We start from the raw sequence: 288,358 nt of genomic DNA on the forward strand, positions 1-288,358 counted from the left end.
CTTGAGCCCTCTTGGAGACTCGGGATGAAACTCACAGCCTTACGTTTGCATGGCAACTGCATTTTGCCTGTTTAATACTGTGCTGGCGTCCGCTCTTCATGGTTGTCAGAGCACAGGTGGTGTCAGGAGAGGCCCAAAGACAGGGTAAGGGTGGGGTTTGAAATTAGCTGACCATCAGCCTGGCACACCTGGAGGATGCTAGCCAGGTTAGTAGGGGGCCAAGGTGGCAACTGAACTGTCTGCAGACTGGTAGTGACCTGAGTCACAGTCAAGGATTGGGAGGAAGCTGTGGGAAGTATGATGTTGATGATTTGAACGGGGTGTGGGGAGTGGGTGCCTGTTAAGACAGTAGATTTCTTTGTGACTGCTAGGAAGCTCTCATGCCTGGAGAAGGATTCTGGGACCTGAGGGTTGTTCACAGTAGACTGTTGCTAAGGATGAGACCCTGGGCAGAATTTTGCTGGGGACTTTCCCAGCAGTGCTCAGCAGTCTCAGGCTGTTCCCTTGCAATTCTGACCTAATTTTTCAGAGCTCAGGTCAAATGATGAGAAGTTGGTAGGACCTTAGAGGGTTCTGGTTAGCCAGCCCTGCTGATGCACTATGCAGTGCTAGGGATCAAACCTTGAGGCCGACCTTATACATGCAAGGATGGTCTCCAGTCTTTGCTCCATTTCTCTCGGCAACATTGTATAGAGAATTTAGCTCTACAGGGGAAGGCAGAGAGAAGAGGTTGGCAGCTGAACACCAAATTGTGAGTGTTCCAGAACAGCAGAGATATTTGGATACTCAGCTAAGGAGCAGTTATGGGCAAGACAGTTATGGGCAAGACAGTTATGGGCAAGACAGTGAGATGGTGGGAAATGTGAGGTTCTGTGAACTAAGACAGGTTATTCCAATGGATGTCCCCCTCCATCCTCTGGGGATAGAGAAGTCTCATTCTTCTCTAGTTTTATCTTCATGGGGGATGTGGCAGTTTTCCAGAGTGTGCAGGGTTGAGTTGGGGGCGTGCCTGGTACTCCACCAACTGGAGCAGATTTTTCAACCCTTAGTTTTAAACTATGAAGGTTGATAGGGTTTGGCAAGGCTGGCAATGGGTTTTCTGGAGGTAACAGAACAAAGATGGAATTTTTTCTTTAATTTTTAATAAGACACTATATGTATAAGGTTGTGAGGTTTGAGTTGACCAAATGCCCAACACTAGAGCACCACCACTTTTCCATTTGTTATGGTTGGGCAGGGCCAGATCAGAAGTGCCGTGGCCCCAGGAGCAGGTGTTATAGAGGATTTTGCAGGTGTTGCAGCATTGGATCATCAGAGGACTCGCTTTATATTTCCCTACCTCCACCTCCTCCCATAATTTTCAATCTAAGAGGACAGTAGATTCACTGGCATGTCTTTCCATGTTTTGTCTGCTCACCAATATTTTATCCTTAGATGTGTAGAGGAAGTTATCCAATACCTGTCTTTTTTTCTATGACTTACTTTGCATCACAAATTTCTTAGTTTTCTTCCATTTTCTTACAAATCAAATTTTCATCTTTTTTGTAGCTGTGTTCAGCTGTACTCTCTTATGCAAACAATCTATCTTCTTTATTGAATTTCCTATCAATGGGCACTTTGATTCCATATTTTAGCACTGTAGCCCTGTCCTCCCATTGTTCATTGATTTGCTCGAGCGGGCACCAGTAATGTCTCCATTGTGAGACTTGTTGTTACTGTTTTTGGCATACTGAATACGCCACGGGAGCTTGCCAGGCTCTGCCATGCAGGCAGGGTACTCTCGATAGTTTGCCAGGCTCTCCAAGTGCGGCGGAGGAATCAAACCCGGGTCGGCTGTGCGCAAGGCAAACGCCCTACCCACTGTGTTATTGCTCCAGCATATTTTAGCTTAAATTATGCTGAAATAAGTATTCAGGTTATATATAATTTTCATGTGTGAGTACTTCATGTGTTAGAATTTCATGAGTTGGGGCTGGAGCAATAGCACAGTGGGTAGGGCATTTGCCTTGCATGCGGCCAACCTGGGTTCGATTCCCAGCATCCCATATGGTCCCCTGAGCACTGCCAGGGGTGATTCCTGAGTGCAGAGCCAGGAGTAACCTCTGTGCATCACTGGGTGTGACCCAAAAAGCCAAAAAAAAAAAGAATTTCATGCTTTATCATTTTCATATTCTTTGGATAGATGACCAAGTTCAAGCTGCTGAAAGATTTTGTAGTAATTTTTTTACTATCAAGTTGTAGAAATTCATTTTATAAATTTATTTTATAAAACAACCTATGGTTGATTAAAAGGGAATGCATAGTTAAATAGATACTTGAGGAAAGATGTGGAAAATGGACTGTACATGCTCTAAAGTAACAATGCTTCAAACTGGTATAAAAGGCAAAAATTTTTCTATTAAAATGTAGAAGTAATTGCAAAACCCTAACTGTATAAATGTACCAATATAATTGAACTTTGAAATAAGAAAATCCAAATGCTAAGTGAAAGAGTGAATTAACCTGGAAGAACACTTAACAAATTCCCATGCACTCCTGAAAATAAAAGCAAAATTCAAAACAAATCATTCAGCTAGAATTTTTTTTTAATTAAAAAAATTTTTTAATAGTGAGACATCATGAGGTACAGTTGCAGACTTACACATTTTTGTGCTTGGGTTTCAATTATACAATGATCAAATACCATCACTCCACCAGTGCCCACTTCCCACCACCACGCATCCCAATATCTCTCCTACCCCCCCCCCCCATCCCCCCATCCCACCCTGACTCTGTGACAGAGCATTCCCCTCTGTTCTCTCTCTCCTTTTGGGTGTTGTGGTTTGCAAAAGAAACATTGAGTGGAAATCATGTTTGGTCTATAGTCTACTTTCAGCATGCTTCTTCCATCCTGGGAGGGTCCTTCCAACACCTTTATTTGGTGTTCCCCTCTTTATCTGAGCTCCCTTTTCCCCTAGTATGTGTGGTTGGCCTACAAGTCATGGAGTAAAATTACTGGTACTAATCTCGGTCATTCTTGGATATTAGTTTCCTATTTTGTTACTTTATGTTCCCCAGATGAATGCAATCTTTCTATGTCTATCCCTTTCTTTCTGAGTCATTTCGCTTAACATGATACTTTCCATGTAGTACCACTTGTATGTGAATTTCGTGACTTCGTCTTTTCTAACAGCTACATAGTACTCCATTGTGTAAATGTACCAAAGTTTCTTTAACCAGTCATCTGTTCTTGGGCACTCAGGTTTTTTCCAGATTCTGGCTGGAGCGATAGCACAGCGGGTAGGGCATTCACCTTACAAGCGGCCAACATGGCCGACCCGAGTTCGATTCCTCCGCCCCTCTTGGAGAGCCCGGCAAGCTACCGAGAGTATTCGATATGCCAGACACAGTAACAACAAAGCCTCCAATGGAGACGTTACTGGGCCCGCAAGCAAATCGACGATCAACGGGAGGGCCTTTACCTTTACCTGGCTATTGTAAAGAGTGCTGCAATAAACAGGCAATTGCAGATGTCACTTCAACTGTACTTTCTTGTCTCTCTGGGATATATTCCCAGGAGTGGTATTGCAGGATCAAATGGGAGCTCAATTTCTAATTTTTTGATAAACAACCATACTGTTTTCCAAAAGGGCTGAACCAGTCGGCATTCCCACCAACAGTGAAGGAGTGTCCCTTTCTCACCACATCCTCGCCAATACCGGTTGCTTTTGTTCTTGTGGATATGTCAGCTAGAATTTTGACATTTGAAATATTTTAAATAAGTTTTCCATAGTGCAAGTGGTTCAGGTATCTCTTCTAGTATATTCAGGTCTTTTTTTTTTTTTTTCACAAAGATGGTTCCTTAAGACTTGTTACCTCTCTTCCTCAGATCTGAGGGCAAGTGAGGCTCATGGTTTACCCATCTTCCACAAACTGTGCTGTTCTTCCCTCAGAACCCTTCAGCTCAGACCTGGCTAGAACTCAGAGTCTTCAATAGCAATGTTGACAGGTCAGGCAAACTTCCCTCCACTCAGTTTTGCTGTAAAAGTTCTCAATCAAATGTGACTGTTTTTACACCAAGCCACTGCAATTCTAGAGTCCAGATCATGGAGTTTGGAGGTGCCCAAGGAAGTTATTTATTCTTTTCTTGGTCTGTGATTGTTCAGCCTTCATTAGTTGTCCCTCTAGTCTCTGCACAGTCTTCTTCGCTGGCTCTACCACCTTCTAGATCTTTGCATCCTTCATGACCTGGGCATCAGCCTTAGCACGCTTTAGATCTCTCTGGGCATCTGCTAGCTGGCCCTTCTTAGCATCAATCTTAGATGGCAAATTTATCATGGACTTCTCAAAAGTTTTAGGTGGTACTCTGACGCATACAAAGAGTGATAACAGCGCAAATGGCTCAGTTCTAAGAAAGGTTCTTTGCTGGGATATTCTCATTCAGAGCTGTAAGTTCTTTTAGCTGTTACTGTACCTCCACAGAGGCATTGCAAGTACCTGTCTATCAAAAAAAGATCATCCTCATGCTGTTTGTTTTCCATGAATAGTTGTAGGGTTTAAAAACTCTTCATTTATAACAAAGGAAAATTTTTATTATGTCTAACTGATTCCTCCCCGAGGAGGTCAAATTGTGTCCATTATTCACAGAGAGAGCTGCCCACAGACAAAGGCCCAAGAGGCAGAGTCTTGCTCCCTTACTCCATTGAGTCACTCCTGCCAACATAATGGAGTTTATTTGATCATCCTACACTGACACAGAGTCTTCCCATTCTTCTGTCACTGCCTTTCCTGGCACTTTCCCCTACCTCCTGACAGACACACTCAGTATTTCTCTGTCTGGAGGTGGGGCTACTTGGTCTGCTTTGCTCTTTCCTAATTTCCTGATGTCCAGGGGCTGTTGTGTGGCAGAGGGTCCAGAGTGAAGCATTCCATTTCCAGTGGTGCCTCAGAGCAGAAAGTGCCTTGCTGGGCTGGTTCTGCATTATTATTGCAGGAGACACGGCAGGAGGTATAAATGCAGTGCTCTTTATTTTTATAAGAACCCAATTCCTTGAATCCAAATGCCCTCCCTCAAGCAGGGATTCCATCGTTCTCTAAGTCACACAGCACCATGGCCAAGAGCTACTTCACCTGGATCTGTCGGTGTCACCAATAGGCAGATTTGCTTGCTAGGAACTAGAGGGATGATCAAACTAGGTGCAGGATGTGGCTGCAAGTCTCTCCAGTTATATGTTCTTTTTTGATTGCATCAATTTTAAGACATTCTAGTGCTCTCTCTCCCTACACAAACAAAATGTGAAGATGTATCTTCAACAAAAGGTTTTTTTTGTCACTGACAGAAAAACGTTTAAAAACCAACTGTCAAGTCTGAATTACACTCAGAAACTGTTCATCTATGCTGGATTATTGTTCACTCTCTTTTTTGTTTAATCACAGTGAAATTGCAAAAGTACTTATGATTTGGTTTCAGGCATACAATGTTTCAAGACTGATCCTCTTATCTCTACTAAAACCCCTTGACCTCCAGACAATTTGCCTCTCACCCACCAGTCTGTCTCTACGAGGGGAAGGGATTGGGGGAAGCTTTAAGGGGTTTTTGTTTTGTTTTGTTTTGTTTTGTTTTGGCCACAGGTACTCCTGGCTTTGCACTCTGGAATTGCTCAGAGAATCATACGTGATGAATCTGGGATCAAGCTCTGGTCAGATGCATGCAAGGGAAATGTCCTACCTGCTGTACTAACACTCTGGCCCCAACATTTTTTGAAGTTTTGTACTGTTGTTGACAGTGTTTCTGCTCATAGGTTTTCATAAACAACATGTTGCCACCTTTCATATGCTAGCTTTTGTTAAATTCACCTCTCCAGCAAAAGCTTCCCAGTAGCAGTGCCATGGCCCACAGCTGTTGTTCTCACATGCTGTGGAAATCTGGAAACTCAAGAACCAGTGCCCAGGGCCAATGCCTCCAGGCTGCACGGGCCTTGCTCTCATCTCTGGGTCCCTTCATTTTCCCACCAGCGTTAAGGGGTCTTATTATAGATGGAAAAAATCCTTAATATCTTTCCTCCTCTTTCATTCCCTCCTGTTCCCTTCCCTTCCCTTCTTTCACTTCCCTTGCCTTCCCTTTCTCTTTCTTTCCCTTCCTTTCCCTTCCCTTCCCTTCCCTTCCCTTCCCTTCCCTTCCCTTCCCTTCCCTTCCCTTCCCTTCCCTTCCCTACTCTTCCTTTCTCTTTCCTACTTTTTCCTTCCCTTCCCTTCCATTCCCCTCCCCTATCTACTCTTCCCTGAGTGTTAGAGTTATGTCACACTTCAAAGTATGGGTAATTGCCTGAAAGTTAACTGTAGTTTATCAGTCAATTACAGAGCTAACTTCTGCTCTAGTATTATCTTCCAGGTGACAAACACATTCTATTACCTCTGAGCTTCCTTCCTGATCCACAGAGTACCCATCCCTCCCCCACAGGTGCCCACTAGTTGGCCCTTCCTTCCCTGTCCCACTCCTCTGCTTCCTCCCTCTCGACATTATTTGGCCGCCATGTCCTAAAACCACTATTACCTCCCTATCTCGCTTGTCCATCAGACATCCTCCCCCCATCCCTGCCCTGGCATATTCCTGGTTAAGTGCACCAGGGCTTTCTCCCTCCTCCTGCAAATAATTCTAGGAATGGAAAATTTAGACTTGATACAGATGGAATCAGCAGCAGCAGGAGTAAGTGACAGAGATCTGGGGATCATTATTTCATCTCAGCACAGTGGGGAAAAAGTATGCTGTGGGGCTCACTCTGGCTCTGGGTAGAAGCAGTTATGACCTGGAGTCGTTCGTGTATATTTTTTTTATTTAAAGAAAGTTTTGGTTAATTTTTTTGTTTGCAATACTGTTAACAAGGATTTCTCATGCACATGTTGTTTAATCATACTGTGAACCAGTCCTCAAGGTTATGAATGAGGAGCAGCCTCTATATGAGTGTATGTGTTTAGGGAAATTATTCTCATGGAGAGCTCCCAGCTAGGAAGCGCAGTTGGGACTGAGTTATCCTTCTGCGCTATGGCCACACGGGGGCGCCGCTGCTCTGCTCGCTTCTACTTGGCAGGGGCGGGGCTGTGGTCTGACTCAGGCTGAGATGCTGACCTGCAGGAGGACATCCAGGATGGAGGTGCCTTCAGAGCAGTCCTAGGGTCAAGATTGGAAGCAGGGCAGAGAGTTGCGGAAGGGAAACCTTTGGGGACTTGTGCTGTGCCTGAGGTTCCACCATGTCCCCGGAACCTCTTTCTCCGGCCGGTGAAGCCAAACCTAGAAACTACCAGGTAAATTTCCTTCCACTCCCTGTTCTGTTCCTTTTCTTCGAAACATTCTTCATCTTTTATCGTTATTACATTTCTACAGCTAATAAGTCTATGTCAGGGCAGTATCACGAATATCCACACCATATTTGCATGCTATTGTTTTCTTTTTTTCTCCTAGGATTCCATCGCAGGATCACGCACTCTGAGTGAGGTCCCAGTCATGTCTCCCAAAGGTTCATCCAGCTGAGTTGGGTCTCAGACTCTCCTTGTCTTGGATACGTGGCATTGTAAGGAGGCTGCTTTGCTATACAATGGAAAAAAGCTGTCAGTTTGCTTGTGGTGGCCAGGATAGGGGTGTGGGAAACTCACAGACACAACAGTGTCATTCTCAACAGCACTTCAGGGAGTGTAGGAGCCACTTGATTATCACTGATGATGGTGACCCTTACGCCCTGATGACACATGTTCCTCAGTTTCTCTTTTTGAGACATGCATTTTATTTTATACATACAAACATATCTGTTGTTGTAGCTAAGATGACATGTATGCTGTTAATGCATTTTCTGCAACTCACCACCATCAAAATGCTAATACCATCCCCTGTAGGATGACGTTGCTTTGTCCTTGTTCCCTTTCTCCACTAGGAGCTTAGGTTTATCAGGCTACACCCATCACAGTGCTCCCAAATCACTCCCATTCCTTCGTTTATCTGTAACCACTTCTCTATGCTCTCTTCCTCAACCAGTTTATCAGCTTTTCTTCCCTAATCAGTATCTTTTCATTTGTAAGGTCAGATCCTTCTTGGATACTGAAATTGTATTGTAAGTTAATATTGCCTTTCTCCTCTCCTTATGTCTTTTGAATAGTTTACTTTAAAGCAATGCCCTTTTTGTACAGATACAGGAAGACCATTAATATTATGCTTTGTAACTTAGGATTTAATTGGCTTTGAATATTATTCAGTCCCGGGCATCTGCTTTCTTGACTTAAGCCTCAGTTGCCCTTGGTTCCTAACACCTCAAAGCAGGGTTCCAACGAGGAACTGAATGGACCCAGGGTAAGCGGTGAGCTACCCTGTCATCGAAATGGGCCAGGCCAAAGTGCCACGATTAACTATAAATTAAGAGTTTGATTATAGACAAATGCTGTCATGATCCAAAAGTAACGACGAGAGTAGGACCCTGCTAGGGGTAGGAAAGACTATCTGGCCTGAGCACTGTAGTCTGAGATTGAGATGGCCCTAGGAGGGCAATTCTATAAGTTTAAGGTATTTATTACTGTATCCATGCAAAATGATTTATGTTATAATATGCTGGAGCGATAGCACAGTGGGTAGGGCGTCTGCCTTGCACGCAGCCAACATGGCCGACCCGAGTTCGATTCCTCTGCCCCTCTCGGAGAGCCCGGCAAGCTACCGAGAGTATTCGATATGCCAGAAACAGTAACAACAAAGTCTCCAATGGAGACGTTACTGGGCCCGCTCGAGCAAATCGATGATCAATGGGAGGGCCTTTACTTTTTTTTTTTTTTTATGCTTATATGTTAGACAAGAAGAGGAGAAACACACCCAGGGGAATCCGCTCTAGGGTGGATTGACCTGATAATGAGGATCTGTCCTAGGAGCTGATGTCCCCAAGGGAAAGAATTCTACCCCTATTGATTGTGATCGCACCAATATGTAATTGTTACCCCAACCCCTCATGCTTTGGGATTTAACTACACTGAGCAAATCAGTGAACAAAGGGAGTGTAAAGTCCCTTGGGACCCCGAGGGAGATTCCAGAGTTAAAACTCTACTAATTAGTAACTCTCCCTTTCCTATCCCCTCCCTAGTAGAGCCTTAGCTGTGAAGCCCTTCCTTATTGGGATGTAAATTCTGAAACCATTTGTTGACTCTTCCCTGCTGGGATGTAAATTCGGAAACCATTTGTTGGTCCTTCCTTATCTGTTACCTCTGTTAGGAACTTTCCCCTTATCCTCTTCCACTGAATCAAAGGGAGCCAGGTGATAACCAAATGTCCAAGTTACCAGATGCCCACTAGCCACAATGCCTATGTACGTAAATGCTGATCTTTGAAATCTATAGGCTAAGGAGTGATATACTTTTAAATGGATTGGTTAAGAAAGTATATGTTGTTACAAATCTATTGGCTATGAAATGCGCGGGCTTTGAAGGCCTATATAAAATTCCCTTTGAAGAAGTTCGGGGTCTTGCCTCACCTATCTGACCTGCGTGTCTGTGTAGGCGGCTCGACCCTAGCTAGCCAGTCTTACAATAAACCTTGCTTGCTCTTTGCAGTCTCTGGAGTCTCTTTGTCGTTAAAGGGAGATCACGATCCGTGTCCTAACAGGAGGACAATGCTACAGTGCCAGGGACTTTATGGGGTGCCTGCAACCAAACTCAGGTGAGCTGTGAGCAAAGCAAACGTCCCACCCACTGTACTGTCACTCTGGCACCTGCTATGTTAAGTTTTGCACTGTGGTTTACAATGCTGCTCCTGGCAGGATTTCATAAATAACATATTACCACCTTTCCGATGCTGGATTTTTTTCCCCCTCACCCACAAAAGTTTCCCCGTAGCACATGCCATGGCCTACAGTTGTTGGTCTCACATTCTGTGGAACTCTGGAAACTCGAAGACCAGTGTCCAGGGCTGAGCCCTCGAGGCTGCACAGGTCTTGCTCCCTCCTGCCCTCTGGGTCCCTTTATTTTCCCATCAGCGTAAATGGGTCTTACTCTAGAGGGGAAAAGTCCTTAATATCTTCTGTCCTCTCCCCTCTCCTCAGCTCCAGTTTCCTTCCCTTCCTCTACTCTCCTTGCCACTATTCTCTACTAGTCCCTGTGTTTGAGTTATGTCATACTTCTAAGCATGGGGAGTTGCCTGAGAGTCAGCTGTGGTTTGCCAGTTAATTACAGAGCTAATTCCTGATCTAATAACTGAACTCAGATGGCAGATGAACAGACTCAATTACTCCTCCTTCCTTTGTCTGATCCACACAGAATCCATCCCTCCCTGCAAGGTGTCCACTAGCTGGCCCTGCCCTGCCCCTTTCCTCTGCTTCTTCCCTCTCCACCTTATTTGGCCTCTATCCCCTAAAGTCACTATTTCCTCCCATTTCACTTCTCCATGAGACATTCCCCTATATTCCTAGTCCAGGGCCCTGGGGCTCTTTTCCTCCTTCTTTCTCCACCTCATCCTAGGATGAAATTTTAGAGTTGGTTCCGATGGAGTCACCGGCAGTAGAAGTGACAGAGATCTAAGGATCAATATCTCATCTCAGCATGGGGAGGGCACCTGTATGTTTGTGGGACTCACTCTGGGTCTGGGTAGAGCATTTAAGGCCTGTAGTCATTGTTGTTTACTTGTATTTAAATATTTTTTATTGATTAGGATCTCATGGTTTAAAATTCTATTAAACAAGGATTTCTCACGCACATATTGTTTACTCACTTTTAAAAAAATTTTTTATTGAATCATCGTGAGATACAGTTACAAAGCTTTCATAATTGAGTTTCAGTCATACAATGATTGAACACCCATCCCTCCACCAGTGCGTGATCTCCAACACCAAAGTTCCCAGTATTCCTCCTGCCACCCAAACTCCGTCCAACACCCTGCCTTTCTAGCAGGCACCTTCCTTTTTCTCTCTCCCTCTCCTTTTGGGCCATTTAATCACTCTTGAAGCCAGTGCTCATGGTTATGAATGAAGAGGAGCCCTCCATGTGAATGTGTTTAGGGAAACTATTCACAGAACCTGACGCCCTAGTGAGCACAGCCTGTTTTGTTGCTGAGAGCCCACATTCTCCTGCTGAGGAAACACCTTTAAACCTGAGTTTTCTTTCTCCATATGGCCACTCAGGGGCGCCACTACTCTGCTCGCTGCTACTATGCAGGGTTGGGGCTGTGGTCTGACTTAGGCTGAAATGCTGGCCTGGAGGAGGACATCCATGAGATGAAGGTGCCTTCAGAGCAGTCCTGGGGTCAGTGGGGAGCTGGGCAGGGAGTAGAGGAAAGGAAACCTCTGGTGCCTTGTGCTGTGTCTGAGTTTCCATCATGGCCCCAGAACCTCTTTCTCCAGGCCATGATGCCAAACCTAGAGACTACAAGGTAACATTTCTTCCACTCTCTGTTCCTTTTTCTTAGGAACATTCTTCATCTTTTATCTCTACCACATTTCTCTGGCTAATAAGTCCATGTCAGGACAGGATCACGAATCTCCACACTATATTTGGCTGTTACTGTTTTCTTTTCTCTCTACGGGTCCCATCCTAGGATCATGTAGCCAGAGGTAGGTCCCAGTCATGTCTCCCAAAGGCGCCCAGCTGAGTAAGTCTCAGATTCTCTTTGTCTCGGATGACTTGTCATTGTAAGGAATCTGCTCTGCTATACATTGGAGAAAGCCCCTCAGTTTGGGTGTGGTGGCCAAGGCTAGGTGTGTGGGAAGCCAACAGACACAGTGTTATTCTCAACAGCACTTCAGCGAGTGCAGGAGTCATTTGGTCATCAGTGATGATGATCACCCTGACCCCCTGATGACACACGTTCCTCAGTTACTCTATTTCAATACATGTGTTTTATTTTGTACATATAAGTATATCTATTGTTGTAATTAAGGTTAAATGTACAGTGTTAATATAGTTTCTGCATCTCACCACCACCAAAGTGCCTAATACTATCCATCATCTTCTTATGCTTCTTATGTTATTCACATTAATTCTCCTCCTTCACCTAACCCATTCCCAAGAGTACCTATGCTTGTTCTCTTTCCCACACTGTCTCTTTAGAATGAATTTCTCTATAACACTCACACTAAGAACTATTCTTCAGGTTGTATGAAACTTTCAATTTTGTTTGTATATTTTTGGGCCCCACCCAGCAATGCTCAGGGCTTACTCCTAGTGGGATTCAGGAAACTGTGTAAACACACAAAAAATAAAAGGGCCGGCGGTCTGGCCGTTTCCCCACTCCACGGAGGTCGATGGCGATGGTCAGGTGAAGGAAGGAAACGAGGCCAAGCTAGTTGGTCTTAGTAGCCGTTTATTACATGGAAGAGATGTATGTCATGGAGGCCTCAGGAATCCTCGAGCACGTGCGCCTTTGTTCTCTCAGCTTCTGTCCTCAGCCCCATCTTCCCAGGTTCTCTGATGCACGTATCCCCCCAGAGAGCCCTGAAATCTCCCTTATATAGATCATAGCACCTCTAAAGGGCGCAATATAATGATGTCATCAAAAGGAGTTACAGAAAGAACACTGAGGTGGCAAACATGCATTGTTTCCTTACATCCGCAGGCCAGTAATCCTGGCCTCACCTTTTCACAAGCTACAAGCACTTAGATTAGCACAACAAAGACCAGTCTGCTAGAGCTTGGAATCTACATCTCCAAAAAAGCAGTCTCATCCAAGCTAGTCAGGACACACAGAAAACTGCTTCTAGGACGTGTTTCTCCTCTCCTTGTCCAAACAACATATAAGCATACATAATATTAATCATTTCGTATGGACACAGTAAGAAATACTTTGAGCTTATAGAATTGCTCTCCTAGGGCCATCTCGATCTCAGACTGCAATGCTCAGGCCAGATATCTTTCCTATTCCTAGCAGCAGGGCCCTAGTCTCGTCGTTACTTTTGGATCATGACAGCATTTGCCTATGATCAAACTCTTAACTTATAGTTAAGAATCGTGGCACCTTGGCCTGGCCCATCGCGATGCCAGGGTAGCACATAACTTACCGGCTTGCCCTGGTTCCATCCAGTCCCACGTCGGGACCCTGCCCTTGGAGTGCTAGGAAGTGAGGGCAACTGAGGCTTAAGTTGAGAAGGCAGATGCCCAGGAGTGAATAATATTCAAAGCCAATCAATTCCTAAGTTACAAAGCATATTAATTAATTGTCTTCTTGTATCTATACAAAAGGACCTTGCATTAAGGTAAACTGCTCAAAAGACATAAGGAGAGGAGAAAGACAATATTAACTTACAGTACAGCTTCAGTGTCTAAGAAGGATGAGACCTTACAAATTGGTTGGGGAAGAGAGCATAGAAGAGGTTACAGACAGACAAAGTAATGGGAGTGACTCGGGAGCACTGTGATGGGCACAATCTGATAAACCTAAGCTCCGTGTACTCCAACAGGAAACAATATGTGGTGTCATGGATTGAACCCCAGTCAGTTGTATGTCAGGTAAACACACTACCTGCTGTACTTGGGCCCTGGCCTTAAGAATATTTTTTAATTCTTCCATATGTGATGTTTTTAAGCATTACTTCAAATACTTTAAATTTTATGACACTTATAAAATATTTGTCAGATCATACTCAAAATATAAAATTCCATTCCAGTCTATGGCCAATATTTTTTCACTAAGCTAAACTTTTATTTGTTTCTGCACAACCAGGATGGACCCCAGATTCCATATATGGAAGGCCAGTGCCCTACCATTGAGCCATATCCCCAACTCACAGAACTAGCTTCGCTTTCCTGACTACAAGAGGAGCCTAGATTGAAGAACTAGACCATTTCTATGCTGAAAAAAAACCTGTTGGGAACTAGATAAATAAAGGAGATGGACAAGAGGTTCTTGTGGGACCCTTGGTTCTTTATGGGACCCTTATGAGACCTTCATGAAACCTTTCAACCCAGAATATTTGCACTAGGGGTGGAATGTTGCCCTGGCGGGGGGGGGGGGGGGGGCGTAGGGTTTAGGGGAGGGTTCTGTATCTGCTCTATCTCTACTTCCACTCCTGAAAGTATCTCCCCTCAGGAAAGCCCATTACAAAGGTGTTTTTCCCCATGGACTAAGGCCCTTGGATGTGTAAAAGTCCATCATGTATATTATATATAAATATCATATTATATACAATTCTTGGTTTTTGCACAAAGAATATTGTTCTGATGATTATGGATTCTAAGTAACAAATATGATTCATGGAGAAGAGTCAAGGCTCCAATACACAGGCTGTGAACCCCTCACCGTATGCTATTCGCTCCCATTTCTGCCTCTTTCTTAATCCTCATGGCATCCTTGAATCAGATCTACTCAGCTGGGGCTGGTCCCTGGCAAAAATCTAATATAATTTTTCTACCAAAGACTTTCTAGGGCTGGTGAGGTAGTATGACAGGTAAGGTGCTTGCCCTGCACCTTGCCAGAAGTAAGTTCTATTTCCTGCATCCCGTATGTTCTCCTGAGCACTGCCAGGAGTAATTACTGAGTACAGAGACAGTGAACATCACTGGGTGTGACCCCTTGCCCCCCAAAAGACTTCCTGTTAGCATCAAACTGTAGTTAACATTATTCCAGTTGAAGTCATTTTCAGGCTTGAACTCTGCAGGAGAAATATTACAGAAGGTAAGACGCTTTGCCTTGCATATGACCAACACGGGTTTGATCCCTGGCACCACATACGGCCCCACATACGGTCCCGTGAACCTGCCAAGAGTGATCCCTGAGCACAGAGCACAGAGCCAGGAGTTACAACTGAGCGCTGTCTGGTGTGGCCAAAAGTAGATTAATAATAATAATAATATAAAATAAAACATCACCCTCAACAATAAAAGGCCTTAACTCAGATTCCTCACATGGCAAACACTGATAGGCAGAACCTGAACGCACAGAAACATCTCTGGAGTCCTCACGGACTTGTAAGATTGTAGCGAGATACTGAAATGAAAACCATGGAAAATCCTGAGTCAGTCTCAGCCCTGGACACGGGGAGACAGTGTGACAAAGATCAAGTGAGGGTGAAGTGTCAGGTCCCAGGTGTGGCTCCCAGTGTCTCCAGGGTGGTGTTGGGGGCAGGAATTCACGCCTAGGGATTCTTGGTCTCAAGAGCTTCACTTCTTCCTCAGCGCATTCTGCCCGGATACTTGTGATGCGTCCCCAGTCCTCACTCCCAGGCGTCCCTGTATAGATCAGCCAATCAGCGTCCGCGACGCTCCTGGTTATAAACTGAAGGCAATCGCGAAGGAGTCAGAAGCCACTAGATCCCTTCAATATATGGGAGTCACGACCTCTCCTGCTGCTGCTCTCGGGGGGCCCTGGTCCTGACCCAGACCCGGGCGGGTGAGTGCGGAGTCAGGAGGGGAATTCGTTGCGGGGGGTGGGGGGGGGGGGAGAAGAGTGGAAACTGCTAGGCATTGAGATGCAGGACCCCTGAGTAGGAGTTTCTCCCTTCCCTGCCTGGATGTCCCCCCAATTGTTCCTCCTTGTCTTCCCAACCTTCAACTCTTCCCGCGCCCCTAAGTCTCCCCCTTCTCGGTCACTCCCGACTTTCCCATCTTTGAGACCCCTTCTTTTCCCTCACCCTGGCCCCGGTGCGCGCGGGGGGCGGGCCGGACCTGGTCTCACCCCTTCCCCTTCCCCAGGCCTCCACTCCCTGCGGTATTTCTACACGGCCTTGTCCCTGCCCGGCCGTAGGGAGCCCCGCTTCATCGCCGTCGGATACTTGGACGACACGCAGTTCGTGCGCTTAGACAGCGACTCGGCGAGTCAGAGGTTGGAGCCGCGGGCACCATAGATGGAGCAGGAGAGACCCGAGTACTGGGAGGAGGAGACTCGGATCTCCAAGGGCCAAGCACAGACTCTCCGAGGGAGCCTGAGCACCCTGCGGGGCTACAACAACCAGAGCGAGGCGGGTGAGCACGGCCGGGCAGGGATGAGCCAACACAGGGACTGGCCGGATCGCCCCGAGGCGGGTCCGAGAGTCCCCGAGGCTGAGTGACCCTCCCCGGACCTTGACCGGGAGGCGCCGCGGGGACCAGGCTCATTTTTTGTTTTCAGTTCGGGATTAATCTGTGCGGGCGGGTCAGACTCTCACACCCTCCAGAGCATGGTCGGCTGCGACGTGGGGTCCGACATGCACCTCCTGCGCGGGTACTGGCAATTCTCCTACGACGGCGCCTACTACATCGCCCTGAACGAGGAGCTGCGCTCCTGGACGGCGGCGGCGGGCACGCAGGCTTGGATCAGCAAGAGCAAGTTCGAGCAGGCGGGTTGGGCTGAGTATGACAGGAACTACCTGGAGTGGCAGTGCGTGCAGTGGCTCCGCAAATACCTGGAGAACGGGAAGGCCATGCTGCTGCGCGCAGGTACCGGGTCCCTGAGAGTGAGGACCCCTGAACTCCCCTGGGCGGTGTCCACTCCCCAAGAAGGGGGGTATAGTGGGGTCCAGTGTCAGAACAGCACCCCTTCTTCAGTCAGGAGAGGGAGGGACAGGCCTGGTTTCCATGTTCTGTACCACAAAGACCCGCCCTCCCCTCAGGCCCACCCTGTGTCCTCAGGACCCTGAAGAAACTCGGTGTGGGGAGGCAACCTTATCTAAAATAATGAATGTGGGTTCCCTGGGACCCCACAGCCATCCTTGAACTCCCTCAGGTCTTAGCTCTGACTCCTGCTTCTCATACTCACTCTCCTCACAGGGCAGGAGCAGAGTTAGTGTGTCCTGAGAGACCCTGACCTCCTTCCCAAACCCTGTCCTAGAACTTTCCAAGGAATTAGGATTTTTATCCAGTTTCCAGCCAAGTTTGTGTCTGGATTTTTACCTCCTATACCAAACCAATTATGCTGTTCAACCCTATTATGGAAGTGACCCAAAGTATGAATTTTCGCATTTTTTCCGCCTCAGAAGCCCCCAGAAGACACATAACCCACCACCCCTTCTCTGACTGGGAGGTCACCCTGAGGTGCTGGGACCTGGGCTTCTACCCTGCTGAGATCACCCTGACCTGGCAGCGTGATGGGGAGGACCTGACGCAGGACACAGAGCTAGTGGAGACCAGGCCTTCAGGGGATGGAACGTTCCAGAAGTGGGCAGTTGTGGTGGTGCCTTCTGGAGAGGAGCAGAGACACACGTGTCGTGTGCAGCACCAGGGGGCTGCTGCAGCCTGTGACCCTGATATGGGGTAGGGAGGGGGATAGGGCACAGAACCTGTTCTCAGGGTCATCAGGGTTGGCTGAGGGTCAGGCTGAGACTGGGGTCTGACCTCTCCTTCCTTCCTTCCTTCGTTCCTCCCTCCCTCCCTCCCTCCCTCCCTCCCTTCCTTCCTTCCTTCCTTCCTTCCTTCCTTCCTTCCTTCCTTCCTTCCTTCCCAGAGCCCCCTTCTTAGTTCACCATCCTCACTGTGGGCACCATTGTTGGCCTGGTTCTACTCGGCACTGTGGTCACTGGAGCCGTGGTGGCAGCTGTGATCTACAGAAAGAAACGCTCAGGTAAGATGGGGGCGGTGTGGTGGGAATCTTTCCAGCCATGCAAGTGTTGAGTCTTGTCCCACTTTGGGGGTCCTGCCATATTAGTTCTCCTACCTCACTAGTGGGAGCACCACCCGCCTGTGCTGTTGCTCACACTCCCCCTGTGTGTGCTGCTCTCAGGTTTGCTCATGAAGGACAGTTTTATTTATTTATTTTGTAGATTTACAATTTTTTGTGCTTGGGTTTTGATTATACAATGATCAGATACCCATCCCTCCACCAGTGCCCATTTTCCACCACTATGGATAATATCCCCCCACCCCCATCCCCTCATCCCCCCCGTCTCTGTGGCAGGGCAATCCACTGTGTTCTCTCTCTCCTTTTGGGTGTTGTGGTCTGAAAAAGAGGCATTGAGTGGCAAACATGTTCAGTCCATAGTCTACTTTCGACATGCATCTGCCCTCCTGGGAGGATCCTCCAAACACCCTTTATTTGGTGCTCCCTTCTCTATCTGAACTGCCCTTTCCTTTAGGATACCCGGCTGGCCTCTAAGTTATGGAGTAATCCTCCTGGTGCTGATCTCAGCTATTCTTGGGTGTTAATCTCATACTTTGTTACTTTATATCCCCCAGATGAATGCAATCTTTCTATGTCTATCCCTCTCTTTCTGACTCATTTCGCTTAGCATGATACTTTCCATATTGTACCACTTGTATGTAAATTTCATGACTTCATCTTTTCTAACAGCGACATAGTACTCCATTGTGTAGATGTACCAAAGTTTCTTTAACCAGTCATCTGTTCTTGGGCATTCAGGTTTCTTCCAGTTTCTGGCTATTGTAAAGAGTGCTGCAATGAACAAACAAGTGCAGATGTCACTTCGACTATACATTTTTGCCTCTCTGGGATATATTCCCAGGAGTGGTATTGATGGGTCAAATGGGAGCTCAATTTCTAATTTTTTGAGAATCGTCCATACTGTTTTCCAGAAGGGTTGAACCAGTGGACATTCCCACCAACAGTGAAGGAGTGTCCCTTTCTCGCCACATCCACGCCAGCATCGGTTGCTTTTGTTCTTTTGAATGTGGGCCAGTCTCTGAGGTGTGAGATGATATCTCATTGTGGTTTTGATCTGCATCTCCCTGATGATTAATGATGTAGAGCATTTTCTCATGTGCTTTTTTGCCATTCGGATTTCTTCTTTGAGAAAGTTTCTGTTCATTTCATTGCCCCATTTTTGAATGGGGTTGGATGTTTTCTCATGAAGGACAGTTTTACCTCCACAAGCTGCGGATGAACCAGTTCTCAGGGTCCCAGATCACAGGGACTGTCCCTGCTAAGCACAGACTGCCAGGAGAGGCTGGTCAGTCCAGGAGTGTCTCTTTCCTGCATGTTTCCTGTTCCTGCCCTCAGTCTTCAGAGTTCTGAGGCTTCCCTGGGGTCCGGGTCTAAAGAGCTGCTCTGTGGCCTCAGGACCCAGTGCTCTCCTCGACCTTCTCTGGATATTTCCTTCCTGCAGGTGAGAAAGGAGGACAGTACACTGAGGCTGCAAGATAAGTGTGGGCAGGGCTAGGGCCCTGGAATCCTGGGGATAGGGATTGGGAGCTCCCGCACCCCTAGTTCCTCCTCTAGTCCCAACTCTTGTGGCCCTGACCTTGGCCTGTTTGTTCCTCCCCAGACAGTGACAGTTCCCAGGGCTCTGATATGTCTCTCACAAATCCTAGAGGTGAGACTCTGGAGGCTGTGATGGGTGGGACTGGGCAGAGGTGACAGGACTGAGTATGGGAGTTATTTGAGAGGGATGCTGGGCTCTTGCTCAGGATGTCACCACTTCTGTGACTCACCTGGGTCTCTTCATTCTTTTCTCCTACAGTGTGAGACAGTTGCCCCACTGGGTTTCCTCACATCCCAATGTTGTGATTCAAGAGCTGTTGATTCTCTTTCTGCCTTGGGACATGAACGTGTCTTTTGTCCTGTCACACACTGTGAGGGGGAAGACTGGCCCATCCCTGTCCACTGGGCCCTCCCCACACTGACCTGTGTTCTATTCCTGATGCCCTGGGCTGTACCAGCAGAGGCAGGACTCTGCCATCTCTATCTGTGTTAGCTTTTTGTTTTCCTGAATAATGTTTTTTCCTTACTGAAATTAGCATCTGATTTGAACTTTTCTAAATCCTGTTTTCTGGGGTTGAGGGTTAATAAAGGAAATCCCTGAAATTTGAGGTGGAACGGTGGAAATCCTGAGACCTTCCTTCCATGTGTTTTCTATTTTGATTTGAGTCTGTTCCAGATGTGACAGGAGAGGCTGTGAAGAGATGAGGGGGACAGACCTGTGCCCAGTCTATCTCTGTCTTAGCCACTGTGGGCTCTGATGTGGTCACTCATCTGCCTGGGTCATTTTTCCTGCTCCTTGTCCTGGTCCTTCAGGAGCACCTCGTCCCACAGGCCCTTGCTCACAGGGACTCGGGACATATCCGGCCTCCCAGGACCGTGGGCAGCGAGGGCTTCTGTGCTGGTTAGTCTAGGCTCAGACCTGAGTCTGCTCTTCAGTCCCTTCTGGGTGTTTCTTTGTTGCTTCTGTGCAGGAGGCTGCCTGTTCTCTTGTCCACACATTTATAGTTTATTCTTTCAGTGTGTGTCCCCATCTCTGAGCCTCAAGAGGCATTTGCCTGTCACTGTTCCCTCAAGGCCCAGCATGGCCCTGCAAACAGGAGTCTCTGTGGTATCAAGAGATGAGGTTCATACTTGCCATGTTGGAATTCAGCCCTCCCACCCACCAACCCTGAAGCTCTAGGAACCTTAGTGCTGTCTGTGATCTGAGTTCATGGATTTATAAATTACTCTCATTTACCTTCAAATTTAGGGGTTAGAAAACCCATTTCTGTGAACCCAAGATCCTCTTCTCCTAAGAGAGAAAGTGCTGTGTGCTGTGGGGTGCCAGTGTGGGAGGGAGGTGAAGTGAGGGTGAGAAGCACTTGTGAGAAAAGTGGAGGTGACATCGATATCACTTGGAGTAGATATTGTAGCTACCACAGTGTAGCAAGTAGTTTGAGGTCACATGAATAAGACAGTGTTTCTGTTATGGTCTGCACTGATCATCTACCCTCTGTGCAGATATGGGATGATATTTTGGTGTCTATCAAATAACAGAGAATAAAAATCAGGCAAAACTTACCAGCCCTTGAGATGTAGTAGGAAGAGACAAACTTACACTGAAAATATATTAACCAAGGCAAGTTTTCTGGTTTGAATTTAGTAATTTCTCAGGGGAACGGGACCCATTTATAAGTGTGTAGGGACTGGGACAGTGGCTGTTTTCCTTTCACCATCAGTGTGGCTCCACAGGACGGCGACCTTTGAGGAAATATGGAAGGATGTGAGGGACTGTCTGTGTGGGTGTCTGGGGCAAGGCAGGAAATGACAGTGTAAATGCACCAGGGCAGGTGAGAGTCTGTGTCAGGGAAGAGGAGGCATCGGTGTGGCTGGAACAGTCACTGAGGTGAGGTCGTGGTGGCCTCAGGTCACGAGGATGCCATGATTCTGGAAGATTTGACTTTTGTCTAAGAGATGCAGCAACAGGCAGGTGTGAATGAAAGTTCAGACTGGTGTGATTATTTTTGTGTCATCAGTCTGGCGCTGTGCAGATGGACAGGTGAAGGGACAATGAGCTGCAGGGAACTAGGAAACTGGTGCAGATTTCAGGGTAGAGATGTTGGGGGCTTTGGGGAGTGAACAGGTGAAATAATGGAAGTGACTGGATTCCGCAGGCATTTGAAGCTGGACTTTACAGCGTTTCCTAATGTGTGGAATCTGGGTTAGGAGATAGGAGTCAGGGCAAAACCCCAAATGTCAGGATGTGCAAGTGGAAGTATGGGTGCTTTCACTGGGCTCAAGGAAGATTTTGAAAGAAGCTCACTAAGACAATGACACTATAGGGTCCAGGTGAGTGGGTTACAGCTGAGACCTGTCAGAAATGCAGGTGATGTTGGCACCTGGACAGAAAAGTCTGGATTCAGATGGGATGTCTGGCCTGGGTAACTGACTGCAACAGTGATATTTAAACCCTGGAGAACATAGGAGGACACTCCAACACTGATGAGTGAAGAAAAACAACCACAACCTGAACCTCCAAATCTGATTAGACCTCACAGGTGTGACACCATGTGGATGGCAGAGAGAAAGGGAGCCCCAATGCCAGTGAGCTGAGGCGTCGCCTGGATGGTTTCTTCAATCTCAGAGAGTCTGGCTGGAGGAGAGTCTGGGTTTATAACATGGTTGGAGGTGAGCTTGTTGCTTTCAGCCCCATGGTCGCAGAAAGAATATAGACTAGAACACCAGTGACTGTGCTCACTGCCCCTGTTCCCAGGTGGGCCCTGGGAAATGAATGACACCTGCGCTCTAGGCCCCACATGTTGACAGTGACTTGGGAGAGGCCTGAGTATGCAACAAGCACAAACTGTCCTGGGATTCAGCTACATGGGGAATCACTGAGTGATTCACCAGAGAGCACCCTGGGTGGTGTGATACTTGAAATACATGTTGAATTATTTTCTTCTGGGAAGAAAAAGGCAAGAGATCCCTGTGCTGGATGATCTTGTTTGTTTCTCTGTGTGGGTTCCAGCCATTGAAATTAGGAGGTGGGTATGAGTTCAGCAGTAGGAAAATGTCTGAATCTATTTCTTAGGTATTTCTTATTAGTGCAAACAATAGATGTCAACTTTTTCTTTTTAATAAAGGGCTAGTGAGACCTGAAATGTAACTGTGCATCACATAACACATGGTACTAGTACACGTAACATACAATACAGACATACACAGTGCAGACATGGCATACATGAAGGTATCAGTATAAATATGTGGACATGGTCATCACAGTGACAGCAAGTAGGCTGGAGGCCACTAGGGAGCAGAATCCACCATCCTCTCTCGGTCAACCTCTCACAGGATACACTGTCCCTGCTGCAGGTCACAGAGATCACTGCCCACACCCCTGACTCCCTGATGCTGGGCACTGGGCCCTGAGTAAGGATGACTGTCACAGCTCTTTCTGGACACTGAGGACACTGCTGCCACTCACCACCATGACAAATGCACTGTACTGTCCCAGCTTCTAAGCCACCATGTCCTGAATCAGAGTCCATCACGTGGTCTCCTGTCACAGGTTCATGTTGTGTCCAGTGCAAGTACGTGTGGTGGGGTTTCCTCTCTCTGGGAGGGAGGGACTCTGCCTCCTGCCCCATGTAGACTCCCCTCATGTGGGGAGGGCACAAGGTCTGAGGATGGGGGGTGGAGGGTGAGGAATTGGAAGAAAAAAACAAGTTGCAGTTTTCTGAGCTTTATTGGAGTATTTCCCCTCATCAAGTATATCTAGAAGCTTCCCGGTCTCTCCCCCATCAGAGGCTATTGCTCTGGGGATTCATTACTCACACACATGCTCTCAGCAGCCTCCTCTGTGCCCGCCTGACCCAGATGGTGACACTCGGGCCTCTGCGCTGAGTCTGGATGGAAACAGACTTTAGGGCCTCACCTGGAAAGAGTTTATTTTGCATGTAGAAAACTACAAGTAATTTGTTGTCATATGTGGAGTGTGGTGGCTTTCAATACTCCCCACATCCTTTGCCACTGAGAGTGGAGACAATCCCCTCTCCCAAGGGTGACTGGACTTGCAGGCTCACTCCTCGTGGACAGAACAAAGCCCAGGTGATGTGCAGCTCCCAGAAGAAGGCTGACGAGGCCCTATAAGCCCTGCCTAGTCTACGCTCCTGGTCACTCATGGAGATCAGTCACCGTGTAGTGTGGACACATCTGAAGGCACCAGGTGGCAGGGAACTGAGGCTTGTCTCCAGCAGCACATGGATGAGCTGTGAAGCTCTGAAGCAGACCCTTCCTGCCAGAGACCCAGAGTCAGAGCTACAAGCCCGACCACACAGGGGTCCCCCAAGAGAGACCAGTGAGTCTATGCTAGTACATTTCCCAGGAAGTTTGGAAATAATTAATCTCAGAGTGGTAAATAGAGGATCAGACTGGTGGGTTCTTCTTTAAATAGGGGGCAGAAGAAATTGATTGTTATATTTAAATTGTGATATAAAAATCTTCCAACAATACCCCAGATGGATCAACCAGACGCCCAGAGCTGTGAGCTTGGATGAACCTAGACCCCCCCTTGTAAAGTCCTACTGTGCATCCCAGAATCTGGAAACAGGCCTGGACCCCTAGGGCACAAAGACCTTGATCTCCCTCCCCTGGGTGTTCTGATATAGCTAAAACAGTAACAACGATGGTTCTCATTCCCCTCACCCCAATATGCCATCGGGCTACACTAGTATGTGACAGGGATGAATGGAGATGTTACTGGCGCCCGCTTGAGCAAATCGATGAACAAAGGGGTGATAGTGATAGTGATATTTGGAGTTTACATGAAATAGGTAAGTCCTACAAATATAAAATTTAGTAAGAGTAAAGAGAGTTAATAAGATTTAAAGAGGGAAAATATGAATATGCCTATAAATGTATAATGCGTTTTATCCGAAGCAAGGGAATATTGGTTTAATATTAGAAGATGTTATAATATAGATTGATTAAGTGCCTGCTAATGAAGATAAGAGATTGTTATAAAATCTCTATTGATGAATAAATAGACTGATAAGACATAAAGACATAGAACATTGAATATAAATGCTTTGTTAATTCATTGTCCAAAATAGATAAAATCTCTTAGCAACCTAGAAGTAAACACAACCTCTTTAATCTAGCAGAGTACATCCATCCATAAACACCACGAGCGAATGCCATACTCGGTAGCATGTGCTGAGAAGTGTCCCCTATAGAGAAGCTCCTTTTAATCTTATTGTACAACTGATTTCAGGGCTAAGAATTTCCTAAGCTACTGCCTGCCACTGAAGGTTTATATCATTTCTTCAAATGTGAATGATAATCTAGCTGACTAGAGTATTCTTGGTGAGGTGTGCATTTCGTTGAGTTTTTCTAATCTATCCAACTCTTATCTTCTGGCTCATTTGATAGATCTAATGGGAATTATATGGGCTTTCCTTTGTATGTACGATGCTTTATTGCTCTTGCTCCTTTCAACATTCTGTCTTAATTTTTAAAATATGTTATTTTGAACTTGATGTGTCTTTGAGTTTTTCTAGTTGAGCCTATTTTCTCGGGGACCTTTCAGGTCTCCTGGATCCCTATGCCTATAATCTTCAAGTCCAGGAAATTTCTACTTATGATTTCTTTATTTTTTAAATGAATCACCTTGAGATACAGTTACAGATTTACAAACTTTGAGGACTACATTTCAGTCATACAATGACCGAGTACCCCTCCCTTCACCAGTGCCCTATCTCCACCACCAATGTTCCCAGTATTCCAGGTCTTCTTGGTTCAGCCTTGGGATGCTATAGGAATCTAGGGATTTATCCATTTCCTTGATGTTTTTGTGTTTCCTGGCATAAAGCTTCTCAAAGTATGCCATGAGGATCCATTGAATTTTTGCAGTTTCTGTTGTAATGTCCCCCTTTTCATTTCTGATTCGGTTTATTAGGGTTTTCACTCTCCCTTTCTTTGTGAGTCTTGCTAGAGGCTTATCAATCTTGTTTATTTTCTCAAAGATTCAGCTCTTGGTTTCATTGATCTTTTGGATTGTTTTTTGGGTTTCCATCTCATTAATTTCTGCTCTGAGTTTTATTATTTCCTTCCTCCTGTTTGGATTGGGCTCCTTTTGTTGGTCATTCTCCAAGCTCTTAAGCTGTGAGGTTAGGTTACTTATGTGGGCTCGCTCCTCCTTCCTGAGAAATGCTTGTAGAGCTATATACTTTCCTCTTAACATAGCTTTTGCTGTGTCCCATAAGTTTTGGTAACTTTTGTCCTTATTTTCATTCATTTCCAGGAATCTTTTGACTTCTTCTTTGATTTCCTTTTTCTAAGCCACTCGTTGTCCAATAGTGAGCTGTTTAATTTCCAGGCATTTGATTTAGTTTTCTGTGTGTCTGTGTGTGTGATTTACTTCTAATTTCAGCGCATTGTGGTCTGAGAAGATTGTTGATACAATCTCTATCTTCTTTATTTTATGGAGGTATGTTTTGTAGGGCTGGAGCGATAGCACAGCGGGTAGGGCGTTCACCTTACAAGCGGCCAACATGGCCGACCCGAGTTCGATTCCTCCGCCCCTCTCGGAGAGCCCGGCAAGCTACCGAGAGTATTCGATATGCCAGACACAGTAACAACAAAGTCTCCAATGGAGATGTTACTGGGCCCGCTCGAGCAAATCGAAGATCAACGGGAGGGCCTTTACCTTTACCTTTATGTTTTGAGGCTCAGCATGTGGTCTATCTTGGAGAATGTTCCATGCACACTTTAGAAAAATGTGTATTTAGCTTTTTTGAGGATGAAGTGTCCTGTATATATCTACTAAACCCCTTTTTTTCCATTTTTTCCCTCAGATAAAGTATGTCCTTGCTAAACTTGAGTCTGGTTATCTATCAAGAGGTGATAAAGCGATGTTGAAGTCTCCCACTAGTATTGTGTTGCTATCGATGTCTTTCTTCAAGTCTATGAGTAGTTGTTTTAAGTACTTTTCTGGTGCCTCATTAGATGCAAATACATTTAGTATTGTAAGTTCTTCCTGTTGTACAGATCCACTGATCAATAGGAAATGGCCTTCTCTGTCTCTTGTGACCTTCTTCAGTCTGAAATCAATGTGGTCTGATACTAGGATGGCTACCCCAGGTTTTTCATAGGAGTTGTTTGCCTGTAGGATTTTTTCCAGGCTTTGACTTTGTGCCTGTATTTGCTCTGACTATTGAGATGTGTTTCTTCTAGGCAGCAGAAAGTTGAATTAAATTTTCTTATCCATCCTGCCACTCTGTGTCTTTTATTTGGTGCATTTAGCCCATTGACATTGAGAGAGATTATTGTTATGGGGTTTGGTCCCATTTTTATATTAAATTTGGTGTACTTGAAGGGCCTGTCTTGTAGCCATTTAGTTGTCCTTGTAACCATGGTTTTGAGTCTATAAAGTTCCTGAGCTTTTGTTTGTCTGTGAAACTGTGTGTTGTTCCTTCTGCTATGAATGAGACTCTTGCTGGGTAAGGTGTTTTTGGTGAGACATTTATTTCATTGAGTTTTTTCACTATATCCCAGCACTGTTTTCTGGCCGTGAGGGTTTTATCAGAGAAATCAGATGTGAATCTTAAGGATGCTCCTCTATAGGCAATTTCTTTCTTTGATCTTGCTGTTTTCAGAATTTTCTCTCTTTCTAAGGTTTTGGTCAGTTTGATCAGGATGTGTCTTGGGGTATTTTTATTCGGATTTCTTCTAGCTGGTACCCTTCAGACCTCCTGAATGTGGTTACATGTTTTCTTCATCTCTGGGAACGTCATAGCAATGATGTCTTTGACAGTTTCTTCTTCATCAGGGTTTTCTTCCTGTTACTCTGGGGCTCCAATAATTTTTGTTACCCCTCTTGCTTCATCACAATCTTCTCTTGCCATCTGTTCCCAAATTGTGAGTCTCTTTTCCATTTTCTGCTCTTTTCTCGAAAGTCTCTGGACTTTATCTTTGAGCTCACTAATTCTGTCCTCAGCAGCTGTTACTCTGCTGCTGAGGCCTTCCACTGAGTTTTTCAAATCGCCTACCAGGTTTTTTAGATCTGATATTTCTGTTTGCATTTTCCTCATTTCTACCTTCAAGTCCTCTTGTCTTTTATTGGCATTGCTTTCCATTGTTTCTTTTAGCTCCTTAAGCATCCTCAGTAGCTCCCTTCTGAATTCCTTGTCAGAGAGGTTGTCTAGCACTTCATTATGATTGGTGTCTTCTGGGCTAGCCTCTTCAATATGAAAGCTTGGTGGGCTTTCGCGTTGCTTTACCATTGTGGCCAGTGTGATTAAATCTTCACTCTCACTGTTACTATTCTGCTTGAGATGCAGAATAAATTGAGATGGGCTTAATGAATTATTGGCTAATGTGTTTCTGTTGGTTAAGCTAACCTAGTGAAAGTTTCATCTAAGAGGGTAACTTATGGTTTCTATGAAATTAGGAGGCAAAGAATAATTTGTGGCTACATAAGCGGCCCCGGCTCCAGGAAGGAGCCCTGCCACCGGGTAGGTACCTGGGTGAGATTAGCAGAGGGTACCCGGAATGGTTCAGCTTTGGTTGCATGTAGTTTGCCTCAATTCCTGTCCGCTACAGATCAAGGATGAAAACTGGTCACTCTCTTGGGGGGGTCTACTTAGACGAGCAACCCCAGGAAGGAGCCCTGCCACCGGGTGGATAACTTGGTGAAATGAGCCTGTCCAATTTCTTATGTTGGCAAATTACTCAGCTGGGAGTTTACCAGAAACTGCTAGTCCTGCTTCGGGGAAACAAACTGAGGCCTACATGAGACTTAATGTTAGCTATGGGCTGTTGTGGCTGCTGAGGACCTGCTTTTGGGGTTCACAAAGCTTCTCCCTCAAGCAGGGATTCCATGTTCCTCCAAGTCACACATGGCCAGGATCTTCTTCACCTGGTTCTGACAGTTTTACCAATAGGCAGATTTGCTTGCTAGGAACTGGGGTGATGATCAAACTGGGTGTGGATGCATGCATGCAAGCACTACCTCTCCAGCCACATAGAGGAATTTTTTTACTTTTAAAATTTTATAAGGTAGTTCACAATATTTTACTACATTTAATAATTTTCAAACATCAATCCCACCACCATTTCACCTTCCCACAACCATATTTTGGATGTTTCCACCCCGAAACCTAATTTCTGTACCAAAGCGAACCGAAATAATGCATTTTGTATTGTTTATTATGAAAAAATAATAAAAAGACCTCTGGGCCCCAGCCAAGGCCATGCTGGGACCGCTCTCCACACACTTGGATGAGCCTCACGCATAAAAGAACTGGCAGAGGAACCCAGGTGTGTGGGACCCGGGGCTGAGATCTCCAAGCCTGTACAGTTTGGGACTGGGCCTGCCAGTAGCTAGACAGTTACACCTACCAACTGCCGTGTAACCCCAACAACGGCCAGGATCCAGAGATCATCACACTCAGCTCCCAGGAGAGAACAAGGCAGAGTCTCCTACCCTGTGCCTCACTGTCCCCACCAGGGCCCAACAGCTGAAGACCTCTGGGCCCCAGCCAAGGGCATGCTGGGACCACTCTCCACATACTTGGATGAGCCTCATGCATAAAAGAACTGGCAGAGGAACCCAGGTGTGTGGGACCCGGGGCTGAGATCTCCAAGCCTGCATGGTTTGGGACTGGACCTGCCAGTAGCTAGACAGTTACACCCACCAACTGCCGTGTAACCCCAACAACGGCCAGGATCCAGAGATTATCACACTCAGCTCCCGGAAGCGCAGCCGCGCAACATCTTATCATCTCATTTCTACTTTGAACAAACTGGCAGGCTACCGAATGTAACCTGCCCACACGGCAGAGTCTGGCAAACTCCCTGTGGTATACCCAATATGCCAAATACTAGTAACAATGATGGGTCTCATTCTCCTAACCCTGAAAGAGCCTTGAATATGGCACTTTTAAAAAAAATCTCAGGGCTAGGACGAAGATGTTACTGGGGCCTGCGTGAGGTAATCGACGAACAACAGGATGGTAGTGATCGTGATCGTGTTTATGAAAAACCGCTGAAGTTGTTCCAAACAAGTATCCTTAGAGGAAAGGGTGTGAAGGTTGTTCTATTTTGACAGGGGCCATTGAGACCTTCTATAAGAGATCACTAACATGTAGTTAAAAGTTGAGCCTTGTGTGCTTTTGTAAATATGTCTGTATATATATATATATATATATATATATATATATATATATATCCCTCTAAGATTGATTGCCTACTAATGTGAACCCCATCAAATGTGGTGCAATACTCTTGGAGTATGGGTAGAGTGTGTCCTGTGAATTGTTGCATGGCCACTTTTGCAGCCGCACGGTCCAGGAATAGGTTCACTCGTGGGTGAGGCTTGGCCTGCTCGTGTGGAGAGCAGCCTTGAGTATGGTGGCAGTTGGGTTCTGGAGGTTTTCGGATGCAGGGGATGGGTCCTTCAGGTGGGGTGGGCTCAAACCCGCCCCCTTTGAGACACTCTGAGTGAAACAGCTGGCACGAAATCCGGTAGCATTGTTATGTTGACGAGTGTCATGTTATTCTCCCCTCCGGAAGAGGTTTTTATTTTTATTTATTTGTTTGGTTGGGTTTTTTGCATCGATTTTAAGACATTCTACTGCACTCTCCTCCCTACACAAACAAAATGTGTAGATGCTGCCTCAGCCAGAGGATTTTGGGTCACTAACAGAGAAATGTTTAAAAACAGTCAAATCTGTGGATTAGACTGTTCATCTACGCTGGATTATTGAACGCACTCTTTCATTCAGTTACAGTGAAATTACAAAGTTACTTATGATTTGGTTTCAGGCACACAATGTTTCAACACTGATCCCTTCATCTCTCCCAACACCCTCTGCCCTCCGGACAATTTGCCCACCCACCAGTCTGTCTCTATGAGGGGAAGATTTTAGGGAGGTTTGTCAGGGGTTCTTGATTTGGTTTGGTTTTTGGCCAGAGTTACTTCTGGCTTTACTGTCTGGAATTACTCATGGAGAGCTTAGAGAGTCATATGTAATATCAGGGATCGAACTTTGGTCAGACGCAAGCAAGGGAAATGTCCTATGTGCTATGTCCTAAATGTCCTATGTACAAACACTCCGGCCCCAACATTTTTTTCAAGTTTTGTACTGTTGTTTACAGTGCTGTTGCTGATAGGGTTTCATAAACAACACATTGCCACCTTTCATAATGCTAGATTTTTTAAGATTCACCTCTCCAGCAAAAGTTTCCTGGTAGCAATGCCATGGCCTACATCTCTTGCTCTTACATGCTGTGGAAATCCGGAAACACAAGAATCAGTGCCCAGGACCGATGCCTCCAGGTGCATAATCCTTGCTCCCCTTCTCTGGGTCTATTCATTCTCCCATCAGTGTTAAGTGGTCTTATTCTAGATGGAAAAAAAATTCCTAATATCTTTTCTCCTGGGGGGGTATGATGCCACCAACGGGTCAACCTGTACCTGTGGGGTGAGTGCATCAGCAGCCCGATGGTGTCTTCAGGCTTCCTGACACCATAAAATTGCCGCTGTGCTTTTGGCCGTACCCCAACAACTTGGGACCAAGTTTATCGAGAAATAGATATGTGGGAGCCACATACCTAACAGCCAAAAGTTAGGTATGTGGGAGCCACACCCACAAACCACCTCTGACTTAGCTATATAGGCTCATTTATTGGCCTTATCTCAGAGACCCAGAGATAAATCTCAGAAGAGACCAAAATCTACAGTTAAGCTCGGACCCTCGCATGCATAGCTGAACAGACTGGGGTAGATCAGAGGGGGCAGGTTGGCCTGTGCCTGCCCAAGCAGAGCCCCCAACAGCCACTTGCTTCCACAATCCAAAATCGCTGCCATATCCCCAGCCTGACTCCACTGTCTCAAGATGGACCTCAGCAATAATCTGCTGAAAATTCGGGTATGTGGATTTTGTGACTGAAATCTCCAGGTTTTCACGGAGTTGATTTGGGCTATCTCCTCCCACTTCCCAATACACGTAGAAGCACTGCAATCACCCCCACAAACCAACTCCAGCGCTACCCTTTAAACTCTATTACTGGCCTTGCTTCAGGGACCCATGAATAAATATCTAAAGACATCAAAAGCCAGAGTTGTTGCTCTTACATGCTGTAGAAGCAGTGCATTCCGGCAGGCACCACAGGGCGCCCCCTAGTGTGCAAAGCTAGGAGCTCATGGAGAACTCCCTGCTAGGAAGCACAATTCGGACTGAGTTGTCTTTCTGCGCTATGGTCACACGGGGACGCCGCTGCTCTGCTTGCTCCTACTTTGCAGAGGCGGGGCAGTGGTCTGACTGAGGCTTAGATGCTGACCTGGAGGAGGACATCCATGGGATGAAGTCAGAGCTGTCCTGAAGTCAGGATCTGGAGTCGGCGGATAGCTGTGGAAGGGAAACCTCTGGGGCTTTGTACTGTGTCTGAGGTTTCATCATGGCCCCAAACCTCTTTCTCTGGTCTGTGATGCCAAACCTAGAAACTGCAAGGTAATTTTCCTTCCACATCCTGTTCCTTTTCTTAGGAAAATTATTCATCTTTTATCGCTACTACATTTATACAGCTAATAAGCCCAGCAAAATTCCAGCCCTGCTCTCAGACATGCTCTTTCCCAGTCAGTTCATTCTCTCACCTCTGAGCGCTGCCCTACTTTCTCCTCTGTCTGCCAACCAGTCCCTCCCCATCGCCATGCTCAGATGATGAGTTTATCGGATATTCTATTCAGGTTTTTGGGTTTTGGATCTCACCTGGATGTAGTCAGGGATTAGTCCCGATGGGGTTCAGCTTACCATGTGGGCTGTCAGGGATAGAAACCTGGTCAGTGGTGAGCAAGGCAATCACCTTATTCACTTTCCAACCTGTCTTGTCCCTATTTCATTTTCACCCCGTATAAACAGAGTGTGTGGAGAGAACAGCTCTGTCTTCTCCCCACTCTTTTATCAGTATCTTGATGCTCTTTCCCCCCAGGGAGGGGCATGACGGCAATGGTCCTGCCCTGTCCAAGGTCCCCTCAACTTTGGACAGGATTGGACCCTTAAAGAGATACTAAATAAAACAAAACAAACGCTTCCAAGTTATCCCACTGTCAGCCCCATGTCCTCTCCCACCTGCTGTCTCATGTCTCTGATACTGGGTGACTGAATGGACCCCAGGCTCACCCATAGGAGCCTGGATTTCCACTGACCACATCCACCTATGATCCTCATTAACACACCAGATTTGAGTCCATATCTCACCTACCAAAATGATATTTTATTTTTATCAAATGAATATTGAACATGTGCTTTCAGAATCCTAATATATCATAAGGTTTTAGGTTCCAATATTCATGTATCCCCCTTTCCTGAAACAATGAATTTTACCTTCGTAATTACTGCTCATAATTAACTGACACAATTTTAAAAATATCAACCCTACAAACTTGGATAAAGCTTATTTTTCCCCTATATGTCGCATAAAATAACAGATTAAAATCAGGAGAAAATATAAAAATCCAGCTAGCTTCTGATGAGTCAGAGAAGACACTTTGAACACATACATGTAAAGGATTCACTCTTCCACAACATCATTTAGGTTCTGAATTAGGTTTGTCCTTTTTCCTTCCTATCTTGGGGTGGGGACTTCCAAACAGTGCTCAGGAGGCCTCTGAGCAAGCTCCCGGTTCTCCAGTGCCACACCCATGGTGCTCTGAGGCCCATGTGTGCCACACAGAACCCAGCTGCTTGTACCTGTTCACTCCTGAAGAACTTTTTTTGAGGGGAGATTTTATGGAAGCACAATGATTTACAGAGTTGTTTGTTAGACAGTTGTTTCAGGAAGTCCATGTTCCAAAGACAATTCCACCACCAGTGTGACCTTCCCTTCACCAAAGTCCCCAGTTTTCCACCCAGCCCCTCAGCCTGCACCGTAAGCAGGCACAAAGAAATTTAATTCAACACATGCTTGTTACAACACATGCTAGAACATAAAATTCTTCCAGCATTAAATAATTCCTTTCTGGTGGCAGATCTTGCTGGGATGAATGAGGTGGCACTAGAGTTCTAACTCTCTAAGGTCTCACAGGTGGACTGGCTCCCTGAGATCGCACAGGTGGTCTGACTCCCTGAGGTCACACACATGCGCTGGCTCTGAGGTTTCACATGTCAGCTGTGGTGTCAGCAAACTTGGCTGCGCTGCTCATTATTTTGGTCACACACACTGGCATTTCCTCCCCAACCACAGACCTGACACCCTAGTGAACACAAAATAGTTTACTCTATATTGCTTGTTACAAGAAGAAAGAATCGGGAATAGATCAATAGAAGTCAATCTATGGTCACTGTTCTATCTCACAATGGCGTCACAAAAGCTCAGTGTCTGAGTGTGTACTGGATGTTATATGACTTTGAGCCTTCTGTGTTACTAATTTGGCTCACTGATATTGGTGGACTTCTATGAAGCAATTTGTTTAATGTTTTTACTGAATCACTGTGAGATAGACCCTTACAAAGCTGTTCATGACTGGATTTCATTCATACAGTATTCCCATACCCATCCCTGCACCAGTGTCCATTTCAAGCACCAGTGTCCCCAGGTTCTCTCCCACCATCCATCATCCCCCACTCTCCACCCACTTCCTGCCTCTATGGCAGGTACTTTACTTCTCTCTCTCTCTCTCTCTCTCTCTCTCTCTCTCTCTCTCTTTCTCTCTCTCTCTCTCTCTCACACACACACACACACACACACACACAGTCCTTTTGGACATTGTGGTTTGCAATATCCTACACAACTTTTTATCAGATCTGCTGTTTTCCTACTGGGCTGGGGTCAGATGGCTCAAACGACTATGAAATGCGGTGTCGCTCCAGAAGGTGGAAGCATCTGGTGGCTTGGCAGCTTGATGAGGTTCAGTTGTGGAGCTGGGCCATTTCTATGCCTGAAACTTTGGGTGTGGGTGGGAGCTGTTGGCCCCTGGGCAGGGGAGGGTGACTGGGGTGTTCGGGGAATCTGCCAAACCCCAATCTGAAGAGGTCCCAGAGTTCAGTCCTACCTGGTCTGACAGGAAAGATTTAGCAGCTTGGTGTTATTCTCAAGATTGTTCAAAGAACTGGGCCATTTCTATGCTGAAAAAAAAAAAAAAACCAACAACTGTTGGGGACTACATAAAGAAAGGAGATGGACAAGAGGTTCTTGTGGGACCCCTTAGTTCTTTATGGGAGCTTTATGAGACCTTTACGCAACCTATCAACCCAGAATATTTGCACTAGAGGTGGAATATTGTCCTGGCTTGGGCGGGGGGGGGGTTGGGGTGTAGGGGAGGGTTCTGTATCTACTCTGTCTTTACTTCCAGTCATGAAGAATTTCCTCTAGAGAAAGATTTACAATGATGTTTTCCCCATAAACTAGAGCCCTTGGATGTGTAAAAGTCTATCTTGCATAGTATATATAAATATTATATTATACACAATTCTTGGTATTTGAACAAAGAATGTTGTTCTGATGATTGTGGATTCTAAGTAATAAATATGAATCATGGAGAAGAGTCAGGGCTCAATGCACAGGCTGGGAGTCCCTTACCACATGCTTTTTGCTCCCATTTCTGCCTCTTTCTTAGTCCTCCTGGCATCCATGGATCAGGCCTGCTCATATGGGGCTGGTCCCTGGCAAAAAATCTAATATGTTTTTTATTCAAAGCACTTTCTAGGACTGGTGAGATAGTATAACATGTAAGGTGCTTGCGAGAAATAGATTCTATTGCCTGCATCCCATATGTTCCCCTGAGCACTGCCAGGAGTAATTCCTGAGTACAGAGACAGTGAGCACCACTGGGTGTGACCTCTTGCCCCTCCAAATTACTTCCTGTTAGCATTAATCTGTTGTTGATATTCCAGTTGAAGTCATTTTCAGGCTTGAACTCTACAGGAGAGATATTACAGAAGGTAAGGTGCTTGCCTTGGCCAACAGGGGTTTGATTCCGGGACCACATATGGTCCCATGAACCTGCCAAGAGTGATTCCTAAGCACAGAGCCAGGAGTTACAACTGAACCCTGCCTGGTGTGGCCAAAAGCCAAACAAACAAACAAAAACCCAAATTCATCACCACCAACAATAAGAGGTTTTAACTCAGATTCCTCACGTGGCAAACACTGATAGGCATACCTGAATGCACAGAAGCAACCCTGGAGTCCACAGGAACTTGTAAGACTGTAGCAAGACTCTGAAATAAAAACCATGGAAAATCGCTGAGTCAGTCTCAGCCCTGAATACGGGGAGACAGTGTAACAAAGATCAGGTGAGAGAGCAGGTGAGAGGGTGAAGTCCCAGGTACCAGGTGTGGCTCCCAGTGTCTCCAGGGTGATGTTAGGAGCAGGAGATCAGGCCTGGGGATCTCAGGTCTCCCCAGTTTCATGTCTCCCTCCGCATCCTGTCAGCGCTTTCTGCCCGGATACTCGTGACGCGTCCACAATCCTCACTCCCATTGAGCGTCGCTGTCTAGATCAGCTAATCAGCGTCCGCGACGCACCCGGTTATAAACTGAAGGGAGTCAGATTCCTTCAGTCTGAGGGAGTCAGATTCCTTCAGTATGTGGGAGCCTCGACCCCTCCTGCTGATGCTCTCCGGGGTCCTGGCCCTGACCCAGACAAGGGCGGGTGAGTGCGGGGTCGGGAGGGGAGTTTGTTACGCGGAGAAGGGTAGGAACTTCCAGTCATTGATGTGCAGGACCCCCGAGAATGAATTTCTCCGTTCTCTGCCGGGATGTCCCCCCAAATATTCCTCCTTGTCCCCCTAATCTTCATCTCCACCCGCGCCCCTAAGTCTCGCCCTTCTCGGTCCCTCCCCCCTTTCCCGTCTCCCGAGCCCCCACCCCCTTTCCCTCACCCTGGCTCCGGGGCGCGCTGGGCGGCGGGTCGGGCGGGGTCTTACCCCTTCCCCTCCCCCAGGCTCCCACTCCCTGCGGTATTTCCAAACCGCCTTGTCCCGGCCCGGCGGCGGGGAGCCCCGCTACATCGTCGTCGGCTACGTGGACGACACGCAGTTCGTGCGCTTGGACAGCGACTGGGTGAGTCCGAGGATGGAGTCGCGGGCGCCGTGGGTGGACCACGAGGGACCCGAGTACTGGGAGCGGGAGACACAGAGAGCCAAGGACAAGGCACAGAATTACCGAGAGGGCCTGAGCAACCTGCGCGGCTACTACGACCAGAGTGAGGCGGGTGAGCGCCGCCGGGCAGGGACTAGAAAACACAGGAACAGGCCGGGTCGCCCCGAGACGGGTCCGAGCGTCCCCGAGGCTGAGGGACCCGCCCCGGACCTTCACCTGGAGGCGCCGTGGGGACTGGGCCCTGGTTTCGTTTTCGGGTTAATCAGTGCCGGGCCGGCCAGACTCTCACACCCTCCAGAGGATGTCCGGCTGCGATGTGGGGTCCGACGGGCGCCTCCTGCGCGGGTACAGTCAAGACGCCTACAATGGCGCCGACTACCTGGCCCTGAACGAGGACCTGCGCTCCTGGACAGCAGTGGCCCGCACACAGGCTTGGCGAACCCAGCGCAAGTGGGAGCAGGCGGGTCAGGCTGAGCACGAGAGGAACTGCCTGGAGAACATCTGCGTGCAGTGGCTCCTCAGATACCTGGACCACGGGAAGGACACGCTGCTGTGCGCAGGTACCGGGTCCCTGAGGGTGAGGACCCCTGACCTCTCCTCGGCAGGGCGACTCCCCAAAAGGGGGGACATAATGGGGTTCAGTGTCAGAACAGCGCCCCTTCTTCAGTCAGGAGAGGGAAGACCCGCCTGGTTTCCATGTTCTGTACCACAGAGACCTACCCGCCCCTCAAGTCCACCCGGTGTCCAAAGGACCAGGAAGGAACTGGGTGTGGGATGGCGGGGTGAGGGGGTGAGACCTTCTCTGAAATAACAAATGTTGGTTCCCTGGGACCCGGCTGCCATCTTTGAACTCCCTCAAGTCTTAGCTGTGACGCCTGCTCCTCTCAGACACTCACCCTCCTCCCAGGGCAGGACCAGAGTCAGTGTGTCCTGAGAGACCCTAACCTCCTTCCCAAACCCTGTCCTCGAACTTTCCAAGGAATTAGGATTTTATCCAGTTTCTCCAGCCAAGTTTGTGTCTGGATTTTTGCCTCCTATTCCAAACCAATTATCCTGTTCGACCTCATTATGGAAGTGACTCAAAGTGTGAATTTTCTCATTTTTCCTCCTCAGAAGCCCCCAGAAGACACATAACCCACCACCCCTTCTCTGACCGGGAGGTCACCCTGAGGTGCTGGGCCCTGGGCTTCTACCCTGCCGAGATCACCCTGACCTGGCAGCGTGATGGGGAGGACCTGACCCAGGACACAGAGCTGGTGGAGACCAGGCCTTCCGGGGATGGAACCTTCCAGAAGTGGGCAGCTGTGGTGGTGCCTTCTGGAGAGGAGCAGAGATACACGTGCCATGTGCAGCACCAGGGGCTGCCGGAGCCTGTCAACCTGAGATGGGGTAAGGAGGGGGACTGGGCACAGAGCCTGTTCTCAGGGGCATCAGGGTTGGTTGGCCCCTCTGGGGAACTGCTGAGGGTCAGGCTGAGGCTGGGATCTGACCTCTCCTTCCTTCCTTCCCAGAGCCCCCTTCTCAGTCCAACATCCTCACTGTGGGCATCATTGTTGACCTGGTTCTCCTCGGGGTTGTGGTCACTGGAGCTGTAGTGGCAGCTATGTTCTGCAGGAAGAAATGCACAGGTAAGATAGGGGTGGGGTGGTGAGAATCTGTCAAACCTGGCAAGTGTTGAGTCTTGTCCCACTTTGGGGGTCCCCCCATATCAGTTCTCCTGCTGCATTAGTGGGAGTACCACCCGCCTGTGCTGTTGCTCACACTCCCCCTGTGTGTGCCACTCTCAGGTTTGCTCATGAAAGACACTTTCACCTCCATAAGCTGGGGATGAAACTGTTCGCAAGATCCCAGGCCACAGGGAATGTCCCTGCTGAGCACAGACCACTGGAGGAGGATAGTCAGTTCTAGGGTCCGGGCCTAGAGCGCTGCTCTGTGGCCTAGGACCCAGTGCTCTCCCTGACCTTCCTTGTATGTTTCCTTCCCACAGGTGAGAAAGGAGGAAAGTACACTCAGGCTGCAAGTAAGTGTGGGCACAGCTGGGGTCCTGGAATCCTGGGGACAGAGATGGGAGCCCCTGGAGAGCTCCCGCACCCCTAGTTCCTCCTCTAGTCCTAACCCCTGTGGCTCTGACCTTGTCCTGTTTGTTCCTCCCCAGACAGCGACAGTTCCCAGGGCTCTGATGAGTCTCTCACGAATCCTAGAGGTGAGACTCTGGAGGATGCAGTGGGCCAGATTGGGCAGAGGGGACAGGACTGGGTTTGGGGGTTCATCGAGTGGGAGGCTGGGAGCTTGCTCAGGATGTCACCACTTCTGTGACTCTCCTGGGTCTTTAATTCTTTTCTCTTACAGTGTGAGACAGCTGCCCCGCTGGGTTTCCTCACATCCCAATGTTGTGATTCAAGAACTGCTTATTCCCTTTCTGCCTTAGGACCTGAACGTGACTTTTGTCCTGTCACACACTGTGAGGGGGGAGACTGGCCCATCCCTGCCCACTGGGCCCTCCCCACACTGACCTGAGTTCTCTTCCTGATGCTCTGGGCTTTACCAGCAGAGACAGGACTCAGCTGTCTCTATCTGTGTTAGCTTCTTGTTTTCCTGAATAATGTTTCTTCCTTACTGAAATCAGCATCTGATATGCATTTTTCTATTTCCTGTTTTGTGGGATTGAGGATTATAAAGGAAATCCCTTATACATAGTACTGGTTGAGCTCCACAAGAAGAAAACATCCAACCCCATAAAAAAATTGGGCGACGAAATAAACAGAAACTTTCTCAAAGAAGAAATCCAAATGGCTAAAAGACACATGAGAAAATGCTCTACATCATTAATCATCAGTGAGATGCAGATAAAAACAACAAAACAACAATAAGATATTATTTCACACCACAGAGACTGGCCCACATCCAAAGACCAAAAGCAACCGGTGTTGGCGTGGATGTGGCGAGAAAGAAACTCTCTTTCACTGCTGGTGGGAATGCCGACTGGTTTAGCCCTTTTGGAAAACAGTATGGATCATCCTCAAAAAATTGGAAATTGAGCTCCCATTTGACCCAGCAATACCACTCCTGGGAATATAGCCCAGAGAGGTAAAAAAGTATAGTCGAAGTGACATCTGCACTTGTTTGTTCATTGCAGCACTGTTTACAATAGCTAGAATCTGGAAAAAAAACCTGAGTGCCCGAAAACAGATGACTGGTTAAAGAAACTTTGGTACATCTACACAATGGAGTACTGTGCAGCTGTTAGAAAAGATGAAGTCATGAAATTCATATACAAGTGGTACTACATGGAAAGTATCATGCTTAGTGAAATGAGTCAGAAAGAGAGGGCAGACAGAAAGATTGCATTCATCTGGGGAACATAAAGTAACAAAATAGGAGATTAACATCCAAGAATAGCCAAGATAAGTACCAGGAGGATTACTCCATGGCTTAGAGGCCCGCCTCACATGCTAGGGGAAAAGGCAACTCAGACGGAGAAGGGAGCACTGAATAAAGGGTGTTGGGTGGTTCCTCTCAGGATGGGAGATGCGTGATGAGAGTAGACTAGACTGAACATGATTGTCACTCAATGTCTCTTTTGCAAACCACAGCACTCAAAAGGAGAGAGATAACAAGGGGGAATTCCCTGCCACAGAGGTAGGGCGGGATGGGGGGGATGGGGGGTAGGAGGGATGCTGGAATCACTGGTGATGGAGAATGGGCACTGGTGGAGGGATGGGTATTCAATCATTGTATAACTGAAACCCAAGCACAAAAATTTGTAAGTCTACAACTGTACCTCATGGTGTTTCACTAATAAAAATTTAAGGAAATAAAAAGAAACAAACAAAAGGAAATCCTTGAAATTCAAGATGGAACAATTAAAATCCTGAGACCTTCCTTCCATGTGTTTTCTGTTTTGATTTGAGTCTGTCCCAGATGTGACAGGAGAGGCTGTGAGGGGATGGGGGGAGAGACCTGTGCCCAGTCTATGTTTGAGCCACTGTGGGCTCTGATGTGGTCACTCATCTGCCTGGGTCATTTCTCCTGCTCCTTGTCCTGGTACCTCAGTAGCTTCTCGTCCCACAGGCCCTGCTCACAGGGACTCAGGACACACCCGGACTCATCCTGTCCCAGGACCGTGGGCAGAGAGAACTTCTGTGCTGGTCAGTCTAGGCTCAGGCCTGGTTCTGCTCCTCAGCCCCATCTGGGGGTGTCTTTGTTGCTTCTGTGCAGGAGGCTTCCTGTTCTCTTGTCCACACATTCATAGCTCATCCTCTCAGTGTGTGTCCCCATCTCTGAGCCTCAGGAGGCATTTGCCTCTCACTGTCCCCTCGAGACCCAGCAGTGCTCCTGCACACAGGAGTTTCTGGTATCGAGAGATGAGTGTTCAAACTTGCCATATTGGAATTCAGCCCTCCCACCCACCAGCCCTGAAGCTCTAGGAATCTCAGTGCTGTCTGTTATCTGAGTCCCTGGATTTATAAATTACTCTCAGTTACCTTCAAATTTAGGGGTTAGAAAATGGGATCTGTGAACCCAAGATCCTCTTCTCCTAAGAGAGAAAGTGCTGTGTGCTGTGGGGTGCCAGTGTGGGAGGGAGGTAAAGTGAAGGTGGGAAGCACTTGTGAGAAAAGTGGAGGTGACATCGATGTCACTTGGAGTAGACATTGTAGCTGCCAGGGCACAGCATGTCGGTTGAGGTTACATGAATAAGACAGTGTCTCTACCATCGTCTACACTGTTCATGTATCTACCCACTGTGCAGATATGGGGATGATATTTTGGGATCTATCAAAAAACAAAGAATTAAAATCAGGCAAAACTTTACCACAATGCCCAAAAGTAGAGAGAGAGAGTATGGGTGAAATTGTCTGCCATGGAAGCAGGCGGAGGGTGGGAAGGGGGGGGGGACATTGGTGGTATAAATGGGCACTGGTGGAGGGATGGGTGTTAGATCATTTAATGACTGAAATTAAAACATGAAAGCTTGGCATGTTTGTTTTGTTTTTTTATAAAGTAGTTCACAATATTTCATTACATTTAATATTAAAACACCAATCCCACCACCATTACACCTTTCCACTACCATATTTCTGAATTCCAATCCCTGCCCCAAAGCAAAACCAAAAGAATATATTTTGCATTGTTCGTTATGAAAAACCGCTGAAAATGCTACAAAAAAGTATCCTTAGAGGAAAGAGTGCAGAGATCGAAACATGAAAGCTTTGGAACTGTATCTCATGATAATTCAATAAAAAAGAAAAAATAAGAAAATCAGGCAAAATTTACCAGCCTTTGGGATTTAGTAGGAAGGGATAGACTTATGCCCAAAATTAAATAACCAAGGCAAGTGTCCTGGTTTTAAATTGGTAATCTGCAGGGAACGGGACCCACTTATAAGTGTGTGGGGATGGGGACAGTGACTGTTTTACTTGCCCCGTCAGTGTGGCTCCACAGGAAGGTGACCTTTGAGGAAATATGGAAGGATGTGAGGGACTGTCTGTGTGGGTGTCTGGTGCCAGGCAGGAAATGCCAGTTTGAATGCACCAGGGCAGGCAGGAGTCTGTATCAGGGAAGAGTAGACAGCAATGTGGCTGGAGCAGTCACTAAGATGAGGTCCTGGTGCCGTCAGGTCACGAGGCTGCTATAACTCTGGAAGATTTTTCTTTTATCTAAGAGGGGCAGGTACAGGCAGTTTTGAATGAAAGTTGAGACTGCTGTGATCTGGGTCATCAGTCTGGCTTTTGTGCAGATGGACAGGTGAGGGGACAAAGAGCAGCAGGGAACTGGGTAACTGGTGCAGATTCCAGGGAAGAGATGTTGGGGGCTTTGGGGTATGAACTGGCGAAACAATGGAAGTGACTAGATTCTGCAGGCATTTGAAGCTGGACTTTACAGCATTTCCCAATGTATGGAATCTGGGTTTGATCCTGGCACCCTGTATGACCCCCCAAGCAATGCCAGGACTGATTTCTGAGTGCAGAGCCAGGAGTAAATTCTACGCACCACCCCAAAACAGAAATATAGTAAGGGAATAATAACTGTCAAAATAGAACTGAAGATTTTGTCTATAGAACAGAACTTACTTGGAGGGGGAGGGGTCTTTGGGACATGGCAGAGGGAAGCGGGCTCTCTGGTGGTGGGTGTGGGATGGGAGTGATGTTATGCATGAACAGTATGAGTAATGATATTGTAAACCCATGCACCTAAATTAAAATCCCAAAAAAGGGGGTGTTTTAAAAATGTTTAAAATATTCTTTAAAAACATAATGTAAGGCCTTCTCCCCGGCTCCAATGAGACCCTGAGTTGCAGCCCACGAATGGCTCCTCCCACTACTTATTGAGCTCCTTAATGGCCATGATTCCAGAGGCACACAAACCAATCTCAGAACCCAGAGGCTTTTGGAAGAAATCCACCCAGACTTAATATTTGAAATAGCAGAATTCCAAAATTGCACAGCAGCGATAGCAGCCATGCGATATCATACACTCTTCATAATCAGCAATCGAAAACAAATTATTTTATGATGCTTTTTCGGCAGGTCTGATTGTTTGGGAAAATTCCAAATAATAATGGTGGGTTTCTTGTCATAATATTGAATGTGATCAAAGTGGAGAGAGAGTAAAGTGGAAATCATCTGCTACACAGTCAGGGGAAAGGGTAGGATAGGGGTATACTGGGGTTCTTGGTGTGGAAAATGTGCACTGGTGAAAGGATGGATGTTTGATCATGGTATGACTGACCAAAAGCTTTATAACTGTTCTCACGGTGAATTCAATAAAAATAAAGAAATAAAAGGATCTGATATTAATTCTAACCTACTTTAAAAACAAATTTTAAATTTGTCTTCAAATACAAGTATTTATATGCACTAGTTTTGGTTAAATTTTCATATAATTATTCGATCCCTGAAATGTATATGTAGATACTATTTTATGGAACTTATTACAGACTAATAAAAATAGTTTTAGGAGTGATTAAAAAACATAATGTAAGGGCCTGAGAGATAGTACAGGGGGTAGGGTAATATTCTGGCACACAACTGACCCAGGTTTGATCCCTGGTATCTCATATGGTTCCCTGAGCCCACCAAGGAGTTATGAGTATGAGTGCAGAGCCAGAGTAACCCTTGAGCACTGCCAGGTATAACCCAAAACAACAACAAATACCACCCCACAAGATATGAGGAACAGCTGTGTAACTGCTGTTCTATACTAAGGGACAGGGACCAGGGAGTCTCCTAATTGTGCTCTGGGGCTCAGGGGCCCCTCCAGAGCTAACAGGTCAGTCTAGCAGATGGCTCAATTCTAGGTCCAACAACTCAGTGTTTCTGGGGCCCTGAGGTGCCTCAGATCACTGGAATCATCTTGGGGGCTTCCAAGGCTACAGCCTGGGCTCAGGAGCCAAGAGGTGCTAGAATCTTACTAGGTCCCAGAGAGCAAAACATGCACCTCTAACTCTTTTGTTTGCTTTCAGGGAATGGGGGTGCAATCCTGGCTCTGCACTCACAGATCACTCCTGGCAGGCTCAGGGAATCATACAGGGATCAGATCCAGGTTGGCCACATGCAAGGCAAGCTCTTCCCCCTGTACTGTCACTCAGGCTCCCTCTAATACCTATATTATCTTCCCAATCCAGTGTGTTATTCTATTTTTAATTTTTTTTATTCTATATCTCAGAGATTGTGTGACCCACAACATATCCCAACACATGGAAATATAATATCTCATTGTAAATTTTAACTTGAGTTTACAGTCAAGTGTCAATTGCCTCAAGCTGCAAGTGTTTCGCTCTGGCCCAGACTCATCCAGGAATAAACTTTCTCCTCAACGCACAGCCACATTTGTAGCTACCCAACATGTCTTACCTCACACCACTAATATTCCAAGAGTAGCACAGCACATTCGGCGGGTTTTAAAGTAGAAGGCAACCAATCATAGAGGGAAATATATTTTTATAGATATGTATATATGCACACAAGGCTCAACATTTAACAACATGTTAGTAATCTCTTAGAAAAGGGCTTAATGGCCCCTATGTGAAATACAATAATCTTCACACACGGTCCTCTAAGAAAAGATTTTTGGATCATTTTCAGTAGTTTATTCATAAAAAATATTACAAAATGAACTATTTCAGTTCCTCTTCGGGGCAGTAGTTGGGGTTCAAGATGGAAACATCATAAATATAGTGGTGGGAAAGCATTATGGTGTTGGGATTGGTGTTCTAATATTGTCACTGTCACTGTCACTTTCCTCCCTTTGTTCATCGATTTGCTCGAGCAGGCCCAGTAACGTCTCCATTGGAGACTTTGTTGTTACTGTGTTTGGCATATGGAATACGTCACGAGTAGCTTGCCAGGCTCTGCCATGTGGGCAAGATACTCTTGGTAGCTTGCCAGGCTCTCCGAGAGGAGCGGAGGAATCAAACTCGGGTCGGCCATGTTGGCTGCGTGCAAGGCAAACACCCTGCTGCTGTGCTATCGCTCTAATATTAAATGTAAAAAATATTTTTATTTTAACTAATTCATAAAAATTAAATAGAATAAAAAAGAATAAATATTTTAAAAATTAAAAATGTAAAAAATAAATTTAGAAAGCTGCAATTGTTTGATGCAGTCAAAATGCCCTTTGCACTGCTCATGCATGGCCTGTGTTTATGAACTGCATGTGTTAGTTATTTTATTACATTTATTTCCTCTCCTCTTCATTGTTGTTGTCAATGATGTTGTGATGACTGGAGGCTGCGCACATACCTGACTGGTGCAAGCACCTTTCTAGCTGTGATGCTCAGCAGAAGGTTGGTGGGACTTTCCCACGTGCTTGCTGGGGGCAGGTGTGCACAAATTATGCTTGTGGTGTCACTTGCGTCATTGTGGTACCCACCAGAAGCCACAGATCCTGATCCAGGTATTCTACTCAGTATGTCTCAACCCTGACATCATCTGCTAGAGATAAAAGACTCCATCTATGAGACTCTGCCACTCTGCCTTAAGTGCCAATCTCAAGTCCAGATTGTTTTCTGAACTTAGAACCAATCAGGAATAAATCTGAGGTTGCTACAGTTTCCTCCTCAGGCTCAGTTTTCTAGAGTGACTCACGGAACTCAGGGAAACTTCTATGCCCACCAGTTTAGTGACATGATAGAGTACAGATGAGGATCCTGATAACGAGATAGAGTTGGTAAACTTCAGAAACAAAAGAGCTTCTGTTACCATAGAATTCTGTTACCATCATTATCCAGTGTGTGGATCACAAACTGGGAGCACTCTGAACTTGATGCCGATGGAATGGAGTCTTCATCACATAGGCGTTTGATCTATTTTCGCTCTTCTTCATTTTCCAGAGGTGGAGTGGGGGCAGTACACAGTATTCTGTGTCTTTGATTTCCAGTGACCAGCTCTATTCAGGAGTCCATCCAGTGTTGCCTCATTAAAATAAAGATGTTCCTATTCTCCTCCCATACCCCCAAATTCGTGAAGTTTCAGGAGCCCTGTGTCAGGAACCACAAGAAAAGGTTTAAATATTAGAACTAAATATGTGTCTAAAGCTCTGCCCATTGAGGAAATCCCAAGGATTTTAAGGGCTGTCTACCAGACATGGGAATGAAGCAAAAATGTGTGTGTTACTATAAACTTCAAAATCACAACCTCAATTAGATAATTGTACAGAATTCCAAGCTTACCCAACACATCCCTCACTTTCCCATAAATGTTCTGCTTTGGCTAAGTCCACACATTTCTGGAGTGACCCTCTCAATTGTATTTACAAGTGCCCTTCAATTCTCTCTGCCCATACTTTAAAAGTTGTTTTTAGAATATATTAAAAAAAGTTCTTATACAAGCCATTATTTGCTTTTAATAATCCTGAGACTCTCATACCATTATAGGGCATCTGTGATAAAATTCCCTTCTTAGGGCTTCCCCTAATAAATTTCCATAAATTCCCACTGAGAGTAACTGTATCTTGGCTTCTACTGAGAGGATGTAGACTAGACTATCAAACTCATTTCTGTTGCTACACCAACACCAATGATTGATTCCATCCTTTAATGTCTTTGCTTCCTCTAGATTCTTCCAACACCATCTGATTTTACTGGTTTTTATCTCTTGAATGGACAATTGTTTTCCTGAGTCAACAATTTTAGGATTATTTCTGGCTCAAATGCAAAGGTTTGGTGTGGACAATGGTGGAATTTTCGTTCTTGGAGCTAACAATATAATTTGGGTCTTATACTCTGCCTTTGGGTAAGATTTGAGAAACGAATTTCTATTCCTGCAATCCATGCCAAGCAGTAACGTTTAGAATGTACTGTACAGTAATTTTTAGATCAAAAGCATAAGAATTAGCTTTATTGTAACAATGTTGCCTTAACCACACACACAAAAAAGACAACAAAAAATGTTTGGTCAACTTTATGGGCACAGTGTCCCATGGATCTGCAGGATGTTGCCCAAAATAGGTTGAACCTAATGCCAGGCCCTTGAACCACAGATTCCTGTCCCTTTTTCCTCTTCAGTGTGAACTCTCAGTCCAAAGTGCTGGATCCTCAGTTTCTTCCAGAGACCAGAGCAGTTCAACGACTAGGGAAACCTGCGTGTGCCTTAAGCTCCAGGAGGAAGCACCCAGGACAGTCCCTGGAGAGATGGGGCATCTATAGAGAATAAGCTCCCACCTGACATTAGGAGGAGCAACGTTTTCCTCCTGCTCTCAGTAAATATGATGGAAGTTTCTTCAGCTACTTCTCTTCCCACTTCGGGGAGCTTCTTCATGCTCAGACAGGAACCGGTACCGTCTTACTGTCACTCCTGGCAGTTTGCTTCCCTGTTCAGTCCTGAAAAATTAATACAAAATAAAGTGAAGGGACAGAAAGTCATGGCTGTCAGAAAATATTGGAATTTGAGCTAACAAAGATTTTACAAATCATTCTAATTATACAAATGAAGGAAAGTCAATTGTGAAGGTTATTAAGGAAAGTAAGTGATAAAACATGGATGTAAACCTAGGACTTCTGACCCAACCACAATTTTCAGGAGTATAAACAGAGGCTAAAGATGTGGGAAAGCAGCTGGAATGTTGTCTCTTCCTGACACTTTCCATCATAGACACATAGAGATCAAAAGGAGATTCGGGCACAGGAGTGACATGTCTCACACAGGTGGCTCCGTTCTACAATGTATGTAAGTTGCTTGGTGACAAAGTTTAATCTACAAATTGGCAACAACTCTAATAATCTTTCCTCAAAACCTCTTAGCTAGAAATAAAATTAGAACAACATATGGAACTGGGAACTCCAGGACCATAGATGATCTTTTATCCAAGCCTACAAAGGTATAAAAAAGGTAGGAAAAAAATTCATTCACCGAGTGAATGAATCAAGTGCACATGTTCAAACAACACTAATAAACTCCTTAGGGTTTGCATTCTGTTCAGTGTCCCATGGAACAACTTTCTTCCTGGGGAGAAGAACCAGAAGTCATTGACAATGTCAAATAGGAATTGGAATTTTCATGAGGTGGTCAGTGCTCTGCCTCTGCCAGTGTGAGCAGCACAATACTTTGGAGGGTCCCTGTTCAGCGCTGGGGGCTGGTTGGGTGAACCCAGTGTCTTAAAACAATCTAGAGCTGGTGGGGGCTCCCTCAATCAGCGTCATTCAGTCTCCCCTGTGTGCACATCTCCTTGGGTTTCCAGACAATGGCTGGTCGACTATCTCTCTCCTCCAAATATCAGTCTCTGAGCTCTATATCAGGGGCAGAGATCTGAACCCCCTCTCACAACAACTCTGCCTTCATCTGACATTTTCTAACACTGGAGGAGAGGCTCCTGAATGCTTCACCAATAACAGTCTTTGTTCATTTCCTACCTCCTGTCAATATTGTCCCCTCTCCTTTTTTTTTTTTTCATAAGTGCTAGAACAGATACTACACTTGATCTTAGCCAAAAGGCCGAGAAGCCTACTCAGATTGGAGTCGATTGGATTGGAGTCGAGCAATCCTCCACCCAGATCCTCCAAATTCCAGTAGGCGGGGGTCACACCCACCAACTGGCCCCCTGGCGCCGTGTATCCCATCAGTGGCCAAGACTCAGAGACTATAAAAACCAGCTCCCGCATTTGCGGCCGCGCGACATCTTATTATGACATCTCATTCCTACTTTGACAAACTGTCAGGCTACCGAATGTAGCCTGCCCACACGGCAGAGTCTGGCAAACTCCCCGTGGCTTACCCAATATGCCAAATACCAGTAACAATGATGGGTCTCATTCTCCTAAAGAGCCTTGAATATAATCTCAGGGCTAGGATGAAGGAGACGTTACTGGGGCCTGCTCGAGGCAATCGACGAATAACAGGATGATTTGTGATTTGTGATTGATTTGTGATGATTGGTCATTTATGTTCATATAGTGTTATAGATATTTTTAATATTAGCATGAAATAGACTCTATAACCTCATTTGTGGGGGCAGAGCAGCAGGTAGGATGTTTGCTCTGCACGCAACTGATCCGAGTTCAATCCCCAGCACCCCACATGGTCCCCCAAGCCCACCAGGAGTGATTCCTGAGGACACAGCCAGGAAAAAGGCCTGAGTGCCATTGGGTGTGGCCCCAAAAAACTAAAATCGAAGAAGGAAGGAAGGAAGGAAGGAAGGAAGGAAGGAAGGAAGGAAGGAAGGAAGGAAGAAGAAACTCAATATCACCTAAAATTAGATAAAATAAGCCGCAAACTGAAACTGAGATCCTAGACTGGGCTTGCTGTTCCTGACGAGATGATACAACTCTAGCTAAAAGGAACCAGTTCACAATCTCTGATGATTCTCCTTTTAAAATTTTTTTCTATTCATTAAAGAACCATGATTTATAAAGTTACTGTAGTTAATATTTCATCACCAATCTCTTCACCAATGTCAGCTTTAGTTTTCCTTTTTTGGAAACAAGACATTTCTTTCCTTTTGAAGCCAAACCACTGAAGATATATTTTCTTATATCTTGAATTTTACCCTGATATTTAAAAGTAGGCCCATATTCATCTGGCTATCCCTCCATTCCCTAGGTTGTTTTTCTTGTGCCCTTTAGAAAGGGTGCATGAAGAAAGGAACCATAGAGTTCCCCTCTCCTCCCCTTTCTTTCTTCCCCTTCCTTCTCCCACTTCCCTCCCCTCCCATTCCCTCCCTTTCCCTTCCCTTCCCTCACCTCCCTTTCCCTTCCCTTCCCTTCCCTTCCCTTCCCTTCCCTTCCCTTCCCTTCCCTTCCCTTCCCTTCCCTTCCCTTCCCTTCCTTTCCCTTTCCTTCCTTTCACTTCCCGTCCATGCCCTGCCCTTCTCTTCTCTTTCCTACCATTCCTCTCCTCTCCTTTCCTCTATCCTCTACTTTTCCCTATGTGTTTGAGTTCAATTGATCACTTGACTTCCTGTTAATCGTCGATTTATTCACGCGGGTGCCAGTAACGTCTCCATTTATCCCTGTCGCATGCTAGTGTAGCCCAATGGCGACTGTTCGTTCTAGGAACACGAAGAGCCTCAAACCGATCGTTCAGGATCTTGATGAAGAAGTCTGACCATCTGGTAAGTGGGTGGTCATGTGGTCTTTTGACATCCCGTGGAATTCAGTCAGTAATGGCTCTAGTCCAACAGTTGTCTCCAAATCTCATTACGTGTCGAGCCCATTTTATCTTTGATGCCTTGGCAAACAAACAGCATCCCTGATTCTTGATCTTCAACCAAGGTCTAAACTCCGGATTCTTTCTCTCATTTGAGTGAAACATGATGCTCCAAGCATAGCTCTTTCAATTCCTCTTTGAGAGACCCGAATAGTGTTCTCATCCTGTTTGCATAGGACCCAGGTCTCTGAGGCATATGTTAATGCAGGAAGAACAGTGGAATCAAAGAGATGTGGCCAGAGCCAGAGGTTCTTCATCCTCTTAGCTATTTTTTCGACGATCTTGAAGGCATTCCAAGCCGCTCTCTTCCTCCTCTGCAACTCAGGTGCAAGGTCACTCATCATGTTCACTTCTCGACCTAGGTACACATAACTGTTGCATTCGGAGATGGTCGTTCCATTGAGAGCGAATGGAGCATCAGCAATGAGGCTTTTTCTCATAAACATTGTCTTCGTAAGATTTAGCTGTAGTCCGACCTTTCCACACTCACGGTTGAAGTCGGCCAGCATTTGTGCCGCTTGGCTAATGTTTGGTATTATTAGAACAATGTCATCAGCAAAGCGGAGGTGGTGTAGTTGCCGACCATCTATCTTCACTCCCATTTCTTCCCATTCTAGTCGTCGCATGATGTTCTCGAGGGTGGCACTGAAGAGTTTCGGTGAAATGGTATCACCCTGCCGAACCCCTCTCTTGACATCAATGATTACTTCTTTGTAGAATGGTGAGTGAATCTGTAATACAGCTCATGGGGGGTACTGATGTATTGAGTTTGAATGCCTTGATTGACTAGGGCTTCAATGACCGCTTCCATCTCAACAGAATCAAAGGCCTTCTTTAAATTAATGAACGTTAGACAGCGTGGCATCTTGAATTCCCGAGAAACCTCAATGAGCTTGGTTATCGTGTGGATATGGTCGATGGTGCTGAATCCTTTGCGGAACCCAGCTTGCTCGCATGGTTGTCCTTCATCTAGTGTTCTGCTAATCCTATTCAGGATGTCTCGAGTGAACAGCTTGTAGATGACAAACAATAGGCAGATCAGGCGATAGTTGCCAATGTCATGGATGTCTCCCTTCTTGTACAGTAGTACAATCCTGCTGATTTTCCATTGGGATGGAAACTTGCGTTCAGACAGATAGTGTGTGAAGAGCTGAGCCAGCATATTGATGAGTGTGGACGGCAGGTTCTTTAGGTGTTCAGGTCTGACCTTGTCTGGGCCGGGTGCTGTTCGTTTCTTAACTGACGAAATGGTGTGTTGGATTTCGGAAGGGAGAACATTGGTAACAACATATCCATCCTGACGCGCCGCCCGCTGAGCGAGCCCCGCCAGAGGACAGCGTGGACCCCAGCCCCCGGCGCGTGTTCAGCTCCGGGACCGGCGCGCACAGCAGCCCACCGCCCCCCCCCCCCCATCCAGGATCCTGGGAGGGAGTGGCCTGGGACTGGCTAGGGGCGTGGCCTCCTAAAAGTGGGCGTGGCCTGCTTCCGGGCGGGTGGCTGCTTACACGGCCGCAGGTATATCACTCACTCCAAGCAATTTGGACCTTCATCCTTTCATCCTTTTCATCAACTTGTTACCTAATACCAACCAAAAATTTCTCACCTCTTCTACTACAATTCAACAAAATCCCACTCGCCTACTCCATTTCCAACAAAAGTTCTGTTTGAAAATAGCTGTACAAGCTCAGCAGCAAATAGCAACTCCTCCAAAAGTTTCACACAATGTCAGTTATAAAACAAAGAATAACGCCTGATTGAGAAGAAGGTCAGACTCAGAAAGGTAGAAGAGGCGCATCTAGCAGCAACAAAGCTGAACGGTTCCTGGCAGTCTCTCCTCACACAACCAGAACAGTAGCAGCGAGTGTGAAGGACCAAACCACACTGGTCACAATGGTAAAGCAATGCAAAAGCCCACCAAACTTTCTTATTCACGAGGCTACCCAGAAGACACCAACAGTACTATAGCGTTAGACAACCTCTCTGGCAAGGAATTCAGAATGGAGCTACTCAGGATGCTTAGGGAACTAAAAGGAACAATGGAAACCAATGCAAATAAAAGACAAGAGGATTTGAAGGCAGAAATGAGGAAAATGCAATCGGAAATGTCGGACCTGAAAAACCTGGTAGCCGAATTGAAAACCTCAGTGGAAGGCCTCAGCAGCAGAGTAACAGCGGCTGAGAACAGAATCAGTGAACTCGAAGATCAAGTTCAGAGTCTTGTCAGAAAAGATCAGAAAATGGAAAAGAGACTCACAGTTCGAGAACAGATGGCAAGAGAAGATCGTGATGAAGCCAAGAGGGGTAACATAAGAATTATTGGAGTCCCAGAGGGACAGGAAGAAAACCTTGATGAAGAAGAAACTGTCAAAGAAATCATTGCTACAACGTTTCCAGAGCTGAAGAAAACTTGTGACCACATCCAGGAGGCCCGAAGGGTACCGGCTAGAAGAAATCCGAATAAAAATACCCCAAGACACATCCTGATCAAAATGACCAAAACCTTAGACAGAGACAAAATTCTGAAAGCAGCAGGATCGAAGAAAGAAATCTCTTACAAAGGAGCATCCTTAAAATTCACAGCTGATTTTTCTGATGAAACCCTCAGGGCCCGAAAACAGTGGTGGGACATAGTGAAAAAACTCAATGAAATAAATGCTTCTCCAAAAATACTTTACCAGCGAGACTCTCAATCATAATAGAAGGAACAACACACAGTTTCACAGACAAGCAACAGCTCAGGAACTTCACAGACTCAAAACCATGGTTACAAGTACAACTAAATGGGCTACTTTAAGGCAAGACAGGCCTCTCAAATACACCAAATTTCAACAGAACAATGGGACAAAATCCCATAACAATAATCTCTCTCAATGTCAATGGGCTAAACGCACCAATTAAAAGACATAGAGTGGCAGGATGGATTAGAAAATTGAACCCAACATTCTGCTGCCTGCAAGAAACACATCTCAATAGTCAAAGCAAACACAGACTCAGAGTCAAAGGCTGGAAAACAATCCTACAGGCAAACAGCTCCCAGAAAAAAAGCTGGGGTAGCTATCCTAATATCAGACCACATCGATTTCAGAGTGAAGAAGGTCATAAGAGACAGTGAAGGCCATTTCCTATTGACCAAAGGATCTGTACAACAGGAAGAACTTACAATAATAAATGTATATGCACCTAATGAGAGACCAGCAAAGTACTTAAAACAATTACTCATAGATTTGGAAAAAGACATCGATAGCAACACAATACTAGTGGGAGACTTCAACACCGCTTTGTCACCTCTTGATAGATCAACCAGACTCAAGCTTAGCAAGAACATACTTCATCTGAGGGAAACAATGGAAGAAAGGGACTTAGTATATATATACAGGACACTTCATCCACAAAAAGCTGAATACACATTCTTCTCAAGCGTACATGGAACGTTCTCCAAGATAGACCACATGCTGAGCCACAAAACATGCCTCCATAAAATTAAGAAGATAGAGATTATATCAACAATCTTCTCAGACCATAATGCGCTGAAATTAGAAGTAAATCACACACAAAAACAGAAAACTAAATCAAACACATGGAAATTAAACAGTGCGCTATTAAACAATGAGTGGCTTAGACAGGAAATTAAAGAGGAAATCAAAAGATTCCTAGAAACGAATGAATATGAGGACACGAGTTACCAAAATTTATGGGACACAGCAAAAGCGGTCTTAAGAGGAAAGTTTATAGCTCTACAAGCATTCCTCAGAAAGGAGGAGCAAGCCCACATAAATAAACTAACCTCACAGCTTAAGAACTTGGAGAAGGACCAACAAAAGGAGCACAACCCTAACAGGAGAAAGGAAATAATAAAACTCAGAGCAGAGATTAACGAGATGGAAACCCAGAAAACAATCCAAAAGATCAATGAAACCAAGAGCTGGTTCTTTGAGAAAATTCACAAAATCGATAAGCCCCTAGCAAAACTCACAAAGAAAGGGAGAGAGAAAACCCTAATAAACCGAATCAGAATGAAAAGGGGGTCATTACAACAGAAACTACAGAAATTCAAAGGATCCTCAGGGAGTACTTTGAAAAGCTTTATGCCACGGAACATCAAAACCTTGAGGAAATGGATAAATTCCTAGACTCCTACAGACTCCCAAGGCTGAACCAAGAAGACCTGGAATACCTGAACAGACCTATCACCATCAAGGAAATTGAAATGGTAATAAAAAGTCTCCCCAAGCACAAAAGCCCTGGCCCGGATGGATTCACCAGTGAATTCTTCCAAATCTTTAAAGAAGACTTACTCCCAATCCTCTTTAAGCTTTTCCATGAAATTGAAATATCAAATACACTTCCGAACAGTTTCTATGAAGCAAATATCACACTGATACCAAACGCAGACAGAGATAACACAAAGAAAGAGAACTACAGGCCGATATCCCTGATGAACACAGATGCAAAGATCCTCAACAAACTACTAGCAAATAGAATCCAACTACTCATCAAAAAGATCATACACCATGACCAAGTAGGATTCATCCCAGGGATGCAAGGATGGTTTAACATTCGGAAATCAATCAACATAATCCATCATATCAACAAAAGAAAAGATAGAAAGCATATGATCATATCAATAGATGCAGAGAAAGCATTTGACAAGATCCAGCACCCCTTTATGATGAAAACCCTAGCCAAAATGGGTATAGAGGCGACTTTCCTCAACATCGTTAAAGCCATCTACCATAAGCCTACAGCAAGCATCATCCTCAATGGGGAAAAACTGAGAGCCTTCCCTCTAAGATCAGGGACGAGACAAGGATGCCCACTCTCTCCACTGCTGTTCAATATAGTACTGGAAGTACTTGCAATAGCAATTAGGCAAGAAAAAGATATTAAGGGCATTCAGGTAGGAAAGGAAGAAATCAAGCTCTCACTATTCGCAGATGATATGATACTATACTTAGAGAACCCAATAACCTCCACCAAAAACTCCTAGAAACAATAGACTTGGATAGTAAAGTTGCAGGCTATAAAATCAATACCCAAAAGTCCATGGCTTTCCTATACGCAAACAGTGAGAGAGAGGAAAGCTATATGAAAAAATCAATCCCGTTCACAATTGTGCCCCAGAAAATCAAGTACCTAGGAATCAGCTTAACTAAGGAAGTAAAGGACCTGTACAAAGAAAACTACAAAACGCTACTTCAGGAAATAAAAGAGGACATGAGGAAATGGAAAGACATCCCCTGCTCATGGGTCGGGAGACTTAACATTGTCAAAATGGGAATACTACCGAAAGCACTGTACAAATTCAATGCAATTCCTATAAGGATACCCATGACATTCTTCAAAGAAATGGAGCAAACACTCCTGAAATTTATATGGAACAATAAACCCCCACGAATAGCTAAAGCAATTCTTGGGAAAAGAAAATGGGAGGAATCAACTTCCCTAACTTCAAACTTTACTACAAAGCGGTAATAATCAAAACAGCATGGTACTGGAACAAAGGCAGAACTGTAGACCAATGGAACAGAGTTGAATACACTGACATCTCCCCTCAATCATATGATCATCTAATCTTTGATAAAGTGCAAGAAATGTGAAGTGGAGTAAGGAAAGCCTCTTTAACAAATTGTGCTGGCATCACTGGACGGCTACATGCAAAAAAATGGGCTCAGAACTCTGCCTAACACCATGTACAAAGGTAAGATCAAAATGGATTAAAGACCTCAACATCAGACCAGAAACCATAAGATACATTGAAGACAAAGTTGGCAAAACCCTCCATGACATTGAGGCTAATGGTATTTTCAAAGATGACACGCCACTGGCTGAACAAGTGAAAACAGAGATAGATAAATGGGACTATATTAAACTAAGAAGCTTCTGTACCTCCAAAGAAACAGTGACCAAAACACAAAGACAGTCTACAGAATGGGAAAGAATATTCGCCGAATACACATCTGACAAGGGGTTGATATCAAGGATATAAAAAATACTGGTTGAACTCCACAAGAAGAAAACATCCAACCCCATCCAAAAATGGGGCAATGAAATGAACAGAAACTTTCTCAAAGAAGAAATCCGAATGGCAAAAAAGCACATGAGAAAATGCTCTACATCATTAATCATCAGGGAGATGCAGATCAAAACAACAATGAGATACCATCTCACACCTCAGAGACTGGCCCACATTCAAAAGAACAAAAGCAACCGTTGCTGGCACGGATGTGGCGAGAAAGGGACACTCCTTCACTGTTGGTGGGAATGCCGACTGGTTCAGCCCCTTTAGAAAACAGTATGGACGTTCCTCAAAAAATTAGAAATTGAGCTCCTATTTGACCCAGCGATACCACTCCTGGGAATATATCCCAGAGAGGCAAAAATGTGTAGCCGAAGTGACATCTGCACTTGTTTGTTCATTGCAGCACTCTTTACAGTAGCCAGAAACTGGAAGAGACCTGAGTGCCCAAGAACAGATGACTGGTTAAAGAAACTTTGGTACATCTACACAATGGAGTACTATGTAGCTCTTAGAAAAGATGAAGTCATGAACTTTACATACAAGTGGTACAATATGGAAAGTATCATGCTAAGTGAAATGAGTCAGAAAGAGAGGGATAGACATAGAAAGATTGCATTCATCTGGGGGATATAAAATAACAAAATATGAGATTAATACCCAAGAATAGCTGAGATCAACACCAGGAGAATTACTCCATAGCTTAGAGGCCAGCCGGGTATTCTAGGGGAAAGGACAATTCAGATAGAAAAGGGAACACCAAATGGAGGGTGTTTGGAGGATCCTCCCAGGAGGGGAGATGCAGGTTGAAAGTAGACTGGACTGAACATGTTCGCCACTCAATGCCTCTTTTGCTGATCACAACACCCAAAAGGAGAGAGAGAACAAAAGGGAATGCCCTGCCACAGTGGCAGGGGTGGATGGGGGAATGGGGGGGGAGGGATATTATCCTGGTGGTGGAAAATGGGCACTGGTGGAGGGATGGGTATTTGATCGTGGTATGATCGAGATCCAAGCACAAAGATTTGTAAATCTACAACTGTACCTCATGGTGTTTCACTAATAATAAAAACATTTAAAAATTAAAAAAATTTAAAAAAAACATATCCATCCTGTGGAATTTGGTATGTTGGCAGAAGGACATGGCTATCAAAGAGATCTGAGTAGTAGTCATGGATAGTATTCTCTATTGCCCTTCTGGAAGATGTGATAGATTCATCAGAACGTCGGAGGGCAGTCATCTTGGTCTTGTAGTTGGTGAAGGACAGGCAGGCATTATGAATGCTTTCCCCAGCTTCTGCCACATCTACCAGCACTTCTGCTCTTCTCTCTTTGAGGTCTTCCTTGATCGCATCTCTGCACTGCTTTGCGAGCTCGGACATTCGCTTGTGGTTGCCTGAGGCATGCGCCAAACCACGTTGGCGAATAAGCTCAAGAGTTTTTGAAGACAGGCGTTTTTTTTTGTGGCTATCTCTCTCTTGGCATTCCTCGCACAATCATGGAGGTGCTGAACCAGTCGATCTCATTCCTCGTCAATGTTGTCAACAACAGCATCTTTCCAGGTTGCAGCAATAGTGCCAAAGAGCTCCCAGTTCGTGGTCGTTCTGGGATTTCTTTTTTTTTTTTTTGTAGGAGTACTGCTATTTATTCAGCCACTGATTAGCTGATTGAATTGTGCATAAACTCCACCTTACTTTTTTTTCTTTTTCCATTTTTTTTATAATTTTATTTATTGAATCACCGTGAGAGCAGTTACAAGGCTTTTGGGTCTAAGTCTCAGTCATACAATGAAACACCCGTACCTACACCAGTGCCCATTCTCCACCACCAAAAATCCCAGTATACCCCCATCCCAACCCTCCCCCTGCCTGTGGGGCAGATGATTTCTACATTACTCTCTCTCTACTTTGATCACATTCACTATTTCGACACCAGACCCACCATTATTTAAGATTTTACCCCAACACTCAGATCTGCTGAAAAGGCAACAATAGACAATTTGTGTTCTATTGCTGGTTATGAATAACATATGATGTCGTGTGGCTGCAGTAGGGCCATGTGGTTTTGAAATTCTGAAATTTTAACACTTAAATCTGGAGGAATTTCTGCCAAAAGCCACTGGGTTTAGAGATCTGCTCCTGAGTCTCTGGGATCATGGCTGTTGAGCAGCTTGATGAGGAGCCAAAGAGGCCATTCGTGGGTGATGACTTGGGGTCTCATTGGGATGGGGAAGACAGGCCTGGCTCGACCTCCGCTCCATCCCGTGAGACCCAACAAGTTTCGTCATTGCGGGCCCAAGCCTGACTGTCCAATGGCCTCTGGAGGATGACAACCACCAAGTCGCCAAGAGGGAGCAGGCGGAGAGACAGCACCCATTCCCCCCTGGGGTGGCCCGGTGACAGTAACCTACTGCGGGGTCCGGACACATTTCTGACAAAAGCCGCTGGGTTTCGAGATTTGTTTTTGAGTCTCTGGGATCAAGGCCGTTGAGCGGCTTGATGAGGAGCCAGAGAGGCTGTTTGTGGGCAATGACTTGGGGTCTCGTTAGGGTGGGGAGGACAGGCCCGGCTCCACCTCCCCCCTCCCATCCCGTGAGACCCAACAAGTTTCGTCACTGCGGGCCCAAGCCTGACTTCCAATGGCCTCTGGAGGATGACAGCCACCAAGTCGCCGAGAGGGAGCAGGCAGAGGGACAATGCCCTTTCCTCCCTGGGGTGGCCCGGTGACAGTAACGTACTGTGGAGTCCGGATGCATTTCTGCCAAACGCCACTGGGTTTTGAGATTTGTTTCTGGGTCTCTGGGACCATGGCCGTTAAGCAGCTTGATCAGGAGCTAGAGAGGCCATTCGTGGGCGATGACTTGGGGTCTCGTTGGGGTGGGGAGGACAAGCCCGGCTCCACCCTCATCCTGTGAGGCCCTGTGTGTCTCATCACTGGAGGCCCAAATGTGACTATCGAGTGGCCTCAGACGGATGGCAGCCACTGGGCCACCAGGGGGAATAGGCCAAGGCACGAAACCTATTCCCACCTGGGTTGGCCCAGCACCGGTAGCCTACTGCAGAGACCAGACGCATTTCTACCTAAAGCCACTGGGTTCTGAGATTCGTTTCTGAGTCTCTGGGATCATGTCCATTAAGCAGTTCAATCAGGAACCAAACAGGCCTTGCCTCCAATTATATAGCTGAGCCGGAGGTGGTTTGTGGGTGTGTTTCCCACATACCTAACTTTTGGCCGTTTACTTTCTTGGTAAACTTTGCCCCAAGTTTTTGGGGTCTGGCCAAAGGCACAGCAGCAATTTTGGGGTATCTGGAAGTCTGAAGGCGCCATGAGGCTGCTGATGCACTCGCCTCACAGGTACAGATTGACCTGCTGGCAGCACCATACCCCCTGGGATTTCTTTTCTTAAACTTTGCAGCCCTTTCTCCCCGCTCTGTGAAGCAGAATTTTGCACGAAGGAGACGGTTGTCCGATCCCATTTGGAATTTTGGGACAACAGCAACATTGGTCAGGCAAAACCGTCGATTGAATATGATGTGGTCTAATTCGTTGTGGCACTGTCCACCAGGAGACTCCTATGTCCAACATTTAGATTCGGACTTCTGGAACTGTGAGTTACCATAGATGGTCTTGGTCGACATGATGAACTCAGACAGTCTCTCACCCTGTTCATTCCATTCTAGGCCATAGGTCCTGATTTGGAGTTCTTCGGCTGATCTTCTTGGTCCTATGTTGGCATTAAAATCACTGACAATGATCTTGTAGAAGGTGTGGTCTTCTTTATAGAACTTCTCTAGCTCCATGTAGAACTTCTCAATTTCTCCTTCATCATAATTGGATGTTGGTGTGTAGACAATGAAGATAGAAACTGCCAGCAGTGACCCACATATATTCAAGTGTAAATGTCTGATTCGGGTTGTTAGGCATTCAAATGAATCAATGTTCATGGCCAAGTTCATGTGGACAAGGACACTGACGCCTCCAATGCCTCTTTTATCTCATGTTCCGAGGAACAATTCTTCTCCAGTGTTGAAAACAGCGTGATGTGATTGATGCCTTCTTTTCTCAATCAGACCAATGATGTCAAACTTGATCTTTCGCACTTGTACCATCAGGTCCTCAATAAATGCATCTGATGCTAGCATATGTGCATTGAAAGTACAGACAATCATTTTTGTCTTCCTTTATTTTGGCATCCTAGTTGGGCCTTGAGATTTTATCAGTCTCGCCTTCCTCATCCTTCTCAATGCTGCCATATTGGTGATGCCTTCAGGGTCAGGGGAATGAGACCCACTGTAATTACTGGTTTTGGTATACTGAATACACAATGGATAGCTTGCGAGGCTCTACAGTGCGGGCATAATACTCTTGGTAGCTTGCCAGGCTATCCGAGAGGGATAGAGACTTTTGGGGCGGCCTCTAATGTTTTGAGTTATACAACATAATTCAAAGTATGGAGAATCGAAGTGTGGGAAAATGTCTGAAAGTCAACTATAGTTTACCAGTCAATTACAGAGCTAACTCCTGTTCTAATGAGTACCCTCCAGGCAACAAATTCACCCTACCCATTGCTTCCTGTGCCAGATCCTTACAAACTCCATCTCTCCCCACAGGCAACCACCAGCAGCCCCTCCCTGACCCTTTCCTCTGCTTCTTCCCTCTCCACTCCATTTGACCTCCATGCCCTAAGATCACTATTTCCTCCCTCCTTCACTTTTTTTTAATTAGACATTCACTGTATATTCCCAGTCCAGGGCCTTGGGGCTTTTAACCTCTTTTATCTTCCACTTCATCCTAGGTATGAAAACTTAGAATTTAGAGTTGATTCCAGTGGAATCATCAGCAGCAGGAATAAGTGACAGAGACTTGTAATCAATACCTCATCTCTGCACAGTGAGGGCACCAGTATGCTACTCGGGCTCACTCTGGCTCTATGAACAACAGGATGACAGTGATATGGTGATACTTTAAATTTTATGACACTTATAAAATATTTGTCAGATCATACTCAAAATATAATATTCCATTCTAGCCCATGACCAATATCTTTTCACTGAACTAAACTATTATTTGTTTCTGCACAGCCAGGATGGACCCTGCATCCATATGAGGAAGGCCTGTGCACTACCGCTGAGTCATATCCCCAACTCAAAGAACTAGCTTTACTTTCCTGACTAGAAGAGGAGGTTAGATTGAATGTCTGAAATATTGCTCTGTGTAGACATTCTGGGGCCTGGAAATGTTTCTCAGTGTAGACTGTCTGCCCTGCTGATAAGACAGCATGAGTTAGACCCCCGGCACCATTCCACATTCGTCGTGTGATCCTGGTGATGCTGTCTTGTGGGATCCCCAGCCCCACAACACAAAATAGGTCTGTCTTTGACACCACAACCAAGTGTGCAGGAGCGCCACAACTAAATGATGTTACCTAAATTGTACTGCAACTGAACAGTGTGTGAGCACTGTGAGCAAGTGTGTGGCCCCGGCAAGCACCACAATCAAGTGTGTGAGCACCAGTGAAGGCACCTACAGCAGTGACAACAAAGGGAAGGAAAGGGACAGAAATAAATCAGCAATCAAAGAATCTTCTAAACAGCCTTCTTACAACATCAGACCTTACCAGACCTTACAATGAACCATGCCCAGGGACCAGTGAGATACCATAGCTCAGAGGGCCGGGGATTAGGCTGTGTGTGCAGCAAGCCCAGGCTCACCCAGACTGCGAGACCTCTGAGCAGCCCTGGGAGCAACCCCCAAGCATAGAGCTGGAGTAACCCTGAGCACAGCAGGGTCTAGTTCCCCCACCCTGCCCCAAATGAGCAGATACAAAGAAAGGGAGAGATTCTGCAGGAGCTCCACAGAATAACAGCTCCTGAGACTGGGGTGAAAGGTCTGTGTGTCCTTAGTGACAGTAACTGTATCCTCATGTCCATGGCTACTTTGTTGCACTTTCCACAAGTCTGTTACATGTCCTTTCCTGCTTCCCCACATGGGTCTCTGAGCCCAGCAGAGTCCAGCCCTGCCCTCCCACAGTCCATTTCCCAATCCATTCACTCTCTCACCTCCTGAGCGCTGCCACACTTCCTCCTCCCTCTGCCAACCAGTCAGGTCCCTCCGCAACACCATGCTCAGATGATGAGATCATCTTATATTCTATTCATATTTTTGGTTTTTGGGTCATACCTGGCTCTACTCAGGAGTAACTCCTGGTGAGCTGTCACGGATAGAACCTTGGTCAGTAGTGAGCAAAGCAATCACCTTATTCACTTTCCAATATGTCTGGTCCCTATGTCACTTTCACCCCGTATAAAAAGAGTCTGAGGAGAGAACTGCTCCATCATCTCTCCACTCTCTCATCAGGACCTGGATGCTCTTTCAGCCCAGGGAGGGGCAGGACAGCAATGGTCCTGCCCTGTCCAAGGTCCACTCCTCTTTGAAGAGGATTGGACCCCTAAAGAGATCTAAATAAGTCAAAACAAACGCTTCCAAGTTAACCCATTGTCAGCCCCATGTCCTCTCCCACCTGCTGTCTCATGTCTCCCATACTGGGTACCCAGGTGGAATCCAGGCCTCACCCATGGGAGCCTGGATTCCCGCTGACCACATCCACCTAGGATCCTCATTAACACACCAAATTTGCGTCCATATCTCACCTACCAAATTGGTATTTTATTTTTACCAAATGGATATTAAACATGATTTTAGAACCCTAATACATCTATAAGGATTTAGGTCCTAATATTCATGTATCCCCATTTCCTGAAACAACAGGTTTTACCCTCATAATTACTGCTCATAATTAATGGACACAATTGTTAAAAATATCAGCCCTACATATTTGGATAAGGCTTATTATTTCCATATATTTCACATAAAACAACAGATTAAAGGCAGGAGAAAATATGAAAATCCATCAAGCTTCTGATGAGTCAGAGAAGACAATTTGAATACATACAATGTAAAGGATTCACTCTTCCAGAACAGCATTTAGGTTCTGAATTAGTTTTGTCCTTTTTCCTTCCTATTTTGGGGTGGGGTCTTCCAAACAGTGCTCAGAAGGCCTCTGAGCAAGCTCCAGGTTCTCCAGTGCCACACCCGTGGTGCTCTGAGGTGTATGTGTGGCAGACAGAACCCAACTGCATGTACCTCTCAACTCCTGAAGCACTTTTTTTGATGGGACACTTTCTGCAAGCACCATGATTTACAGAGTTGTTTGTTTTTCAGTTGCTTCAGGAAGTCCATGTTCTAAAGTCAATTTCACCACCAGTGTGACCTTCCCTTCACAAAGTCCCCAGGTTCCCACCCAGCCCCTCAGTTAAATGCACGAAAAATAAAATTTAAAAGGCCTTAAGAAGCCTTTTATTTCCCAGCCACTACCTGGGTTTCTTTTTTCCATCCTCTCTGTCCAGAAGTTAAAATAACCAAAGTCTCTAGCAAGCCACAGATAGGACAAATGGGTGGGCAGACGAGTGGACAGACCACCCAGGAATGGACATACCCCACGGGAAGGTCCCGTAGTATAAGATGTCTTCTGGGGGTCCCACCACGGAGGCCCCCCCTGCCTGCACACCAGCAGCAGTAGCACCCCCCAGAGGGGGGGGCCCACGCTGGTTTCATGTCAGTGGGCCCTGGGCCACGCCTGGGGAAAGCACAGCCATGTCCTGACTGCAAGGGTGGGCCCACATGGAGGCAGAGAGGACAGATAGGGACAGGGACACGGGAGGCAGGGGGGAACCCGGCTGGGGCTGTTACTTCCGGTTTGGGATCCACATGCAGAGCCGAGGCTGGTGTCAGAGGGTGCTCTGGGGTTCCACACTAGGGGGAAAGCTCACGAGCCCCAGGGCTGAATGAGTGAGTCAGCCCAGAGCTGTGAAAGCCCCATCTCGGGGGCACTCCAGTCTGATGACAGAGACCAGCTTCACAGACATCCCCCCAACCCCCAGTGTAACCTGAGGGCAGGACAGAGCTGATGGATGTGTGGATTTTAGCCCTCACCCCACACCTCAGGCTCCTGTATGACAGCTTACCTTGGACCGCGCTGGATCCCTGGAGCCCAGAAAGAGCACCTGCCTGTGCTGACCCCGATAGCAGGACCCCCAGTACCCTGAAGTCTTCGTCCAGGGTGTGGTCAGTTGCAGTGTCTCACAAAGAGGCCCGGGGCCAGCAGGATGCTGAGCTGGCCAGCAGGGCCTGAGTCAGTAGCCCCAGACCTGACCCAGTCCAGCTGGTCACATGCGATGGGGACAGGAGCAGCTGCCTGGCTGCAGGTGTCTGACAGGGGCTGCAAGGTGGGGGCCTGCTCCTGAGCCCTCCCCTCTGTCCCAGTCACTCCGTGCCCAGTCAGGACACCTGCTGTAGCATCACCCCTGGGGGGCTCAGCAGCTACCTATAGGGCCACACGCCTCCCCTCTCCTGCCTGCGGCCCCCTGAACATCCACTCAACTCCATTTAACCAAGCTCTCCACATGGTTCTCTCACTGGGTAAGTCTTACCTTTTGGTGCTCAGTTCATTTCTTTCTACTCCTTTTCCAGGTGTTGGACAGCACCTCCTCCAGGAAGCTTTCCAAGGCTTGCCTTCCATCCCCGCTCCCCTGTAAGCTAGTACTTCTGACTTAGACTGGCACCTCCAGATCAGTCACGTAGCCCCTGGGAGGCCCAGATACACCTGCCTTGCTCATACAGAGGCCCCAGCACCAGCATGTTGGAGCCACCAGGAATGTGAGGTGAATGTAAATCTTAAATCTTTGCCCTGAACAGGCACTTAAGGTCCAGGACTTAGTATATGTGGATTGACCAGAAGCTCCAACACCCCCTGAGCTGGAGGTGATTTCCAGCGTGAGCCTGGGCAGGTCTGATCTGCTGTGCTCTTGTGTGCTATGTGTACATGTGGTCTTCAGGGCAGTGGGCAGTCACCCCCAACTCTGGGGCCACAGGTAAGCTCCCCAATGCTCCAACCGAACTCCTCCTGACTGACACAAGGCCAGTGCTCAGAACCTGACTTGGGGGCACCTGGACACTCACAGGACCAGCTTTTCCTCTGCGGGTGCTGGACCCTTCCCATGAACTGGGGGGTATCAAGCATCTGCCAGCCAAATCCTGAGGTGCCTCAGCACATCCGTGGTGTTGGGTGGAGAGAGATGGGAATCCCGCGCTGGGGGTGTGTGGGGTGGCCTGGAGGCTCCCTGACAGGTCTCTGACACCTTCTGAGGGCGTTTCCTGTGGTTTCTGCTAATAATCTGGGATGGGGGTGGGGAAGAGGGAAATGAGGTTCCCTGTGTCCTCCAGGGACTGCCTGCAGGTGCAGCAGAGAAGGGGTGGGATGGCAAGAGAAAGAGAAGGATGTTCCGGTGTCATTTCCAGAGCAGAGTTTCCCAAAGTGGGCAATAGCCTCCTACCCCAGGGGCTCTGGAACTTTCTGGAGCAGTGCTGGTGGCAGTGTAATTGCGGTGTATTATGGTTTTGTTTGTTTTTGAGCCACATTCAGTGGTGCCCAGGGGTTCCTGAAGGGGCTCCTGGACCACTCATGGTGCTGGGGCTCAAACCATTCCAGGCAAGTTCCGTGACCCCTGGACTATCTCTATGGTTCCTATAACAGCTAATTAATTAATTAATTAGGTGTCTGGGCCATACCCAGCTGTGCTCAGGGATCATTCCTGGCATAGTTTAGGGCACACTTGGGGTGCCAGGAATCAAACCAGGGTCTGCCACATGCAAGGCAAACACCTTCCCCTGTACGATCTCTCCCAGACTCCCACTGACCTCTGCTGGGGGCTTCATACCCTGGAGCCTTGTCGGTCCAACAGGTGGAGGAGGAAACATCCTCAGGTTTAGGTGCAGCAGAACCCCCGAGGAGGCACCAACCTCGGCTCCAAAAGGGCACAGAGGAGCTGCCAAGATTCAGGTGACCTCAGGGCACATGGGACCTGAAGGTGGGAGAAGCTTCCAGCCCACAGCCTGGGCTCTGCAGTCATCGAAAACTCAACGCTGATGTCACAGCTCTGCTGAGCCCCCCGACCCCCACCCCCACTCGGCTGCCGCACCCGCTAGCTCACACGCAGCAGATCCAGGCCGTTGCCAGGGGCCATGACCTCTGCGGGCAGCTCAGCTGATTCCTGCCTCTGTTTCAGGACCACCAGCCTGGGACGTTCTGGGGAACATGGTCCTGGCCGCAATACATGTTCACAAGACTCTCATCCTGCGCATGCGCGACCTGCCCAAGTGCTCATGTGTGCTTTGTGTGCTCGTACCCTGCTCACGTACTCTTGTGTGCTATGTGTGTATGTGCGCCGAGCCCATGTGCTCGTGTGTGCTATTTGTGCTTGCATGTACTGCCCACTATGAGACTGAAGTGGAGCCATGACAAGCTTCACTTTAAGATGGAAATTCAGCAGGCCTAAGTCTCGGTTTCTCCCATCAGAAAGTTCCTACTTCTCAGAAAACAATATCACCCCAGGCAAATAAACTGACCTGTGGCAACAACCTATCAGAGCAGGGGGCACGGGCAGTGGCGGCCATCCAAGCAGAGAGGGCCGAGGGAGTAGAGTCTCAGGACAGGACTGGGATCAAGAATTGGAAACTTAGTGTTGGTCCCTAAAGTCACAGGACAGGAAAGGGACCAGAAATTGGAAACATTGCCAGTTCCTAGAAAACCAAGGGTTATGTAATCAAATCCTACATAAACTGCTCAGAATTCGGAGTCAGGGTCCTTGTCAAGACTCCACTGCACTGGATGAGACTCGAACCCTAGCTAGAGCTAGCAATAGAGTGCCTTGCATTTGCATCCTCATGTCTGTCTATCAATGTGCGAGCGAAACTTCCTTCCCGGGACAAAACAGCAGAGAATTCATCTTCCTCCAAGTCGCACAGCCCATGGCCAAGAGTTATTTCAGCTGCATTTTTTGGTGTCATCAAAGGGCAGATTTCCTTCCTAGGGATGGGGAGATGGTTGAACTGGGGGCGGGAGTGTTGGCTCCATGCACGGTAAGTACTACCTCTCCAGCACTATAGAGTTTTTTCTTTTTTAATGCACCAACGTTAAGACATTCTGCCACACTCTCTCCCTACACAAACAAACATGGGGGTGTTGCTTTATCAAGAAGATTTTTGTGTCACTGACAGAAAAATATTTAAGAACCAACTGTCACGTCTGTGCATTACACTCAGAGACTGTTAATCTAAGCTGCAATTTTTTTCTCTTTTTATTTAGTGACTGTGAAGTTATAAAGTTATTCATGATTTGGTTTCAGGAATACAATGTTTCAACACTGATCCTTTCACTAGTGTCCACTCATCTCCTCCAGTCCCCCTCTCCCCTATCCCTCCCCGCAGCCTCTTTGCCTCCCACCCACCAGTCTGCTTCTCAGAGAGTCACTTTTTTGATCCACACCTGGCCCTACTCAGGGATTACTCCTGGCGTTGCACTCAGGAATTACTCCCAGTGGTGCTCAAGGGACCGTATGGGGTGCCTGTGACCGAACTCAGGTGGGCTGTGGGCAAAGCAAACACGCCACCCACTGTACTGTCACTGTGGCCCTAACTATTTTAAGTTTTGCACTGTGGTTTACAGTGCTGCTCCTGTCAGGATTTCATAAATAATATATAACCACCTTTCAGATGCTGGATTTTTTTATCCCCTCTCCCACAAAAGTTTCCAGGTAGCACATGCTGTAACCTACAGCTGTTGCTTTCACATTCTATGGAACTCTGGAAACTGAAGGACCAGTGTCCAGAGGAGACCCCTCGAGGCTGCACGGCTCATCAGCGTAAATGGCTCTTACTCTAGAGGGGAAAAGTCCTTACTCCTCTCCCCTCTCCTCAACTCCAGTTTCCTTTCCTTCCCTTCCCTTCCTCTCCTCTCCTTTCCCCTATTCTCTAAACTTCCCTGTGTTTGAGTTATGTCATACTTCAAAGCATGGGGAAATGCCTGAGAGTTAACTGTAGTTTGCCAGTCAATTACAGAGCTAACGCCTGATTCAATAATTGACCTCAGATGATAAGCAGACTCTATTACTCCGCCCCCTGTGCCTGATGCACACAGAGTCCATCCCTTCCCCACAGGTGTCCACTAGCTGGCCCTGCCCTGCCCCTTTCCTCTGTTTTTTCCCTCTCCACCTTATTTGGCCTCCATCCACTAAAGTCACTATTTCCTTCTCTCTCACTTCCCCAGGAGACATTCCCCTATATTCCTAGTCCAGGGCCCTGGGGCTCTTTTTCCTCCTTCTTCCTCCACCTCATCCTAGGGATGAAATTTTAGAGTTGGTTCCGATGGAGTCACCAGCAGTGTAAATGACAGAGACCTGGGGATCAACATCTTATCTCAGCACAGGGAGAGCAGCAGTATGTTTGTGGGGCTCACTCTGGTCTGGGTAGAGCATTTAAGGCCTGGAGTCTTTGTTTATTTGTACTTATATATTTTTTATTGATTAAGATCTTATGGTTTACAATGCAGTTAACAAGGATTTCTCTCAAACACACATGTTGTTTAAACACTCTCTTAAAAAAATTTTATTGAATTGCCATGAAATACAGCTACAAAGCTTTCATGATTGAGTGTCACTCATACAATGATTGAACACCCATCCCTCCACCAGTGCGTGATCTCCACCACCAAAGTCCCCAGTATCCCTCCTGCCACCCCCACCTCAACCCACCCCCTGCCTCTGTGCAGGTACCTTTCTCTCTCTCTCTCTCTCTCTCTCTCTCTCTCTCTCTCTCTCTCTCTCTCTCTCTCTCTCTCTCTCTCCCCCCCCCCCTCTCCTTTTGGGTCATTTAATCACTCTTGAAGCCAGGGCTCAAGGTTATGAAAGAAGAGGAGCCCTCCATGTGAATGTGTTTAGGGAAATTATTCACAGCACATGACGCCGATAGGGCTCCCCCTAGTGAGCACACCCTGCTCTGTTGCTGAGAACCCAGAGATTCCCCTGCTGAGGGCACATCATTAAAACTGAGTTTTCTTTCTCCATTGAAAGTACAGACGATCATTTTTGTCTTCCTTCGTGTGGCAGCCTAGGTCGGCCATGAGATTTTGTCGGCCTCTCCTTTCTCATCCTTCTCAGTGCTGCCATGTCGGTGAAGCCTTCAGGGTCAGGTGAATGAGACCAGTTGTAGTTGCTGGTTTTGGCATATCGAATACACAGCGGATAGCTTGCCAGGCTCTTCCGTGCGGGCGGAATACTCTCGGTAGCTTGCCAGTCTTTCCGAGAGGGATAGAGGCTTTTGGGGCGACCTCTAATCACCCTTGTAGGTGTTACCATATTTGAACCCTATCAAATATGGTACGACAATTCCAGAAGATGGGTATTTAGTGTCTTATGATGTGTTGCACGGCCGCGTGCGGCTGCGCGGGTCCGGAAAGCGTCCTGGAGTGTGGCGACGGCTGGGTAGTGGAAGTAGTGTCGAGAGTGGAAGTCTGCCAGTGGGGTATTTATCTGGGTAGGGTGGGTCTCCTGTGCACAATTCGATCCCTGGGTGGTTGATGGAAGCAGACAGGGCAGGGTAGGGTGGGGCTCCTGATTAGAATCCCTTTGTCACCTGTGGTGGTGGGAGCAAGCAGAGAAGCTCTGTCCCTGGGTCCACCGAGCCTGGAGTCCAAGGTCTCAGAGAGTTCCGCTTATCTTGTTCTGTGGGTCTTCAGTCGTGCGTGGGTCTCGGCAGGAGCTGCCACGCGGGTCCAGAAAGCGTCCTGGAGTGTGGCAACGGCTGGGTAGTGGAAGTAGTGTCGATTCTGTTGAGACGGAAGCGGTCATTGAAGCCCTAGCCAATCAGGGCATTCAAGCCCAATACATCAGGATCCTCCGTGAGCTGTATTGCGGATTCACTACCAGGATCTCACCATTCTACAAAGAAGTGATCGTTGATGTCAAGAGAGGGGTGCGGCAGGGTGATACCATTTCACCGAAACTCCTCAGTGCCACCCTCGAGAACATCATGCGATGACTGGAATGGGAAGGAATGGGAGTGAAGATAGATGGTCGGCAACTACACCACCTCCGCTTTGCTGATGACATTGTTTTAATAACACCAAACATCAGCCAAGCGGCACAAATGCTGGCCGACTTTGACCGTGAGTGTGGAAAGGTAGGACTACAGCTGAATCTTACGAAGACAATGTTTATGAGAAACAGCCTTGTTCCTGACGCCCCATTCGCTCTCAATGGAACGACCATCTCCGAATGCAACAGCTATGTGTACCTAGGTCGAGAGGTCAACATGACAAATGACCTGGCACCCGAGCTGTGAGGAGGAAGAGAGCGGCTTGGAACGCCTTCAAGAACATCGAAGAAATAGCTAAGAGGACGAAGAACCTCCGGCTCCGGGCACATCTCTTTGATTCCACTGTTCTTCCTGCATTAACATATGCCTCAGAGACCTGGGCCCTACGCAAACAAGATGAGAACGCTATTCAGGTCTCCCAAAGAAGAATAGAAAGAGCTATGCTTGGAATATCACGTTTCACTCAAATGAGAGAACGAATCCGGAGTTCTGACATCCGTCGACGATCAAGGATCAGGGACGCTGTCTCATTTGCCAAGTTGTCGAAAATCAGATGGGCTGGTCACGTAATGAGATTTAAAGACGACCGTTGGACTAGAGCTGTTACTGACTGGATTCCACGGGATGTCAAAAGACCGCGTGGCCGCCCACCTACCAGATGGTCAGACTTCTTTGTGAAGATCATGAATGATCGGTTTGAGGCCCTTCATGTTCCCGGAGCGAACAGATACCATTGGGCTACACTAGCTCGCGACAGGGACAAATGGAGACGTTACTGGCGCCCGCTCGAGCAAATCGACTGCTAAAGGGAACTTAAGTGATTAAGTGATTTCTTTCTCCATATGGCCACACGGGGGCGCCACTGCTCTCTTCGCTCCTATTTTGCAGGGGCGGGGATGTGGTATGACTCAGGCTGAGATGCTGACCTGGAGGAGGAGATCCAGGATGAAGTTGCCTTCAGAGCAGTTCTGGGGTCAGGCTCAGGAGCCGGGCGGTGAGTAGAGGAAAGGAAACGTCTGGGGCCTTGTGCTGTGCCTGGGGTTCCAAAACGTTCCCAGAACTTCTTTCTCCAGCCCATGATGCCAAACCTAGAGACTACAAGGGAACTTTCCTTAAACGCCCTGTTCCATTTCTTAGGAACATTCTTCATCTTTTATCGCTATGACATTTCTACAACTAGTAAGTAAGTACATGTCAGGAAAGTATCATCCACGCTGTATGAATCTCCACACTGTATTTGGATGTTACTGTTTTCTTTGCTTTCCTTGGAACGTACCCCAAGATCATGTACCCAGAGTGATGTCTCCCAATCTTGTCTCCCAAAGGCACCTCCCAGTCATGTCTCCCAAAGGAGCCTCCAGCTGAGTCGGTCTCAGATCCTCTTTGTCTGGGATGACATGGCATTGTAAGAAATCTGCTTTGCTATACATTGGAGAAAGTCCCTCAGTTTTTTGTGTGGTGGCCAAGGCTAGGGGTGTCAGAAGACCACAGACACACAGTGTCATTCTCAACAGCACTTCAGGAAGTGCAGGAGCCATTTGGTCATCAGTGATGATGGTCACCTTCACCACTGATGACACATGTTCCTCAGTTTCTCTATTTCAATACATGTGTTTTATTTTGTAATACTAATATATCTATTGTTGTAATTAAAGTGACATGTACAGTGTTAATATAGTTTCTGTATCTCACCACCACCAAAGTGCCCAATACCATCCACTATCTCCTTATGCTACTTATGTTATTCACATTAATTCTCCTCCTTCACCTAATCCACTCCCAAAGAGTACCTATGCCTTATTGTTCTCTTTCCCACACTGTTTCTTTAAAATGAATCCCTCTGTAACGCTCACACTAAGAACTGTGTGAAACTTTCAATTTTGTTTGTTTATTTTTGGGACCCACCTGGCAGTGCTCAGGGCTTACTCCAAGGGGGACTCAGGGAACCATATGGGGTGCCAGGGATTGAACCCCAGTCAGCTGTATGTCAGGTAAACACCCTACCTGCTGCACTCTGACCCTGGCCTTAAGAATATTTTTAATTCTTCCGTATGTGTCCAGTTTTTAAACATTACTTAAAATACTTTAAATTTTAAGACACTTACAAAATATTTGTTAGATCATATTCAAAATATAAAAATCCATTCCAGTGTTTGGGCAATATTTCTTTCTTTCTTTCTTTCTTTTTTTTTTTACAAAACTAAGCTTTCATTTGTTTCTGCACAGGCAGGATGGACCCCTGCCTCCATATGTGGAAGACCTATGCCCTACCGTTGAGCCATGTCCCCAACTCACAGAACTAGCTTAGCTTTCCTGACTACAAGAGGAGGCTAGATTGAAGAACTAGGCCATTTATATGCTGAAAAGAAAAAAAAACATTCAGGGACTAGATAAATAAAGGAGATGGACAAAAGGTTCTTGTGGGACCCCTTGGTTCTTTATGGGACCCTTATGATACCTTCATGGAACCTTTCAACCCAGAATACTTGCACTAGAGGTGGAATGTTGCCCTGGTGGAGGGGGGGGGCGGGGGTGGAGGGTGGTGGAGGGGAGGGTTCTGTATCTGCTCTTCCTCTACTTCCACTCTCGAAAGAATCTCCCCTCATGAAATCCCATTACAAAGATTTTTCCCCCGTGGACTAAGGCCCTTGAATGTGTAAAAGTCTATTTTGTATATTATATATACATATTTTATTATATACAATTCTCAGTATTTGCACAATGAATGTTGTTCTGATGATCATGGATTCTAAGTAATAAATATGAATCATGAAGAAGAGTCAGGGCTCAATGCACAGGCTGTGAACCCCTTACCACATGCTTTTTTCTCCCATTTCTGCCTCTTTCTTTGTCCTCATGGCGTCCATGGATCAGGCCTGCTCAGCTGGGACTGGTCCCTGGCAAAAATATAATGTGGTTTATCTTCAAAAGACTTTCTAGAGCTGGTGAGATAGTAAAGCAAGTAAGGTGCTTTCCTTGCACTTTGCCAGAAATAGATTCTATTGCCGGCATCCCATATGTTCCCCTAAGGACTACCATGACTAATTCCTGAGTACAGAGACAGTGACACTGGGCGTGACCCCTTGCCCCCTCAAAAGACTACCTGTTACCACTAATATGTTGTTAATATTATTCCCGTTGAAGTCATTTTCAGGATTGAACTCTGCAGGAGACAAATTACAGAAGGTAAGGCACTTGCTTGTGGCCAAAACGGATTTGATTCCCAGCAGCACATAAGATCCCATGAACCTGCCAAGAGTGATCCCTGAGCACAGAGCACAGAGTCAGGAGTTACAACTGAGTGCTGATGGTGCAAAAGACAAAACAAAACAAAAAACAAAAACAAGAAAAGAAAAAACAACTAAACACCACCAACAATAAAAGTCTTTAACTCAGATTCCTCGCATGGCAAACATTGATAGGCATAACCTGAACGCTCAGAAGCACCTCTGGGCTCCTAATGGACCTGTAAGATTGCAGCGAGGTGCTAAAATGAAAACCATGGAAAATCCTGAGTCAGTGTCAGCCCTGAACACGGGGAGACAGTGTGACAAAGATCAGGTGAGGGAGCAGGTGAGAGGGCGAAGTCCCACGTCCCAGGTGTGGCTCCCAGTGTCCCCAGGGTGGTGTTGGGCGCAGGAGATCAGTCCTGGGGATTCCTGGTCTCAGAGTTTCACTTCTCCCTCAGCAGCTGATGTCAGCGCCTTCTGCCCGGATACTCGTGACGTGTCCCCATTCCTCACTCCCATTGGGTGTCGCTGACTAGATCAGCCAATCAGCGTCCTCGACGCTCCCCGTTATAAACAGACTGCAACCACAAGGGAGTCAGAACCCGCCTGATTCCAGAATGTGGGAGCAGCGACCCCTCCTGCTCCTGCTCTCGGGGGCCCTGGCCGTGACCCAGACCCGGGCGGGTGAGTGCGTGGTCGAGAGTGGGGTTCGTTGCGGGGGAAGTGTGGAAACTGCTAGGAATTGCTGTGCAGGACCGCCGAGAAGGAGTTTCTCCGTTCTCTGCCGGGATGCCCCCCAAATATTCCTCCTTGTCCCCCCAACCTTCAACTCTTCCTGCACCACTAAGTCTCGCCCTTCTCTGTCGCTCCCCCGCTTTCCCGTCTCCCGAGCCCCCTCCCTTCTCCTCACCCTGGCCCCTGGGAGAGCGGGGGGCGGGTCGGGCCGGTCTCACTCCCTCCCCTCCCCCAGGCCCCCACTCCCTGCGCTATTTCTACACCGCCGTGTCCCGGCCCGGTCGCGGGGAGCCCCGCTTCGTCGCCGTCGGCTACGTGGACGACACGCAGTTCGTGCGCTTCGACAGCGACTCGGCGAGTCCGAGGGCCGAACCGCGGGCGCCGTGGATGAAGCAGGAGGGACCCGAGTACTGGGAGCGGGAGACGGGGATCTTCAAGGTCGCCACACAGGATTTCCGAGTGAACCTGAACAACCTGCGCGGCTACTACAACCAGAGCGAGGCGGGTGAGCGCGGCCGGGCAGGGACGGGCCAACCCAGGGACGGGCTAGGTTGCCCCGAGTCGGGTCCGAGCGTCCCCAAGGCTAAGGGACCAGCCCTGGACCTTGACCGGGAGGCGCCGCGGGGACCGGTCCCGGTTTCCTTTTCGGTTCGAGGTTAATCTGTGCGGGGCGGGTCAGGCTCTCACACCCTCCAGAGGATGTCCGGCTGCGACGTGGGGTCCGACGGGCGCCTCCTGCGCGGGTACAACCAATTCTCCTATGACGGCGCCGACTACCTGGCCCTGAACGAGGACCTGCGCTCCTGGACAGCTGCTGCAGGCACTCAGGCTTGGATCAGCAAGATCAAAAAGGAGCAGTCGGGTGACGCTGAGTACGACAGGAACTACCTGGAGGGCAGGTGCGTGCAGTGGCTCCTTAGATACCTGGAGAGCGGGAAGGACACGCTGCTGAGCGCAGGTACCAGGTCCCTGAGGGTGAGGACCCCTGATCTCCCCTGGGCGGGGCCGACACCCACAAGGGGGGAAGATAGCAGGGTTCAGTGTCAGACCAGCGCCCCTTCTTCAGTCAGGACAGGGACGGACCCACCTGGTTTCCATGTTCTGTACCACAGAGATCCGCCCTTCCCCAGGGCAGGACCAGAGTCAGTGTGTCCTGAGAGACCCCAACCTACTTCCCAAAACCCTGTTCTACAACTTTCCAAGGAATTAGAATTTTATCCAGTTTTTCCAGCCAAGTTTGTGTCTGGATCTTTACCTCCTATTCCAAACCAATTATCCTGTTGAACCTCATCTTGGAAGTGACCCAAAGTGTGAATTTTCTCATTTTTCCTCCTCAGAAGCCCCCAGGAGACACATAACTCACCGCCCCTTCTCTGACCGTGAGGTCACCCTGAGGTGCTGGGCCCTGGGCTTCTACCCTGCCGAGATCACCCTGACCTGGCAGCGTGATGGGGAGGACCTGACCCAGGACACAGAGCTGGTGGAGACCAGGCCTTCGGGGGATGGAACCTTCCAGAAGTGGGCGGCTGTGGTGGTGCCTTCTGGAGAGGAGCAGAGATACACGTGCCGTGTGCAGCACCAGGGGCTGCCGGAGCCTGTCACCCTGAAATGGGGTAAGGAGGGGGACGGGGCACAGAGCCTGTTCTCAGGGGCATCAGGGTTGGCCCCTCTGGAGAACTGCTGAGGGTCAGGCCGAGGCTGGTGGTCAAACCCTCTTCTTCCTTCCTTCCTTCCCAGAGCCCCCTTCTCAGTCCACCATCCTCACTGTGGGCATCATTGTTGGCCTGGCTTTCCTCGGGGCTGTGGTCACTGGAGCTGTGGTGGCAGCTGTGATCAGCAGGAGGAAGCGCTCAGGCAAGACGGGGGAAGCGATTGGGGGAAACTTGGCCATCCTGGCAAGTGTTGAGTCTTGTCCCACCTCAGGGGTCCCCCCATATTAGTTCTTCTGCCTCATTAGCAGGAGCACCACCCACCCCTGTGCTGCTGCTCACACTCCCCCTGTGTGTGCCGCTCTCAAGTTTGCTCAGGAAAGACACTTTCACCTCCATAAGCTGGGGATGAACCTGGTTCCCAGGATCCCAGATAACAGGGACTGCCCCTGCTAAGCAGAGACTGCCAGAAGAGGCTGGTCAGTTCTAGGGTCTGGGCCTAGAGAGCTGCTCTGTGGCCTAGGACCCAGTGCTCTCCCCGACCTTCCCTGATTGGTTCCTTCCCGCAGGTGAGAAAGGAGGACAGTACATTCAGGCTGCAAGTAAGTGTGGGCAGGGCTGACGCCCTGGAATCCTGGGGACAGAGACCGGAGCCCATGGGGAGCTCCCGCACCCCTAGTTCCTTCTCTAGTCCCATCCCCTGTGTCTCTGACCTTGTCCTATTTGTTCCTCCCCAGACAGCGACAGTTCCCAGGGCTATGATGAGTCTCTCCTGAACCCTAGAGGTGAGATTTTGGAGGCTGGAGTGGGCAGGATTGGGCAGAGGGGACAGGACTGTGTTTGGGGGTTCTTTGAGTGGGATGCTGGGAGCTTGCTCAGGATGTCACCACTTCTGTGACTCACCTCGGTCTCTTCATTCTTCTCTCTTACAGTGTGAGACAGCTGCCCCGCTGCGTTCCCTCACATCCCAATGTTGTGATTCAAGAAGTGTTGATTATCTTTCTGCCCTGGGACCTGAACGTTTCTGTGTCCTGTCACTAACTGTGATGGGAGAGACTGGCCCATCCCTGCCCACCGGGCCCTCCCCACACTGAAGTGTGTTCTCTTTCCTGATGCTCTGGACCGGGCCATCAGAGACAGGACTTAGCCATCTCTGTGTTAGCTTCTTTTCCTGAATAATGTTTCTTCCCTACTGAAATAAGCATCTGATTTCCCCTTTTCTAATTCCTGTTTTGTGGGACTGAGGGTTAATAAAGGAAATCCCTGAAATTTGAGAAGGAACAAATGGAAATCCTGAGACCTTCCGTGTGTTTTCTGTTTTGATTTGAGTCTGTCCCAGATGTGACAGGAGAGGCTGTGAGTGGAATTGGGGGGAGAGGGACAGACAGGTGCAAGGATGCAAACCTAGGATTTCTGACTCCTAGCAAGGTGAACTGTCCAGTTCCAGGAGTATAAACAGAGGCTGAAAATGTGGGAAGGCATCTGGAGTGTTGTCTCTACCTGACACTGTCCATCATGGATGCGTAGAGATCAAATGGAGATTTGGGCACTGGAGTGACAGGTCTCACACAGGTGGCCCCGTCCTATAGTGCGTGTAAGTTGTTTGGTCACAAAATTTAAGCTACAAATTGGCAATCACCCTAATAATATTTCCCCAAAACCCCTTTCATAGAAATAAAATTAGAACAACACATGGAACTAGAAATTCCAGGTCACAAAGATGATCTTTTCATCCAAACCCACATGGTAGGATAAATGGTCACTGAGTCAATGAATCAAGTGCACAGATTAAAACAACACTCCTTAGGGTCCGCATTCTGTTAAATGTCCCATGGAATAACTTTCCCACAGGGGAAGAACAGCCAGGAGTCATTGACAATGTCAACTAGAAACAGGAATGTGCATGGGGTAATCAGTGCTCTACCTCTGCCGGATGTGAGCAGCACAATACTTTGGAGGGTTCAGCACTGGGGGCTGGTTGGGTGAACCCAGTGTCTTAAGACAACCCAGAGCTGGTGGGGGCTCCCTCATTCAGTGACACTTAGTCTCCCCTGGTGTGCACATCTCCTTGGGGTCCCAGACAATTGCTGGTTGAGCATCTCTCCCCTCCAAATCTCAGTCTCCAAGCTTTATCTCAGGGGCAGAGATCTGAACCGGCTCAAATAACAACTCTCTCTTCATCTGACATTTTCTAACACTGGAGGAGAGGCTCCCGAATGCTTCACCAATAACAGTCTTTGTTCATTTCCTACCTCCTGTCAATATGGTTTTAACAACAAGCAAGATATATATGATTGGTCATTTATGTTCATATACTGTTATAGATATTTTTAATATTAGCATGAAATAGAGTGTATAACATCACTTGGGGGCAAGAGTAGAAAGTAGATTGTTTGCTCTGCACACAACTAATCTAAATTCAATCGCTAACACCCCATATTGTCCCCCAAGCCCACCAGGTGTGATCCCTGAGTACAGAGCCAGGAGAAAAGCCTGGGCAGCGATGGGTGTGGCTCCAAAAGAAGAAAGATAGAAAGAAAGAAAGAAAGAAAGAAAGAAAGAAAGAAAGAAAGGAAAGAAGGAAGGAAGGAAGGAAGGAAGAAAGAAAGAAAGAAAGAAAGAAAGAAAGAAAGAAGGGAAGGAACGATTGGAGGGAGGGAGGGAGGGAGGAAGGAAGGAAGGAAGGAAGGAAGAAAGGAAGGAAGGAAGGAAAGAAAGAAGGAAGGAGAAAATCAATATCATCTGAAATTTGAGAAAATAAGCCCCTAACTGCAATTGAGGTCCTAGACTGGAATTGCTGTTCCCGCAGAGATGATAAAACTCTAGCTAAGAGAAACAAGTTCACTGTCTCTGATAATTCTCCTTTAAATATTTTTTTTCCTAAGGGGGTATAGTGCAGACAGCAGGTCAATCTGTACCTGTGAGGTGAGTACATCAGCAGCCTGATGGCGCCTTCAGATTTACAGATACCCCAAAATTGCTGCTGTGCCTTTGGCCAGACTCCAAAAACTTGGGGCAATGTTTACCAAGAAAGTAAACGGCCGGAGTACTATATGGCTCTTAGAAAAGATGAAGTCATGAACTTTACATACAAGTGGTACAATATGGAAAGTATCATGCTAAGCGAAATGAGTCAGAAAGAGAGGGATAGACATAGAAAGATAGCATTCATCTGGGGGATATAAAATAATAAAATATGAGATTAATACCCAAGAATAGCTGAGAGCAACACCAGGAGAATTACTCCATAACTTAGAGGCCAGCTGGATATTCTAGGGGAAAGGACAATTCAGATAGAAAGGGGAACACCAAGTGGAGGGTGTTTGGAGGATCCTCCCAGGAGGGGAGATGCAGGTTGAAAGTAGACTGGACTGAACATGTTCGCCACTCAATGCCTCTTTGGCTGATCACAGCGCCCAGGAGGAGAGAGAGAACAGGGGGGAATGCCCTGCCACAGTGGCAGGGGGGGATGGGGGGATGGGAGGATGGGGGGGGGAGGGATATTATCCTGGTGGTGGAAAATGGGCACTGGTGGAGGGATGGGTATTTGATCGGGGTATGACCGAGATCCAAGCACAAAAATTTGTAAATCTACAACTGTACCTCATGTCGTTTCACTAATAAAAAAGAAAAAAAAAAAGAAAGTAAACGGCCAAAAGTTAGGTATGTGGGAGACACATCCACAAACCACCTCCGACTCAGCTATATAATTGTAGGCATGGCCTCTGTGGTTCCTGATTGAACTGCTTAATGGCCATGATCCCAGAGACTCAGAAACAAATCTCAAAACCCAGCGGCTTTTGTCAGAAATGTGTCCGGACCCCGCAGTAGGTTACTGTCGCCGGGCCACCCCAGGGGGGGAAGGGTACTGTCCCTCTGCCTTCTCCCTCTTGGTTGCTCAGTGGCCGCGATCTGCCAGAAGTCACTGGACAGTCCGTTTGGGCACGCAGTGACGAGAAACACGGGGCCTAACAGGATGATGGAGCCTGCCCTTTCCCCTCCACCCCAACGAAACCCCAAATTGCCACCAACGAATGGCCTCTCTGGCTCCTGATCAAGTCGTTTAATGGCCATGATCCCAGAGACTCAGAAAAATCGGGGAACCCAGTAGCTTTTGGCAGAAATGCGTCCGGACTGCACAGTAGGTTACTGTTGCCACGCCACCCCAGGGGAGAAAAGGTGCTGTCCCTCCACCTGCTCCCCTTGGCGGCTCGGTGGTCACCAATCGCCAGAGGCCATTTGACAGTCAGGTTTGGGTCTTTAGTGAGGAGACATGCGAGGCCTCATGGGATGAGGGTGGAGCCCGCCCTTTCCTTTCCACCCCAACGAGACCCCGAGTTACCAACTACGAACGACCTTTCTGCCTTCTGATCAAGGTGCTTAACAAGAAACTGAAGTTGTTGTTGTTATTGTTGTTGTATATTCTTCACTTAAAATCACTTAACTTCCCCTTAGTCATCGTTTTGCTCGAGCGGGTGCCAGTAACGTCTCCATTTGTCCCTGTCGCGTGCTAGTGTAGCCCAATGGCATCTGTTCGCTCCGGAAACATGAAGGGCCTCAAACCGATCGTTCATGATCTTGACGAAGAAGTCTGACCATCTGGTAGGTGGACGGCCACGCGGTCTTTTGACATCCCGTGGAATCCAATCAGTAACAGCTCTAGTCCAACGGTCGTCTTTAAATCTCATTACGTGACCAGCCCATCTGATTTTCGACACCTTGGCAAATGAAACAGCGTCCCTGATCCTTGATCGTCGACGGATGTCAGAACTCCGGATTCGTTCTCTCATTTGAGTGAAACGTGATATTCCAAGCATAGCTCTTTCTATTCTTCTTTGGGAGACCTGAATGGCGTTCTCATCTTGTTTGCGTAGGGCCCAGGTCTCTGAGGCATATGTTAATGCAGGAAGAACAGTGGAATCAAAGAGATGTGCCCGGAGCCGGAGGTTCTTCGTCCTCTTAGCAATTTCTTCGACGTTCTTGAAGGCGTTCCAACCCGCTATCTTCCTCCTGCACAGCTCGGGTGCCAGGTCATTGGTCATGTTGACTTCTCGACCTAGGTACACATAGCTGTTGCATTCGGAGATGGTCGTTCCGTTGAGAGCGAATGGGGCGTATATTCTTAAATTTTAAAAAAAAATTACTGATAAAGATTTGTGGCTTACAATTTTATTAACAAAGATTTGTCATGTACATATTGCTTACTCACACTTGAAGCCAGTGCTCACAGTTATATAGAGGAGGAGCCTCTATGTGAGCATGTTTAGGGGAACTATTCAGACACCTCAATTGACGCCAGATAGGGCGCCCCCTGCTGTACACAGCCTGTTCTGTTGCTGGGAGCTCTGGAGAGCTCCCTGCTAGGAAGCATAATTTGAAGTGTCTTTTGGCGCTATGGCCACACGGGGGCGCCGCTGCTCTGCTCGATACTACTTTGCAGGGCCGGGGCTGTGGTCTGACTCAAGCTGAGATGCTGTCCTGGAGGAGGACATCCATGGGATGAAGGTGCCTTCAGAGCAGTCCTAGGATCAGGATCGGAAGCAGGGCAGAGAGTTGCGGAAGGGAAACCTCTGGGGCTTGTGGTGTATCTGAGGTTCCATCATGGCCCCAAAGCCTCTTGATGCCAAACCTAGAAACTACAAGTTAACATTCCTTCCACTCCCAATTCCTTTTCTTAAGAACAATCTTCATCTTTCATCTCTACCATATTTCTACAGCTAATAAGTCCATGTCAGGACAGGATCACGAATCTCCCCACATTATAGTTGGCTGTTATTGTTTTCTTTTCTCTCCTAGGATCCCATCCTAGGATCATGCACCTAGAGTGAAGTCCTAGTCATGTCCCCACAAGACACTTCCAGCTGAGTCGGTTCTCGGACTCTCCTTGTCTTGGATGACATGGCAATGTAAGGAGGCTGTTCTGCTATACATCAGAGAAAGCCTCTCAGTTTGTTGTGGTGATCAAGGCTAGGGGGGTGGAAAGCCCACAGACACACAGTGTCATTCTCAACAGCACATCAGGGAGTGAAGGGGCCACTTGGTTATCACTAACAATTGTCTCCCACACCCCTTAGAAGACACGTTCCTCGAATTCTCCCTTTAAAGACACATGTTTTGTTTTATACACACAAACATTTATTGCTGTAGTCAAGGTGATATGTGCAGTGTTAATGTACAGTTACTGCATCTCACCACCACCGAAGTGCCTAGTAGCATCCACCATGTCCTTATGTTATTTTTGTTTTTTGCACTTTCTTCCCATTCACCAACCTATTCCCCAAAGAGTCAAAACTTTTCTTTGCCTCTTTCCCACACTGGTTCTTTAGAAAGAACACGAAGGGCTGCTCTGCAGGTTTGTGTGAAACATTCAAGTTGTTTGTTTGTTTGTTTGTTTGTTTTGTGTGACACCTGGCCATGCTCAGGGTTTACTCCTAGTGGGACTCGGGGGACCATATGCAGTGCTGAGGATTGAACCTTTGTCAGCTGCATGCCAGGTAAACATCCTACCTGCTGTACTAATATTCTCTGGCCCTGCCCTTGAGAATATTTTCAATTTTCTTGGATGTGAATAAATTTTAAACTTTAATTTAAATATTTTAAATGTTCTGATGCTTAGAAAACACCTGTCAGATCGTACTCAGTTCTGATACTTCATTCTCATTCTAGTCTAAGATCATTACCTTTCACTGAACTAAATTTTATTTGTTTTTGCACTGCCAGGATGAAACCCTGCCTGCATACCTGGAAGGCACATGCTCCACCACTGGGTCACATCCCCAACCTCATGGAACTAGCTTCGCTTTCCTGTCTGGTTGGGGAGGCTAGATTGAATGTCTGGAATGTTGCTCAGTGTAGGCTGCCTGTCCTGCAGATACGAGGCCATGAGTTGGACCTCTGGCACCATCTCACATGCCTCGTGTGGGCCTGGTGGCACTGTCTTGTGTGATCCCGGCCCCATAACAAAGAAGGGTTCTATCTTTACCACCACAACCAAGTGTGCAGGACCTGTACAACTAAATGATGTTATCTTCTGAGCACCACAACTACAATGTATATGAACACTGCAAGAGTGTGACCGCAGCAAGCACCACAACCAAGTTGTGTGTGAGCACCAGTGAAGGCACCAACAGCAGTGACAACAAAGGGAAGAAAAGGGAGAGAAATAAATCAGCAATAAAAGAATCTTTTAAACCACCTTCATAAAACCATCAGACCTTACAAGATGCTCAGGGGCCAGGGAGATGCCTTAGCTCAGGGGGCTGAAGCACAGGCTGTGTTTGCTGCCAGCCCTGGTTTACCTAAACTGCGAGGTCCCTGAGCACCCCTGGAAGCAGCCCCCGAGCACAGAGCCAGGAGTGACCCTGAACACAGCAAGGTGTAGTACCCCCAGCACCAAACGACCAGACACAAAGAAAGGGAGAGAGAGCCCACACCTGCTCCACAGAAAACAGAGACCTGAGACATGAGAGAAAGGTCTGATGTCCTTAGTGACAGTAACTGTAGCCTCATATCTATGGCTACTTTGTCTCCCTTTCCTCTAGTCTGTTTCATGTTGTCTCCTGCTGCCCCATGTGGGTCTCTAAGCCCAGTAGAGTCCAGCCCTCCTCCCCCACAGGCCATTTCCCATCAGGTCACTCTCTCATCTCTAGGGGCAGTCTCACTCCCTCTTACCTGTGCCCACCAGTAAGGTACCTCCCCATTCCCCATATTCATGAGATGAGTTTATTTCATTTTTTATTTACCTTCTTGGTGCACACTCCCTGACTCTGCTTAGGGATCACTCCTGGAGGAGCTCAGGTGATCTTATGTAGCGTCAGGGATAGGACCCTGGTCAGTGGTGTGCAAGGCAAGTGCCTTCCCCATTTTCCTCTCTCTCTGCTCGGATCGGGGCTGACCATCCTTCACCCAGATCCCCTATCTTCCAGTAGGCAGGAGTCAAACCCACCAACTGCCCCCAGCGCTGGGTAATCCCATCTACGTCCAAGTCCCAGAGTCTAGAAAACCCTGCTCCCGGAAGCACATGGCTGCATTCTCGGCCGCGCGACATCTTATCTCGTTCTTACTTTGGAGAACCCGGCAGGCTACCGAAGGTATCCTGCCCCCATGGCAGAGTCTGGCAAACTCCCTGTGGCGTACTCAGTATGCCAAATACCAGTAACAATGATGGGTCTCATTCTCCCAACCCTGAAAGAGCATTGAATATGGCACTTTTTAAAATCTCAGGGCTAGAGCGAAGAAGACGTTATTGGTGCCTGCTTGAGGCAATTGACGAACAACAGGATGATCGTGATCATGATCGTGATCGTGATTGGTCATCATGGTGACACAGAGCAGGCTGGAGGCCACACAGGAGCAGAACCCACCATCTTCTGTCGGTCACCCTCTCACAGGACACACTGTCCCTGCTGCAGATCACAGAGGTCATTGCCCACACCCCTGAATCTCTGACACTGGACACTGGGCCCCGTCACAGCTGCTTCTGGACACTGAGGACACGGCTGCCACTGACTACCATGACAAAAGCACCCAAATTGTCCCAGGCTTTGTGTCTCCACATCCTGAGTCAGAGTCCAGAATGTGGTCACCTGCAAGTGGGGTTCATGTCATGTCCAGTGCAAGGACGTGGGGCACAGTGGGGTTTCCTCTGTCTGGGAGGGAGCGGTTCTGCCTCCCGCCCCCATGTAGACTCCCCTCATGTGGGGAGGGTGCAGGGTCTGAGGATGGGGAATGGAGGGTGAGGAATGGGGGAACAAACAAGTTTCCGTTTTCTGAGCTTTATTAGAACATTTCCTCTCATCCAATGTGTCTAGAAGCTTCCCTGTGCCTGTCCCACATCAGAGATAAGGGCTGTGGGACAGGAGACTTGTCCTCACTTCACAGCCCCAGTCAGGCAGCTCTGAACTGTGGACTTGTCAGTGCAGCGTCACTCGCACACCTGCTCTCAGCAACCTCTAGCGCTGGACTCTGCTGAGCTTAGAGACCCACATGTGGCAGCAGACGGCACACAAAACATACTGAAGTGCAACAAAGTAGCCATAGACATGAGGATACACTTCCTGTTACTAAGGACCACAGTTTCTCCCACATTTCAGGACACTGTTATCTGTGGAGTCCCTGTAGGATCTCTCCCCTTTTGCTGTCAGGTCATTGGCTGGGGGGGTGGGGGGGTGGTGGTAGCACACTCTTCAGTACCCTCAAATCAGAACAAGCAATATCTGAGAAACTGTCATAGAGAGATTTCACTGGGACTATATGGGTCCTGGATGGCACCCTAAAACCTTGAACGGATGCGAGGAAAATGAATAGAAACAAAATATGGTGTTTAGTAAAAGTCCATCACTGTTGTTTCTTCGACCACAAGAATGCTCTGCAATAACATAAGATGAAACAGTGGAAATTGTGAGAAATGTATGGGAAGTCTGTGCCACCTTTGCAAGTTTTCAAGTCTAATAATACTTGAAAAAAATCATGATAAAAATAGCCTTCAGGGGAGATGCTCAAAGAGTTGCAGCACCATGGTATTTTGCATGTCCAGCCCCAGGTGTCCAATCCCCAGAACTGCAAGTTGGTCCAAGCACCACGAGGTGTCGCTCTCTCCCACTCACCAAATCATGAGTTTGGGCGGGGGATGTTGGATGAGAAGTAGAGCACTAAAGTCAACTAGCAGGAGACTGAAGATTCTCTGCTCTATGGTAGGAAGCTTACCAGAGTTGGGGAGCTGGGGAAGAAGTTCAGTTATGACAGAGAAGGGGCCACTATGACAATGACAGTGGGATATGCTCAATATGGGCAAGAACTGGGTGCTGAAAAAGAGACAAAGTGATTGTGCATTGTAAACCATAGTGCCCAGGGGCGGGAGCAATCATAGAACCTTTGGGCATTTGCCTTGCATGTGTCTGACCCAGGTTCAATCCCTGGTACCCCATATGGTCCCCCAAGCACCACCAGAAGTAGTTCTTGAGTGTAGAGCCAAGCGTAAGCCCTCAGCAGTGCTGGGTGTGGCCCAATCCTCACCCCACGCATACAAACCTTAGCACTGTAGCACTGTAGCACTGTCCTCCCTTTATTCATCAGTTTGCCTGAGCGGGCACCAGCAATGTATCCACTGTGAGACTTGTTGTTACTGTTTTTGGCATATTGAATACGCCAGGGGGAGCTTCCCATGTTGGCAAGATATTCTCAGTGGCTTTTCGGGCTCTCCGAGAGGGGCAGAAGAATCAAACCAGGGTTGGCCATGTGCAAGGCAAATGCCCTACCCACTATGCTATTGCTCCAAACCATAGTGCCTAAAAAAAGTGTGAGGGGCTGGGTGTCTGCCACAGGGAAAGGCTGGGAATGGGATAGGAAGGAAACTAGAGGCATTGAGGGTAAGAAAAAGAGGGAAGAGGAGGAGGAGAAGGATGAAGAGAAGGAGGAGGAAGAAGAAGCAGAAGCAGCAGCAGAAGCAAAAGCAGCAGAAGCAAAAGCAGAAGAAGCAAAAGCAGAAGAAGCAGAGCAAAAGAAGAAGAAGAAGAAAAAGAAGAAGCAGCAGAAGAAGAAGAGCAAAGAAGAAGCAGAAGCAGAAGTAGAAGAAGAAGAAGAAGAAGAAGAAGAAGAAGAAGAAGAAGAAGAAGAAGAAGAAGAAGATAGAGAAGAAGAAAAAGAAGAAGAGGAAGAGGAAGAGGAGGAGGAGGAGGAGGAGGAGAAAGAGGAGCAGTTGGAAGAGGAGGAAGTGGAGGAGGAAGAAGAGGAGGAGAAGAAGAGAGGGGAGGTAGAAGAGGAAGAAAAGGAGGAAGAGGATGAAAAATCGAAGGAAAAGGAGAAGAAATAACAAGAAGCACTGACTTCATGTGAGGAGGTCCTGGATTCTGTTCCTGGAACTGCAATGAGCAATGAAATAAAAAAAAAACTATGACTAGCCAAATTAATAAAAAAACAAACCAAACAATTGTTCAAAAAAAGGACTCAGAGTGTACGTGTGGCAAACAAGAGCTGTTGTCTATAGTTTGTCAGGCTAAGGAGATGGTGCATTCAAAAGAAGTATGATTTCATAAGTGCTTTGGAATAGAGTGAACTAAAATCGACCATTTTAATACAAAAAAGTTACCTCAGCCATTCTTCAAAAGAACTACATCATTTCAATGAGCCCAAATCCGTGGCTCCTGAAACATTACACACTGCCACACAATATTCCATTGCACAAATGACAACCCCAGGATTTTTGGAATGGGGCAGTTGAATTTCCCTCCCTTACAGCTTATACCAACAGCCTCAACACACAAACTCTTTTTTCTCATTTATTTATTTTTTAAATTGAATTGCAATGTTCTACATATTTGCAAAGTTATTTGTGATTAGATTTCAGTCATATAGTATTCCAACACCCGTCCTTTCGCCAGTGTACCTTTCCCACCAGAAGAAGAGGTATTTGTCTAGACATTGGCTAAGGCTGAGTGGAAATGAACACTGGTGAAGGTTGGATATTGAAACATTGTATAACTGAAATTCATTCCTAAACAGTACTGTAATCTCATGGTGATTCAATAATTTTAAAAATGCAAATTAAACAAATAGTATTTTTAATGCTTGTAAAATTGAAAAATGAAAAGTTCCAGGGACAGGTGCTGAGACTCAGTTATCCATCCATGTGTGCTTCTTTACCCTGACAGGAGCACGGAGAACCTCAGCCAGTGTCCTCACCGCCTCTCTCACACTCACTCCACCATTTGCCTGACGCTACAGTCACCTCAGTCTCCCCTTTGCTGCTTGTCTCAGTCACCTCAGAACCCCCAGATATCTTGCACTCTCATTCCACTCAGCTCTGCACACCCCATTCGGTCTCCTCTCACCGCTACCCACTTCCTAAAGCTTCCCTAGAGACCCTCAGACCCTGAGTTGGTGGTTCACTCCCCTAGCCCCCACTCCCTGATTCCTGACTCAGGAGACTGCATGCCTCAAAGCTCTGACAGAACCCAACTGAGGTTCCTCTGAGGTTCCTCTGAAGTCCTTTCTCAGGATGCTGAACCCTGAGCCCAGGGGAGTATCCTCACCCGTTCCCACTCCCCCATTCCTATTCCCACTAATCACCTTGTTTTCTACTTCCATGAGGAAACAGAGAACATTGAAGACACACAGGCCCACTCCCACCCTCCCGTTTAGCTCCTGTACCCTCAGGAGGAGCCTCTCAGCCCTGGCTCAGTCAGCGCATCACTGTGCCCTGCTGCCATGGACCCCGACTCTCTTCTGCTGCACCTCCCCTCACAGTCCCTCCCAGCAAAGCTGTCATATCCTTCTTCTCTTGATCACTTGACATCCCGTTACTCAACGATTTGCTTGAGCTCTTGTCAGTAACGTCTCCATTTGTCCCTGTCGCATGATAGTGTAGCCCAATATCCTTCCTAATGAACATTTTTCTCCCAGTTAGATTAATATTGATAGGGCTCTGCGAATAAATGTACTAGATGCTCCTGTCTGGGTATAATTCCCATGCACAGATGTGGTTCCCCACTGCCCTGGGCCCACATTTCCATGGACTTCTTGCAGGTATTGCCAGAAACTAGGGAAGCCAGAGTAGCCAGTGACCCTGACAAACGTGACTTCCTTTCTCTGTGCTGGTGTAGGATGATTCCAGCACCTTCCTTCCTGGTCTCCTTAGAGACACTCAGATTTTCCTTTGCTTCGGTGAATCTTCCAACCTGGTCCTATTCCCTGCCCATTTTATTATAATCCCTGCCAATTTTATTATAATCCCTGCCCATTTTATTATGAATCACAAATGTCTCTCCTTTTAATTATTTGCATACTTAATTTGCCAATTTTCTGTCCCTTCCCTGTGATGCTGTGGTCATCATGCCTGGAGGGTCACACACAGGCTTGGCTGTGACACCTGCCCCTGTGGCTGTGCTCTGGGCTCACACTCCTGACCAAGGGGCCCCTACAGCTTTCAAGGTGTTGCTCACACACTCCTGGCCACAGAACTCCCAGGTGGGCAACACTGTGTGATTCTGGGGTCCAGAGAGCAAAGTTGCTAGGACCATGCTTGAGTCCTGGTGAAGACTCCGGATGAAACTCACAGCCTCACGTTTGCATGGCAGGTGCATTTTGCCTGTTTAATACTGTGCTGGCGTCTGCTCTTCGTGGTTGTCAGAGCACAGGCGGTGTCAGGAGAGGCCCAAACACAGGGCAAGGGTGGGGTTTGAAATTAGCTGACCTTATGCCTGCCACACCTGGAGGGTGCTAGCCAGGTTAGTAGGGGGCCAAGGTGGCAGCTGAATTGTCTGCATACTGGTGTTCACCTGAGTCACGGCCATGGATCAGGAGGAAGCTGTGGGAAGTGTGATGTTGATGATTTGAACATGGTGCGGGGATTGGGTGCCTGCTAAGACAGTAGATTTCCTTGTGACTGCTAGTAAGATCTCATGCCTGGAGAAGGATTCTGGGACCTGAGGGTTGTTCCCAGTAGACTGTTGGCTAAGGATGAGGCCCTGGGCAGCATTTTCCTGGGGACTTTCCCAGCAGTGCTCAGCAGTCTCGGGCTGTTCCCTTGCAATTCCGACCTAATTGTTCAGAGCTCAGGTCAAATGATGAAAAGTTGGTGGGACCTTAAAGGGTTCTGATTGGCCATCCCTGCTGATGCACTATGCAGTGCTAGGGATCAAACTTTGAGGCCGACCTGCAAGGATGGACTCCAGCCTTTGCACCATCTCTCTCAGCAGCATTGTATAGAGAGAAGTTTAGCTCTTTAGGGGAAGTCAGAGAGAATAGGTTCGCAGCTGAACACCAAATTGTGAGTGTTCCAGAACAGCATAGATATTTGGACACTCAGCTAAGAAGCAGTTATGGGCAAGACAGTTATGGACAAGACAGTGCGAGAGTGGGAAATGTGAGGTTCTATGAACTAGAACAGATTATTCCAATGGATTCCCCCTACATCCTCTGGGCATAGAGAAACCTCATTCTTCTCCAGTTTAATCTTCATGGGGGTTGTGACAGCTTTCCAGAGTGCGCGGGGTTGGGATGGGGGCACACCTGGTATTCCACCAACTGGAGCAGATTTTTCAACATTTAGGTTTAAACTATAAAGATTGATAAGGTTTGGTAAGGCTGGCAATGGGTTTTCTGGAGGTAACAGAACAAAGATGTAATTTTTCTTTAATTTTTAATAAGACAGCATGATGTATAAAGTTGTGAGGTTTGAGTTGACCAAATGCCCAACACTAGGGCACCAGCACTTTCCCCTTTGTAATGGGGTGCACAGTGGGACCCCTGTTCCATAAATCTATCCTGACTAGCCTAATCCGAGCAGATGAAGGAAATAATAAAACTCAGAGCAGAAATTAACGAGATGGAAACCCCAAAAACAATCCGGAAGATTGGTGAACCCAAGAGATGGTTCTTTGAGAAAATAAACAAGATCAATAAACCTCTAGCAAGACTCACAAAGGGATAGAGAAAATCTTAAATAAATCGAATCAGAAATGAAAAGGGGGTCATCGGAACAGAAACTACAGAAATTCAAAGGATCCTCAGAGATTACTTTTAGACACATTAATGCCATGAAAAAAAGAGAACCTCAAGGAAATGGATAAATTCCTGGTCTCCTATAGCCTACCGAGGCTGGATCAAGACCTGGAATACCTGAACAGACCTATCACCATCAAGGAAATTGAAACAGTGATTAACAAAAGTCTCCCCAAACACAAAAGTCCTGGCCGAGACCAATTCACTAGTGAATTCTTCCAAATCTTTAAAGAGCACTTATACCCAATCCTCTTTAAGCTTTTCCAAGGAATTGAAGTATCAGAAAATATCAGAAACCGTTTCTATGAAACAAATATCACCCTGATACCAAAAGCAGACAGAGATACCACAAAGAAAGAGAATTACAGCCCCATATCCCTGATGAACACAGATGAAAGATTCTGAACAAAATCCTAGCAAACAGAATCCAATGACCCATCAAAAAGATCATACACCATGACCAAGTAGGATTCATCCCAGGGATGCAAGTTTGGTTCAACATTTGCAAGTCAATCAATATAATTCATCATATCAATAAAAATAATAAAAACTGTATGATCATATCAATAGACGCAGAGAAAGCATTTGACAAGGTCCAGCACCCTTTATGATGAAAACTCTCAGCAAAATGGGTTTCGAAGGAACTTTTCTCAATGTAATCGAAGTCATCTACCACAAGCATACCCGCAAGCATTGTTCTCATTGGGGAAAAACTAAAAGCCTTCCCTCTAAGATCAGAAACAAGACAAGGTTGTCCCCTTTTGCAACTCCTATTCAATATAGTACTGGAAGTTTTGGCCTTAGCAGTTAGGCAAGAAAAAGATATCAAAGACATACAGACAGGAAATGAAGAGGTCTAGCTCTCACTATTTGTTGATGTGAGGTCTTTAATCCTCTTTAATAATATACTTAGAAAACCTTAAAAACTCTACAGAAAAGCTCCTAGAAATAAGAGCTCTGTGTAGTAAAGACTACAAAACCGTAAAAACGTTCAACACCCAAAACTCCCTGACTTTCTTATATACAAGTAACAAAAAAAGAAAGAGACATTTAAAAAAAAATCCCGTTCACAATAGTACTTCAGAAAATCAAGTACCCCAGAATCAGCTTAACCAAAGAGGTGAAGGACCTATTCAAGGAAAATTACAAAACACTACTTCAAGAAATAAAAGAGGACACTTGAAAACGGAGACACATCCCCTGCAAATGGATAGGGAGGATTTACATTATCAAAATGACAATATACTTCCCAAAGCACTATACAAATTTTTAATACAATCCCTATCAGGATACCCGAGACATTTTTCAAAGAAATAGATGAAACACCTTTGAAGTTCATATGAAACAAAAAATCCCCACAAAGAGCTAAATCAATCTTTGGTAAATAGAAGATGGGTGGCATCACCTTCCGCAACTTCAAACTGGCGTGTGCTGCTGTCTCCTGCGGAATGCTGCTCCCTCTACAGGATTCCACTCTCAATGTCCTGGAACTTTCTGCACAAGAGTCAGTCGAGGGACGCTCACAGAGGAACCCAGGCAAGGGCTTCAAGTGCCTGCCTGGCTTGAGATCCAGCACTAGTGATGCTTTTCTATAAAACCCACCTGTGCCTTATGGCACATCTTAGTGCCAGATGGTCTGCGTATAGGAACAGAGCATACACTTTAGAAAACCCTGTTTAACTTTGTGTGTGTAGTGCTGCGGCTTAAACCCAGATATTCATTCGTGCAAGGCAGTTGCTCTGTCACCAAGTTGCAGCCTCAGGCCAAAAACTATAATTATTTAAAAATCAGAATGGTAGCTTAATATTTTCTCTTGCTAGTGGCAGTGAGTTTCACTTCTTAGGAACGCTCCAGTGCCCCCCCCCTTTTTTTGCTTTTCGGGTCACACCCAGTGATGCACAGGGGTTACTCCTGGCTCCCTGGCTCATGCACTCAGGAATTACTCCTGGCGGTGCTCAGGGGACCATATGGGATGCTGGGAATCGAACCTGGGTCAGCCGCATGCAAGCCAAACGCCCTACCCACTGTGCTATCGCTCCAGTCCCTCTTTTAAAAAAAAAAATTATTGAATCACCGTGAGATAGTTACAAAGCTTTCATGATTGAGTTTCTGTCATACAATGATTGAACAAACCTGCCTCCACCAGTGCATGATCTCCACCACCAAAGTCCCCAGTATCCCTCCTGCCACTCCCACCCCAGCCCACGCCCCGCCTCTGTGGCAGGCACCTTCCTTTTTCTCTCTCTCTCTCCCCTTTTGGACCTTTTAATCACTCTTGAGCCAGTAGTCATGGTTATGAATGAGGAGGAGCCCTCCATGTGAATGTGTTTAGGGAAACTATTCACAGCACATGACGCCTATAGGGCTCCCCCTAACGAGCACAGCTTGTCCAGTTAAGGAGAGCCCAGAGATTGCCCCGCCGGGGAAGCACCATTAAAACGGAGTTTTCTTTCTCCATAAGGCCACACGGGGGCGCCACTGCTCTGCTCGCTCCTACTTTGCAGGGGCGGGGCTGTGGTCTGACTCAGTCTGAGATGCTGACCTGGAGGAGGACATCCAGGACGAAGTTGCCTTCAGAGCAGTCCTGGGGTCAGGCTCAGGAGTCAGGCGGGGAGTAGAGGAAAGGAAATCTCTGGGGCCTTGTGCTGTTTCTGGGGTTCCAAAATGTTCCCAGAACTTCTTTCTCCAGCCCATGATGCCAAACCTAGAGACTACAAGGGAAATTTCCTTCCACTCCCTGTTAGTTTACTTAGGAACATTCTTCATTTTTTTTTATCACTACGACATTTATACAGTTAATAAGTGCATGTCAGGAAAGTATCTTATTTATATATGAACTTTAAAAATTATGTGTTAGACTTCTTTACAAGTAATAATACCTAAAACTTGTTTGCATATATATATTTTTTGATAGGTCAGGAACTTGCCTCTTTGAATCATTTGGTGAGTATGTTTGATTTTTCTTTAGTCTTTGCATACACATATTGAAGACCTGTCACTTGGCAGCTGTATCCTGAACCCTGGGATAGAAGTTGGACAGTCAGTGTCCTTAATCACGACTATCTGGTAACACAGACAAAAGAAGAGCCATTGCTCTGTCATTACGTGTCCTCTACAAAAGTCTAGTACTAATATATAGTTGTGCACTGCCCAAGCTGGTGGATATCTGGTCCTCAGTGTCATTTTGTCATAGAATTGATGAGAAAGAAGCGCTTCTAGCCAACATTCAGTTAAATGATACTTAATAATCCCATTCAACTGTACCTGGTTCTGTACCTGGGTCTGTTCTAAGTTCACCTTCAATAACCTGTCAATGGTGCTGAGTGAGTCCTGATGTGCTCCCAGTAGCGCTCGCCGATCTAAGGGGAGGCCTTCATATTCTGACCCAAGTCTGTTAGATATAAAGAATTACTTACCAACGAACCCGTTATGTTTTTTAAATGTATAATTCAAAATTTACCTCTGGGTTTCAGAGTCACAGTTCCAGAGGTGGGAGTGTGTGCACACGTGTGTAAGGGTGTGTGTAGGCTTTAATAGAGAGAGTGGAATACTGGACATTGAAATGGGAGCTCGTTTTAGAAAACAAATTTAAGTATTAATTAATTTGACTTTATAAAGCATAAGAGGGTTAGGGAGATGTTCAGGGAAGGTGCTGCACCCAGTGAGCCCCTGAGCATTGCAGGGTACAGCCTGAGACACCTGGGCATCAGACTGCTGCCTGGCTTAATGTCACCAGCAGTGACTCCAGAGCCTATCCACCCCCACCCCACAGCACTACTGGAGGTGACGCCTTTCTTAAATAAAAAATATGAAGGAGCCAGAGTACAGCAGGTAGTGCATTGCCTTGCACATGGCTGACCTGGGTTCAGTCCCCACCACCCTGTATGTCTATGTGGTCTACTGAGCCCCACTAAGAGTGATCCCTGAATGCAGAGCCATGGATAAGCCCTGAGGACTGCCACCAGGTGTGATACCTCTCCAAAAGAAAAAGAATATTGAGAGAGGTAATATAGTGTTGCCTTATATGTGGATGGTTCCAGGTCGAGCCCCTAAATCATTTAAGATCCCTTGAGCACCACCAGAAGTGATCCCTGAACTTAGCAAGGAGCAGCTTCTCAGCCCTGTTAGGTGTGGTTCCACCCCACAAATTTAGGGGCCACCGGGTGATTCAGAGGACAAGGCACTTGTATATAGCCAACTCAGTTCTCTTCCTGTCACCATAGATGGTCCCCTTGAAATGCAGAATGGGGCTCTGTGTTTGATACCTGGCACAGTGCAGGGATGAAGGTCGATTGGCAGTGTCCCATCATATTCATAGGCCTCACACTACTCAAGGGACAGGCCCATATATTCATAGGCCTGACACCACTCAAGGGACAGGAGATTTCTTGTGTAATGTATGTTCTAGTATTGGAAATCTTAAGACCATCATGGTATTCTTCCCATTAAATTCTTTAGTATTGTTTTTTGTTTGATTTTTTTGGCCAGGCCTGTTGGTGCCTAGGGCTTACTCCTGACTGTGAGTTTCAAAAAAAATCGGTGGCCCAGAGGCAGGGTAAGATGGGGGTGTGTGTGGGGGGGGTGAGGGCTACTGGGATCACTGGTGTTGGAGAATGAGCACTGGTGGAGGGATGGGTAATTTATCATTGTTTAACTGAAACCCAAGCACAAAAATTTGTAAGTCTACAACTGTATGTACCTCATGGTGTTTCACTAATAAAAATTTAAAAAAAAAAATCGGTGGCCAAAAGCCATTCCCCTGGCCAGACACAGTGATAGATGAATGAAAAACCAGGGGAACAGAGAAAAAGGGCCCCAGGCAGATCAGTAGACAGTTTATTTTTCTCTCCTTCCCAGCGTATAGTCCGATCTCTTCCCTTCCAGCATGATCGTAGTTGTAGTTTTGGTTATGACCCAGTCATCATAGTTCCCTCATCCTAGTCTCCTCAAAGACCCCAAAGGCCTCCGTTCCCAGTCCTCATCTTCATCATAGTCCTCACTACCCCTTATGGCATAGTTAAGTAGAAACCATGGAGGTGGAATACACATAAGTGGGGTTGAACATTATCATACCAACAGAGTTGTAAAGTCACTCCTTCAGGGAAAGTTCTAGGAGATTAACTCAAGGACAAAATCTCATCTGAGGGTTCAGCACTACAGATTACTAGGAGATCCGCTCAAGGGTGGGATTCCATCTAGGGTATGTTGCTTTCTCCTTTCCTCAGCTAGTAATTCATTTAACCAATCATAGTGAATTTATTTCTTACAATATTTCTAGTCATTTTGTATGAACACAGTAAGAGATATATTAAACTTAAAGGTTGGCTCTTCCTGGGGACATCTCACTATATATCCCAGAACAGTTCCCAGGCCAGGTTAGTCTTTTCTAACCCCAACAAGGTCCTTATTCAGTTACTTCTTTTTAGGTCATGACAGAGTTTGTTCCATGACCATGCTCTTAACTTATTGTACTTATAGCACTTAGCTTGTCCCCTTTCGATCCCAGGGTAGGTTACAGCTTGCCGTGGGTCCATCCAGTCCCTTTGTTGGGAGACTCCTTTTACGGGTGTTATGAAGTAAGGGCAAGTGAGGCTTAAGTCAGGTAAATATGATGGATTCCCAGGAGTAAAAATTATTTGGAGGCAATTAACTCCATGTTACAAAGCATAACATCAACTGTCTTCCGTTGTCTATGCAAAAAGGACATTGCTAAACCATGCAAGTGGTATAAAGGAAAGAGAAAAGCAATATAGGATTACTAGTGCCTGATGGAATTGGTGTGCCTCTTGGGCACTATTGTGGGAGTAACTCAATAAACCTAAGCTCCCTAAGGGAGGAGCAAGGAAACCCAGTGCTATCCAACACTGACCACTCTCAGAGGGCCAGATTGTGTGGCATCCCCTAGGTCAACCACATGCAAAGCAAGCGCACTTCAATCCCTGCGCTCTCTCTCAGGCCCCCCCCTTTTTTTTTGCTTTTTGGGTCACACCCGGCGATGCTCAGGGGTTACTCCTGGCTCATGCATTCAGGAATTACTCCTGGCGGTGCTCAGGGGACCATATGGGGTGCTGGGAATCGAACTTGTGTTGGTCATGTTGGCTGCGTGCAAGGCAAACGCCCTACCCGCTATACTATCACTTCAGCCCCAGGCCCCTTTTTTTAGAGTGAGCTTTTAGAAAAAGAACTAGAAGACCTCAGCACTTTATTTTTTTCTATTTTTTTTTTTAATTTTATTAGTGAAGCACCATGAGGTACAGTTGTAGATTTACAAATCTTTGTGCTTGGGTTTCGGTCATACAATGATCAAATACCCATCCCTCCACCAGTGCCCATTTTCTACCACCATGGATAATATCCCCCCCCCCACCCTGCCTTTGTGGCAGGGCATTCCCTTTTGTTCTCTCTCTCCTTTTGGGTGTTGTGGTCTGCAAAAGAGGCATTGAGTGGCAAACATGTTCAGTCCATAGTCTACTTTCAACATGCATTTCCCCTCCTGGGAGGATCCTCCAAACACCCTTTATTTGGTGCTCCCTTCTCTATATGAACTGCCCTTTCCCCTAGAATACCCAGCTGGCCTCTAAGCTATGGAGTAATCCTCCTGGTGTTGATCTCAGCTATTCTTGGGTATTAATCTCATATTTTGTTGCTTTATATCCCCCACATGAATGCAATCTTTCTATGTCTATCCCTCTCTTTCTGACTCATTTCGCTTAGCATGATACTTTCCATGTTGTACCACTTGTATGTAAATTTCATGACTTCATCTTTTCTAAGAGCTACATAGTACTCCATTGTGTAGATGTACCAAAGTTTCTTTAACCAGTCATCTGTTCTTGGGCATTCAGGTTTCTTCCAGTTTCTGGCTATTGTAAAGAGTGCTGCAATGAACAAACAAGTGCAGATGTCACTTCGACTATACATTTTTGCCTCTCTGGGATATATTCCCAGGAGTGGTATTGCAGCACTTTATGATCCTTAATTTAATTCGCCAAATTCCCTTTGCAAAGGGCTGTAGCCATTTGCCAGTGATAACTGAGTGGAAGCTCATCGGTTACTTACTGCTCAGCTTCTTGTTACTTCGGGTTTACTCCTCTTTAGAAAGAATCACTCCCAACAACCTAGCCAGAGTATGAGATGAAGAATCATCTTGTGGGTTCACTATGCATTCTTTCAGGGGCGCTATGGGCACTGGCCTGCTTGGTGCTCCTTGGGGATGTAGTTCTGTGTTTACCAGGGAATATGGTTTACTCAAAGCGTCCTCAGGACTGGAGAGAGTCCTCAGTGGGCTGAGTTTTTGTATGTGGATGTCCAGATTCCATCTCTGTCACCAGTAAAACTAAGCCCTGAGCACTGCTAAGGCTGGCCCCAAAACAAACATATAATCTCTGTGAAAATTCTGTTTATAGCTCACTTGAAGGATAGGATTGAAAGGTGGTAAATTCTGTCATATTTCGTCCCTGGAAATCAAGCTTCTAAAATTTTAGTTTTAGTTTTCTGGGCACAACCAGATTCTTGCCAACAATTCGATTTGTTCTTTGCTTGCTTTGTTTTCGTTCCAGGAATGTTTTCTTTCACCATCCATAGATATACAAGAACAGGTTTATCATGTTCAAAAACTCCACCACATTCTAGAAATATTGGACAGTTGCAAGCTTTTCATTCATCTTCAACATGAGCAGCTTTTTTCTTTAACACAGTAAGTACTTCTTTATTATTTAATTACATGAAAATATCTCCTGTTCTAAATTGTTACAGCTAAGGTATAAGATGTACCAGTTATTTAGCATTTCCTAGCTTCCTGGAAGTTTTCTTTCACTGACTCTTGGGTTCTCGTCTATAAAGAGAATATATTGGGGCTGGGTAGTACAGCAGGCACTTTCTCTACACAGGGCTGACACTATTTCAGTCCCTGACACCCTATTATTGTCCCTCAAGCCTGCCAGGACTGTGGCCCAAAAACTAAACAGAAAAATTTGAAATAAGTTAACCATCTTGATTATATCAGTGTAGATCAAATACTGTTACTCTGTCAACAATATCGCTATGATTGATGAATTTTCCTTTGCTGTCTTTGCATCAGTGCCTGGGACCCCACACTTGGTGGCAGGAGTGTTGGGAATGGCCCTTATGCCTCGGGACAGTACCAGAGACAGAAACCAAAGCCTCATGCTTGCAAAACACAGGTGCCCTGCCATTGAGCCCCACCAAAGTTGCTATATTTGGGGGGCAGCTGGAGTAATAATAGAATGAGTAAGCCACATGTCTTTCATCCAGCACACCGGGTTCGATCGTTGGCATACCGTAGGGTTCCCAAGCACCGCCAGGAGTGACCCCTGAGCGCTAATGAATATGTTTCCCAGAATAAGAGTTGGGGGCTCCTTCTGCCATGGCTGCAGTTGGTCAGACAGGTCCTCGTACTTCAGATTGCCAGTGTCCAGCTCCCAATGCGGATCTGGGCCTTGGCCTGGAACCCTTTATATCTAGGGAAAGAAGTCTGCCAGTCTTTTTCTAAACCAGACGTTGGCTCAGCTGTAAGGGGAAAGCATGAAAGTCTTCCTGTTTGCAGAATCAAAAAGAACTTTTCTCCCTTAAGAAAGGGAGAGATGGGAGTGATGGCTGAGCGGGCTGAGCACCTGCTTTCAGGAGCCCCCCAGTACTGCCGGGGGGCCAGAAACAAGACTGGAAAATCATATAAGTATTGTATTACTCAGAAATCACGGAAATGTGTTACCATCTTTCTGGCCTCTTGTTTTTACACGTTTAATGTTTACTCAGGCTCCCCCCAAAAAGAATTTTGTTTGATGAATGTGCCTGTTCATTTTGAGGCAATTCATTTTGAGATCGCTTTGTCAAAGAAAGTCTATCTCCAGGTCTGGTAGGGGTCTGTGAGTTACTGCTTTCTTGTCTGGCCTGGAGTTTACTCTTACTGATGCGTTGGCCATTACTCAGTACAATGTTGCCCTTGTGAGCTTTAGACCACCAGAAAAGTTTGATCACCAAGTGGCTTGCTTTTCTAAAAGAAGTCTTTTTCTTTCTTTTAAGATCCTGTGTAAAATATTACAAACAAAACCCTCTTGATGAGCAGCACATCTTTCAGCTACCCATCAGACCAACCGCTGTAAAGGATTTGTACCAGAGGTAAATGGCCTGGTGGCCCATGTTTCACCTGGGCCTCGTGCGGCCATTTCAGTGTTGGTTCCAGGGGGCTCTTTGTCTGGTGGGCTTCTCCTGCCTCTTCCCAGACCTTTCTCTGCACACCCTCTCAGCTCTTGCCATTTTCTCCCTTTTTAATCTCATCTAGACAGAACAGAAGGAATAGCAGGTTGGTAAAAGAGACAGAGAGGGAGTGATCCGGATAAGAGGGCAGAATGAGAGGTGTGCCTGTGTGGGCAGCAAGGGCCGTGATGACTCTGCCCTCCGCAGACATTGAGGAGCCACCGTGGGCGAAATCTCTCCTATTCAAATCTCTCCTATTCAAATCTCTCAAAATTCATTAGTATTTGTAGTAGAAAAGCCAGTAGGTTCTATGTTTCTTGTTACAGATTTTTCTGAACTAACATTCAATGGTAGCCTGGAAGAAAAGACATGCTTCACCACCATGATCACCAGCAGCCAAGTGCATTTCAAGTGAAGTTTGTGGGTGGAGCTTGTTCAAGGTAGTGTGTTCATTCTCGGGATACTGTGAGCTGGAGTCGCCACTCACGTTTGAATTCTTTCAGCAACAGAAAAGCTATAAATTAAATCCATAAAATTTCTTTGAGGTAATTTATTGAGAAAAGGAAATTGAATTTAGCATAAGCAGGTTAGTTTTGTTTTTTGTTCTTGGTTTTGTTGTTTTTTTCTTGTACCAGAGATAACGGGTTCAGGTGTTTGCCTTGCATGTGACTGACCTATGTTCCCTGAGCACTACCAGGAGTCAGCCCTGAGCACTGCTGGGTGTGATCCCTTAAACTAAAAATGAACAGAAGTTTGTCTTAAATACAGAAATAATGAAGCTAAAGGTGGTTTTTTGTTTTGTTTTGTTTTGCTTTTTGGTTGCATCTGGCAATGCTCAGGGGTTACTCCTGGCTCTGCACTCAGGAGTTACTCCTGGCAGTGGTCAGCGGACCATATGGGATGCTGGGAATTGAACCTGGGTCAGCCATGTGCAAGGCAAATGCCCTACCAGCTGTACTATCGCCCCAGCTCCCTAAAGGTGTATTTTAAAGGATTGAAGATTTTTTTTCCAGCTCTTCTTAGAAAAGGGTCTTAGTAGATGCTTATTTACTTGATATTCACGTAATTCTTTGACCTAGTTGCCTGAATTTTATCTATAGATAATTGGTTGTCATGTATAAAATAGTGCTGAGATGGTGATTTCTAACTAAAGTACTCTTTCTGGACAGAACTTGGAGTGGAAAATAGTTCATGGAATAGTTTGTAACGATCTCTTTTTGTAAATTGAATATAAATGCATAGTAGTAAAAGTGTCCAAGCAATAGTAGAGCGGGTAGGCCACTTGCCTTGCACAAAATCAACCCAGCTTCAATCTTGAGAATCCCATATGGTCCTTGATCTCTGATCACAGAATCACAAAATAAGCCACAAGAATCACCAAGTGTGGCCCAACAACCCCAAAAAAATCCACTAAACAAAGACCCCAGGCATTGACTTTGAGAGGGGTAGCATTACAGATGGCTTTAAATTTTGGTTGCTTTTATTTTCTAACTCTTAAATCCTAGTATCTGATCCCTCCTCTTCCTCCTCCCCCGGGGGGTGGGGGGAACCAGAAAAAAATATCACAGCAACTAAAAACAAATGTACATAAACACTCAGAGCAGAGCAGGAAAATGGTAATGATTGTCCTCTAACAGCTGCCCGAAAGCTGCCAAAAGATTGGCCTCTCAGCTTTGTCTCTGCAGGAAAAGCATCGAGAGAACTGCAGCGAGCAGGACACAGAGGGTGCAGACGGTCGGGATCACGATCTCAGTCACCATCTGCATGGAGCCTCGAAGAGCTACTGAAAGGGAAGAAGGCCAGAGCTGAGCGTCCTGCACTGCTTCGTCTGCAAGCCTGACTCTGCCTGGGAAACTTAGAAGGCATCCCTAAACTCTCTGCTCGGTCTTGTTTGCCATGAAAGTGAGCCTGGTGGACTTAACCCTATAAAAAGTTATGTGAGGGCTTTGTAAAACATTTCTGGAGACAATGGGATAAAGGATGCCTGAACAGTCCTTCCTTTGATACTGTACTATAAAGTCTAATGCCTGCAGATTAGCAGTTGTGTTGACTCTAAATTAAACCAAGAATATTCGCCTCCAGGTTCCATTCTCTACAGTTTTGGTTTCCAAATTAAATTTTTCATGGTGGTGCTAGAGAGTTAGTACAGCAGGTAGGACATTTGTCTTGCACACAGAGGACCTGAGTTCAGTCCCAGCACCATATATGGTCCTCTGAACTCCTGCTAGGAGTAAGCCCTCAGCACAACTGGGTATGTCCCCCTTTTTTTTTTTTATGATAACTCTTAACATAAGTGAGAAGAATCACGTGTGAACCTATTTCGTGCGTGTTAAGAGTGTGGACACTTAGGTGCCAGGCCTGCTTTTCACCTCTGCCAGGAACCGTGTTCCCGGAATGAACAGAACTGGACCTATCCTGAGGGGTGCCTTGGCCGCGCGGTCATTCCCGCATCGTGTCTGCACTAATTTCATCTTAGTTTGAGTGTAGCTCAGTTGTTGGGTTGTCTGAGTAGGGAAGAGGGGACAGTGGCCTGCTAGCCTGTGACAGTAGCAGAGTTGGCTGGATTTGGTTTAACACTTTCTACTACTGTGACATATTGAGTTAGTTGGATTTTTTTTAAAGAGAAGAAATAGGTTTCTGATTATCCTTAAAAGGAGGAAGCACTGTAGCACTGTCCTCCCGTTGTTCATTTCTATAATATTGTGAAGCAGAAAGGATCTGGGATGTGGATGGTGACACGTGGTAGAACCTTGTAGCTTCTCGGTCTGGGTTCAATCCCCAGCCTTGGGGGAAGTATGTGTATGTAGCACTGCACTGTAGCACTGTCCTCCCGTTGTTCTTCTTTTTGCTTGAGCGGGCACCAGTAATGTCTCCATTGTAAGACTTGTTACTGTTTTTGGCATATCGAATACGCCAGGGGGAGCTTGCCAGGCTCTGTCGTGTGGGCAGTATGCTCTCGGTAGCTTGCCGGGCTCTCCAAGAGGGACATAGGAATCGAACCCGGGTTAGCCGTATGCAAAGCAAACACCCTACCTACTGTGTTATATCACTCCAGTCCAGGTTGTGTGTGTGTGTACACACACACACACACACACACACACACACACACACAAGTAGCCCCCATTACTGCTGAGTTGGTCCAAATACAAAAAGATGATCTCATATGGTTTTATTTGAAATTGAATGTTTTTACTTTGTTCATTTTGATGGGGGGCAGGTAAGCACACCCAGTCATGCTCAAGGCTTATTTCTGGCATCCCTTAAGGGCCCCTGTGGAGTACCAGGGATAAAACCCGGGCTGGCCTTGTGCAAGACAAGCACCCTACCTACAGAGATAGTACTATACTATCTCTCCAGCTCTTCATCTGAAATTTGGGAATAAATTTCAGTCAACGATATGTTACCAAGATTTGTCCAAGAAACTTGGCCAATATGTGTATATTATACAGAAAATATGTGAAGACAGTCTTGATTTGTATCTCACCTTTTAGAATTTCATTTATGTGGCCTTTGAGGTACTGAATCCTCCACTCATCACATATTTGAGTTCAGTGAAATTTTTGAGGCACTCCATTCTCTGTTACATATATGGGAAGGTTGCTGTACTGAGTCTGCTGGGGTCACACAGTGCATTACATGCCTTCTTTCTTTTTACTCATACTGGTTTTTGGGCCTCATCTGGTGATGCTCAGGGCTTACTCCTGGCAGTGCTCTGAGGACCATATGGGATGTCAGGGATCAAATCAGGATGGTACAAAGCAAGCGCCATCCCTGCTGAACCATCACTGTGACCGGACTTGCATTACTTTCTCACCTGCAGGCAGGTCTTCGAGGAAGGCACCTGTAAGAACACAGCCTTCTGTGTCCTAGTTTCACGGGCGACCTTTTACATTATTCAGAGATGAATATAGGCAACAGGCAAGTTCAAGCAAAAGATGACAATAAATCAATAAAATCATTTCCATTTTCTCTAGTTTTGGGGCCACATCCAGCAATGCTCAGGGGTCACTCCTGGTGGTCCTTGTGGGACCACATGGAATGCCGAGGTTCGAACCCAAGTGGACCGCATGCGAGGCAAATGCCCTATCTGCTGTGCTATCGGTCCAGGGACATAAATCAGCACCATTTTAGAGAAATACTTTAGGTCTTATTCCTTCCCACATTACATTTTAGATGAGAGTGCAGCAGAGTAAATAGGGAATCAGAATTTTTGCTAAGGAAAAATTACATCTGTATTAGTCAAACAGGATTTTAGGTAAGGCGTATGTCAGGCTCTGAGGTCTACGTAACTGAAAATGTAGGCACTGGAGCCAGAGTGATAGTACAGTGGGCCAGCCCAGGTTTTATTCCTGACACCCCAGGTGGTTTCCTGAGCATTTTCAGGAGTGATACCTGGGCACCAATGGGAGTGACCCCAAACCCTAAGGGACCGAAGCAGTGGGTAAGGTGTTTGCCTTGCATGCAGCAGAAAATTGCCCTTTAATTAACGCGTGACCCACCTGAGCAAAGTTGAGGAGCCTCCTGAGCCCCCATGGTGCAGAATGGAGCCATGCTGAATCCATCTCAGGCCCCGAGGGGTCAACCAGCTCCATCAGGTCGCAATCATTCCAGTAGCTGGGCCTGAGGTGTGAGGGGTGTTTGCGGGCAGTGATGTAGCAAGAAGGTCTAATCCCAGGAAGTCAGAGGAGCCTCTGATGAAGCTCTTCTCCTGGTGCAAGAAACTCGGGAGCCTGGACATGTCCTAGTGGCAGGGAAACGGGAGAGGGACAGAGGGTTTCTCAGTCATTTTCTGTGCTATAATCATGCCAGGATTCTGGCTAAAGCTGCTATCTCAATGCTGGGCTGTGGGATTCATTGACATGGAGAATCTTACTGATAGGTGAGCTCAGGTAGAAGGACCTGCATTGTGAGACCACCCTGGGATTTCTTAATTCCTGGAACCTTCCAAAAGCAATGGAACCTCCTCTAATCATGCATTTCTCCCCAGAACTCCTGTATACATCGACCCCAGGACACATGTTGAGTGTGTGTCCACTGTACTCCTCAGAAGTATTTTCATTTTTTTTCCTTTTTGGGTCACACCCGGCGATGCACAGGGGTTACTTCTGTCTCTGCACTCAGGAGTTACTCCTGGCAGTGCTCAGGGGACCATATGGGATGCTGGGAATTGAACCCGGGTCGTCCGCGTGCAAAGCAAATGCCCTACCCTCTGCTGTCTCTCCAGCCCCAGGAAGCATTTTCAATAAACCCGTATCAGCCTGATTCCTTTTTTGGTCCCTGCCTTTTCTTCTAGTGAGCCCGTCCCAGACCTTCAGTTATCTTTTCCCTTCAAGTCAGTTTCACATTTGAATCATTGGGTGGAAGGGGGCACAGCCAGCAGTGCTCAGGACTTATCCTCTGGTTCTGTGGTCAGGGATAACTCCTGGAGGCACTGTAAAACCATCATTGGTGCTGGGTATTGAACTCGGACCAGCTGAGTCCAAGGCAAGCACCTTATCCACTGCAGTATCTTTCCAGCCCTTGAATCAAACGTCATATATTCAAGACATGCATCCAACCACTTAAGCGAAATCCCAAACTACACCTGACTCTATCCAGGAAAAAAAAAATGGCCGGGGGGGGGGGGAGTGATTGTGGAGAGAAAGTACAGTAGGTAGGATGTTTGCTTCGCACATAGCTGACTTGGGTTTGATCCCCAGCACCACATCGGACCCTCTGAGCTTCACCAGGAGTGATCCTTAAGTGCAGAGCCAGTAGTGAGCACTGATCATTGCTGTGTGAGGTCCAAAATAACAAAACAGAAAGTTCCATAATAGGATGTGGCTTGGCTCACCAATTTGGTCTTTCATAACTTGGGGGTAGTCACCAGCATAAATGGGGTTGGCAAACCAGCCCAGGCAGAACTAGATGTAATGCTCGGCCACCGCCATGTCCTTAGGGTCACTGATGTTCAGGGGCTACCCCCAGGCGCAGCTCAACGAAATCCCCACCAGCCCCTCAAAGAGAGAATGGAGGCGAGTGGAGGGACTACGTGTGAGGTTGACTATGAGCAAAGCAGATGCCCCACAAATTGTAGTATCACTCCAGCACCAGCTATTTTCAGTTTTGCACTTTGATTTACAGTACTTCTCCTGGCAGGATTTCCTAAATAACGCATTACCACCTTTCAGATGCTGGACTTTTTTGTCCCCTCTCCCACAAAACTTTCTCGGTAGCACATGCCATGGCCTACAGCTGTCAGTTTCACATTCTGTGAAACTCTGGAAACTCAAGGACCAGTGTCCAGGGCTGACCCCTCGAAGGCTACATGGGCCTTGCTTCCTCCCGCCTTCTGGGTCCCTTTATTCTCCCATCATCGTAAATTGGTCTTACTCTAGAGGGGAAAAGTCCTTAATATCTTCTGTCCTCTCCCCTTTCCTCAACTCCAGTTTCCTTCCCTTCCTTTCCCTTCCTCTCCTCTCCTTTCCCCTATTCTCTACACTTCCCTGTGTTTATTTCATACTTCAAAGCATGGGGAAATGTCTGAGAGTCAACTATAGTTTTCCGTCAATTACAGAACAAACTCCTGATTCAATAACTGACCTCAGAAGACAAACAGACTCAGTTACTCTGCCTTTCTGTGTCTGATCCACACAGAGTCCATCCCTCTCCACAGGTGTCCACTAGCTGGCCCTTCCCTGCCCCTTTGCTCTGCTTCTTCCCTTTCCACCTCATTTGGCCTCCATCCCCTAAAGTCACTGTTTCCTCTTATCTCACTTCTCCATGAAACATTCCCCTGTATTCCTAGCCCAGGGCCCTGGGGCTCTTTTTCCTCTTTCTTCCTCCACCTCATCCTAGGGATGAAATTTTAGAGTTGGTTCTGATGGAGTCACCAGCAGTAGAAGTGACAGAGAATGGGAATCAATATCTCATTTCAGCACTGGGAGGGCACCAGTATGTTTTTGTAGTACACTGTGGGTTTGGGTAGAACACTGAAGCCCTAGAGTCCTTATTTTTATTTGTACTTAAATATTTTTTATTAAGATCTTGTGGTTTACAATGCTATTAACAAGGATTTCTCACGCACATGTTGTCTTCTAATCACTCTTTTTTTTTTTTTTTTTTTGCTTTTTGAGTCACACCGGCTTTGCACAGGGGTTACTCCTGGCTCATGCAGTCAGGAATTACTCCTGGCAGTGCTTAGGGGACCATATGGGATGCTGGGAATTGAACCCGGGTCGGCCACATGCAAGCCAAACGCCCTACCCGCTGTGCTGTTGCTCCAGTCCTTCTTTAAAAAAAAAATTTATTGAATCACCGTGAGATAGTTACAAAGCTTTCATGATTGAGTTTCTGTCATACAATGATTGAACAAACCTGCCTCCACCAGTGAATGATCTCCACCACCAAAGTCCCCAGTATCCCTCCTGCCACCCCTATCTCAACCCACGCCCTGCCTCTGTGGCAGGCAACTTCCTTTCTCTCTCTCTCTCTCTCTCTCTCTCTCTCTCTCTCTCTCTCTCTCTCTCTCTCTCTCTCTCTCTCTCTCTCTCTCACCCCCCCCCCCCTTTTGGGCCGTTTAATCACTCTTGAGCCAGTAGTCATGGTTATGAATGAAGAGGAGCCCTCCATGTGAATGTGTTTAGGGAAACTATTTTACAGCACATGACGCCTATAGGGCTCCCCCTAGTGAGCACAGCGTGTCCTGTTAAGGAGAGCCCAGATTGCCCTGCTGAGGAAGCACCATTAAAACTGAGTTTTCTTTCTCCATAAGGCCACACGGGGGCGCCACTGCTCTGCTCGCTCCTACTTCTCAGGGGCAGAGCTGTGGTCTGACTCAGGCTGAGATGCTGACCTGGAGGAGGACATCCAGGATGAAGCTGCCTTCAGAGCAGTCCTGGGGTCAGGCTCAGGAGCCAGGCGGGGAGTAGAGGAAAGGAAATCTCTGGGGCCTTGTGCTGTGTGTGGGGTTGCAAAATGTTCCCAGAACTTCTTTCTCCAGCCCATGATGCCAAACCTAGAGACTAGAAGGGAACTTTCCTTCCACTTCCTGTTCCTTTTATTAGGAACATTCTTCATTTTTTTTTATCACTACGACATTTATACAGCTAATAAGTCCATGCCAGGAAAGTATCATGAATCTCCACACTATTTGGATGTTACTGTTTTCTTTTCTCTCCTCGGATCCCATCCCAGGATCATGCACCCAGAGTGAGGTCTCTGTCATGTCTCCCAAAGGCACCTCCAGCCGAGTCGGTCTCAGATTCACTTTGTCTTGGATGGCATGGTATTGTAAGGAGACTTCTCTGCTACACATTGGAGAAAGACCCTCAGTTTGGGTGTGGTGTCCAAGGCTAGGAGTGTGGGAAGCCCACAGACACAGTGTCATTCTCAACAGCACTTCACGGAATGCAGGAGCCATTTGGTCATCAGGGATAATGGTCACCCTCACTCCCTGATGACACACATACCTCAGTTACTCTATTTCAAGACATGTGTTTTATTTTGTACATACAAATATATCTCTTGTTGTAATTACAGTGACATGTACAGTGTTAATATAGTTTCTGCATCTCACCACCACCAAAGTGCATAATACCATCCACCATCTCCGTACGCTACTTATATTATCCACATTAATTCTCCTCTTTCACCTAACCCCCTCCCAAGAGTACCTATGCTCCTTCTTCTCTTTCCCACACTGTCTCTTTAGAATGAATCCCTCTGAAATGCACACACTAAGAGCTGTTTTTAGGTTGTATAGGTAAAGGTAAAGGCCCTCCCGTTGATCGTCGATTTGCTCGAGCGGGCCCAGTAACGTCTCCATTGGAGACTTTGTTGTTACTGTGTTTGGCATATCGAATACTCTCGGAAGCTTGCCGGGCTCTCCGAGAGGGGTGGAGGAATCGAACTCGGGTCGGCCATGTTGGCCGCTTGTAAGGCGAACGCCCTACCCGCTGTGCTATCGCTCCAGCCCGTTGTATGAAACTTTCAATTTTTTTTTTGTTTTTGTATCTCACCCGGCAGTGCTCAGGGCTTACTCCTAGGGGGACTCAGGAAACCATATGCGGTGCCAGGAATTGAACCCCAGTCAGCTGTATGTCAGGTAAATAACCTACCTGCTGCACTCTGGCCCTGGCCTTAAGAATACTTTTAATTCTTCCATATGTGATGTTTTTAAATTACTTTAAATACTTTAAATTTTATGACACTTATAAAATATTTGTCAGATCCTACTCAAAAAATAAACTTCCATTCTAGTCTATGGCCAATGTATTTTTCACTAAACTAAACTTTTGTTTATTTCTGCACATCCAGGATGGACCCTGCCTCCATATGTGGAAGGCCTGTGTCCTACTGTTGAGCCATATCCCCAACTCAGAAAACTAGCTTAGCTTTCCTGACTACAAGAGGAGGCTAAATTGAAGAACTAAGCCATTTCTATGCTTAAAAAAAACTGTTAGGGCCTACATAAATAAAGGAGATGGACAAGAGGTTCTTGTGGGACCCCTTGGTTCTTTATCGGACCCTTATGAGACCTTCACGGAACCTTTCAACCCAGAATACTTGCACTAAAACTGGAATGTTGCCCTTGTGGGCGGGGAGGGGGGAGGGCGGAGTGGTGTAGGGGAGGGTTCTGTATCTGCTCTTCCTCTACTTCCACTCCTGAAAGAATCTCCCCTCGTGAAAGTGCATTACAAAGATGTTTTTCCCCATGGACTAAGGCCCTTGGATGTGTAAAAGTGTATCTTGTATATTATATATAAATATTATATACAATTCTCGGTATTTTCACAATGTTGTTCTGATGATTATGGATTCTAAATAATAAATATGATTCACAAAGAAGAGCCAGGGCTCAGTGGACAGACTGTGAGCCCCTCACCACATGCTTTTCGCTCCCTTTTCTGCCTCTTTCTTAGTCTTCATGGCGTCCATGGATCAGGCCTGCTCAGCTGGGGCTGGCCCCTGGAAAAAATGCAATATGGTTTTTCTTCAAAAGACTTTCTAGGGCTGGTGAGGTAGTATAACAGGTAAGGTGCTTGCCTTGCACCTTGCCAGAAGTAGGTTCTATTGCCTGCATCCCATATGCTCCCCTGAGTGCTGCCAGGAGTAATTACTGAGTACAGAGCCAGTGAGATTCACTGAGTGTGACTCCTGGACCCCAAAAAGATATCCTGTTAGCATTAATCTGTTGTTAATATTATTCCCGTTGAAGTCATTTTCAGGGTTGAAATCTGCAGGAGAGATATTACAGAAGGTAAGACTCTTTGCCTTGCATGTGGCCAACATGGGTTTGATTCCCGGCACCACATATGTACGGTCCCGTGAACCTGCCAAGAGTGATCCCTGAGCAAAGAGCACAGAGTCAGGAGTTACAACTGAACACTGCCTGATGTGGCCAAAAGCCAAAACAACAACAACAACAACAATAATAATAATAATAATTCATCACCACCAATATAAGGCTTTAACTCGGATTCCTCCCACGGCAAACACTGATGGGCATAACCTGAACGCACAGAAGCATCTCTGGGCTCCTCAGGAACTTGTAAGATTTAGCGAGATCCTGAAATGAAAACCATGGAAAATCCTGAGTCAGTCTCAGCCCTGGACACGGGGAGACAGTGTGACAGAGATCAGGTGAGGGAGCAGGTGAGAGGGCGAAGTCCCAGGTCTCAGGTGTGGCTCCCAGTGTCCCCAGGGTGGTGTTGGGGGCAGGAGATTAGTCCTGGGGATTCCTGGTCTCAAAGTTTCACTTCTCCCTCAGCAATCTGTGTCAGCGCCTTCTGCCCGGATACTCGTGACGCGTCCCCAGTCCTCACTCCCATTGGGCGTCGCTGTCTAGATCAGCCAATCGGCGTCCTCGCGGCTCCCGGTTAAACACTGTGGGCAATCGTGAGGGAGTCAGAATTCACTTGATTCCTTCAGTATGTGGGAGCCGCGACCCCTCCTGCTGCTGCTCTCGGGGACCCTGGCCCTGACTCAGACCCGGGCGGGTGAGTGCGGGGTCGGGAGGGGAGTTCGTTGTGGGGTGATGGACGGAAACTTCTAGGCATTGCTGTGCAGGAAGCCCGAGAAGGAGTTTCTCCGTTCTCTGCCCGGATGCCCCCCAAATGTTCCTCTTGTCCCCCCAACCTTCAACTCCTCCCGCGCCCCTAAGTCTCGCCCTTCTCGGTCCCTCCCCGCTTTCCTGTCTCCCTCCCTCCCCTCCACCTCCCCCCATCACCATGGCCCGGGGCACACAGGGCAGCGGGTCGGGTCAGGCCAGGTCTCACCCCTTCCCCTCCCCCAGGCTCCCACTCCCTGCGCTATTTCTACACCGCCGTGTCCCGGCCCGGCCGCGGGGAGCCCCGCTTCATCACCGTCGGCTACGTGGACGACACACAGTTCGTGCGCTTCGACAGCGACTCGGCGAGTGCGAGGATGGAGCCGCGGGCGCCGTGGGTGGAGCAGGAGGGACCCGAGTACTGGGAGCGGAACACGCAGAACGCCAAGGGCACCGCACAGACTTTCCGAGCGACCCTGAACACCGCGCTCCGCTACTACAACCAGAGCGAGGCGGGTGAGCGCGGCCGGGTATGGACGAGCCAACACAGGGACTGGCCGGGTCGCCCGAGGCGGGTCCGACCGTCCCCGAGGCTGAGGGACCCACCCCGGACCTTGACCCGGAGGCGCCGCGGGACAGGGTCCCGGTTTCGTTTTCGGTTCGAGTCTAATCTGTGCGGGGCGGGTCAGACTCTCACACCTTCCAGCTGATGTACGGCTGCGACGTGGGGTCCGACGGGCGCCTCCTGCGCGGGTACGACCAATCCGCCTACGACGGCGCCGACTACATCGCCCTGAACGAGGACCTGCGCTCCTGGACGGCGGCGGCGGGCACGCAGGCTTGGCGAACCCAGCAAAAGTGGGAGCAGGAGGGTGTCGCTGAGTACAAGAGGAACTATCTGGAGAACATCTGCGTGCAGTCGCTCCTCAGATACCTGGAGCACGGGAAGGACACGCTGCTGCGCGCAGGTACCGAGTCCCCGAGGGTGAGGACCCCTGACCTCGCCTCGGCAGGGCGACTCCCCAAAAGGGGGGACAGAGTGGGCTTCAGTGTCTGAACAGCGGCCCATCTTCAGTCAGGAGAGTGACTGACCCGCCTGGTTTCCATGTTCTGTACCAGAGAGACTCGCCCTCCCCTCAGGCCCACCCTGTGTCCTCAGGACTGTGAAGGACCCTAGTGTCCCTGGGGGAGGGGCGACCTCCTCTGAAATAACGAATGTGGGTTCCTGGGACCCGGCTGCCATCTTTGAACTCCCTCAGGTCTTAGCTCTGACTCCTACTTCTCTCAGTCACTCACCCTCCTCCCACGGCAAGGACCAGAGTCACTGTGTCCTGAGACACCCTAACCTCTTCCCAAACCCTGTTCTAGAAGTTTCCAAGCAATAGGATTTTATCCAGTTTCTCCAGCCAAGTGTCTGGATTGTGTCTGGATTTTTACCTCCTATTCCAAACCAATTATCCTGTTCAACCCCATTATGGAAGTGACCCAAAGTGTGAATTTTCTCATTTTCCCTCCTCAGAACCCCCCAGGAGTCACATAACCCGCCACCCCTTCTCTGACCATGAGGTCACCCTGAGGTGCTGGGCCCTGGGCTTCTACCCTGCCGAGATCACCCTGACCTGGCAGCGTGATGGGGAGGACCTGACCCAGGACACAAAACTGGTGGAGACCAGGCCTTCAGGGGATGAAAACTTCCAGAAGTGGGCAGCTGTGGTGGTGCCTTCTGGAGAGGAGCAGAGATACATGTGTCGTGTGCAGCACCAGGGGCTGCCAGAGCCTGTCACCCTGAGATGGGGTAAGGAGGGGGACGGGGCACAGAGCCTGTTCTCAGGGGAATCAAGGTTGGCCTCTCTGGGGAACTGCTGAGGGTTAGGGTGAGGCTGGGCTCTGACCCTCTCTTCCTTCCCAGAGCCCCCTTCTCAGTCCAGCATCCTCACTGTGGGCATCATTGTTGGCCTCTTCGGGGTTGTGGTCATTGGAACTGTGGTGGCATATGTGGTCAGCAGGAGGAAGCACTCCGGTAAGATGGGGAAAATGGGTGGTGGACATCTGTTCAACGTGACAAGTCTTGAGTCTTGTTCCACATTGGGGGTCCCCCCGTATTACTTCTTCTGCCTCCTTAGCAAGAGCACCACCGCCCCTGTGCTGCTGCTCACACTCCCCTTGTGTGTGCCACTCTCAGCTTTGCTCATGAAAGACACTTTCACCTCCATAACCTGGAGATGAACCGGGGTCCCAGGGTTCCAGATCACAGGGACTGTCCCTGCTGAGTACAGACTGCCAGGAGGAGGCTGGTCAGTCCTGGGGTCCGGGCCTAGAGAGCTGCTCTATGGCCGCAGGATCCAGTGCTCTCCCCGACTTCCCTGGATGTTTCCTTCCCGCAGGTGAGAAAGGTGGACAGTACACTCAGGCTGCAAGTAAGTGTGGGCAGGACTGGGGCCCTGCAATCCTGGGGACAGAGACCGAAGCCCACCGGGAGCTTCCGTACCCCTAGTTCCTCTTCTAGTCCCCACCCCTGTGGTTCTGACCTTGTCCTGTTTGTTCCTCCCCAGACAGCGACAGTTCCCAGGGCTCTGATGTGTCTCTCACGATTCCTAGAGGTGAGAGTCTGGAGGATGCAGTGGGCGGATTGGGCAGAGGGGACAGGACTGGGTTTGGGGGTTCTTTGAGTGGGATGCTGGGAGCTTGCTCAGGATGTCACCACTTCTGTGACTCACCTGGGTCCCTTCATTCTTCTCTCTTACAGTGTGAAACTGCTTCCCTGCTGAGTTTCCTCACATCCCAGTGTTGTGACTCAAGAAATGCTGATTCTCCTTCTGCCCTGGGATCTGAGCATGTCTGTTTTCCTGTCACACACTGTGAGGGGAGAGACTGGCCCACCCCTGCCCACTGGGCCCTCCCCACACTTACCTGCTTTCTCTTCCTGATGCTCTGGGCTGTGCCAGCAGAGACAGGACTCAGCCATCTCTATCTGCATTACCTTCTTGTTTTCCTGAATAATGTTTCTCCCTTACTGAAATAAGCATCTGATTTGCGTTTTTCTAATTCCTGTTTTGTGGGATTGAGGGTTAATAAAGGAAATCCCTGAAATTTGAGAAGGAACAAATGGAAATCCTGAGACCTTTTATGTGTTTTGATTTGAGTCTGTCCCAGATGTGACAGGAGAGGCTGTGAGTGGATGGGGGGGTGGGTGGGTGGGGGGGGAGACACAGACAGGTACAAGGATGCAAACCTAGGATTTCTGACTCCTACCCAAGTGAACTGTCCAGTTCCAGGAGTATAAACAGAGGCTGAAAATGTGGGAAAGCAGCTGGAGTGTTGTCACTTCCTGACACTTTCCATCATAGACACATAGAGATCAAATGGAGATTCGGGCACTGGAGTGACAGGTCTCACACAGGTGGCTCCGTCCTACAGTGCGTGTAAGTTGTTTGGTCACAAAGTTAAGCTACAAATTGGCAATCACCCTAATAATCTTTCCTCAAAACCTCTTTGATAGAAATAAAATTAGAACAACATATGGAAGTAGAGAGTCCAGGACACAGATGACCTTTTCATCCAAGCCCACATGGTAAGATAAATGGTCACTGAGTCAAAGAATCAAGTGCACAGATTAAAAGAACACTTCTTAGGGTCTGTATCCTGTTAAGTGTCCCAAGGAGTAACAGGGGAAAACAGCCAGAAGTCATCAACAATGTCAACTAGGAACAGGAATTTGCATGGGGTGATCAGTGTTCTACCTCTGCCGGGTTTGAGCAGCACAATACTTTGGAGGGTCCCTGTTCAGCACTGGGGGCTGGTGGGGTGAACCCAGTGTCTTAAGACAACCCAGAGCTGGTGGGGGCTCCTTCACTCAGTGTCACTCATTCTCTCCTGTTGTGCACATCTCCTTGGGGTCCCAGACAATGGCTGGTCGAGCATCTCTCCTCTCCAAATCTCAGTCTCCAAGCTCTATCTCAGGGGCAGAGATCTGAACCGGCTCAAATAACAACTCTGTCTTCATCTGACATTTTCTAACACTGGAGGAGAGTTCAATCCCTAACACCCCATATTGTCCCCCAAGTCCACCAGGAATGATCCCTGAGTACAGAGTCAGGGGAAAAGCCTGAGCAGCGATGGGTGTGGCCCAAAAAAACTAAAAAATGAAGAAAGAAAGAAAGAAAGAAAGAAAGAAAGAAAAAGAAAAGAAAGAAAGAGAAAGAAAAAGAATGAATGAAGGAAGGGAGGGAGGGAGGGAGGGATGGGGGAAGGAAGAGAAGGAAGGAAGGAGGGAGAAATCAATATCATCTGAAATTTGAGAAAATAAGCCCCTAACTGCAATTGAGATCCTAGTCTGGGATTGCTGCTCCCATCACTTAAATCACTTAATCACTTAACTTCCCGTTAGTCGTCGATTTGCTCGAGCGGGCGCCAGTAACGTCTCCATTTGTCCCTGTCGCGTGCTAGTGTAGCCCAATGGCATCTGTTCGCTCCGGGAACATGAAGGGCCTCAAACCGATCGTTCATGATCTTCAGGAAGAAGTCTGACCATTTGGTAGGTGGGCGGCCACGCGGTCTCTTGACATCCCGTGGAATCCAATCAGTAACAGCTCTAGTCCAACAGTCGTCTTTAAATCTCATTACGTGACCAGCCCATCTGATTTTCGACACCTTGGCAAATGAGACAGCGTCCCTGATCCTTGATTGTCGACGGATGTCAGAACTCCGGATTCTTTCTCTCATTTGAGTGAAACGTAATATTCCAAGCATAGCTCTTTCTATTCTTCTTTGGGAGACCTGAATGGCGTTCTCATCTTGTTTGCATAGGGCCCAGGTCTCTGAGGCATATGTTAATGCAGGAAGAACAGTGGAATCAAAGAGATGTGCCCGGAGCCGGAGGTTCTTCGTCCTCTTAGCTATTTCTTCGACGTTCTTGAAGGCGTTCCAAGCCGCTCTCTTCCTCCTGCGCAACTCGGGTGCCAGGTCATTTGTCATGTTGACCTCTCGACCTAGGTACACATAGCTGTTGCATTCGGAGATGGTCGTTCCATTGAGAGCGAATGGGGCGTCAGGAACAAGGCTGTTTCTCATAAACATTGTCTTCGTAAGATTCAGCTGTAGTCCTACCTTTCCACACTCACGGTCAAAGTCGGCCAGCATTTGTGCCGCTTGGCTGATGTTTGGTGTTATTAAAACAATATCATCAGCAAAGCGGAGGTGGTGTAATTGCCGACCATCTATCTTCACTCCCATTCCTTCCCATTCCAGTTGTCGCATGATGTTCTCGAGGGTGGCACTGAAGAGTTTCGGTGAAATGGTATCACCCTGCCGAACCCCTCTCTTGACATCAACGATCACTTCTTTGTAGAATGGTGAGATCCTGGTAGTGAATCCGCAATACAGCTCACGGAGGATCCTGATGTATTGGGCTTGAATGCCCTGATTGGCTAGGGCTTCAATGACCGCTTCCGTCTCAACAGAATCAAAGGCCTTCTTTAAATCAATGAACGTTAAGCAGAGCGGCACCTTGAACTCCCGAGAAACCTCAATGAGCTTGGTTATTGTGTGGATATGGTCGATGGTGCTGAATCCTTTGCGGAACCCTGCTTGCTCGCATGGTTGTCCTTCATCTAGTGTTCTGCCAATCCTATTCAGGATGACTCGAGTGAACAACTTGTAGATGACAGACAATAGGCAGATTGGGCGATAGTTGCCAATGTCATGGATGTCTCCCTTCTTGAACAGTAGTACGGTCCTGCTGGTTTTCCATTGGGACGGAACCTTGCATTCAGACAGGTAGCGAGTGAAGAGCCGAGCCAGTGTATTGATGAGTACTGACGGCAGGTTCTTCAGGTGTTCAGGTCTGACCTTGTCTGGGCCGGGTGCTGTTTGTTTCTTTACCAACGAAATGGCGTGTCGGATTTCGGAGGGGAGAACGTTGGGAACAACATACCCATCCTGTGGAATTTGGTATGTTGGCAAGTGGACATGGCTATCGAAGAGATTTGAGTAGAAGTCATGGATAATCTTCTCCATTGCCATTCTGGAGGATGTGATGGATCCATCAGGACGTCGGAGGGCAGTCATCTTGTTCTTATAGTTGGCGAAGGACAGGCGGGCCTTACGAATACTTTTCCCGGCTTCTGCCGCATCTACCAGTACTTCTGCTCTTCTCTCTTTGAGGTCTTCCTTGATCGCATCTCTGCACTGCTTTGCAAGCTCGGACGTTAGCTTGCGGTTGACTGAGGCATGCGCCAAACCACGCTGGCGAATTAGCTCGAGAGTTTTTAAAGATAGGCGACTTTTTGTGGCTATCTCTCTCTTGGCGTTCCTCGCACATTCATGGAGGTGCCGAACCAGTCGATCATATTCCTCGTCAATGTTGTCAACAATGGCATCTTCCCATGTTGCCGCAATAGTACCAAAGAGTTCCCAGTTGGTGGTCATTCTGGGAGTTCTCTTTTTGAACTTTGCAGCCCTTTCTCCCCGCTCTGTGAAGTAGAATTTTGCACGAAGGAGATGGTGGTCCGATCCCATTCGAAATTTTGGGACAACAGCGACATCAGTCAGGCAAAACCGTCGATTGAATATGATGTGGTCTATTTCGTTGTGGAATCGTCCACCGGGAGACTCCCATGTCCATCGTTTAGATTCTGCCTTCTGGAACTGTGAGTTACCATGGATGGTCTTGGTCGACATGATGAACTCTGACAGTCTCTCACCCTGTTTGTTCCATTCTAGGCCATGGGTCCCGATGTGAAGTTCTTCAGCTGATCTTCTCGGTCCTATCTTGGCATTAAAATCACCCACAATGATCTTGTAGAAGGTGTGGTCTTCTTTATAGAACTTCTCTAGCTCCATGTAGAACTTCTCGATTTCTCTTTCATCATAATTAGATGTTGGTGCGTAGACAACGAAGATAGAAACTGCAGGCAGTGAGCCACATCTATTCAAATGTAAACGTCCGATTCGGGTTGTTAGGCATTCGAATGAATCAATGCTCTTGGCCAAGTTTGTGTTGACAAGGACACCGATGCCTCCAACACCTCTTTTATCGCATGTTCTGAGGAACAATTCTTCTCCAGTGTCGAAAACGGCATGGTGAGATTCGTGCCTTCTTGTCTCGGTCAGACCAATGATGTCGTACTTGATCATTCGCGCTTGTACCATCAGGTCCTCGATGGATGCATTTGATGCTAGCGTACGTGCATTGAAAGTACAGACGATCATTTTTGTCTTCCTTCGTTGTGGCAGCCTAGGTCGGCCTTGAGATTTTGTCGGCCTCTCCTTTCTCATCCTTCTCAGTGCTGCCATGTCGGTGAAGCCTTCAGGGTCAGGTGAATGAGACCAGTTGTAGTTACTGGTTTTGGCATATCGAATACACAGCAGATAGCTTGCCATGCTCTTCCGTGCGGGCGGAATACTCTCGGTAGCTTGCCAGTCTTTCCGAGAGGGATAGAGGCTTTTGGGGTGACCTCTAATCACTCTTGTAGGTGTTACCATATTTGAACCCTATCAAATATGGTACGATAATTCCAGAAGATGGGTATTTAGTGTCTTATGATGTGTCGCGCGGCCGCAAGCGGCCGCGCGGGTCCAGAAAGCGTCCCGGAGTGTGGCGACGGCTGGGTAGTGGAAGTCGTGTCGAGAGTGGAAGTCTGCCAGTGGGGTATTTATCTGGGTAGGGTGGGTCTCCTGTGCACAATTCGATCCCTGGGTGGTTGATGGAAGCAGACAGGGCAGGGTAGGGTGGGGCTCCTGATTAGAATCCCTTTGTCACCTGTGGTGGTGGGAGCAAGCAGAGAAGCTCTGTCCCTGGGTCCGCCGAGCCTGGAGTCCAAGGTCTCAGAGAGTTCCGCTTATCTTGTTCTGTGGGTCTTCAGTTGTGCGTGGGTCTCGGCCGGAGCTGCCGCGCGGGTCCGGAAAGCGTCCTGGAGTGTGGCGACGGCTGGGTAGTGGAAGTCGTGTCGTGCTGCTCCCATGGAGATGATAAAATCTAGCACAGCGGTAGGGCGTTTGCCTTGCACGCAGCCAACATGGCCGACCCAAGTTCGATTCCTCCGCCCCTCTCGGAGAGCCCCGCAAGCTACCGAGAGTATCTCGCCCGCAGGGCAGAGCCTGGCAAGCTCCCCGTGACGTATTCGATATGTCAGACACAGTAACAACAAAGTCTCCAATGGAGACGTTACTGGGCCCGCTCGAGCAAAATCGATGAACAACGGGAGGGCCTTTACTTTACTTACTTTACTTAAGAAAAACCAGTTCACTGTCTCTGATGATTCTCCTTTAAAAAATTTTGTTTTTCCTAAGCGGGTATAGTGCCGACAGCAGGTCAATCTGTACCTGTGAGGTGAGTGGATCAGCAGCCTGATGGTGCCTTCAGATTTCCAGATACCCCAAAATTGCTGCTGTGCCTTTGGCCAGACTCCAAAAACTTGGGGCAAAATTTGCCAAGAAAGTAAACAGCCAAAAGTTAGGTATGTGGGAGATACAACCACAAACAACCTCTGACTCAGTTATATAATTGGAGGCATGGCCTCTGTGGTTCCTGATTGAACTGCTTAACAGCCATGATCCCAGAGACTCAGAAACAAATCTCAAAACCCAGAGGATTTTGGCAGAAAAGCATCCAGTCCATGCAGTAAATTATAGACACTGGGCCACCCCAGGTGGGAATAGGTTTCGTGCCTTGGCCTGTTCCCCTGTTCCCAGTGGCCGCCATTCCCCAGAGGCCACTGGAAGTCAGGTTTGGGCCCACAGTGATGAGACACACGGGGCCTCATGAGATGAGGGTGGAGCCTGCACTTCCCTTTCCATCCCAATAAGATCCAGAGTTGCAGTCAATCAATGGCCTCTCTGGCTCCTGACAAGCTGCTTAATGGCCATGATCCCAGAGACTCAGAAACAAATCTTCAAACCCAGCAGCTTTTGGCAGAAATGCGTCCGGACCGTGCAGTAGTTTACTGTCGCTGGCCCCCCCCCCCCAAAGGGGAAAGGGTGCTGTCCCTTCGCCTGCTCCCCCTTGGTTGTTCAGTGGCCGCTATCCGCCAGAGGCCACTGGACAGTCAGGTTTGGGCCCGCAGTCAGGAGAAACACAGGGTCTAACGGGATGTGGTGGAGCCGGCCTTTTCCCCTCCACCCCAATGAAACCCCAAGTTGTCACCAATAAACAGCCTCTATGGTTCCTGATCAAGCCGTTTAATGACCATGACCCCAGAGAGAGACTCAGAAACAAATCGGGGAACCCACGGCTTTTGGCAGAAATGCGTCTGGACTGCACAGTAGGTTACTGTCGCTGGGCCCCCCCAGGGGAGAAAGGGTGCTGTCCCTCCACCTGCTCCCCCTTGCGGCTCTGTGGTTGCCATCTGCCAGAGGCCATTGGACAATCAGGTTTGGGTCTTTAGTGAGGAGACATGCGGGGCCTCATGGGATGAGGGTGGAGCCGGCCCTTTCCTTTCCACCCCAATGAGACCCAGAGTCACCACCCATTAACGACCTTTCTGCCTCCTGATCAAGGTGCTTAACGGCCATTATCCAAGAGACTTAGGAACAAATCTCGGAACCCAACAGGTTTTGGCAGAAATCCCTCCAGATTTAATTGTTAAAATTTTGGAATTTCAAAATTGCGTGGCCACTGCTGCAGCCATGCGACATCATATGTTATTCATAACCAGCAATAAAAAACAAATTGTCTACTGCTGCCTTTTCAGCAGATCTGAGTGTTGGGGGAACATCCCAAATAATAATGGTGGTCTGGTGTCAAAATATTGAATGTAATCAAAGTAGAGAGAGAGTAATGTGGAAATCATCTGCCCCACAGGTAGGGGAAGGGTGTGGGATAAGGGTATTCTCAAATTTTTGGTGGTGGAGAATTGGCACTGGTGAAGGTATGGGTGTTTCGTTGTATGACCGAGACTTAAACCCGAAAGTTTTGTAACTGCTCTCACAGTGATTCAATAAATAAAATTGAATAAAATAAAAAATATTTGTTTCTATTTATTAAAGAAACATGATTTATAAAGTTACTGTAGTTAATATTTATACACCAATCTCTCCACCAATGTCAGCTATAATTCTCCTTTGAAAACAAGACACTTCTTTCTTTTGGAACTAAAACCACTGAAGATATATTTATTTATAATCTTGAGTTATAAGCTGAGATTTTAAAATAGAACTATAATCATCAGGCTATCCCTCCACTCCTTAGGTTGTTTTTCCTGTGCCCTTTAGAAATGGTGCATGGAGAAAGGAACCATCGGGCTCCCCTCCCCTCTCCTCTCTTTCTCTTCCCTTCCCTTCCTTCCCTTCTATGCCCTTCATTTCCCTTCCCTTTCCTTCCATTCTGCTCCTCTCTTTCCTCTATCCTCTACTTTTCCCTCTGTGTTTGAGTTATATGACATAACTCTAAGTATGGGAATCAAAGTGTGGGGAAATGCCTGAAAGTTAACTGTAGTTTACCAGTGAATTACAGAGTTAACTCCATTTCTCATAAGTACCCTCCAGGCAACAAGTTCACCCCTACCTATTGCTTCCTGTGCCTGATCCTCACAAACCCCATCCCTCCCCACAGGCCTCCAGCAGCAGGCCCTGTCCCGCCACTTTCCTCTGCTTCTTCCCTCTCCACTTTATTTGGCCTCCATCCCCTAAAGTCACTATTTGCTCCCTCGTTTACATTTTAAAATGAGACATTGCCTGTATATTCCCAGTCCAGGGCCCTGGGGCTTTTAACCTCTTTTATTCTCCACTTCATCCAAGGATGGAATCTTAGAATCCAGAATTGATTCCCGTGGAGTCAGCAGCAGAAGGAATAAGTGACAGAGACCTGGAGATCAATTTCTCATCTTAGCACAATGAGGGCACCAGTATGCTTCTGGGGCTCACTCTGGGTCTGGGTAGCAGCAGTTATGACCTGAAGTTGTTGTTGTTGTTATTATTGTTGTATATTTTTAATTTTTTTAAAAAAAAATTTACTGATTAAGATTCGTGGTTTACAATTTTATTAACAAAGATTTGTCATGTACATGTTGCTTAATCACACTTGAAGCCAGCGCTCACAGTTATATAGAGGAGGGACCTCTGTGTGAGCATGTTTAGGGGAACTATTCAGACACCTCAATTGAGCGATAGCACAGCAGTAGGGCGTTTGCCTTGCACACAGCCAACATGGCCGACCCGAGTTCGATTACTCCGCCCCTCTCGGAGAGCCCGGCAAGCTACTGAGAGCATCTCGCCCGCACGGCAGAGCCTGGCAAGCTCCCCATGACGTATTCGATATGCCAAACACAGTAACAACAAAGTCTCCAATGGAGACGTTACTGGGCCCGCTTGAGCAAATCGAGGAACAACGGGAGGGCCTTTACCTTTACCTTTACCAATTGACGCCGGATAGGGCGCCCCCTGGTGTACACAGCCTGTTCTGTTGCTGGGAGCCCTGGAGAGCTCCCTGCTAGAAAGCATAATTCTGAGTGAGTGTCTTTCAGCGCTATGGCCACACGGGGGCGTCACTGCTCTGCTCCCTCCTACTTTGCAGGGGTGGGGCTGTGGTCTGACAGACTGAGATGCTGACCTGGAGGAGGACATCCAGGAAGAAGGTGCCTTCAGAGCAGTCCTGGGATCAGAATCGGGAGCCGGGCGGAGAGTTGCAGAAGGGAAACCTCTGGGGCCTTGTGCCGTGTCTGAGGTTCCATCATGGCCCTAGAGCCTCTTGATGCCAAACCTAGAAACTACAAGGGAACTTTTCTTCCACTCCTGGTTCCTTTTCTTAAGAACATTCTTCATATTTTATCTCTATCACATTTTAAAGCTAATAAGTCCATGTCAGGATAGGATCACGAATCTCCCCACATTATATTTGACTGTTACTGTTTTCTTTTCTCTCCTAGGATCCCATCCCAGGATCTTGCACCGAGAGTGAAGTCCCAGTCGTGTCTCCAGAAGACACCTTCAGCTGAGTTGCGTCTCGGACTCTCCTTGTCTTGGATGATGTGGCATTGTAAGGAGGCTGCTCTGCTATACATCGGAGAAAGCCTTTCAGTTTGGGAGTGGTGGTCAAGGCTAGCAGTGTGGGAAGCCCACAGACACACAGTGTCATTTTCAACAGCACATCAGGGAGTGAAGGGGCCACTTGGTCATCACTAACAATTGTCACCCACACCCCTGATTAGACACGTTCCTAAGTTTCTCCCTTTAAAGAAACATGTTTCATTTTATACACACAAACATTTATTGCTGTAGTCAAGGTGATATGTGCAGTGTTAATGTACAGTTACTGCAACTCACCACCACCGAAGTGCCTAGTAGCATCCACCATGTCCTTATGTTATTTTTGTTTTTTACATTTTCTTCTCATTCAACAACCTACTCTGCAAAGAATCAAAACTTTTCTTTGCCTCTTTCCTTCTTTTCTTTAGAAAGAACACGAAGGGCTGCTCTGTAGGTTTGTGTGAAACATTCAATTTTGTTTGTTTGTTTGTTTGGTGTCACACCTGGACATGCTCAGGGTTTACTCCTAGTGGAACTCAGGGGGACCATATGCGGTGCTGAGGATTGAAACTTGGTCAGCTGCATGCCAGGTAAACACCCTATCTGCTGCACTAATATTCTCTGGCCCTGCCCTTGAGAATATTTTCAATTTTCTTGGATGTGAGCTGGAGCGATCGCACAGCGGGTAGGGCGTCTGCCTTGCACGCAGCCAACATGGCCAACCCAAGTTCGATTCCTCCGCCCCTCTCAGAGAGCCCAGCAAGCTACCGAGAGTATTCGATATGCCAGACACAGTAACAACAAAGTCTCCAATGGAGACGTTACTGGGCCCGCTTGAGCAGATCGTGATCAACGGGAGGGCCTTTACTTTACTTTACCTTGGATGTGAATAAATTTTAAACTTTAATTTAAATACTTTAAATGTTCTGATGCTTAGAAAACACCTGTCAGATCATACTCAATTCTGATACTCCATTTGAGTCTAAGATTACCTTTCACTGAACTAAATTTTATTTGTTTTCGCACTACCAGGAGGGAACCCTGCCTGCATCCATGGAAGGTACATGCTCCACCACTGAGCCACATCCCCAACCTTACGGAACTAGCTTCTCTTTCCTGTCTGGTTGGGGAGGCTAGATTGAATGTCTGGAATTTTGCTCAGTGTAGGCTGCCTGTCCTGCAGATACGAGGGCATGAGCTGGACCCCTGCCACCATCTCACATGCCTCGTGTGGTCCTGGTGGCACTGTCTTGTGTGAACCCGGGCCCATAACAAAGAAGGGCTCTATCTTTAACACCACAACCAAGTGTACAGGAGCTCTACAACTAAATGATGTTATCTTCTGAGCACCACAACGACAATGTGTGTGAACACTGCAAGTGTGTGACCTCAGCAAGCACCACAACCAAGTGTGTGAGCACCAGTGAAGGCACCAACAGCAGTGACAACAAAGGGAAGAAAAGGGAGAGACATAAATCAGGAATAAAAGAAACTTTTAGACCACCTTCTTAAAAGCATCAGACCTTACAAGATACCCAGGGGCCAGTGAGATGCCTTAGCTGAAGGGGCTGGGGCGCAGGCCGTGTGTGCTGCCAGCCCTGGTTCACCCAGACTGCAAGGTTCCCTGAGCACCCCTGGAAGCAGCCCCCAAGCACAGATCCTGGAGTGACCCTGAACACACCAAGGTGTAGTACCCCCAGCGCCAACGACCAGACACAAAGAAAGGGAGAGAGATCTCACACCAGCTCCTTAGAAAACAGCGACCTGAGACATGGTCTGGTGTCCTTAGTGACAGTAATTGTATTCTCATATCTATGGCTACTTTGTGTCACTTTCCTCTAGTCTGTTGCATGTCCTCTCCTGCTGCCCCATGTGGGTCTCTAAGCCCAGAAGAGTCCAGCCCTGCTCCCGCACAGGCCGTTTCCCATCAGGTCATTCTCTCACCTGTAGGGGCAATCTCACTCCCTCTTACCTGTGCCCACCAGTAAGGTACCTCCCAATTCCCCACATTCATGAGATGAATTTATTTCATTTTTTATTTACTTTCTTATTTTTTTTTTGGCCACACCTGCCTGTGCTCAGGGATCACTCCTGCAGGAGCTCAGGTGACCATATGAAGTGTCAGGGATAGGACCGTGGTCAGTGGTGTGCAAGGCAAGTGCCTTTCTCATTTTTCTCTCTGTCTGGTCCCTATATTCACTTTCACCAAGAATAAACTGTGTCTTGGGAGATAACAGCTTCATCATCTCCCCACTCTCCACATCAGCACCTGGATGTTTTTTCCCCACAGTGATGGGACAGGACTAAGGCACATCTCATCCTTGGACAGGACTGGGACCTAAGTAAGTCAAAAGTTTCCAAGATATGGCCCTGTTAATCCATGTCCTCTTCCACCTGCTGTCTCATGTCTCCCATACAGGTGCCCGGATGGACTCCAGGACCCACTCGTGAGAGTCTCGATTCTGCTGTCCACTGTGCTATTCTCCTAAGACAACCAGATTTTGTCCATATCTCACTTACTTGACTTTTTTTTTTTGTCACAGCCAGCAATGCTCAGGGGTAACTCCTGGCTCTGCACTAAGGAATTACTCCAGGCGCTATCAGGGGGATCATATGGGATGCTGGGAATTGAACCCGGGTCGGCCACGTGCAAGGAAAACGCCCTACCCACTGTACTATTGTTCCGGCCCCCAACTTCTTATGTTTTCCAATGGATATAAATAATGCTTTTAAAACCCTAATACATCTACAAAGCTTGAGGTTCCAAATATTCATGCAACCCCCCCCCATTTCATGAAACAACCAGTTTTTTTCCTTGTATTAGATCTCTCATTGTTATCCAAGTTCACTACTTACAATTATGACACAATTATTAAAAATATCATTTTTACATATTTTTTCTCTATATATAAAAAAACCCAACAGATTAAAGGTAGAAGAAAATATGAAAATCCAGCTAGCTTCTGATAAGACAGAGAAGAAAGATACTTGGAAAATGTAGCATGTACTATTTCACAATTTATTCTCTGAATTATTTTTGTTTTTTTTTCTCTTATTTGGGGGTTGGGACTTCTGAACAGTGCTCAGGAAGCCTCTGAGTGAGCTCCAACGTCTCCAGCACCACACCTGGCAGTGCTCTGAGGCCCATGGGTGCCACACAGAACAAGGTTGCATTTGCCCCTTAACCCCTAAAATTAGGTTCCTTTTTTTCTGTAACTTTATTTAAGCACTGTGTTCAATTAAATTGCTTATGATACAGTTGTGTCAGGCAGTCAATGTTCCACCACCTGTGTGTTCTTCCCTACATCAAAGTCCCCATTTCCCACTGACCCCACAAGCCTGCTCCATTAGCAGGCACAAAGTAGTTTACTTCATGTTGGTTGTTATAAAGCACAATAAAACATAACTTTTTTTTTGGTTTTTGCTGCTGTTTTAGGCCACACCTATTTCCATGAGGAAATAGAGAACATTGAAGACACACAGGCCCACCCCCACCCTCCCGTTTAGCTCCTGTACCCTCAGGAGGAGCCTCTCAGCCCTGGCTCAGTCAGCGCATCACTGTGCACTGCTGCCATGGACCCCGACTCTCTTCTGCTGCACCTCCCCTCACAGTCCCTCCCAGCAAAGCTGTCATATCCTTCTTCTCTTGATCACTTGACATCCCGTTACTCAACGATTTGCTTGAGCTCTAGTCAGTAACGTCTCCATTTGTCCCTGTCGCATGATAGTGTAGCCCAATATCCTTCCTAATGAACATTTTTCTCCCAGTTAGATTAATACAGGTAGGGCTCTGCGAATAAATGTACCAGATGCTCCTGTCTGGGTATAATTCCCATGCACAGATGTGGCTCCCCACTGCCCTGGGCCCACATTTCCATGGACTTCTTGCAGGTATTGCCAGAAACTAGGGAAGCCAGAGTAGCCAGTGACCCCGACAAACGTGACTTCCTTTCTCTGTGCTGGTGTAGGATGATTCCAGCACCTTCCTTCCTGGTCTCCTTAGAGACACTCAGATTTTCCTTTGCTTCGGTGAATCTTCCAACCTGGTCCTATTCCCTGCCCATTTTATTATAATCCCTGCCAATTTTATTATAATCCCTGCCCATTTTATTATGAATCACAAATGTCTCTCCTTTTAAGTATTTGCATACTTAATTTGCCAATTTTCTGTCCCTTCCCTGTGATGCTGTGGTCGTCATGCCTGGAGGGTCACACACAGGCTTGGCTGTGACACCTGCCCCTGTGGCTGTGCTCTGGGCTCACACTCCTGACCAAGGGGCCCCTACAGCTTTCAAGATGTTGCTCACACACTCCTGGCCACAGAACTCCCAGGTGGGCAACACTGTGTGATTCTGGGGTCCAGAGAGCAAAGTTGCTAGGACCATGCTTGAGTCCTGGTGAAGACTCGGGATGAAACTCACAGCCTCACGTTTGCATGGCAGGTGCATTTTGCCTGTTTAATACTGTGCTGGCGTCTGCTCTTCGTGGTTGTCAGAGCACAGGCGGTGTCAGGAGAGGCCCAAACACAGGGCAAGGGTGGGGTTTGAAATTAGCTGACTTTCTGCCTGGCACACCTGGAGGGTGCTAGCCAGGTTAGTAGGGGGCCAAGGTGGCAGCTGAATTGTCTGCATACTGGTGTTCACCTGAGTCACGGCCATGGATCAGGAGGAAGCTGTGGGAAGTGTGATGTTGATGATTTGAACATGGTGCGGGGATTGGGTGCCTGCTAAGACAGTAGATTTCCTTGTGACTGCTAGTAAGATCTCATGCCTGGAGAAGGATTCTGGGACCTGAGGGTTGTTCCCAGTAGACTGTTGGCTAAGGATGAGACCCTGGGCAGCATTTTCCTGGGGACTTTCCCAGCAGTGCTCAGCAGTCTCGGGCTGTTCCCTTGCAATTCCGACCTAATTGTTCAGAGCTCAGGTCAAATGATGAAAAGTTGGTGGGACCTTAAAGGGTTCTGATTGGCCATCCCTGCTGATGCACTATGCAGTGCTAGGGATCAAACTTTGAGGCCGACATGCAAGGATGGACTCCAGCCTTTGCACCATCTCTCTCAGCAGCATTGTATATAGAGAAGTTTAGCTCTTTAGGGGAAGGCAGAGAGAACAGGTTCGCAGCTGAACACCAAATTGTGAGTGTTCCAGAACAGCATAGATATTTGGACACTCAGCTAAGAAGCAGTTATGGGCAAGACAGTTATGGACAAGACAGTGCGAGAGTGGGAAATGTGAGGTTCTATGAACTAGAACAGATTATTCCAATGGATTCCCCCTACATCCTCTGGGCATAGAGAAACCTCATTCTTCTCCAGTTTAATCTTCATGGGGGTTGTGACAGCTTTCCAGAGTGCGCGGGGTTGGGATGGGGGCACACCTGGTATTCCACCAACTGGAGCAGATTTTTCAACATTTAGGTTTAAACTATAAAGATTGATGAGGTTTGGTAAGGCTGGCAATGGGTTTTCTGGAGGTAACAGAACAAAGATGTAATTTTTCTTTAATTTTTAATAAGACAGCATGATGTATAAAGTTGTGAGGTTTGAGTTGACCAAATGCCCAACACTAGGGCACCAGCACTTTCCCCTTTGTAATGGGGTGCACAGTGGGACCCCTGTTCCATAAATCTATCCTGACTAGCCTAATCCGAGCAGATGAAGGAAATAATAAAACTCAGAGCAGAAATTAACGAGATGGAAACCCCAAAAACAATCCGGAAGATTGGTGAACCCAAGAGATGGTTCTTTGAGAAAATAAACAAGATCGATAAACCTCTAGCAAGACTCACAAAGGGATAGAGAAAATCTTAAATAAATCGAATCAGAAATGAAAAGGGGGTCATTGGAACAGAAACTACAGAAATTCAAAGGATCCTCAGAGATTACTTTTAGACACATTAATGCCATGAAAAAAAGAGAACATCAAGGAAATGGATAAATTCCTGGTCTCCTATAGCCTACCGAGGCTGGACCAAGACCTGGAATAGCTGAACAGACCTATCACCATCAAGGAAATTGAAACAGTGATTAACAAAAGTCTCCCCAAACACAAAAGTCCTGGCCGAGACCAATTCACTAGTGAATTCTTCCAAATCTTTAAAGAGCACTTATACCCAATCCTCTTTAAGCTTTTCCAAGGAATTGAAGTATCAGAAAATATCAGAAACCGTTTCTATGAAACAAATATCACCCTGATACCAAAAGCAGACAGAGATACCACAAAGAAAGAGAATTACAGCCCCATATCCCTGATGAACACAGATGAAAGATTCTGAACAAAATCCTAGCAAACAGAATCCAATGACCCATCAAAAAGATCATACACCATGACCAAGTAGGATTCATCCCAGGGATGCAAGTTTGGTTCAACATTTGCAAGTCAATCAATATAATTCATCATATCAATAAAAATAATAAAAACCATATGATCATATCAATAGACGCAGAGAAAGCATTTGACAAGGTCCAGCACCCTTTATGATGAAAACTCTCAGCAAAATGGGTTTCGAAGGAACTTTTCTCAATGTAATCGAAGTCATCTACCACAAGCACACCCGCAAGCATTGTTCTCATTGGGGAAAAACTAAAAGCCTTCCCTCTAAGATCAGAAACAAGACAAGGTTGTCCCCTTTTGCAACTCCTATTCAATATACTACTGGAAGTTTTGGCCTTAGCAGTTAGGCAAGAAAAAGATATCAAAGACATACAGACAGGAAATGAAGAGGTCTAGCTCTCACTATTTGTTGATGTGAGGTCTTTAATCCTCTTTAATAATATACTTAGAAAACCTTAAAAACTCTACAGAAAAGCTCCTAGAAATAAGAGCTCTATCTAGTAAAGACTACAAAACCGTAAAAACGTTCAACACCCAAAACTCCCTGACTTTCTTATATACAAGTAACAAAAAAGAAGAAAGAGACATTAAAAAAAAATCCCGTTCACAATAGTACTTCAGAAAATCAAGTACCACAGAATCAGCTTAACCAAAGAGGTGAAGGACCTATTCAAGGAAAATTACAAAACACTACTTCAAGAAATAAAAGAGGACACTAGGAAATGGAGACACATCCCCTGCAAATGGATAGGGAGGATTTACATTATCAAAATGACAATATACTTCCCAAAGCACTATACAAATTTTTAATACAATCCCTATCAGGATACCCGAGACATTTTTCAAAGAAATAGATGAAACACCTTTGAAGTTCATATGAAACAAAAAATCCCCACAAAGAGCTAAATCAATCTTTGGTAAATAGAAGATGGGTGGCATCACCTTCCGCAACTTCAAACTGGCGTGTGCTGCTGTCTCCTGCGGAATGCTGCTCCCTCTACAGGATTCCACTCTCAATGTCCTGGAATTTTCTGCACAAGAGTCAGGCGAGGGACGCTCACAGAGGAACCCAGGCAAGGGCTTCAAGTGCCTGCCTGGCTTGAGATCCAGCACTAGTGATGCTTTTCTATAAAACCCACCTGTGCCTTATGGCACATCTTAGTGCCAGATGGTCTGCGTATAGGAACAGAGCATACACTTTAGAAAACCCTGTTTAACTTTGTATGTGTAGTGCTGCGGCTTAAACCCAGATATTCATTCGTGCAAGGCAGTTGCTCTGTCACCAAGTTGCAGCCTCAGGCCAAAAACTATAATTATTTAAAAATCAGAATGGTAGCTTAATATTTTCTCTTGCTAGTGGCAGTGAGTTTCACTTCTTAGGAACGCTCCAGTGCCCCCCCCCCTTTTTTTGCTTTTCGGGTCACACCCAGTGATGCACAGGGGTTACTTCTGGCTCCCTGGCTCATGCACTCAGGAATTACTCCTGGCGGTGCTCAGGGGACCATATGGGGTGCTGGGAATCGAACCTGGGTCGGCTGTGTGCAAGGCAAACGCCCTACCTGCTGTGCTATTGCTCCAGCCCCTCCAATGCTCTTTTGTTGTTGTTTTTGGTCCACACCCGGCGGTGCTCAGGAGTTACTCTGGCTCTTCACTCAGATATCATTTCTGCAGGTGTTTGAGGAACCCTATGGGATGCTGGGGATTGAGCCCTGGTCAGCCACGTGCAAGACAAGCACCCTACCTGCTGTACTATCACTCTGGCCCCTAAAGCTTTTATAAAAAATGTTTGACCCTATCTCTATTCATAAAGTATTCATAAACAGATACTTCTTTTCCCTTTATTTTCATATTCTTGATAGTGATGACCAATTGCATCTGCAGAAACGCCTTGCAATAATGTTGAACTGGCTTGTTTCCCCAGGTGTGGTTTCCTACCAAGACCTGGTGAAAGACTTTAAATTGATCAGCTAGAGCATCCAGCACGGGAACATTCAGCCCTCAGTAGGTGGTGGGTTCTGAAGTGTCTGAATGGCCTCACATACTGGCACAGCACATGGGCACACGGGTTTAGTTCAGCTGTTCCTGTGTGACAAGCTCTTCATCTGTACTGTGGAGGTAAGAACAGTGCCACCACCTCAGGGGTGATGAGTGTAAAACTCTTCATGGCTGCTTAACCCTATATATGACACTTAGGGTTGTCTGTAATCTGGGGCATTTAAGTGATTGATACTGTTCAAGGACTGAAATGCAAGTTTATAACTTTTTTGCTCATCACGCAATATATTTCGCTTCTTGGAAATTTTTTTATATTATTTTGTAATCTGACTTACACCTTCATAGTGGGTGTACCAGTTCACTGAGTAAGCTCTTCCATCAATCTTACTACAGAGCTATGGATCCAGTGTCTCTCAGAGGGACCTTCCCCATGCAGATGCTTCTGGAAATTGGGTTAGACAAACTAAAGAGGATTATATCAGTGTTTTATAGGTAAGTTTCTTTACTGTTCAAAAGAAGGCATTATACTTGTCAACCATAGATATTCTCTGTTTTTGACTGCATGGGACTGTGCTCAGGGCTTACTCCTAGCTCTTGGCTAAGGGATCACTCGTGGTGGTGCTCAGGGATTCCAGATTGAACCTGGGTTGGCAGCGTGCAACGCAAATACCCTACTCTCTGTGCTATCAGTCTGGTTTTATCTCTTGATTTTTACCTAGTCATGATTGTTCTGACTTTGCATCTTGCTCTCTGTGAAATAAGCAGTTTTCTTCTCTGAGTCCTGATTTTTCACTCACTCAAATAGTAGATTAAAGATAACTTTATTTTCGTTTTTCAGTCAAACTTTTTAAAAAAAATTTATTTTTATTAAAAACACTGATTTACAAAGTTGTTCATTATACAACTTTGTAATTCAGACATTTATAGTTCCAATACCACCAGTGTGACCTTCCCTTCACCAATGTTCCCATTTTCCTTCCCATCCCCAATCTGCCCTCTTAGGCAAATAACAAATTTATTTTATAACAAAATTATAATATAAATCTACTTTATATTATTTGCTCCAACAAAACTAAGAAATGGCCAATAGAATGAACAGAAAATAAATCAGTAAGAGCCAATTTGCAGCTACTATATGATTTTACCTATGTAAACAAGGAAAATAAAACCCTGTCATATAATTCAATAAAATGCTCCTCATTTACATAAGCAAGATTTCTGGAATCTAAGATATATTGCACTAAATTTTATTTTATATTTGGATATAATTATGGTACTCATACCTTACCTGTCATTACTAAAACTTTTTTAAAAAATCTGTGCTAATGTATTATGGAGTTTACATGAAATAGGTAAGGCCTATTTATGTAAATCCGTCTCCTACATTTTTCATAAGCACTACGGTTTGCAAACTTGTTCGTGATGATTTGTTAAAGGCATTCTCTATTCCAACACCAGTTCCACCACCATTGTCACTTTTGCTCCCAATTTTCCCACCACCCCTCAAGCCTGCCTCCATAATCGGCCCACAGTAATTTACTTCATAGTGCTTGTTACCGATAAATTGCTAATGGAGTGATCAAAATGTATTTCCTTAGAGAAAATTAGTGTAAATTTTATCTCACCATGGAAACATTAGTCTTGTATGAGATTACTATAATGTTGTTACAAATTAAGCCTTCTACGTTACTATTTGGTTAGTCAAGATGGGTTGCCTTCTGTGTTACATCCCATCCAATCTGGTGTGCTACTACTGGATAACCAGTGTTGTGGAGTTTGGAGATGTTGCGCAGCCGCAAAGTGACCACACGCTCCAGGAAACCCTGGATTTTTAACCAGGCAGAGCCTTTGGGGTGTGGGTGTGACTGCCTGGACTTCTGGAAGTATAGGGAGATGGGGGGCGGTAGTCTATTCCGACCTCAAGAAAATTAGGAAATTTCAGTCACAAAGACCTGCATACCCAAATTCTCAGCAGTTTAATTTCTAGGTGAGACTCGGTTCTGAGACAGCAGAGTCTGGCCAGAGACATGGAGGAGATTTTGCAGTGTGGGAGCAAGCAGCTTGGGGGCTCTCTTTTGGTGGGACACTGGGCCGACTTGCCCCCACGTCAGGGTATCCTGGATATCTCAGCCTGATCAGGTGTCTGAGAACATTTTTTGTAGCAAGCTAATCTCTTCCAAAATTTATTTGAGTCTCTGGAGCAAAGTTTATAGATGAGCTTACATGGTATCAGAAGAGGTTCCCCAAACATTTTTAGATTTTATCAGATTATAAATAAGATTGTTTTGGGGCCATACCTGATAATAATCAGGGCTTACCCCTAGCTCTGTGCCTGGGAATTACTCTTGGTAGGGCTCAGGGACCGAATGGAGTGTCAGGGATCAAACCCAGGTTAGCCAGGTTTGCCGAATACAAGGCAAGTGCCCTACCTGCCATACTATCTCTCTAGAGAGATAGTATCTTATTTATATATGAACTTTAAAAATTATGTGTTAGATTTCTTTACAAGTAATAATACCTAAAACTTGTTTGCATATATATTTTTCTTGATAGGTCAGGAACTTGCCTCTTTGAATCATTTGGTGAGTATGTTTGATTTTTCTTTAGTCTTTGCATACACATATTGAAGACCTGTCACTTGGCAGCTGTATCCTGGACCCTGGAATAGAAGTTGGACAGTCAGTGTCCTTAATCACGACTATCTGGTAACACAGACAAAAGAAGAGCCATTGCTCTGTCATTACGTGTCCTCTACAAAAGTCTAGTACTAATATATAGTTGTGCACTGCCCAAGCTGGTGGATATCTGGTCCTCAGTGTCATTTTGTCATAGAATTGATGAGAAAGAAGCGCTTCCAGCCAACATTCAGTTAAATGATACTTAATAATCCCATTCAACTGTACCTGGTTCTGTACCTGGGTCTGTTCTAAGTTCACCTTCAATAACCTGTCAATGGTGCTGAGTGAGTCCTGATGTGCTCCCAGCAGCGCTCGCCGATCTAAGGGAAGGCCTTCGTATTCTGACCCAAGTCTGTTAGATATAAAGAATTACTTACCAACGAACCCGTTATGTTTTTTAAATGTATAATTCAAAATTTACCTCTGGGTTTCAGAGTCACAGTTCCAGAGGTGGGAGTGTGTGCACACGTGTGTAAGGGTGTGTGTAGGCTTTAATAGAGAGAGTGGAATACTGGACATTGAAATGGGAGCTCGTTTTAGAAAACAAATTTAAGTATTAATTAATTTGACTTTATAAAGCATAAGAGGGTTAGGGAGGTGTTCAGGGAAGGTGCAGCACCCAGTGAGCCCCTGAGCATTGCAGGGTACAGCCTGAGACACCTGGGCATCAGACTGCTGCCTGGCTTAATGTCACCAGCAGTGACCCCAGAGCCTATCCACCCCCACCCCACAGCACTACTGGAGGTGAAGCCTTTCTTAAATAAAAAAATATGAAGGAGCCAGAGTACAGCAGGTAGTGCATTGCCTTGCACATGGCTGACCTGGGTTCAGTCCCCACCACCCCGTATGTCTATGTGGTCTACTGAGCCCCACTAAGAGTGATCCCTGAATGCAGAGCCATGGATAAGCCCTGAGGACTGCCACCAGGTGTGATACCTCTCCAAAAGAAAAAGAATATTGAGAGAGGTAATATAGTGTTGCCTTATATGTGGATGGTTCCAGGTCGAGCCCCTAAATCATTTAAGATCCCTTGAGCACCACCAGAAGTGATCCCTGAACTTAGCAAGGAGCAGCTTCTCAGCCCTGTTAGGTGTGGTTCCACCCCACAAATTTAGGGGCCACCGGGTGATTCAGAGGACAAGGCACTTGTATATAGCCAACTCAGTTCTCTTCCTGTCACCATAGATGGTCCCCTTGAAATGCAGAATGGGGCTCTGTGTTTGATACCTGGCACAGTGCAGGGATGAAGGTCGATTGGCAGTGTCCCATCATATTCATAGGCCTCACACTACTCAAGGGACAGGCCCATATATTCATAGGCCTGACACTACTCAAGGGACAGGAGATTTCTTGTGTAATGTATGTTCTAGTATTGGAAATCTTAAGACCATCATGGTATTCTTCCCATTAAATTCTTTAGTATTGTTTTTTGTTTGATTTTTTTGGCCAGGCCTGTTGGTGCCTAGGGCTTACTCCTGACTGTGAGTTTCAAAAAAAATCGGTGGCCCAGAGGCAGGGTAAGATGGGGGTGTGTGTGTGTGGGGGGTGAGGGCTACTGGGATCACTGGTGTTGGAGAATGAGCACTGGTGGAGGGATGGGTAATTTATCATTGTTTAACTGAAACCCAAGCACAAAAATTTGTAAGTCTACAACTGTATGTACCTCATGGTGTTTCACTAATAAAAATTTAAAAAAAAATCGGTGGCCAAAAGCCATTCCCCTGGCCAGACACAGTGATAGATGAATGAAAAACCAGGGGAACAGAGAAAAAGGGCCCCAGGCAGATCAGTAGACAGTTTATTTTTCTCTCCTTCCCAGCGTATAGTCCGATCTCTTCCCTTCCAGCATGATCGTAGTTGTAGTTTTGGTTATGACCCAGTCATCATAGTTCCCTCATCCTAGTCTCCTCAAAGACCCCAAAGGCCTCCGTTCCCAGTCCTCATCTTCATCATAGTCCTCACTACCCCTTATGGCATAGTTAAATGGAAATCATGGAGGTGGAATACACATAAGTGGGGTTGAACATTATCATACCAACAGAGTTGTAAAGTCACTCCTTCAGGGAAAGTTCTAGGAGATTAACTCAAGGACAAAATCTCATCTGAGGGTTCAGCACTACAGATTACTAGGAGATCCGCTCAAGGGTGGGATTCCATCTAGGGTATGTTGCTTTCTCCTTTCCTCAGCTAGTAATTCATTTAACCAATCATAGTGAATTTATTTCTTACAATATTTCTAGTCATTTTGTATGAACACAGTAAGAGATATATTAAACTTAAAGGTTGGCTCTTCCTGGGGACATCTCACTATATATCCCAGAACAGTTCCCAGGCCAGGTTAGTCTTTTCTAACCCCAACAAGGTCCTTATTCAGTTACTTCTTTTTAGGTCATGACAGAGTTTGTTCCATGACCATGCTCTTAACTTATTGTACTTATAGCACTTAGCTTGTCCCCTTTCGATCCCAGGGTAGGTTACAGCTTGCCGTGGGTCCATCCAGTCCCTTTGTTGGGAGACTCCTTTTACGGGTGTTATGAAGTAAGGGCAAGTGAGGCTTAAGTCAGGTAAATATGATGGATTCCCAGGAGTAAAAATTATTTGGAGGCAATTAACTCCATGTTACAAAGCATAACATCAACTGTCTTCCATTGTCTATGCAAAAAGGACATTGCTAAACCATGCAAGTGATATAAAGGAAAGAGAAAAGCAATATAGGATTACTAGTGCCTGATGGAATTGGTGTGCCTCTTGGGCACTATTGTGGGAGTAACTCAATAAACCTAAGCTCCCTAAGGGAGGAGCAAGGAAACCCAGTGCTATCCAACACTGACCACTCTCAGAGGGCCAGATTGTGTGGCATCCCCTAGGTCAACCACATGCAAAGCAAGCGCACTTCAATCCCTGCGCTCTCTCTCAGGCCCCCCCCTTTTTTTTTGCTTTTTGGGTCACACCCGGCGATGCTCAGGGGTTACTCCTGGCTCATGCACTCAGGAATTACTCCTGGCGGTGCTCAGGGGACCATATGGGGTGCTGGGAATCGAACTTGTGTCGGTCATGTTGGCTGCGTGCAAGGCAAACGCCCTACCCGCTATACTATCACTTCAGCCCCAGGCCACTTTTTTTAGAGTGAGCTTTTAGAAAAAGAACTAGAAGACCTCAGCACTTTATTTTTTTCTATTTTTTTTATTTTATTAGTGAAGCACCATGAGGTACAGTTGTAGATTTACAAATCTTTGTGCTTGGGTTTCGATCATACAATGATCAAATACCCATCCCTCCACCAGTGCCCATTTTCTACCACCATGGATAATATCCCCCCCCACCCTGCCTTTGTGGCAGGGCATTCCCTTTTGTTCTCTCTCTCCTTTTGGGTGTTGTGGTCTGCAAAAGAGGCATTGAGTGGCAAACATGTTCAGTCCATAGTCTACTTTCAACATGCATTTCCCCTCCTGGGAGGATCCTCCAAACACCCTTTATTTGGTGCTCCCTTCTCTATATGAACTGCCCTTTCCCCTAGAATACCCAGCTGGCCTCTAAGCTATGGAGTAATCCTCCTGGTGTTGATCTCAGCTATTCTTGGGTATTAATCTCATATTTTGTTGCTTTATATCCCCCAGATGAATGCAATCTTTCTATGTCTATCCCTCTCTTTCTGACTCATTTCGCTTAGCATGATACTTTCCATGTTGTACCACTTGTATGTAAATTTCATGACTTCATCTTTTCTAAGAGCTACATAGTACTCCATTGTGTAGATGTACCAAAGTTTCTTTAACCAGTCATCTGTTCTTGGGCATTCAGGTTTCTTCCAGTTTCTGGCTATTGTAAAGAGTGCTGCAATAAACAAACAAGTGCAGATGTCACTTCGACTATACATTTTTGCCTCTCTGGGATATATTCCCAGGAGTGGTATTGCAGCACTTTATGATCCTTAATTTAATTCGCCAAATTCCCTTTGCAAAGGGCTGTAGCCATTTGCCAGTGATAACTGAGTGGAAGCTCATCGGTTACTTACTACTCAGCTTCTTGTTACTTCGGATTTACTCCTCTTTAGAAAGAATCACTCCCAACAACCTAGCCAGAGTATGAGATGAAAAATCATCTTGTGGGTTCACTATGCATTCTTTCAGGGGCGCTATGGGCACTGGCCTGCTTGGTGCTCCTTGGGGATGTAGTTCTGTGTTTACCAGGGAATATGGTTTACTCAAAGCGTCCTCAGGACTGGAGAGAGTCCTCAGTGGGCTGAGTTTTTGTATGTGGATGTCCAGATTCCATCTCTGTCACCAGTAAAACTAAGCCCTGAGCACTGCTAAGGCTGGCCCCAAAACAAACATATAATCTCTGTGAAAATTCTGTTTATAGCTCACTTGAAGGATAGGATTGAAAGGTGGTAAATTCTGTCATATTTCGTCCCTGGAAATCAAGCTTCTAAAATTTTAGTTTTAGTTTTCTGGGCACAACCAGATTCTTGCCAACAATTCGATTTGTTCTTTGCTTGCTTTGTTTTCGTTCCAGGAATGTTTTCTTTCACCATCCATAGATATACAAGAACAGGTTTATCATGTTCAAAAACTCCACCACATTCTAGAAATATTGGACAGTTGCAAGCTTTTCATTCATCTTCAACATGAGCAGCTTTTTTCTTTAACACAGTAAGTACTTCTTTATTATTTAATTACATGAAAATATCTCCTGTTCTAAATTGTTACAGCTAAGGTATAAGATGTACCAGTTATTTAGCACTTCCTAGCTTCCTGGAAGTTTTCTTTCACTGACTCTTGGGTTCTCGTCTATAAAGAGAATATATTGGGGCTGGATAGTACAGCAGGCACTTTCTCTACACAGGGCTGACACTATTTCAGTCCCTGACACCCTATTATTGTCCCTCAAGCCTTCCAGGACTGTGGCCCAAAAACTAAACAGAAAAATTTGAAACAAGTTAACCATCTTGATTATATCAGTGTAGATCAAATACTGTTACTCTGTCAACAATATCGCTATGATTGATGAATTTTCCTTTGCTGTCTTTGCATCAGTGCCTGGGACCCCACACTTGGTGGCAGGAGTGTTGGGAATGGCCCTTATGCCTCGGGACAGTGCCAGAGACAGAAACCAAAGCCTCATGCTTGCAAAACACAGGTGCCCTGCCATTGAGCCCCACTAAAGTTGCTATATTTGGGGGGCAGCTGGAGTAATAATAGAGTGAGTAAGCCACTTGTCTTTCATCCAGCACACCAGGTTTGATCGTTGGCATGCCATAGGGTTCCCAAGCACCGCCAGGAGTGACCCCTGAGCGCTAATGAATATGTTTCCCAGAATAAGAGTTGCGGGCTCCTTCTGCCATGGCTGCAGTTGGTCAGACAGGTCCTCGTACTCCAGATTGCCAGTGTCCAGCTCCCAATGCGGATCTGGGCCTTGGCCTGGAACCCTTTATATCTAGGGAAAGAAGTCTGCCAGTCTTTTTCTAAACCAGACGTTGGCTCAGCTGTAAGAGGAAAGCATGAAAGTCTTCCTGTTTGCAGAATCAAAAAGAACTTTTCTCCCTTAAGAAAGGGAGAGATGGGAGTGATGGCTGAGCGGGCTGAGCACCTGCTTTCAGGAGCCCCCCAGAACTGCCGGGGGGCCAGAAACAAGACTGGAAAATCATATAAGTATTGTATTACTCAGAAATCACGGAAATGTGTTACCATCTTTCTGGCCTCTTGTTTTTACACGTTTAATGTTTACTCAGGCTCCCCCAAAAAAGAATTTTTTTTGATGAATGTGCCTGTTCATTTTGAGGCAATTCATTTTGAGATCGCTTTGTCAAAGAAAGTCTGTCTCCGGGTCTGGTAGGGGTCTGTGAGTTACTGCTTTCTTGTATGGCCTGGAGTTTACTCTTACTGATACGTTGGCCATTACTCAGTACAATGTTGCCCTTGTGAGCTTTAGACCACCAGAAAAGTTTGATCACCAAGTGGCTTGCTTTTCTAAAAGAAGTCTTTTTCTTTCTTTTAAGATCCTGTGTAAAATATTACAAACAAAACCCTTTTGATGAGCAGCACATCTTTCAGCTACCCGTCAGACCAACCGCCGTAAAGGATTTGTACCAGAGGTAAATGGCCTGGTGGCCAATGTTTCACCTGGGCCTCGTGCGGCCATTTCAGTGTTGGTTCCAGGGGGCTCTTTGTCTAGTGGACTTCTCCTGCCTCTTCCCAGACCTTTCTCTGCACACCCTTTCAGCTCTTGCCATTCTCTCCCTTTTTAATCTCATCTAGACAGAACAGAAGGAATAGCAGGTTGGTAAAAGAGACAAAGAGGGAGTGATCTGGATAAGAGGGCAGATGAGAGGTGTGCCTGTGTGGGCAGCAAGGGCCGTGATGACTCTGTCCTCCGCAGACATTGAGGAGCCACCGTGGGCGAAATCTCTCCTATTCAAATCTCTCCTTCCGGAGAAGGCAGCTGGAATAGAGAAGGGATCGCTAAGAAAAAGGTGACTGGAGGAATCGGTCGGGATGGGAGATGTGTGCAGAAAGTAGATAAGGGACCAAACATGATAACCTCTCAGGGTCTGTATTGCAAACCATAATGCCCAAAAGTAGAGAGAGATTATGCGGAATCATGTCTGCCATGGAGGCAGAGGGTGGGTGGGAAAGGGGGGTTATACCGGAGATATTGGTGGTGGGGAATGTGCACTCTGGAGGGATGGGTGTTTGATCATTGTGAGATTATAACCCAAACATGAAAGCTTATAACTAACTCATGGTGATTAAATATAATTTAAAAAATAAAGAAAAAAGAAGAATAAGTAAACTTAATGAATAATAAAGTTGATAAATAAATAAATTAAAAAACCATGTGGTTTTGACTTGTATTTCTCTAATAGCTTTAAATTTATTAACCTTTAAATTTTCAATGTAAAAAGTTTCTTAGCTAGCTATATATCCTTTTGATAGAAATGTTTGTTCCTTTAAGTCTTTAAGTACTTTGTCATTTGTCAAATTCTTTTTTTTTGAGGGGGGGTCATACCTGGGGATGCACAGAAGTTACTCCTTGCTCTGCACTCAGAAGTCACTCCTGTCGGTGTCCAGGGGACCATATGGGATGCTGGGAATCCAACCCGGGTCAGCCGCGTGCAAGGCAAACACTTTACCTGCTGTGCTATCTCTCCAGCCCCTGTCATTTGTCAAATTCTAATTCAGTTTTTAAAAAATTTTTTTCTTGAATTTTCTATATTCCATACACTTAATCTTAAGCAGATAGATGACTTGCAAATACTTTGTCCTGTTCTGTGGGTTGGTTTTGCTTTCTTAGATGGTGTCATTTGAAATACAATATTCTTGATTTTAATGAAATTTAACTGATTTTTTTCTTTTAGTGTTCATACTTTGGTTGCCAAATATAAGAAAAGACTGTATAACCCAAAGGAAAAATGATTTGCACCTTTGTATTTATTTTATTATTCACAATTAGTTTTTGATATATATGAAGTTAAATTTTGTATACGGCAGGAGGATTTTTGTTCATATGCTTTTTTTCTTCCAGGGATGTCTAGTCATTTGAGCATCATTCTTCCACTAATGATACTTTGTAAAATTTTATTAAAAATTAATCTAAAAAATAAAATTAATCTATGGGGGGGAAAAATCTCTCCTTCCTCCCTCCCTCTCTTCACTTCTCTCTTCGCTTGTCAGCACCCTCAGAGTTGCTTAGCAGATGTCACCAGTGACCTTCAAGGGTGGGGAGATGGATTCAGGGACAATACTTAGGCTCTGTGTCTCCTGACAGCAGGAATGAGCTCTGAGCAACTCACTGGGAAGTGTTCCAGCCCTCACACCCCCACCCAAAGTGGGTTTGGTGGGGCCGAGGGGTGGGGGGTAGTTCTCATGTAAGTAACCAGTCCACCAATTCTCCCTCCTTTAATGAAGAGATTGTTAACACTTTCACTATTCAACATTTGAACTTGGGCAGTCCATTATTCTGTCATGTAGAGATCTCTCTTTGAATTCAACCTCACACTGCTCTCCCAAGACCAAGAATGCTCCTCCTCCACCTTCTTTTCCTCTTCTTCTTCCTCTTCCCCTTCTTCCGCTTCTTCTCCCTCTCCCTTCTTGTCCCTCTTTCTCCTCCTCCCACTTGGTACTGGACATTGAGCCAGGTCCTGGGACATGCATGATGTGCTCTACCCCTTGAGTCACAGTCCCACTGAGAATCCCTCTCAAGTACTTCCTTTGCCCGCCTCATCTGAGTTTTCACCAGAACTGTCCCCTCTGCTCTCTTCTCTGTGTGACTGATTACATTCCTGCTCAACACTTGACTTGCTTTGGGATTTCAATAGGTGACAACTCGCATCTCCATTGTGCTCCAGAGCTGAGGCCCAGGTTCCTGGGCGCCTGTGCAAGTTGTCAGCACCAGCACCAGTGTCCCGTAGAGGTGCAAGTTCAGAACCCTGTCAGGCCCTTCCTGACACGGGCTCAATCTGCTCAGGCGACCATTGCTAATCTTCACCTAATGTCCCAAACAAATTGGGGTGTGACATGTCACTCGCATCCCTTACGCCCCTGTACACAGTAGCCACTTCCTCCCTATAGACGCCTCACTCAGCGTCTGCTTGCATGCCATCGTTGCCTACTGCAGTGCCTGGTCTTTACATCTACATATGGAGGGTCAGGTGGTCTTTTCTGTTTCACCTGCTCCCTGACCTTCCTGAGATCTGGATCCGCCTAGGGCTTTCTCCTATCGAAATGGCTTTCTGTTGCTTCAGTGCCCCCAGCCCTTGGGCCCCACTACTGGCCTCTGCCCTTTTCAGTTGAGGACAGTGTCCATGCCCTCCCACATCCTCCGGGGCCTGTCCCCACTCTGCAGTCCCCTGCTGAGCTCGGTCACCCTTGCCGGGGCCTCCTTCCACATCCATTCCTCTGAGTCCAAGCAGGTTCCTCACAGAATCCTCATTCCTATCCCAGTTTCCCTCCCTCTCATGACTCTGCTTTTCTGTAGTTGCTGCTATCATGGGGGTCGCTCCCAACAGTGTCTGGGTGGGAGTGGTCGGGGTTCTTGGGGTACCCTGGCTCCCACGCAGGTCCGCAGCATGCTCCGCCCTTGAGCCTCTCCCCCGGCCCTGTGACTGCTGTGGAGGGACTTGGAGCTTTGTCACGTGGTGTAAAATGGAGGCAGTAGGGAAAGGCAGCGGTTGGACCCCCCACTCCCAGCCCCAGCCCAACTTTGATCTTTTTTTTTCTTAGTGAGAAGCCACAGAAATGGAGAGTGGAAATAAATAGTGGTCACAAGAAGGTGAAAACTGTTTGGCAGCTGAGTGATAGCCTGCCTGCGGACCATCTGAACTCCCCCAGAGTTGGTAAGGAGGGTTTGTGGTACTGGAGGCTGGAGGTAGTGCAGCAGGTGGGGTATTTGCCTTGCATGCAGCTGACCCAGGTTCCATCCCCGACACTCCATACGATCTGAGTGCAGGGCCAGGAGTGAGGCCTGAATGTACCGCTGTGGCCCAAAACAAAAGAAAAAGGTTTTCCACTGGAAAATAAACAATGTACTGGCAGATCATTTTTGTCACTCTTGTGCCTGGTTTTAATTAATTTTCCTGAACTCTAGATGCACAGTGTATTTATTCGGGGTTGGGGGGAGCAGTAAACAGCACCCTCCTCATCCTGAGCGGAGGGACAAACACCAGGGCCATGGGAGAGGGGTCAGCCAGCACATTACAGTAGGGCAGGGGGAGAGGTCATCCAGTGGAAATGCCACTTACTCCGCACATCCTGGTGGGCAGACTGAGCAGTGGTGAGACCCCCGTCAGCTGGTTTCTAAGACTCCCCCAACCTGGCCCATGTCAGTTATAGACAGACTAGGTCTTTGTGTAACTAGCTCTCACCAAACTGCCCTCCTTCGGTAAGTCCCCCAAGAAGTTTCATACATATGCTGCTTCTCTGTATGGTGCTGTCCTCTACGTGTAAGGGCCGAGTGAGGACCTTCTAGTACTGCAAGGGTTACGCAAAAATTGAATTTTCGTGGTTTAAGGCAAATAGAAGATTTTAATGGCCCATACCAATTTGCTGGGGAGTAACTGTAATTGATACTTGTAGAATTTCCAGAAAATATTTATTCTTTCCCCCCAAAATATATGTTGTGATATATATATCACGGTATATCACAGTTCTCCCGTTGTTCATTGATTTGCTCGCGCGGGCCCAGTAACGTCTCTATCATGAGACTTGTTACTGTGTTTGGCATATCGAATACGTCATGGTTAGCTTGCCCGGCTCTGCCGTGCAGGCGAGATACTCTCAGTAGCTTGCCGGGCTCTCCAAGAGGGGCGGAGGAATCAAACTCGGGTCGGCCATGTTGACCGCTTGTAAGGCAAATGCTCTACCGCTGTGCTATCGCTCCAGCCTATATATATATATATATATATATGTATATATGTATATATATATGTATATATATATATATATATATATATATATGGAACCTCCCTCAACTAGAATGTCTGCCTCTCTGCTCAGATGGTTGAACAGTTAAGCCTTAAAGAAACTGGTGATGCTGCCATCTTCTCTGTATAATAAAAAAGCAGGAATCTCTAGGAAATTAGAAGTCAGGGCTGGAGAGAGTTTAACAGCTCAAGTGCAAATTCAGAAGGAGACCATATTCAGAATATGATGAAGCACTGATTTCAACCACCTTGTTTTGTGTCGGGGCCACACCTGGCAATGCTCAGTGGGTACTCCTGGCTCACAGAGGTCCTCCCGATGGTGCTGATTGAACCGGTCTTGGTTGCATGCAAGGCAAGCACTCTCCCTGCTGTGCTACTCCCCGGCCCTCAACTGCTTTTGATTATTATAAAAGGACATCAGTACTTGTAGAAAAGCCAGTAAATTCTCTTTCTAGTTACATATTTTTCTGAGCTAACATTCAATGGTAGCCTGGAAGAAAAGACATGCTTCACCACCATGATCACCAGCAGCCAAGTTCATTTCAAGTGAAGTTTGTGCGCGGGGCTTGTTCAAGGTAGTGTGTTCATTCTCGGGATATTGTGAGCTGGAGTCACCACTCACGTTTGAATTCTTTCAGCAACAGAAAAGCTCTAAGTTAAATCCATAAAATTTCTTTGAGGTAATTTATTGAGAAAAGGAAATTGAATTTAGCATAAGCAGGTTGGTTTTATTTTTTGTTCTTGTTTTTGTTGTTTTTGTCTTGTACCAGAGATAACAGGGGTTCATGTATTTGCCTTGCATGTGACTAACCCCTGTCCCCTGAGCACCACCAGGAATCAGCCCTGAGCACTGCTGGGTGTGATCCCCAAAACTGAAAATGAACAAAAGTTTGTCTAAAATACAGAAATAATGAAGCTAAAGATGTATTTTTGAAAATAAGAATTGGCAAATTTTTTCCCCCCAGGTCATCTCAGAAAAGGATCTAAGTGGATGCTCATTTACTTGGTATCCACGTAATGCTTTGCCCTGGTTGCCCGAATTTTATCTATAGATAATTGATTGTCATGTATAGAATAGTACTGATTTGGTGATTTTTAGCTTGAGTACTCTTTCTGGGAAGATTTGGAGTGGAAAATAGTTCATAGAATAGTTTGTGATGATCCCTTTCTGCAAATTGAAAATAAATGCGTAATAGTAACGGAGTCTAAGCAATAGTAGAGTGGGTTGGCCACTTGCCTTGCACACAATAAACCCAGCTTCAATCTTGAGAATCCCATATGGTCCCTGATCTCTGATCGCAGAGCCAGGAGTAAGCCACGAGAATCACCAGGTGTGGCCCAAACCCCCCCCCAAAACCTACTAAACAAAGACCCCAGGCATTGACTTTGAGAGGGGTAGTACTACAGATGGCCTTAAGTTTTGGTTGCTTTTATTTTCTAATTCTTAAATCCTAGTACCTGATCCCTCCTCTTTCTCCTCCTTCCCAGGAAAAAAACAGAAAGAAAAAAAATCACAGCAACTGAAAACAAATGTACATAAACACTCAGAGCAGAGCAGGAAAATGGTGATGATTGTCCTCTAACAGCTTCCCCCAAAGCTGCCAAATGACCGACCTCTCAGCTGTGTCTCCACAGGAGGAGCATCAAGAACACTGCAGCGAGCAGGACACAGAGGGTGCAGACAGTCAGGATCACGATCTCAGTCACCATCTGCATGGGGCCCCGCAGAGCTTCTGAATGGGAAGAAGACCAGAGCCGAGCATCACTGCACTGCTTCATCTGCAAGCCTGACTCTGCGTGGGAAACTTAGAAGGATCCCTAAAGTCTCTGCTTGGTCTTGTTTGCCATGATAGCGAACCTGGTGGACTTAATCTTATAAAAAGTTGTGTGAGGACTTTGAAAAACATTTCTGGAGACAATGGGATAAAGAATGCCTGCACAGTTCTTCCTTTGATACTGTACTATAAGTCTAATGTGTGCAAGATTAGCATTTGTGTTGACCCTACATTAAACTAAGAATATTCACGTCCAGGTTCCATTCTCTACACTTTTGGTTTCCAAATTAAATTTTTCGTGGTGGTGCTAGAGACTTAATACGGAAGGTAGGACATTTTTCTTGCACATACAGGACCTGAGTTCAGTCCCAGCACCGTATATGGTTTTCTGAACTCCTGCTAGGAGTAAGCCCTCAGCACAACTGGGGATGACCCCTCATATTTTTTTATGGTAAATCTTAACATAAGTGAGAAGAGTCACATGTGAACCTATTTCGTGCGTGTTAAGAGTGTGGACACTTAGGTGCCAGGCCTGCTTTTCACCTCTGCCAGGGACCGTGTTCCTGGAATAAACAGCACTGGACCTATCCTGAGGGGTTCCTTGGCCGCGCGGTCATTCCCGCATCGTGTCTGCACTAATTTCATCTTAGTTTGAGTGTAGCTCAGTTGTTGGGTTGTCTGAGTAGGGAAAAGAGGACAGTGGCCTGCTAGCCTGTGACAGTAGCTGAGTTGGCTAGATTTAGTTTAAGACTTTCTACCACTGTGACATATTGAGTTAGTTGGATTTTTTTCAAAGAGAAGAAATGTTTCTGATTATCCTTAAAAGGAGGAAGCAGGGAGTATGGTGCTGCCAGCAGGTCAATCTGTAGCTGTGAGGCGAGTGCATCAGCAGCCTGATGGCGCCTTCAGACTTCCAGATACCCCAAAATGGCTGCTGTGCCTTTGACCAGACCTCAAAAACTTGGGGCAAAGTTTACCAAGAAAGTAAACGGCCAAAAGTTAGGTATGTGGGAAACACACTCACAAACCACCTCCAGCTCAGCTGTATAATTGGAGGCAAGGCCTCTTTGGTTCCTGATTGAACTGCTTAATGTCCATGATCCCAGAGACGCAGAAATGCATCTCGGAACCCAGCAGCTTTAGGTAGAAACGCATGTGTTCTCTGCAGTAGGCTACTGGTGCTGGGCCAACCCAGGTGGGAATAGGTTTCGTGCTTTGGCCTGTTCTGCCTGGCGGCCCAGTGGCCGCCATCCTTCAGAGGCCACTGGATAGTCACATTTGGGCCCCCAGTGAAGAGACACACAGGGCCTCATGGGATGGGGGTGGAGCCGGGCTTGTCCTCCCCACCCCAACAAGACCCCAAGTCATCGCCCACGAACGGCCTCTCTGGCTCCTGATCAAGCTGCTAACGGCCTTGATCCCAGAGACTCAGAAACAAATCTTGAAACCCAGCGGCTTTTGGCAGAAATGTGTCCGGACCCCACAGTAGGCTACTGTTGCTGGGCCACCCCAGGGGGGAAAGGGTGCTGTCCCTCCGCATGTTTCCTTCTGGCGGCTCTGTAGCCGTCATCCTCCAGAGGCCACTGGACAGTCAGGCTTGGACCCGCAGTGACGAAACTTGTTGGGCCTCACGGGATGGGGTGGAGCTGGGCCTGTCCTCCCCACCCCAGAGAGACCCCAAGTCATCGCCCATGAACGGCCTCTCTGGCTCCTCATCAAGCTGCTCAACGGCCATGATCCCAGAGACTCGGGAGCAGATCTCAAAACCCAGTGGCTTTTGGTAGAAATCCCTCCAGATTTAAGTGTTAAAATTTTGGAATGTCAAAATCCCGTGGCCACTACTGCAGCCACACGACATCATATGTTATTCATAACCAGCAATAGAAAACAAATTGTCTATTGTTGCCTTTTCAGCAGATCTGAGTGTTGGGGTAAAATCTCAAAAAATAATGGTGGGTCTGGTGTCGAAATATTGAATGTGATCAAAGTAGAGAGAGAGTAATGTGGAAATCATCTGCTCCACAGGGAGGGGGAGAGTGTGGGATGGGGGTATACTGGGGTTGTTGGGGGTGGAGAAGGGGCACTGGTGAAGGTACGGGTGTTTCATTGTATGACCAAGACTTAGACCCAAAAGCTTTGTAACTGCTCTCACGGTGATTCAATAAATAAAATTATAAAAAATGAAAAAGAAAAAAGTAAGGTGGAGTTCATGCACAATTCAATCAGCTAATCAGTGGCTGAATAAATAGCAGTACTCCTACAAAAAAAGGAGGAAGCACTGTAGCACTGTCCTTGCATTGTTCATTGATTTGCTCGAGCGGACCCAGTAACATCTCCCTCGTGAGACTGGTTGTTACTGTGTTTGGCATATCAAATACATCACGGGGAGCTTGCCAGGCTTTGCATTGCGGTCTAGATACTCTCGGTAGTTTGCCGGGCTCTCCAAGAGGGGCGGAGGAATCAAACTCGGCTCAGCCGGCCAGCTGCGCGCAAGGCAAACGCCCTACCGTTGTGCTATTACTCCAGCCCCAAAGGAGGAATAAAAAATTTAGTGGCCAGGTAGATAGTGTAAGAGACAAGACAGTGCCTGCACGGCGTGGCCCGAGTTCCATCCCTGGCACCACAGGAGTCCTCTAAGCATCACCCAGGGACAGCCTGGCAGCTGCCAAGCACCACAAGCACCTGCACCCCAGCTCAGAGATGGGGCATGTGTGGGCACCTGGGCACAGCTGCAGCTGCTAGGGGAGGAGGTAAGGCAAGCGTGGCCACACCTGACTGCGCAAGACTTCCTCTGGACTCTGCTCAGGAACACTCATGGCAGTGCTCACTAACTACACCTTCTCTCCAGCCCCTGGGCCATGATTATGCAACATCTCTGGTACTCTGTTGCCTAAGAAATGCACTTGGGGGGCTGAAAAGCATACTCAGTAGGCTGGAGTGTGTAGCTGTCTGCAGGAGGCCTGGGTGGATCCCCTGCTCCTGGTTGACACAGTACCACGCCAGGAGCAGCCCCTAAATACCACTGGGTGTGACCAAAGAACAGAAAGCAAGTACTGTTGGGAGAACCAGGTCCCTCCCCTACTCCCTGCTGTATCACTGTAGAGCTAATAGTGCTTAATAGGTACTTGCTAATTGGGTGGCTAGCTGGAGGATTCTCTGTCATCCTTTCCGTTTGGTTACAATAGATAAGTTTCCCTTTCTTTCACAAACCCCATTGTAACAAGTCAAGTCATAAATTCATGTAAGTCAGAAGTAAAAGCAGTTAACTGGCAGTACATATGTGTTTGAATGCTCTGTATTAATTGAGACCTGGGATTGATCCCTGGTACCCCAAAACAAAAAACCCACAAGCAATAAAAAAATTCTTTTTTTTTTTCACTCATGCTCTGCCACTGAATGGTAACTGGGGGGAAATGGAAATCTTTTTTAATCTTGTCGTTTGGAAGACTGACTTCAGGTCAGCACATGTCTCAGGAGTCTGGTAGTTATCAAAGACTGCTGAATCCACTCACCTCAGCAAGCATCTGGTTGCTGACAAAGCAAGTTTCCAAGGCGTTGGTGTGCCAGCTTTCCACCTAACACAAGCGAAGTCACAGTGTCCTGGTCAGTTTCCTCTTTTTTTTCAGTTTGAAATCACTCTTTTTTTAAAAAAAAAAAACTATTCTATTTCTTTTTTGGCTTTTGGGGTCACAGTCAGTGATGCTCAGGGGTGACTCGTGGCTTTTCACTCAGGAATCACTCCTGGGGGTGCTTGAGGGACCATATGGGATGCTGGGGATCGAACCCGGGTCAGCCGCGTGCAAGGCAAGCACCCTACCCCCTGTACTATTGTTCCAGCCCCTTGAAATCACTTTTGAACCATGTAAGAAATTAGATTTTGAGGTTTTATTCTTTTGTTTTGGGGTCCTACCTGGCAATGCTCAGGGGTTACTCCTGGCACTGTGCTCAGGAATCACTCCTGGTGGTGTTCAGGGGATCATATGAGATGCCGGGGAATCCAACCCAGGTCAGTTAGATGCAAGGCAAATGTGCTACCATTGTAATATCTCTCTGGCCTCCAAATTAAGTTGGTTGTTTGTTTGCTTTTTAATCGCTTGCAGGACCAGAGTCATTGTACAAGTTGGTAAAGCACTTGCCTTGCATGTAGCTGGCCCTAGTTCCATCCCCGGCACTGTATACGGTCCCTGAGCACAGCCAGGGTCACTCCTGAACATAGACACAAGAGAAGCCTTGAGCACTATCAGTTATGGCGCACCCCCACCTGCCCCCCCCCAACCTGCTTTAAATTGTACTAATGCCAGTGTGTGAATCCTTTCTGGGCCATCAGATCTCTCTCTCAAGAGATCATGATGTAACTTCTCTAGTACTGCAAAAAAGAAGCCCACGAGCCAGTCTCTGCTGCTGTTCCTAGCCCCACTGTGTTCACCCTAAAAGAATGTTTCTGAGACCTCTTAGAAAGGATTTCTATTAAGACATTCGAAATTATAATTTATATTTCTTGCTACAGCAGTAGAGAAGAAAGTTGATAGCAAACTCTGGGGGCTGGGGACTGGAGCAGCAGTACAGCAAGTAAGGCTTTGCATGCAACTGACCTGAGTTCAATCCCTGGCACCCGATATGGTCCCTCAAGCACTGTCAGGAGTAATTCCTGAGTGCAGAGTCAGGAGTCAGCCCTGAGCATTACTGGTTGTGCCCCACCCCCACAAAAAGGGGTGGGGGAAGGAGAAATACTACAGTGGGTAAGGCTGGCACACAGTCAATTTGGATTCAAGCCCTGGCACCCAATATGGTTCTCTGAACCCCACTAGGAGTGATCCCTGAGCACAGAGTAACTGAACAACACCAGGTATGGTTCCGCACCACAAAATAAAAGTTAAAAAAAAAGAAAGAAAGAAAATGTGTGGGTGTTGAAAATGGTAGGGTTTAAAGGATTATTTTAAATCATTTTTTGTGTGAGAGCCAGAGTCTGCAGTGCTCAGGGTTTACTCCTGGCTTTGTGCTCAGGGATCACTCCTAGCAGAGGCTCTGGGGATCATATGGATGCTGGGGATTGAACTGGGGTTGAACACATGCAAGGTAAGTGCCCTACCCAGCTCAGTTTTAAATTATATTGAAATCTCAGTTTGGAACCAGTGGCATTTGTTTAGCTGTGCCTTTGATAAGAAAAAGAGGAAAATTATATGGTCTGATTTGAATAACTGTTCTCATATATGTTTAAAAAATAGTCTTTGTTTGCACTTAGAGTAACAGTTCATTCCAAGTCTTTGTTGCAAGTATAACTAAAAGCCCCTGTGACTCAGTCATGACCTAAGGCTGTGTTGGGACTCAATTTCAAGGCCTGCTGATCCCATTCTGAACAGCAAAGAAAGAGGGGGTAGCTGGAGCAATAGCACAGCAGGTAGGGCGTTGCCTGGCACGCGGCTGACTCGGGTTCGATTCCAGCATCCCATATGGTCCCCTGAGCACTGCTAGAAGTAATTACTAAGTGCAGAGCCAGGAGTAACCCGGGTGTGACCGAAAAAGCAAAAAAAAAAATCACTTAGGAAGAGAAAAACAACATGGAGGGCGGGATCCACAGAACCCGAAGGAAAAAAAAAAACAGGTTCCAAAAAGAGCCGAGATCATCGGGAAGCCCCAGATGGGGTAGGTACCGCATCCCCCCTCCCCCAGATGGAAACCGGGTGACCAGAAGCCTCTACAATCACAGCTCGAGTATGCGGGAACTAGGACTTTTCCTCAAATGTGCCGGGACTGCAACTCCCAGGTAACCTCAGATTCCGGAAGTCACGCCCACAGCCCGCCCCCCAGCGCCATAGTTACAGCGTTCAGCTGAAGAGAAGAAGAACATGGAGGGCGGAATCCAGAGATCCCGAAGAAAAAAAAAAACAGGTTCCAGAAAGAGGCGATGTCATCGGGAAGCCCCAGATGGGGTAGGTACCGCATCCCGCCTCCCCCAGATGGAACCCAGGTAACCAGAAGACTCTACAACCACAGCTCGAGTATGCGGGAACTAGGACTTTTTCTCAAAAGTGCCGGGACTGGAACTCCCAGGTAACCTCAGATTCCGAAAGTCACGCCCACAGCCCGATCCCAAGCGTCATATTTACAGCATTCAGCTGAAGAGAAGAAGAACATGGAGGGCGGGATCCAGAGATCCCGAAGAAAAAAAAAAACAGGTTTCAGAAAGAGGCGATGTCATCGGGAAGCCCCAGATGGGGTAGGTACCGCATCCCGCCAACCCCAGATGGAACCCGGGTGAGCAGAAGCCTCTACAACCACAGCTTGAGTATGCGGGAACTAGGACTTTTCCTCAAATGTGCCGGGACTGCAACTCCCAGGTAACCTCAGATTCCGGAAATCACGCCCACAGACAGCCCCACCAGCGCCATATTACAGCATTCAGCTGAAGTGAAGAACAACATGGAGGGCGGGATCCACAGATCCCGAAGAAAAAAAAAAAACAGGTTCCAAACAGAGCCAAGATCATCGGAAAGCCCCAGATGGGGTAGGTACCGCATCCCGCCTCCCCCAGATGGAATTCCGGTGACCAGAAGCCTCTACAACCACAGCTCGATTATGCGGGAACTAGGACTTTTCCTTAAATGTGCCGGAACTGCAGCTCCCAGGTAACCTCAGATTCCGGAAGTCACGCCCACAGCCCACCACCCAGCGCCATATTTACAGCATTCAGCTGAAGAGAAGAACAACATGGAGGGCGGGATCCACAGATCCCGAAGAAAAAAAAACAGGTTCCAGAAAGAGCCGAGATCGTCGGGAAGCCCCAGATGGGGTAGGTACCGCATCCCGCCTCCCCCAGATGGAACCCCGGTGACCAGAAGCCTCTACAACCACAGCCCGAGTATGCGAGAACTAGGACTTTTCCTCAAATGTGCCGGGACTGCAACTCCCAGGTAACCTCAGATTCCGGAAGTCACGCCCACAGCCCGCCCCCCAGCGCCATATTTACAGCATTCAGCTGAAGAGAAGAACAACATGGAGGGCGGGATCAACAGATCCCGAAGAGAAGAAAAAACAGGTTCCAAAAAGAGCGGAGATCATCAGGAATCCCCAGATGAGGTAGTTGCCGTATCCCGCCTCCCCCAGATGGAACCCCGGTGACCAGAAGCCTCTACAACCACATCTCGAGTTTGCGGAAACTAGGACTTTTCCTCAAATGTGCCGGGACTGCAACTACCAGGTAACCTCAGATTCCGGATGTCACGCCCAAAGCCCGCCCCCCAGCGCCATATTTACAGCATTCAGCTGAAGAGAAGAATAACATGGAGGGCGGGATCCACAGATCCCGAAGGAAAAAAAAAAGGGTTCCAGAAAGAGCCGAGATCATCGGGAAGCCACAGATGGGGTAGGTACCGCATCCCGCGTCCCCCAGGTGGAACTCCGGTGACCAGAAGCCTCTACAACCACAGGTCGAGTATGCGGGAACTAGGACTTTTCCTCAAATGTGCCGGGACTGCAACTCCCAGGTAACCTCAGATTCCGGAAGTCACGCCCACAGCCCGCCCCCCAGCGCCATATTTACTGCATTCAGCTGAAGAGAAGAACAACATGGAGGGCGGGATCCACAGATCCCGTAGGAAAAAAAAAACAGGTTCCAGAAAGAGCCGAGATCATCGGGAAGCCCCAGTTGGGGTAGGTACCACATCCCGGCTGCCCCACATGGAACTCCGGTGACCAGAAACCTCTACAACCACAGCCCGAGTATGCGAGAGCTAGGACTTTTCCTCAAATGTGCCGGGACTGCAACTCCCAGGTAACCTCAGATTCCGGAAGTCATGCCCACAGCCCGCCCCCCAGGGCCATATTACAGCATTCAGCTGAAGAGAAGAACAACATGGAGGGCGGGATCCACAGATCCCGAAGAAAAAAAAAAACAGGTTCCAGAAAGAGCCGATGTCATCAGGAAGCCCCAGATGGGGTAGGTACCGCATCCCGCCTTCCCCAGATGGAACCCCGGTGACCAGAAGCCTCTACAACCACAGCTCGAGTATGCGGGAACTAGGACTTTTCCTCAAATGTTCCGGGACTGCAACTCCCAGGTAACCTCAGATTCCGGAAGTCACGCTCACATCCCGCTCCCCAGCGCCATAGTTACAGCATTCAGCTGAAGACAAGAACAACATGGAGGGCGGGATGCACAGATCCCGATAAAAAAAAAACAGGTTCCGGAAAGAGCCGAGATCATCGGGAAGCCCCAGATGGGGTAGGTGCCGCATCCCGCCTCCCCCAGATGGAACTCCGGTGACCAGAAGCCTCTACAACCACAGCTGGAGTATGCGGGAACTAGGACTTTTCCTCAAATGTGCCGGGACTGCAACTCCCAGGTAACCTCAGATTCGGAAGTCACGCCCAAAGCCCGCCCCCCCCAGCGCCATATTTACAGCATTCAGCTGAAGAGAAGAACAACATGGAGGGCGGGATCCACAGATCCCGAAGGAAAAAAAAAACAGGTTGCAAAAAGAGCCGAGATTATCGGGATGCCCCATATGTGGTAGGTACAGCATCCCTCCTATTCCAGATGGAATTCCGGTGACAAGAAGCCTCTACAACCACCGCTCAAGTATGCGGTAACTAGGACTTTTCCTGAAATGTGCCGGGACTGCAACTCCCAGGTAACCACAGATTCCGGAAGTCAGACCCACAGCCCGCCCCCCAGCGCCATATTTACAGCATTCACCTGAAGAGAAGAACAACATGGAGGGCGGCATCCACAGATCCCGAAGAAAAAAAAAACAGGTTCCAGAAAGAGCTGAGATCGTCGGGAGCCCCAGATGGGGTAGGTACCGCATCCCGCCTCCCCCAGATGGAACTCCGGTGACCAGAAGCCTCTACTACCACAGCCCGAGTATGGGAGAACTAGGACTTTTCCTCAAATGTGCCGGGACTGCAACTCCCAGGTGACCTCAGATTCCGGAAGTCACGCCCACAGCCCGCCCCCCAGCGCCATATTCACAGCATTCAGCTGAAGAGAAGAACAACATGGAGGGCGAGATCCAGAGATCCCGAAAGAAAAAAAAACAGGTTCCAGAAAGAGCCGATGTCATCAGGAAGCCCCAGATGGGGTAGGTACCGCATCCCGCCTCCCCCAGATGGAACTCCAGTGACCAGAAGCCTCTACAACCACAGCTCGAGTATGCGAGAACTAGGACTTTTCCTCAAATGTGCCGGGACTGCAACTCCCAGGTGACCTCAGATTCCGGAAGTCACGCCCACAGCCCGCCCCCCAGCGCCATATTTACAGCATTCAGCTGAAGAGAAGAACAACAAGGTGGGCGGGATCAACAGATCCCGAAAAAAAGAAAAAACAGGTTCCAAAAAGAGCGGAGATCATCGGGAAGACCCAGATGGGGGAGATACCGCATCCCGCCTCCCCCAGATGGAACCCCGGTGACCAGAAGCTTCTACAACCACAGCTCGAGTATGCGGAAACTAGGACTTTTCCTCAAATGTGCCAGGACTGAAACTCCCAGGTAACCTCAGATTCCGGAAGTCACGTCCACAGCCCGCCCCCCAGCGCCATATTCACAGCATTCAGCTGAAGAGAAGAACAACATGGAGGGCGAGATCCAGAGATCCCGAAAAAAAAAAAAAACAGGTTCCAGAAAGAGCCGATGTCATCAGGAAGCCCCAGATGGGGTAGGTACCGCATCCCGCCTCCCCCAGATGGAAATCCAGTGACCAGAAGCCTCTACAACCACAGGTCGAGCATGCAGGAACTAGGACTTTTCCTCAAATGTGCCGGGACGGCAACTCCCAGGTAACCTCAGATTCCGGAAGTCACGCCCACAGCCAGCCCCCCAGCGCCATATTTACAGCATTCAGCTGAAGAGAAGAACAACATGGAGGGCGGGATCCACAGATCAGAAGAAAAAAAAATGTTCCAAAGAGAGCCGATATCATCGGTAAGCCCCGGATGGGGTAGGGACCGCATCCCGCCTCCCCCAGATGGAACCCCGGTGACCAGAAGCCTCTACAACCACAGCTCGAGTATGCGGGAACTAGGACTTTTCCTCAAATGTGCCGGGACTGCAACACCCAGGTAACCTCAGATTCCGGAAGTCACGCCCACAGCCCGCCCGCCAGCGCCATATTTACAGCATTCAGCTGAAGAGAAGAACAATATGGAGGGCGGGATCCACAGATCCCGAAGAAAAAAAAAATAGGTTCCAAAAAGAGTCGAGATCATCGGTAAGTCCCATATGGGGTAGGTACAGCATGCCGCCTATCCCAGATGGAACTCCGGTGACCAGAAGCCTGTACAACCACAGCCCGAGTATGCGAAAACTAGGACTTTTCCTCAAATGTGCCGGGACTGCAACTCCCAGGTAACCTCAGATTCCGGAAGTCACGCCCACAGCCCGCCCCCCGCGCCATATTTACAGCATTCCGCTGAAGAGAAGAAAAACATGGAGGGCGGGATCCACAGATTCGGAAGAAAAAAAAACAGGTTCCAGAAAGACCCGAGATCATCGGGAAGCCGCAGATGGGGTAGGTACCGCATCCCGCCTCCCCCAGATGGAACCCCGGTGACCAGAAGCCTCTACAACCACAGCTCGAGTATGCGGGAACTAGGACTTTTCCTCAAATGTGCCGGGACTGCAACTCCCAGGTACCCTCAGATTCCGGAAGTCACGCCCAGAGCCCGACCCCCAGCGCCATATTTACAGCATTCAGCTGAAGTGAAGAACAACCTGGAGGGCGGGATCCACATATCCCGAAGAAAAAAAAAACAGGTTCCAAAAAGAGCCGCGATCATCGGGAAGCCCCAGATGGGGTAGGTACCGCATCCCGTCTCCCCCAGATGGAACCCAGGTGACCAGAAGCCTCTACAACCACAGCTCGAGTATGCGGAACCAGGACTTTTCCTCAAATGTGCCGGGACTGCAACTCCCAGGTAACCTCAGATTCCGGAAGTCACGCCCACAGCCCGACCCCCAGCGCCATATTTACAGTATTCAGCTGAAGAGAAGAACAACCTGGAGGGCGGGATCCACATATCCCGAACAAAAAAAAAAAACAGGTTCCATAAAGAGCCGAGATCATCGGGAGGCCCCAGATGGGGTAGGTACCGCATCCCGCCTCCCCGAGACGGAACGTCGGTGACCAGAAGCCTCTACAACCACAGCTCGAGTATTCGGAACTAGGACTTTTCCTCAAATGTGCCGGGACTGCAACACCCAGGTAACCTCAGATTCCGGATGTCACGCCCACTGCCCGCCCCCCAGCGCCATATTTACAGCATTCAGCTGAAGAGAAGAACAACATGGAGGGCTGAATCCACAGATCCCGAGGAAAAAAAACAGGTTGCAAAAAGAGCCGAGATCATCGGGAAGCCCCAGATGGGGTAGGTACCGCATCCGGCCTCCCCCAGATCGAACTCCGGTGACCAGAATCCTCTACAACCACAGCTCGAGTATGCGAGAACTAGGACTTTTCCTCAAATGTGCCGGGACTGGAACTCCCAGGTAACCTCAGATTCCGGAAGTCACGACCACAGCCCGCCCCCCAGCACCATATTTACAGCATTCAGCTGAAGAGAAGAACAACATGGAGGGCGGGATCCACAGATCCCGAACAAAAAAAAAAACAGGTTCCATAAAGAGCCGAGATCATCGGGAAGCCCCAGATGGGGTAGGTACCGCATCACGCCTCCCCCAGATGGAACCCCGGTGACCAGAAGCCTCTACAACCACAGCTCGAGTATGCGAGAACTAGGACTTTTCCTCAAATGTGCCGGGACTGCAACTCCCTGGTAACCTCAGATTCCGGAAGTCACGCCCACAGCCCGCCCCCCAGCGCCATATTACAACATTCAGCTGAAGAGAGGAACAACATAGAGGGCGGGATCCAGATATCCCGAAGAAAAAAAAAACAGGTTCCAAAAAGAGCCGCGATCATCGGGAAGCCCCAGATGGGGTAGGTACCGCATCCCGCCTCTCCAGATGGAAACCCGGTGACCAGAAGCCTCTACAACCACAGGTCGAGTATGCGGGAACTAGGACATTTCCTCACATGTGCCGGGACTGCAACTCCCAGGTCACCTCAGATTCCGGAAGTCACGCCCACAGCCCGCCCCCCCCAGCGCCATATTTACAGCATTCAGCTGAAGAGAAGAACATAGAGGGCGGGATCCACAGATCCCAAAGAAAAAAAAAACAGGTTCCAAAAAGAGCCGAGATCATCGGGAAGCCCCAGATGGGGTAGGTACCGCATCCCGCATCCCCGAGATGGAACTCCGGTGACCAGAAGCGTCTACAACCACAGGTCGAGTATGCGGGAACTAGGACTTTTCCTCAAATGCGCCGGTACTGCAACTCCCAGGTAACCTCAGATTCTGGAATTTACGCCCACAGTCCGCCCCCCAGCGCCATATTACAGCATTCAGCTGAAGAGAAGAACAACCTGGAGGGCGGGATCCACAGATCCCGAACAAAAAAAAAAACAGGTTCCAAAAAGAGCCGCGATCATCGGGAAGCCCCAGATGGGGTAGGTACCGCATCCCACCTCCCCCAGATGGAACCCAGGTGACCAGAAGCCTCTACAACCACAGCTCGAGTATGCGGGAACTAGGACTTTTTCTCAAATGTGCCGGGACGGCAACTCCCAGGTAACCTCAGATTCCGGAAGTCACGCCCACAGCCCGCCCCCCAGCGCCATATTACAGCATTCAGCTGAAGAGAAGAACAAAATGGAGGGCGGGATCTACAGATCCCGAAGGAAAAAAAAAAACAGGTTCCAGAAAGAGCCGAGATCATCGGGAAGCCCCAGATGGGGTAGGTACCGCATCCCGCCTTCCCCAGATGGAACTCCTATGACCAGAAGCCTCTACAACCACAGCTCGAGTGTGCGGGAACTAGGACTTTTCCTCAAATGTGCCGGGACGGCAACTCCCAGGTAACCTAGGAATCCGGAAATCACGCCCACAGCCCGCCCCCCAGCGCCATATTTACAGCATTCAGCTGAAGAGAAGAACAACATGGAGGGCGGGATCCACAGATCCCGAACAAAAAAAAAACAGGTTCCATAAAGAGCCGAGATCATCGGGAAGCCCCAGATGGGGTAGGTACCGCATCCCGCCTCTCCCAGATGGAAACCCGGTGACCAGAAGCCTCTACAACCACAGGTCGAGTATGCGGGAACTAGGACATTTCCTCAAATGTGCCGGGACTGCAACTCCCAGGTCACCTCTGATTCCGGAAGTCACGCCCACAGCCCGCCCCCCCAGCGCCATATTTACAGCATTCAGCTGAAGAGAAGAACAACATAGAGGGCGGGATCCACAGATCCCAAAGAAAAAAAAAACAGGTTCCAAAAAGAGCCGAGATCATCGGGAAGCCCCAGATGGGTTAGGTACCGCATCCCACATCCCCCAGATGGAACTCCGGTGACCAGAAGCGTCTACAACCACAGGTTGAGTATGCGGGAACTAGGACTTTTCCTCAAATGCGCCGGTACTGCAACTCCCAGGTAACCTCAGATTCTGGAATTCACGCCCACAGCCCGCCCCCCAGCGCCATATTACAGCATTCAGCTGAAGAGAAGAACAACCTGGAGGGCGGGATCCACAGATCCCGAACAAAAAAAAAACAGGTTCCAAAAAGAGCCGCGATCATCGGGAAGCCCCAGATGGGGTAGGTACCGCATCCCACCTCCCCCAGATGGAACCCAGGTGACCAGAAGCCTCTACAACCACAGCTCGAGTATGTGGGAACTAGTACTTTTTCTCAAATGTGCCGGGACTGCAACTCCCAGGTAACCTCAGATTCCGGAAGTCATGCCAACAGCCCGCCCCCCAGCGCCATATTTACAGCATTCAGCTGAAGAGAAGAAAAACATGGAGGGCGGGATCCACAGATCCCGAAGAAAAAAAAAACAGCTTCCAAAAAGAGCCAAGATCATCGGGAAGCCCCAGATGGGGTAGGTACCGCATCCCACCTCTCCCAGATGGAAACCCGGTGACCAGAAGCCTCTACAACCACAGGTCGAGTATGCGGGAACTAGGACATTTCCTCAAATGTGCCGGGACTGCAACTCCCAGGTCACCTCAGATTCCGGAAGTCACTCCCACAGCCCGCCCCCCCAGCGCCATATTTACAGCATTCAGCTGAAGAGAAGAACAACATAGAGGGCAGGATCCACAGATCCCGAACAAAAAAAAAAACAGGTTCCATAAAGAGCCGAGATCATCGGGAAGCCCCAGATGGGGTAGGTACCGCATCCCGCCTTCCCCAGATGGAACGCCTATGACCAGAAGCCTCTACAACCACAGCTCGAGTGTGCGGGAACTCGGACTTTTCCTCAAATGTGCCGGGATGGCAACTCCCAGGTAACCTCAGAATCCGGAAATCACGCCCACAGCCCGCCCCCCAGCGCCATATTTACAGCATTCAGCTGAAGAGAAGAAAAACATGGAGGGCGGGATCCACAGATCCCGAAGAAAAAAAAAAAAGCTTCCAAAAAGAGCCAAGATCATCGGGAAGCCCCAGATGGGGTAGGTACCGCATCCCGCCTCTCCCAGATGGAAACCCGGTGACCAGAAGCCTCTACAACCACAGGTCGAGTATGCGGGAACTAGGACATTTCCTCAAATGTGCCGGGACTGCAACTCCCAGGTCACCTCAGATTCCGGAAGTCACGCCCACAGCCCGCCCCCCCAGCGCCATATTTACAGCATTCAGCTGAAGAGAAGAACAACATAGAGGGCGGGATCCACAGATCCCAAAGAAAAAAAAAACAGGTTCCAAAAAGAGCCGAGATCATCGGGAAGCCCCAGATGGGGTAGGTACCGCATCCCACATCCCCCAGATGGAACTCCGGTGACCAGAAGCGTCTACAACCACAGGTTGAGTATGCGGGAACTAGGACTTTTCCTCAAATGCGCCGGTACTGCAACTCCCAGGTAACCTCAGATTCTGGAATTCACGCCCACAGCCCGCCCCCCAGCGCCATATTACAGCATTCAGCTGAAGAGAAGAACAACCTGGAGGGCGGGATCCACAGATCCCGAACAAAAAAAAAACAGGTTCCAAAAAGAGCCGCGATCATCGGGAAGCCCCAGATGGGGTAGGTACCGCATCCCACCTCCCCCAGATGGAATCCAGGTGACCAGAAGCCTCTACAACCACAGCTCGAGTATGTGGGAACTAGTACTTTTTCTCAAATGTGCCGGGACTGCAACTCCCAGGTAACCTCAGATTCCGGAAGTCATGCCAACAGCCCGCCCCCCAGCGCCATATTTACAGCATTCAGCTGAAGAGAAGAAAAACATGGAGGGCGGGATCCACAGATCCCGAAGAAAAAAAAAACAGCTTCCAAAAAGAGCCAAGATCATCGGGAAGCCCCAGATGGGGTAGGTACCGCATCCCACCTCTCCCAGATGGAAACCCGGTGACCAGAAGCCTCTACAACCACAGGTCGAGTATGCGGGAACTAGGACATTTCCTCAAATGTGCCGGGACTGCAACTCCCAGGTCACCTCAGATTCCGGAAGTCACTCCCACAGCCTGCCCCCCCAGCGCCATATTTACAGCATTCAGCTGAAGAGAAGAACAACATAGAGGGCAGGATCCACAGATCCCGAACAAAAAAAAAAACAGGTTCCATAAAGAGCCGAGATCATCGGGAAGCCCCAGATGGGGTAGGTACCGCATCCCGCCTTCCCCAGATGGAACGCCTATGACCAGAAGCCTCTACAACCACAGCTCGAGTGTGCGGGAACTCGGACTTTTCCTCAAATGTGCCGGGATGGCAACTCCCAGGTAACCTCAGAATCCGGAAATCACGCCCACAGCCCGCCCCCCAGCGCCATATTTACAGCATTCAGCTGAAGAGAAGAAAAACATGGAGGGCGGGATCCACAGATCCCGAAGAAAAAAAAAAAGCTTCCAAAAAGAGCCAAGATCATCGGGAAGCCCCAGATGGGGTAGGTACCGCATCCCGCCTCTCCCAGATGGAAACCCAGTGACCAGAAGCCTCTACAACCACAGGTCGAGTATGCGGGAACTAGGACATTTCCTCAAATGTGCCGGGACTGCAACTCCCAGGTCACCTCAGATTCCGGAAGTCACGCCCACAGCCCGCCCCCCAGCGCCATATTTACAGCATTCAGCTAAAGAGAAGAACAACATAGAGGGCGGGATCCACAGGTCCCAACGAAAAAAAAAAACAGGTTCCAAAAAGAGCCGAGATCATCGGGAAGCCCCAGATGGGGTAGGTACCGCATCCCGCATCCCCCAGATGGAACTCCGGTGACCAGAAGCGTCTACAACCACAGGTTGAGTATGCGGGAACTAGGACTTTTCCTCAAATGCGCCGGTACTGCAACTCCCAGGTAACCTCAGATTCTGGAAGTCACGCCCACAGCCCGCCACCCAGCGCCATATTACAGCATTCAGCTGAAGAGAAGAACAATTTGGAGGGCGGGATCCACAGATCCCGAACAAAAAAAGAAACAGTTTCCAAAAAGAGCCGCGATCATCGGGAAGCCCCAGATGGGGTTGGTACCGCATCCCACCTCCCGCAGATGGAACCCAGGTGACCAGAAGCCTCTACAACCACAGCTCGAGTATGCGGGAACTAGGACTTTTCCTCAAATGTGCCGGGACTGCAACTCCCAGGTAACCTCAGATTCCGGAAGTCACGCCCACAGCCCGCCCCCCAGCGCCATATTACAGCATTCAGCTGAAGAGAAGAACAACATGGAGGGCGGGATCCACAGAACCCAAAGAAAAAAAAAACAGGTTCCAGAAGGAGCCGAGATCATCAGGAAGCCCCAGATGGGGTAGGTCCCGCATCCCGCCTCCCCCAGATGGAACTCCGGTAACCAGAAGCCTCTATAACCACAGCTCGAGTATGCGGGAACTAGGACTTTTCCTCAAAACCACGCTGCCGCTCACGCGGCCGCGCGACATCTCTCTATATACAAAGTGATCCATGGGAAGTGAATGACCCAATGTTTTTCTCTGAAAATCATAGTTAAGTTTGGAGCACAGCCACAGCCCAGAAACACAAGGACTTAATGCATAACCCAGCAGCTCGGAGCAGAAAAGTGAACGGACTATGCGTTAATCCAGGCCATCATGACTGTCCGGAGGGGAAAGGGTGTTGCCCCATTTGCCCTCTCCTCTCTGGAAAGAAAGATGGCGGCCACATTTGAGCCTTGTGGACAGCAGGTATGAGCCGGGGGTGTGGGGGCGACTAAAACCTCATGGGAAAGGGGGCGTTCTGGTCCATCCTTCACGCCCTAACGAGGTCACCAGTTACTCCCCGTGAGCGGCTCTCCAGCACGGCCACGGCCCCAGAAGCACAAGGACTTAATGCAGAACCCAGCAGCTTGGAGCAGAAAAGTGAAAGGACTATGCGTTAATCCAGGCCATCATGTCTGCCCGGAGGGGAAAGGGTGTTGGTCCCTTCCGCCCTACCACCATCTGGAAAGAAAGATGGTGGCCACATGGGAGCGTTGTGGATAGCAGGTATGAGCCGGGGGTGTGGGGGCAACTAAAACCTCATGGGAAGGGGGCATTCTGGTCCATCCTTCACGCCCTACCGAGGTCACCAGTTGCCCCCCACTAGCGGCTCTCCAGCACGGCCATGGCCCCAGAAGCACAAGGACTTAATGCAGATCCCGGAAGCTTGGAGCAGAAAAGTGAACAGACCATGCGTTAATCCAGGCCATCAAGTCTGCCGGAGGAGAAAGGGTGCTGTCCCATTCGCCCTCTCTTCTCTGGAAAGAAGAATGGCGGCTGCATGGGAGCCTTGTGGACAGCAGGTATGAGCCGGTGGTGTGGGGGCGACTAAAACCTCATGGGAAGTGGGGCGTTCCGGTCCGTCCTTCACGCCCTACCGAGGTCACCAGTTGACCCCCACGAGCGGCTCTCCAGCACGGCCACAGCCCCAGAAGCACAAGGACTTAATGCAGAACCCAGCAGCTTGGAGCAGAAAAGTGAAAGGACTATGCGTTAATCCAGGCCATCTTGTCTGCCCGGAGGGGAAAGGGTGTTGGTCCCTTCCGCCCTCCTCCCTCTGGAAAGAAAGATGGCGGCCACATGGGAGTGTTGTGGACAGCAGGTATGAGCCGGGGGTGTGGGGGCGACTAAAACCTCATGGGAAGGGGGGCGTTCCGGTCCGTCCTTCATGCCTTACCGAGGTCACCAGTTGCCCCCCGCGAGCGGCTCTCCAGCATGGCCACGGCCCCAGAAGCACAAGGACTTAATGCAGAACCCGACAGCTTGGAGCAGAAAAGTGAACGGACTATGCGTTAATCCAGGCCATCATGTCTGCCCGGAGGGGAAAGGGTGTTGGTCCCTTCCGCCCTCCTCCCTCTGGAAAGAAAGATGGCGGCCACATGGGAGCCTTGTGGACAGCAGGTATGAGCCGGGGGTGTGGGGGCGACTAAAACCTCATGGGAAGGGGGGTGTTCTGGTCCGTCCTTCACGCCCTACCGAGGTCACCAGTTGCCCCCCACTAGTGGCTCTCCAGCACGGCTACGGCCCCAGAAGCACAAGGACTTAATGCAGAACCCGGCAGCTTGGAGCAGAAAAGTGAACGGACTATGCGTTAATCCAGGCCATCAGGTCTGTCTGGAGGGGAAAGGGTGTTGCCCCAGTCGCCTTCTCTTCTCTGGAAAGAAAGATCGCGGCCGCATGGGAGCCTTGTGGACAGCAGGTAGGAGCCGGGAGACTGGGGGCGACTGAAACCTCATGGGAAGGGGGGCGTTTCGGTCCGCCCTTCACGCCCTAACGAGGCCACCAGTTGCCCCCCACTAGCGGCTCTCCAGCACGGCCACGACTCCAGAGCACAGAAACCAATTTCTTAACTATCTGACTTTCAGTAGAAATACTTCCAGGGTCAATAAGCAAAATAGCAGAAGCTGGAGCGATAGCACAGTGGGTAGGGCGTTCGCCTTACAAGCGGCTAACATGGCTGACCTGAGTTCGATTCCTCCGCCCCTCTCGGAGAGCCCGGCAAGCTACCGAGAGTATTCGATATGCCAGACACAGTAACAACAAAGTCTCCAATGGAGACGTTACTGGGCCCGCTCGAACAAATCGACGATCAACGGGAGGGCCTTTACCTTTACCTTTACCTTTACCTAGCAGAAATCCAAAACCAACATATAATTCTTGAACCCAGCTGTAGAAAGCAAATCACTTCACAATGCTTTGTCAGCATGTCTGATTCGGGGGTGGGGGTGTAAACTCTAAATAATAGTGGTGAATTTTTTATTGAAACAATGAATCTAATCAAAGCAGATAGAGTGTTAACTAGAAATCATCTGCCCCACAGGGACTGGGAGGGGTGGGGGGTGGGGTTTTATTGGGGTTCTTCATGGTAAAAAATAAGTTTTGGTAAAGGGAAATGTGCTTGATATTTGCATGACTGAAACCTAAACCTGAAAGATTTGTAACCTTTCCCATGGTGATTCAATAAATAAATAAATTTAAAAAAATGTAAAAAAAATCACTTAATCACTTAATCACTTAACTTCCCGTTAGTCGTCGATTTGCTCGAGCGGGCGCCAGTAACATCTCCATTTGTCCCTATCGTGTGCTAGTGTAGCCCAATGGCATCTGTTCGCTCTGGGAACATGAAGGGCCTCAAACCGATCGTTCATGATCTTGACGAAGAAGTCTGACCATCTGGTAGGTGGGCGGCCACGCGGTCTTTTGACATCCCGTAGAATCCAATCAGTAACAGCTCTAGTCCAACGGTCGTCTTTAAATCTCATTACGTGACCAGCCCATCTGATTTTCGACACCTTGGCAAATGAGACAGCGTCCCTGATCCTTGATCGTCGACAGATGTCAGAACTCCGGATTCGTTCTCTCATTTGAGTGAAACGTGATATTCCAAGCATAGCTCTTTCTATTCTTCTTTGGGAGACCTGAATAGCGTTCTCATCTTGTTTGCGTAGGGCCCAGGTCTCTGAGGCATATGTTAATGCAGGAAGAACAGTGGAATCAAAGAGATGTGCCCGTAGCCGGAGGTTCTTCGTCCTTTTAGCTATTTCTTCGACGTTCTTGAATGCGTTCCAAGCCGCTCTCTTCCTCCTGCGCATCTCGGGTGCCAGGTCATTTGTCATGTTGACCTCTCGACCTAGGTACACATAGCTGTTGCATTCGGAGATGGTCGCTCCATTGAGAGCGAATGGGGCGTCAGGAACAAGGCTGTTTCTCATAAACATTGTCTTCGTAAGATTCAGCTGTAGTCCTACCTTTCCACACTCACGGTCAAAGTCGGCCAGCATTTGTGCCGCTTGGCTGATGTTTGGTGTTATTAAAACAATGTCATCAGCAAAGCAGAGGTGGTGTAGTTGCTGACCATCTATCTTCACTCCCATTCCTTCCCATTCCAGTCGTCGCATGATGTTCTCGAGGGTGGCACTGAAGAGTTTCGGTGAAATGGTATCACCCTGCCACACCCCTCTCTTGACATCAACGATCACTTCTTTGTAGAATGGTGAGATCCTGGTAGTGAATCCGCAATACAGCTCACGGAGGATCCTGATGTATTGGGCTTGAATGCCCTGATTGGCTAGGCCTTCAATGACCGCTTCCGTCTCAACAGAATCAAAGGCCTTCTTTAAATCAATGAATGTTAAACAGAGCGGCATCTTGAACTCCCGAGAAACCTCAATGAGCTTGATTATCGTGTGGATATGGTCGATGGTGCTGAATCCTTTGCAGAACCCTGCTTGCTCGCATGGTTCTCCTTCATCTAGTGTTCTGCCAATCCTATTTAGGATGACTCGAGTGAACAACTTGTAGATGACAGACAATAGGCAGATCGGGCGATAGTTGCCAATGTCATGGATGTCTCCCTTCTTGAACAGTAGTACGGTCCTGCTGGTTTTCCATTGGGATGGAACCTTGCATTCAGACAGGTAGCGAGTGAAGAGCCGAGCCAGTGTATTGATGAGTACTGACGGCAGGTTCTTCAGGTGTTCAGGTCTGACCTTGTCTGGACCGGGTGCTGTTTGTTTCTTTACTGACGAAATGGCGTGTCGGATTTCGGAAGGGAGAACGTTGGGAACGACATATCCACCCTGTGGAATTTGGTATGTCGGCAAGCGGACATGGCTATCGAAGAGATTTGAGTAGAAGTCATGGATAATCTTCTCCATTTCCATTCTGGAGGATGTGATGGATCCATCAGGACGTCGGAGGGCAGTCATCTTGGTCTTATAGTTGGCGAAGGGCAGGCGGGCGTTACGAATACTTTTCCAGGCTTCTGCCGCATCTACCAGTACTTCTGCTCTTCTCTCTTTGAAGTCTTCCTTGATCGCATCTCTGCACTGCTTTGCGACCTTGGACGAGCTCGGAAGAGCCTGGCAAGCTATCCACTGTATATTCGATATGCCAAAACCAGTAACTACAACTGGTCTCATTCACCTGACCCTGAAGGCTTCACCGACATGGCAGCACTGAGAAGGATGAGAAAGGAGAGGCCGACAAAATCTCAAGGCCGACCTAGGCTGCCACAACGAAGGAAGACAAAAATGATTGTCTGTACTTTCAATGCACATACGCTAGCATCAGATGCATCCATCGAGGACCTGATGGTACAAGCGCGAATGATGAAGTACGACATCATTGGTCTGACCGAGACAAGAAGGCACGAATCTCACCATGCCGTTTTCGACACTGGAGAAGAACTGTTCCTCGGAACATGCGATAAAAGAGGTGTTGGAGGCGTCGGTGTGCTTGTCAACACAAACTTGGCCAAGAGCATTGATTCATTCGAATGCCTAACAACCCGAATCGGACGTTTACATTTGAATAGATGTGGCTCACTGCCTGCAGTTTCTATCTTCGTTGTCTACGCACCAACATCTCATTATGATGAAAGAGAAATCGAGAAGTTCTACATGGAGCTAGAGAAGTTCTATAAAGAAGACCACACCTTCTACAAGATCATTGTGGGTGATTTTAATGCCAAGATAGGACCGAGAAGATCAGCTGAAGAACTTCACATCGGGACCCATGGCCTAGAATGGAACGAACATGGTGAGAGACTGTCTGAGTTCATCATGTCGACCACGAACATTTATGGTAACTCACAGTTCCAGAAGGCAGAATCTAAACGATGGACATGGGAGTCTCCCGGTGGACGATTCCACAACGAAATAGACCACATCATATTCAATCGACGGTTTTGCCTGACTGATGTCGCTGTTGTCCCAAAATTTCGAACGGGATCGGACCACCGTCTCCTTCGTGCAAAATTCTACTTCACAGAGCGGGGAGAAAGGGCTGCAAAGTTCAAAAAGAGAACTCCCAGAACGACCACCAACTGGGAACTCTTTGGTACTATTGCGGCAACATGGGAAGATGCCATTGTTGACAACACTGACGAGGAATACGATCAACTGGTTCAGCACCTCCATGAATGTGCGAGGAACGCCAAGAGAGAGATAGTCACAAAAAATCGCCTATCTTCGAAAACTCTTGAGCTAATTCGCCAGCGTGGTTTGGCGCATGCCTCAGGCAACCGGAAGCTAATGTCCGAGCTCGCAAAAAAAAAAAAAAAGAAAAGAAAAGAAAAGAAAAGAAAGAGAGGCTATGTGTTAGGGCACAGGACCTCCAGCCAGACTCTCACAACCCTGTCTTTCTCAGGCAGGCAGAGAAGCTGGCCGTCCAAAACTGCTCCCAGCCACCCTGCTCTCAAGCCCAGAGCCCCACCAGGCACTGCCAGCCCGACCTCTTTGGGGCTGGGGCAGCCTCTGGCCTTGATGATCCTCTTGTAGAATTCAACAGAAGCCCGGGGGTAGTGCGACATATTTCTGTTGTTCAAGTCAACGTAGAAGAGTCTGGATCTCTCTGAGAGTCCTTTCACCCACTCCCACCAGGTCGTGATCTTTCCAGTAGCTGGGCCCAAGGTGCCAGGGGTGTTTGCAGGCAGTGATGTAGCAAGAAGGCCTAATCCCAGGAAGTCAGAGGAGCCTCTGATGAATCTCTTCTCCTGGTGCAAGAAACTCGGGAATCTGGACGTGTCCAGCTCTTGTTCTGACTCTTTCTCCCTAGTGGCAGGGAAACAGGAGAGGGACAGAGGGTTTCTCAGTTATTTTCTATGCCATAATCACGCCAGCATTCTGGCTAAAGTTGCTATGTCAATGCTGGGCTTTGGGATTCATTGACATGGAGAATCTTACTGATAGGTGAGCTCAGGTAGAAGGACCTGCATTGTGAAACCACCCAGGGATTTCTTAATTCCTGAACCTTCTAAAAGCCCTGGAGCCTCCTCTAATCATGCATTTCTCCCCAGAATTCCTGTCTAGATCCACTCCAGGACACATGTTGAGTGCGTGTCCACTGTACTCCTCAGGAAGTATTTTCAATAAACCCGTATCAGTCTGATTTCTTTTTGGTCCCTGCCTTTTCTTCTAGTAAGCCCGTCCCAGACCTTCAGTTATCTTTTCCATTCAAGTAAGTTTCACATTTGAATCCTTGGGTGGAAGGGGACACAGCCAGCAGTGCTCAGGGCTTATCCTCTGGTTCTGTGCTCAGGGATCACTCTTGGAGGCACTGTAAAACCATCATTGGTGCTGGGGATTGAACCTGGGTCAGCTGAGTCCAAGGCAAGCACCTTATCCACTGCAGTATCTCTCCGGCCCTTGAATCAAACGTCATGTATTCAAGGCATGCATCCAACCATGTAAGCGAAATCCCAAACTACACCTGACTCTATTCAGGAAAAAAGAAAATGGCAAGGGGCGGGAGTAATTGTGGAGAGTTAGTACAGCAGGTAGGGCGTTTGCTTCGCACATAGCTGACTTGGATTTGATCCCCAGCACCACATCTGACCCTCTGAGCCTCACCAGGAGTGATCCCTAAGTGCAGAGCCAGGAGTGAGCACTGAGCATTGCTGGGGGAGGTCCAAAATAACAAAAGAGAAAGTTCCATAATAGGATGTGGCTTGGCTCACCAATTTGGTCCTTCATGACTTAGGGGTAGTCACCAGCATAAATGGGGTTGGCAAACCAGCCCAGGCAGAACTGGATGTATCACTCGGCCACCTCCAAGTCCTTAAGGTCACTGATGTCCAGGGGCTCCCCCAGGCGCAGCTCAACAAAATTCCCACCAGCCCTTCAAAAAGAGAATGGAGGCGAGTGGAGGGTCTAGGTGTGAGGTTGACTATGAGCAAAGCAGATGCCCCACAAATTGTAGTATCACTCCAGCACCAGCTATTTTAAGTTTTGCACTTTGATTTACAGTGCTTCTCCTGGCAGGATTTCCTAAATAACATTTTACCACCTTTCAGATGCAGGATTTTTTTTATCCCCTCTCCCACAAAAGTTTCCCGGTAGCAAATGCCATGGCCTACAGCTTCAGTTTCACATTCTGTGGAACTCTGGAAATTCGAGGACCAGTGTCCAGGGATGACCCCTTGAAGGTTACATGGGCCTTGCTACCTCCCGCCCTCTGGGTCCCTTTGTTCTCCCATCATCGTAAATTGGTCTTATTCTAGAGGGGGAAAGTCCTTAATATCTTCTGTCCTCTCCCCTCTCCTCAACTCCAGTTCCTTTCCCTTCCTCTCCTCTCCTTTCCTCTATTCTCTACTCTTCCCTGTGTTTGAGTTATGTCATGCTTCAAAGCATGGGGAAATGCCTGAGAGTCAACTGTAGTTTGCCAGTCAATTACAGAGCTAACTCCTGATCCGATAACTCACCTTAGAAGACAAACAGACTCTGTTACTCCTCCTTCCTGTGCCTGATCCACACAGTCCATCCCTCCCCACAGGTGTCCACTAGCTGGCCCTTCCCTGCCCCTTTACTCTGCTTCTTCCCTTTCCACCTTATTTGGCCTCCATCCCCTTAAGTCACTATTTCCTCCTATCTGACTTCTCCATGAGACATTCTCCTATATTCCTAGTCCAGGGCCCTGGGGCTCTTTTTCCTCCTTCTTCCTCCACCTCATCCTAGGGATGAAATTTTAGAGTTAGTTCTGATGGAGTCACCATCAGTAGAATTGACAGAGAATGGGGATCAATATCTCATCTCAGCACAGAGAGGGTACCAATATGTTTTTGTAGTTCACTGTGGGTCTGAATAGAGCACTGAAGTCCAAGAGTCCTTTTTGTTTACTTGTATTTAAATATTTTTTTATTAAGACCTTGTGGTTTACAATGCTATTAACAAGGATTTCTCACGCAAATGTTGTCTAATCACTCTTTTTTTTTCTTTTTGGGTCACACCCGGCTTTGCACAGGGGTTACTCCTGGTTCATGCAGTCAGGAATTACTCCTGGCGGTGCTCAGGGGACCATATGGGATGGTGGAAATCGAACTTGGGTCGGCTGCGTGCAAGCCAAAAGCCCTACCCGCTGTGCTATCGCTCCAGCCCTTCTTTTAAAAATAAATTTATTGAATCACCGTGAGATAGTTACAAAGCTTTCATGATTGAGTTTCTGTCACACAATGATTGAACAAACCTGCCTCCACGGTGCATGATTTGTACCACCAAAATCCCCAGCATCCCTCCTGCCACCCACACCCCAACCCACGCCCTGCATCTGTGGCAGGCACCTTCCTTTTTCTCTGTCTCCCTCTCTCCTTTTGGGCCATTTAATCTCTCTTGAACCAGTAGTCATGGTTATGAATGAAGAGGAACCCTCCATGTGAATGTGTTTGGGGAAACTATTCTCAGCACACGACGGCTATAGGGCTCCCCCTAGTGAGCACAGCGTGTCCTGTTAAGGAGAGCCCAGAGATTGCCTGGCTGAGGAAGCACCATTAAAACGGAGTTTTCTTTCTCCATAAGGCCACACGGGGGCGCCACTGCTCTGCTCGCTCCTACTTTGCAGGGGCTGGGCTGTGGTCTGACTCAAGCTGAGATGCTGACCTGGAGGAGGACATCCAGGATGAAGGTGCCTTCAGAGCAGTCCTGGGGTCAGGCTCAGGAGCCAGGCGGGGAGTAGAGGAAAGGAAATCTCTGGGGCCTTGTGCTGTGTCTGGGGTTCCAAAATGTTCCCAGAACTTCTTGCTCCAGCCCATGATGCCAAACCTAGAGACTACAAGGAAACTTTCCTTCCACTCCCTGTTCCTTTTCTTAGGAACATTCTTCATTTTTTTTATCACTACAACATTTTTACAGCCAATAAGTCCATGTCAGGAAAGTATCATGAATGTCCACACTATTTGGATGTTCACTTAATCACTTAACTTCCTGTTAGTCGGCGATTTGCTCGAGCGGGCGCCAGTAACGTCTCCATTTGTCCCTGTCGCGTGCTAGTGTAGCCCAATGGCATCTCTTCGCTCCGGGAACATGAAGGGCCCCAAACTGATCGTTCATGATCTTGACGAAGAAGTCTGACCATCTGGTAGGTGGGTAGGTGGATGTTACTGTTTTCTTTTCTCTCCTCGGATCTCATCCCAGGATCATGCACCGGGAGTGCGGTCCCTGTAATGTCTCCCAAAGGCGCCTCCAGCTGAGTCGGTCTCAGATTCTCTTTGTCTTGGATGATGTGGCATTGTAAGGAGGCTGCTCTGCAATACATTGGAGAAAGCCCCTCAGTTTGGGTGTGGTGGCCAAGGCTAGGCGTGTGGGAAGCCCACAGACACTGTCATTCTCAACAGCACTTCAGGGAATGCAGGAGCCATTTGGTCATCAGGGATAATGGTCACCCTCACTACCTTATGAACACACGTACCTCAGTTACTTTATTTCAAGACGTGTAACAAATATAACTATTATTGTAATTACAGTGACATATACAGTGTTAATATAATTTCTGCATCTCACCATGCCCAAAGTGCCTAATACAATCCACCATCTCCTTACGCTACTTATGTTATCCACATTAATTCTCCTCCTTCACTTAACCCACTCCCAAGAGTTCCTATGCCTCTTTCCCACACTGTCTATTTAGAATAAATCCCTCTGTAATGCTCACACTAAGAGCTGTTTTTTAGGTTGTATGAAACTTTCCATTTTGTTTGTTTAGTTTTGGGTCTCACCTGGCATTGCTCAGGGCTTACTCCTAGGGTACTCAAGAAACTATATGTGGTGCCAGAAATTGAACCCCAGTCATATGTATGTCAGGTAAACACCCTACCTGCTGCACTCTGGCCCTGGCCTTAAGAATATTTTTAATTCTTCTGTATGTGATGTTTTTAAAGTACTTTAAATACTTTAAATTTTATGACACTTATAAAACATGTGTCAGCTCATACTCAAAATATAAAATTCAATTCTAGTCTATGGCCATTTTTTTTTTCACTAAACCAAACTTTTATTTGTTTCTGCACAGCCAGGATGGACCCCTGCCTCCATATGTGGAAGGCCTGTGCCCTACTGTTGAGCCATATTCCCAACTCACAGAACTAGCTTAGCTTTCCTGACTACAAGAGGAGGCTAGACTGAAGAACTAGACCATTTCTATGTTGAAAAAAAAACTGTTGGGGACTACATAAATAAAGGAGATGGACAAGAGGTTCTTGTGCGACCTCTTGGTTCTTTATGGTACCCTTATGAGACCTTCATGAACCTTTCAACCCAGAATAATTGCACTAAAGGTGGAATGTTGCCCTGGCAAGGGGGGTGGGGGTGGTGTAGGGAGGGTTCTGTATCTGCTCTTCCTCTACTTCCACTCCTGAAAGAATCTCCCCTCATGAAAACCCATTACAAAATTTTCCCCCCATGGACTAAGGCCCTTGAATGTGTAAAAGTCTATCTTGAATATTATAAATAAATATCATATACAATTCTTGGTATTTTCACAAAGAATGTTGTTCTGATGATCATGGATTCTAAGTAATAAATATGATTCACGGAGAATAGTCAGGGCACAGTGGACAGGCTGTGAACCCCTCACTGCATGCTTTTCGCTCCCATTTCTGCCTCTTTCTTAGTCCTCATGGCGTCCATGGATCAGGCCTGCTCAGCTGGGGCTGGTCCCTGGCAAAAATCTAATATGGTTTTTCTTCAAAGAACTTTCTAGGGCTGGTGAAGTAGTATAACAGGTGAGGTCCTTGCCTTGCACCTTGCCAGAAGTAGGTTCTATTGCCTGCATCCAATATGTTCCCCTGAGTGCTGCCAGGAGTAATTCTTGAGTACAGAGCCAGTGAGATTCAGTGGGTGTGACCCCTGGACCCCCAAAAGATATCCTGTTCGCATTAATCTGTTGTTAATATTATTCCCGTTGAAATCATTTTCAGGCTTGAACTCTTCAGGAGAGATATTACAGAAGGTAAGGCGCTTTCACTTGCATGTGGCCAACACGGGTTTGATTCCCAGCACCACATATGTATGGTCCGGTGAACCTGCCAAGTGTGATCCCTGAGCACAGAGCACAGAACCAGGAATTACAACTGAACACTGCCTGGTGTGGCCAAAAGCCAAAGTAATAATTAATAAAGGTAAAGGTAAAGGCCCTCCCGTTGATCGTCAATTTGCTCGAGCGGGCCCAGTAACGTCTCAGTAACTGTGACTGTGTCTGGCATATCGAATACTCTCGGTAGCTTGCCGGGCTCTCTGAGAGGGGCAGAGGACTCGAACTCGGGTCGGCCATGTTGGCCGCTTGTAAGGTGAACGCCCTACCGCACAGCGAGAGTATTCGATATGCCAGACACAGTAACAACAAAGTCTCCAATGGAGACGCTACTGGGCCCGCTCGAGCAAATGGCTGGAGCAATAGCACAGTGGTAGGGCGTTTGCCTTACAAGCAGCCAACATGGCCGACCCGAGTTCGATTCCTCCGCCCCTCTCGGAGAGCTCGACAAGCTACCGAGAGTATTCGATATGTCAAACACAGTAACAACAAAGTCTCCAATGGAGATGTTACTGGGCCCGCTCGAGCAAATAATTAATAATAATAATAATAATTTATCACCCCCAACAATAAAAGGCCTTAACTCAGATTCCTCACATGGCGAACACTGATAGGCAGAACCTGAACTCACAGAACATCTCTGGGGTCTTCCCGGACTTGTAAGATTTAGCGAGATCCTGAAATGAAAACCATGGAAAATCCTGAGTCAGTCTCAGCCCTGGACACGGGAAGACAGTGAGACAAAGATCAGGTGAGGGAGCTGCTGAGAGGGCGAAGTCCCAGGTCCTGGGTGTGGCTCCCCAGGGTGGTGTTGGGGGCAGAAGATCAGTCCTGGGGATTCCTGGTCTCAGAGTTTCACTTCTGCCCGGATACTCATTACGCGTTCCCAGTCCTCACTTCCATTGGGCGTCGGTGTCTAGATCAGCCAATCAGCGTCCTCGCGGCTTATAAACTGATGGCAATCGCTAGGAAGTGAGTACCCGCCTGATTCCTTCAGCATGTGGGAACTGCGACTGCTCCTGTTGCTGCTCTCCGGGGCCCTGGCCCTGACCCAGACGCGGGCGGGTGAGTGTGGGGTCGGGAGGAGAGTTCGTTGCGGGGAGAAGGGTGGGAACTTCCAGGCATTGCTGTGCAGGACCCCCAAGAAGGAGTTGCTCCCTTCTCTGCTAGGGATGTCCCCCCAAATGTTCGTCCTTGTCCCCCAACCTTCAATTCCTCCAGTGCCCCTAAATCTCGCCCTTCTCGGTCTGTCCCCACTTTCCCGACTCCCGAATTTCCTCCCTTTCCCTCACCCTGGGCTGGAGCGATAGCACAGCGGTAGGGCGTTTGCCTTGCACGCAGCCAACGTGGCCGACCCGTGTTCTATTCCTCCGCCCTGCCGCGTCCGGCGCTGCGGGGCCGAGCCAGGGGAGGGCCGTCAGGGTGAAATCAGCACTCGAGTCACACAGGGTTCCGTCATTCAGGAGATGGCATGAATGCGTGCGTGCGTGCGTTTATTCAGAGCACAGGTACAGACTTAAGTATGTTTCCACAACCCACCCAAAAGAAAGGAAAAGGGGATGGGACGTGGGAAAGTACATGGGACAATGAATAGAGCCATGCACCGTTCGTCAGCCACCTGGTGACCCTTTCGACCTAATGCTACCAGTCGGAGCAGCCTGCTTTGTCACAGTCTTGACATATCCATAGAGCCTGTGTTGTTTCTCATACATCATTTACAAATCATTTACGAGGGTGCATTTTCCCCAAACTGAAACCTCCTGTACTGGGAAGTTGCCCAGCTTTGAGCAGGACAAAGGGGGAATGAAAAATCAAGCATTCTTTTACTTGGTCAGTAGGCAACATCTCACCCCTTTTTTCCAATTATGGCACGCCAGGACCCCTGTCTTAGGTCGTCCGTCACCCCGCCATGGTACCCATCATTGGGGAGAATGCTTTAGCCCCTGTCTTAGGTGTGCGCGGCCCGTCATTGGGTATCCTGGGCAAGGGCATACTTCCTTAACCACGAGGAGGCACAGGGGAGGATTGATGACATTTCTACCAGACCAGGCAGGACCCAGTGTGGCTTGACCAGAATGGAGCGTGGCTCAGAAAAGAGGGGCAGGGGTAGGGAGGAGGGGTGATGGGGATCTCTTTGTTCAGTGATCTGGGATTTCTGTACGGGTCCGGTCCGCACTCCTTCTCCTCCTGCGTTCTCCGGTACCGGCCACGGGATGAGGTTGCTGCAACAGATAAAGGAAGAGGCTTCCCAGGCCCATTAGAAATACCTTTCTGAATAGGGCTGCTTTTTGCTAGTTTCTCTCAGCTGCATAAAATGAATTTGAGTGATTTGCCGATCAACCCTGCCAGTCTGGTTTCTGACAAATGAGACAAGTCGACTCAGGATGCAGGGCCCGAATGTAAGCATCAGTAATAGTATGATCAGAGGGCCTGCTATAGTAGATATTAGGGTGGTGAACCAGGGGGATTGATTGAACCAAGACTCGAACCACCCTTCCTGAGCCTCTCTCTCCTTTTTACGCCATTCCAGGCCTTCTCTCAGCTTAGCCATGGAATCTCAGACTACCCCCGTGTGGTCGGCGTAAAAGCAGCACTCTTCTCCCAGCGCTGCACACAGCCCTCCATTTTTAAGGAAGAGCAAGTCGAGCCCCCTCCTATTTTGCAAGACTACTTACGACAGGGAGATCAAGGACTTTTCAAGATGGCTAATAGATTTTTCTATTCGGTCCAGGTCCTCATCAATAGCTGCTCTTAGAGAAGATAGGCCAGAATGTTGGGTTACCAGAGCAGCGATGCCAGTGCCGGCACCTGCTAAGCCTATGCCAAACAGAATGGCGATGGTTAGTGCGGATATGGGTTCCCTGCGGTTCCTATGCAGGACATCAGGGGGAATTGGACCAATAGTCAAGGGGTACCTCAGCAGGGTGGTATATAATTTTTGGGATAACAATAACCATAAGACAAAATTCTTGGGAGGCATTAAATACTGAGCCTGCCAAGTGGGGAGTTAATCCTGAATGTGAACAGGCCCACCAAGCTCCAATTGTTGGTGTGATCCAGGCGGAGTTACTCCATCCCGGGGACTCCACATTCTGTGCACACAACTCCTTCTTGTTTTGAGGGACTGTACCTACACATGTCCCTTGACTGCTAATTTGGGTCATGGTCAGTCCCTGGGGGCGGGCCTTCCACTCTCCAGGGGCTTTGTAATTAACATTGTATGAGGCATTAATACCCATGGCCTCATAAAACGGTGGCGTGGGGCTATAGCACAGCCAGCAGGCTTCAGTCAGGTTTGGGGCAGTAGCATTCAGAGTCTGATATGTGGCTTCGATAAGACTCCTGAGGGGGTTAATGATTGGGCCAAAACTGGGTTTTGGGATGGATAGGCCGGCTGTAACAGGAGGTGGTGTCGCCTTAGGGCCAGCCGTGGTAGCGATGGTGGGCTTAAGAGGGGGTTTTGGAGCCTCAAGTGCCTGGTTAGGGCCTAGCGGAACCTGCTGCATGGGTTCGATTTTTAAGAGGATCTGCAGGATAACCCCATGCCATGGCCTGCTATACCACATAAGTCCCCAATTCAGGCCGTTGACCCATCAGGTCTCCGACCTTTCCTTATCAGTGAAGGAGATTTTGACCAGAAGCATTTGGGGGTGGTATTATACAGAATATGAGCCATATCTCAGTGGCACAGCATAAGAAATATTAACCAGGTCGTGGTCAACCGACCATTTCCAATAGCCATCGTTAGAATCTACGCAAGACCAGCTGGCACAATAGTAAGATTCAGGGCCACCACAGGTTCTCCTCCATTGGCCTGTCCGGAACCCGGGGCAGGTAAAAAAGCCATTGCGTCTCATAGAGGCTCTGGCCCCAAGCCTTTCAAAACCATCCTGAAAGGGGTAGGCGTCTTCCAGGGAAAAATATAAGTCAGGGAAGCACAGATTAAGGGATGCCGCAGACCACTCGGTCGAAGACCACCAGGCTGAGGGGAGACCAGGCGAAGGTGCACAGGAAAGCAGGAGATTCGGCGCGTTGGACAGACAGACACCAACACAAGAGAGGCTGAGTGCTGCTGCGGTTTATTGCATCCAGAGTTCTTCTTCTTATACAGTTACAGAAACAACGTGGCAAGGCACACATTACATCAGACCATGGGTCATGTTCCCAAAACATCAAGGGGCACGTACAAATTCCGCTTTAAGATTAGGACAGAACATCCGCTTGTCCCAATAAAATATCTGGGTGAAATATTATGTTCCTTACTATTCCTCTATTGTCTACTTTCACTGACATTTAAGTTTTTACTTCCCTAAAAACGCCTACCCATAACCTAAAAAAATCAGGACTTTACAGAAACTAATATTAACTCTATTTTACTAGCAAACATAATTCCAAGACTAAAGGTTAATCAAAACATCTTAATCCAAGCTATGTGATTAATCATCAGGACTAACTAACAGGCAGGCTCCTATTCCCACAGAATGGTAAGGGAGGACTGCATGCCAGAGGCGCTTTGAAAAACAGAAGAGGGGGCTACCGGAGGCATAGACCCGTGGGCCGCGAACCTCCCATTCCCAGGGACCCAGGCCCTTGCCTGAGCCCCCTTGCAGCATGTTGCTATGCGGGCGACGCCGTAGCCGGCGTGGCAATTCCTCCCTTTTTATTTTTTAGACGCATGGCATACATGTCAACCCGAACCTTCTGCATAGAGCGAAGCATGCCTCGGAAAAAACAGGGAAGAATAAAAATAACTACTCCTACTACTAAAGCCAATAGGGTAAAATCAATAATATAATGAATCCAATCAAATGGATTGAGGGCCTTGATGCCTTCAGTCAGACCAGAGGCCAGATCACTTAATTCAGATGTCTTATCATAAGCCTGGCTCATAGCTGCAATATCCCTCTGTATGCTCTCCAGGTCATGAGTAATAGATTGATCCCACCAAATGCCCATAAGATGGTTTTTAACTTTCTGCCAATCAGAGGAGGTATTGTAGGGCAGAGGAGTAACACATATAGCTCTAAATTGTTCATGGCAACGTGTACGCATGACACGTTTCTTTTTCTTTTTTTATTAGTGAAAAACCATGAGGTACAGTTATAGGCTTACAAATTTTGTGCTTGGGTTTCAGTTACACAATGATCAAGTGCCCATCCCTCCACCAGTGCCCGTCATCCATCCCCACGGGTCCCAGCATCCCCCCCCAACCCTCAGCCCCCCCCCCCCCGTCCCATCCTGCCTCTGTGGCAGGGTATTCCCCCTTGTTCTCTCTCTCTCTTCTTTTGGGTACTGTGTTTTGCAAGAGAGGCTTTGAGTGGCAATCATGTTTGGTCTATCGACTACTTTTAGCATGCTTCTCCCACCCTGGGAGGGCCCTCACAACACCCTTCATTTGGTACTCTCTTCTCTATCTGAGCTTCCTTTTCACCTAGAGCCTGGCCTTCCATTCATGGAGCAAAATTCCTGGTACTAATCTCAGTCATTCCTGGGTGTTAATCTCCCTTTTTGTTGCTTTATGTTCCCCAGATGAATGCAATCTTTCTGTGTCTATCCCGCTCTTTCTGACTCATTTCGCTTAACATGATACTTTCCATGTAGTACCACTTGTATGTAAATTTCATAACTTCATCTTTTCTAACAGCTACATAGTACTCCATTGTGTAAATGTACCAGTTTTTTTAACCAGTCATTTGTTCTTGGGCACTGTAGCACTGTCCTCCCGTTGTTCATCGATTTGCTCGAGAGGGCCCAGTAACGTGTCCATTGTGACGATTGTTACTGTTTTTGGCATATGGAATACGTCACAGGGAGCTTGCCAGGCTCTCTGAGAGGGGTGGAGGAATCGAACACGGCTCAGCTGGCCTGCTGTGGGCAAGGCAAACGCTCTTCCGCTGTGCTAGGGCTGGAGCGATAGCACAGCGGGTAGGGCGTTTGCCTTACACGCAGCCAACATGGCCGACCCGAGTTCGATTCCTCCGCCCCTCTCGGAGAGCCCGGCAAGCTACCGAGAGTATTCGATATGCCAGACACAGTAACAACAAAGTCTCCAATGGAGACGTTACTGGGCCCGCTCGAGCAAATCGACGATCAACGGGAGGGCCTTTATTCTTGGGCACTCAGGTTTTTTCCAGATTCTGGCTATTGTAAAGAGTGCTGCAATGAACAAACAATTGCAGATGTCACTTCGACTATACCTTTTTGCCTCTCTGGGATATATTCCCAGGAGTGCTATAGCTGGGTCAAATGGCAGATCAAATTCTAATTTTTTGAGAGTAGTCCATACTGTTTTCCAAAAGGGTTGGACCAGCCGGCATTCCCACCAGCAGTGAAGGAGGGTCCCTTGCTCGCCACATCCGTGCCAGCACCGGTTGCTTTTGTTCTTGTGGATGTGGGCCAGTCTCTGTGGTGTGAAATGATATCTCATTGTGGTTTTGATCTGCATCTCTCTGATGATTAGTGAGGTAGAGCATTCTCTCATGTGCCTTTTTGCCATTCGAATTTCTTCTTTGCGAAAGTTTCTGTTCATTTCCTCACCCCATTTTTTGATGGGGTTGGGTGATTTCTTCTTGTGGAGTTTAACCAGTACCTTGTATATCCTTGATATCAACCCCTTGTCGGATGTGTACTTGGTGAATATCCTTTCCCATTCTGTAGGCTGTCTTTGTTTCTTTTGAGGTGCAGAAGCTTCTTAGTTTAAGATAGTCCCATTTGGCTATCTCTGTTTTCACTTGCTCGGCCAGTGGCGTGACATCTTTGAAGATACCATTAGCTTCAATATCATGGAGAGTTTTGCCGACTTTGTCTTCAATAAACATTATGGATTCTGGTCTGATGTTGAGGTCATAAATCCATTTTGATCTTACTTTTGTGCATGGTGTTAGGCAGAGATCTGAGCCCACTTTTTTGCATGTAGCCGTCCAGTTTTGCCAGCACAGTTTATTGAAGAGGCTTTCCCTGCTCCATTTCACTTTTCTTGCCCCCTTATAAAAAATTAGATGATTATATGTTTGGGAGGAAATGTCAGTATATTCAACTCTGTTCCATTGGTCTGCAGCTCTGCTTTTGTGCCAGTACCATGCTGTTTTAATTATTACTGCCTTGTAGTAGAGTTTGAAGTTAGGGAGGTTGATTCCTCCCATTTTCTTTTTCCCAAGAATTGCTTTAGCTATTCGTGGGGGCTTATTGTTCCATATAAATTTCAGGAGTGTTTGCTCCATTTCTTTGAAGAATGTCATGGGTATCCTTATAGGGATTGCATTGAATTTGTACAGTGCTTTGGGAAGTATTGCCATTTTGATGATGTTGATTCTCCCCATCCATGAACAGGGGATATTTTTCCATTTCCTCGTGTCCTCTTTTATTTCCTGAAGTAGCGTTTTGTAGTTTTCTTTGTACAGGTCCTTTACTTCCTTAGTTAAGCTGATTCCTAGATACTTGATTTTCTGGGGCACAATTGTGAATGGGATTGTTTTCTTGATGTCACTTGCTTCTCTTTCACTATTTGCGTATAGGAATGCCATGGATCTTTGGGTATTGATTTTATAGCCTGCCACTTTACTATACAAGCCTATTGTTTCTAGGAGTTTCTTGGTAGAGGTTTTAGGGTTCTCTAAGTATAGTATCATGTCATCTGCGAATAGTGAGAGCTTAATTTCTTCTTTCCCTATCTGGATGCCCTTAATATCTTTTTCTTGCCTAATCTCTATTGCAAGTGCTTCCAGTACTATATTGAACAGTAGTGGAGAGAGTGGGCATCCTTGTCTCGTCCCTGACCTTAGGGGGAAGGGTCTCAGTTTTTCCCCATTGAGGATGATGTTTGCTGTAGGTTTGTGGTAGATGGCTTTAACTATATTGAGGAAAGTCCCCTCTATCCCCATTTTGGCAAGAGTTTTCATCATGAATGGGTGCTGGATCTTGTCAAAAGCTTTCTCTGCGTCTATTGATATGATCATATGATTTTTATCTTTTCTTTTGTTGATATGATGGATTATGTTGATTGATTTCCGAATGTTGAACCATCCTTGCATCCCTGGGATGAATCCCACTTGGTCATGATGTATGATCTTTTTGATGAGTTGTTGTATTCTAGGACACAGTGACATGGGCTCCACAGGCCCAGTGGTGCTGGGGACCACCAGGACTCCATCTAGCTCAAGGGCCACGAAGGTTATACCTGGCAGTGCTGAGTTGAGGGGGGGTCTTGTGTAAAGGACCAGTCTTGAGCAGGTAAGGTATGAGTGATATCTGCACGCACCATTAACGCACTGTGTCCTACACTGAACATCAGACCTATATAGTGGCCCTTGACTCCCTGAGCACTGTATGGGAGGCAAAACAAAAGCTTAGGGACAGAAGAGATAGTACAGTGGGTAGGGTGTTTGCCTGGCAAGCGACAGACTTGGGTTCAATCCCTCATACTACATGTGGTCCTCTGAGCCCCACCAGCAGTGATCCCTGAGCACAGAGCCGGCAGTAAGCTCTCCTGGCTAAGGAAGGACATGTGCCTTGCAAGCATAAGGTCTCAAGTTCAATCCCCATTGTCCCTTATGCACCTGGCACCATCCTGACATCTCTGCCATGTGCAATTCCAGGCACTGTGAGTGATTTCCAGCTGCCCTACAGCCAGGTATGTGTAAGCACCATGACAAAAGGGGGTGGCAGGGGCCGGAGCAATAGTATAGTAGGGAGGGCATTTGCCTTGCATGCAGCCAAAAGGAGGTTGCACTTGGTGAGCACCATGGATAAAAGATATGAGCACCACAGCCAGGAAGCACAACCTCTAGCAAGTGTGCGTGTGTGCATGTGTGTGCGCACATGTGTGTATGCAAGTGTGTTCGTGTGTATGTGTGTGTGTGTGTGTGTGTGTGTGAGAACTCCAGTGACCCCCCCAGTGGGCCCCACACTCAAGATTCCATCTCTGGTGAACTCGTCTGCAAGCACCGCAGCTAAAAGATAGTATCCCTTAGCAAGCACCGTGTTTTAGTATGAGCACTGTAACCTTATGTGTTACCCTGGCAAGCACCATAGCGGGGCCTTTGTGTGACCTACACCCTCACCATCACAATGGAAACAAAAACAATAGCGACATAGGGAAGGGGGAATCCAATAAATAAATAAGAAAATACTGAGACTATAATATGCACAGAAATAAAGAGACAGGAACTTTGGCCAAAGTGCCTGGAGAAGACAGTCTCATTTGCAGTTCAGGCCTCCACCCCACCCCCCACCCCGTAATCTCTCTTTGACTTCTTATTGGGACCAGAACAGAGAAGTGTCTGGCCGTGTGGACCGGGCTGGCGCCTGGGCAGCTGCCCAGTCCGTGTCAGGAGCTTGTCAGGGCACTGGGGTCGGTTCCTGACAGTCTCCTGAAGTTGCATCCTCCACCCTGGATAAAGTCCAGCCTTGGAAAGGGAAGCAGCTTGGTGTGGGGAGTTCAGAGACTAGTGAGACGGAGGATGGACTGCGAGGCAGGACTGCGGGGGTAGTAGGCTTCGTCCAAGCCTGGCGGCTTCTGTGTAAGAAGAGTCAGACTGGGTGGAGGCCCCGGCATGGGCAGCACCTTTGCCGCAGTGAGGGAGTGGACAGAAGCAGCCTGTCTGTCGGGAGGGAGGCAAGCAGCCTTCCAGCCCTGGGGAGAAGCAAGCGGGCAGGTTTCTGTGTGCGCTCCTTGTTCACTGAAGCAGCGATTTCTGAGATCAAAGGGAAGCAGCCAGCATGGGGATGGAGCGATAGTGAGGCACTGGTTTGGCAATTCCGCTGACCCCAGTTCAATGTGCGTCACCGCATATGGTCTCCCAAGCACTACCAGGAGTGATCCCTGAATACTGCCAGGTGTGGTCCCAAACTCACCCTGTCACTCGCCCCTCCCCAAATAAAGAGAAGTGGAGGCCCGTAGGAGAACTCAGGAGCAGGCATGAGAGCCTGGAGTGGTAGTACAGCGGGTAGGACATTTGCCTTACACATGGCTGAGTATGGTGGTGAGTATCCCCGCCTGTCACGCGGGAAACCAGGGTTCGTTTCCCCGATGGGGAGCCATTTTTTTTTTAATTTTTTCCCCCCCGCGCCTGGCTGTTCCCCCCCCCCCCCCCACGCCTGGCTATTCCTCGCCGAGGCCCCTTGGAGGGGAGCGGGTTGAGCTTTCCTCCCCGCCCCAACCAGGGCTCCGGCAGCCGAAGACCTCCAGGACCAGCCACCACCAGCCACCACCACTCTCCGCACACATGAAGGTACTGGCAGAGGGACAAATCCACGTGGGTTCCGGGGCCAAGACCTCCAAGCCTACCCGGATTGGAGTCGAGCATCCTCCACCCAGATCCTCCAAATTCCAGTAGGCAGGGGTCACACCCACCACCTGGCCCCCTGGCGCGGTGTAATCCCATCAACGGCCAAGACTCAGAGACTATAAAATCCAGTTCCCGGAACCGCGCGGCCGCAAATGCGACATCTTATCAAGACATCTTTTTATGACATCTTATTATCTCATTCCTACTTTGGACAAACTTGCAGGCTATTGTAGCCTGCCCACAGGGCAGAGTCTGGCAAACTCCCCGTGGCATACCAAATATGCCAAATACCAGTAACAATGATGGGTCTCATTCTCCTAAAGAGCCTTGAATATAATCTCAGAGCTAGGATGAAAGAGACGTTACTGGGGCCTGCTCGAGGCAATCGACGAATAACAGGATGATGAAATGAAAATGAATGTTGTATTCTATTGACTAGTATTTTGTTGAGAATCTTCGCATCCGTGTTCATCAGGGATATTGGCCTGTAGTTTTCTTTTCTTGTGGTGTCTTTGTTTCCTTTTGGTATTAGAGAGATATGGGCTTCATAGAAGCTGTTTGGGAGAGTTTCTGTTTTTTCAATTTCCTGGAAAAGCTTGAGAAGAATTGGCAATAGGTCCTCTTTAAATGTTTGGAAAAATTCGCTAGTAAATCCGTCTGGGCCTGGGCTTTTGTTTTTTGGAAGACTTTTGATTACAGTTTCAATTTCCTTGATGTGAATAGGTCTATTCAGGTACTCTATATCTTCTTGATTCAGCTTTGGGAGATGGTAGGAATCCAGGAATTTATCCATTTCTTCCAGGTTCTCGTGTTTCGTGGCATAGAGACTTTCAAAGTAGTCTCTGATGATCTCTTGAATTTCTTTAGTTTCTGTTGTGATATCCCCATTCTTATTTCTGATTCGATTTATTAGGGTTCTCTCTTTCTGTTTCTTTGTGAGTGTTGCTAGTGGTTTATCTATCTTATTTATTTTCTCGAAGAACCAGCTCTTGGTTTCATTGATCTTTCGGATTGTTTCTTTGTTTTCCATGTCGTTGATTTCTGCTCTAAGTTTTATGATCTCTTTCCTTCTGCCTGATTTAGGCTCTTTCTGTTGATCCTTTTCTAAGGTCTTGAGCTGTGAGGTCAAATTGTTTATGTGCATCGTTTCTATCGACTTAAGATAGGCTTGCAGAGCTATAAATTTTCCCCTTAATACAGCTTTCGCTGCATCCCATAAGTTCTGGTAGTTTGTGTCTTCATTCTCATTTGTTTCCAGGTATCTTTTGATTTCATCCTTGACTTCGTTCCTGACCCACTCATTGTTCAGCATCGAGTTGTTTAATTTCCAGGTGTTTCATTTGGTTCTCCGTGTCTGTGTGTGATTCACTTCTATCCTCAGTACATCATGGTCTGAAAAGATGGCTGATACTATTTCTATCTTCTTGATTCTGTTGAGGTATGTTTTGTGTCCTAGCACATGGTCTATTTTGGAAAATGTTCCGTGCGTGCTGGAGAAGAATGTGTATTCTTTCTTTTTGGGGTGTAAAGCCCTGTATAAGTCCATAAGCCCTTTCTCTTCTATTACTTCTTTCAAAGCCAATAATTCCTTGCTGGGTTTTGTTCTTGTTGATCTATCCAGAGGTGATCAGGCGATTTTGAAGTCTCCAAGTACTATTGTGTTGGTAGTGATGTCCTCCTTAAAATCTGTTAGCAGTTGTTTTAAATATTTAGCTGTTCCTTCATTAGGTGCGTATACATTTAAGAGTGTGATTTCTTCCTGTTGTACGTATCCCTTGATGAAGAGAAAATAGCCTTCACTGTACCTTCTAATCTTTTTCAAGGTGAAATTAATGTTGTCGGATACTAGTATGGCCACCCCAGCTTTTTTGAGGGAGTTGTGTGCTTGCAGGATGGTTTTCCATCCTTTGACTTTGAGTCTGTGTTTGCTCTGGCTGTTGAGGTGAGTTTCTTGTAGGCAGCAGAATGTTGGGTTCTGTCTCTGTATCCATTTTGCCACTCTGTGCATGACACGTTTTAAATTTTCCATCTCTTTCCCCAAAGCCAATACTACCTCTTCTAGAACATTAACTTTAGCTTCCAATTTTTTATCAATCATAACTTGTTCAGAAAGAGCAAAGGTCACGTTCTTATTTAAATCATTAACAAAATGAGCAGTATGAATCTCTTTAACCAAAGCATTGGTAGCCACAGCAAAGGTAGTAATAATAGAGATCAGGGCCACAATTCCCAAAATTAATGTGGCAACAAAACGTCTATGCCTAATTAAGGCATGAATTTCTTTTAACACTTGAATGGCCGAATTATCATACCAGGTCATATTAGGTAAATGTACTGGAAGCATTACAAAGGGTGGTCGTTGAACAATAATTACAACATTATAGTCAGAATCAACCTTAGGAGACAAACAATTAGTCAAGTAACAATCCAAACAGGAAACTTTATAAGAATTCCATCCTTGTGATCTAATCAAAACGGTATCATGGGAACCGAGCAAAAGGGCATATGGATAGGAAACACAACTCCGAATGGGAAAGGAAACATATGAAATCTCACCGGGACGTTTTTGATAAACAGGATAATAGGCAGCCGTGAGTCCAAAAAGATCACGGTGAATCTGCTGCCCAGCAGAACTTCTTGCAATCCAAATAGGTTCCACATATCCAGGAGTAAACCATCTAGTAGGATACTTATCAGAAGGGGAATTTAGGACATATCCGTGATATTTATTAGGATTATTCTTTAATTCCTGGGCAACATGTTGTTTGTCAGTAGTGGATGAGGAATAGTCCCACACAGCAAAGTGAGCCGTGGAAACGGCTGGAGCGTAATGTGGAGTGGCTGCAAATTAAAAACCACAATCCAGCCATACAAGAAATGGGGACAAGTTACTTCCCCAAAACTGATCTTTATCCCGATATTTTTCGGGACAACTGATCAAGGGCATATTAGGATCTGAAAAGTATGTTTCTTGAGGGACAGTAGGTCCCAAGGTGACAAGTCTAGTTTCCCAAATCCAACGTTTATCCTTCTCTGGCGTTTCTCCTTTTTGTCTTCGAGGGGCATCGGTCAGAAATGTACGAAAACTGACCGTAAGACAACCATTAACTGTATAATTCCCAAAGACAAAACAAATTGGTAAGGAATCAGCCTAACCAACAAAATTGGTAGTTTGTGAGGTCTGGTGCCTATCTAATGAATCCTCAAGGCCTCCTAGAAGTTCAGAATGATTGGTAAGTACTTTAAGGGAGGTTTTGTCAAGCCATCCCACAGGGTGTAACAATGGGGGACTGGGCACATAGGCCCAATAAGCAGTTGATGATGAACCCGTAGGGGGAGAAGGCAAGGCCTGTCCAGCTGACAGTAAGGACAGGATTGCCAGGAAGACACAGTGAGCTGTTGGTTTAGGCATCTTCTTCCTCGCTAGGGCTTTGGCACGCTGCATCAGTCTCCGGAATTGCGTCCAAGTCGGCAGGTCCTGTGGCTGAAGCGACAACCTTTCCATCTGCTTGACCAGCGACGCCGTCATTTGCTTCGTCTTCCTTTTTTCCTTGCGCCTGTGGTGCCGGCCTGACAAGGCGGTCCAGGATCCAGATGGGAGACTCGGCATCCTGAGGAAAAACACAAGCATAGCCTCGGCCTGAAGCCAGTAAAGGGTCGGGCCCTTTCCATTGGCCCGTGAGGAGGTCCTTTCAGAGCACGTTTACTCGTGCCATGGGGGGCATCTGCCAGTGCCTTTGAGCAGGAGTCTGTCCATCAGAGTCGGCATTCAGGTGATTGATCACAAAGAGGGCATGGCTCAAAAGATGATGTGGCGAGTGATACTGCTGTGCATCTTGTAGACGTTGCAGTTGTATTTTTAACACTTGCTGAGCTCGCTCAATAATAGCCTGCCCTTGAGGATTGTAAGGAATGCCAGTGGTATGTAAGATACCCCATCGCTGGAGAAAAGAGGCAAAGGACCTAGAAGTATAAGCAGGTCCATTATCTGTCTTGATATGTAATGGCCTTCCCATGATCATAAAACACTGTAAGAGGTGTTGACTCACATCTTTCAAGGCCTCTCCTGTTCTTGCAGAGGCAAATATAAAATGAGAATAGGTATCAATAGTTACATGAACATACTTCATCCTTCCCAAAGAGGGGACATGGGTTACATCCATTTGCCAGAGGCTCAGAGGTCGTAGGCCTCGGGGGTTTACCCCCATTTTTGGCCTCCCTGAAGGAGGGGGACAATGAGCACATTCTTTGACAATTTGCTGTGCTTGCTCTCTTGTGATTTTAAACATGTGTCTTAAAGCATTGGCGTTTTGATGATGTAGCGCGTGGCTCTCCTGAGCCTCTATCACTGACAGTATGTGGCTCCTAGTTAACAAATCAGCCATGTGATTGCCCTGAGAAAGAGCCCCGGGCAGCTTAGTATGGCCTCTAATATGTCCCACATAGACCCGGTTAGTCCGGTTTTGCAAGGTGGCCTGTAAATGTTTAAGTAAAGGGAGAATTGTTGAAGGTCCTGAGAGCAAAGCAGTCTCAATGTGTGGGAATAAATTAGCAACATATTTGCAATCAGTATAAAGATTCAAAGTTTGAGGAAAATGGGCTAAGGCAAGGTTCACTGCTTTAGCCTCTGTTTGCTGAGCAGAGGTCTGCTCTCCGTGTTCTACAATGGGGTCTTGACCTTCAATATACACAGCAGAGGTGCCATTGGAGGAGCCATCTGTAAACACAACTATACCCCCTGCTAGCGGGACAGGAGAACATATTTTTGGAAAAATTAAATCAACTGACTTTATAAATTCTAGTAGAGGATCCTGGGGATAATGATATAGAATTTGTCCTGTATAACCCATTACAGCCAATACCCAATCATCTGATTCCTTATATAACATTTCGACTTGATCTTTATTAAAAGGAGTAACAATTATGTGGGGCTCCTGCCCAAACAGTTCCCTAGATCTGACTCTACCTTTATAGATTATTTGAGACACCATAAAGGGCAAAGAGGCTACTGTCTTTTTCTGATGGTGAGGCAAGTGCAGCCATTCCAGGATACCTTGCTGCCACAGGCAGGCAGTTGGAGAGTAAGGTGTGGCGAACACGAGCAAATACCATAGTTGATTATAATCTAACTGTTTAACCTTAGCCTTTTCCAATGCCTGTTCCACTGACTGAATGCCTTTCAAAGCAGCAGGTGTTAATTCCCTTTTTGATGTTGGGTGACTGTCCCCCTTTAAGATGTCATATAGGGGATCCAAGTCTCCTGTGGTAATATGTAAGTAATTTCTAATCCAGTGAATATTACCCAACAACTTCTGAAAATCATTTAGGGTTTTTAATTTATCGGTTTTTATGGAGGTCTTTTGAGGGACAATAAAGTCATTTTGGAACCACTGTCCCTCATATCCTATGGGCTTGTCACATTGGACTTTATCAGGAGCAATGACTAGCCCTTGAGCTGTTAATTGTTCAATGGTATCATGCAGAAGTTGCCGAGCCATATGCTACTTTGGATGAGCTAACAAAATATCATCCATATAATGGACGATATAGGCCTCTGGGTATTGCTGTCGAATTGGAGAAAGAGCCATATCAACATATTTTTGACATAGGGAAGGGCTATTTTTCATTCCTTGCGGCAAAACCCTCCATTGATAACGTCTGTAAGGCCGCTTGTAATTGGTTGAGGGGATACTAAAAGCAAATCTTTGACAATCCTGGGGTTGTAATTTAATAGTAAAAAAGCAATCCTGCAAATCAATAACAATAATTTTCCAATTTTGAGGAACGGCAACCGGTGATGGCAACCCAAGTTGTAAAGCCCCCATATCCTCCATAGTTACATTAATGACTCTTAAATCCTGCAACAGTCTCCATTTTCCTGATTTCTTCTTTATTACAAATACAGGGGTATTCCAAGGGCTATTAGATTCCTCTATATGTCCTTTATCTAATTGTTCCTGCACTAATATTTCTAAAGCCGGTAATTTTTCATCAGGTAGGGGCCACTAACTCACCCACACAGGCTGATCATTCTTCCAAATAATAGGATCTGCAAAGATGTTAACTGCAGTGGCCCCTATAAAAAACTTTGTTCTTGTTCTGACTTATGTCCTTTAGCAGTCAGGACACAGCCTAGTGCCTTTAGCAGATCTCGTCCCCACAGAGTAAAGGGCAGGGAGGCAATAACATAAGGCTGGATAGTCCCTTCTTTCCCATCTGCCCTCCAGGTTAAAATGGAGGAACTTACTGTGGCTCCCATGACAGCTCCAACTCCCATAAGGGTGGCTCCGGTAGTGTGCATGGGCCACGAAGGAGGCCAGTCCCTACCGGCTATGCAGGTCTTATCAGCGCCGGTATCGAGCACTCCTCTAATCGGCTTCCCATTAATGTAAATGACTTTGAATGGTGCGAAATCCATCTCTTTAACCCAGGCAGCGACGTCGGCTGGAACCTCAGTCGCAACGGCTGCTACGTCTGTAGACCCGAACTGTCCCGAGCCTCTGCTTCCTGTAAGAACAGGTGTCAGCAAGGGAATGTAGGGCAGCACTAACAGCTGCGCAATTCTATGACCTTTATGCAGCTGTACAGTTTCTTTCAAAGGTTTTACCATTACTTTTATGTCTGATTCAGTATCTGAATCAATCACCCCGGGCACAATTTCCGGATGTTTATTAATGTTGGAGCTTCTACCAATGACAAGCCCCATGGTGCCGGGGGGCAGTGTGCCCTTGGTACCTGTTGGAATTACTGTAATGCCATCCCATTTAGATAATATCATATCAACAGGACAGGCCAAGTCTAGACCAGCACTCCCGGGTGTTCCTCTGGGTAGGGAGTGGATTGTAGGAGCATCTGTTTTTAACGGAGCTGCCTTTTCGGCCGCTCCGTTCCTCTCTTTTTGTGTTGGGCTAAGGGGACGCCCCTGATCTAGTTTTTTGACTGTTCCTTATTCTTATTCCCTGTCAGCGGCACTCCGTCCTTGGTAAATTTAGACTTACATTCACTCTTCCAATGTCTGCCTTTCCTACATTTAGGACACAGACCGGGCGGGCGAGAGCCCCGGTCCTTCTTCTCTGTACATTCTCTCTGCATATGCCCCTGTTTTCCACAGTTGTAGCACCGCGGCCCTGCATCCACGCGGCCACTAAGCCCCTTCTTTACATAGGTCCCAAAGGACTGTCCCTTCATGGTGGCGGCATGAGCAATGCCCTGAACAACAGCCGGGGAGGCATCAACACAGGCCTTAATATAATCCTGAATAGTCCCTATCTTCCTAATGGGCAGTAATAAGTCTTTGCACAGAGTGTTGGCATTTTCCCAGGCGAGTTGCTTAATAAGCATCTCTGTCCCTTCCGAAGGAGGGAGCATTCTGCGCACGGCCTCTTCTAAACGGGAGATGAAGTTTTGATAAGTCTCCTCATTGCCCTGGATAATGCCTGATAATGTGGTGCCTTTTACCCCGGGAGGGGGCAATTTTGCCTATGCTGCTACAGCATTCTTGGTGACGATCTCTAAAAATTCCCTGGGTAACTGTATCTGAGCCCTATTGGTTGCGTGGTCCCCTGTTCCCATTAACATATCCATAGTTGGCTTAGCACCCCGTTCATTTGCCATATTGGCTATTGCATCTTTACATTTGTCTTCATATTCAGTCCGCCAGAGCACATAGTCTCCGGGGGATAAAGTTGCTTTCACAACCTGATACCAATCATACGGTGTCATCCGAGAGGCTGCCAGCATGTCTACAACTTGTAAAGTATAAGGAGCAGAAGCTCCTGAGGACTGGACCGCCGCCCGTAACTCCTGCAAAGTTTTTAAAGGAATAGGTTCCCAACGCTGGAGCGATAGCACAGCGGGTAGGGCGTTTGCCTTACAAGCGGCCAACATGGCCGACCCGAGTTCGATTCCTCCGCCCCTCTCAGAGAGCCCGGCAAGCTACCGAGAGTATTCGATATGCCAGACACAGTAACAACAAAGTCTCCAAATGGAGACGTTACTGGGCCCGCTCGAGCAAATCGATGATCAACGGGAGGGCCTTTACCTTACCTTTACCTTAGGTTCCCAACGCAGGTCACCTTCGAGTGCCTCCGTAATAGGAAAGCAAACGAAGTGTCCCCAAGGCGCCGAGCCTCAGCCATGGCGCCGTGGAAGCCCACAAGTGGTGGATACAGTCTGCGGGCTGGGACTGGCCTTTTTGTTCTTCTAGCCCTGACAACGGGGAATGCCTTAAGGGCGGGGGGGGGGGCGATGGTTGCGAAAATCATCTTCCCAATCTCGTTTTGCCATCTCACTAGCTATATCCCAGTCATCCCACTCACTATCGTCATCCTCCGTTCCTACCGGGGGAGCGGTAGGCTCCACCGGGTCCTCCTCTGTTACTTCTGCATAAATCCAGGAAGAGGCAACTTCCTCCTGTAAACCTTCCTAGTCAGAGGTTTGAGCTATCAATTCTTTAATTTGCATCCACAATGGGTAAGCAGGTAAGCACAAGGAGGCAATTTCTCTTCCCCTTCTTCCTTACCATACTTATGCAGAGCTTTACCCACCTTCCGCCATTCAGACAGCGTTAGACTGCCTTCTCCTGGGAACCAAGGACAAAGATGTTTGACCACACACAAAAATTCTGACAGCGCTGAATCAGTAACTTTTAGACCTTTTTCTAATAACATGCGCCGCACGACAGCTGCAAAGAGCTTGTCGTCTTTTGACATTTGTACACCCATGATTACCTGATTACCTGCACTTAACCGGTGAGCCTTTACCGGCGGATCCGCGGAATCCTGGCAGGAGCCGATCCCTGCTTTGGAGAGAGAAAAGAAAGAAAGAGGGGGGATTACCTGTCCTTCTGGTCCCTGTTCGGGCGCCACCTGCCGCAGACCACTCGGTCGAAGACCACCAGGCTGAGGGGAAACCAGGCAAAGGTGCACAGGAAAGCAGGAGATTCGGCGCGTTGGACAGACAGACACCAACACAAGAGAGGCTGAGTGCTGCTGCGGTTTATTGCATCCAGAGTTCTTCTTCTTATACAGTTACAGAAACAACGTGGCAAGGCACACATTACATCAGACCATGGGTCATGTTCCCAAAACATCAAGGGGCACGTACACGTTCCGCTTTAAGATTAGGACAGAACATCCGCTTGTCCCAATAAAATATCTGGGTGAAATATTATGTTCCTTACTATTCCTCTATTGTCTACTTTCACTGACATTTAAGTTTTTACTTCCCTAAAAACGCCTACCCATAACCTAAAAAAATCAGGACTTTACAGAAACTAATATTAACTCTATTTTACTAGCAAACATAATTCCAAGACTAAAGGTTAATCAAAACATCTTAATCCAAGCTATGTGATTAATCATCAGGACTAACTAACAGGCAGGCTCCTATTCCCACAGAATGGTAAGGGAGGACTGCATGCCAGAGGCGCTTTCAGAAACAGAAGAGGGGGCTACCGGAGGCATAGACCCGTGGGCCTCGAACCTCCCATTCCCAGGGACCCAGGCCCTTGCCTGAGCCCCCTTGCAGCATGTTGCTACTCGGGCGACGCCGTAGCCGGCGTGGCAAAGGGGTGCTGCGTCGCAGCTTGTGGTACTCCAAACCTCGTAGTCCTCTCCACTCCTTATGACCCAGGTCTGCTTGAATGGTTGGTGTCGATTGGCATGAGTTTCGGTAGGGTCCTTCATTAATAATATAACGAAGGTCCAGGTGACAAGCGTCGTTGTGGTCATTTTGTTCCTGTGGAAAAAAGAGAGGTTTGTCTCAGGGCTAAGTGCCCTGGAGGTGAGTTTCATTATTTTTCCCAGCTGTGGGGGACAAATGATCGAGGGGCTCATGTATTGGCCTGACCAGGCGTTCTGGTACCCAAATGGGTTTTTCTGCATTAGTTGGATATAACACAGACTGCGCCTCTGACTCTGGCAAGGATTGCTGCTGGTGGTTGCCAGGTTCCTGAGGACAGATCCTTCCATTTCACCATTGCTTTAAGGGGAGCCGGAGGAGCGAAGTGACGTTGGGCTGCACTGCGACCCGAATCATCGAGGAGCAAAAAATTTTAAATGAATAAGGTTGTGGATAGGAGCGCTTGTGGCCCTTGACAGCCTTGGTAGATCTCACCCTCTTTTGTTTTAGAAATACAAGTTTTGAGATGTCGGTGCGCTCGCTCTATGATAGCCTGTCCTCGGGGGTTATAGGGAATGCCTGTTGTATGTGCAATATCCCAGGTTTCACAAAAGGAATGAAAGGCGCGGCTTGTATAGGCCGGTCCATTGTCAGTTTTAATTTGCCTGGGATTTCCCATATATGAAAAAGCGGCGGTAAGGTGATCTATAACATGTTTCGTTTTTTCCCCCGGCATGTAGTGAGGCAAAAATCATGCTCGAGTGTGTGTCTATCGAGACATGGAGATAATGCCGGTTACCCAATGAATTAGTGTGGGTCACATCCATTTGCCAAATATCATTTGCTCTCAGTCCTCTAGGATTGAATCCCAGGGATGGGGAATGTATATAAGGGGCGCAAGCGGGACAGACAGTGGTTATGGAGAGAGCCTCGGCTTTAGAACAACCCTTATGAAAACGGAGAGACTGGGCATTAAGGTGGAATTTTTTATGTAGCTGTATGGCCTTATCATATTCTAGGGATGTCATTATTAAGCGGGTAGCTTTATCTGCTCATTCATTACCTTCTGCAAGGGGTCCCAGGAGGCCAGAGTGTCCTCTAATATGACCCACAAAGAGGGGGTCCTTCCTAGCCCAAATCAACAGTTGCAATGTTTGTAATTGAGATAAAATTTTCGAGCCCTCACCTATCTGGGGTGCTGTTTCTAATTGGGGGAAGATATTGGCAACATACACACTATCAGTGTAAATATTGAGGGGCTCATTAGGGAATGTCTGCAAGGCCAATAATACAGCCGATACTTCTGCAAATTGCGCCGAGATTTCGGCAAGCTGTATGAAGTGAACAACCTGCCCATCAACCACTACGGCTCGACCGCTTTTAGAGCCATCAGTAAAGAGGGTCCATGCACCCGGAAGGGGGGTGGTCTTAATGATTCGAGGGAAGATAATCGGGCAAATCCTGAAGCTTTGCAGGAGTTTATGTTTGGGATATGCCTGTATAATTTGGCCTTTAAAGGAGCAGACAAAAAGGCACCAGGAATCATCATATTGCATCAGATTATTAATCATGTCTTTGGAATAGGGAACGACCAATATGTCCATATCCTTAGCAAAGAGTGCACACCCTATGGTTCTGGCCTTCCAGAGTAATTGAGAAACTAAGGTGGGATAGGGAATCACCGTTCGGGTGGGGGAAGCAGAGAGGTGGACCCAATATAATGGACCAATCTGCCAGAAAACTCCAGTTGGGGCAAACTCTGAAGCAAGCACTATAAATTGTAGTGGTAGATTGTAATCAATATGGTGTATTTGCATTTCTTCTAAGGCATCCTCTGCTTTTCTAAGAGCCAATTGTGCCTCTGGGGTCAATTGACGAGGTGAGGAGGGGTCAGAATCCCCCTTCAATAGTTCGAAAAGAGGTTTGAGCTCTCCCGTGGGCAGGGAGAAGGATGGTCGGAGCCATTAGAGTTCTCCCAAAAACTGTTGCCATTGGTGTAGAGTCTTTAAATGAGAGGTGGCAAACTGTATTTTTTGAGGCGCTATTCCCACCTTGTTTATGGTGTATCCTAAATATCTGTGTGGGTGAGAGAGCTGTACCTTGTCCAGGGAGATTACAAGGCCTGCTGATTCCAGGGCGACCCGGACATGATCATAGAGTTGAAGTAACAGGTCTTTGGTGGGGCAGGCGGCTAAGATGTCATCCATATAATGAATCAAAAGTGCATTGGGGAAACGAGCCCGGACTGGCGCTAAAACCGCTGCAACATATATCTGACACATAGTAGGACTATTAGTCATGCCCTAGGGAAGGACTACCCATTGGTAGCGCTGATAGGGCTCCTGAAAATTGGGGGAAGGTAGAGAGAAGGCAAATCTTTGACAATCTTTAGGAGCTAATGGAATATTGAAAAAACAATCTTTAAGATCTATCACTAACAATTGCCAGGACTTTGGTATAGCGGAGGGATGGGGGAGACCTGGTTGCAGGGCCCCCATTGGATGCAGGGTGGCATTGACTGCTCTGAGATCTTGCAATAATCTCCACCCGCCTGTCCTTTTCCTTATAACAAAGATTGGGGTATTCCAGGGAGATGTGGATGGGGTAATGTGCCCCTTTTCTAATTGCTCGGACACTAGGGCATGTGCGGCCTGTAGTTTTTCTTTAGGGAGGGGCCACTGTTCCACCCATACTCAATTGTCTGTTTTCCAAGTGATAGGGGTGAGAGGAGGCTGCACAAGAGTGGCCCCGATTAAAAAGGCTTATGTTCCGGCCCAGGGGTTGTGGCCCCTTCCAGTTCTTCCACGGGCATCAGAGTTATGGGGTACCCTTGCCCCGGAGCTGGGTAATCACTAGTAATATGGGCTATAGTCTGGAAAGAAACCGGGGGGGTCTGGAGGTGGCCAGGCGGTGTGACTAGAACTGCGCCCATGGCTGAGAATATATCTCGCCCCCAAAGATTGGTGGGGAGGTCTGGGACCAGAGAGGAGCTACTTTTCTTCTGTGTCTAGATCGGGGGCAAGAGGAGTCTGGCTCCCACATTCAGAAATCACAGGGACTTCAGCAGATTCATGTTCTGCTATATCATTGCCAGCATCCCCCTGCAGAGAGCGCCCTGTTACTTCCTCCTGGATTTCCCCGAAGGTTTTTTGGAGGTCACACAGCTGTTCTTGCACCCGGACACGGGTGGTTGACAGCGCCTCTTTAACCAATCTCCAGAGGGAGAATGTAGTGACGGGAACCCTATCCGACCCCCTATCTCTGAGTGCTCTCTGTAGATCTATCTTAACCTGTTCCCAGTCACAGATTTTGAATTCTCCCCCTGTCAGGAACCACGGGCTTACTTCCCCTATTACTGTAATAAACTCGAGTGCGGTCCTAAACTTAATAGCAGTTCCCTGCTGTTTCAGTAACTCAGTCAACTTGGTGGCCAGTCAAGTTTTTGAGTCAGAATTTCCCATGGTACCATGCACTGTTTCCCCCGCTTATATGCGGTATCTCCCCCTGCCTATACGCAGGCTCTCCCCCTACTATGCGCAGGTGAGCCCTGTCCGGTTCTCCCTCGTACCTGATCTTGGTGGGACCTCCACTTGCCACTTCCGGCGCTGCGGGGCCGAGCCAGGGGAGGGCCGTCAGGGTGAAATCAGCACTCGAGTCACACAGGGTTCCGTCATTCAGGGGATGGCATGAATGCGTGCGTGCGTGCGTTTATTCAGAGCACAGGTACAGACTTAAGTATGTTTCCACAACCCACCCAAAAGAAAGGAAAAGGGGATGGGACGTGGGAAAGTACATGGGACAATGAATAGAGCCATGCACCGTTCATCAGCCACCTGGTGACCCTTTCGACCTAATGCTACCAGTCGGAGCGGCCTGCTTTGTCACAGTTTTGACATATCCATAGAGACTGTGTTGCTCCTCATACATCATTTACAAATCATTTACGAGGGTGCATTTTCCCCAAATTGAAACCTCCTGTACTGGGAAGTTGCCCAGCTTTGAGCAGGACAAAGGGGGAATGAAAAATCAAGCATTCTTTTACTTGGTCAGTAGGCAACACTGCCCCTCTCGGAGAGCCCGGCAAGGTTCCCGTGACGTATTGGATATGCCAAACACAGTAACAACAAAGTCTCCAATGGAGACATTACTGGGCCCGTTCGAGCAAATCGTTGAACAACCGGACAGCAGTGACAGTGATTTGTCCCTCACCCTGGACCCGGGGCGCGAAGGGCGGCAGGTCGGGTCGAATTGGGTCTCACCTCTTCCCCTCCCCCAGGCACCCACTCCCTGCGGTATTTTGACACCGCCTTATCCCGGCCCAGCCGCGGGGAGCCCCAGTTCATCAGCGTCGGCTATGTGGACGACACGCAGTTCGTGCGCTTCGACAGCGACTCAGCGAGTCGGAGGGCTGAGCCGCGGGCGCCATGGGTGGCGCTGGAGGGACCCGAGTACTGGGAGCGGGAGACGCGGATCATCAAGGGCACCGCACAGACTTTCCGAGCGAACCTGAACACCGTGCTCCACTACTACAACCAGAGTGAGGCGGGTGAGCGCGGCCGGGCAGGGAAGAGCCAACACAGGGACGGGCCGGGTCGCCCCGAGGCGGGTCCGAGCGTCCCTGAGGCTGAGGGACCCGCCCCGGACCTTGACCAGGAGGCGCCGCGGGGACCGGATCGTTTTCGGTTCGAGTCTAATCTGTGTGGGCGGGTCAGACTCTCACACCATCCAGAGCATGTACGGCTGCGACGTGGGGTCCGACGGGCGCCTCCTGCGCGGGTACCGTCAATCCGCCTACGACGGCGCCGACTACATCGCCCTGAACGAGGACCTGCGCTCCTGGACGGCGGCGGCGGTCACGCAGGCTTGGCGAACCCAGCAAAAGTGGGAGCAGGCGGGTGAGGCTGAGCTCCGGAGGAACTACGTGGAGGGCAGGTGCCTAGAGTCTCTCCGCAGATACCTGGAGCACGGGAAGGACACGCTGCTGCGCGCAGGTACCGGGTCCCTGAGGGTGAGGACCCCTGACCGCCCCTGGGGGGGCGACTCCCCACAAGGAGGAAGATAGTGGGGTTCAGTGTCAGAACAGCGCCCCTTCCTCAATTAGGAGACAGAAGGACCCGCCTGGTTTCCATGTTCTGTGCCAGAGAGACTCGCCCTCCCCTCAGGCCCACCCTGTGTCCTCAGGACTGTGAAGGACCCGAGTGTCCCTGGGGGAGGGGCGACCTCCTCTGAAATAACGAATGTGGGTTCCTGGACCCGGCAGCCATCTTCGAACTCTCTCAGGTCTTAGCTCTGACTCCTGCTTCTCTCAGTCACTCACCCTCCTCCCAGGGCAGGACCAGAGTCAGTGTGTCCTGAGAGACCCTGACCTCCTTCCCAAATTCTGTTCTAGACCTTTCCAAGGAATAGGATTTTATCCACTTTCTCCCGCCAAATTTGTGTCTGGATTTTTACCTCATATTCGAAACCAATTATCCTGTTCAATCCCATTATGGAAGTGACCCAAAGTGTGAATTTTCTCATTTTCCTTCCTCAGAAGCCCCCAGGACACACATAACCCACCATCCCTTCTCTGACCGGGAGGTCACCCTGAGGTGCTGGGTCCTGGGCTTCTACCCTGCCGAGATCACCCTGACCTGGCAGCGTGGTGGGGAGGACCTGACCCAGGACACAGAGCTGGTGGAGACCAGGCCTTCAGGGGATGGAACCTTCCAGAAGTGGGCGGCTGTGGTGGTGCCTTCTGGAGAGGAGCAGAGATACACGTGCCGTGTGCAGCACCAGGGGCTGCCGGAGCCTGTCACCCTGAGATGGGGTAAGGAGGGGGACGGGGCACAGAGCGTGTTCTCAGGGGCATCAGGGTTGGCTGAGGGTCAGGCTAAGACTGGGGTCTGACCTCTCCTTCCTTCCTTTCCAGAGCCCCCTTCTCAGTCCACCATCCTCACTGTGGGCATCATTGTTGGCCTGGCTTTCCTCGGGGCTGTGGTCACTGGAGCTGTAGTGGCAGCTGTGTTCGGTAGGAGGAAGCACTCGGGTAAGATGGGGAAAATGGGTGGTGGAAATCTGTTCAACCTGACAAGTTTTGAGTCTTGTCCCACTTTGGGGATCCCCCCGTATTAGTTCTTCTGCCTCATTAGCAAGAGCACCACCCGCCCCTGTGCTGCTGCTCATACTCCCCGTGTGTGCCGCTCTCAGGTTTGCTCATGAAAAGCACTTTCACCTCCATAAGCGGGGGATGAACATGGGTCCCAGGGTCTCAGATCACATGGAATGTCCGTGCAGAGCACAAACTGCCAGGAGGAGGCTGGTCAGTCCTGGGGTCTAGGCCTAGAGAGCTGCTCTGTGGCCTCAGGACCCAGTGCTCTCCCTGACCTTCCCTGGTTGATTCTTCCCTGCAGGTGAGAATGGAGGACAGTACACTCAGGATGCAAGTAAGTGTGAGCAGGGCTGGGGCCCTGCAATCCTGGGGACAGAGACCGGAGCCCACGGGGAGCTTCTGCACCCCTAGTTCCTCCTCTAGTCCCCACTCCTGTGGCTCTGACCTTGCCCTGTTTGTTCCTCCCCAGACAGCGACAGTTCCCAAGGCTCTGATGAGTCTCTCTCGAATCCTAGAGGTGAGACTCTGGAGGCTGGAATGGGTGGGATTGGGCAGAAGGGACAGGACTGGTCTTGGCGGTTCTTTGAGAGGGATGCTGGGAGCTTGCTCAGGATGTCACCACTTCTGTGACTCACCTGGGTCTCTTCATTCTTTTCTCTTCCAGTGTGAGGCAGCTGACCTGCTGGGTTTCCTCACATCCCAGTGTTGTGACTCAAGAACTGCTGATTTTCTTTCTGCCCTGGGATCTGAGCGTGTCTGTTTTCCTGTCACACACTGTGAAGGGGGAGGCTGGCCAACCCCTGTCCAGTGTGCCCTCCCCACAGTGACCTGCGTTTCCTTCCTGATGTTCTGGGCTGTGCCAGCAGAGACAGGACTCAGCCATCTCTCTCTGCATTAGCTCCTTGTTTTCCTGAATAATGTTTCTCCCTTACTAAAATAAGCATCTGATTTGCATTTTCCTATTTCCCGTTTTGTGGATTGAGGGTGAATAAAGGAAATCCCTGAAATTTGAGAAGGAACAAATGGAAATCCTGAGACCTTTCATGTGTTTTCTGTTTTGATTTGAGTCTGTCCCAGATGTGACAGGAGAGGCTGTGAGTGGATGGGGGGCGGGGGTGGGGGGGAAGACCGGTGCAAGGATGCAAACCTAGAATTTCTGACTCCTAGCCAGGTGACTTGTCTAGTTTTAGGAGTATAAAACATATTGAAAATGTGGGAAAGCAGCTGGAGTGTTGTCTCTTCCTGACACTTTCCGTCATAGACACATAGAGATCAAATGGAGATTCAGGCACTGGAGTGACAGGTCTCACACAGGTAGCTCATTCCTACAGTGCGTGTAAGTTGTTTGGTCACAAAGTTAAGCTACAAATTGGCAATCATCCTGATAATCTTTCCTCAAAACCTCTTTGATAGAAATAAAATTAGAACAACATATGGAACTAGAAAGTCCAGGACACATAGATGACCTTTTCATCCAAACCCATATGGTAGGATAAATGGTCACTGAGTCAATGAATCAAGTGCTCAGGATAAAACAACACTTCTTAGTTGCATCCTGTTCAGTGTCCCAAGCAGTAACTTTCCCACAGGGGAGGACATCCAGGAGTCGTCGATAATGTCAACTAGGAACAGGAATTTGCATGGGGTGATCAGTGCTCTACCTCTGCTGGATGTGAGCAGCACAATACTTTGGAGGGTCCCTGTTCAGCACTGGGGGCTGGTTGGGTGAACCCAGTGTATTAAGACAACCAAGAGCTGGCGGGGATCCTTCACTCAGTGTCACTCAGTCTCTCCTGATGTGCATATCTCCTCGGGGTCCCAGACAATGGCTGGTCAAGTATCTCTCCTCTCCAAATCTCAGTCTCCAAGCTCTATCTCAGGGGCAGAGATCTGAACCGGCTCAAATAATAACTCTGTCTTCATCTGACATTTTCTAACACTGGAGGAGAGGCTCTCAAATGCTTCACCAATATTAGTCTTTGTTCATTTCCTACCTCCTGTCAATATGGTTTTAACAACAAACAAGATATATAAGATTGGTAATTTATGTTCATATACTGTTATAGATATTTTTAATATTAGCATGAAATAGACTGTATAACATCATTTGGGGGGCAAGAGCAGAAGGTAGGTTGTTTGCTCTGCACCCAACTAATATAAGTTCAATCCCTAACACCCCATATTGTCCCCCAAGCCCACCAGGAGTGATCCCTGAGTACAGAGCCAGGAGAATAGCCTGAGCAGCGATGGGTGTGGCCCCCAAAAAACGAAAAAATGAAGGAAGAAAGAAAGAAGAAAGAAAGAAAGAAAGAAAGAAAGAAAGAGGAGAGAAAGAGAGAGGGAGAGAAAGAAAGAAAGAAAGAAAGAAAGAAAGAAGAAAGAGAGAGAAAGAAAGGAAGAAAGAAAGGAAGAAAGAAAGAAAAAAGAAAGAAAGAAAGAAAGAAAGAAAGAAAGAAAGAAAGAAAGAAAGAAGAAAGAAAGGGGCTGGAGCGATAGCACAGCGGGTAGGACGTTTGCCTTGCATGTGACTGACCCAGGTTCAATTCCCAGCATCCCATATGGTCCCCTGAGCACCGCCAGGAGTAATTCCTGAATGAAGAGCCAGGAGTAACCCCTGAGCATTGCCGGGTGTGACCCAAAAAGCAAAAAAAAAAAAAACAGAAAAAAAGAAAGAGCAAAAAAGAAACGAAGGGAAGGGAAGGGAAGGGAAGGGAAGGGAAGGGAAGGGAAGAAGGAAGGAAGTAGAAAATCGGTATCATCTGAAATTTGAGAAAATAAGCCCCTAGCAGCAATTGAGATCCTAGACTGGAATTGCTGTTCCCATGGAGATGATAAAACTCTAGCTAAGAGAAACAAGTTCACTCTCTCTGATAGTTCTTCTTTAAATATTTTTTTCCCTAAGGGGGTATAGTGCAGACAGTAGGTCAATCTGCACCTATGAGATGAGTGCATCAGCTGCCTGATGGCGCCTTCAGATTTCCAGATACCCCATAACTGCTGCTGTGCCTTTGACCAGACCCCCAAAAGTTGGGGCAAAGTTTACCAAGAAAGTAAATGGCCAAAAGTTAGGTATGTGGGAGATGGACCCACCAACCACCTCCGGCTCAGCTATATAATTGGAGGCATGGCCTCTATGGTTCCTGATAGAACTGCTTAACCATTATGATACCAGAGACTCAGAAACAAATCTTGAAACCCAGAGGCTTTTGGCAGAAAAGCATCCAGTCCCTGAAGTAAGTTACAGGTGCTGGGCCACCCCAGGTGCGAATAGGTTTTGTGCCTTGGCCTGTTCCTCTGGCGGCCCAGTGGCCGCCATCCCCCAGAGGCCACTGGAAGTCAGGTTTGGGCCTGCAGTGATGAGACACACGGGGCCTCACGGGATGAGGGTGGAGCTGGCCCTTCCCTCCCCGTCCCAAAAAGTCCCTGAGTTGCAGCCAACGAACGGCCTCTCTGCTTAATGGCCATGACCTCAGAGACTCAGAAACAAATCTCAAAACCCAGCAGCCTTTGGCAGAAATGCATCTGGACCGTGTAGTAGGTTACTGTCACTGGGCCACCCCAGGGGGGAAAGGGTGCTGTCCCTCCACCTGCTCCCCCTGTTGCTCAGTGGCCACTATCTGCCAGAGGCCACTGGACAAGCAGGTTTGGGCCCACAATGAGGAGAAACACAGGGCCTAACGGGATGGTGGTGGTACCGGCCCTTTCCCCTCCACCCCAACGAAACCCCAAGTTGCCACCAGAGAACGGCCTCTCTGGCTCCTGATCAAGCCGTTTAATGGCCATGATCCCAGAGACTCAGAAACAAATCGGGGAACCCAGTGGCTTTTGGCAGAAATGCGTCCGGACTGCACAGTAGGTTACTGTTGCTGGGCCACCCCAGGGAAGAAAGGGTGCTGTCCCTCCACCTGCTCCTCCTTGGTGGCTTGGTGGTCGCCATCCGCCAGAGGCCATTGGACAGTGAGGTTTGGGTCTTTAGTGATGAGACATGCGGGGCCTCATGGGATGAGGGTGGAGCCGGCCCTTTCCTTCCCACCCCAACGAGACCCTGAGTCACCACCATAACGACCTTTCTGCCTCATGATCAAGGTGCTTAATGGCCATTATACAAAGAGACTTAGGAACAGATCTCAGAACCCAGCAGGTTTTGGCAGAAATCCCTCCAGATTTAATTGTTAAAATTTTGAAATTTCAAAATCGCGTGGCCACTGCTGCAGCCATGCGACATCATATGTTATTCATAACCAGCAACAGAAAACAAATTGTCTACTGTTGCCTTTTCAGCAGATCTGAGTGTTGGGATAAAATCCCAAATAATAATGGTGGTCTGGTGTCAAAATATTGAATGTAATCAAAGTAGAGAGAGAGTAATGTGAAAACCATCTGCCCTACAGATAGGGGGAGGGTGTGAGATGGGGGCATACTCAAGTTTTTGGTGGTGGAAAATGGGCACTGGTGAAGGTACGGGTGTTTTATTGTATGACCGAGACTTAGACCCGAAAGTTTTGTAACTGCTCTCACAGTGATTCAATAAATAAAATTGAATAAAATAAAAAATGAAAAAAATTATTTCTATCTATTAAAAAAGCATGATTTATAAAGTTACTGTAGTTAATATTTATACACCAGTCTCTCCACCAATGTCAGTTATAATTCTCCTTTGGAAACAAGACACTTCTTTCCTTTGGAACTAAAACCACTGAAGATATATTTATTTATAATCTTGAATTTTAAGCTGAGATTTTAAAATAGACCCATAATAATCAGGCTATCCCTCCACACCTTAGGTTGTTTTTCCTGTGCCCTTTTTAAATGGTGCATGGAGAAAGGAACCATAGGGTTCCCCTCTCGTCTCCTCTAGTTCCCTTCCCTTTCCTTCCCTTCCCTTCCCTTCCCTTCCCTTCCCTTCCATGCCCTTCATTTACCTTCTCTTCCCTTCCATTCTTCTCCTCTCTTTCCTCTATCCTCTACTCTTCCCTGCGTGTTTGAGTTATATGACACAACTTAAAGTATGAGGAATCGAAGTGTGGGGAAATGCCTGAAAGTTAATTGTAGCATACCAGTGAATTACACAGCTAACTCCATTTCTCATAAGTACCCTCCAGGCAATTAATTCACCCCTACCCATTGCTTCCTGTGCCTGATCCTCACAAACCCCATCCCTCCCCACAGGCATCCACCAGCAGGCCCTGCCCTGCCCCTTTCCTCTGCTTCTTCCCTCTCCACTCTATTTGGCCTCTATCCCCTAAAGTCACTATTTCCTCCCTAATTTACTTTTTAAAATGAGACATTGCCTGTATATTCCCAGGCCAGGGCCCTGGGGCTTTTAACCTTTTTTATTCTCCACTTCATCCAAGGACGGAAACTTAGAATTCAGAATTGATTCCAGTGGAGTCAGCAGCAGCAGGGATAAGTGACACCTGGAGATCAATTTCTCATCTTAGCACAGTGAGGGCACCGGTATGCTTCTGGGGTTCACTCTGGGTCTGGGTAGCAGCAGTTATGAACCTAAGTTGTTGTTGTTGCTATTGTTGTTGCATATTTTTAATTTTTTTAAAAAATTTACTGATTATGATTTGTGGTTTACAATTTTATTAACAAAGATTTCTCATGTACATATTGCTTAATCACAGTTGAAGCCAGTACTCACAGTTATATAGAGGAGGAACCTCTCTGTGAGCATGTTTAGGGAAACTATTCAGACACCTCAATTAAAGCCGGATAGGGCGCCCCCTGGTGTACACAGCCTGTTCTGTTGCTGGGAGGCCTGGAGAGCTCCCTGCTAGAAAGCATAATTCGGAGTGAGTGTCTTTCAGCGCTATGGCCACACGGGGGCGCCGCTGCTCTGCTCCCTCCTATTTTGCAGGGGTGGGGCTGTGGTCTGACAGACCGAGATGCTGACCTGGAGGAGGACATCCAGGATCAAGGTGCCTTCAGAGCAGTCCTGGGGTCAGAATCGGGAGCCGGGCGGAGAGTTGCAGAAGGGAAACCTCCGGGGCCTTGTGCCGTGTCTGAGGTTCCATCATGGCCCTAGAGCCTCTTGATGCCAAACCTAGAAACTACAGGGTAACATTTCTTCCACTCCCAGTTCCTTTTCTTAAGAACATTCTTCATCTTTTATCTCTACCATATTTCTACAGCTAATAAGTTCATGTCAGGACAGGATCACGAATTTCCCACATTATATTTGGCTGTTACTGTTTTCTTTTCTCTCCTAGGATCCCATCCCAGGATCATGCACCCAGAGTGAAGTCCCAGTCGTGTCTCCAGAAGACACCCTCAGCTGAGTTGGGTCTTGGACTCTCCTTGTCTTGATGACGTGGCATTGTAGGGAGGCTGTTCTGCTATACATCAGAGAAAACCTCTCAGTTTGGGTGTGGTGGTCAAGGCTAGGGGTGTGGGAAGCCCACAGACACACAGTGTCATTCTCAACAGCACATCAGGGAGTGAAGGGGCCACTTGGTCATCACTAACAATTGTCACCCACACCCCTGAGTAGACACATTCCTCAGTTTCTCCTTTTAAAGAAACATGTTTTGTTTTATACACACAAACATTTATTGCTGTAGTTAAGGTGATATATGTAGTTTTAACGTACAGTTACTGCATCTCACCACCACCGAAGTGCCTAGTAGCATCCACCATGTCCTTATGTTATTTTTGTTTTTTTGTATTTTCTTCCCATTCACCAACCTACTCCCCAAAGTGTCAAAACTTTTCTTTGCTTCTTTCCCACACTGGTTCTTTAGAAAGAACACGAAGGGCTGCTCTGCAGGTTTTTGTGAAACATTCAAGTTTGTTTGTTTGTTTGTTTGTTTGGTGTCACACCTGGCCATGCTCAGGGTTTACTCCTAGTGGGACTCAGGGGGACCAAATGCGGTGCTGAGGATTGAACCTTGGTCAGTTGCAAGCCAGGTAAACATCCTACCTGCTGTACTAATATTCTCTGGCCCTGCCCTTGAGAATATTTTCAATTTCTTGGATGTGAATAATTTTTAAACTTTAATTTAAATACTTTAAATGTTCTGATGCTTAGAAAACATCTGTCAGATCATACTCAATTCCGATGCTCCATTCTAGTATAAGATCATTACCTTTCACTGAACTAAATCTTATTTGTTCTTTCACTGCCAGGATGGAACCCTGCCTGCATACATGGAAGGCACATGCTCCACCACTGAGCCACATCCCCAAACTCATGGAACTAGTTTCGCTTTCCTGTCTTATTGGGGAGGCTAGATTGAATGTCTGTAATGTTGCTTAGTGTAGGCTGCCTGTCCTGCATATACGTGGGCATGAGCTTGACCCCTGGCACCATCTCACATGCCTCATGTGGTCCTGGTGGCACTGTCTTGTGTGATCCCGGCCCCATAACAAGGAAGGCTTCTATCTTTAACACCACAACCAAGTGTGCAGGAACTCTACAACTAAATGGTGCTATCTTCTGAGCACCACAACTAAAATGTGTGTGAACACTGCAAGTGTGTGACCCCAGCAAGCACCACAAACAAGTGTGTGAGCACCAGTGAAGGCACCACCAGTAGTGACAACAAAGGGAAAGAAAGGGAGAGAAATAATCAGCAATAAAAGAATCTTTTAAACCATGTTATTCAAAGCATCAGACCTTACAAGATGCCCAGGTGCCCCTGACATGCCGTAGTTCAAGGGGCTGGGGCGCAGACTGTGTGTGCTGCCAGCCCTGGCACATCTGGACTGTGAGGTCCCCAAGCACCCCTGGAAGCTGCCCCCAAGCATAGAGCAAGTCTGGAGTGACCCTGAGCACAGCAGGTATAGTACTCCCAGACACAAGGAAAGGGAGAGAGATCCCACAAAAGCTCCACAGGAAACAGCGACTGAGATATAAGGGAAAGGTCTGTGTGTCCTTAGTGACAGTAACTACAGCCTCATATCTTGGCTACTTTGTTGCATTTCCCCCTCATCTGTTGCATATCTTCTCCTGCTGCCCCATGTGGGCCTCTAATGCCAGTAGAGTCCAGCCCTGCTCTCACACAGGTCATTTTCCATCAGGTTACTCTCCCACTTCCTGAGAACCTAGTGCCACTTCCTCCTCCCTGTGCCAACCGGTAAGCTTCTTCCCTATCCCCATACTCAGGTGGTCGATTCATTTCACTTTGTATTTACTTTGGTTTTGGGGCCTCACCTGGCTGTGCTCAAGGATTAGTCCAGTCAGTGCTCAGGTGACCATATAGAGTGTCAAGGATAAAATCCTGGTGAATAGTATGCAAGGTAAGTGCCTTAGACACTCTCCCTATAGCACCATTTTTTGGGTATGGTCCCTAAAACACTTTTCCCCAGAATAAACCAGGTTTCAGGAGAGAACAGCTCTATCATCTATCCACTCCCCACATCAGGACCTGGATGCTCCTTTCCCCCAGTGAGGGGCAGGACAGCAATGGTCCTGCCCTGTCTAAAAAACCCTCTGCTTGCACAGCATTGTGGCCTGGAAAAGATACTACATAAGTCTAAATAAAACCTTCCAAGATACCCCAATGTCAGTCCCATGTCTTCCACCTGCTGTCACAAGTCTCCCATACTGGGTTCCCGGACGAAACCCTGGGTTCACCCATGGGAGCCTGGATCTCTGCTGACCATGCCCACCCTTTAATTCTCCTCAACGCAAACATTTTAAAGTTCATATCTCATTTTACAAATTAATGTATTATTTTTACCAAATGGAAAAAATGTAGATTCAAAAGTCTAATACTTCTACAAGGTTTGAGGTCTTTAATATTCATGTATCCCATTTCCTGAGGCAAACAGTGTTTTTCTTTAAAGTAAGTCTCTCATTGTTATCCTAGTTCACAATTATCTGTCACAACTGTTAAAAGTATCATTCCTTGCCCTGCCACAGAGGCAGGGTGGGGTGGGGGGAATGGGGGGTGGGGGAAATACTGGGATCCGTGGTGGTGGGAAATGGGCACTGGTGGAGGGATGGGTATTTGATCATTGTATAATTGAAACCCAAGCACAAAATTTTTAAGCCTACAACTGTACCTAATGGTGTTTCACTAATAAAAAAAAGTATCATTCCTATGTATTTGTAAAAAGTTTAATTTTTTCCATATGCATCAGACAAAACAAAAGATTAAAGGCAGGATTAAAAATCCATCTATCTTCTGATGAGACAGAGAAGATAAACACTTGAAAATGTAAAAGGTAAAGGATCTACTCTTTTACAGCATCATTTATTGTTGGAATCATTTTTTTCCTTTCCCTTTTAATTTTGTGCTGGAGACTCTGATCAGTGCTCAGGAGGCCTCTGAGAGAGCCCCGGGGTCTCCTGTGCCACACCTGGAGGTGCTCTGAGGACCATGTGGTGTCAGATTGAATCTGGTTCCATGGACAATTAATCCTGGAGTCATTTCTATTTTTTTGAAACTTGATTTAAGCATCATGATTTACAAAGTTGTTCATCATACAGTTGTTTCAATACAATATTCCACGCGAATTCTACCACCACTGGAACCTTTCCTCCACTAAAGTCCCCAGTTTCCCAACCAACCCTTAAGCGTGCCCACTTAGCAGTACAAAATAGTTTATTTCATATTTCTTGTTACAACACATGCTAAAACATAAAATTATTCCTGCAATAAGAATTCCCTTTGTGGTGACAGCTTTTATTGAGGTGAATGGTGTGTCACATAAGTGTAGCTTTCGGCTGGTTGCACAGGCATGCTGGCTCTCTGAGGTTGCACACATGCTCTGGCACTCTGAGGTTGCACATGTTAACTGTGGTGTCAGCACACTTGGCTGCGCTTCTCATAATTTTGGTTCCACACACTGGCATTCGCATTTCCCCAATTCTGCCCCCTTAGCACAAACAAATAATTTGCTTGATCCAATCCAGGTATCCGCTGGGGCAGGAGTCCTTCCCTGGGCCGCGGAACTGAGACGACACAAGCAAAGCTGTTTTCTAAGCTCCAGCTGGGAGGGACCCGAACCGGGATGCAAATGGCCCGCGGGAAACGCCCTTCCTCCTCCTCCCATCCAATCCAGGTATCCGACTTGCTAGTGTGTGCCATGTGTGCTTGCGCATGCCGCCCACGTGCTCTTGTGTGCTATGTGTGCATATGAGCCCTGCCCACGTGCTCGTGTGTGCTGTGTGTGCTTGTGCCCTGCCCACATGCTCATGTGTGCCATGTGCGCTTGCGTGCCCCGCCCAGGTGCTCATGTGTGCCAAGTGCTCTTCTGCGCCGCCCACGTGCATGCGCACAGCTCCTGAGCGCCCCATTCTAGGTTCCGGGGATTCAGCTGCGGTGCCCAAGAGGCGTTCAGGGTGCAGGGCTAGCTCCTCCTAGGGCCAGGTGGTGCCCTTGGACCCTGCTGTCAGCAGAGACCCGCGACTCCTGGGTCCTGCCGGCCCGTGCGAGGGACAGCCAGAGTGGCCGTCAGAGCTTCGCTTGGGACTTACACAGAAGGTGAAACCGGGCAGATGGAGAGCAGCTCTCAAAAATCAGGGCCAGAGGGACAGTGCAGCAGGGAGGGCGCTGGCCTTGCCTGCGACCGACCCGGGGCTCATCCCCAGCACTCCATATGCCCCCCCACTCTCCCCAGAGCTCGCCAAGAGTGATCGCTGACTGCAGTACTGAAAGTAAATCCTGAGCAGTGCGGGGTGTGCCCCCTCCCATCCCAATAAAAGGTCGAGTCAACAACAGGGTCTAAGGAGGCACCTCGACAAGCACCCCCACCCCTGCAGGTGAGAGTTAGGGCCTTGGCAGTGTGTCCCTCTCATGACCTGCAGCTATGTGCGTGTGAACCTCAACTAATATGGGAAGCCGGGTGGACACTGCCACCAAGAGTGCCCCTAGACTGGTCATCGCAACATAGAGGGAAGCAGGTGGAGAAGGAAGGAAGCACACTCATTCACAAAGTATCCGAAGTAGGGAAAGCTACGCCAGCTTCACCCCCTCTCCTTCCCTCCCCTGGGACCTTTGTGACAGCTGGTTATTCACACAAGTCTGACGTGTGCATGTGCACTTAAAGAGTTTGGTTTGATTTTCTGTGTCTTGGCTCCACAGAGGGGACACAGGTTTGCACCTTGCTTTTTCGTTGTATAGTTGGACATCTTCCTGAGGCTTGCCCCAGTGTGACCCCATTTGAATACTTTCCCAAGGTCACAAGGATGTTGCGTAGGTGATCTGCCTGGTTCCTCCTGCATGGATGTTTCTTCCACACAATGCTCTGCTCTCACAGGGACAGGGTAGTTAGTGGCTGTGCCGTGTGTGCAGTTGCATTTCTGTCTGGGTATCCATTTCAAAGAGTGTCATATGATTTTGTTGAGATGGGAGAGATAGTTTAGTGGGCTGAGTGCATGCTTTGCATGTGGGGTGGCAAGGTTTGACCCATGGCACCACATGGTCCCCTGCGCACTACCATGGACAGAGCTGGATTAGCCCCTGAGCTCCGCTGGCTATGACCCAGAAAAAAAAAATTGTGATGTTTTGGATGTTTCTAACCTGCCCTTCTTAGTCAGCCAGCCAGCCTGCCTGCCTGCCTTCCCTCCTTCCTTTCCTAAAGTACATTTAATAACAGTGTTAGAACTGAAGGAGAGTAGTTATTAGGGCTTCTGCCGTGCTTCTACTACTGACCCAGGTTGGATTTCCAACTGGATTCATGTGATTCCCTGAGCGTTGTGGGGGGCAGCCCTGATTTACACTTGAGAATCACTGACTCTGGTCCTGGAGATCCCAATGCTGAGGGGGTGGCCTGGATCTCCCCAGACCTTCAGGTGTGGCCCAGAGTCCCCTAGACCTGTAGGAGTGGCCTAAAAAACCCCAAACCTGCAGGAGTGGGGTGGCCTGGATTCCCCCAGACCTGCTGGGGTCACCTGGTATCTCCAGCATCACAGGGCCTGAGCATTAAACTGATAGCCCCATCAGCCTAGAATCACTAGTGGGGCTGGAGGCCACCTGAGCATGCTTGGAAACCCCCTCATACTCACCCCATACACATAGTATAAATAGCAATGTGTGACCAATGTAGCTAGTTCGAGATCAGAATGGACATGGCTCTATACGAGGGGACAGAGGCCACTGATTGGTGATGGGGGACAGTCCTGGCACCTGTGACAGAGGGAATGTAGTATTTGTTCTAATACATCCCCAACGGAGCCAGTATTGGTCCAGGGCATTACTGTGTAGCTTAATGTCCTGTGATCCTGTTAGACAGTGTTGCTTGTTTCATTGGCTCTGTGCATGAGACAACTGCGTCTTGCATAAGTCACACACTCAAGAGTCTTGTAGAACCAACTCTGAGATGCTGCTTCCAGATGTTTCTCCACTGTGTCAGCTAATTTTCCCCTTCTCTCTGGGTCACATCTTCTGCCCATTTCCCTCCTCATCACCCACCTCTATACCAGCTCCTCGCCGAACAAGCCACCTTCAGGGTCACAACCAATGCGAACTCCAGTCTCTGGTAAATATGGGAGCACTCAATGAGATCAGAAGTGATTTGGGCGTACTCAGAATACTTTCTCTGACGCTGTCCCAATGTGTGAGTTTATAGTTTCATATTGCTTAGAAGTAGGACCTGGACCCCTTCCAATGTAGATCCTTGGAACTCAGTAACCATATGACTTAGTATTTGCTTTATTAGTCATTGTACTGGTTTTCCTAAGTTGTCTGTCTTCATTACGCTCAATACAAGGAAATAAAACAATCAGAAGAATAGGTTTCAGGGGGCTGGAGCAATAGTATAGTGGGTAGGGCATTTACCTTGCATGTGGCCAACCTGAGTTCTAATCCCTGGCCTCACCTCCCATATGGTGCACCCAAGCACCACCAGGAGTGATTCCTGATTGCAGAGCAAGGAGTAACCCTTGAGCATCTCTGGGTGTGACCCAAAAAAGAAAAAAAAAAGAATAGGTTTCAGTTATTCAGAGTAGAAAGGATTCGGCAGGGAGAGCTTTGGGGCCCACATGGATAATGTACTACACTGATTCTGACCCAGCAAGCAGAATCTCATTCACGTTCCATAACAGGAGTGATTCATAGGTGCTTTGCTGGAATGAGCCATTTATGTGTCATCTCCGGATCTTGGATAAAAAGATAGACTGACCCGTGACAAGAGAATAGTCGAAAATGCCAGGCTGACTGTCTCTTGAGCATCAAGCCTTTAATTTAGTACATGGGCACAACAAGTATTGTGGTGCAGATGGTCGGCGGGTATCAGGACTGTTTCTGGGAAGGGAGAGGCAGCGAAAGGCCTGTCAGATCAAGGAGCTCCTGCAGCTCTTCTCTGTGCCGCAGACACTGTGGCAAGTCCCCTCTCTGGCCCCTCTCTGGCTTGGCGGTTAGTCCTATGTAAGCCTTCATGCTGGATACGAAACTCAATACCAAAGCAAATGATTGAATCGCAGCACGAAGATAGTGTAAGGTGCTCTGACATGTGCTTTGCTTTGCATCTGGGAGCCACAGGTGGGATCCTGGCACCCCGCAGTTTCCCAAGTGCTGCCAAGAGCAACCCCAGGTATTCCCTGAGCGCAGGTGAGCACAGGTGTGACCACAAATCAAACAAAACAAAATTAACTCGTCAGTAGGATGTATAGTCACTGTCAATGTCACTGTCCTCCTGTTCATCGATTTACTTGAGCGGGGCCCAGTAACATCTCCATTGTGACACTTGTTACTGTGTTTCGCATATCAAATACGTCACAGGTAGCTTGCTAGGCTTTGCCGTGCGGGCAAGATACTCTTGGTAACTTGCCAGGCTCTCTGAGAGGGGTGGAGGAATCGAACCTGGGCTAGCCAGGTTGGCCGCGTGCAAGGCAAATGCTCTACCCGTTGTGCTATCGCTCCAACCCAGGATGTATAGTTACAAATTATATTTTTATTTTTGTTTGGGGACCACACCTAGTGTTGCTCAGGGGGTTGGGAACACTTCTGGTGGTACAGGGTCACGATCACCCTGTTGTTCATCAATTGCCTCGAGCAGGCACCAGTAACATCTCCTTCGCCCTAGCCCTGAGATTTTAAAAAGTGCCATATTCAAGGCTCTTTCAGGGTTAGTAGAATGAGACCCATCATTGTTATTGGTATTTGGCATATTGGGTACGCCACGGGAAGTTTGCCAGACTCTGCCATGTGGGCAGGTTACATTCAGTAGCCTGCCAGGTTGTCCAAAGTAAGAAAGAGATAATAAGATGTTGCATGGCCGCAAATGCGGCCGCATGCTTCCAGAAGCTGGGTTTTATAGTTTCTGGGTCTTGGCCATTGATGGGATTACATGGTGCTGGGGGTCAGTTGGTGGGTGTGACCCCAGCCTACTGGAAGATGGAGGATATGGATGGAGGATGCTCAGCCCCGATCCGAGCAGGCTTGGAGATCTCAGCCCCGGGTGGTATAGGGTGCTGGGGATCAAACCCAGGTCAGCTGCATGCAAGGCAAGCGCCCTCCCCGCTGTACTATCACTCTGTCCTCAGCAACTGACAAAATAAGAAGTCCCCATTTGCCTTTTGCTTTGTGACAAGGGCAGAGGTAGATCGTGGAGCCTTATTCTGCTGTCTGGGCTGTTGTCACCAGCACCCTGACTGGTGAGCCCTTCTCTCATGGGCCCAGCTACAGCCTGCAGCTCTTCACCTCCTTAATTCCCTATGGGTTCCCCCTCTTTCCCATCCCTCCGTTGATGCTGTGTGATGCTCTCTGGCTGGTGCATGTCAGGGTGTGGTTGTGGCGCTCTTTGGGGGCTTCTGTGGTGGCTGTGGGGGTTGCACTCCTGTCTGTGTGCCCCAGATTCCACACTCTGTTGTCACACCATGGACCCCTGAACAGCTGAGACTGAGCCCAGGGCTGGTTGAGAGGTGGCGCATGTGCAAAGCAGGTACTTGGAACCTCTGGCCTGCACAGATGATGCTGTCACAAACTCCCCAAACCAGGTCACCCCAGAGGAGTGTTCAGGGCCCTTTCCACAGCTGCAGTGGCAGCCCTGTTACTTGTTTCTGTGTCTGGGGTCTCACAAGGCCCTTGGAGCTCGAGCTGTTTCTTGGGACCCTGGACTCTGAGCATAGATCCAGGGGTATCACGAGGCATCAGAAGGTGGCAAGGCTCAGAGGGATCAGGGCTTATTGGGGTCTCACAGCAATGAATGGTAGGGCATGCAGTACCCCGGAGTCTGACCCACGGCCTCCCCCTCATCTGCTGTCCAGCATTTGGTTGAGGGGGAGTCATTGTCTCCCTCAGCCTGGGCCAGTATCCTTCAAGCAAAGCTACCCAGAACTCCTCCTGCCTTTGCTGACCTGACCCCTCGGACACCCCCAGGAGCTCCAGAGGCCAGAAGCTGGCACCATGTGACTGGGGGGAGGCTGGCCCCACAGCGTCAGCTGTGCCTCTCTCCGGCCTCCCCCTTTGGTCATCAGCCCCTGTGTCCATCCCTTTCTCACTGTGGCCAAGAAAACAGGAAGTGTCTGAGTCCATCGCTATCCCCTGGGTGAATTCTGGAGTCGGGGACGGACATGGAGGAGAGGGTGTTGGCTGCCTTCCACTGGGGGGACCCCAAAGAGCCGGTGGACCAGGAAACGCCCCCTCCCCCACAAAGTTGAGATTACAGGAGTTCCAGGAAGAGCCGCAGGCCCAGATTTGAAACCCTGGAGTCGGCCCGATCCCTGCTGGCTGCCAGTTTGGGCTTGTCCAGCAGCTCTGGAGCCTGTTTCCACCTTAGAATCTTCTTGAGGGGGCAGAGAGCTGATGCCAAGGGCTGGAGACCAGGCCCCTCATGTGGGAGATTCGGGTTCGGTTCATGGTCTGCTTTGGTCTCTCAGCATGGTCGGGTGTGGCCCCCAAACCACAGCAGGAGCAACAAGTAGTGTCTCCTGCAGAAGCTTTTTTTTTGACTGGTGGCTCACCTGGCTCTGTGCTCAGGGATCACTCCTGTCGGGATGCTCCCTGAAGTCCATGGTCCCTTAGTGGTTGTGCTCACACTCACACTTGTCAGGGGTTGCGCTCCACTCCTAATTGAGGGAGCCTGTGTGATGCTCCCACATCTCCTTTTTTTCTTATTTTTTGTTTTGCTTTTTATTTCTTTTTGCTTTTTGGGTAACACCCAAAAAGCAAAAAGATGCACAGGGTTAATTTTGGGTCTTCACTCAGGAATCACTCCTGGCAGTGCTCGCGATTTCACAATATGGGATGCTGGGAATCGAACTTGGGTCTGCTGCATGCAAGGATAACGCCCTACCCGCTGTGCTATGGCTCCAGGCCCTTCAATATCTTCTTTTGCCTGTGCTCACTGGGGTCAGGCCCCTCTTTGTGGCCTTCGGTGTCCCTGGCAGTGTGGGATCCCGGACACCAGCGTTGTGTTCACTGTCTACCCCGCCACAGTTCACTCTAACCAACCAGTCCTCTTGAGGTGGGGGATGGGATGGGCCCTGTAGGAAAGCCCCGCCCCCCCACTCGGTTATGAATCAAGAGGAGCCCTCCATGTGAATGTGTTTAGGGAAACTATTCACAGCACCTGATGCCAATGGGGCTTCCCCCTAGTGAGCACAGCCTGTCCTGTTGCTGAGAACCGAGAGATTCCCCTGCTGAGGGCACACCATTAACACTGAGTTTTCTTTCTCCATATGGCCACACGGTGGCGCCACTGCTCTGTTCGCTCCTATTTTGCAGGGGCGGGGCTGTGGTCTGACTCAGACTGAGATGCTCACCTGGAAGAGGACATCCAGGATGAAGGTGCCTTTAGAGCAGTCCTGGGGTCACGCTCGAGAGCTGGGTGGGAAGTAGAGGAAAGGAAACCTCTGGGCCCTTGTCTTGTGTCTGGGGTTCCAAAATGTCCCAGAAACTCTTTCTCCATCCCATGATGTCAAACCTAGAGACTCAAAGGAATTTTCTTTCCACCCCCTGTTCCTTTTCTTAGGAACATTCTTCATTTTTTATCGCTACCACACTTCTACACCTAATAAGTGCATGTCAGGAAAGTATCATGAATATCCACACTATTTGGATGTTACTGTTTTCTTTTCTCTCCTCGGATCCCATCCCAGAATCATGCACCCGAGTGAGGGCCCAGTCATGTCTCCCAAAGGCGCCTCCAGTTGAGTCGGTCTCAGATTCTCTTTGTCTTGGATGATGTGGCATTGTAAGGAGGTTCCTCTGGTATACATTGGAGAAAGCCCCTCAGTTTGGGTGTGGTGGCCAAGGCTAGGTGTGTAGGAAGCGCACAGGAACACAGTGTTCTCAACCACACATCAGGGAGTGCAGAAGCCATTTGGTCATCAGTGATGATGGTCACCCTTACCCTCTAATGACACATGTTCCTCAGTTCCTCTATTTAAAGACATGTGTTATATTTTGTACATACAAATATATCTGTTGTTGTAATTAAGGTGACATGTACAGTGTTAATATAGTTTCTGCATCTCACCACCACCAAAGTGCCTAGAACCATCCACCATCTCCTTATAATACTTATGTTATCCACATTAATTGTCCTCCTTCACCTAACCCATTCCCAAGAGTACCTATGCTCCTTGTTCTCTTTCCCACACTGTCTCTTTAGAATGAATCCCCCTGCAATGCTCACATAAGAACTGTTCTTCAGGTTGTATGAAACTTTCCATTTTGTTTGTTTATTTTTGGGTCTCACTTGGCTTACTCCTAGGGAGACTCAGGGAACCATGATACTGTGGTACCAGGAATTGAACCCCAGTCAGCTGTATGTCAGATAAACACCCTACCAGCTGCACTCTAGCCCTGGCCTTAAGAATATTTTTAATTCTTTCGTATGTAACATTTTAAAACATTATTTTAAATACTTTAAATTTTATGACACTTATTAAATATTTGTCAGATCATACTCAAAATATAACATTCCATTCTAGTCTATGGCCAATATTTTTTCACTAAACTAAACTTTCATTTGTTTCTGCACAGCCAGGATGGAACCCAGCCTCCATATGTGAAAGGCCTGTGCCATTCGTTGAGCCATATGCCCAATTCACAGAACTAGCTCAGCTTTCCTGACTACAAGAGGAGGCTAGATTGAAGAACTAGGCCATTTCTATGTTGAAAAAAAAAAACTGTTGGGGACTTGATAAATAAAGAAGATGGACAAGAGGTTCTTGTGGGCCCCCTTGGTTCTTTATGGGACCTTTCAACCCAGAATACTTGCACTAGAGGTGGAATGTAGCCTTGGAGGACGGGTGGGGGGTGGGGGCGTGTAGGGGAGGGTTCTGTATCTGTTCTATCTCTACTTCCGCTCCTGAATCTTCACTCAAGAATGCTCATTACAAAGATGTTTTTCCCCATAAACTAAGGCCCTTGAGTGTGTAAAAGTCTATCTTGTATCATGATCATGATCACGATCATCCTGTTGTTCATCAATTGCCTCAAGCAGGCAATTCTTGTATATTCTTGGCTACCTTGTATATTATATATCTTATATATCTATATTATATCTTATATATCTTATATATTATATATCTATATAATCTTGTATATATTTGTATATATCTTGTATATCGTGTATTCTTTGCTATCTTGTATTTTTTTTTCATTTCATTTCATCATCCTGTTATTCGTCGATTGCCTCGAGCAGGCCCCAGTAACGTCTCTTTCATCCTAGCCCTGAGGTTATATTCAAGGGTCTTTAGGAGAATGAGACCCATCATTGTTACTGGTATTTGGCATATTGGATACGCCACGGGGAGTTTGCCAGACTCTGCCCTGTGGGCAGGCTACATTCGATAGGCTGCAAGTTTGTCCAAAGTAGGAATGAGATAATAAGATGTCATAAAAAGATGTCCCGGTTCCGGGAGCTGGATTTTATAGTCTCTGAGTCTTGGCCGTTGATGGGATTACACGGCGCCAGGGGGCCAGGTGGTGGGTGTGACCCCGCCTACTGGAATTTGGAGGATCTGGGTGGAAAATGCTCGACTCCAATCCGAGTAGGCTTGGAGATCGCGGCCCCGGAACCCGCGTGGCTTTGTCCCTCTGCCAGTACCTTCATGTGTGTGGAGAGTGGTCTCAGCATGGGGGTGGTTGGTCCTGGAGGTCTTTGGCTGCCGGATCCCTGGTCGGGGTGGGGAGGAAAGCTCAACCCGCTCCCCTCCAAGGGGCCTTGGCGAGGAACAGCCAGGCGCGGGGGCAGAAGACTGCACTGTTCTCGTCCGGGAGCTGGATTTTATAGTCTCTGAGTCTTGGGCCGTTGATGGGATTACACGGCGCCAGGGGGCCAGGTAGTGGGTGTGACCCCCGCCTACTGGAATTTGGAGGATCTGGGTGGAAGATGCTCGACTCCAATCCGAGTAGGCTTGGAGATCTCGGTCCCGGAACCCGCGTGGCTTTGTCCCTCTGCCAGTACCTTCATGTGTGCGGAGAGTGGTCTCAGCATATATATAAATATATTATATACAATTCTCCGTAATTGCACAAAGAATGTTGTTCTGATGATCATAGATTATAAGTAATAAATATGATTCAAAAAATATAAATATGATTCATGGGGAAGAGTCAGGGCTCAGTCCATGGCTGTGAGACCCTCGCCCCATGTTTTTCGCTCCCATTTCTTCCTCTTTCTTAGTTCTCATGGTGTCCATGGATCAGGCCTGCTCAGCTGGGGCTGGTCCCTGGAAAAAATCTAATATAGTTTTTCTTCAAAGGACTTTCTAGGGCTGGTGAGGTAGTATAACAGGCAAGGTGCTTGCCTTGCACCTTGCCAGAAGTAGGTTCTATTGCCTGCATCCCATATGTTCCCCTGAGTGCTGCTGGGAGTAATTCCTGAGTACAGAGCCAGTGAGATTCACTGGGTGTGACCCCTGGACCCCAAAAAGATATCCTGTTAGCATTAAACTGTTGTTAATATTATTCCCGTTGAAGTCATTTTCAGGCTTTAACTCTGCAGGAGAGATATTATAGAAGGTAAGGCGCTTTGCCTTGCATGTGGTCAACACGGGGTTGATCCCTGGTACCACATACGGTCCCATGAACCTGCCAAGAGTGATCCCTGAGCACAGAGCACAGAGCCAGGAGTTACAACTGAGCGCTGCCTCGTGTGGCCAAAAGCCAGAAAAAAAATCACCACCAACAATAAAAGGCTTTAACTCAGATTCCTCGCATGGCAAACACTGATAGGAATAACCTGAAGCACAGAAGCATCCCTGGGCTCTTCACGGACTTGTAAGAGTTTAGCGAGATACTGAAATGAAAACCATGGAAAATCCTGAGTCAGTGTCAGCCCTGGACACGGGGAGACAGTGTGACAATCATCAGGTGTGGGAGGAGGTGAGAGGGCGAGGTCCCAGGTCCCAAGTGTGGCTCCCGGTGTCTCCAGGGTGGTGTTGGGGGCTGGAGATCAGTCCTGGGTATTCTTTTTTTTTAAATTAAATTTATTTATTTATTTATTCATTTTGAATACCCATCCCTCCACCAGTAACCATTTCCCACCACCACGGATCCCAGTAACCCTCACACCCCCCATTCCATCCCCATGCCACCCTACCTCTGTGGCAGGGCATTCCTTTTGTTCTCTTTCCTATTTGGTGTTGTGGTTTGTAAAAGAGTTAAGCCTGATTTTCAGGGAGAAACGTTGGAGAATTTACTTTCCATTGACCACCTTATGTATAAGAAGATGTCGCGCGGCCGCATAAGCGGCCGCGCGGTTTGGAGTAAGAGTTCTGGTTCCTGCATAAGCGTGCTATGCTTGTAGAGGCTCATGGTCACCGGGGTTCTCTCTGGAGGAGATGGGATGCGGCACCTACCCCATCTGGGACTTCCCGGTGATCTCGTCTCTCTTCAGAACCTGGAGCATTCTTAGTAGCTGTGGAGCCCCGCCTCCTCCTGCCCCTCCCCCCCTGCGGCCTTTCTTCTCTGTGGATGTGTGCTGTAAAGATGGCACTGGGGGTGGGGCGGGTTGTGGGCGTGACTTCTGGCACCCAGGTAACCTCTGACTCTGGAAGTCAAGCCCAAGGCAGAGTCTGGCAAACTCCCCGTGGCGTACCCAATGTGCTAAATACCAGTAACAATGATGGGTCTCGTTCTCCTAATCCTGAAAGAGCCTTGAATATAGCACTTTTTAAAATTTCAGGACTAAGACGAAGGAGACATTACTGGTGCCTTCTTGAGGCAATCGACGAACAACAGGGTGATCATGATTGTGATCGTGATCAAGCTGCTTAATGGCCATGATCCAAGAGACTCAGGAACAAATCTCGGAACTCAGCAGGTTTTGGCAGAAATCCCTCCAGATTTAATTGTTAAAATTTTGGAATTTCAAAATTGTGCAGTCACTGCTGCAACCATATGACTTCATATGTTATTCATAACCAGCAATAGAAAACAAATTATCTACTGTTGCCTTTTCAGCAGATCTGAGTGTTGGGGGAAAATCCCAAATAATAATGGTGGTCTGGTGTCAAAATATTGAATGTAATAAAAGTGGAGAGAGAGTTATATGGAAATCATCTGCCCCACAGGTAGGGGAAGGGTGTGGGATAGGGGTATACTCGAGTTTTTGGTGGTGGAGAATGGGCACTGGTGAAGATACGGGGGTTTCATTGTATGACTGAGATTTAAACCCGAAAGTTTTGTAACTGCTCTCCCAGTGATTCAATAAATAAAATTGAATAAAATAAAAAATATTTGTTTCTATTTTTTAAAGAAACATGATTTATAAAGTTTCTGTAGTTAATATTTATACAGCAATCTCTCCACCAATGCCAGCTATAATTCTCCTCTGAAAAAAGACACTTCTTTCCTTTGGAACTAAAACCACTGAAGATATATTTATTTATAATCTTGAATTTTAAGTTGAGATTTTAAAATAGACCCATAATCATCAGGCTATCCCTCCACTCCTTAGACTGTTTTCCCTGTGCCCTTTCGAAATGGTGCGTGGAGAAAGGAACCATCAGGCTCCCCTCTCCTCTCCTCTCTTTCCCTTCCCTTCATGCCCTGCATTTCCCTTCTCTTTCCTTCCATTCTTCTCCTCTCTTTCCTCTATCCTCTACTCTTCCCTGTGTGTTTGAGTTATATGACATAACTCTAAGTATGGGAATCAAAGTGTGGGGAAATGTCTGAAAGTTAACTGTAGTATACCAGTGAATTACAGAGTTAACTCCATTTCTCATAAGTACCCTCCAGGCAACAAATTCACCCCTACCTATTGCTTCTTGTGCCTGATCCTCACAAACCCCATCCCACCCCACAGGCGTCCACCAGCAGGCCCTGCCCTGCCCCTTTCCTCTGCTTCTTCCTGTTGGAGTACACGGAGCTTAGGTTTATCAGATTGTACCCATCACAGTGCTCCCGAGTCACTCCCATTACTTTGTCTGTCTGTAACCTCTTCTATGCTCTCTTCCCCAACCAATTTGTAAGGTCTCTGAAAGAATCCACATTAGGGCATCAAATTTTTGTGTACTTTAGCTAACTTGCAACATTGCTTTCTGTAAAACTGCTTGGCTGCTTTGCACCTGGGGGAAGGGGACTTGGAAAGTGATTTACTGTCCCTGAAATGTATTGTCTCAGTAAAGCACCCTGCAGATTTGGGTAAAGGATAACTCAGGATGCGGGTGGTTGGGGCAAATTGCCCTTTCCTGGAGTGTATTGTCTCACTAAAGCACCCTGCAGACTTGGGTAACTCAAAATGAGGATGGTCAAGGGAGATTTCCTAAGGCTTAATGATTCCAGCTATAACCTTGCTTGTGCTGACAATCGATGTACGTAAATGCTGATCTTTGAATCTATAGGCTAAGGAGTGAGGTACTTTTAAATGGATTGGTTAAGAAAGTATATGTTGTTACAAATCTATTGGCTATGAAATGCACGGGCTTTGCTGTAACGGCCAGTGAAGGCCTATATAAGATCCCCTTTGAAGAAGTTCGGGGCTCTCAGCCACTGCCCATTTTTGGGGTATGCTGCGGAGCCCCAGCATGCTGGTCTAAATAAACCCCGTTTTTACTCCTGCAGGAATTGTGTCTATCTGGTCTCTCCGCGCCTCCCAGGGCTAGGGAACTCCCGATCCCAACATTTGGAGGTTCCACCGAGATCACCGAGGACCCTGCCCCAGGGACGCAGGATTGAGCCGCGGGGTAAGTTAAGGCGCCTCTTTCTCTCTCTTTGTTTCTTTGGTACCGTTTTACTGTAGTTACCGATCGGTGACACAAGCACAGTGGTGTGCAGCACAGTGACAGTGGTGTGCAGCATACTGTTGTGTGTGCGAGCCTTGTGTCTGACAGACGTGCCGGGAATAGACACGGGCCGCAGCCCTGGGGGACGCCCCGGAGGTGGATGAGGGCCAGGGACGCCTGGAGGCCTCTTTGGTAGCCTCGGAGAGGCTACATCTGGTGTGTCAGGAATCATCGGCCGCTCTATTACTTCTCTATTCTTCTTTCCTCTCCAAAAGGCCTTGCGCTTGCGTCATTCTTTTTTTGTAGGTTGGATCACGCTCGTCCTTTTTCTCTACCGAGACACTGTCTTTGGAACCATGGGACAATCTCCGTCCACTCCTCTCACTCACTCTCTCCCACTGGTCAGAGGTCTGCTCTCGTGCTCAGAATCCTTTTCTGATTGTTAAAAAGCCTAAATGGCAGACCTTTTGCTCTGCAGGATGGCCGACGTTCCAGATTGGTTGGCCCCCCGAGGGATCGTTCCACTCGCCGCTTATCTTCCAGGTCAAGGGAGTCATCTACCAGCCTGCTCCCCGGGGGTACCCGGACCAGGAGCCTTAGGCAGGAGTGCCAGGCCGGGGGGAGAAGGGGCCCCCACTTACTCTGCTCCTCCTCTGCCCCTGAACCCCGAACTCTCTATTGCCACTCCCGGGCCAGCACTGGCCTTTCCCTACTTCTGATCTCTTCACTTGGAAGAACTAAACCCTCTGGAGGTGAAAAATCATGTGCATGCCCTTTGGGCATATTTGGGAGTCCCAGGGTGACTGGTGAGTGTGGTGCACACCCGTGTGAAAGAGTGGACCGGTCCAAGCGAGTGCCTAAGTGTGATCTGTGCGTGTATCCATAGTGTGTGTATTTATTATCTTTCTCCTAATTCTGTTTATTAAGATTGTTTAATACGGGTCAGAATTGATCACTTCTCTGAGATCCACAGGAAAGCTCAGGATCTGGGCTTGATGATCAAGAAAGGTAAATTTGACACTTATTGTTCATCAGAATGACCTTCCTTAGGTGTGGATTGGCCCCCACGAGGTTCCTTCTCTCCAAACCTTGTGGCTCAGATAAAGGAGGTAATCTGTGGAAGATCTGCTGTGAAGTTCTCCTCCAGGCAAGCATCTGAATAGTCTCTGCAAAGAGGCACCCCTCCTTTGTCTGTCTTGGGTCACCATCCACTATTGGGGGGATGGGAGGAAAGCCCACTAGTGAGAAGATTCTGGGAAACTAAGGCAGATCAATTTACAGGCAGAAAATCCTTTTCCCCACCCAGTCTCAGCTAGAGGTCAATTCAAATGCTAATGAAGGCAGTCCAGATGTAAGGCAGAAAGAAAAAAAAAGGGGTAAAAGGCAGGTAAGAAGCCTAAGAAAAGCAGCAAGCCAGCAAAAGCAGGGAAGATGTAGCAAGCTGAGAGAAGGCAGAACTGTTTTTTTAAGGAGCAGAGTTTTTAAGACCACAGCACTAACTTCGGCTCAGGCACACAGCTGTGGGTCTGCCCAAAGCCAGGCCCACCCAGGTGGAGATGAGCCTCTGAATAAAGGCCAATTTAAGGGAGGTTAGAGGCCCCTTAGGAGAGGCAAAAGTGATAGACCTGGAGAAAAGTTTTGCCAAGGAACCATCCCTTTTCATAGATTATTGCTTGCAATTAGGAAATCATCTGAGGAGCTTCCAACTAGGTAGTTTTAGATAAGGAGATCTTATTGACCTCTGTAACACCATGTGGCCTGAGTATATTGGGGAAAGATAGCCAGTGAATGGCAGTTTGCATTACCAGATCATTTTGCAGTCAGATCTTTGCAGGTAACAAAAGAAATAGGAGAGTATCAAAGCAGAGGAGGCAGGAAAATGCGAGATCTTATGATTAACTGTTTGACATCAGAAACAAAGAAGCCTATCCCCATGTCTGATAGGAAGGTACTAGTTCCCTGCCTCAGAATTAGCCTTGGCGAAAATATGGCAACATCTTTGTCATAGTTTATTTTGCCGGCTTATATCAACAAAAGCGCTTTCTTGACCCATTTTTAACAAGTGGGAGACTGACTAGTTAGGCTGGGAAATGAGGAGCAGAGTTCCCAATCAGCCGCCCTGGGAGCTGTCCCTTCCTTTCTCAGTCCATCAGTTTCTCCCTGCCATTTTTTTGAAGGGTCAGATTGATCAATCAACTACAGATATGTGCACATGTACGTGTGGTGTTTTCGTCAGTTCACTGTCTGTCTGTCTGTGTCCGTCTGTCTGTGTCTGACTGTCTGTCTGTGTGTCTGTGTGGAACACTTGAGTGTTGGAACCAGGCTGAAATCAGAAGTAGAAATTTTAGAGAAGTTAGTGACATGCAACCCAGTGATTTAAGAAATGCAATTGTTTTAGGAACCTGTTAGACAAGGGTTAATCCTTATCAGAAGGTTGAGCCTACAGAGAAAGCAGAATTCTCAATCTAAATTTCTTGTTAGAAGAACATTGATGATTATATTATTAACAGTTGAAATCCTTTTTGAACTTAAGAATCTTGTACTGTCTAGAAGAGCTATGGAACTAGAGCCTGAAACTAAAGTGAAATAAGAGTTCAGAGAAAGCAAGAACTTGTCTTACAAGCCTCAGCTAACTTTTATGAAAAATTTGTAAGAGGCAGTTTCCCTTTTCTCACAGAACCTAGCAGGTCTTAGATACGGAGATCTCAGGTGCTAGCCAGGCCTGATCTTTGGGTTGCAGATTCCCAGCTCTAGGCAGGCTAGTCTTTGGTACGAGAGTGGAGAGAGGATTGGAATAAACTGCAACTAAGATCAAGCAGCCTGGCCATAAGGTTTCCTTCCTTTTCCTGCCCATCTCCATTTACCTCCCTGGAGTGGGGGAAACTACAGAATGCTGGCGGTGGGAAAGATAGATTGTTGCCATCCTTTTTGTGCTCACACAACAATTCAAATATTTTCTTATGCTGATATCAAAGTTTGGTTAAAAAAAAATCCAAAGGGCTTTTTCTGTGTCTGAAAGCATGTTTGTATTTTTGTGGAATTGTTAAAAAGTATCTGGTGTAGAAAGCTCATGATTTTAAATAATTAAGGTACAAGAACTATTGAAATTAAGCCAAAGAAGGTTTTATCATGTTTTATAAAAATTGATTGTTTATAGGTCTTATGCTGTTATGTTAATGTACATATTTGTATCTGCATTGGATTAGAATATTTGACCTAGAAAGAGTTAAAATAACTATGACACATTAAAACTGGTTTAAAAGTAATGGTTTAGTTTAATCATGAGTTTCTAGAGTTATAAAATTGGTTACAAAGTTTGTCCTACCAGTGCTCTATCTGATCTCTGAGACTCTTGGTAACTAAAATTTCTAGGGCTACTTAGTAATAAGTTGTATTGAATTAGTCTCAGATGTTAGCCTGACAATTTGAAGCCATAGCATTGCTTCTCTAGTGCTTGAAAGTGCATGCTATTATTTTGATAATTTTATTTTATGCCAAGCTTTGTCTCCAGGTATCAACCTAGCCCTGACCTGAGATGCTTTCTGTTTCATGGTAATATATGAGTGTTTTAATCTTTTTGTATTTCGTGTTTTCCTGTAAATCAGAATTTTAAGATGTCTCCTGGTTAATTTCTAATGTAAAGTGATCTTTTGCCCAGTGGATATACCTTGTAAGAGCTTTAGTTGTGAGCATTTTTAAGGCATTTTGAATATCTATGGAACTGATCTAATGCTTTTGAAATAGTACTGCAGAGTACAGTTTTGTCATGTTAAGTGAGATGGTTGGTAACTTGTGTCTAAATTTGGGAGATCACATTGTACATTGTACTACTATAGATGTATGCCATAAGTCAGAAAGATAATGGATGGAGATATCGTCAGTAGGAAGAAAGGAAAGGAATTCTGTTAAAGTGAAATTGATTTTTAAATGAATGAAAGTTACAGAATGTATGTAAAGGAATGTGTAGAAGGTTTGAGGTTGTTCTAAAGAAAAGGAACTGGTCAAACTGTTATAAGAAACGCTTTAAATCACATGCAGAATTCTTCTAGCACCTTTGTGGTAAGATCTATGGAAAAGATGATTGATGGATTATCTGGACTCCTGTTACAGTGCTCTTAAGATCATTGAATTTTTCAAAAGTTGCAGGAAATCAAGGGTTTTGACATGGGATTGAAAACGTGTTAAACGGTATGCTTTATCTCTACAGATTTTAGCTTCTCTGACTAGGACCCACAGCAAACAGGTGTATTACATCTCTGTGAGTAAAGTGAAATACTTGCTTTTCTCTTCTTTTGTACCTTCAGTATGTTTTTTTAATGTTTCATGGCACTATGTTGGTTTGCATAAATCCAGATAAGTCTTTCCTTTCTGTAATAGGGCCTACCCCTCATGCAGACAGGAAAAACCAGCCATGGAACCCCAAAGCCCTCTTCCAGGGAAACAGTCAGGGGATCTGTCTAAATGACAGGAGCAGGGATTTAACAGGTACTGTTTCAAGAACCCTACAAACCTCAGGGCGACCCTAGAGGCAGGCTGGCTCGAGAAAAGACTGGAAACCATCACAGCTATGGAGAATGAGGAATCTAGGACTCTGCAATGACTAACTCAGTCTGGGCCTACTCTCAGCGTCAAGGAAAAACCTAGAAACCAGGATTTCTCCCAGCCCTGAAGAAGGGATGGGATGGATTCCTTTCTGCCAGGACATCTCTGTGGAAAACGAGGAACAAAGCCACAACCCGAAGGCTCGAGACATCGCGGGACATCTTCTGGCCAGGCCTGGGTAGCTCTGACGTGCCAGATAAGATTAATGAAGATTAATGCCACTATTGTTGTGTCTCCTGTCTTTAGCTGATCCCCAGGACTTCTCAGTAAATAATTGGGTATCCCAAATGGAGAGTTCTCTAATCTTACTGTGTTTATGCAAAAGAACAAGCCAGGTTTGTTAAACTATCTTGCAACATTTTAAAATGAAGGTGGAGAGAAAACCATGTTTCTGTAACTTGCTTTTTGTAAGAATCAGATTCTAGTTCTACAGAGGTGATTGAATAAATGTATTCTAATCTTGATCTAAAAGGTACCCCCTTTGGGGAAATTTAGATAAAACTTAATTTACTGTCTGTAGGTAAAACAGCCTAATCTGTAAAGGGAACTCAATATTATACATGCTGTCACTAGTCTGATACGAGCATTGAAAGCCAGAGCTTTACTAGGGTGAAGCTCATCTCAAAGTGCAGAATTGCTTTCCCCCGGTCTGAATTGGCTAAAGTGTCGAGAAAGGCGTCTTGTTGGGATCGGGAGTTCCCTGGCCCTGGGAGGCGCGGAGAGACCAGATAGACACAATTCCTGCAGGAGTAAAAACGGGGTTTATTTAGACCAGCATGCTGGGGCTCCGCAGCATACCCCAAAAATGGGCAGTGGCTGAGAGCCCCGAACTTCTTCAAAGGGGATCTTATATAGGCCTTCACTGGCCGTTACAGCAAAGCCCGCGCATTTCATAGCCAATAGATTTGTAACAACATATACTTTCTTAACCAATCCATTTAAAAGTACCTCACTCCTTAGCCTATAGATTCAAAGATCAGCATTTACGTACATCGATTGTCAGCACAAGCAAGGTTATAGCTGGAATCATTAAGCCTTAGGTAATCTCCCTTGACCATCCTCGTTTTGTGTTACCCAAGTCTGCAGGGTGCTTTAGTGAGACAATACATTCCAGGAAAGGGCAATTTCCCCCAACCACCAGCATCCTGAGTTAGCCTTTACCCAAAGTCTGCAGGGTGCTTTACTGAGACAATACATTTCAGGGACAGTAAATACACCTGAATCTTGTAGAAAGAAGTTATGCCCTGTTCACTTTGCAAGTCCCCTCTCCCCCAGGTGCAAAGCAGCCAAGCAGTTTTACAGAAAGCAATGTTGCAAGTTAGCTAAAGTACACAAAAATTTGATGCCCTAATATGGATTCTTTCATTCCCCACTTCTTTTCATGAGCATCTCTAATCCTAGAGATCGTGGGGGCGTCGGGGCCTAATTCAAGGACCCGTGGTTAAGAGTAGCTTCCCTCAGTGGGTAGAGTCCGGTATTGTTGCCCCGAATTAGGAGGATCTTCAAGACTCAAACCAATTCTCCCAGGCTTCTCCGACGTCGTTCAAGGCCTTCCCGTAGCTTGGCTATAGAGTCTCTGACAACCTCAGTGTGGTCTGCGTAGAAACAGCATCCCTCCACCAGATCAGAGCAAAGCCCTCTGTTCTTGAGGAACAACAGGTCGAAGGTCGAGTCCTCTCAGGTTTTGGGAGACTATCTCGAACAGGGATGTGAGAGATTTCTCGATGAGGTCTTAAAAAGAGTTAAAGCAACAGAAACCAAAGCAACATAATGCCATACCCATGTCTATCATTAAAACAATGAAAAGGATTAACTCTACAAACAGGTTTGGTTGATAATATAACTTCCTGTGTTCAGATTTTTCTAATGGTCACAGAAACACCAAGCCATTCTCTGGCTTTCTCAGTACAGACTGGAAAAGCTTCTGCCCATATACTGAAGCTATCAATGAGAACCAACATATATTTATACCTTGAACATATGAACATTTGATCATTTGTATAAGGTCAAGCTGCCGATTCACCTCTAAGTTCCTTGATGCTGAACAGGTGTTAGGAGAGGAGGCTCAGGATTTCCACTAGGTTCATTAATGGCACAGAAAGCACAGTTCTGAATTACTTCTATCTTACTTGCTGTTCAGTTCCTCCCCATGGAAGATGGTTCTCACTAGTGTTAAAACATAACACTTTAATAATATTCCATTGCATTGGTCCAGGAGTTGTTAATCCCATGATGCAACAGAAATTAAGAGCTGATAATATTCTTGTTCTCTCCAAATGACTGTTCACAGAAAATGAGATGCAATAAAGTATAGAAAGAAAATTCACAGTATTTTAGAACTAGATATTAATCTACTCTAATTTAACCAGTTTAGATGCCTTTCTCGACACTTTGGCCAATTCAGACCGGGGGAAAGCAATTCTGCACTTTGAGATGAGCTTCACCCTAGTAAAGCTCTGGCTTTCAATGCTCGTATCAGACTAGTGACAGCATGTATAATATTGAGTTCCCTTTACAGATTAGGCTGTTTCACCTACAGACAGTAAACTAAGTTTTATCTAAATTTCCCCAAAGGGGGTACCTTTTAGATCAAGATTAGAATACATTTATTCAATCACCTCTGTAGAATTAGAATCTGATTCTTACAAAAAGCAAGTTACAGAAACATGGTTTTCTCTCCACCTTCATTTTAAAACGTTGCAAGATAGTTTAACAAACCTGGCTTGTTCTTTTGCATAAACACAGTAAGGTTAGAGAACTCTCCATTTGGGATACCCAATTATTTACTGAGAAGTTCTGGGGATCAGCTAAAGACAGGAGACACAACAATAGTGGCATTAATCTTCATTAATCTTATCTGGCACGTCAGAGCTACCCAGGCCTGGCCAGAAGATGTCCCGCGATGTCTCGAGCCCTTGGGTTGTGGCTTTGGTCCTCGTTTTCCACAGAGATGTCCTGGCAGAAAGGAATCCATCCCATCCCTTCTTCAGGGCTGGGAGAAATCCTGGTTTCCAGGTTTTTCCTTGACGCTGAGAGTAGGCCCAGACTGAGTTAGTCATTGCAGAGTCCTAGATTCCTCATTCTCCATAGCAGTGATGGTTTCCAGTCTTTTCTCGAGCCAGCCTGCCTCTAGGGTCGCTCTGAGGTTTGTAGGGTTCTTGAAACAGTACCTGTTAAATCCCTGCTCCTGTCATTTAGACAGATCCCCTGACTGTTTCCCTGGAAGAGGGCTTTGGGGTCCCATGGCTGGTTTTTCCTGTCTGCATGAGGGGTAGACCCTATTACAGAGAGGAAAGACTTATCTGGATTTATGCAAACCAACATAGTGCCATGAAACATCAAAAAAACATACTGAAGGTACAAAAGAAGAGAAAAGCAAGTATTTCACTTTACTCACAGAGATGTAATACACCTGTTTGCTGTGGGTCCTAGTCAGAGGAGCTAAAATCTGTAGAGATAAAGCATACCGTTTAACATGTTTTTAATCCCATGTCAAAACCCTTGATTTCTGCAACTTTTGAAAAATTCAATGATCTTAAGAGCACTGTAACAGGAGTCCAGATAATCCATCAATCATCTTTACCATAGATCTTACCACAAAGGTGCTAGAAGAATTCTGCATGTGATTTAAAGCGTTTCTTATAACAGTTTGACCAGTTCCTTTTCTTTAGAACAACCTCAAACCTTCTACACATTCCTTTACATACATTCTGTAACTTTCATTCATTTAAAAATCAATTTCACTTTAACAGAATTCCTTTCCTTTCTTCCCACTGACGATATCTCCATCCATTATCTTTCTGACTTATGGCATACATCTATAGAAGTACAATGTACAATGTGATCTCCCAAATTTAGACACAAGTTACCAACCATCTCACTTAACATGACAAAACTGTACTCTGCAGTACTATTTCAAAAGCATTAGATCAGTTCCATAGATATTCAAAATGCTTAAAAATGCTCACAATTAAAGCTTTTACAAGGTATATCCACTGGGCAAAAGATCACTTTACATTAGAAACTAACCAGGAGACATCTTAAAATTCTGATTTAGAGGAAAACACAAATACAAAAAGATTAAAACACTCATATATTACCATGAAACAGAAAGCATCTCAGGTCAGGGCTAGGTTGATACCTGGAGACAAACCTTGGCATAAAATAAAATTATCAAAATAATAGCATGCACTTTCAAGCACTAGACAAGCAATGCTATGGCTTCAAATTGTCAGGCTGACATCTGAGACTAATTCAATACAACTTGTTACTAAGTAGCCCTAGAAATTTTAGTTACCAAGAGTCTCAGAGATCAGATAGAGCACTGGTAGGACAAACTTTGTAACCAATTTTATAACTCTAGAAACTCATGATTAAACTAAACCATTACGTTTAAACCAGTTTTAATGTGTCATAGTTATTTTAACTCTTTCTAGGTCAAATATTCTAATCCAATGCAGATACAAATATGTACATTAACATAACAGCATAAGACCTATAAACAATCAATTTTTATAAAACATGATAAAACCTTCTTTGGCTTAATTTCAATAGTTCTTGTACCTTAATTATTTAAAATCATGAGCTTTCTACACCAGATACTTTTTAACAATTCCACAGAAATACAAACATGCTTTCAGACACAGAAAAAGCCCTTTGGATTTTTTTTAACCAAACTTTGATATCAGCATAAGAAAACATTTGAATTGTTGTGTGAGCACAAAAAGGATGGCAACAATCTATCTTTCCCACCGCCAGCGTTCTGTAGTTTCCCCCACTCCAGGGAGGTAGATGGAGATGGGCAGGAAAAGGAAGGAAACCTTATGGCCAGGCTGCTTGATCTTAGTTGCAGTTTATTCCAATCCTCTCTCCACTCTTGTGCCAAAGACTAGCCTGCCTAGAGCTGGGAATCTGCAACCCAAAGATCAGGCCTGGCTAGCACCTGAGATCTCCGTATCTAAGACCTGCTAGGTTCTGTGAGAAAAAGGGAAACTGCCTCTTACAGATTTTTCATAAAAGTTAGCTGAGGCTTGTAAGACAAGTTCTTGCTTTCTCTGAACTCTTATTTCACTTTAGTTTCAGGCTCTAGTTCCATAGCTCTTCTAGACAGTACAAGATTCTTAAGTTCAAAAAGGATTTCAACTGTTAATAATATAATCAATGTTCTTCTAACAAGAAATTTAGATTGAGAATTCTGCTTTCTCTGTAGGCTCAACCTTCTGATAAGGATTAACCCTTGTCTAACAGGTTCCTAAAACAACTGCATTTCTTAAATCACTGGGTTGCATGTCACTAACTTCTCTAAAATTTCTAGTTCTGATTTCAGCCTGGTTCCAACACTCAAGTGTTCCACACAGACACACAGACAGACAGACAGTCAGACACAGACAGACGGACACAGACAGACAGACAGTGAACTGACGAAAACACCACACGTACATGTGCACATATCTGTAGTTGATCGATCAATCTGACCCTTCAAAAAAATGGCAGGGAGAAACTGATGGACTGAGAAAGGAAGGGACAGCTCCCAGGGCGGCTGATTGGGAACTCTGCTCCTCATTTCCCAGCCTAACTAGTCAGTCTCCCACTTGTTAAAAATGGGTCAAGAAAGCGCTTTTGTTGATATAAGCCGGCAAAATAAACTATGACAAAGATGTTACCATATTTTCGCCAAGGCTAATTCTGAGGCAGGGAACTAGTACCTTCCTATCAGACATGGGGATAGGCTTCTTTGTTTCCGATGTCAAACAGTTAATCATAAGATCTCGCATTTTCCTGCCTCCTCTGCTTTGATACTCTCCTATTTCTTTTGTTACCTGAAAAGATCTGACTGCAAAATGATCTGGTAATGCAAACTGCCATTCACTGGCTATCTTTCCCCAATATACTCAGGCCACATGGTGTTACAGAGGTCAATAAGATCTCCTTATCTAAAACTACCTAGTTAGAAGCTCCTCAGATGATTTCCTAATTGCAAGCAAGAATCTATGAAAAGGGATGGTTCCTTGGCAAAACTTTTCTCCAGGTCTATCACTTTTGCCTCTCCTAAGGGGACTCTAACCTCCCTTAAATTGGCCTTTATTCAGAGGCTCATCTCCACCTGGGTGGGCCTGGCTTTGGGCAGACCCACAGCTGTGTGCCTGAGCCAAACTTAGTGCTGTGGTCTTAAAAACTCTGCTCCTTAAAAAAAAAAAAAAACAGTTCTGCCTTCTCTCAGCTTGCTACATCTTCCCTGCTTTTGCTGGCTTGCTGCTTTTCTTAGGCTTCTTACCTGCCTTTTACCCCTTTTTTTTTCTTTCTGCCTTACATCTGGACTGCCTTCATTAGCATTTGAATTGACCTCTAGCTGAGACTGGGTGGGGAAAAGGATTTTCTGCCTGTAAATTGATCTGCCTTAGTTTCCCAGAATCTTCTCACTAGTGGGCTTTCCTCCCATCCCCCCAATAGTGGATGGTGACCCAAGACAGACAAAGGAGGGGTGCCTCTTTGCAGAGACTATTCAGATGCTTGCCTGGAGGAGAACTTCACAGCAGATCTTCCACAGATTACCTCCTTTATCTGAGCCACAAGGTTTGGAGAGAAGGAACCTCGTGGGGGCCAATCCACACCTAAGGAAGGTCATTCTGATGAACAATAAGTGTCAAATTTACCTTTCTTGATCATCAAGCCCAGATCCTGAGCTTTCCTGTGGATCTCAGAGAAGTGATCAATTCTGACCCGTATTAAACAATCTTAATAAACAGAATTAGGAGAAAGATAATAAATACACACACTATGGATACACGCACAGATCACACTTAGGCACTCGCTCGGACCGGTCCACTCTTTCACACGGGTGTGCACCACACTCACCAGTCACCCTGGGACTCCCAAATATGCCCAAAGGGCATGCACATGATTTTTCACCTCCAGAGGGTTTAGTTCTTCCAAGTGAAGAGATCAGAAGTAGGGAAAGGCCAGTGCTGGCCCGGGAGTGGCAATAGAGAGTTCGGGGTTCAGGGGCAGAGGAGGAGCAGAGTAAGTGGGGGCCCCTTCTCCCCCCGGCCTGGCACTCCTGCCTAAGGCTCCTGGTCCGGGTACCCCCGGGGAGCAGGCTGGTAGATGACTCCCTTGACCTGGAAGATAAGCGGCGAGTGGAACGATCCCTCGGGGGGCCAACCAATCTGGAACGTCGGCCATCCTGCAGAGCAAAAGGTCTGCCATTTAGGCTTTTTAACAATCAGAAAAGGATTCTGAGCACGAGAGCAGACCTCTGACCAGTGGGAGAGAGTGAGTGAGAGGAGTGGACGGAGATTGTCCCATGGTTCCAAAGACAGTGTCTCGGTAGAGAAAAAGGACGAGCGTGATCCAACCTACAAAAAAAGAATGACGCAAGCGCAAGGCCTTTTGGAGAGGAAAGAAGAATAGAGAAGTAATAGAGCGGCCGATTGACACACCAGATGTAGCCTCTCCGAGGCTACCACAAAAGAGGCCTCCAGGCGTCCCTGGCCCTCATCCACCTCCGGGGCGTCCCCCAGGGCTGCGGCCCGTGTCTATTCCCGACACGTCTGTCAGACACAAGGCTCGCACACACAACAGTGTGCTGCACACCACTGTCACTGTGCTTGCACACCACTGTGCTTGTGTCACCGATCGGTAACTACAGTAAAACGGTACCGGAGAAACAAAGAGAGAGAAAGAGGCGCCTTAACTTACCCCGCGGCTCAATCCTGCGTCCCTGGGGCAGGGTCCTCGGTGATCTCGGTGGGACCTCCAAATGTTGGGATCGGGAGTTCCCTGGCCCTGGGAGGCGCGGAGAGACCAGATAGACACAATTCCTGCAGGAGTAAAAACGGGGTTTATTTAGACCAGCATGCTGGGGCTCCGCAGCATACCCCAAAAATGGGCAGTGGCTGAGAGCCCCGAACTTCTTCAAAGGGGATCTTATATAGGCCTTCACTGGCCGTTACAGCAAAGCCCGCGCATTTCATAGCCAATAGATTTGTAACAACATATACTTTCTTAACCAATCCATTTAAAAGTACCTCACTCCTTAGCCTATAGATTCAAAGATCAGCATTTACGTACATCGATTGTCAGCACAAGCAAGGTTATAGCTGGAATCATTAAGCCTTAGGTAATCTCCCTTGACCATCCTCGTTTTGTGTTACCCAAGTCTGCAGGGTGCTTTAGTGAGACAATACATTCCAGGAAAGGGCAATTTCCCCCAACCACCAGCATCCTGAGTTAGCCTTTACCCAAAGTCTGCAGGGTGCTTTACTGAGACAATACATTTCAGGGACAGTAAATACACCTGAATCTTGTAGAAAGAAGTTATGCCCTGTTCACTTTGCAAGTCCCCTCTCCCCCAGGTGCAAAGCAGCCAAGCAGTTTTACAGAAAGCAATGTTGCAAGTTAGCTAAAGTACACAAAAATTTGATGCCCTAATATGGATTCTTTCAGTCTAAACTGGTTAAATTAGAGTAGATTAATATCTAGTTCTAAAATACTGTGAATTTTCTTTCTATACTTTATTGCATCTCATTTTCTGTGAACAGTCATTTGGAGAGAACAAGAATATTATCAGCTCTTAATTTCTGTTGCATCATGGGATTAACAACTCCTGGACCAATGCAATGGAATATTATTAAAGGGTTATGTTTTAACACTAGTGAGAACCATCTTCCATGGGGAGGAACTGAGCAGCAAGTAAGGTAGAAGTAATTCAGAACTGTGCTTTCTGTGCCATTAATGAACCTAGTGGAAATCCTGAGCCTCCTTTCCTAACACCTGTTCAGTATCAAGGAACTTAGAGGTGAATTGGCAGCTTGACCTTATACAAATGATCAAATGTTCATATGTTCAAGGTATAAATATCTGTTGGTTCTCATTGATAGCTTCAGTATATGGGCAGAAGCTTTTCCAATCTGTACTGAGAAAGCCAGAGTATGGCTTGGTGTTTCTGTGACCATTAGAAAAATCTGAACACAGGAAGTTATATTATCAACCAAACCTGTTTGTAGAGTTAATCCTTTTCATTGTTTTAATGATAGAGATGGGTATGGCATTATGTTGCTTTGGTTTCTGTTGCTTTAACTCTTTTTAAGACCTCATCGAGAAATCTCTCACATCCCTGTTCGAGATAGTCTCCCAAAACCTGAGAGGACTCGACCTCCGACCTGTTGTTCCTCAAGAACAGAGGGCTTTGCTCTGATCTGGTGGAGGGATGCTGTTTCTACGCAGACCACACTGAGGTTGTCAGAGACTCTATAGCCAAGCTACGGGAAGGCCTTGAACGACGTCAGAGAAGCCTGGGAGAATTGGTTTGAGTCTTGAAGATCCTGCTAATTCTGGGCAACAATACCGGACTCTACCCACTGAGGAAAGCTACTCTTAACCACGGGTCCTCGAATTAGGCCCCGACCCCCCCACGATCTCTAGGATTAGTGATGCTCATGAAAAGAAGTGGGGAATGAAAGAATCCACATTAGGGCATCAAATTTTTGTGTACTTTAGCTAACTTGCAACATTGCTTTCTGTAAAACTGCTTGGCTGCTTTGCACCTGGGGGAGAGGGGACTTGGAAAGTGATTTACTGTCCCTGAAATGTATTGTCTCAGTAAAGCACCCTGCAGATTTGGGTAAAGGATAACTCAGGATGCGGGTGGTTGGGGCAAATTGCCCTTTCCTGGAGTGTATTGTCTCACTAAAGCACCCTGCAGACTTGGGTAACTCAAAATGAGGATGGTCAAGGGAGATTTCCTAAGGCTTAATGATTCCAGCTATAACCTTGCTTGTGCTGACAATCGATGTACGTAAATGCTGATCTTTGAATCTATAGGCTAAGGAGTGAGGTACTTTTAAATGGATTGGTTAAGAAAGTATATGTTGTTACAAATCTATTGGCTATGAAATGCGCGGGCTTTGCTGTAACGGCCAGTGAAGGCCTATATAAGATCCCCTTTGAAGAAGTTCGGGGCTCTCAGCCACTGCCCATTTTTGGGGTATGCTGCGGAGCCCCAGCATGCTGGTCTAAATAAACCCCATTTTTACTCCTGCAGGAATTGTGTCTATCTGGTCTCTCCGCGCCTCCCAGGGCTAGGGAACTCCCGATCCCAACAGTCTCATCCTTCTTAGACACTGAAGCTGTACTGTAAGTCAATATTGCCTTTCTCCTCTCCTTATGTCTTTGAGCAGTTTACTTTAATGTAATGTCCTTTTGTATAGATACAGGAAGACAATTAATTAATATTATGCTTTATAACTTAGGAATTGATTGGCTTTGAATATTATTCACTCCTGGGCATCTGCCTTCTCAACTTAAGCCTCAATTGCCCTCACTTCCTAGCATTCCAAGGGCAGGGTCCCGACGTGGGACTGGATGGAACCAGGGCAAGCCGGTAAGTTATGTGCTACCCTGGCATCGCGATGGGCCAGGCCAAGGTGCCACGATTCTTAACTATAAGTTAAGAGTTTGATCATAGGCAAATGATGTCATGATCCAAAAGTAACGACGAGACTAGGGCCCTGCTGCTAGGAATAGGAAAGATATCTGGCCTGAGCACTGCAGTCTGAGATCGAGATGGCCCTAGGAGAGCAATTCTATAAGCTCAAAGTATTTCTTACTGTGTCCATACGAAATGATTAATATTATGTATGCTTATATGTTGTTTGGACAAGGAGAGGAGAAACACGTCCTAGAAGCAGTTTCCTGTGTGCCCTGACTAGCTTGGATGAGACTGCTTTCTCCCCTTCAAACTGTCTTCAGTAAATGATTCCAGTATATTGAGACAGTTTCCCCTTTCTCTCAGAGCCCTAGCTGGTCTTAGACATGCAGATCTCAGGTGGTAGCCAGGATCGATCTTTAGGATGTAGATTCCCAGCTCTAGCCAGGCTGGTCTTTGGGATGCAAATCAAGGTGCTTGCAGCTTGTGAAAGTGCTTGTGAAAGGTTTCAGCTTGGCTTTGTATCTTCTTTCTGGAGGTCAGTGTTACTGGCCTGCGGATGTAAGGAAACAATGTGGATGTAAAGAAACAATGTATGGTTTGCGGCCTCAACATTCTTTCTGTAACTCCTTTTGATGACATCACTGTAATGCGCCTTTTAGAGGGTCTATGATCTATATAAGGGGATCTTTGGGAGTCTCAGGCGCGCACGTGCTCGAGGATTCCTGAGGCCTCCATGACATACATCTCTTCCATGTAATAAACGGCTACTAAGACCAACTAGCTTGGCCTCATTTCCTTCCTTCACCTGACCATCGCCTTCGACCTCCCTGGAGTGGGGAAACGGCAAGACCGCCGGCCTTTTTATTTTTTGTGTGTTTACACACTCGCCTGGCTCCTGAGCCTGACCCCAGGACTGCTCTGAAGGCAGCTTCATCCTGGATGTCCTCCTCCAGGTCAGCATCTCAGCCTGAGTAGGACCACAGCCCCGCCCCTGCAAAGTAGGAGCGAGCAGAGCAGTGGCGCTCCCGTGTGACCTTATGGAGAAAGAAAATTCAGTTTTTAATGGTGCTTCCTCAGCAGGGCAATCTCTGGACTCTCCTTAACCGGACACGCTGTGCTCACTAGGGGGAGCCCTATCGGGCATCAGGTGCTGTGTGTAGTTTCCTTAAACACATTCACATGGAGGGCTCCTCTTCGTTTGTAACCATGACTACTGGCTCAAGAGTGATTAAACGGCCCAAAAGGGGAGAGAGAGAAAGAGAGAGAGAGAGAGAAAGGAAGGTGCCTGCCACAGAGGCATGGCGTGAGTTGGAGTGGGGGGTGGCAGGAGGGATACTGGGGACTTTGGTGGTGGAGATCATGCACTGGTGGAGGCAGGTTTGTTCCATCATTGTATGACAGAAACTCAATCATGAAAGCTTTGTAACTATCTCACGATGATTCAATAAATTTTTTTTTTTAAAAGAGGGGCTGGAGCAATAGCACAGCTGGTAGGGCTTTTGGTTTGCATGCGTCCAACCCGGGTTCGATTCCCAGCATCCCATATGGTCCCCTGAGCACCGCCAGGAGTAATTCCTGACTGCATGAACCAGGAATAACCCCTGTGCAAAGCCCGGTGTGACCCAAAAAGAAAAAAAAAGAGTGATTAGACAACATTTGGGCTGGAGCGATAGCACAGCGGGTAGGGCGTTCGCCTTACAAGCGGCCAACATGGCCGACCCGAGTTCGATTCCTCCGCCCCTCTCAGAGAGCCCGGCAAGCTACTGAGAGTATTCGATATGCCAAACACAGTAACAACAAAGTCTCCAATGGAGACGTTACTGGGCCCGCTCGAGCAAATTGACGATCAACGGGAGGGCCTTTACCTTTACCTTTACCAGAGAACATTTGCGTGAGAAATCCTTGTTAATAGCATTGTAAACCACAAGGTCTTAATAAAAAAATATTTAAATACAAGTAAACATAAAGGACTCTAGGCCTTCAGTGCTCTACCCAGACCCACAGTGAACTACAAAAACATACTGGTACCCTCCCTGTGCTGAGATGAGATATTGATCCCCATTCTCTGTCAATTCTACTGATGGTGACTCCATCAGAACCAACTCTAAAATTTCATCCCTAGGATGAGGCGGAGAAAGAAGGAGTAAAAAGAGCCCCAGGGCCCTGGACTAGGAATATAGGGGAATGTCTCATGGAGAAGTGAGAGAGCAGGAAATAGTGACTTTAGGGGATGGAGGCCAAATAAGGTGGAGAGGGAAGATGCAGAGGAAAGGGACAGGGAAGGGCCCGCTAGTGGACACCTGTGGGGAGGGATGGACTGTGTGGATCAGGCACAGGAAGGAGGAATAACAGAGTCTGTTTGTCTTCTGAGGTCAGTTATTGGATCAGGAGTTAGCTCTGTAATTGACTGGCAAACTACAGTTGACTATCAGGCATTTCCCCGTGCTCTGAAGTATGACATAATTCAAACACAGGGAAGAGTAGAGAATAGAGGAAAGGAGAGGAGAGAAAGGGAAAGGAACTGGAGTTGAGGAGAGGGGAGCGGACAGAAGATATTAAGGACTTTCCCCCTCTAGAGTAAGACCAATTTACGATGATGGGAGAATAAAGGGACCCAGAGGGCGGGAGGTAGCAAGGCCCATGTAACCTTTGAGGGGTCATCCCTGGACACTGGTCCTCGAGTTTCCAGAGTTCCACAGAATGTAAGAACAACAGCTGTAGGCCATGGCATTTGCTACCGGGAAGCTTTTGTGGGAGAGGGGATAAAAAAAATCCTGCATCTGAAAGGTGGTAAAACGTTATTTAGGAAACCCTGCCAGGAGAACTACTGTAAATCAAAGTGCAAAACTGAAAAATAGCTGGTGCTGGAGTGATACTACAAATTATGGGGCACTTGCTTTGCTCATAGTCAACCTCACACCTAGTCCCTCCACTCACCTCCATTCTCTCTTTGAAGGGCTGGTGGGGATTTTATTGAGCTGCGCCTGGAGGAGCCCCTGGACATCAGTGACCTTAAGGACGTGGAGGTGGCCGAGTGATACATCCAGTTCTGCCTGGGCTGTTTTGTCAACCCTTTTTATGCTGGTGACTACCCCCAAGTCATGAAGAACCAAATTGGTGAGCCAAGCCACATCCTATTATGGAACTTTCTCTTTTGTTATTTTGGACCTCACCCAGCAATGCTCAGTGCTCACTACTGGCTCTGCACTTAGGGATCACTCCTGGTGAGGCTCTGAGGGTCCGATGTGGTGCTGGGGATCAAACCCAAGTCAGCTATGTGTGAAGCAAATGTCCTACCTACTGAACTAACTCTCCACAATCACTCCCGCCCCTTGTCATTTTCTTTTTTCCTGAATAGAGTCAGGTGTAGTTTGGGATTTCGCTTACATGGTTGGATGCATGTCTTGAATACATGACGTTTGATTCAAGGGCCGGAGAGATACTGCAGTGGATAAGGTGCTTGCCTTGGACTCAGCTGGCCCAGGTTCAATCCCCAGCACCAATGATGGTTTTACAGTGCCTCCAGGAGTGATCCCTGAGCACTGAACCAGAGGATAAGCCCTGAGCACTGCTGGCTGTGTCCCCTTCCACCCACGGACTCAAATGTGAAACTGACTTGAACGGAAAAGATAACTGAAGGTCTGGGACGGGCTCACTAGAAGAAAAGGCAGGGACCAAAAAGAAATCAGGCTGATACGGGTTTATTGAAAATACTTCCTGAGGAGTACAGTGGACACGCACTCAACATGTGTCCTGGGGTGGATCTAGACAGGAATTCTGGGAAAAAAATGCATGATTAGAGGAGGATCCAGGGCTTTTGGAAGGTTCAGGAATTAAGAAATCCCTGGGTGGTTTCAGAATGCAGGTCCTTCTACCTGAGCTCACCTATCAGTAAGATTCTCCATGTTAGTGAATCCCAAAGCCCAGAATTGACATAGCAGCTTTAGCCAGAATGCTGGCATGATTATGGCATAGAAAATGACTGAGAAACCCTCTGTCCCTCTCCTGTTTCCCTGCCACTAGGGAGAAAGAGTGCAGAACAAGGGCTGGACACGTCCAGGCTCCCGAATTTCTTGCACCAGGAGAAGAGATTCATCAGAGGCTCCTCTGACTTCCTGGGATTAGGCCTTCTTGCTACATCACTGCTCGCAAACACCCCTCGCACCTCGGGCCCAGCTACTGGAAAGATTGCGACCTGGTGGGAGTGGGTGAAAGGACTCTCAGAGAGATCCAGAGTCTTCTACATTGACTTGAACAACAGAAATATGCTGCGCTACCCCCGGGCTTCTGTTGAATTCTACAGGAGGATCATCAAGGCCAGAGGCTTCCCCAGCCCCAGAGAGGTCGGGCTGGAAGAGCCTGGTGGGGCTCTGGGCTTGAGAGCAGGGTGGCTGGGAGCAGATTTGGACGGTCAGCTTCTCTGCCTGCCTGAGAAAGACGGGGTTGTGAGAGCCTGGCTGGAGGTCCTGTGCCCTAACACATAGCCTCTCTTTCTTTTTTTTCCTTTTTTTTTGGGGGGGGGGTCACACCCGGGTTACTCTTGGCTCTGCACTTAGGAATTACTTCTAGCGGTGCTCAGGGGACCATATGGGATGCTGGGAATCGAACCCGGGTCAGCCATGTGCCAGGCAACGCCCTACCTGCTGTGCTATTGCTCCAGCTACCCCCTCTTTCTTTGCTGTTCAGAATGGGATCAGCAGGCTTTGAAATTGAGTCCCAACACAGCCTTAGGGCATGACTGAGTCACAGGGGGTCCTGTGGGCTTTTAGTTATACTGGCAACAAAGACTTGGAATGAAGTGTTACTCTAAGTGCAAACAAAGACTATTTTTTAAACATATATGAAAACAGTTAAGCAAATCAGACCATATAATTTTCCTCTTTTTCTTTCCAAAGGCACAGCTAAACAAATGCCACAGGTTCCAAACTGAGATTTTAAAATAATTTAAAATTGAGCTGGATAGGGCACTTACCTTGCATGTGTTCAACCCCGGTTCAATCCCCAGCATCCATATGATCCCCAGAGCCTCTGCTAGGAGTGATCCCTGAGCACAAAGCCAGGAGTAAACCCTGAGCACTGCAGACTCTGGCTCTCACACAAAAAATAAAATAATCCTTTAAACCGTACCATTTTCAACACCCACACATTTTCTTTCTTTTTTTTTTAACTTTTATTTTGTAGTGCGGAACCATACCTGGTGTTGTTCAGTTACTCTGTGCTCAGGGATCACTCCCAGTGGGGTTCAGAGAACCATATTTGGTGCCAGGGCTTGAATCCAAATTGGCTGTGTGCCAGCCTTACCCACTGTAGTATTTCTCCTTCCCCCACCCCTTTTTGTGGGGGTGGGGCACAACCAGTAATGCTCAGGGCTGACTCCTGACTCTGCACTCAGGAAGTACTCCTGACAGTGCTTGGGGACCATGTTGGGTGCCAGGGATTGAACTCAGGTCAGTTGCATGCAAAGCCTTACTTGCTGTACTACTGCTCCAGCCCCCAGCCCCCAGAGTTTGCTATCAACTTTCCACTCTACTGCTGTAGCAAGAAATATAAATTGTAATTTCGAATGTCTTAATAGAAATCCTTTTTAAGAGGTCTCAGAAACATTCTTTTAGGGTGAACTCAGTGGGGCTAGGAACAGCAGCAGAGACTGGCTCGTGGGCTTCTTGTTTGCAGTTAGGGAAGCTACGTCATGAACTCTGAGAGAGCTCTGATGACCCAGAAGGGGTCCGTATACTGGCATTAGTACAATTTAAAGCACATTTGGAGGGGGGCATCTCGGACGGCTGAGCGACAGTGGAACTAATAAAGTAATCATCAGTGTCAAGAGAGGGGTTCGGCAGGGTGATACCATTTCACCGAAACTCTTCAGTGCCACCCTCGAGAACATCATGCGACGGCTGGAATGGGAAGGAATGGGAGTGAAGATAGATGGTCGGCAACTACACCACCTCCGCTTTGCTGATGACATCGTTCTAATAACACCAAACCTCAGCCAAGCGGCACAAATGCTGGCCAACTTCGACTTTGAGTGTGGAAAGGTTGGTCTACAGCTGAATCTCACGAAGACAATGTTTATGAGAAACAGCCTCGTTCCTGACGCCCCATTCGCTCTCAACGGAACGACCATCTCCGAATGCAACAGCTATGTGTACCTAGGTCGAGAAGTTAACATGACAAATGACCTGGCACCCGAGCTGCGCAGGAGGAAGAGTGTGTCTTGGAACGCCTTCAAGAGCATCGAAGAAATAGCTAAGAGGACAAAGAACCTCCGGCTCCGGGCACATCTCTTTGCTTCCACTGTTCTTCCTGCTTTAACATATGCCTCAGAGTCCTGGGCCCTATGCAAACAGGATGAGAACGCTATTCGGGTCTCCCAAAGAGGAATTGAAAGAGCTATGATTGGAGTATCACGTTTCACTCAAATGAGAGAAAGAATCCGGAGTTCCGACATCCTTTGATGATCAAGAATCAGGGACGCTGTCTCGTTTGCCAAGGTGTCAAAAATCAGATGGGCTGGTCACGTAATGAGATTTAAAGACGACCGCTGGACTAGAGCTGTTACAGACTGGATTCCACGGGATGTCAAAAGACTGCGTGGCCGCCCACCTACCAGATGGTCAGACTTCTTCATCAAGATCATGAACGATCGGTTTGAGGCTCTTCATGTTCCTGGCGCGAACAGATGCCATTGGGCTACACTAGCACACGACAGGGACAAAATGGAGATGTTACTGGCGCCCGCTCAAGCAAATCGACGATTAACGGGAAGTCAAGTGATCAAGTGATCAAGTTGGAGGGGGGCATGTGGGGGTGCGTCATAACTGATAGTGCTCAAGGGCTTCTCTTGTGCGTATGTTCAGGAGTGACCCTGGCTGTGCTTAGGGACCGTATACAGTGCCGGGGATGGAACTAGGGCCAGCTACATGCAAGGCAAGTGCTTTATCTGCTTGTACAATGACTCTGGTCCTGCAAGCAGATTAAAAAGCAAACAAACAACTTAATTTGGAGGCCAGAGAGATAGTACAATGGTAGCACATTTCCCTTGCATATAACCGACATGGATTGGATTCCCCGGCATCTCATGTGATCCCCCGAACACCACCAGGAGTGATTCCTGAGCACAGTGCCAGGAGTAACCCCTGAGCATTGCCAGGTAGGACCCCAAAACAAAAGAATAAGGTAAAGGTAAAGGTAAAGGCCCTCCCGTTGATCGTCGATTTGCTCGAGCGGGCCCAGTAACGTCTCCATTGGAGACTTTGTTGTTACTGTGTTTGGCATATCGAATACTCTCCGTAGCTTGCCGGGCTCTCCGAGAGGGGCAGAGGAATCGAACTTGGGTCGGCCATGTTGGTCGCTTGAAGGCGAACGCCCTACCCGCTGTGCTATCGCTCCAGCCCCAAAACAAAAGAATAAAACCTCAAAATCTAATTTCTTACATGGTTCAAAAGTGATTTCAAGGGGCTGGAGCGATAGTACAGGGGGTAGGGCGCTTGCCTTGCACGTGGCCAACCTGGGTTCGATCCCCAGCATCCCATATATTTCCCAAGCACCGCCAGGAGTGATTCCTGAGTGCAGAGCCACGAGTCAACCCTGAGCATCGCTGAGTGTGACCCCCAAAGCCAAAAAATAAATAGAATAGTTCTTTTTTTTTAAAGTGATTTCAAACAGAAAAAAAAAAAAAAGAGGAAACTGACCAGGACACTGTGACTTCGCTTGTGTTCGGTGGAAAGTTGGCACACCAACGCCTTGGAAACTTGCTTTGTCAGCAACCAGATGCTTGCTGAGGTGAGTGGATTCAGCAGTCTTTGATAACTGCTAGACTCCTGAGACATGCACTGACCTGAAGTCAGTCTTCCAAACGACAAGATTAAAAAAGATTTCCATTTCCCCCCAGTTACCATTCAGTGGCAGAGCATGAGTGAAAAAAAAAAAAGAATTGTTTTATTGCTTGTGGGTTTTTTGTCTTGGGGTACCAGGAATCAATGCCAGGCCTCAAAAACACAGAGCATTCAAACAATGTACATATGTACTGCCAGTGAACTGCTTTTACTTCTGACTTATGTGAATTTATGACTTGACTTGTTACAATGGGGTTTGTGAAAGAAAGGGAAACTAAACTATTGTAACAAAACGGAAAGGATGACAGAATCCTCCAGCTAGCCACCTAATTAGCAAGTATCTATTAAGCACTATTAGCTCTACAGTGATACAGCAGGGAGTAGGGGAGGGACCTGGTTCTCCCAACAGTACTTGCTTTCTGTTCTTTGGTCACACCCAGTGGTATTTAGGGGCTGCTCCTGGCGTGGTACTGTGTCAACCAGGAGCAGGGGATCCACCCAGGCCTCCTGCAGACAGCTACACACTCCAGCCTACTGAGTACGCTCTTCAGTCCCCCAAGAGCATTTCTTAGGCAACAGAGTACCAGAGATGTTGCATAATCATGGCCCAGGGGCTGGAGAGATGGTGTAGTTAGTGAGCACTGCCATGAGTGTTCCTGAGCAGAGTCCAGAGGAAGTCTTGCGCAGTCAGGTGTGGCCAAGCTTGCCTTACCTCCTCCCCTAGCAGCTGCAGCTATGCCCAGGTGCCCACACATGCCCCATCTCTGAGCTGGGGTGCAGGAGCTTGTGGTGCTTGGCAGCTGCCAGGCTGTCCCTGGGTGATGCTTAGAGGACTCCTGTGGTGCCTGGGATGGAACTTGGGCCACGCCGTGCAGGCAGTGTCTTGTCTCTTACACTATCTACCTGGCCACTAAATTTTTTATTCCTCCTTTGGGGCTGGAGCAATAGCACAACGGTAGGGCATTTGCCTTGTGTGCAGCTGGCCGGCTGAGCCGGGTTTGATTCCTCCGCCCCTCTCAGAGAGCCCGGCAAGCTACCGAGTGTATCTAGGCCGCAATGCAAAGCCTGGCAAGTTTCCCGTGATGTATTTGATATGCCAAACACAGTAACAACAAGTCTCACGAGGGAGATGTTACTGGGTCCGCTCGAGCAAATCGATGAACAACGGGAGGACAGTGCTACAGTGCTTCCTCCATTTTTTTTTGTAGGAGTACTGCTATTTATTCAGCCACTGATTAGCTGATTGAATTGTGCATGAACTCCACCTTACTTTTTTTTCTTTTTCCATTTTTTTATAATTTTATTTATTGAATCACCATGAGAGCAGTTACAAAGCTTTTGGGTCTAAGTCTCGGTCATACAATGAAACACCCGTACCTTCACCAGTGCCCATTCTCCACCACCAAAAACCCCAGTATACCCCCATCCCACACTCTCCCCCTCCCTGTGGGGCAGATGATTTCCACGTTACTCTCTCTCTACTTTGATCACATTCAATATTTCGACACCAGACCCACCATTATTTTTTTAGATTTTACCCCAACACTCAGATCTGCTGAAAAGGCAACAGTAGACAATTTGTTTTCTATTGCTGGTTATGAATAACATATGATGTCATGTGGCTGCAGTAGTGGCTGCGGGATTTTGAAATTCCGAAATTTTAACACTTACATCTGGAGGGATTTCTGCCAAAAGCCACTGGGTTTCGAGATCTGCTCCTGAGTCTCTGGGAACATGGCCGTTGAGCAGCTTGATAAGGAGCCAGAGAGGCCGTTCATGGGCGATGACTTGGGGTCTCTCTGGGGTGGGGAGGACAGGCCCGGCTCCACCCCATCCCGTGAGGCCCAACAAGTTTCGTCACTGCGGGTCCAAGCCTGACTGTCCAGTGGCCTCTGGAGGATGATGGCTACAGAGCTGCCAGAAGGAAACAGGCGGAGGGACAGCACCCTTTCCCCCCTGGGGTGGCCCAGCAACAGTAACCTACTGTGGGGTCCGGACACATTTCTGCCAAAAGCTGCTGGGTTTCAAGATTTGTTTCTGAGTCTCTGGGATCAAGGCCGTTAGCAGCTTGATCAGGAGCCAGAGAGGCCGTTCGTGGGTGATGACTTGGGGTCTTGTTGGGGTGGGGAGGACAGGCCCGGCTCCACCCCCATCCCATGAGGCCCTGTGTGTCTCTTCACTGGGGGCCCAAATGTGACTATCCAGTGGCCTCTGAAGGATGGCAGCCATTGGGCCGCCAGGCAGAGTAGGCCAAAACACGAAACCTATTCCCACCTGGGTTGGCCCAGCACTGGTAGCCTACTGCAGAGACCGGACGCATTTCTACCTAAAGCCACTGGGTTCCGAGATTCGTTTCTGACTCTCTGGGATCATGGCCATTAAGCAGTTCAATCAAGAACCAAAGAGGCCTTGCCTCCAATTATATAGCTGAGCCGGAGGTGGTTTGTGGGTGTGTTTCCCACATACCTAACTTTTGGCCATTTACTTTCTTGGTAAACTTTGCCCCAAGTTTTTGGGGTCTGGCCAAAGGCACAGCAGCAATTTTGGGGTATCTGGAGGTCTGAAGGCGCCATCAGGCTGCTGATGCACTCACCTCACAGGAACAGATTGACCTGCTGGCAGCACCATACTCCCTGCTTCCTCCTTTTAAGGATAATCAGAAACATTTCTTCTCTTTAAAAAAAATCCAATTAACTCAATATGTCACAGTGGTAGAAAGTGTTAAACTAAATCCAGCCAACTTGGCTACTGTCACAGGCTAGCAGGTCACTGTCCCCTTTTCCCTACTCAGACAACCGAACAACAGAGCTACACTCAAACTAAGATGAAATTATTGCAGACATGATGCGGGAATGACCGCGCGGCCAAGGAACCCCTCGGGATAGGTCCAGTGCTGTTCATTCCGGGAACACGGTCCCTGGCAGAGGTGAAAAGCAGGCCTGGCATCTAAGTGTCCACACTCTTAACACGCACAAAATAGGTTCACTTGTGACTCTTCTCACTTATGTTAAGAGTTACCATAAAAAAAAATGAGGGGTCATCCCTAGTTGTGCTGAAGGCTTACTCCTAGCAGGAGTTCAGAAAACCATATATGGTGCTGGGACTGAACTCCAGTCCTACATGTGCAAGAAAAATGTTCTACCTGCTGTACTAAGTCTCTAGCACCACCACAAAAAATTTAATTTGGAAACCAAAAGTGTACAGAATGGAACCTGGAGGTGAATATTCTTGGTTTAATGTAGAGTCAACACAAATGCTAATCTTGCACGCATTAGATCTTATAGTACAGTATCAAAGGAAGAACTGTTCAGGCATCCTTTATCCCATTGTCTTCAGAAATGTTTTACAAAGCCCTCACACAATTTTTTATAAGATTAAGTCCACCAGGTTCGCTATCATGGCAAACAAGACCAAGCAGAGAGTTTAGGGATGCCTTCTAAGTTTCCCAGGCAGAGTCAGGCTTGCAGATGAAGCAGTGCAGTGATGCTCGGCTCTGGTCTTCTTCCCATTCAGAAGCTCTGCGGGGCCCCATGCAGATGGTGACTGAGATCATGATCCTGACCCTCTGTGTCCTGCTCGCTGCAGTGTTCTTGATGCTCCTCCTGCGGAGACACACCTGAGAGGTTGGTCATTTGGCAGCTTTCGGGGCAGCTGGTAGAGGACAATCATCACCATTTCCTGCTCTGCTCTGAGTGTTTATGTACATTTGTTTTCAGTTGCTGTGATTTTTTTTTTTCTTTCTGTTTTTTTTTTCCTGGGAAGGAGAAGGAAGAGGAGGGATCAGATAGTAGGATTTAAGAATTAGAAAATAAAAGCAACCAAAACTTAAAGCCATCTGTAATACTACCCCTCTCAAAGTCAATGCCTGGGGTCTTTGTTTAGTGGCGTTTTTTGGGGGTTGTTGGGCCACACCTGGTGATTCTCGTGGCTTTCTCCTGGCTCTGCAATCAGAGATCGAGGACCATATGGGATTCTCAAGATTGAAGCTGGATTCATTGTGTGCAAGGCAAGAGGCAACCCGCTCTACTATTGCTTAGACTCCTTTACTACTATGCATTTATTTTCAATTTGCAAAAAGGGATCGTCACAAACTATTCTATGAACTATTTTCCACTCCAAATCTTCCCAGAAACAGTACTTAAGCTAAAAATCACCATCTCAGTACTGTTCTATACATGACAATCAATTATCTATAGACAAAATTCAGGCAACCAGGGCAAAGCATTAGGTGGATACCAAGTAAATGAGCATCCACTTAGATCCTTTTCTGAGATGAGCTGGGGGAAAAAAATTTGCATTCTTATTTTCAAAAATACATCTTTAGCTTCATTATTTCTGTATTTAAGACAAACTTTTGTTCATTTTTAGTTTTGGGGATCACACCCAGCAGTGCTCAGGGCTGACTCCTGGTGGTGCTCAGGGGACATGGGTCAGTCACATGCAAGGCAAATACCTGAACCCCTGTTATCTCTGGTACAAGACAAAAACAACAAAAACAAGAACAAAAAATAAAACCAACCTGCTTATGCTAAATTCAATTTCCCTTTCTCAATAAATTACCTCAAAGAAATTTTATGGATTTAACTTAGAGCTTTTCTGTTGCTGAAAGAATTCAAACGTGAGTGCTGACTACAGCTCACAGTATCCCGAGAATGAACACACTACCTTGAACAAGCCCCGCCCACAAACTTCACTTGAAATGCACTTGGCTGCTGGTGATCATGGTGGTGAAGCACGTCTTCTCTTCCAAGCTACCATTGAATGTTAGCTCAGAAAAATCTGTAACGAGAAACACAGAACTTACTGGCTTTTCTACCACAAGTACAAATGAACTTTTAGAATAATCAAAAGCAGCTGAGGGCCTGGGGGTAGCACAGCAGGGAGGGTGCTTGCCTTGCATGCAACCAAACCAGGTTCAATCAGCACCATCAAGAGTACCCACTGAGCATCGCCAGGTGTGGCCCCGACACAAAACAAGGTAGTCGAAATCAGTGTTTCATCATTTTCTGAATATGATCTCCTTCTAAACTTGCACTTGAGCTGTTAAACTCTCTCCAGCCCTGACTTCTAATTTTCTAGAGCTTCCTGCCTTTTTATTATATAGAGAAGATGGAACCGTCACCAGTTTCTTTAGGACTTAACAGTTCAACCATCTGAGCAGAGAGGCAGACATTCTAGTTGAGGGAGGTTTTATACATATACATACATATATATATATATATATCACAACATATACTTTTGGGGAGAAAGAATAAATATTTTCTGGAAATTCCACAAGTATCAATTACAGTTACTCCCCAGCAAACTGGTATGGGCCATTAAAGTCTTCTATTTTGCCTTAAACCGCTAAAATTTGATTTTGCGTAACCCTTGCAGTACTGGAAGGCCCTCACTCGGCCCTTACACGTAGAGGACAGCTTCATATGGAGAAGCAGCATATGTATGAAACTTCTTGGGCGACTTACCGAAGGAGGGCAGTTTGGTGAGAGTTAGTTACACAAAGACCTAGTCTGTCTATAACTGACATGGGCCAGGTTGGGGGAGTCTTAGAAACCAGCTGATGGGGGTCTCACCACTGCTCAGTCTGCCCACCAGGATATACGGAGTAAGTGGCATTTCCACTGGGTGACCTCTCCCCCTGTCCTACTGTAATGTGCTGGCTGACCCCTCTCCCATGGCCCTGGTGATTGTCCTCTGTTCAGGATGAGGAGGGTGCTATTTACTGCTCCCCCCAACCCCGAATAAATACACTGTGCACCTAGAGTTCAGGAAAATTAATTAAAACCAGGCACAAGAGTGACAAAAATGATCAAAAATGATCACTGTTTATTTTCCAGTGGAAAACCTTTTTCTTTTGTTTTGGGCCACAGCGGTACGTTCAGGCCTCACTCCTGGCCCTATACTCAGATCGTATGGAGTGTCGGGGATGGAACCTGGGTCAGCTGCGTGCAAGGCAAATACCCCACCTGCTGCACTACCTCCAGCCTCCAGTACCACAAACCCTCTTACCGACTCTGGGGGAGTTCAGATGGTCCACAGGCAGGCTGTCACTCAGCTGCCAAACAGTTTTCACCTTCTTGTGACCACTATTTATTTCCACTCTCCATTTCTGTGGCTTCTCACTAAGAAAAAAAGATCAAAGTTGGGCTGGGGCTGGGAGTGGGGGGTCCAACCATGCCCTTTCCCTACTGCCTCCATTTTACACCGCGTGACAAAGCTCCAAGCTCCCCCACCGCAGTCACAGGGCGTGGGAAGAGGCTTGAGGGCAGAGCATGCTGCGGACCTGCGTGGGAGCCGGGGCACCCAAGAACCCCGACCACTCCCACCCAGACACTGTTGGGAGCGACCCCCACAATAGCAGCAACTACAGAATAGCAGAGTCATGAGAGGGAGGGAAACTAGGATAGGAATGAAGATTCTGGGAGGAACCTGCTTGGCCTCAGAGGAAAGGAGGCCCTGGCAAGGGTGACCGAGCTCATCAGGGGACTGCAGGGCGAGGACAGGCCCCGGTGGACGTGGGAGGGCATGGACACTGTCCTCAACTGAAAAGGGCAGAAGCCAGTAGTGGGGGCCCAAGGGCTGGGGGCACTGAAGCAACTGAAAGCCATTTCGATAGGAGGAAGCGGGGGATTCGGATCTCAGGAAGGTCAAGGAGCAGGTGAAACAGAAAAGATCACCTGACCCTCCATATGTAGATGTAAAGACCAGGCACTACAGCAGGCAATGATGGCATGCAAGGAGACGCTGAGTGAGGCGTCTGTAAGGAGGAAGTGGCTACTGTGTACAGGGGCGTAAGGAATGCGAGTGACATGTCACACCCCAATTTGTTTGGGGCATTAGGTGAAGATTAGCAATGGTCGCCTGAGCAGAGACTGAGCCTGTGTCGGGAAGGGCCTTGGGTTCTGAGCCCGCACGTCTACAGGACACTGGTGCTGGTGCTGAAACTTGCACAGGCACCCAGGGACCTGGGCCGTCAGCTCTGGAGCACAATGGAGATGCAAGTTGTCACCTATTGAAATTCCAAATCAAGTCAAGTGTTGAGCAGGAATGTAATCAGTCACACAGAGAAGAGAGCAGAGGGGACAGTTCCAGTGAAAACTCAGATGAGGCGGGCAAAGGAAGCACTTGAGAGGGATTCTCAGTGGGACTGTGACTCAAAGGGCAGAGCACATTCATGCTTGTCCCAGGCCCTGGCTCAATGCCCAGTACCAAGTGGGAGGAGGAGGAGAAAGAGGGACGAGAAGGGAGAGGGAGAAGAACAGGAGGAAGAGGAAGAAGAAGAGGAAGAGAAGGTGGAGGAGGAGCACTCTCAGTCTTGGGAGTGCAGTGAGAGGTTGAATTCAAAGAGATGTCTACATGACAGAATAATGGACGGCCCAAGTTCAAATGTTGAATGGTGGAAGTCTTAACAATCTCTTTATTAAAGGAAGAGAATTGGTGGACTAGTTCTTACATGAGAACTACCCCCCACCCCTCGGCCCCACCAAACCCCCTTTGGGTGGGGGTGTGAGGGCTGGAACACTTCCCAGTGAGTTGCTCAGAGCTCATACCTGCTGTTGGGAGACACAGAGCCTAAGTATTGTCCCTGAAGCCATCTCCCCACCCTTGAAGGTCACTGGTGACATCTGCTAAGCAACTCTGAGGGTGCTGACAAGCGAGGAGAGAAATGAAGAGAGGGAGGGAGGAAGAAGAGATTTTTCCCCCCATAAAGGCCCTCCCGTTGATCGTAGATTTGCTCGAGCGGGCCCAGTAACGTCTCCATTGGAAACTTTGTTGTTACTGTGTCTGGCATATCGAATACTCTCGGTAGCTTGCCGGGCTCTCTGAGAGGGGCGGAGGAATCGAACTCGGGTCGGCCATGTTGGCCACTTGTAAGGCGAATGCCCTACCCGCTGTGCTATCGCTTCCCCCCATAGATTAATTTTTAATAAAATGTTACAAAGTATCATTAGTCGAAGAATGATGCTCAAATGACTAGATATGCCCAAAAGAAAAAAAAGCATATGAACAAAAATCCTCATGCCATATACAAAATTTAACTCCATATATATAAAAAACTAATTGTGAATAATAAAATAAATACAAAGGTGCAAATCATTTTTCCTTTGGGTTATACAGTCTTTTCTTATATGTGGCAACCAAAGTATGAACACTAAAGGAAAAAATCAGTTAAAGTTCATTAAAATCAAGAATGTTGTATTTTCAAATGACACCATCCAAGAAAGCAAAACCAACCCACAGAACAAGACAAGTATTTGCAAGTCATCTATCTGCTTAAGTATATGGAATATAGAAAATTCAAGAAAAAATTTTTTAAAAAACTGAATTAGAATTTGACAAATGACAGGGGCTGGAGAGATAGCACAGCATGTAGGGTGTTTGCCTTGCACGCGGCCGACCCGGGTTGGATTCTCAGCATCTCATATGGTCCGCTGGGCACCGCCCGCCAGGAGTAACTCCTGAGTGCAGAGCAAAGAGTAACTCCTGTGCATCCCCAGGTATGACCCCCCCAAAAAAAAGACTTTGACAAATGACAAAGTACTTAAAGACTTAAAGGAACATTTCTATCAAAAGGTTACATAGCTAGCTAAGAAACTTTTTACACTGAAAATTAAAAAAGGTTAATGACAGTAGCTATTAGAGAAATACAGGTCAAAACCACATGGTTTTTAAATTTATTTATTTGTCAACTTTATTATTTATTAAGTTTACTTATTGTTCTTTTTTTTCTTTATTTTTTAAATTATATTGAATCACCATGAGTTAGTTATAAGCTTTCATGTTTGGGTTACAGTCACACAATGATCAAACACCCATCACTCCAGAGTGTACATTCCCCACCACCAATATCTCCGGTATAACCCCCCTTTCCCACCCTCCCTCTGCCTCCATGGCAGACATGATTCTCCATAATCTCTCTCTACTTTTGGGCATTATGGTTTGCAATACAGACCCTGAGAGGTTATCATGTTTGGTCCCTTATCTACTTTCTGCACACCTCTCCCATCCCGACCGATTCCTCCAGCCACCTTTTTCTTAGCGATCCCTTCTCTATTCCAGCTGCCTTCTCCGGAAGGAGAGATTTGAATAGGAGAGATTTCGCCCACGGTGGCTCCTCAATGTCTGCGGAGGACAGAGTCATCACGGCCCTTGCTGCCCACACAGGCACACCTCTCATTCTGCCCTCTTATCCGGATCACTCCCTCTCTGTCTCTTTTACCAATCTGCTATTCCTTCTGTTCTGTCTAGATGAGATTACAAAGGGAGAGAACGACAAGAGCTGAGAGGGCGAGCAGAGAAAGGTCTGGGAAGAGGCAGAAGCCCACCAGACAAAGAGCCCCCTGGAACCAACACTGAAATGGTCGCACAAGGCCCAGGTGAAACACGGGCCACCAGGCCATTTACCTCTGGTACAAATCCTTTACGGCGGTTGGTCTGACGGGTAGCTGAAAGATGTGCTGCTCGTCAAGAGGGTTTTGTTTGTAATATTTTACACAGGATCTTAAAAAAAGAAAGAAAAAGACTTCTTTTAGAAAAGCAAGCCACTTGGTGATCAAACTTTTTTGGTGGTCTAAAGCTCACAAGGGCAACATTGTACTGAGTAATGGCCAATGCATCAGTAAGAGTAAACTCCAGGCCAGACAAGAAAGCAGTAACTCACGGACCCCTACCAGACCCAGAGATGCATGTTTTCTTTCACAAGTGATCTCAAAATGATTTGCCTCAAAATGAACAGGCACATTCATCAAACAAAAAAATTTTTTTGGGTGAGCCTGAGTAAACATTAAATGTGTAAAAACAAGAGGCCAGGAAGATGAAACACATTTCCGTGATTTCTGAGTAATACAACACATATAATTTTCCAGTCTTGTTTCTGGCTCCCCGGCAGTACTGGGGGGCTCCTGAAAGCAGCTGCTCAGCCCGCTCAGCCATCACTCCCATCTCTCCCTTTCTTAAGGGAGAAAAGTTCTTTTTGATTCTGCAAACAGGAAGACTTTCATGCTTTCCCCCTTACAGCTGAGGCCATGTCTGGTTTAGAAAAAGACTCTGGCAGACTTCTTTCCCTAGAGATAAAGGGTTCCAGGCCAAGGCCCAGATCCACACTGGGAACTGGACACTGGCAATCTGGAGTAGGTGGACCTGACTGACCAACTGCAACCAGGCTGGCAGAAGGAGACCGTAACTCTTATTCTGGGGGTCATATTCATCAGCGCTCAGGGGTTACTCCTGGTGGTGCTTGGGAACCCTACGCATGCCAACAATTGAACCGGGGATGCTGGATGAAAGGCAAGCGGCTTATCCACTGTATTATTACTCCAGTTGCCCCGCCAAATATAGCAATTTTGGTGGGGCTCAATGGCAGGGCACCTGTGTTTTGCAAACATGAGGCTTTGGTTTCTGTCCCTGGCACTGTCCCGAGGCATAAGGGTCATTCCCAACACTCCTGCCTCCACGTGTGGGGTCCCAGGCACTGACGCAAAGACAGCAAAGGAAAATTCATCAATCACAGCGATATTGTTGACAGAGTAACAGTATTTGATCTACACTGATATAATCAAGATGGTTAACGTGGCTCAAATTGTTCTGTTTAGTTTTTGGGCCAGAGTCCTGGCAGGCTTGGGGGACAATAATAGGGTGTCAGGGACTGGAATAGTGTCAGCCCTGTGCAGAGAAAGTGCCTGCTGTACTATCCAGCCCCAATATATTCTCTTTATAGATGAGAACCCAAGATTCAGTGCAAGAAAACTTCCAGGAAGCTAGGAAGTGCTAAAACTGGTACATCTTATACCTTAGCTGTAACGATTTAGAACCGGAGTTATTTTCATGTAATTAAAGAATAAAATAGTACTTACGGGCCCGCTCGAGCAAATCGACGATCAACGGGAGGGCCTTTACCTTTACCTTTACTGTGTTAAAGAAAAAAGCTGCTCATGTTGAAGATGAATGAAAAGCTTACAACTGACCAATATTTCTAGAATGTGGTGGAGTTTTTGAACATGATAAACCTGTTCTTGTATATCTACTGATGGTGAAAGAAAATATTCCTGGAACGAAAACAAAGCAAGCAAAGAACAAATCGAATCGTTGGTGAGAATCTGGTGGTGCCTACAAAACTAACACTAAAATTTTAGACGTTTCATTTCCTGAGACGAAATATGACAGAATTTACCACCTTTCAATACTATCCTTCAAGTGAGCTATAAATAGAATTTTCACAGAGATTATGTGTTTGTTTTGGGGCCAGTCTTATTAGCAGCGCTCAGGGCTCAGTTTTACTGGTGCCAGAAATGGAATCTGGACATCCTGCATACAAACACTCAGCCCACTGAGGACTCTCTCCAGTCCTGAGGACGCTTTGAGTAAAACATATTCTATGGTAAACACAGAACTTCTTCACCAAGGAGCCCCAAGCAGTCCAGTGCCCATCGCACCCCTGAAAGAATGCATAGTGAACCCACAAGATGATTCTTCATCTCATAGTCTGGCTAGGTTGTTGGGAGTGATTATTTCTAAAGAGGAGTAAACCCGAAGTAACAAGAAGCTGAGCAGTAAGTAACCAATGATATTCCGCTCAGTTATTACTGGCAAACGGCTACAACCCTTTGGAAAAGGAATTTGGCGAACTAAATTAAGGATCATAAAGTGCTGAGGTCTTCTAGTTCTTTTTTTAAAAGCTCACACTAAAAAAAGGGACCTGAGAGAGAGCGCAGGGATTGAGGTGCTCCTCTTGCCTTGCAGGTGGCTGACCTAGGGGATGCCACACCTCTGGCCCTCTGAGCATGGTCAGTGTTGGATAGCACTAGTTGTCCTTGCTCCTCCCTTAGGGAGCTTAGGTTTATTGAGTTACTCCCACAATAGTGCCCCAGAGGCACACCAATTCCATCAGGCACTAGTAATCCTATATTGCTTTTCTCTTTCCTTTATGTCACCTGCATGTTTTAGCAATGTCCTTTTTGTATAGACACCGGAAGACAGTTGAGACTATGCCTTGTAACATGGGAGTTAATTGACTCCAAATAATTTTTACTCCTGGACATCCATCATATTTACCTGACTTAAGCCTCACTTGCCCTCACTCCCTAACACCCTCAAAAGGAGGGTCCCGACAAAGGGACTGGATGGACCCAGGGCAAGCTGTAACCTACCCTGGCATCGAAAGGGAACAAGCTAAGCGCTATAAGTATAATAAATTAAGAACATGGTCATGGAACAAACTCTGCCATGACCCAAAAGGAAGTAACTGAATAAGGACCTTGCTGGGGTTAAGAAAGACTAACCTGGCCTGGGAACTGTGGTCTGGGATTTATAGTGAGATGTCCCCAGGAAGAGTCAACCTTTAAGCTTAATATATCTATCTTTTATTGTGTTCATACAAAATGACTAGAAATATTATAAGAAGTAAATTCACTATGATTGGTTAAATGGATTACTGGATAAATGAGAAAGTAATATACCCTAGATAGAATCCCGCCCTTGAGCAGATCTCCTAGTAATTTGGAGTGCTGAACCCTTAGATGAGATTTTTTTCCTTGAGTTAATCTCCTAGAGCTTTCCCTGAAGGAGTGACTTCACAACTCTGTTGTTATGATAATGTTCAACCCTACCTATATGTATCCCACCTCCATGATTTCTATATAACTATGCCGTAAGGGGTAGTCAGGACTATGATGTAGACGAGGACTGGGAGAAGAGGTTTTTGAGGTCTACAAGGAGACTAGGATGAGGAAACTATGATGACTGGTACTATGACCAAAACTACAACTACGATTGTGCTGGAAGGGGAGAGATTGGACTACACACTAGGGAGAAGAGAGAAATAAACTGTCTACTGACCTGCCTGGGGCCCTTTTACTCTGTTCCCCTGGTCTTTTGTCCCTCTATCGAGGGAACAGCTCTTGGCCACTGATTTTTTTTTCTTTTTAATTTTTATTAGTGAAACACCATGAGGTACAGTTGTAGACTTAGAAATTTTTGTGCTTTCATTTCAGTTATGCAATGATCGAGTACCCAACCCTCCACCAATGCTCATTCTCCACCACCAATGATCCCAGTAGTCCTCCCCTGCCCCCCATCCTACCTTACCTCTGGACACCAAATTTTTTTTTTTTGAAACTCACAGTCAGGAGTAAGCCCTGGGCACCATCAGGCCTGACCGAAATACCAAACAAAAAACAATACTAGAGAATTTAGTGGGAAGAATATTATGATGGTCTCAAGATTTCCAACACTGGAACACACATTACACAAGAAATCTTTTGTCCCTTGAGTGGTGTCAGGCCTATGAATAGATGGAACACTGTCCATCGACCTTCAGCCCTGCACTGTGCCAGGTATCAAACCCAGAGCCTCATTCTGCATTTCAAGGGGACCATATATGGTGACAGGAATAGAACTGAGTTGGCTACATACAAGTGCCTGGTCTTCTGAATCACCCTGTGGCCCCCTAAATTTGCGGGGTGGAACCAGACCTAACAGGGCTGAGATGCTTCTCCTTGCTAAGTTCAGGGATCACTTCTGGGATCTTAAATGATGTAGGGGCTCAAACTGGAGCCATCCATATACAAGGCAATACTGTACTACCTCTCTCAATCTTCTTTTTCTTTTGGAGGGGTGCCACACCTGGTGGCATTCCTCAGGGCTTATCCCTGGTTTCGCATTCAGGGATCACTCCTAGCGGGGCTCAGTAGACCACATAGGCATATGGGGTGGTGGGAATTGAACCCAGGTTAGCCATGTGTAAGGCAACGCCCTACCTGCTGTACTCTGGCTCCTTCATATTTTAATATTTAAAAAAAAGGTGTCAGTGGGACTGGAGCGATAGCATAGCGGGTAGGGCATTTGCCTTGCACGCAGCCAACCTGGGTTTGATACCCGACATCCCATATGGTCCCCCAAACACTGCCAGGAATAATTCCTGAGTGCAGAGCCAGGAATAACCCCTGAGCATCGCTGGGTGTGACCCAAAAAGAAAAAAAAAAAGACCTCCAGTGGTGCTGTGGGTGGGGGTGGATGGGCTCTGGGGTCACTGCTGGTGATGTTCAGCCAGGCAGCACAGTCTTATGCCCAGGTGTCTCAGTCTGTACCCTGCGATGCTCAGGGGCTCACTGGGTGCTGGACCTTCCGTGAGCATCTCCCTGACCCTCTTATGTTTTATAACGTCAAATTAATTAATACTTAAATTTCTTTTCTGAAAAGAGCGCCCATTTCAATGTCCAGTGTCAGTATGGCCAGTCTTCTGCTCACTCTCTTAAAGCCTACACACATCCTTACACACGTGCGCACACACTCCCACCTCTGGAATTGTGACTATGAAACCAAGAGGTAAAATTTGAATTATATATTTAAAAAACATAACGTATTCTTCGGTAAGTAATCCTTTATATCTAACAGACTTGGGTCAGAATATGAAGGCCTCCCCTTAGATCGGCGAGTGCTGCTGGGAGCACATCAGGACTCACTCAGAACCATTGACAGGTTCTTGAAGATGAACTTAGAACAGAACCAGATATAAAGTACAGTAGAATGAGGTTTTGAAATAATACCATTTAACTGAATGTTGACTGGGAGTGTTTCTTTCTCATCAATTCTATGACAAAATGACACTGAGGACCATATATCCACCAGCTTGGCCAGGGTACAACTATATATTAGTGCCAGACTTTTGTAGAGGACACGTAATGACAAAGGAACGGTTGTTCTTTTGTCTGAGTCACCAGATAGTCGTGATTAAGGACACTGACTGTCCAACTTCTATCCCAGGGTCCAGGACACAGCTGCCACATGACAGGTCTTCAATATATATATGCAAAGACTAAAGAAAAATCAAACATACTCACTAAATGATTCAAAGAGATAAGTTCTTGACCTATCAAGAAAAACATATATGCAAATAAGTTTCATATACTATTACTTGTAATGAAATCTAAGAAATAATTTTTATAGTTCATATATAAATAAGACATGAGGGGCTAGAGAGATAGTATGGCAGGTAGGGCACTTGCCTTGTATTGGCAAACCTGGCCAACCTGAGTTTGATCTCCGGCACTCCATTCGGTCCCTGAGCCCTACCAGGAGTGATTCCCAGGCACAGAGTTAGGAGTAAGCCCTGAGTATTATCAGGTATGGCCCCACAACAATCTTATTTATAATCTGATAAAATCTAAAAATGTTTGGGGAACCACTTCTGATACCATGTAAGCTCATCTACCAACCTTGCTTCAGAGACTCAAATAAATTTTGAAAGAGATTAGCTTGCTACAAAAAATATTCTCAGACACCCGATCAGGCTGAGATATCTGGGACACCCTGAAGTGGGGGCAAGTTGGTCCAGTGCCCCACCAAAACAGAGCCCCCAAGCCGCTTGCTCCCACACTGAAAAATCTCCACCATGTCTCTGGCCAGACTCCGCTGTCTTAGAACCAAGTCTCACCTAGAAATTAAACTGCTGAGAATTTGGGTATGCAGGTCTTTGTGACTGAAATCTCCTAACTTTCTGGAGGTTGGAATGGACTACCTCCCCCCATCTCCCTATACTTCCAGAAGTCCAGGCAGTCACATCCACACCCCAAAGCCTCCACCTGGTTAAAAATTCAGGACTTCCTGGAGCGTGAGGCCACTTTGCGGCCGTGCAACATCTCCAAATTCTACAACACTGACTATCCAGTAGTAGCAGACCAGATTGGATGGGATGTAACACAGAAGGCAACCCATTTGACTAACCAAACAGTAATACAGAAGGCTTAATCTGTAACAACATTTTAGTAATCTCATACAAGACTAATGTTTCCATGGTGAGATACAATTTACACTAATTTTTTTCTAAGGAAATACATTTTGATCATTTCATTAGCAATTTATCCGTAACAAACACTATAAAGTAAATTACTGTGGGCCTATTATGGAGGTATAATTTCCCACCCTTGAGGGGTGGTGGGAAAATTGGAGGCAAAAGTGACAATGGTGGTGGAACTGGTGTTGGAATAGAGAATGCCTGTAACAAATCATCACCAACAAGTTTTGTAGGATAACATTGCTTTGTCCTTCCACAAGAAGCTTAGGTTTATCTGGTTACTCCCATCACAGTGCTCCTGAGGCACTTCCACTCCATTGTGTTTATCTGTAAACAGTCTTCCCTATGCTCTCTTCCCCACCCAGTTAATCAGCTTTCCCCTTAATCAGACTCTGTTAATTTGTAAGATCAGTTCCCCGGAAATCTATGATTTTATATGTATGAATGAAATATTGCCTTTCTCCTTTCCTTATGCCTTATGAACAGTTTACTTTAAAGCAATATCCTTTTTGTATAGATACAGGAAGACTGTTAACATTATGCTCTGTAACTTAGGATTTGATTGGCTTTGAATATTATTCACTCCCGGGCATCTGCTTTCTTGACTTAAGCCTCAGTTGCCTTTAGTTCCTAACACCCCAAAAGCAGGGTCCCGACGAGGGACTGAATGGACCCAGGGCAAGCGGTGAGCTACCCTGGCATCGAAATGGGCCAGGCCAAAGTGCCACGATTCTTAACTATAAGTTAAGAGTTTGATCATAGACAAATGCTGTCATGATCCAAAAGTAATGACAAGACTAGGATCCTGCTAGGGGTAGGAAAGACTATCTGGCCTGAGCACTGTAGTCTGAGATTGAGATGGCCCTAGGAGAGCAATTCTATAAGTTTAAGATATTTCTTACTGTATCCATACAAAATGATTTATATCATATATGCTTATATGATGTCGGACAAGGAGAGGAGAGACACACCCTTGGGATTCCACTCTAGGGTGGGTCCTCCTGCTGAGAAAGGATCTGTCCTAGGAGTGGCTTTCCCTGAGGCTAAGATTTCTACCCCTGTTGATTTCTACCCCTATTGATTGTGACCACACCTATGTGTAATTGTTCCCCCAATTCCTCTTGGAGAGAGATATAATGAGACTGTAGATTGGGCATAGGAGAGCAGAGACAGAGATGAAGAGAGGATCAGAATAAACTGCTACTAATACCAACCAGCCTGGCCCTCCTTCCTTCCTCCACCTGACTATCACCATCGACCTCCCCAGGGTGGGAGAAGGGTAAGACTACCGAACGCGGGCGGCGGGAGAGATAGAGCCACTGCCGCTGTGTGCCGTGCCCCCTTTGTGTGAGTTTACACAAAGTTTGCAAACCATAGTGCTTATGAAAAATGTAGGAGAAGCATTTACATAAGTAGGCCTCACCTATTTCACTTAAACTCCAAAATATATTAGCACAGATTTTTATAAATGTTTTATTAATGACAGGTAAGGTATGATTACCATAATGAGATCCAAATATAAAATAAGATTTAATGCAATATATCTTAGATTCCAGAAATCTTGCTTATGTAAATGAGAAGGAACATTTTATTGTATTGTATCAAAGGGTTTTATTTTCCTTGTTTACATAGGTAAAAATCATATAGTAGTCACAAATTGGCTCTTACTGATTTATTTTCTGTTCATTCTATTGGCCATTTCTTAGCTTTATTGGAGCAAATAATATAAAGCAGATTTATGGCCGACCCGAGTTCAATTCCTTCGCCCCTCTCAGAGAGCCCGGCAAGCTACCGAGAGTATTCGATATGCCAGACACAGTAACAACAAAGTCTCCAATGGAGACGTTATTTGCTCGAGCAAATCGACGATCAATGGGAGGGCCTTTACCTTTACCTTTACCTTTGTTATAAAATAAGGTAAAGGTAAAGGTAAAGGCCCTCCCGTTGATCGTCGATTTGCTCGAGCGGGCCCAGTAACGTCTCCATTGGAGACTTTGTTGTTACTGTGTCTGGCATATCGAATACTCTCGGTAGCTTGCCGTGCTCTCCGAGAGGGGGGGAGGAATCGAACTCGGGTTGGCCATGTTGGCCGCGTGTAAGGCGAACGCCCTACCCGCCGTGCTATTTGTTATTTGCCTAAGAGAGCAGGTTGGTGATGGGAGGGAAAATGGGAACATTGGTGGAGGGAAGGTCACACTGGTGGTGTTGAAACAATAAATGTCTGAAGCAACTGTATGAAGAACAACTTTGTAAATCAGTGTTTTTAATAAAAATAAAATTTAAAAAATTGTTTGACTGAAAACCGAAAATAAAGTTACCTTTAATTTATTATTTGAGTGAGGGAAAAATCAGGACTCAGAGAAGAAAACTGCTTATTTCACAGAGAGCAAGAAGAAAAGTCAGAACTATCATGACTAGGTGAAAATCAAAAGATAAAACCAGACTGATAGCACAGAGAGTAGGGTATTTGCATTACATGCTGCCAACCCAGGTTCAATCTGGCATCCCTGAGCACCACCATGAGTGATCCCTGAGCCCAGAGCTAGGAGTAAGCCCTGAGCACAGTCCCATGCAGTCAAAAACAAAACAGAGAGTATCGATGGTTGACAAGTATAATGCCTTCTTTTGAACAGTAAAGAAACTTACCTATTAAAAAAAAACTGATATAATCCTTCTTTAGTTTGTCTAACCCAATTTCCAGAAGCATCTGCATGGGGGAAGGTCCCTCTGAGAGACACTGGATCCATAGCTCCATGGTAAAACTGATGGATGAGCTTACTTAGTGAACTGGTACTCCCACTATGAAGCTGTAAGTCAGATTACAAAACATGAAAATAATTTCCAAGAAGCAAAATATATTGTGTATGAGCAAAAAAATTATAAACTTGCATTTCAGTTCTTGAACACTATCAATCACTTAAATGCCCCAGGTTACAGACAACCCTACGTGTCACATCTAGGGTTAAGCAGCCATGAAGAGTTTTACACTCATCACCCCTGAGGTGGGCGTGCACTGTTCTTACCTCGACATTACAGATGAGGAGCCTGTCACACAGGAACAGCTGGACTAAACCCATGTGCCCATGTGCTGTGCCAGTATGTGAGACCATTCAGACACTTCAGAACCCACCACCTATCCAGGGTTGAATGTCCCCATGCTGGAGGCTCTGGATGATCAATGTAAAGCATTTCACCAGGTCTTGGTAAGAAACCACACCTGGGGAAACAAGCCAGTTCAACATTATTGCAAGGCGTTTCTGCAGATGCAATTGGTCATCACTATCAAGCATATGAAAATAAAGGAAAAAGAAGTATCTGTTTATGAATACTTTATTAATAGAGAAAGCATCAAACATCTTTTTATAAAAGCTTTAGGGGCCAGAAGTGATAGTATAGCAGGTAGGGTGCTTGCCTTGCAAGCTGACCAGGACTCAATCCCCAGCATCTCATAGGGTTCCCCAAGCACCTGCAGAAATGATATCTGAGTGCAGAGCCAGGAGTAACCCCTGAGCACTGCTGGGTGTGGACCAAAAACAACAACAAAAGAGCATTGGAGGGGCTGGAGCAACAGCACAGAGGGTAGGGTGTTTGCCTTGCACGTAGCTGACCCAAGTTCGATTCCCAGCATCCCATATGGTCCCCTGAGAACTGCCAGGAGTAATTCCTGAGTGCATGAGCCAGGGATCCAAGAGTAACCCCTGTGCATCACCGGGTGTGACCCAAAAAGCAAAAAAAAAAAAAAAAAAAAAGAGCATTGGAGCATTCCTAAGAAGTGAAACTCACTGCCACGAGTAAGAGAAAATATTAAGCTACCATTCTGATTTTTAAATAATTATAATTTTTGGCCTGAGGCTGCAACTGGATGACAGAGCAACTGCCTTGCACGAATGAATATCTGGGTTTAAGTCACAGCACTACACATACAAAGTTAAACAGGTTTTTCTAAAGTGTGTGCTCTGTTCCTATATGCAGACCATCTGGCGCTAAGATGTGCTATAAAGCACAGGTAGGTTTCATAGGAAAGCATCACTAGTGCTGGAGCTCAAGCCAGGCAGGCACCTGAAGCCCCTGCCTGGGTTCGTCTGTCAGTGCCCCTCACCTGACTCCTTTTTTTTTTTTTGTAGGTGTACTGCTATTTATTCAGCCACTGATTAGCTGATTGAATTGGGCATGAACTCCACCTTAAATTTTTATTTATTTTTTTCTTTTTATAATTATTTATTGAATCACTGTGGGAAAAATCACTAAACTTTCAGGTTTAAGTCTCAGTCATACAATGATCAAACACCTTTCCCTTCACCAGTACTCATTTTTCACCACCAATTACCCCAGTATACCACCCCCTGCCACCCCTCCAAATGCATGTGAGGCAGATGATTTCTACTTAACTCTTCTCTACATTGATTACATTATTTCGACAAAAGATGCACCATTATTGTTCAGAATTTCCCCCCAAACAATCAGAATCACTGAAAAGGCATTGTGAAATATTTTGTTTTCTATAGCTGGTTATGAGAATCCTATAATGTCATGCGGCCACGATTTTGGATGTCTGCAAAGAGCCAGATAATTACGAGATTGGTTTCTGTGTGTCTGGTGTTATGGCCGTGCTGAAGAGCCGCTCGTGGGGGGTAACTCGTGACCTCGGTAGGGCATGAAGGATGTGCAGGTAACGCCCCCCCCCCCTTTCCATGAGACTGCAGTTGCCCCGTCACCGCCGGCCCGCCAGCTTGTACCTGGCTTTCCAATAAGCTCTGAGGTGGCGGCCACCTTGCTGCCAGGGGGCGAAAAGGCGGAAGGGAGCAACACCCTTTCCTTCCTGGGGAGGTATGGCACTGTAGTTTAACGCATGGTCCATTCACTTTTCTGCCGCAAGCTGCCAGGTTCTGGATTTAGTCCTTTTGCCTCTGGAGCCATGGCCGTGCCAGAGATCCGCTTGTGGGGGGCAACTTGTGACCTCGGTAGGACATGAAGGATGAGCCGGTACCAACCCCATTCCCATGAGACTGCAGTTGCCCCGTCACCGCCGGTTCATACCTGGCTTTCCAATAAGCTCTGAGCCCGCAGCCACCCTGTATGCAGTCCAGATACATTTCTGCCAAAAGCCACTGGGTTTCAAGATTTGTTTCTGAGTCTCTGGTATCATGGCTCTTAATCAGCTTGATCAGGAGCCAGAGAGGCCGTTTGTAGGTGGCGACTCGGGGTCTCGTTGGGATGGGGAGAAAGAGTCGGCTCTACCCCCATGTGGTGAGGCCCCATGTGTCTTGTCACGGCAGGCCCAAACCTGACTGACCAGTGGCCTCTGGAGGATAGTGGTCACCAGGCTGCCGGGAGAACAGACCAAGGCATGAAACCTATTCCCACCTGGAGTGGCCCAGCGCCAGTAACCTACTGCAGGAACAGGATGCATTTCTGCCAAAAGCCTTTGGGTTCCGAGATTCGTTTCTGAGACTCTGAGATCATGCCATTAAGCAAATTGATCAGGAACCAGAGAGGCCATGCCTCCAATTATATAGCTAAGCCGGAGGTGGTTTGTGGGTGTGTCTCCCACATACCTAACTTTTGACCATTTACTTTCTTGGTAAACTTTGCCCCAAGTTTTTGGGGTCTGGCCAAAGGCACAGCAGCAATTTTGGGGTATCTGGAGGTCTGAAGGCGCCATCAGGCTGCTGATGCACTCACCTCACAGGTACAGATTGACCTGCTGGTGGCACCACTCCCCCTCGCCTGACTATTGAGCAGAAAATTACAGGACATTTGGAGAGTGGAATCCGATAGAGGAAGCAGCATTCCGCAGGAGACAGCAGCACACGCCAGTTTGAAGTTGGAGGAGGTGATGCCACCCATCTTCTTTTTACCAAAGATTGATTTAGCTCTTGTGGGGATTTATTGTCTCATATGAATTTCAAAAGTGTTTCATCTATTTCTTTGAAAAATGTCTCGGGTATCCTGATAGGGATGGTATTAAATTTATATAGTGCTTTGGGAAGTATATTGTCATTTTGATAATGTAAATCCTCCCTGTCCATGAGCAGGGGATGTGTCTTCATTTCCTAGTGTCCTCTTTTATTTCTTGAAGTAGTGTTTTGTAATTTTCCTTGAATAGGTCCTCCACCTCTTTGGTTAAGCTGATTCTGAGGTACTTGATTTTCTGAAGTACTATTGTGAACGGGATTGTTTTTTTTTAAATGTCTCTTTCTCCTCTGTTGTTACTTGTATATAAGAAAGTCAGGAAATTTTAGGTGTTGAATGTTTTTACGGTTTTGTAGTCTTTACTACAAAGACCTCTTATTTCTCGGAGCTTTTCTGTAGAGTTTTTAAGGTTTTCTAAGTATATTATTAAAGAGGATTAAAGACTTCACATCAACAAATAGTGATAGCTAGACCTCTTCCTTTCCTGTCTATATGTCTTTGATATCTTTTTCTTACAACCCTCAGGTCCCAGAATCCTTCTCCAGGCATGAGAGCTTCCTAGCAGTCACAAGGAAATTTACTGTCTTAGCAGGAACCCAATCCCCGCACCATGTTCTAATCATCAACATCACACTTCCCACAGCTTCCTCCTGATCCATGGCCATGACTCAGGTGATCACCAGTCTGCAGACAGTTCAGCTGCCACCTTGGCCGCCTACTAACCTGGCTATCACCCTCCAGGTGTGGCAGGCAGAAGGTCAGCTAATTTCAAACCCCACCCTTGCCCTGTGTTTGGGCCTCTCCTGACACTGCCTCTGCTCAGACAACCATGAAGAGCAGACACCAGCACAATATTAAACAGGCAAAATGCACCTGCCATGCAAACGTGAGGCTGTGAGTTTCATCCCGAGTCTTCACCAGGACTTAAGCATGGTCCTAACAACTTTGCTCTGTGGACCCCAGATTCACACAGCGTTGCCCACCTGGGAGTTTTGTGGCCAGGAGAGTGTGAGCAAAACCTTGAATGCTGTCAGACCCCATGGTCAGGAGTGCGAGTCCAGAGCACAGCCACAGGGGCAGGCGTCACAGCCAAGCCTGTGTGTGACCCTTCAGGCATGAAGATCACAGCATCACAGGGAAGGGACAGAAAATTGGCGAATTAAGTATGCAAATAGCAGGAGAGACATCTGCAATTTAGAATAAAATGAGCAGGGATTATAATAAAATGGGCAGGGAATAGGACCAGGTTGGAAGATTCACCAAAGCAAAGGAAAATCTGAGTGTCTCTAAGGAGACCAAGATGGAAGGTGCTGGAATCATCCAACACCAGCACAGAGAAAGGAAATCAAGTGTGTCAGGGTCCCCTGTAGCCTGCAAGGGTCACTGGCTGCTCCCGCTTCCCTAGTTTCTGGCAATACCTGGAAGAAGTCCATGGAAATGTGGGCCCAGGGCAGTGGGGAGCCACATCTGTGCATGGGAATTATACCCAGACAGGAGCATCTGGTACATTTATTCGCAGAGCCCTACCAATATTACTCTAACTGGGAGAAAAATGTTCATTAAGAAGGATATTGGACTACACTATCATGCGAGAGGGAGAAATGGAGACGTGACTGATGCCCGCTCAAGCAAATCGATGAGTAACAGGATGTCAAATGATCAAGTGAAGAAGGATATTACAGCCTTGCTGGGAGGGACTGTGAGGGGAGGTGCAGCAGAAGAGGGTCGGGGGCCATGGCAAGAGGGGACAGTGACGCACTTACTGAGCCAGGGCAGAGAGGCTCCTCCTGAGGGCACAGGAGCTAAACGGGAGGGTGGGGTGGGGCTGTGTGTCTTCAATGTGCTCTGTTTCCTCATGGAAGTAGAAAACAAGGTGATTAGTGGGAATCGGAATGGGGGAGCGGGGAGGGGTGAGGGCGCACCCCACCCCTAGGCTCAGGGTTCAGCATCTGAGGAAGGACTTCAGAGGAGCCTCAGAGGAGCCTCAGTTGGCTTCTGTCAGAGCCTTGAGGTGTGCAGTCTCCTGAGTCAAGAATCAGGGAGGGGGGGAGGAGTGAATCACCAACTCAGGATCTGAGGGTCTCTAGGGAAGCTTTAGGAAGTGGGGAGGGGTCTGAGGAAACCGAATGGGGTGTGCAGAGCTGATTGAGATGAGAGTGCAAGATATCTGGGGGGTCTGAGGTGACTGAGACAAGCAACAAAGGGGAGACTGAGGTGGCTGTAGCATCAGGCAATTGGTGGATGCGTGTGAGAGAGGCGATGAGGACACGGGCTGAGGCTCTCCGTGCTCCTATCAGTGTAAAGAAGCACACGTGGGTAACTGAGTCTCATCACCTGACCCTGGAACTTTTCATTTTTCAATTTTACAAGCATTACAAATGCTTATTTGTTTAATTTGCGTTTTAAAAATTATTGAATCACCATGAGACACACAGTTACAGTACTGTTTAGGAATGAATTTCAGTTATACAATGTTTCAATATCCAACCCTTCATCTTGTGCATTTCCACTCAGCCTCAGCCAATGTCTAGGCAAATACATGTTCTTCTTCTGGTGGGAAAGGTACACTGGCGAAAGGACGGGTGTTGGAATATTATATGAGTGAAATCTAATCATGAATAAGTTTGCGAATATGTAGATCATTGAAGTTCAATTTAAAAAATAAATAAATGGGGGAAAAGAGTTTGTGTGTGGAGGCTGTTGGTACAAGCTATAAGGGAGGGAAATTCAATTGCCCCCATTCCAAAAAGACCCTGGGGTTGTCATTTGTGTAATGGAATGTTGTGTGGTGCTGTGTAAAGTTTCAGGAGCCGTGGATGTGGGCCCATTGAGATGATGTAGTTTTTTGTAGAATCGCTGAGGTAATTTTTTAATTTAAAACGGTCAATTTTAGTTCACTCTATTTCAAGGCACTTACTAAATTAGACTTCTTTTGAATGCATCATCTCCTTAGCCTGACAAACTATAGACAACAGCTCTTGTTTGCCACACATACACTGTGAGTCCTTTATTTGGACAATTGTTTGTTTTTTTTTTTATTAATTTGGTTATAGTTTTATTTTTTCATTTCATTGATCATTGCAGATCCAGAAACAGAGTCCAGGACCTCCTCACATAAAGTGAGTGCTTCTTGTTACTTCTTCTCCTTTTTCTTCTCTTTTTCATCCTCTTCCTTTTCCTCCTTCTCCTCTTCCTCCTTTTTTCCTCTTCTTCCTCTTTCTCTTCTACCTCTCCTCTCTTCCTCTCCTCCACTTCTTCCTCCTCCACTGTCTTCCCTTCCTCCTCCTCCCGCTCCTCCTGCTCCTCCTCCTCCCCTCCTCCTCCTCCTCCTCCTCCTCCTCCTCCTCCTCCTCCTCCTCCTCCTCCTCCTCCTCCTCCTCCTCCTCCTCTTCTTCTTCTTCTTCTTCTTCTTCTTCTTCTTCTTCTTCTTCTTCTTCTTCTTCTTCTTCTTCTTCTTCTTCTGCCCTGCTTCTTCTTTTTCTCTGCTTCTTCTTCTGCTTCTGCTTCTTCTGCGTTTTCTGCTTCTGCTTCTTCTGCTGCTGCTTCTTCTGCTTCTTCTTCCTCCTCCTCTTCATCCTCCTCCTTCTTCTCTTCCTCCTCCTGCTCCTCCTCCTTTTTCTTCCTAGTCTCAATGCCCCTAGTTTTCCTCCTATCCCATTCCCAGCCTGTCCCTGTGGTAGACACCCAACTCCCCCCTCCACTTTTTTTTAGGCACTACAGTTTGGAGTGATAGCATAGCGGGTATGTAGGGCGTTTTCCTTGCATGTGCAGCCGACCCTGGTTCGATTCTTCTGCCCCTCTCGGAGAACCCGGCAAGCTACCGAGAATATCTCACCCACACGGCAGAGCCTGGCAAGCTCCCCATGGTATATTCTATATGTCAAAAACAGTAACAAGTCTCACAATGGAGACATTGCTGGTGTCTGCTCGAGAAAATCAATGAACAAGGAAAGGACAGTGCTACAGTGCTACAGTGCTATGGTTTGTATGTTTGGGATGAGGGTTGGCCCACACCGAGCACTGCTCAGGGCTTACTCTTGGCTCTACACTCAAGAACTACTCCTGGTGGTGCTTGGGGACCAGATGGGGTGCCAGGGATTGAACCTGTATCAGATACATGCAAGGCAAATGCCCAAAGGTTCGATGATTGCTCCAGCCCCTGGACACTATGGTTTACAATGCACAATCACTTTGTCTCTTTTTCAGCAGTCAGTTCTTGCCCACATTGAGCATATCCCACTGTCATTGTCATAGTGGCCCCTTCTCTGTCATAACTGAACTTCTGCCTCAGCCCCCCAACTCCGGTAAGCTTCCTGCCATGGAGCAGAGAATCTTCAGTCTACTGCTAGTTGACTTTAGTGCTCTACATCTCACCCACACCCCCCGCCCAAACTCATGATCTGATGAGCGGGGGAGAGCGACACCTAGTGATTCTTGGATCAACTTGCAGTTCTGGGGATTGTACACCTGGGGCTGGACCTGCTAAACTGGTGCTGTAACTCTTGGAGCATCTCTCCTGAAGGCTATTTATATCATGATTAATTTTTTTTCTAGTACTATTACTCTTACATAAAACTTGCAAAGATGGCACAGAGTTCTCATGTATTTCTCACAATTTCTACTGTTTCATCTTACATATTGCAGAGCATTCTTGTGGCCGAAGAAGCAACAGTGATGGACTTTTACTAAATTCCATATTTTGTTTCTATTCATTTTCCTCGCATCCGTTTAAGGTTTTAGGGTGCCATCCAGGACCCATATTAGTCCCAGTGACAACCTCACTTTAAAAGGTGCCTGTAAAGAGAGTGAGCTGGAGGGGAATGGGAGGCAATCTGGGCACACTGGTGGAGGGAAGCTGACGCTGGTCGTGGGATTGGTGCTGGAATATTGGATGTCTAAAACTCACTATGAATAACATTGGAAACCATGGTGCTTTGAAAAATTTTAAAAAATATACTGTCAGCTGGAAATATGTTAGTGAATAAAATTAAATACTTAAATAAGGAAAGAAAACTGATTTTAGTTTATTTTTCCAGCATAGAAATGGATCAGCTCCAAAACTAATCTTGAAAAGAATGCCAAGTAGCTGAATCTCCCAGGCAGACCAGTCAGGACTCACAACTCTGGGCCCTTCTCAGAATGGGGTGGGCAGATTCCTCCCACCCCCAGCTTCCCCCCCCTGCTGAAACTTCCAGAAGCCACTGCCCCACACGCAATATTTTCCTGCATAGAAATCGACCAACTCCACAACTGAACCTCATTGAGCTGCCAAGCCACCAAATTGTTCCAGCTCCTGGAGTGACACCTCCAAATTTTATAATATTGATAGCCAGTGACAGGCTGGAGTGATAGCACAGCGGTAAGGCGTTTGCCTTGCACGCAGCCAACATGGCCGACCTGAGTTCGATTCCTCGCCCCTCTTGGAGAGCCCGGGAAGCTACCAAGAGAATCTCGCACGCACAGCAGAGCCTACCAAACTACCCGTGACGTACTCGATATGCCGAACACAGTAACAACAAATCTCATGATGGAGACGTTACTGGGCCCGCTCAAGCAAATCGATGAATAACGGGAGGACCGTGACCGTGACCGACAGCCCAGTAGCAACACAGAAAATTTGATAAGAAAATTGCATAGAAGACAACCTCAATGAGCAAGCACAATAGCACAGAATGCTCAACCAGCACCAGAGAGATCCGTAAATCATCAGACAATGACTTTAGTAATAGTCACTGTCACTGTCCTCCCGTTGTTCATCGATTTGCTCAAGCGATCCCAGCCTCCATTGTGACAATTGTTATTGTGTTTGGTATATTGACTATGTCACGAGTAGCTTTCCAGGCTTTGCCATGAAAGTGAGATAACTCTTGATAGCTTGCTGGGCTCTCTGAGAGGGGCTGAGGAATCAAACTCGGGTTGGCCATGTTGGCCGCTTGCAAGGTAAATGCCTTACCAGCTGTGCTATGGCTCCTTAGTAATAGTACTGTGAGATATAAAATTTGATCTCTTGATCATTTGATTTCGCGTTAATCGGCGATTTGCTCGAGTGGGCGCCAGTAACGTCTCCATTTGTCCCTGTCACGTGCTAGTGTAGCCCAATGGCATCTGTTCGCTCTAGGAACATGAAGAGCCTCAAACCGATTGTTCATGATCTTGATGAAGAAGTCTGACCATCTGATAGGTGGGTGGCCACGCGGTCTTTTGACATCCCGTGGAATCCAGTCGGTAACAGCTCTAGTCCAGTGGTCTTCTTTAAATCTCATTATGTGACCAGCCCATCTGATTTTTGACACCTTGGCAAACGAGACAGCGTCCCTGATTCTTGATCGTTGACGGATGTCGAAACTCTGGATTCTTTCTCTCATTTGAGTGAAACGTGATATTCCAAGCATAGCTCTTTCAATTCCTCTTTGGGAGACCCAAATAGCGTTCTCATCCTGTTTGCATAGGGCCTAGGTATCTGAGTCATATGTTAAAGCAGGAAGAACAGTGGAATCAAAGAGATGTGCCTGGAGCCAGAGGTTCTTCGTCCTCTTAGCTATTTCTTCCACACTCTTGAAGGCATTCCAAGCCACTCTCTTCCTCCTGTGCAGCTCGGGTGCCAGGTCACTTGTCATGTTGACTTCTCGACCTAGGTACACATAGCTGTTGCATTCAGAGATAGTCGTTCCGTTGAGAGCAAATGGGGTGTCAGGAACGAGGCTGTTTCTTATAAACATTGTCTTCATAAGATTCAGCTGTAGTCCGACCTTTCCACACTCACGATCGAAGTCGGCCAGCATTTGTGCCGCTTGGCTGATATTTGGTGTTATTAAAACAATGTCATCAGCAAAGCGGAGGTGGTGTACTTGCCGAACATCTATCTTCACTCCCATTCCTTCCCATTCCAGTCGTTGCATGATGTTCTCGAGGGTGGCACTGAAGAGTTTCGGTGAAATGGTATCACCCTGCCGAACCCCTCTCTTGACATTGATGATTACTTCTTTGTAGAATGGTGAGATCCTGGTAGTGAATCCGCAATACAGCTCACGGAGGATCTTGATGTATTGGGCTTAAATGCCCTGATTGGCTAGGGCTTCAATGACCGCTTCTGTCTCAACAGAATCAAAGGCCTTCTTTAAATCAATGAACATTAGACAGAGAAGCATCTTGAACTCCCGAGAAACCTCAATGAGCTTGGTTATCATGTGGATATGGTCGATGGTGCTGAATCCTTTGCGGAACCCAGTTTGCTCGCATGGTTGTCCTTAATCTAGTGTTCTTCCAATCCTATTTAGGATGACTCGAGTGAACAACTTGTAGATGACAGACAATAGGCAGATCGGGCGATAGTTGCCAATGTCATGGATGTCTCCCTTTTTGAACAGTAGTACAGTCCTGCTGGTTTCCCATTGGGATGGAACCTTGCATTCAGACAGGTAGCGTGTGAAGAGCCGAGCCAGTGTATTGATGAGTACTGACGGCAGGTTCTTCAGGTGTTCAGGTCTGACCTTGTTTGGGCCGGATGCTGTTCGTTTCTTTACTGACGAAATGGCGTGTCAGATTTCAGAAGGGAGCACATTGGGAATGACATATCCATCCTGTGGAATTTGGTATGTCGGCAAGTGGACATGGCTATCGAAGAGATTTGAGTAGAAGTCATGGATAATCTTCTCCATTGCTGTTCTGGAGGATGTGATAGATCCATCAGGACATCGGAGGGCAGTCATCTTGGTCTTGTAGTTGTCGAAGGACAGGCGGGCATTACGAATACTTTTCCTGTCTTCTGCCGCATCTACCAGCACTTCTGCTCTTCTCTCTTTGAGGTCTTCCTTGATCGCATCTCTGCACTGCTTTGCGAGCTTGGACATTCGCTTGCGGTTGCCTGAGGCATGCACCAAACCACGTTGGCGAATAAGCTCAAGAGTTTTCGAAGACAGGCGTTTTTTTGTGGCTATCTCTCTCTTGGTGTTCCTTGCACAATCATGGAGGTGCTGAACCAGTTGATCGTATTCCTCGTCAATGTTGTCAACAATGGCATCTTCCCATGTTGCCGCAATAGTGTCAAAGAGTTCCCAGTTGGTGGTCATTCTGGAAGTTCTCTTTTTAAACTTTGCAGCCCTTTCTCCCTGCTCTGTGAAGTAGAATTTTGCATGAAGGAGACGGTGGTCCGATCCCGTTTGGAATTTTGGGACAACAGCGACATTGGTCAGGCAAAACCATCGATTGAGTATGATATGGTCTATTTCGTTGTGGAATCATCCACCGGGAGACTCCAATGTCCAACATTTAGATTCAGCCTTCTGGAACTGTGAGTTACCATGGATGGTCTTGGTCGACATGATGAACTCAGTCTCTCACCCAGTTTGTTCCATTCTAGGCCATGGGTCCCGATGTGAAGTTCTTCAGCTGATCTTCTTGGTCCTATCTTGGCATTAAAATCACCCACAATGATCTTGTAGAAGGTGTGGTCTTCTTTATAGAACTTCTCCAGCTCCATGTAGAACTTCTCAATTTCTCCTTTATCATAATTAGATGTTGGTGCATAGACAACGAAGATAGAAACTGCCGGCAATGAGCCACATCTATTCAAATGTAAACTTCCGATTCAGGTTGTTAGGCATTCGAATGAATCAATGCTCATGGCCAAGTTTATGTTGACAAGGACACCAATGCCTCCGACACCCCTTTTATTGCATGTTCTGAGGAACAATTCCTCTCCAGCGTCGAACGGCATGGTGAGATTCGTGCCTTCTTGTCTCAGTCAGACCAATGATGTCATACTTGATCTTTCGCGCTTGTACCATCAGGTCCTCGATGAATGCATCTGATGCTAGCGTACGTGCATTGAAAGTACAGATGATCATTTTTGTTTTCCTTCGTTGTGGCAGCCTAGTTCGGCCTTGAGATTTTATCGGCCTCTCCTTTCTCATCCTTCTCAGTGCTGCCATGTCGGTGAAGCCTTCAGGGTCAGGTGAATGAGACCCATTGTAATTACTGGTTTTGGCATATCGAATACACAACAGATAGCTTGCCAGGCTCTTCCGTGCGGGCGGAATACTCTCGGTAGCTTGCCAGTCTTTCTGAGAGGGATAGAGGCTTTTGGGGCGACCTCTAATCGCCCTCCTTTGTGTTAACATATTTGAACCCTATCAAATATGGTACGGCGAGATATAACAATGATCACAAATTGAGTTTCTTGACTTATTTGCTAATTATTTCTTATTGTAGCCAGCAATATAAAATAAAATTATTTTGTGCCCACTAAGGGGGTGCTTAGGAGTGGATGGGGATGCCAGTGTCTGCAACCAATATAATGAGCAAAGAAGCCAAGTGTGCTGAAATCGCAGCTAACATGTGTGACCTCAGATAGCCAGCATGTATATGCCATCTCATTCATCTTAGTAACAATCCCACACAAATGGGATCATTTGTGAAAAAGTTTTGGGCAGGTCAAAAATTGTGATAATACAGCAGATAAAAAGTGATAATACAGCAGATAGGGCATTTACCTCGCGTGCTGACAACTGGCTTTGATCCTCGACATTCTATATGGTCTCCTGAGCACACCCACGAGTAATTCCTGAGTGCAGAGCAGGAGTAATGTCTGAGCATTGCCAGGTGTGGCCAAAAACAGCAACAGAAACAAAAAAAGTTATGTTTTATTGTGCTTTATAACAACCAACATGAAGTAAACTATTTTGTGCCTGCTAATGGAGCAGGCTTGTGGGGTCAGTGGGAAATGGGGACTTTGATGGAGGGAAGAACACACAGATGGTGGGACATTGACTGCCTGACAGAACTGTATTATAAGCAATTTAGTAAATCACAGTGTTTAAATACACTGTGATTTACTAAAAAAAAAAAAAAAAGGAACCTAATTTTAGGGGTTAAGGGGCAAATGCAATCTTGTTCTGTGTGGCACCCATGGGCCTCAGAGCACTGCCAGGTGTGGTACTGGAGATGTAGGCGCTCACTCAGAGATCTCCTGAGCACTGCTCAGGAGTCCCAGCCCCAAATAAAATAATTCAGAGAATAAATTGTGAAAGAGTTCATGCTATATTTTCCAAGTATCTTTCTTCTCTGTCTTATCAGAAGCTAACTGGATTTTCTTATTTTCTTCTACCTTTAATCTGTTGTTTTGTTTGATATATACAGAAAAAAATTGTACAAATGATATTTTTAATAATTGTGTCATATAAATGTAAATAGTGCACTTGGATAACAATGAGAGATCTCATACAAGGGAAAAACTGATAGTTTCAAGAATTGGGGGTTGCATGAATATTTGGAACCTCAAGCTTTCTAGATGTATTAGGCTTTTAAAAGCATTATTTATATCCATTGGAAAAAATAGGAAGTTGGGGTCCGGAACAATAGTACAGTGAGTAGGGCGTTTTCCTTGCACATGGCCGACTGGGGTTGGATTCCCCCCAGCATCCCATATGGTACCCCTGGTGGAGTCAGGAGTAATTTCTCAAGTGCAAAGCCAGGAGTTACCCCCGAGCATTGCCGAGTTACCCCCGAGCATTGCTGGCTGTGTCGCAAAAAAAAAAAAAAAAAAAAAAACATGTCAAGTAAGGTATGGACTAAAATCTGGTTGTCTTAGGAGAGCAGCACAATGAAAGGCTCTCATGGGTGGGTCCTGGGGTCTATCCGGGCACCAATATGGGAGACATGAGACAGCAAGTGGAAGAGGACATGGATTAACAGTGCCATATCTTGGAAGCTTTTGACACACTTAGGTCCCAGTTCTGTCCAAGGAAGAGATATGCCTTAGTCCTGCCCCATCACTGCTGGAAAAGAATATCCAGGTCCTGATGAGAGTGGGGAGATAATGGAGTTGTTCTCTCCTGAGACACAGTTTATTCTGGTGAAAGTGAATATAGGGACGAGACAGATAGGAAGAAACTTGCCTTGCACACCACTGACCAGGGTACTATCCCTGACACTCCATATGGTCACCTGAGCCAGGGGTGGCCAAAAAAGCAAGAAAGTAATAAAAAATGAAATAAACTCATCTCATGAATGTGGGAAATGGGGAGGTACCTTACTGGTCGGCACAGGGAAGAGGGGGTGGGACAGCCCCTACAGGTGAGAGAGTGACCAGATGGGAAATGGCCTGTGGGGGAGCAGGACTGGACTCTGCTGGACTTAGACACCCACTTGGGGCACCTGGAGAGGACATGTGACAGACTAGGGGAAAGTGAGACAAAGTAACCATAGATATGAGGATACAGTTACTGTCACTAAGGACACCAGACCTTTCTCTCATGTTGCAGGTCGCTATTTTCTATGGAGCTGGTGTGGGATATCTTTCCCTTTCTTTGTGTCTGATCGTTTGGTGCTGGGGGTATTACACCTTGATGTGTTCAGGGTCACTCCAGGCTCTGTGCTTGGGGGCTACTTCCAGGGGTCTCGGGGGACCTCGCAGCCTGGGTGAACCAGGGCTGGCAGCACACACAGACTGTGCTCCAGCCCCTTGAGCTAACGCATCTCACTGGCCCCTGGGCATCTTGTAAGTTCTGATGCTTTTACGAAGGTGATCTACAAGATTCTTTCCTTGCTGATTTATTTCTCTCCCTTTTCTTCCCTTTGTTGTCACTGCTGTTGGTGCCTTCACTGGTGCTCACACACTTGGTTGTGGTGCTTGCTGGGGTCACACACTTGCAGTGTTCACACAGATTTTAGTTGTGGTGCTTAGAAGATAACATCATTTGGTTGTAGAGCTCCTGCACACTTGGTTTTGGTGTTAAAGATAGAGCCCTTCTGGGGGTGTGGTGCCGCCAGCAGGTCAATTTGTACCTGTGAGGCGAGTGATTCAGCAGCCTGATGACACCGTCAGGCTTTCAGATACCCCAAAATTGCTGCCATGCCTTTGGCCAGACCCCAAAAACTTGGGGCAAAGTTTACCAAGAAAGTAAATGGCCAAAAGTTAGGTATGTGGGAGACACACCCACAAACCACCTCCAGCTCAGCTATATAATTGGAAGCATGGCCTCTCTGGTTCCTGATCGAACTGCTTAATGGCCATGATCCCAGAGACTCAGAAATGAATCTCGGAACCCAAATGCTTTCGGCAGAAATGCATCCTGTTCCTGCAGTAGGTTACTGGCGCTGGGCCACTCCAGGTGGTAATAGGTTTTGTGCCTTGGCCTGTTCCCCTTGGCGACCTGGTGACCACCATCCTTCAGAGGCCAATGGACCGTCAGGTTTGGGCCTGCAGTGACAAGACATGTGGGGCCTCACCAGATGGAGTGGAACCAGCCCTTTCCTCCCCACCTCAGCGAGACCCCGAGTCGCCACCTACAAATGGCCTCTCTGGTTCCTGATCAAGCTAATTAATGGCCATGATCCCAGAGACTCAGAAACAAATCTCGAAACCCAGCGGCTTTTGGCAGAAATGCATCTGGACCACATATAAGGTGGCTGCCGCCTTAGAGCTTCTTGGAAAGCCAGCTATGAGCCGGCAGTGACGGGGCAACTGCAGTCTCATGGGAAGGGGAACAGTACCGGCTCGTCCTTCACGCCTTTCCAAGGTCATGAGTTGCCCCCCCACGAGCGGCTCTCCAGCACGGCAATGGCTCCAGAGGCAAAAGGACTCAATCCCGAGCCCGGACGCTTGAGGCAGAAAAGTGAATGGACCATGCGTTAAACTAGGCACCATGCCTCCCCAGGAGGGAAAGGGTGTTGCTTCCTTCTGCCTTGTTCCCCTCTGGTAGCAAGGTGGTCGCCGCCTCAGAGCTTATAAGAAAGCAAGGTATGAGCAGGACAGGCAGTCTACACTGAGAAACATTCCAGACATTCAATCTAGCATCCCCTTATAGACAGGAAACTGAAGCTAGTTCCGTGAGGTTGGGAATGTGACTCAGTGGTGAATCATGTGCCTTCCATGTATGCAAGCAGGGTTCCCTCCTGGTAGTGAAATAACAAATACAATTTAGTTAAGTGATAAGTGATGATCTTAGACTAGAATGGAGTATCAGAATTGAGTATGATCTGACAGGTGTTTTCTAAGCATCAGAACATTTAAAGTATTTAAATGAAAGTTTAAAAATTAATCACATCCGGAGCTAGAGCAATAGTAGGTAAGGTGTTTGCCTTGCACGTGGCCGACCTGGGTTCGATTTCCAGCATCTCATATGGTCCCCTGAGCACCACCAGGAGTAATTCCTGAGTGCAGAACTAGGAATAACCCCTGTGCATGGCCAGGAGCGACCCAAAAAGCAAAAAAAAAAATGATTCACATCCAAGAAAATTGAAAATATTCTCAAGAACAGGGCCAGAGAATATTAGTACAGAAAGTAGGATGTTTACCTGGCATGCAGCTGACCAAGGTTCAATCCTCAGCACTGCATATGGTCCCCCTGAGTCCTACTAGGAGTAAACCCTAAGCATGGCCAGGTGTGACACCAAACAAACAAACAAACAAACAAACTTGAATGTTTCACAAAAACCTGCAGAGCAGCCCTTAGTGTTCTTTCTAAAGAACCAGTGTGGGAAAGAAGCAAAGAAAAGTTTTGACACTTTGGGGAGTAGGTTGGTGAATGGGAAGAAAATGCAAAAAAACAAAAATAACATAAGGACATGGTGGATGCTACTAGGCACTTCAGTGGTGGTGAGATGCAGTAACTGTACATTAACACTGCACATATCACCTTGACTACAGCAATAAATGTTTGTGTGTATAAAACAAAACATGTGTCTTTAAAGGGAGAATCCGAGAACGTGTCTACTAAGGGGTGTGGGTGACAATTGTTAGTGATGACCAAGTGGCCCCTTCACTCCCTGATGTGCTGTTGAGAATGACACTGTGTGTCTGTGGGCTTCCCACCCCTAGCCTTGACCACCACAACAAACTGAGAGGCTTTCTCCGATGTATAGCAGAACAGCCTCCTTACAATGCCATGTCATCCAAGATGAGGAGAGTCCGAGACCCGACTCAGCTGGAAGTGTCTTCTGGAGACACGACTGGGACTTCACTCTGGGTGCATGATCCTGGGATGGGATCCTAGGAGAGAAAAGAAAACAATAACAGCCAAATATAATGTGTGGAGATTCGTGATCCTGTCCTGACATAGAATTATTAGCTGTAGAAATATGGTGGAGATAAAAGATGAAGAATATTCTTAAGAAAAGGAACCGGGAGTGGAAGGAATATTCCCTTGTAGTTTCTAGGTTTGGCATCAAGAGGTTCAGGGACCATGATGGAACCTCAGACACAGCACAAGGCCCCAGAGGTTTCCCTTCTGCAACTCTCCGCCCGGCTCCCGATCCTGACCCCAGGACTGCTCTGAAGGCACTTCATCACATGGATGTCCTCCTCCAGGTCAGGATCTCAGTCTGTCAGACCACAGTCCCACCCCTGCAAAGAAGGAGGGAGGAGAGCATCGGCGCCCCCGTGTGGCCATAGCGCCGAAAGACACTCACTCCGAATTGTGCTTCCTAGCAGGGAGCTCTCCAAGGCCTCCCAGCAACAGAACAGGCTGTGTACACCAGGGGGCGCCCTATCCGGCTTTAATTGAGGTGTCTGAATAGTTTCCCTAAATATGCTCACACAGAGGCTCCTCCTCTATATAACTGTGAGCACTGGCTTCAACTGTGAGTAAGCAATATGTACATGACAAATCTTTGTTAATAAAATTGTAAACAAAAAATCTTAATCAGTAAAATTTTTTAAAAAATTAAAAATATACAACAACAATAACAACAACTTCAGTTCATAACTGCTGCTACCCAGACCCAGAGTGAACCCCAGAAGCATACTGGAGCCCTCACTGTGCTAAGATGAGAAATTGATCTCCAGGTCTCTGTCACTTATCCCTGCTGCTGCTGACTCCACTGGAATCAATTCTGAATTCTAAGATTCTGTCCTTGGATGAAGTGGAGAATAAAAGAGGTTAAAAGCCCCAGGGCCCTGGACTGGGACTATACAGGCAATGTCTCATTGTAAAAAGTAAACGAGGGAGGAAATAGTGACTTTAGGGGATGGAGGCCAAATGGAGTGGAGAGGGAAGTGTTGGAGTACACGGAGCTTAGGTTTATCAGATTGTACCCATCACAGTGCTCCCGAGTCACTCCCATTACTTTGTCTGTCTGTAACCTCTTCTATGCTCTCTTCCCCAACCAATTTGTAAGGTCTCATCCTTCTTAGACACTGAAGCTGTACTGTAAGTCAATATTGCCTTTCTCCTCTCCTTATGTCTTTGAGCAGTTTACTTTAATGCAATGTCCTTTTGTATAGATACAGGAAGGCAATTAATTAATATTATGCTTTATAACTTAGGAATTGATTGGCTTTGAATATTATTCACTCCTGGGCATCTGCCTTCTCAACTTAAGCCTCAGTTGCCCTCACTTCCTAGCATTCCAAGGGCAGGGTCCCGACGTGGGACTGGATGGAACCAGGGCAAGCCGGTAAGTTATGTGCTACCCTGGCATCGCGATGGGCCAGGCCAAGGTGCCACGATTCTTAACTATAAGTTAAGAGTTTGATCATAGGCAAATGATGTCATGATCCAAAAGTAACGACGAGACTAGGGCCCTGCTGCTAGGAATAGGAAAGATATCTGGCCTGAGCACTGCAGTCTGAGATCGAGATGGCCCTAGGAGAGCAATTCTATAAGCTCAAAGTATTTCTTACTGTGTCCATACGAAATGATTAATATTATGTATGCTTATATGTTGTTTGGACAAGGAGAGGAGAAACACGTCCTAGAAGCAGTTTCCTGTGTGTCCTGACTAGCTTGGATGAGACTGCTTTCTCCCCTTCAAACTGTCTCAATATACTGGAATCATTTACTGAAGACAGTTTGAAGGGGAGAAAGCAGTCTCATCCAAGCTAGTCAGGGCACACAGGAAACTGCTTCTAGGACGTGTTTCTCCTCTCCTTGTCCAAACAACATATAAGCATACATAATATTAATCATTTCGTATGGACACAGTAAGAAATACTTTGAGCTTATAGAATTGCTCTCCTAGGGCCATCTCGATCTCAGACTGCAGTGCTCAGGCCAGATATCTTTCCTATTCCTAGCAGCAGGGCCCTAGTCTCGTCGTTACTTTTGGATCATGACATCATTTGCCTATGATCAAACTCTTAACTTATAGTTAAGAATCGTGGCACCTTGGCCTGGCCCATCGCGATGCCAGGGTAGCACATAACTTACCGGCTTGCCCTGGTTCCATCCAGTCCCACGTCGGGACCCTGCCCTTGGAATGCTAGGAAGTGAGGGCAACTGAGGCTTAAGTTGAGAAGGCAGATGCCCAGGAGTGAATAATATTCAAAGCCAATCAATTCCTAAGTTATAAAGCATAATATTAATTAATTGCCTTCCTGTATCTATACAAAAGGACATTGCATTAAAGTAAACTGCTCAAAGACATAAGGAGAGGAGAAAGGCAATATTGACTTACAGTACAGCTTCAGTGTCTAAGAAGGATGAGACCTTACAAATTGGTTGGGGAAGAGAGCATAGAAGAGGTTACAGACAGACAAAGTAATGGGAGTGACTCGGGAGCACTGTGATGGGTACAATCTGATAAACCTAAGCTCCGTGTACTCCAACAGGCGAGGAGTAGAGGAAAGGAAATCTCTGGGGCCTTGCGCTGTGTCTGGGGTTCCAAAATGTTCCCAGAACTTCTTTCTCCAGCCCATGATGCCAAACCTAGAGACTGCAAGGGAACTTTCCTTCCACTCCCTGTTCCTTTTCTTAGGAACATTCTTCATTTTTTTTTATCACTACGACATTTATACAGTTAATAAGACCATGTCCGGAAAGCATCATGAATCTCCACACTATTTGGATGTTACTGTTTTCTTTTCTCTCCTCGGATCACATCCCAGGATTATGCACCCGGAGTGAGGTCCCTGACATGTCTCCCAAAAGCGCCTCCAGCTGAATCGGTCTCAGATTCTCTTTGTCTTGGATGATGTGGCATTGTAAGGAGGCTGCTCTGCTCTACATTGGAGAAAGCCCCTCAGTTTGGGGTGGTGGCCAAGGCTAGGGGTGTGGGAAGCCCACAGACACAGTGTCATTCTCAACAGCACTTCAGGGAATGCAGGAGCCATTTGGTCATCAGGGATAATGGTCACCCTCACTCCCTGATGACACACGTGCCTCAGTTACTCTATTTCAAGACATGTGTTTTATTTTCTACATACAAATATATCTATTGTTGTAATTAAGGTTAAATGTACAGTGTTAATATAGTTTCTGCATCTCACCACCACCAAAGTGCCTAATACCATCCACCATCTCCTTACGCTACTTATGTTATCCACATTAATTCTCATCCTTCACCTAACCCACTCCCAAGAGTACCTATGCTCCTTGTTCTCTTTCCCACACTGTCTCTTTAGAATGAATCCCTCTGTAATGCTCACACTAAGAGCTTTTTTTTAGGTTGTATGAAACTTTCCATTTTGTTTGTTTATTTTTGGGTCTCACCCGGCAGTGCTCAGGGCTTACTCCTAGGGGAACTCAGGGAACCATATGTGGTGCCAGGAATTGAACCCCAGTCAGCTGTATGTCAGGTAAATACCCTACCTGCTGCTCTCTGGCCCTGGCCTTAAGAATATTTTTAATCCTTCTGTATGTGATGTTTTTAAATTACTTTAAAATACTTTAAATTTTATGACACTTATAAAATATTTGTCAGATCATACTCAAAATGTAAAATTCCATTCTAGACTATGGCCAATGCTTTTTCACTAAACTAAACTTTTATTTGTTTCTGCACAGCCAGGATGGACCCCTGCCTCCATATGTGGAAGGCCTGTGCCCTACCCTTGAGCCATATCCCCAACTCACAGAACTACCTTAGCTTTCCTGACTCCAAGAGGAGCCATTTCTATGCTGAAAAAAAACTGTTGGGAACTACATAAATAAAGGAGATGGACAAGAGGTTCTTGTGGGCCCCCTTGGTTCTTTATGGTCCCCTTATGAGACCTTCATGGAACCTTTCAACCCAGAATACTTGCACTAGAGGTGGAATGTTGCCCTGGTTGGGGGGGGGAGGGGGGGAGGGGAGGGTTCTGTATCTGCTGTTCCTCTACTTCCACTCCTGAAAGAATCTCCCCTCGTGAAAGCTCATTACAAAGATGTTTTTCCCCCATGGACTAAGGCCCTTGGATGTGGTAAAAGTCTATCTTGTATATTATATATAAATATTATATACAATTCTTGGTATTTTCATAGAATATTGTTCTGATGATCGTGGATTCTAAGTAATAAATATGATTCACAAAGAAGAGTCAGGGCTCAGTGGACAGGATGTGAGCCCCTCACTGCATGCTTTTCGCTCCCATTTCTGCCTCTTTCTTAGTCCTCATGGCGTCCATGGATCAGGCCTGTTCAGCTGGGGCTGTTCCCTGACAAAAATCTAATATGGTTTTTCTTCAAAGACTTTCTAGGGCTGGTGAGGTAGTATAACAAGTAAGGTGCTTGCCTTGCACCTTGCCAGATGTAGGTTCTATTGCCTGCATCCCATGTGTTCCCCTGAATGCTGCCAGGAGTAATTCCTGAGTACAGAGCCAGTGAGATTCACTGGGTGTGATCTCTGGACCCCCAAAAGATATCCTGTTCGCATTACTGTTGTTAATATTATTCCCGTTGAAGTCATTTTCAGACTTGAACTCTGCAGGAGAGATATTATAGAAGGTAAGGCGCTTTGCCTTGCAAGTGGCCAACACGGGTTTGATCCCCAGCACCACATATGGTCCTGTGAACCTGCCAAGAGTGATCCCTGAGCACAGAGCACAAAGCCAGGAGTTACAACTGAACACTGCCTGGTGTGGTCAAAAGCCAAAATAATAATAATAATAATAATAATTCATCACCACCAACAATAAAAGGCTTTAACTCAGATTCCTCCCACGGCAAACACTGATAGGCATAACCTGAACGCCCAGAAGCATCTCTGGGCTCTTCAGGAACTTGTAAGATTTAGCGAGATCCTGAAATGAAAACCATGGGAAATCCTGAGTCAGTCTCAGCCCTGGACACGGGGAGACAGTGTGACAACGATCAGGTGAGGGAGCAGGAGAGAGGGCGACGTCCCAGGTCTCAGGTGTGGCTCCCAGTGTCCCCAGGTGGTGTTGGGGGCAGGAGATCAGTCCTGGGGATTACTGGTTTCAAAGTTTCACTTCTCCCTCAGTAACCTGTGTGAGCGCCTTCTGCCCGGATACTCGTGACGCGTCCCCAGTCCTCACTCCCATTGGGCTTCGCTGTCTAGATCAGCCAATCAGCGTCCGCAACGCTCCCTGTTCTAAACTGCCGGCAATCGCGAGCGAGTCAGAATCCACTTGATTCCTTCAGTATGTGGGAGGTGCGACCCCTCCTGCTGCTGCTCTCGGGGGCTCTGGCCCTGACCCAGAACCTGACGGGTGAGTGCGGGGTCGGGAGGGGAGTTCGTTGCGGTCGGAAGGATGGGAACTTCCAGGCATTGCTGTGCAGGACCCCGGAGAAGGAGTTGCTCTGTTCCCTGTCAGGATGTCTCCCCAAATTTTCCTCCTTGTCCCCCCAACCTTCAACTCCTCCCGCGCCCCTAAGTCTCGCCCTTCTCGGTCCCTCCCCGCTTCCCTGTCTCCGTCCCCCCCTCCACCTTCCCCCATCACCCTGGCCACGGGGCGTGCGGGGCGGCGGGTCAGGTCGGGTCGGGTCTCACCCCTTCCCCTCCCCCAGGCCCCCACTCCCTGCGCTATTTCTACACCGGCGTGTCCCGGCCCGGCCGCGGGGACTCCCGCTTCATCGCCGTCGGCTACGTGGACGACACGCAGTTCGTGCGCTTCGACAGCGACTCGGCGAGTCCGAGGATGGAGCCGCGGGCGCCGTGGGTGGAGCAGGAGGGACCCGAGTACTGGGAGCGGGAGACGCGGGTCGCCAAGGACGCAGCAAAGAATTACCGATTGAGCCTGAGCAACCTGCGCGGCTACTACAACCAGAGCGAGGCGGGTGAGCGCGGCCGGGCAGGGACGGGCCAACACGGGGACGGGCTAGGTCGCCCCGAGGCGGGTCCGAGCATCCCTAAGGCTGAGGGACCCGCCCCGGACCTTGACCGGGAGGCGCCTCGGGGACCGACCCCGGTTTCGTTTTCGTTCCAGTCTAATCTGTGCGGGGCGGGTCAGGCTCTCACACATACCAGAGCATGTATGGCTGCGACGTGGGGTCCGACGGGCGCCTCCTGCGCGGGTACTGTCAATACTCCTACGACGGCGCCGACTACATCGCCCTGAACGAGGACCTGCGCTCCTGGACGGCGGCGGCGGGCACGCAGGCTTGGCGAACCCAGCAAAAGTGGGAGCAGGAGGGTTGGGCTGAGCATGACAGGAACTACCTGGAGAACATCTGCGTGCAGTGACTCCTCAGATACCTGGAGAACGGGAAGGACACGCTGCTGCGCGCAGGTACCGGGTCCCCGAGGGTGAGGACCCCTGACCGCCCCTGCGTGGGGGGGGGGCGACTCCCCACAAGGGAGGACATAAGGGGGTTCAGTGTCAGAACAGCGCCCCTTCCTCAGTCAGGAGAGGGACGGACCCGCCTGGTTTCCATGTTCTGTACCAGAGGGACTTGACCTCCCCTCAAGCCCACCCTGTGTCCACAGGACTGTGAAGGACCCGAGTGTCCCTGGGGGAGGGGCGACCTTCTCTGAAATGACGAATGTGGGTTCCCTGGACCCGGCAGCCATCTTCGAACTCTCTCAAAGATGGTCTTAGCTCTGACTTCTGCTTCTCTCAGTCACTCACCCTCCTCCCAGGGCAGGACCAGAGTCACTGTCTGCTGAGAGAGCTGAGCCTCCTACCCAAACTCTTTTCTAGAACTTTCCAAGGAATTAGGATTTTATCCAGTTAATCCAGCCAAGTTTGTGTCTGGATTATTAATTCCTATTCCAAACCAATTATCCTGTTGAACCTCATCGTGGAAGTGACTAAAAGTGTGAATTTTCTCATTTTTCCTCCTCAGAACCCCCCAGGAGACACATAACCCACCACCCCTTCTCTGACCGTGAGGTCACCCTGAGGTGCTGGGCCCTGGACTACCCTGCCGAGATCACTCTGACCTGGCAGCGTGATGGGGAGGACCTGACCCAGGACACAGAGCTGGTGGAGACCAGGCCTTCGGGGGATGGAACCTTCCAGAAGTGGGCGGC

At 47.2% G+C, this 288,358-nt stretch overlaps 3 protein-coding genes, 1 long non-coding RNA gene and 4 pseudogenes across 4 annotated transcripts; 5 read left to right on the plus strand and 3 right to left on the minus strand.

Annotated features, from left to right (window-relative positions):
• The first annotated feature begins 5,089 nt into the window (after positions 1–5,089).
• LOC130036094 (patr class I histocompatibility antigen, A-108 alpha chain-like) lies at positions 5,090–19,321 on the plus strand (annotated as a pseudogene).
• A 16,301-nt stretch (positions 19,322–35,622) lies between these two features.
• On the plus strand, positions 35,623–112,983 carry LOC130035217 (class I histocompatibility antigen, Gogo-B*0101 alpha chain-like). Its single transcript, XM_056126785.1, has 9 exons — positions 35,623–35,689; positions 35,981–36,250; positions 36,420–36,698; positions 37,252–37,527; positions 37,650–37,770; positions 38,112–38,158; positions 38,294–38,341; positions 38,488–38,509; positions 112,911–112,983. Exons 1-8 carry the CDS (start codon positions 35,623–35,625, stop codon positions 38,490–38,492), a joined length of 1,113 nt encoding a protein of 370 aa, XP_055982760.1. The 3' UTR covers positions 38,493–38,509; positions 112,911–112,983.
• Positions 47,996–48,080, minus strand: LOC130036405 (uncharacterized; annotated as a pseudogene).
• Positions 73,631–76,380, plus strand: LOC130035221 (HLA class I histocompatibility antigen, B alpha chain-like). Its single transcript, XM_056126787.1, has 8 exons — positions 73,631–73,697; positions 73,984–74,253; positions 74,428–74,706; positions 75,086–75,361; positions 75,486–75,602; positions 75,967–75,999; positions 76,135–76,182; positions 76,330–76,380. Exons 1-8 carry the CDS (start codon positions 73,631–73,633, stop codon positions 76,332–76,334), a joined length of 1,095 nt encoding a protein of 364 aa, XP_055982762.1. The 3' UTR covers positions 76,335–76,380.
• On the minus strand, positions 100,780–103,850 carry LOC130035219 (lactase-like protein; annotated as a pseudogene).
• Positions 110,018–200,364, plus strand: LOC130035209 (class I histocompatibility antigen, Gogo-B*0102 alpha chain-like). Its single transcript, XM_056126775.1, has 8 exons — positions 110,018–110,091; positions 110,388–110,657; positions 110,831–111,109; positions 111,661–111,936; positions 112,051–112,161; positions 112,526–112,558; positions 112,694–112,741; positions 200,248–200,364. Exons 1-8 carry the CDS (start codon positions 110,025–110,027, stop codon positions 200,250–200,252), a joined length of 1,089 nt encoding a protein of 362 aa, XP_055982750.1. The 5' UTR covers positions 110,018–110,024; the 3' UTR covers positions 200,253–200,364.
• A 48,756-nt stretch (positions 200,365–249,120) lies between these two features.
• On the minus strand, positions 249,121–256,565 carry LOC130035222 (uncharacterized). Its single transcript, XR_008794221.1, has 5 exons — positions 256,435–256,565; positions 254,932–255,027; positions 251,536–251,648; positions 250,187–250,305; positions 249,121–249,266 (listed from the first exon to the last, which is right to left on the minus strand). It is a non-coding gene; the product is annotated as an uncharacterized LOC130035222 (long non-coding RNA).
• Positions 256,566–286,528: 29,963 nt separating this feature from the next.
• The window catches only part of LOC130035211 (patr class I histocompatibility antigen, B-2 alpha chain-like), a 3,004-nt pseudogene continuing 1,174 nt past the window's right edge, over positions 286,529–288,358 (plus strand).

Source organism: Sorex fumeus, unplaced genomic scaffold (assembly GCF_029834395.1).
Source record: "Sorex fumeus unplaced genomic scaffold, SorFum_2.1 ptg000063l, whole genome shotgun sequence".
NCBI classification, from domain to species: Eukaryota; Metazoa; Chordata; class Mammalia; order Eulipotyphla; family Soricidae; genus Sorex; species Sorex fumeus.

Bases quoted from the DNA above. Each gene is read 5' to 3' on its own strand.
- LOC130035209 (XM_056126775.1), top strand. From the start codon at position 110,025: ATGTGGGAGCCGCGACCCCTCCTGCTGCTGCTCTCGGGGACCCTGGCC. The intron at 110,092-110,387 runs GTGAGTGCGGGG...CCCCTCCCCCAG, and splicing joins CCTGACTCAGACCCGGGCGG to GCTCCCACTCCCTGCGCTAT. The intron at 112,162-112,525 runs GTAAGATGGGGA...TCCTTCCCGCAG, and splicing joins CAGCAGGAGGAAGCACTCCG to GTGAGAAAGGTGGACAGTAC.
- LOC130035221 (XM_056126787.1), top strand. From the start codon at position 73,631: ATGTGGGAGCAGCGACCCCTCCTGCTCCTGCTCTCGGGGGCCCTGGCC. The intron at 73,698-73,983 runs GTGAGTGCGTGG...CCCCTCCCCCAG, and splicing joins CGTGACCCAGACCCGGGCGG to GCCCCCACTCCCTGCGCTAT. The intron at 75,603-75,966 runs GCAAGACGGGGG...TCCTTCCCGCAG, and splicing joins CAGCAGGAGGAAGCGCTCAG to GTGAGAAAGGAGGACAGTAC.
- LOC130035217 (XM_056126785.1), top strand. From the start codon at position 35,623: ATGTGGGAGCCTCGACCCCTCCTGCTGATGCTCTCCGGGGTCCTGGCC. The intron at 37,528-37,649 runs GTAAGGAGGGGG...CTTCCTTCCCAG, and splicing joins GCCTGTCAACCTGAGATGGG to AGCCCCCTTCTCAGTCCAAC. The intron at 38,159-38,293 runs GTAAGTGTGGGC...GTTCCTCCCCAG, and splicing joins AAAGTACACTCAGGCTGCAA to ACAGCGACAGTTCCCAGGGC.